This window comes from Dendrobates tinctorius, unplaced genomic scaffold, assembly GCF_039654945.1.
Source record: "Dendrobates tinctorius isolate UK_male_01 unplaced genomic scaffold, ASM3965494v1 ptg000016l, whole genome shotgun sequence".
Taxonomy (NCBI): Eukaryota; Metazoa; Chordata; class Amphibia; order Anura; family Dendrobatidae; genus Dendrobates; species Dendrobates tinctorius.
Genome location: NW_027361684.1, coordinates 34,786,113 through 35,074,470, shown reverse-complemented (window position 1 = coordinate 35,074,470; position 288,358 = coordinate 34,786,113). Strand labels below are relative to the sequence as shown.

General features: G+C 44.3%; 2 protein-coding genes and 1 pseudogene across 9 annotated transcripts; 2 read left to right on the top strand and 1 right to left on the bottom strand.

The window, feature by feature from the left end:
• Window positions 1–103,743: 103,743 nt before the first annotated feature.
• Window positions 103,744–234,978, bottom strand: LOC141080444 (apoptosis-inducing factor 3-like). 8 transcript variants are annotated; one of them, XM_073565665.1, is made up of 21 exons: window positions 234,853–234,978; window positions 217,019–217,100; window positions 215,480–215,572; window positions 164,188–164,269; window positions 162,272–162,381; window positions 160,236–160,345; window positions 159,399–159,443; window positions 159,222–159,303; window positions 157,417–157,529; window positions 156,687–156,773; window positions 150,742–150,833; window positions 149,876–150,006; window positions 147,523–147,638; window positions 134,899–134,970; window positions 132,460–132,523; window positions 130,346–130,422; window positions 120,753–120,870; window positions 107,628–107,726; window positions 106,050–106,125; window positions 105,862–105,966; window positions 103,744–105,219 (listed from the first exon to the last, which is right to left on the bottom strand). In XM_073565665.1, the coding sequence occupies exons 3-21, from the start codon at window positions 215,532–215,534 to the stop codon at window positions 105,183–105,185; spliced, it is 1,671 nt and encodes a 556-aa protein (XP_073421766.1). In that variant the 5' UTR covers window positions 215,535–215,572; window positions 217,019–217,100; window positions 234,853–234,978; the 3' UTR covers window positions 103,744–105,182. The 8 variants fall into 8 exon arrangements, with proteins under 8 accessions (XP_073421766.1, XP_073421767.1, XP_073421768.1 ...); XM_073565666.1 differs by lacking the exon at window positions 217,019–217,100 and having other exon boundaries at window positions 234,853–234,955; XM_073565667.1 differs by lacking the exon at window positions 217,019–217,100 and having other exon boundaries at window positions 234,786–234,895.
• Window positions 234,948–268,276, top strand: TLCD2 (TLC domain containing 2). Its single transcript, XM_073565673.1, has 4 exons — window positions 234,948–235,386; window positions 238,988–239,070; window positions 241,625–241,707; window positions 266,082–268,276. The coding sequence occupies exons 1-4, from the start codon at window positions 235,202–235,204 to the stop codon at window positions 266,457–266,459; spliced, it is 729 nt and encodes a 242-aa protein (XP_073421774.1). The 5' UTR covers window positions 234,948–235,201; the 3' UTR covers window positions 266,460–268,276.
• LOC141080446 (ran-specific GTPase-activating protein pseudogene) lies at window positions 239,714–240,270 on the top strand (annotated as a pseudogene).
• Window positions 268,277–288,358: the final 20,082 nt, after the last annotated feature.

The window sequence follows — 288,358 nt, the reverse complement described above, 5'->3', positions numbered from 1 at the left end:
GTTTGCCACCTATTCCATTGTCCAGGTGGCAAACCGCAGAGCAAACTCGCAGGTAAAACCGCAGGTCATTTTACCTGCGGTTTTACCTGCGGTTCCGCAGATAAGAATCCGCAGACCAATCCGCAGTGTGTGCACATAGGGCTTTGTTCACACATTCAGAATTTGCTGTGGATTCAGTAAGGCAAATCTCTAGTAATTTACAGTACAATAAAAGTGAATGGGGGGTTTCCAAATACGGGAAAATCAGAACATGTTCTGGATTTTCAAACAGAAATAGAAGTAATATTGATGGTAGTACGCTGGACTTTACGGGTATTGGTTATTCTTTCACCATCTATAGTACCTAGAACAGAACTGTGTACAGAAGCAACATAATGAACGAATTCTCTGAGGTAAATCGCTGCTCTCTTGACACATATCCTATAGAGCAGTCTCTTTCACTAATCTCCGGCTCTGTGTCTGTCATATGAAGCAGACCCTTCCCTCCCTGCTACTTCTAGAGCACTTGGAAGTGGGTGGAATTCCTTCTTGCTGACAGCAGGAAGAGGAAATGTTTCTCATTCCACCATTATGCAATCATCCCTCTAGCAGACAGCTACAGTGTGGGGGAATGCTTGCCCAAGGTAAGCAGGGCTGCAGGAATGTCCCTGTATGAAGGCCTCCCTCACACAGTGTCAGCTAATGTCTCCATGGAAACAAGGGCATGTCAGAGCTTCTTACATAGGGCTGAATCACATCATGAAGTCAACACCGCATGAAGTCCGAGATCCCCACCAGACAGATCCAAAATATTTTCCTTGCACTGTTAACTTTTCCTTTGTACAGGAGATAAACATTACGTCAAAGGAAAAACTCATTTTTGCTATTATTATACATTCACATCTAACTTTTTCTCTTTCACTTAATTCATTCCACTTTTGTTAATTTGGTCATTATTTTACTCAGCTGTTTTTTGTTTTTCTTTTTTTTTTTGTAGTTTTAAACCACATTTATAAAAATGTAGGTGACCACTCCTGAATGGCTGATTTGTCATTGAATTAATGCAATGTGGAAGGAAAATAGAACATTTTACTTTTTTTCACAAAAAAATTACTTTACCCCCAAATTTTTTATTTCCACAAGGGTAACAGGAAAAAATGGACCCCAAAACTTGTTGTGCAGTTTCTCTTGAGTACGCCGATACCCCATACGTGGGGAAAACTACTGTTTGGGCAAATGGCAGGGCTCAGAAGAGAAGCAGCACTGTTTGGCTATGTGCACACGCTGCAGATTCACCTGCGGGTAAAGCGACCTGCGGTTTTGCTGCAGTTTGGCCTGCAGTTTGGCCTGTGGTTTCAAACCTCTACTATGTTAAAGGTGTGAAACCGCAGCGGAATCCGCAGAAACAATTGACATGCTGCGGAAAAAAACCGCAGCAAAACCGCGCGGAAAAAAACGCAACGTGAGCACAGCGGTTTTGAAAACCCATAGGGTTACATGGTACTGTACCATGTCTGTGGAACTGCTGCGGTTCCGCAGGGCCAAAACCGCAGCGGAACCGCAGCAAAAAACCGCAGCGTGTGCACATAGCCTTTGACTTTTTGAATGCAAAAATTGCTGGAATGGAAAACTGACACCATGACCCTTTTGGAGAACCCCCATGTGTGACCCCATTTTGAAAACTAGAATCTGCAAAGAATTTATATAGATGTGTTGTGAGCACTGTGAACCCCCATTTGCTTCACAGACGTTGATAACGTAGAGCCGTGAAAATTTAAAAAAATCTAATTTTTCCCACAAAAATGGTCTTTTAGCCCCATTTTTTTATTTTCACAAGGGAAACAGTAGAAAGTGTTGTGCAATTTCTCCTGAGTACGAGGGTACCCCATGTGTGGGGGAAAACTACTGTTTTTGGCGCACAGCAGGGCTCAGAAATGAAGGAGTGACGGTTTGGAATGCACACTTTGAATGATTGGTCTGTGGGTGTCATGTTGAAGAGCCCCTGATGTGCCTAAACAAAACGGCCCTTAAGTGACCCCATTTTGGAAACTAGACCCCCCAAAGAATTTATCTAGAAGTGTGATGAGCACCTTGAACTCACAGGTGCGTCACAAAATTTTACAACGATGATCTGTGGAAATGAAAAAAGAAATGTTTTTCCCACAAAAATGTTGTTTTAGCCCCAATTTAACAAGGGTAGCAGGAGAAAATGGATCCCAAAATTTGTTGTGTAGTTTCGTATGAGTACACTGATACCCCATATGTGGTCGAAAACTACTTTTTAGGCACAATGAAAAGCTCAGAAGATAAGAAGCGCCATATTGGAGTTCAGATTTTGATGGAATAATTTGAGGGTGCCGTGTCACATTGCAAAGCCCCCTCTGCCTCTCTGCCTTCTAAATGCTGCATTCGATATCAACATTTAGGGGGTTAAACTGCCGGGAGCGGTATATGGCAGTGAGAGTCGGGTGTCAGCTGTGATGTATGCTGAACACCACAGTGGGACTATGCGCAGGCGATCGCCATTACATATATATACTGCATTGGTTGGGAAGTCCTTCCTTTCTTATATATACTTCAAATGTGAGGAAGGGGTAAAATAACATGGACATATTTGGTATCACTGTAATTGAAACCCGTACAATAGAATCAGCAATTTATGGTAATCGGTCAATGGAGTAAAATACTTTTTGGGATTGTTTTTTATCCCCATTAAACCCATAATAAAAGTTAATACAAATGTAACACAGACGTGGACAAAATTGTTGGTGCCTTTCTGTTAGGCCACATTCACACGTTCAGCATTCAGTTAGTATATTACATCAGTATTTGTAAGCCAAAATTAGGAGTGGAACAATCAGAAGAAAAGTATAATAAAAAACACAAGCACCACTTCAGCATTTTTCACCCGCTCAGGGTCTGGCTTACAAATACTGATGTAAAATACTGACCAAATACTGAACAAAGAAGGCGGTGAGCAGTCTAAACGCGTTGTGTGTATAGGTTATTATTGTTTTATACTAGTGCAAAAATATTTCTTATTCAAGCAACTTGGATAAAAAATGTTTTCACCTTGACCTAACTTGGTGGCAAAGACAGCGCTATACCTTGGTTTTAGTAGAATATATAATCACTGCACTCATACAACTTGAGAAGATTTGCTTCAAGTGGATAATTTATTACAGGTGACAGGTGTCGCTTCACCTGTCACCTTTAATAAATTATCCACTTGAAGCAAATCTTCTCAAATTGTACGAGTGCAGTGATGATATACTCTACTGTTTATGGGACCATTGGCTCCGTTCACTAGCACCGTAACATTCACGAGAGTCGAGTGCTAGCCTTCTGCGTCTCCACAGTATACCTTGGTTTTATACCTTGGCAAATACTGAACATGTGAACATGGCTTTGAAGTCAGAAAAACCCACAATGCTCACTGAAATACCTTAACACTGAAAAGTAATTTTCAGTTTAAATTTATTGAAGATCAACTAATGACAATCAGACATTACTTCTGAATTGTGGTTCAAATGAAAAAAAAAATAAAGCAGCAAACTAACGAGAATGGTTTGGACAAAAATGATGGTACCCCTAGAAATTATTGAAAATAATTTGAACATAGGGCCATTTTGGATAAATCAATTCTATTGAAGAAATAATACAGAAATACATTCTTAAAAGTAAACAAAAATATTACTTAGTCGCAAACATCTAATTATTGATAACATGACCTTTTAGCTCCTCTCCTGTGAGACCGAACACCCGATGACCTAAATGTAAATAGAAGTATCTTTGACCTTGCCTCAGGTGATAGAGGTTTCCCCAAGTCAGTCTCCCACTTTGAGAAAAATACTGGAAAAACGTGTTGGGGACTTTGTCCCTCTTGATAAAGCTTATACAAAAAAAGAGACTGTGTGGTCTGGAGGGCCATCTGATACGCAGAGCGCCTCAAAGGGAGTTAGTGGTCTACTAATGTTAGTTTGTTTAGCTACTGTAATGATAAAGCTTTTCAATTGTTCTTAGAAGAACCAGGTACTTGTGAGTGGCTCCTCGCCTAAAAATATTTCACGAAGAGATTTTATTCCGTTTTGATTTACATAGTCATGTATTATAGGTCGCGAGACTCTGTGTTTGTTCAAAAAGTTCATCCTATCCATCCCTGCAGGGAATGCTGGATTATCATAAACTGGCATTAATGGACCAGGAGACGTTGAGATTTGAAGACCCTTATTACCTCGTTTGATAAAAAGTATGATGTTCCTAGTAAGAAAAGGTAAAGAGGTCCTCTTCCCTCATCTCCCTTTGTGATCCTAAGAACCACATTAGAATCACGACCGTTAAGGTAATCTTCTAAATTGACCCATTTCTTATTATTTTTACTATGGAATACCATATATACTCGAGTATAAGCCGACCCAAGTATAAGCCGACCCTAATTTTACCACAAAAAACTTGGAAAACTTATTGACGCGTATAAGCCGAGGGTGGAAAATGCAGCAGCTACTGGTAAATGTCAAAAATAAAAACAGATACCAATAAAAGTAAAATTAATTGAGACATCAGTAGGTTAAATGTTTTTGAATATCCTTATTGAATCAGGAGCCCCATATAATGCTCCATACAGTTTACCATGGTCCCATAAAATGCTCCACACAAAATACACCCCATGTAATGCTACATAAATGTTAATAGGGCCCCATAAGATGCTCCAAAGAATAATATGCCCCATATGCTGCTCCATAAAGGTTATGGCCCTATAAGATGCTCCATACAATAATATGCCCCATATGCTTCTCCATAAAGGTTATGGGCCCATAAGATGCTCCATAGAATAAGCTGCCCCGTAAGATGCTCCATAGAATACCCCCATAAGATGCTCCATACATTATGCCCTCATAAGATGCTCCATAGAATATGCCTCCATAATATGCTCCATAGAATAGGCCCCCATAAGATGCCCCATAAGATGCTCCATAGAATATGCCCCCATAAGGCTCCATAAAATATGCCTCCATAAGATGCTCCATAGAATAGGCCCTTATAAGATGTTCCATAGAATACCCCCATAAGATGCTCCATAGAATACCCCCATACGATGCTCCATACATTATGCCCCCATAAGATGCTCCATAGAATAGGCCCCCATAAGATGCCCCATAGAATATGCCCCCATAAGATGCCCCATAAGATGCTCCATAGAATATTCCCCCATAAGATGCCCCATAAGATGTTCCATAGAATAGGCCCTCATAAGATGCCCCATAGAATAGGCCCCATAAGATGCCCCATAGCATAATCCCCATATGCTGTTGCCACAAATAAAAAAAAAAGACATACTTTCCATGTTGTGGGCCAGGTGGCGATGTTGCTGCTGGCTCAGGACCCGGCACCTGAGATATTCACCTGTCCCCGTTCCCTCGCTGCTCGCCGCTGTCTGCCACATCGTCTGTCAATGACGATCAGGCAGCAGAGGGCCTGATCAACAACATCACCGCACCCTCTGACCTGAACATCACTGACAGAGGATGCAGCAGAGAGCAGCGAGCAGCGTGGGAACAGGGACAGGTGAATATCGCATATACTCACCCCCCGGCGCGTCTCTGCAGCCCCGTTCTCCCACGGTCTCTGGCACCTGCCTTCAGTGGTCATGTGATACCGCTCATTAAAGACATGAATATGCACATATTCATGTCTTTAATGAGCGGTACCACGTAACCGCTGAAGGCAGGCCCCTGAGACCATGGGACAAGCAGAGGGGCTGCAGAGACGCGCTGGGGGGGTCAGTATGATCTGACACCCCGGCTTCCCCTCCCCTGCTGACCCCCTGATGTATAAGACTCGCGTATAAGCCGAGAGGGGGGACTTTCAGCACAAAAAAATGGGATGAAAATCTCGGCTTATACGCGAGTATATACGGTAAATCTAATATGCATGTTCCCAGTGAGGCATGATTATAAGCTGTGAAATCTGGAAGGCCAATTCTACCCACTTGCTTGGATCTGCTTAATGAAAAGTATGAAATATGTGCTCGATTATGTGACCAGACAAATCGAGTGATCGCTTTTTGAGGCAGGAGAACAAGAAGGCAGGCAAATGTAGAGGAATTGTTTGGAAGTAATATAGGAGACGTGGTAGTAAGTCCATTTTAATTGCATTCACCCTGACAAACCACGATAGCTGTAGTCTGTGCCAGTTGTCTAGGTCCCATTCTGCTTTGTGTAGAGCTACCTTAAAGTTTGCTTCCTATAACTGGGAAACTTTAGCTGTTATTTTGACCCCGAGATAGGTGATAGACTCAAAACGCGATTTGAATGTGAAAGAGACACCCAGACAATCTGCCACTGTTGGCTGCAGTGATGTTTAATATCTCAGATATATGGGAATTCATTTTGAAATTACTTATAAGGCTAAATTTATACAATTCCGAGATAATATTTGGTAAGCTTGTGGAAGGGGATGTGATGTAAAGGAGGATGTCATCTGCAAATAGTGCCAATTTGTGTTCTTCCGATTGGAGTTGTATACCTTTGACTGAGGAATTGTTCTGTATTGCGATTGCAAATTGCTCCATCGTTAGAATATATCTCCATCGCTAGAATATATAAGAGGGGTGAAAGCGGACAGCTCTGTCTTGTACCATTCCGGATTGGGAATGAATTAGATAAAGAGCCATTGACTTTTACTTGCGCGCTAGGAGAAGTGTATTAGGCTGAAATCCTGTGAAGCATCTTTTCTTTTAGCCCAATTCCATCCAACGTCTGAAATATAAATTCCCAATGCACACTGTCGAAAGCCTTTTTGGTGTCGATCGACATGATACACATGGGGCTCTCCTCCCTGCCTGTCCTATCTATTAAACATAGGGATATTTTAAACTAAGGTGTAACCTGTAATTTGTATCACAGGTGTATACAAACATGTAATCAGCCAGTCTGCCTATTTTAAGAGTGAAAAGTATTTTTCACTCTTGTAAGTTGTACCCTATCATTTACCCTTGTACCCTTGCATTTCTGCAAGTTGTACCCTATCATTGTGGTTTGTCCTGATGAAGAGGTATGATCACCTCAAAATGCATTGACAAATAAAACCACATCCATACCGCATCTTGTCTCCTATAGTATATTGAATTCTCAGCAGCACAGTTTTGCATCCATATTCATCTCCAAGTTTGCTGACTATCTGTTTGGTGGATCTGCAGCAGCTGTCTTTACTTAAGGCCCCATCACACACAGCGATGTCGCCAGCAAGATCGCTGTGTGTGATGGGGAGCAGCGACCGCCCCCCCCGCCGGGTATCGCTGATCGTGCGCTATCGTCCTTGGCCGTTTTTTGATCGCTGATCTCCCGCTGGCCAGCGCACATCGCTGCATGTGGCAGCGAGAGACCAGCGATCAGTGACGCTGGACGCTGGTTTCCAATGTAAACATCGGGTTTCTAAGAGCCGCGCGGCTCTTAGAAACCCGATGTTTACATTGGAAACCAGCTTGCTCGGTGGTCCTGATCGCTGGAGGGGGTGTCTATGTGACAGCTCACCAGCGATCAGCCTAACGATGTCCCAGCGATCCCATCCATGTCGAAACGTTGGCGGGATCGCTGGGACATCGTTATGTGTAACGGGGCTTTTACAAGCTAACAAACGAGTTGTGACCTTCACAACACCCCCAGGTGAGCAAATCCCATTTCACTCTTTTTCTTGCAATCTGAATAAGTCCCTATTGCACCTATTGTAATTCCAGTTTTTATCTACACACAAGAGTGAAAAATAGTCACTGTGCAGTTTGGTATCATGGTGTGTACCACATGAATATGAGAGTGGTCTCAAGAGATTAGAAAGAAAATAATATATAAACATGTTAAAGGAAAAGGAAATAAGACCATGTACAAACAGTTTGATGTTCCTCTTACTACAGTTGCACAAATTATTCAGAAATTTAAGGTCTATGGGATTGTAGACAATCTCCCTGGACATGGCTGCAAGAGGAAAATTGATAGCAAACAAATTGAATAGACCGCAAATAAGAATGGTAACCAATGAGCCCAAACAATTTCCAAAGAGATTAGAGGTGAACTCCAAGGTCAAGGTACATCAGTGTCAGATTGTATATTTGTCACGGTCTTGGCCAAACTGGACGTCATGGAATATGACTGATGAGGAGACGACTGTTAAAAGCAAATAATAAAAAGCAAAAATGGAATTTGTCAAAATGACTATTTTACACGTCACAAAGCTTCAGGGTAAATGTCAGTTGGACAAAGCTAACTTTTTGGCAAGTCACACAACAGCTTTATATTCACAGATGCAAAAATTAAGCATACAAAGGAAAGAGCATTGTACCTACTGTGAAACATTTAGGAGGCTTAGTTGAGTTTTGGGGCTGCTTTGCTCCATCTGACATTTTCTTGTTCAGAATGTGATAAATGTTTTCCAAAGAAATCACATCTTGTTATATATCTTGAATCTGTGCAGGTTACAATAAAATCTCAATACTTTCAAGGCATTGTGGATCTAAGTGTACTACCGAGTGTCAGAAAGCTTGGTCTGCGCTACAGGTCATGAGTCCTCCAATAGGATAATCAACACAGCTACAATCATTAAAATCATCCAAAAATGGCTAAGAGCAAAGCATTGGACTATTCTGCAGTGGCTTCCTATGAGTTCTGATCTACATTTTATTAAACGACTGAGGAAAGAACTGAACCATGCACTCTGGAGAAAGCACATTCACACTTGAGACAGCTGGAGCTGTTTACTCACAAGGAGTGGGCCAAAATACCTGTGGACAGGTGCAGAAATCTCAATGAGAGTTAAATAAATTGTTTGTTTGCAGTTATTGCTTCAAAAGGTTGTGCAACAAAATATTAAGAGAACCGTCATTTTCGCCCAGACCAGTTTCATTAGTTTTTTTTTTTTTTTACATTTTTCTATTGAACCACAATTTAAAAGCAATATCTGATTTCCATTAGTTGATATTCAGTAAATGTAAATTGAAAATTACTTTTCCCAGCTCCAAGTTATTTCAATAAGAATTGTGGGTTTTTCTTACTGTAACAGAAGGGTGCAACCAATTTTGTCCATATCTGTACAAACATGATTGGTTAAATGTTAATTATTAGGCGATTGAGCATTTTGACCATTTCATAGTTTTTCTGAAAATTCTCCACCTCCAAGCTGTATAAACTTGAATGCTTATTGGATGAAGCAGATCAGGAGATGTGTTTTGGTGTAATGATGGAAGATGAGGCCTAATGATACAACATCCGTAATAAAAGTATGCAGAATTATTAGGCAGCTTGTATTCCTCAGGCAAAATGGGACAAAAAAAGATATAACTGACTTTGTATAGTCAAAAATTGTTAATTCTTACAGAGGGATGCAGCATGCTTGAAATTGCTAAAATATGGGGGCGTGGTCTGGATCGCTTGTGGGGAGGACGTGCTTTGCTGTAGCTCCCGCTGCCAGCCACAAAGTGAGCCCTCTTCGGACCCCAACGAGGGTGTCTGTGTGCCCCCCAGAGAGAGTTGGGCTTGGAGAAGGTGGTGGAGGACGGCGAGGAGGGAACCGCGGCTCTCTGTGAAGAGAGCGGTCGCGGGGAACGGGCCTTGGCGCCAGAGGCGGTCAGGCGCCATCTTTGCTGCTTCTTCCTGAGGTGGGCAGGTCAGCAGTCTGCGGAGAGCCGTTGGAGGTGGTGGAGGGCCGTGGCCTATGCTGGAGGAGAGATCGCTGACTAACAAGGAAAGGAAGGAGATTAGCTTACCGGAGGAGAGGGAGGTGAGCTGGTCGCAAGTGCGTGGCTGGTGAACAGAGGGTGGCCGCAGTGCTGGGTGCTCCTGGTGCATTGCCTAGGGAATCTGAGACGGTCGCGCCTGCTGCATACAGCGACTGGGGGTTTGGGGGTACCGCTCCCCCCTTTCAGAGACGCTAAGACCGGCCTAATTTTATACCACAGCAGTGTGAGACTTTATATATAGTGCACCACATCAGGGCACGGATACCGCCTTATTCACTCATGCCAGTGCTCCACCTTTCAAGACGCATGGGGTTATCTTCATGTATGAACATGCATTAGGAGGCTTTCCCTGAATGCACGAGGAGTGATTCAAATGCACGCTTTAATTCAGCATTATGGTTAAATCTAATAAAGAGCGTGCAAAACCGCTGGCTACTAGTGTACATCAGGGCAGGCAAAGCGAAATGGAGAAATTTCTGAAAAATAAACCTGGGTCGGCTAGGCCCACACCAAAAAAGCTGCATGCAAATGCTGAGGTGGAGGAACAGGTCGAGGACTCGGACTCAAGTGATGATGTCTCAGGCAGCGATATTACCCATTCAGACTCTGGGAAGTTCTCTAGATCAGTATTCAAAAAACTTCTGGCCCAAGCATTAAAGCCTTTGGTTACGGAGATATCTGGTATGAGAGCAGATTTGTCACACATTGGTAATAGAGTGGAGTCCCTTGAATCATCCCAGTCCTCTCTCATTAGCCACTCCAATGCCATGAGAGATCATTTGGACTACCACAGAACACAGCTTAATAACTCTCTTCTGGCCTTAGAAGATCAAGAGAATAGGAGTCGCAGAAAAAATATAAGGATCAAAGGCCTGCCTGAAAGTGTCTCTGCAGAAATACTAGAAAAATCCACGAAAGAAATCTTTGCCCTCCTAATTCCGCAAGAAAAATGCGACCAAATTGTAATAGAGAGGGTCCATAGATCGCTCAGACCCAAGCCTAAGCCTTCTGAACCCCCGAGGGATGTGATCTGTGGTTTGTTGAGCTATGTGGACACCAATATTATTTTGTCTGCCTCAAGGGACGTCAAAAATCTCACCTATGAAGGATCTGCTATCCAACTTTACCAGGACATTGCGCCGTCGACTCTTGCAAAGAGAAGAATTCTAAGACCCTTATTGGAAATACTACGCTCGCATAAAATTCTCTATAAATGGCTATTTCCGTTTGGAATATCGGTAAATGGGGATGGCAAACAAATAACAGTGAGGAGTCCCGAAGATTTAAACAAAATATGGGACACTTTTGACATTGCTCCTATTGATATTCCTTCATGGTTACCTTTAGATATGGATCTTCGCACGCCTCCTCCTATCAATGCTTATACAGGAGGTCAGGGGGATTGGGCCTCAGTGAAGAGACGCATGCCCCCTAAACGAGGGAAATCTGGGGCGAGGAAAGAGATGCCCCCCTGAATTCTGTTGTACTCGGTCTAGCCGTATTTTCTTGCATATGGAACCGGAAATTTCTGTATAACCCTGCAATGTTTTAGATCACTTTAATTTGTCTTGATTGGCATCTACTAATGTGTTGCTGTTTTCATTTAACTGCCTTATAAGCTAACATATATCACTCGTGTGTTGGGGATGTAATTCCCTGCTCTGTCATGGGGGGTATGTTTGACCCCCTACTCCTGCCGCAGGCAGGTAGTTGGTTATTGTTATCTATCTGTTACTGTTACTTTACCTTGTATTTTGTATTTTTTGTAGCCCGTCGGCATAGGTCACTTTATCATTTATTTTTTCTTTTGCTCCATCTATTTTACTATGGGTGATAAGGAAAATTTTGCCACTATAGTAGTGGCTTCATACAATGTAAAAGGCTTACGCTCCCCGTGTAAGAGAAGTCAGGTATTGAACCTTCTACATACAAAAAAGGCCAGTGTGGTCTTCCTACAGGAGACACATTTTAAAGTGGGGAGAGTACCGAATATGTCTAGATCCCGTTACCCGACCTGGTATCATAGTACGGGTGGGTCGGCGTCTAGAGGAGTGAGTATTGCTTTTAAAAAGAATGTTCCTTTTGTCTTGCATGATTGCCTCTCAGATTCCGAAGGAAGGTATATTATACTAAAGGGTCTTATTGCCAATACTAAAGTTACTCTATGTAACCTATACGCCCCAAACAGGAATCAGATTGGATGGCTGTGCAAAACAATGAATACCTTAAAACTATTTACTGAGGGTTTGTTGCTGATGGGGGGAGATTTTAACATATCACTCAATCCATCCCTGGATACTTCCACGGGCAAGTCGACCCTTTCTCAAAGGGCACTGAGAAAATTACACCTTTCTTTCCAAGAATTACACTTGATAGACCCCTGGAGGACACTCTTTCCTTCGGGTAGAGACTACACTTTTTATTCCCATCCGTGTGGTAGCTATCATAGAATTGAATATCTATTGACACAAACAACTAATCTCTCATTAGTTAAAAATGCGACTATAGACACTATCTCTCTATCGGACCATGCTCCTATTTTCCTTGACATAGGTATAGTAACCCTTCCGCGGCCAGCCAAGTCATGGTCACTTAATGAGACATTATTAGATTCAGATTCCCACATTACGAAACTGACTGACACTCTCGAATTCTTTTTTCAGACAAATTTACACTCTGGCCCGCCCATACCTGTGGTGTGGGAATCACATAAAGCGGTAATGAGGGGAGAATTTATAGCTTTGAGTTCCCATCTCAAAAAAGAAAGAACAAAACAGGTTGTGTCTATTTTGCACCAAATTAATTCCTTGGAAAGATTGCACAAGAGATCTCAAGTAAATAAGATACAAACTGAACTGACGGACCTAAGGAATTCGCTAAAAAATCTTTTAAATATCCAATCGGCCAAAACCTATATGAGATGCAAACAGAGGTTCTATCTCCACGGCAATAAAAGTAGTAAGCTTATGTCTTCACTGCTTAAAAAGCAGCAGGACAAGACGTTTATTAGGCAACTCAAAGCTCTGGATGGCTCTTCAATTTTCGAGACCGCTGACATTGCCGAGGAGTTTAGATCCTTTTATGACAGTTTATACAATTTAAGCATACCAGATAGCATGCAAGACCCAATAACAGCTATAGAAAAAAATCAAAGAGTTCCTGATTCCACTAAATCTACCTAAAATAACCCCGGAAGGCCAAACTTTATTAACTGCTCCGGTTACCCCTAAAGAAATTTTGGACACCCTCTCCACCATTCCAAATGGAAAGGCCCCAGGCCCGGATGGTCTCCCCATTATATACTATAAAAAGTTCATAAAATCATTCTTACCCCATTTGGTGACCTTGTTTAATTCCTATTTGAAGGGCCAGCTTCCCCCTAAGCAATCCCTGGAGGCATATATTACGGTTCTCCCGAAGGAGGGTAAGGATCCCAATTTGTGCACCAGCTACAGACCAATATCATTGCTTAATGCTGACATAAAACTGTGGGCTAAAATACTAGCGGGCAGAATAAGCAACTTTTTACCCAAATTAATTCATGAGGATCAAGCGGGCTTTGTGAGGGGTAGGGAAGGGAAAGATAACTCCACTAGGGCCATACAGTCTATAATGTTTGCCAAGTCCCGGCGGGTCCCCTTGGTACTCTTGTCAACGGATGCCGAGAAGGCTTTTGACAGAGTGTGCTGGAGATTTATGGAACAGGTATTGATTAAATTTGGCTTCCCTCCTCAATATATAACAGCAGTTCTCTCTCTCTACTCTCAACCGACGGCCAGGGTCAGGATAAATGGCACCCTATCAAACAGTTTTGAGATTCACAACAGGACTAGGCAGGGATGCCCTCTGTCCCCATCCTTGCTCATTTTAGTCATAGAAACTTTGATACAAAGCATCAGACAAGAACAACGCATAGAGGGGCTGTCGGTGGGTCCGGGGACACTTAAAACGCTAGCTTTCGCAGACGATCTGCTTTTCGTCATATCCAACCCGTCTCAGGCATTCCCGATCATCCTCCAAATTTTTCAACAGTTTGGCTCCCTTTCCAATTTTAAAATTAATCTAACCAAATCTGAAGCGTTAAATATTACTCTCCCTCATTCTCAACTTTCCACTATTCGTACACAGACTCCCTTCTCTTGGGCTAATAGCTCTATTAAATATTTAGGAATATTCATAACTAGGGACCCCACTAACCTATTTCAAAGTAATTTCATCCCCTTAATGAAAAAAGTTACCAACCTGATGCATAAATATAACCTACCCACTTTATCCTGGATGGTTCGCATCAATGTGTTTAAGGCATATATCATGCCTATCATTTTGTATGCCATGAATATGGTACTGATTCAGATACCCCTGACCTTTTTCGGGTCATTAAAGTCACTAATAGGAAAATTTATCTGGAAATCTAAACCGGCTAGGTTGCCTTATAGGCTTCTTACTTATCCAGTCTCCTCTGGTGGATTGGGAGTCCCAGCCCCCCTTTTATATTATAAAGCAATCCACCTTAGCAGATGGTTAAAGGTGGTGTCTTGCGCTGAAGGTGGGGAGGGAACTTGTGTCGACCTGGCTTTACTGGGCCCGAGGGGTTTGCCTTATCTCTGGACTAGGGCTAAACCACCGGTCGATCTTAGACTAGACGAGATAACTTCTACTACATTACGTATCAAAAGATTGATGTTGGGGGAACTACCGGAGGACACTTTTCCCTCGACGTTAACGCCGATTGGCTCAATACCTTATCTAATAGATTTTGATTTTCAAGATCCTTATAATCTATGGTCTACCCTCCCTAGAGATACACTGAATAGCTTTTATGGTAATAAAATATTGCAGGGAGGAGTTTGGCCACCAAGTGCAATGATTCAACCAACTAATTTTCTTCAGAGCCAACACATTCGACGTACGCTTCTGCAGTTTAGGAAGAAATTCCCGACCAAATCCAATTGGTCCTGGCTAGATATTATGGTCAAACTTCCGCTTCCACGGCTAAAAATCTTATCTCGTATTTACTCACACCTGATCTCTCCGGGAGTACATTTTAAGCCCTCATTTATTTACTCCTGGGAAATGGAACTTAACACTACGTTCACAGAGAAACAAGTATCTAGAATGCTGTCTAGTGCACGGGGATTCTCTAGGTGTGTACTTTTGCAGGAAAATTCTTATAAAATATTGACCAGGTGGCATTGGACTCCAGCGAAGCTCTTTCAGATGGGTCTTGCTGATAATGATGCTTGTTGGAGATGCCTCAACTCTGGAGGACATCACACACACATATTCTGGGATTGTCCCAAACTGAGACATTTTTTGGACGGTGTTGAGTTAGTTCTTAAGAAATTGCAACTAATAAAGTCTAATCTCAGGGCTACGGAAGTTCTCATTTCGTGCCCGTCAAAGGATTTCTTACCAAAAAAGCATGGTCTACTCCCACTGATGCTAAGTGCTGCAAAACAGCTGATAGCTGTACACTGGAAAGATGTTGCCCCCCCCCACATTGGAGGAGTGGCATGTTAAGATAAATCAGATTTCTCGCCTGGAGGAGCTGTCTAGCTGGGAGATCTTTAACCATAAATCTTATGTGTCGACCTAGGCCCCATGGACTGGATATCTGGGGGATGATCCTCTGGGTGAGAAATCTAATACCACATGAAGTCTTATTTGGACCTGATGGCCTTTATACTAGGGTAGCTGGTCCCACGGTTGCTTACAGGACAGCCCATCTACTCTATTTTCATAAATACACCCATCAACTGCTAGTGTTCATGCCGACGACTACTTTTTGTTGATGTTTTTGTTATTGTTCAATATTATGTATCCCTCTTTACTCTTCCCTTCTTTCTTTTTCCTTTTCCCCACCCACTTTTCCCTCCCCCCTTTCCCTCCCTTTCACCTTGGACCGACTCCTAAGCAATACTTCGCCAATTGTACTTGTAAAATGGTGTTGTGTCTTTTGGTGTGGTTTAAATTTGAAAATAAAGAACTTAAAAAAAAAAAAAAGAAATTGCTAAAATATTGGGGCATGATCATAGAACCACAAAAGTTTTGTTGCGACTAGTCAAACGCACATGAACTGCCAAATATTTGAGAATAATTAATCGTGAAGCAACCAGGAACCCATTATCCAGTGCTCCCTGCCGGTCAGCTGTTCCCGGTGTTGGTGGCGACCAGAACTGCTCAGTTACAGAGCTGCACAGCTCCATTTACAGAATAGTGGGCTTGGCCAGATACTACACATTCGACCCCTATAGATTTGAATAGGAGGTGGATGTGCAGTACCTGACCGCAGACACTATAGAGATGACGAAGCTGTGCTGTGCAGGAGGTTCCTGATGATGAATGGGTGAAACGCACGTTGTGGCAGCGGGGAAGTAATTTAAACCAGCAGCATTACATGTAATGCCTTATCCATTATAATCTTATGGGTACCATATACTATTCTAATACTGTTTTTTTGTGCCTTAATTTGGTTACTATTACTAACTATACTGCTAGATGTTATGTGGACCTAGTTTGTATAAATGTATAATTATCTATCAAGTGAACAATGTTGCAAATAGTCACTTTATAGTCTTACTAGATGCTAACTGAATTTCTATGTTATGCTCTCCTGGCTTGTATAAATGTATGTTGTATGTCTCCACATTTAAATAGCAGCACTTAGTTGTAATTACTTTACTATGCTTTAATTAATTGAACTAATAAAGATTTATTGTGGCTTAATATATTCTTCGGTGTTTGGGTTTTCCTTTATGCCCGCAGTTATACATCAATGTTGAATATTGAGTTATGACCTCGGAATAAGCTTATGGCTCCATATGATATTTTTTTCTAATGTCAAAAAATCATATGTACCATAAAATGGTACAGCTTACCCTGCAAAAAAATAAAAAACCCTGATACAATTCTATTGACCCACAGAACATACTTAACGGGAGAATTATCAGCAAAAAATGAATGTCCAAACTGAGTACAGAACCTTACATGGAATACAGTTGTAATAAAAATTGTTTACCAAAATATATGTTATGTATGTTCAACTCACCACGTTCCAGTTCCAGAGCGGACTGATAGATCCACAAGAGGTGCATGGATGACAGAATCTGTATTGGAATCAGATAATCTCAAAGTTTGTCCCTAAGAAACAACGGGTGGATAGTCCGGCACTTAAACTTCAGAAGGGGTATGGAAAAAACAATAACACTTTGTTCAATCCATATAAAGCTAAAAAGATCCAAATAATTAAAAAAAAAATAACACTGGACTATATGTTTAGAACCAATGCGTTTAAAAGCAATGGATGTGTCTGAATGCTTCTTAGTTATAGCCATGTCTTGGTAATTAAAATCATACCTGCAGTTTTTTAATCCCTTGTTTTGTTTACCTCAAATCCTTTTTTATTCAAATATGTTAATGAGGTAGTGTCACGAGTGTGTCACATCCTCCTGGGAGATTTGGGGATAGGCAATCTATATGTATTATGAATCGCTGGTCTTCCATTTAGCCTGTGTGTTTTGTTCCTCATATTAAATGGACTTTGTTTCCTTTGGCGCTGAAGAAGTTAACGACTCTTTGTATGCTGGTTGGAGACAAGCAGTTCCATCTCACAGCTGCTCCTGACCTGCTCATTTTCTCCTTCTATAAAACCTGGCCAGACCTTCTCATCCCCTCCTGTGAAAGTTTACTTCCTGGCTTGCTGGAGTTGGTGTGCTGACGCTGGAGTTTGTAGTTGCTCCTGGAGTTTGTTATATGCTGTTTTTGGGTGTACACTCTTTCCATTATCTTATTCCCATTTAGTGTGTATATACCTATCCTTCCCTATATTCCTCTCTACCTTTGGTGAGTGTTTTTGAATGTAAGTTGATTTTTGTTATCCTGTGTTTATACACTAACATATCTGTCCCAGACATCCTGGGAAGGGGGAGAGGATAGCTTAGGGCATATCAGGAGCATAGTAAGGTCGAAGACTCAGGTTGCTCTACCATCAAGAGTACCCTCTGGACAGGTATAGTGAGGATCCCAGTTCCAGAGACAGTTTGAGGCCCCCTTCCTTATCAAAGTCCGTCATAGCGTGACAGGTAGTCTGTGCACCATGGGTGTAGCTCAGTGGTTTAGTGCACTTTTTCACCTACTGTATTTGTCATATTTGTATCCCTACCCCCATTTTCCTTGATTGACAGGGCATAAATAGGCTTCCTTTAAAATGTTGTTTACACAGTGAATCTTGTGAAAGAAAAACAAAAAATATAACCCAAATGACTTTTTCTTTATGCATTTCACCCCAGATTTTTTTTTACCATTTTGTGATTCGTATATGTCATATACTACAGAAAATAAACTCTCTTATATCTGAGTCAACAAATAAAAAGGCTATGGCTCTTGATGGCTGCATCCTCAAGGGGTTAAAGCCTCATACCTGTACCATTCATAGATTACACACTCATTCTTTATTTACGGGAAATCTTTGCTGTTGGTTTCCATGAGGCCTTTAGAAAATTCTAAATGAATGAATCACACAACTTTTTTTTTTACTGAACCAAGAAAAAAAAGCCTTGATCATCTTCTGTGATTAAAATGTACACAAACAGTGATTCATTTCCAGTGTTTAATTCCTGGGTCTGTGTGTCACAAGTAATTCATGAGTACTGAGAATAGATGAGGAAATGTCTGAGACCATTCTAGAGAGCTGAGCACAGCAGACACTTTGGTCTATCTGGCATGAAACGGTACACATTTATTTCTGTAGTACCTTTTTTATTCTCAGTATGGTACATTACACATTTATTTCTGACGGATCCTTTTTTACCCTTGGTATGCTGCATACTAGTCTTTGGAACCCATTAACAAGATGGAAATAGACTGTGAGCATTAAAGATATGAAAGGATCAAGGCGTCCATGTGTGGACATAAAATTGTGAATTAAAGACTATTTAATAAAATTACATTTCCAACTGTGGTTCAATCATTCCCAATTCAGAGAGAAGGCATTCTTTACCTTTAATGATGCCTTAAAAATCTAGCCTACTTCCTACAGTGGTGCCATATGATCATTTACAAGTTACAGTCCCAAAGACTTTAAAAAAAAAATGGTATCACTGAAAACATCTTCTCGACCTGCAAAGAATGTGGCACATGGTGTTTAATCATAAACCATGCCGCAACTCAATATGCCAGGCTCAATTTCCATTGAAGGGGATGTCCACTTTTAGTAAACTGTCCCCAATGTGTGTAAAGTTTATTAGATATAATCATGAGGTGCTCACCTTCCCTGGGTCTAAGGGTACCGTTATACTTAGCGATGCACCAGCGATCCCGACAACGATATGGATAGCTGGTGCATCGCTAAGTGGTCGCTAGTGAGCTGCCACACAGGCAGATCTCACCAGCGACATAGCAGGGGTCGGGGGTCGCTACTTACCTGTCAGACGCGGCGATCCTGATGTCCTCCCGCCCGCATCCACGCGTCGCTCGTCGGCACCACAGGAAGCCCAGCAGGAAGCGCCCGACGAGAAACGGTCCAGGACCTTCTCGTGCGATCAGCGATAACCAGCGGGGGAGCGGTCGGAGATAAGTATCAGACACAGCGATATCGCTAGCAATATCGCTATAACGTCACAAAAACCAGTGACGTTACAGCGATATTGCTAGTGATATCGCTATGTGTAACAGGGGCTTTAGACCAGCATCCACTTTAGTCAACACTCTAGTCAGCCAGTCACTGAGCATTGCTCTAGTCATAAAGTAGGACTGGTAGGAAACCCGGTGTTGGACCTAGAGAGGGTGGTGAGTGGCTCAAGAACTGAAAAGCCATCCAACCATGACATGGTGTACTTGAATTTTGGATTGTCCCTAAGTCTAATGAGTCACCTCTCAATGTGTCCAAACAGACCTCATGTGAACTGGAGAAGAAATGTGATGCAGGCTAAGCTCTTAATTAGCATGCTGAGCCCGGGTGGGGCCTTTCTTCCACCTCACCTCCAAAAAGCATCCTACATAAAAACAAAAATAGGAACCAAACACCTTTAGCATAATATAAATGTTCAAGTGAACAATAGGCTGGGGCTAATATACTAACATACAAGTATACAGGTGCATCTCACAAAATTAGAATATCATCAAAAAGTTAATTTATTTCAGTTCTTCAATACAAAAAGTGAAACTCATATTATATAGAGTCATTACAGAGTGATCTATTTCAAGTGTTTATTTCTGTAACTGTTGATGATTATGGCTTACAGCTAATGAAAACCCAAAAGTCATTATCTTAGTAAATTAGAATACTTTATAACACCAGCTTGAAAAATTATTTTAAAATCCAAAATGTTGGCCTACTGAAATGTATGTTCAGTAAATGCACTCAGTACTTGGTCGGGGCTCATTTTGCATCAATTACTGCATCAGTGCGGTGTGGCATGGAGGCGATCAGTCTGTGGCACTGCTGAGGAGTTATGGAAGCCCAGGTTGCTTTGATAGCAGCCTGTAGCTCGTATGCATTGTTGGGTCTGGTGTCTCTCATCTTCCTCTTGACAATACCCCATAGATTCTCTATGGGGTTAAGGTCAGGCGAGTTTGCTGGCCAATCAAGCACAGTGATACTCTTGTTTTTAAACCAGGTATTGGTACTTTTGGCAGTGTAGACAGTTGCCAAGTCCGGCTGGAGAATGAAATTTCCATCTCCAAAAAGCTTGTCGGCAGAGGGAAGCATGAAGTGCTCTAAAATTTCCTGGTAGACGGCTGCACTGACTTTGGTCTTGATAAAACACAATGAACCTACACCAGCAGATGACCTGGCTTCCAAACCATCACTGATTGGGGAAACTTCACAGTAGCCCTTGGAAATCAAGGTCCCAGAGTCTGGAGGAAGAGTGGAGAGGCACACAACCAGGTCAGTACGAGTACTCAGATACCAAACACGCTTAGTTGTTGTTGTTTTTTTACATAAGTGGTGAAAAAATATCGGAAATTTGAAGCAAAAAAAGAATATTTAGTTTATGTTGCCATTTTCTGAGATGTTTTGATCACCTTTTATTGCATTTAATTGCAATTTTGCAGAAGCCAAAAAAAGGTACGATAATTCTGGTGTTTTGATTGTTTTTCTCATTATGCTGTTTACTGATTGGATTCATTTATTTTATATTTTGTTAGATTTTACATTTCTGAGCACAACAATACCAAATATGTGCATTTTTTTAAATTGCTTTATTTTTAATGGGGCAACAAGGGAGTGATTTTAACTTTTGAGCTATTTTTATTTTTTAAAAAACTTTTTTTCTCACTTTTTACTCACTTTAATTGTCCCCTCAGGAGACTTGAAGCTACGATCCAATCATCTGTGCTATACACAGCAGTGTTTCAGCACTGCTATTCAGGGCCCAACTGGCCATCTGGCAATTCTGGCAATTCTGGCAAATTCCAGAAGGCCCTGTCTGGTTGTGGGTTGTGTTATATGCTACGTTGTTAAAAGAATTGGTGTTCTAAAGACACCCATACTGTTAATAGTTGTGACCGGGCACAAAGTCGCTGACTCCGTTACCTACCCTAGCAGGCCACGGGTATAATTAAAAATATTGGTCGTGTAGTAAATCTTCCTTTCTTCCATCCAGGTTAATATTAGTACTATATCCCCATCTGGTGCTTAGGGGCAAGGACAACATGGACCTGTGTGATTTCAAATGCCAGGGCTGAGTTTTAGTCCTAGTCCGTACCTGCTGCTATGTATAGCAGAAATTACGATCTCCTATGAATGCCAGCCACAGGCCGATGTTCACAGCAGGATCACAATGACAGGCAGGGGGGTCATCAGTAGACTCCTGGCTGTCATGACAACCCACTGGTGCACCGTGATCACGTTGCAGGGGTGCTGATGGACAGGATAAATGACATGGTTCCTGCCGGTGGCTGTTAAATCCCACTGTCAGTGATCATGTGCGGGGGAGATGGGGCTCGGAGTCTGAGACCACATCAAAGGCAAGGACAAGACCTTTGAGATAAATGTACTTCAAAGGTTGTGATGGCGTTAAAAGCCTTTGTAATTGTTTAGTCATTTTAAAAATAGCAAGCCTATAGCAAATCCCCCCAAAATTTAGATTTTTTTTCATTCCTAGTTGAGAAGTCTTTGCTTTTCTGAATTTCAAAACATATCTGTTTTTTCTCCCAAAATAAAGGGATTATTTTTGGACAACTTGTGAAAAGTCTAATGTTTCTTCATTTAGCAAAGATCAAAGCTCTTGACAATCCCAAAAGGATAATTTTTCATTTCGTTTTGTGTGAAAAAGTCACTGCTTCTTATGTTTGCACTGCCTGTATGTACATATCAGCAAGGCAAGTGCAGCGCCCCCTAGGACCGGGGGTTACTCGGTCTGGGCCGGTCAGTTCTTAAAGGGGATGTCACGGCAGCAGTGACCTGGTCCGTGGCCCTGGGTGTGCAATAAAATGACGAAGATATTGATTTTAGGGAATAAAGATGGGAATAATTCGTGACGTTACCGTGGTGTTTGGCAAGGAAGGTGATAGCTGACACTGCAAAAGAGACCGCTGGGGCTGTTGGTGATACAGCAGAGTTGTTACAGCTCTCCACGGGTAGAGCTAAGCCCCAGGGCAGTTATAGGTGTTAGAGATGATGATGGTGGTTGTAGTCGTGGTGCAAGGCAGGTGATGCTGTAAATAAGTCAGAGGACACAGTGGAGTGCAATCTTCACACTTTTACTCACAGTTCTTCCAGTTACATTCCCCAGCCGGGATGCTGTGTCCTCTGGGTCGGTGGTCCAGCCATCTCTCAGGTAATTTAGGGTACACCGTGTCAGAACCCCCTTCAGATGTTCCTTCCCTGGCCATCTCAGTGTGCTGGCTCCCTCCTCTCCTGCCCTACACCTTCACACACAGTGTCCTGAGCCAGCAGCCCTGAATCCTGTCAGGCGGTGTACTCTAGGTCCCCTTGATCCTATACGGCTGCCTTTTCAGTGAATGTGTATGAAGTTGGCTGTAGCACATGTAGATACTTCAACCTCCGGTTTCAAGCTGAGTCCTTAATTTCTCCACTATTCTGGGGCCGGTCCCCTTCTGCAACCTGGTCCCTCCATCTGACTAAAGTCAGCGTGGATTCGGGCACCATGGGTAGGTTCCTCACTTCCCGTGCCCCTAGGACCCCCTTCTGTTCACTTCTCTTTTTTCTCTAGTCCAGTCTAGGGATGAGCTCCTCACTGCTCCAGTCCCCAGCACAACCTGCCTCACTCCTCTCACTGTCACTTTCTTCAACTCTCCCCCTGCTGCTTTCTCCACCCACTCCCACTAACCAGTCCATCCTTGCGCCTGAGAGGTCTGATGTTGGATGCAAGTGTTTGGGTTCTGGGTAGTGCTCCCTCATTACCTGAGAGTGGAGTACCACACCTCTGGATGAGGTGCAGTACCTCTGTGGTGACTGAACCCTCAGGGGTGCCACATAACTCCCCCGTTAAACACAGCTTGTCCTCAGGCTGGAACAGAGCAAACAATTGCAACAACATGCAAAATTTTCCTGAAATGCATTTCAATCAGTAAAACAGTTAAACAAGTACGGTAACTCTTCTTCCCTTTATGGGAGGCATTTTTCTTTAACATTACAAATAACTACTATATATATATATATATATATAATCTTTGAAAATTCGTGGAGAACAGGAGAAGTCCCAGAAGACTGGAAAAGAGCAAATGTTGTTCCTATCTTCAAAAAGGGGAAGAAGGTGGACCCAGGCAACTATAGGCCGGTGAGTCTGACTTCTATACCAGGAAATATCTTTGAATAAATTATTAAACAACATGTATGTCAGTACCTGGATAAGAATGAAGTGATTAAACAGAGTCAGCATGGGTTTGTAACTAATAAGTCATGTCAGACTAACTTAATTTCTTTCTATGACAGAATCACTGATTGGGTGGATCAGGGAAATGCTGTAGATATAGTATATCTTGACTTCAGCAAAGCATTTGACAAAGTATCTCACACAATCCGCTGCACATCCAGTTGGAAGAATGTCTCAAGTGGGGTACCACAGGGCTATGTTCTGGGCCCTGTATTGTTCAACATCTTTATCAACGATTTAGATGAAGGAATTGAGCGTAAACTGATTAAATTTGCTGATGACACAAAGCTAGTAGGGATAGCTAATACTAGAGAAGAGAGAGATGATTCAAAAAAATATAAATAAACTGGAGCAGTGGGCAGCAACTAACAGAATGATTTTTAAACAGGGAAAAATGCAAAGTACTACATCTGGGCAACAAAAATGAGAAAAGCATATACAGAATGGGAGGAATAGGGCTAAGCAACAGCACATGTGAAAAAGACTTGGGTATACTAATATATCACAGACTGAATATGAGTCAACAGTGTGATGCAGCAGCAAAAAAGGCAAATGCAATTCTAGGATGTATTAACAGAAGCATACAGTCTAGATCACGTGAAGTCATTATTGCCCTCTACTCCTCTTTGGTCAGACCTCATCTGGAATACTGTGTCCAGTTTTGGGCACCACATTTTAAGAAAGACATCAACAAACTGGAGCAAGTTCAGAAAAGAGCGACCAGAATGGTGACCGGTCTGCAAAACATGTCTTATGAGGAAAGGTTGCAGGATTTGGGAATGTTTAGCTTGCAAAAGGGAAGACTGAGAGGAGACTTAATAACTGTCCACAAATATCTCAAGGGCTGTCACATTGCCGAAGGATCATCTTTATTCTCATTTGCACAAGGAAAGACTAGAAGCAATGGGATGAAACTGAATGGGAGGAGACAGATTAGATATTAGAAAAAAAATTTTTGACAGAGTGATCAATAGGTGGAACAGGCTGCCACGAGGGGTGGTGAGTTCTCCTTCAATAGAAGTCTTCAAACAGAGGCTGGACAGACATCTGTCTGGGATGATTTAGCGAATCCTGCTTTGAGCAGGGGGTTGGACCAGATGGCCCAGGAGGTCCCTTCCAACTCTATGATTCTATGATTCTAAGTTTAATAACATTATTTACTATCTTCAAATATAAAGAAAAACTTTATCATACTGTAGGTAGAAACTATCTGAGACATTACTTACTATCTGCAAATATGAAAAATAGCTTTATCATACTGTAGGTAGAAACTATCTGAGACATGAAATATAACCTTATTATCAATAAAACTTTTCTTATCAAGTGTAACAGAGTTCAGTGTAATCCTGAACCAGGGTAGTCTTTTTTTTTCTAAGTGCAATATGGGGGAACCAGTCTCAAACCCCCAATGTAGGCCCAGGGCGTGGCTACTGGGCATAGTTGGTCAACTCGTTGGACCTCTTTCCAGCCACGCCAAGCGGTTTTTGTTCTGTGGTCTGCTGTAAAATGTAGAGTGTCCCACTTGCACTCTACAGGTCTTCTGTAAAACCAATAAGGAGCACATTAAGTGCTAACTATGTACAAGAAAAGTTCTGGCCATTCACTGTCCATGACAACAGTGACTTTCTTTATCAACAAGACCTAATCACATTGTCTTTAACGAAACCTAACGAGGTAAATTACTATTCAAAACTTTTAACTATTTACAGTCACATGATGCCACTGCTTACTTTTGCTTTCTTTTCCTGGGTAGATCCTCAGGCTTGCATCCTCCTGGACTGGAAAGTTCTGTGTCCTGTGTTATAACTGAGAACATGAACTGTTCAGGACCTACTGAGTAGCTTGGGTGCGTACTGTCGATGTTACTGGAGTAGCAGAGACCGGTGCAGCCTCTGATGTTGAGGCCTCTGATTGTCTTTCAGAACTGGCAGCCATTGAACCAGGAGCTGCATGCCTGCATTTCCTTATATTCAGGGCATACCACCCTTTTTCACCCCAATGCCAGGTGTAAGTCACTTGATCTCCCGGGTACAGGTCACGATCCGGATGACCTTCCAGGAGATGCGACTCTACATCCCACCAGGTGACAAAGATCTCTGCAAGCATTCCAGGCTCCTTGATAAGCCCCCAGCCTTTCTTCAGCCGGAAGGCCACCACGGTGCCCTGTCTCAGCGGACACTGTTCTATATGTCTGGCCTTACGGGCCTGGGCCTTTGCCTGCTTGTTCCGGTCCTTTATGGCCCTCTGCTGGGCTTCACGCTTTCTCTCCTCCTTCTCCCCCAGCTTGCTGCAGACAATACTCGTCCCAGCTGATGGTCTGTATTTGGGCCCCCTCCTGCTGAATCTCCCCAGGGAACCCGATCAAATCAGTCCCTGGGTGCGGAACACCACCTTCTCTCCATACACCTCCTGAGGTGTTTGTTTGGGCTGTACCGGGGCCGCCAGTCGGTCCCTGAGGTCAGAGATGTGATCCCAGTCCAGGTTACTACAAACTCGGCCAGTTGGAAGTGCTGACGGGAGCTTTAATGGGCCCAGCAGGGTCCCTTCGGCCACCGGGGCAGGGTTGATGACAGTACCTGCTCCTGTTGTTTTTCCGGTGCTGGTCTTCTCCTCCTTCATCTCTGGGGTTGAGGACGCTGGTTGCGAGGCCATTCTCTGCCCAGTCACCCTTTTTAACAGGACATCCATCCATGATGACACTGTGGCAAGCTGCAACTGAAGAAGTTGGCATGTGAGCTCCTCTACTTCAACTCCGAGGTGCTCCGGGTACACCGCAGGCAGTCGGTCTGGAGTTTCATCTTGCTGGCTGGGGGAGTTCTTTGCTTTCACCCCGTGCATCCAAGGCCTCTGACCACCGCTTGCCATAGCATCCACCGGGTTCGTTGCCTTCCTCTCTGCCACACACTTTCCCGCTTGTCTCTTCTGCTTCCTCTTCCGTGGGTGGGTCCTTCTTTTTCCGCCACCCAAGGCAAGAAGGCGGGTCCCCCTCACCGACTGACATGTTCCTTCAGCTCCAGAGTCTTTCCAGTGGGCGGGCATGATTTTCGCGCCTTCCAATAACTCAGCCCATGATGGGCAGCTTGAGCACTTCCACTTGCACAAACATGGCGCGTCTTGTCACAGTCTTTAGGCACACAGGACCCGGTGTACTGAGTCGGTAGATCCTGTTCGTGACGCCAAGTTTGCAGCGCCCCCTAGGGCCAGGGTTACTCGGTCTGGGCCTGTCAGTTCTTAAAGGGGATTTCACGGCAGCACTGACCTGGTCCGTGACCTTGGGTGTGCAATAAAATGATGAAGATGATGAATTTAGGGAATAAAGATGGGGGTAATTCGTTACATCACCCGTGGTGTTCGGCAAGGAAGGTGATAGCCGACACTGCAAAAGAGACCGCTGGGGCTGTTGGTGATGCAGCAGAGTTGTTACAGCTCTCCACGGGTAGAGCTAAGCCCCAGGGCAGTTATAGGTTTTAGAGATGATGATGGTGCTTTTAGTCATGGTGCAAGGCAGGTGATGCTGTAAATAAGTCAGAGGACACAGTGGTGTGCAGTCTTCACACTTATACTCACAGTTCTTCCAGTTACAATCCCCAGCCGGAGTGCTGTGTCCTCTGGGTCGGTGGTCCAGCCAGCTCTCAGGTAATTTGGGGTACACCGTGTCAGAACCCCCTTCAGATATTCCTTCCCTGGCCAACCACTGTGCTGGCTCCCTCCTCTCCTGCCCTGCGCCTTCACACACAGTGTCCTGAGCCAGCAGCCCTGGATCCTGTCGGGCAGCGTACTCTAGGTCCCCTTGATCCTATACGGCTGCATTTTCAGTTAATGTGTTTGGAGTTGGCTGTAGCACATGTAGATACTTCAACCTCCGGTTTTCTAGCTGAGTCCTTAGTTTCTACAATATTCTGGGGCCGGTCCCCTTCTGCAAACTGGTCCCTCCATCTGACTAAAGTCAGTGTGGATTCGGGCACCATGGGTGGGTTCCTCACTTCCCGTGCCCCTAGGACCCCTTCTGTTCACTTCTCTTTCTTCTCTAGTCCAGTCTAGGGACGAGCTCCTCACAGCTCCAGTCCCCAGCACAAACTGCCTCACTCCTCTCACTGTCACTTCCTTCAGCTCTCCCCCTGCTACTTTCTCCACCCACACCCTCTACCCAGTCCCTCCCTGCGCCTGAGAGGTCTGGTGTTGGATGCAAGTGTCTGGGTTCTGGGTAGTGCTCCCACCTTACCTGAGAGCGAAGTACCACACCTTTGGATGAGGTGCAGTACCTCTGTGGCGACTGAACCCTCAGGGGCGCCACACAAGCATCTTTCCTCAAAAAGTGATGAATTTTGGACCATTTTTACAATTTACGTAGCCATAAGAATGTTAATGCAGTGTGTTGTCAAGTAGGCTGTTGGTTGCCACTGGTTACCACCTGTTTTCCCCTAGCCAGATAAAAAGAACTCAAAAATGGTTCATTATATGTCAAGGAGACCTCAGGATGTTAAACAACTCTTTTCCAGGCAATTAGAGATTTTGCACTATTTATTCACAGCCAATCAAATTTTGGGGAAAAATTAGATGGTGAATTAGAACTTCAAAATACTCACTCATCTCTAATTGTCAATATTCTTAATTATGTAAAATGGATGATGCAAACTGGTGCAAATGTTCAGTCTACCCACAGTCTTTTAAACGTTTCCTGCTCGGCATCATAAATAAAATCGTTAGGTATATAGATATATATCTGGGTAGGGCTGCCAAATATATAAAACTTCAGCCGTAAGTAACTGGTCCTAGCATTTTGGCTGGGAGAAATGCCAATGTGAATAGATCCGAACCCTCTCACCAGACTGCCCTGAAAGAATGTGTTAAGTCATCTTGCATGCTGCAGGATTTGTCAAGTCATTGGGTTCATCTGAGTTGTATTATTTTCTCCCCTCTCGCACTGTGATTGGTTTATACAACCAGACATCTGATTCCGACTGATGAGACTAACTCGCTTTCAGCTGTAACAGGAGCAGCTGGTATTTTTGCAATGTAAAGAATAAGGCTGAAAACCACAAAACATGTAGCATGAAAATAAAGTCTAATTGTCTTATTGAGGGAAATGCTGAGTAAGGACATTCATATGACGGCTATGATTTAACTGCTTGCAGAGAATACTGCATTTGCATGCTTTAAGGTGTTTTCTTAGTGAATATACTGTTTTTCAATCCCAGATTTGCAGCATTGTTTAGGAGATTTTACATAATCTCATCCACACACTGCATAAATCAGTGCAAATTCGCAGCATTTCCACAATGAAATCCGCGCATCCTATATGGATCTTCACTTCAAGTGACCAAACTTGGGACCGAAACGTTACTATACATTTGTGTAAAGTTACCAGCTATGGACTGGGGCTAAAATTCAGCACTGGTATTTGAAATTACATAGGCCCATGCTGTACCCCAGATGGGATATATTACTAATATTACCCTGGATGGAGGAAAGCAAGATTTACTACAAAACCAATATTTCTAATGATACCTTCGTCACAACTCTTAACAGTATGAGAGTCTTGAGAACACCAATTCTGTTAACAACATAGCAGACAAGGCAGCCCATGATCAGACAGGCCCTTCTGGCATTTGCCAGAATTGCCAGATGGCCAGTCCAACCCTGATAGATACTCTCCCTGGTACGCTGCGCTTGCTTCCCGCTGCCTCTGCTGCTAAAATCAGCTTTCGTTTCCTGCTTCCAAAATGGCCGGTGCAGTGACGCGGGGAGTGCAGTGAAAAATCTAAACATGCCTTTTTTTAACCCACAGCAGTAAAAGGCCTGGTTAGGTCGGGTTTAGACTTACCACTGCAAGACCATTTTGGGAGCAGGAGGAATGGATTGCCAATTTGAGCACAAGAGGCAGCAGCAAGCAAACATTGAGTAGCTAGAAAGCGATTCATGTGAAATGTATAATAATTTTTCAGTCCCAGTGCGGAGGGTCACTTTAAAGTGTTAACTTTAGGATTCCCCCTGTTCTGAAATATACAGCAAGGGTCAGTTTACATTCGTCAGTGTGCAGCATGTAATGTTTAATTCCATGTTTATACAGGCAGAACGCAGTTCCAATGTACACTGTAATACGCCGTTCAGTGCACATAGACTGCCATTGTTCTCGGCAGCATGTCTGCTTACACAGGAAAATGCGCTGCCGAGAATAGTTAAGCCGACGTAATAAATGTAATACCGTAAATATAATAAATGATACTGCAAGACTGTCAATAAAAGCGCATTCATAATAATCTTGCAGAGTAAATGCATTTTAAAACCTCTCTTAAAACCTTTTATTTAGGGGTATCAGACTACAGGGAGCTGAATACAAATGCACGTCACAATTTTCTGATTTATATTTTTAAATAATTAGAAAGCCATGCATCATTTCCTTTACACTTCACAAACACTTTGTGTTGTTAAATGGCATAAAATTCAAATAAAATACATTTAAGTTTGTGGGTGTAACATCAAAAAATTTAGAAAAGCTTACTGGGTATGAATATTTTTTCAGCTTACTGTATGTATTTCAATCTTTCATATACAGAAGCTTGCTCTTTATTTTCAGATAATCCAAGGGAAATGTTTCGTCAGGCTAGGTTTCACAGCAAAATTTGTAACGTGTGGCTTTAATATAAAAATGGTTATGCCTGATTCCTTCAAAGAAAGAAAACAATGCTATAAAATTTAAAGTGGTAGACTTATCTCAGAAAAAAAGTCTGCATTTACTCTATGTGACATACTGGTAGCATAGCTATTGGGGGCAGAGCGTGCAGTCGCCCTGGACCCCGTGTTTGGAGGTGCCCACCCAGAGTTACAATACTTTTAACCTGTTTGGGGTCCCGGTGCCAGCGTCACCACTGGGCCCCCAGGCGTCATCACTAGTTCAACTATATTTGCATCCCGGATATCAATACAGTTGAAAATAATGATGAAAGAAGGAACGTCAGCTGACTCTCCCTTTCCCATCATTCTCCCACGGTGTCTGACGTCACTGATGACGCTGGCTACAGAGATGCGCGAGCGTTTAAGAATGCTCGCTGCAGAGACCAGATGGGGTGCATTATGCTATATAGAGGACAACAGGGAGTGCATTATTCTATATGGAGGACTATGAAGACTGCATTATGTTGTATGGAAGACTATTGAAAATGCATTATATTGTATGGAGGACTATGGTGAGTGTATTATACTATATGAAGGACTATGAGGAGTGCATTATACTATATGGAGGACTATGGGGTGCAGTATACTATGTGATGGACTATAAGGAGTGCATTATACTATATGAAGGACTATGGGATGCAGCATACTATATGGAGGACTATGGGGAGTGCAGAATACTATATTGAGGACTATGGGAAGTGCATTATTCTATATGGAGGACTGTGGGGGTGCAATATACTGTATGGAGGACTATGGGGATTGCATTATACTATATGGAGGACTTTGTCGTGCATTATACAATATGTGTTATGACTGTCAAAAGCACATAACAAGCAAGGCAGACAAATATCTGAACCTGACAGATAACTGTTCAGACTAGGAAAAAACTTTCTCTGACCCTGGTCTGTCCCTGCCTGAGCACAGAGGTTGGCACCCTAAGATAACGTAATGGAACTCCCACTAGAGAGCGTCTTACTCTGAATGTCCTTAGCTGCTATTTGGATCATTAGAGTCACAGTTGCCTAAGGAGTAAATGAATCATAAACTATTGCAACCAACACAGTCTACAGCAAAGTGAATGAATCCAAGAACGTCTATCACCAGCAGGAAACACCCGTAGGGAAAGATATTAAAAGCTGCACCCAAAGAGTGATGAGACAGAAAAACAGAGTAAATGAAAAACCCAAAACCGACGGAAACAAAGATAACAGAACTAAAACACTGTAACAACCCTGCTGGCATCACTGCATGGTCTCCCATCCCCCGCACACCAACTTACTTTCTGCTTCAAGCCATGCTGTGAATTCTGTCTGTTGCCAGCTCTGTGCCTCTGCTCTCCATGTTTCCAGACTGTGTGTATAGGGGGGCGGCGCATGAACTCTCTGGTTCTTATGCAGTCTGGGTGCACCTGGGTAATCTGTCCCTGACCAATCACCTGGAGCCCTTGACTATTTAGTTTCACCACTCCCACTGAAACATTGCCTGTGCAATGTCTAATCTCAGTTAGTATCTTGCTACTGAGGAAGCCAGGCCCTGTTCTGTGTATCTCCTTCTCTGGAGGTTTACTCCTAGTCTTGCTTTGTACCTTGTCTGCCTGCCAGGAGGCTGAATATTCTGGCCCTTGAGTCTTGTTCCCAGTGCCTTTTCTGTTCTCTGTCCGCTTGCCAGGAGGCAGAATATCCTGGTCCTTGTGTCTTTGTCCTGGTGTCTCTGTCTGAACTCAGTCTTACCTCTGTCTGTCAGTCTCCTTGTCTGTGGTTCCTTCTCTGCCATGTCTTTCCTTGTGTCCTCCCTATCTGCACGGCTCCTTAGCCGCTCTGTCTGCACGGCCCCTTAGCCGCTCTGCTTTGCTCCATTCCTGCTGCCGCTGCAGAACCCCTTGCTGCAGCTTCTCTCCACAGACCTTGTGGTTCTGCTTTGCTCCAGTCCTGCTGCCGCTGCAGAACCTCTTGCTGCAGCTTCTCTCCACAGACCTTGTGGTTCTGCTTTGCTCCACTCCTGCTGCCGCTGCAGAACCTCTTGATGCAGCTTCTCTCCACAGACCTTGTGGTTCTGCTTTGCTCCACTCCTGCTGCCGCTGCAGAACCTCTTGATGCAGCTTCTCTCCACAGACCTTGTGGTTCAGCTTTGCTCCACTCCTGCTGCCGCTGCAGAACCTCTTTCTGCAGCTTCTCTCTCCACTCCTGCCTTCACCTGCACCCCCTGTGTGAACAGGTCCAAACCTGTTCCATCTTATTTCACTCCTGCCTGCATCCATACCTGCACCTCCTGTGTGAACAGGTCCAAACCTGTTCCTTCATATTCCACGCCTGCCAGCATCCATACCTGCACCTCCTGTGTGAACAGGTCCAAACCTGTTCCTTCATATTCCACGCCTGCCTGCATCCATACCTGCACCTCCTGTGTGAACAGGTCCAAACCTGTTCCTTCATATTCCACTCCTTCCTGCCTATATCCATACCTGCACCTCCTGTGTGAACAGGTCCAAACCTGTTCTCTCATATACCACTCCTGCTTGCTCTGTGTCTCAAGCCATCACCTACCTGCCCAGTGTCTCCAAGCCGTGCCCGCTTGCCCAGTGTCTCCAAGCCGTGCCCGCTTGCCCAGTGTCTCTAAGCCGTGCCCGCTTGCCCAGTGCCTACAAGCCGTGCCTGCCAGTGTACCAAGCCGTGCCTGCTTGCCCAGTGTCTCAGCCTGCCTGTTAGTCACACCTGTCCAAGTGACTTGTCCCCGAGTGGGATCAGCAGCCACAGCCAGACACCACCCTGGAGTGGCACCCGACAGCTACCTGCCGCACAAGCCTGAACTCACCATCAGAAGCTCCAGTGAAGACCGAGGTAGCTGTCGTAGTCACGCCCCTTCCAGGGTAGTCTGGTTTGTGGCACAGTGGTGCCACAAACCCCCCCGGCTCACGCCAGACAGCCAAGGGTGCCACTCCAGGGTGGTGTCTGGCTGTGGCTGCTGATCCCACTCGGGGACAAGTCACTTGGACAGGTGTGACTAACAGGCAGGCTGAGACACTGGGCAAGCAGGCACGGCTTGGTACACTGGCAGGCAGGCATGGCTTGGAGACACGGCTTGTAGGCACTGGGCAAGCGGGCACGGCTTGGAGACACTGGGCAAGCGGGCACGGCTTGGAGACACTGGGTAAGCGGGCACGGCTTGGAGACACTGGGCAAGCGGGCACGGCTTGGAGACACTGGGCAAGCGGGCACGGCTTGGAGACACTGGGCAAGCGGGCACGGCTTGGAGACACTGGGCAAGCGGGCACGGCTTGGAGACACTGGGCAGGTAGGTGATGGCTTGAGACACAGAGCAAGCAGGAGTGGTATATGAGAGAACAGGTTTGGACCTGTTCACACAGGAGGTGCAGGTATGGATATAGGCAGGAAGGAGTGGAATATGAAGGAACAGGTTTGGACCTGTTCACACAGGAGGTGCAGGTATGGATGCAGGCAGGCGTGGAATATGAAGGAACAGGTTTGGACCTGTTCACACAGGAGGTGCAGGTATGGATGCTGGCAGGCGTGGAATATGAAGGAACAGGTTTGGACCTGTTCACACAGGAGGTGCAGGTATGGATGCAGGCAGGAGTGAAATAAGAAGGAACAGGTTTGGACCTGTTCACACAGGGGGTGCAGGTGAAGGCAGGAGTGGAGAGAGAAGCTGCAGAAAGAGATTCTGCAGCGGCAGCAGGAGTGGAGCAAAGCTAAACCACAAGGTCTGTGGAGAGAAGCTGCATCAAGAGGTTCTGCAGCGGCAGCAGGAGTGGAGCAAAGCAGAACCACAAGGTCTGTGGAGAGAAGTTGCAGCAAGAGGTTCTGCAGCGGCAGCAGGACTGGAGCAAAGCAGAACCACAAGGTCTGTGGAGAGAAGCTGCAGCAAGGGGTTCTGCAGCGGCAGCAGGAATGGAGCAAAGCAGAGCGGCTAAGGGGGCGTGCAGACAGAGCGGCTAAGGAGCCGTGCAGATAGGGAGGACACAAGGAAAGACACGGCAGAGAAGGAACCACAGACAAGGAGACTGACAGACAGAGGTAAGACTGAGTTCAGACAGAGACACCGGGACAAAGACACAAGGACCAGGATATTCTGCCTCCTGGCAAGTGGACAGAGAACAGACAAGGCACTGGGAAAGAGACTCAAGGGCCAGAATATACAGCCTCCTGGCAGGCAGACAAGGTACAAAGCAAGACTAGGAGTAAACCTCCAGAGAAGGAGATACACAGAACAGGGCCTGGCTTCCTCAGTAGCAAGATACTAACTGAGATTAGACATTGCACAGGCAATGTTTCAGTGGGAGTGGCGAAACTAAATAGTCAAGGGCTCCAGGTGATTGGTCAGGGACAGATTACCCAGGTGCACCCAGACTGCATAAGAACCAGAGAGTTCATGCGCCGCCCCCCTATACACACAGTCTGGAAACATGGAGAGCAGAGGCACAGAGCTGGCAACAGACAGAATTCACAGCATGGCTTGAAGCAGAAAGTAAGTTGGTGTGCAGGGGATGGGAGACCATGCAGTGATGCCAGCAGGGTTGTTACAAACACCCATAGAAAAAGAGTATCTGTTGGGGCTCCACGGAAAGAGATGCCGACCACAGAACATAAAATCAAGGGTTCGAATCAAGAATCATGACAATATGAAGGACTGTGGGATGTGCATTATACTATACGGAGGACTGTGTGAAGTGCATTAAACTATATGGAGGACTATGGGGAGTGCATTATACTATATGGAGGACTATGGGGAGTGCATTATACTTTATGGAGGACTGTGTGAAGTGCATTATACTATATCCTGGATTATGACAAAAGCATTAGACTGTATGGAGGACTATGGGGAGTGCATTATACTATATCCTGGATTATGACGAGAGCATTAGACTGTATGGAGGACTATGGGGAGTGTGTTATGCTACATGGAGGACTATGGGGAGTGCATTATACTACAGCTCTGGCAAAAATTAAGAGACCACTGCAAAATTTTTAGTTTGTCTGATTTTTCTCTTTATAGGTATGTGGCTTGGTCCTTAAGGGGTTAATCATAGTGAGCAAGAAGCTACAATTGGCACTAGTCTGAGGCAGAAAGCTGACTAAATAGCAAGGTAATTATCTCAACACAAGACACATGGAAGAAGCTCAGACAGCACTCCACTCTGATTGAACATCTAAGCTGTCATTCAAGACACTGACAGCCCAACAGACCACAGCATTCGATTGGGCAGTTCAGCTGCCCACCAAATGCTGACCGCTCAACACACCCTGCCCTAGATTGAATGGCAGGTAGTAAATTCACTGCATTCAGACACACTAAAATTTGGACTTGTGACAGTGTGCAATATTTTGCAGTTTGTAGTCACATAGAGTTAATGCAGAATTTTCTTCTGACATTGGACAACCCCTTTAACCACACATGCAGTAAATGTTGCCAAGTCCTTGAATGTGGAAGTTCTCTTGGGAATTTCTATTGGCCTTGAATATATCTGTATAATTACATTTCATGGTGTGTTGGTCTTCGGGCTTCTCACCAAAGCAGGATCACTAAGAAATCTTTCTACAAATAATGGAAAGGGAACAATGTGTCCTATATATTGAAGTACTGTATATGAATTATGATGAACAGATTGCCCAAAGCTTTCAGTTATTCCAATAATGTGTACTTAAATGGGAACAGTACTTTCAATAGAAGAGTTGAGTATAAGAAACGTTGCACTGTTTCTTGTCAGAGAAATCTACTTAATCTTTTACCCACCTGCTTTCTGAACTTATCATTCCACTCTGAATAAACAGCTCAAATGATGACTAAAGGGCCCGTCTCACATAGCGAGATCGCTAGCGAGATCGTTGATGCGTCACCGAATTTGTGACACAACAGCGATCTCGCCTGCGATCTCGCTACATATGTCACATAGCGGCGACCGACCCCCCGTTGGATATCGCTGATCGTGCTCGAATGTCCCGGACCATTTTTTCATCGTCAGGGTCCCGCTTGCCAGCATGCATCGCTGTGTTTGACGCCGGCAAGCTACCTCGTTGGCAACACACAACTCAGGGACGCAGGCTGGAATCGTTCAGAATAACTGCTGTGTGACAGCGCAGCAGCGATCCTTACCAGGTCATATCGTTGTCGGGATCGCTGGTGCGTCGCTATGTGAAACGGGACCCTTAGATAGACTGACAGCTCCTTGTGGTGTTATGTGACACAGCTCACTCTACTCTTTGTAGGGTAGAAAGGGGGACTAAGTAGCACAGTGAGGAAACAGAGGGAGACACAGAAATATTGTGCTCAGCTTTCTAATGAGTCTTTTACCTCACTCCAGTGCTGGATTCATATCTACACTGCTCACTACTGCTATGAAATATCCTCCATGCTGCTACCACTTGACTATGTAAATTAAAAAGTAAATATAAGGAACAAGAATCCATCTGTGTACTGTGCTGTGTGTGGCGAAGAAAACAGCAGCGAGTCTCCCCCCCAACAGCTCCGAGTAGATTGAAAATTAAAGATAGAGTCTGAAGGGTGCAAAACTCCAAGTTACATGTAGCCAGAAATTGTGCTATCGTCCATATACATACATGGGCACAGGACAGTTTATTCTGAAAAGTTACTTCAAAGTACGGTTTCTCTTTAAGTCACTCTAAATCAAGTAACTTGCTATCTAATGTCTTTCTATTTATGCATTTTATTAGGTGCACACGTCTAGTAGAAAGTAAAATGATCCTTCTCACTCTGCAGAACAGTCTGATTTCTTCTTTGTTAGGTGCCGAGGATATTGAAGACTTGTAGTGGATGGCTGATATGCTGCAATTCTATATATTCATCACATTCCAAAGCAGCTTATTAGCAGTGACTGGTCAGATCACCCCAGTATGGGGTTTACAGTACTGGCCTTATATCACTTAAGCACAGTCATCCAGAAACTTTTGATTCAAGCAAGGGTGGAGAAGTATATATGCAAAATTCTGAATACATATTGGGGTTAAGAAATCCATATGTGTCAGACTAGCAATTCTTTTCTATTCTTCAGCTGTTCTGTTCTGCATTTACTTACTGAGAGACATATCCAGCGTAGTGGGCCCCAGTGTGCTCCATTGCAGATACAAAATATTTTAAGGGTAATCCTTCGGCAGGTTTTGCTATGTAATCTGAGTACAGCATGATAGAGGGACAGAGACCGTGATTCCAATGATGTGTCGCTTACTTGGCTGCTGTTTGTAGATTCAATAAAATCACTGTTTTACCAACAAGTGATTATCACTAGAGGGCTAGGTGTCTCATGCCAGCTAGTACTTCTGCTCTATGTAATCTTGTGCCCAATGTACACAGAAAAGCTGCCAATCACTGGAATGGGCAGTGTTCTATACATCTCAGCATTCTGAGCACTGCTAGATCTGCAGCAGAGAAAACTATGATTTAATCAAAATAGTAAGTGATACATTGCTGCAATCAGGGTCTCTGTCCTTAAGTCCTGCTGCTCTCATTGCAAAAACCTGATGACAGATTCCCTTTACGTCTATAGTGAGTACAGCACTGCAGGATATTGGTGCAATGTAAAGACAAGATCAAAAAAAGATATAAAGATACACTGATATGCTGGACCTTAGAAAGGTCTTAACATTAGGTAAGCACAACCTCACATAAACAATGACACATAAATTACACTGTGTCATTGTTGATTAGCAAAAACACAAGTGTCTAGAAAATTAAGTACATCCCATAAATCAATAACTTGTAGAACCACCTTTAGCAGAAATTACTTGAAGTAATCATTTTGTTTTGACTTTGTCTCTCACATTGTTCTGAATTAATTTTGTCTTAATTTTCTTTACAACGTTGCTTAAGTTCATTGAGCTTTGTTTGTCCTCATTTGTTTATGCACAGCCCACTAAGGCTAGTTTCACACTAGCATATGGAGGAGCTGCGGAGGGATGCGGACTTCCTCTGTGAAGCTCCGCCCATGGCCGCACCTCCTCCGGTCTGCTACGACTCCGTCGGCATGCGGCCTGCATACCCTATCTTTAGCATTAGGTACACAGGCCGTGCGGATGTATGCAGATGCCTCCGCATGCGTCGTTTTGACGGTGCGGCGACTGCACCAAAATGCAACTTGTTGCGTTCGGCCCAGATATCGAGTGTACTCAGCCCATGTTTCATGGACATCTAAATAAAGACTAAAATTCTCACCATAGCTTTTCAATAACTTTGACTGGACCATTGGAGCACTTTGTTTCACTTTTTTTCAACCATTATGATTTGCTGATGCACCTCCACTTTGTATGTTCAGTGGACATTGCTCCTTATAGCTTCTTCAGGTAGCACTTTGTAATTGTTATTTGTGCTGCCCTAATGGTGCTGCCCTATTCTTTTTAGAAATAAGAAGCTTTCTCCTAGCAAGTAGGTATCACGACTCTGTTGTAGGGTGACCCAGGACCAGGGGCTTCTTCCTTGTCCCTAATGCTAGGGTGCGCCCTAGCTCGCCCTCTTCCCCGAGCTACTTAGAATCATAGAATCATAGAATCGTAGAGTTGGAAGGGACCTCCTGGGCCATCAGGTCCAACCCCCTGCTCAAAGCAGGATTCGCTAAATCATCCCAGTCAGATGTCTGTCCAGCCTCTGTTTGAAGACTTCCATTGAAGGAGAACTCACCACTTCTCGTGGCAGCCTGTTCCACTCATTGATCACTCTAACTGTCAAAAAGTTTTTTCTAATATCTATAGAATCATAGATATACTTGTGAAGGTAAAGATGCCGGGGCCATGTAACTTGCCTTATTTCCTGAATCCGCCCTCGATATGTACCCTTCCCCCACTCTGGGAAGAGGGTGTGTAGCAATGCACCGGACTACACCAACCAGACGAACAAGGAAACACATACAAATAAACACATATAACAGAGGAATGCACTGGCGGAGTGAAGCATGGGGTAAAACCAAAGTAGTAGAAGAAAGGGAATTATCACACCAAATGCCTACTCTTATAACCACCAACTACTATCCTCCCAGCCATGCAGCATATGATAGCTCTAACAATGTGTGTCAGTCATGACCCAGATTATATAGGGAATAGGAGTGGCTAACCATGCTCAGCTGAGATCCTTAGCTCCTGGAGCTCTCAACATGGCAGATTAACCCCTGTACTGCCAAAAGAAATTTACACTGTTTAAAAGAAGGAGAAATGCTTCTATTAAGTGCAGGAGTAGGAGCAATCAGATGCTGCAGTCTTTTGGCTCCGCTCTGTCGTGGTAATCTTGTGACACTAGGGAACAGTGGACTTGTGGTAGTTTAGGTTCTGGTACCCAACCCGAAATTTCTTCCAAAGTTCAGTTCTGGTACCATAACTGTACCACAAACTTGAAAAAGAACCCAAACCCCACTGAAAACAATGGTTACCAGAACTTTTGGGATGGAAAATTCTCTCACTCTCTCCCTCTCCTTCCTGCTGGACTTCCCCAGGAGTCTGAACATTGCAACTGACTTTCAGGAGAAATTAGTGTTTGGGGTTTAGCAACTATTAAGTTTAAGTTCGCTCATTTCTACTTGCAGCTTTTCCAAACAAGCAACACATGTTTGGAATTTTTCTAATTGTGCTTGCATCAACTTGAACATTTAGCATGCTGAAGCCTTTAGTGTCTGAGCTGTAGCTCTTGTGTTGTTTTTTTTTTTTTTTTGTAATTTGTAAGACCATTACATGGTCTGTTCTTGGGGTGAATTTATTTTCACTCCTGGGAAGATTATCAGCTATCTTGAATGTTTTCCACTTGCTAATAATCTTTCTCACTGTAAAATGATGAACTGCAAATTGTTTCAAAATGTCCTTATAGCCCTTCACAGAGTTGTGGGCAGCAACAACTCCTTCTCTAAGATTATTGCTGCTGTCTTTCCTTCTTTGCATTCTGTTAATACACATCTGAATGCTATAGACCAGCAAACTGCCAAATCTCCTGATTTTATAGAGCTACAAGTGAACCTCTAAATTCATATGGAAACAGTAAGGGTGTACTTAATTTTTCACGTAATGTTTCTGCATTTTAACCTACAGTATTTTTTTTATTAAATAAATAATGACATGGTGTAACTTGTCATGTGTTGTTCATCTGAAAATGTAGTGATCCAAGTTTAAAACCTTATGAAGACCACAAGTTTTTCTTATTATATGTAAAAACATAGAATTCAAAAAGGGGGTACTTAGTTTATCTCATGATTTTATATGACGTTCAGAGAGTTTCTCATCAGGTGTGGAAAAAATGCTGCAAAATGATAATGCTTTTAAAAATGGAGGTGCTAGTTTGTCTTTATTAACCTAATTCAAGTGAATAGACAAAAGGGAAATCATAATCTAATCAATATATGGCGAGGAGATTGTTCCAAACATCTTGGAGAACTAACCACAGATCTTCTGTTAATGTAATTTTGTGCAAATCCTTCTGTCTATTCATGTAATTCCTTTATGGTGGAATAGCTCCAAAGGTGCCACTATTGCAAATCACAAGCAAGAAGAAGAGACTTGTTTTTTGCTAAGCAACACAGGGGCTGGATATTTGATCAGTGGAAATCTGTACTGTGGTCTAATAAGTCCTAATTTGAGATTTTTGATACGAACTGCCATTTCTTTGTGAGACGCAGAAAAGGTGAGCGGATAAAGCCAGGCATCACATGACATGATCTCCATAATCACATGACCTCAGCCCAAATGAGATGGTTTGGGATGAGTTGGATGCAGAGTAAAGGCAAAGTGGCCAACAATTTCTCAGTGTCTTTAGGAACTCATTCAATACTGTTTGAAGGCCATTTTAGTTGACTAACTAAAGGGAGCTGGTAAGAACAATGCCATGGGGTTGAAAAGCTGTCATCACAGTAAAAGGGGGGTACTTTGAGGAATATAAGGTATGACACAAATTCTGCTTTGTTTGTTTACTCCTTGTTTCCTTTCCATATGTGCGTTTGTGGATTTGATGCCTTCGATCTGAATCTACAATGTGCGCATCTCAATAAGAACAAGGAAAACCATTGCATGAACATGTGTCCAAACTTTTGACCAGTACTGTATATATAATATATGTATGTATATTATTACAGGCTGCGACTCCTTAGACACAAACCATTTTCCCTTTCCCTATGAGACCATTCACCTTCCTGTTGCATATTGCTCAATATTGCTCTCTCTGACTCATTATGAAGCCAGCTCGAAGAATCATCATCTTACTTTAAAGCATTCTCTGTTCTCATCTGTAGAGGAGTGATTCATTGGATCATGTAATTACAAATAACATTACATTATATATTGGGGTGATCTGAAAATACATTAGTGGAGGTGGCTTAACCCCTTCACCCTCGGCACATTTTCCATTTTTCGTTTTTTTTTGCTCCCCTTTTTTTCCAGTAGCCATAACCTTTTTTATTTTTCCATGAATACAAAAGTGCAATTCTGCAATTGTTTTTTATTTACCGTGTTCAGGATATTGTAAAACTGACCTGGTAATATGATTCTCCAGGTCATTACGAGATCGCAGATACCAAACATTTATAGTTTTTTTTTTTTAAAATGTTTGAAAATTTGAATGAAATTTTTTTTTTATTTCGTCACCTTTTTGCAAGACTAGTAATGTCTTCATTTTTGATGATCTGGGGCTGGGTAGGGGCTCAATTTTCGCGCCCTGAGCTGACATTTTTACTAACTACACCATTTTGGTGTAGATATTATGTTTTGATCGCATTTTCTCACATTGTTGCAGCTGCCAAAATTCTGTAATTCTGGAGTTTTGATTTATTTTGTAGTCACGCCGTTTTCCAATCGGATCAAGTTATTATATATCTTGATAGATCAGATATTTCTGAATGCATTGATACCAAATATATATTTTTTCTAAACTGTTTTATTTTCAATTCAGCAAAACGGGGGGTGATTTGAACTTTTGTGTTTTTTCTTATTTTTTTCATATTTTTAAATAGTTTCTTTTTTTTTACTTTTTACTTCATCTAATAGTCTCTTTAGGAGACTTGAAGATGTGTGTGATCTTCCGATCGCCTGTGCTGTACATAGCAGGGCTTCAGCACTGTTATGTATAGCAGAAATCACGATCTCCACCCGCGGCTGTCAAAGGCACATGATGACTGATTAAATCAGTCATCATGTGTGGGGAAAGATGTGGGCTCAGCGTTTAAGCCCGCATCAAAGTCAGGGAAACGACATAAGAGGTAAATATATGTCTTATGTCATGAAGGGGTTAATAAGACCAAAATGTGGGTCATTAGTGAAGCAAGCTGACACGTATTGTGACTGTATTTGTCAGCTGCCTCTATTTTATGAGTGAGACACATGTAAGGGCTCGCGTACCGATCACGGCTGTTTCTCTTCATATTGTACTCTCACTCGCAAAGCAATAAATGACTTCCACCATGGATGTATCCACTGAAAAAAATGGAAAAATATGTGACTTAATAATATAAATAATCAATGAAATTGTACATTTTTCTACACCAATGTAACTGTTTAATTGTGACCATTTGGAAGTCACAATTAAAGTGACTGACTGCAGCGGTCTTGTGACTCAAAGAGCACATTATTGCATGTCTCTCTCTTTTACTGTAATTATCTGCAGCAGTGCAGTGAGTTCCAAAACGGGCAGTAATTGCTTCCGAGCCCGCACAGACCTCCTGAGTGGCTATCACTGAATGCGAGGGTGGGGTTTGTATTCTCAGGCTGGTTAGGGGCCATGGATATAGCCCCACATCCTAAAAACAGCAGCCCGCAGCTGCCCAGAAAAGTTGCATCCATTAGCTCTTCTCACTTGCCCTGTAGCAGAGGCAAATGGGGTAATATTTGTGGGGTTGATGTCACCTTTGTATTGTTAGGTGACATCAAGCCCACAGCTTAGTAATGGAGAGGTGCCCATAAGACACCAATCCATTACTAATCCTATAGTTGTATTGGAAAGAAAAACACATATCATGAAAAACAGCCTCACCAAAACCTTGTCAAATGACAAATGCACTAGCAGGAAGCAGGTAGACCTCTTTATGTTGGCTTGGTTTTTCTGTTTGATGCATATATAGTGCTGGACAGCCCGCCTGCTAATACTATGGACGTCATAAATAGGCTGTTATCCAGACACTTTGCATCACACATACCTTTGTGACTTATGTTAGGTAAAAGTGGCTGGGACCCTAGGAGGTAGCGACCATGCTATTTTAGAATTTTGGATAACTAGAGGCGGAAGACCTGTGAAGACTCAGACGTCAAGGTTAGATTTCAGAAAGGCAGATTTTAAGGGATTCAGAAAGAGAATTGGAGGAATCCAATGGCTGGATATCCTTAAAGACAAAAATGTCCAGGAAGGATGGGAAATCTTGAAAAATGAAATTCTCAAAGCACAGTTGTTAACAATTCCGAAAAGAGGGAAGAATAGGAAGCAGTTAAGGAAACCAGGATGGATGAACACAGAACTTAAGCACATGCTAAAAAGGAAGAAAAAAATGTTTATAAAATGGAAAGAGGGAGGCATATCTAAAGAAGAATATAATGCTGTCTGCAGAACCTGCAGGGCACAAATCAGATTAGCTAAAGCTGAAAATGAATTGAGGCTTGCAAGAGATGTCAAAAGCAATAATAAAGGATTTTGGGGATATGTCAAAAGTAAAAGAAAAGTCAAAGATGCTATAGGATTTTTACAGGATGAAAATGATGAAATGGTAAGACAGGATGTTGAGAAGGCTGAACTTTTAAATTCCTATTTTGCATCTGTTTTCTCTCAGAAAGGAAATGTAACATCAACTGTTATTCACTGTCCTATTAAGGGAATAGAAGAATCCAGGATATCTATAAACAGAAAGATAGTGAGGAAACACTTAGCTAGCCTAAATGAATTCAAGTCTCCAGGTCCAGATGAATTACACCCCAGAGTACTGAAGGAGATAGCAGAAGAAATTTTTGAACCCCTCTCTATAATCTTTGAAAATTCTTGGAGAACAGGAGAAGTGCCAGAAGACTGGAGAAGAGCAAATGTTGTTCCTATCTTCAAAAAGGGGAAGAAGGTGGACCCAGGTAACTATAGGCCGGTGAGTCTGACTTCTATACCAGGAAAGATCTTTGAACAAATTATTAAACAACATGTATGTCAATACCTGGATAAGAATGAAGTGATTAAACAGAGTCAGCATGGGTTTGTAACTAATAAGTCATGTCAGACTAACTTAATTTCCTTCTATGACGGTATCACTGATTGGGTGGATCAAGGAAATGCTGTAGATATAGTATATCTTGACTTCAGCAAAGCATTTGACAAAGTCTCTCATACAATCCTTATTGAAAAAATGACTAAGTATGGAATGGACAAGGCAACTGTTAGGTGGATTCATAACTGGCTTAGTGATCGGACCCAAAGAGTGGTCGTAAATGGCTGCACATCCAGTTGGAAGAATGTCTCAAGTGGGGTACCACAGGGCTCTGTCCTGGGCCCTGTATTGTTCAACATCTTTATCAACGATTTAGATGAAGGAATTGAGGGTAAACTGATTAAATTTGCTGATGACACAAAGCTAGGAGGGATAGCTAATACTAGAGAAGAGAGAGAGAGGATTCAAAAAGATTTAAATAAACTGGAGAAGTGGGCAGCAACAAACAGAATGGTTTTTAACAGGGAGAAATGCAAAGTACTACATCTGGGCAATAAAAATGGAAAAAGCATATATAGAATGGGAGGAATAGGGCTAAGTGACAGCACATGTGAAAAAGACTTGGGTATACTAATAGATCACAGACTGAATATGAGTCAACAGTGTGATGCAGCAGCAAAAAAGGCAAATGCAATTCTAGGATGTATTAACAGAAGCATACAGTCTAGATCACGTGAAGTCATTATTTCCGTCTACTCCTCTTTGGTCAGACCTCATCTGGAATATTGTGTCCAGTTTTGGGCACCACATTTTAAAAAAGACATCAACAAACTGGAGCAAGTTCAGAAAAGAGCGACCAGAATGGTGACCGGTCTGCAAACCCTGTCTTATGAGGAAAGGTTGCAGGATTTGGGAATGTTTAGTTTGCAAAAGAGAAGACTGAGAGGAGACTTAATAGCTGTCTACAAATATCTAAAGGGCTGTCACATTGTAGAAGGATCAACTTTATTCTCATTTGCACAAGGAAAGACTAGAAGCAATGGGATGAAACTGAATGGGAGGAGACACAGATTAGATATTAGAAAAAACTTTTTGACAGTTAGATTGATCAATGAGTGGAACAGGCTGCCACGAGAAGTGGTGAGTTCTCCTTCAATGGAAGTCTTCAAACAGAGGCTGGACAGACATCTGACTGGGATGATTTAGCGAATCCTGCTTTGAGCAGGGGGTTGGACCAGATGGCCCAGGAGGTCCCTTCCAACTCTACGATTCTATGATTCTATGATTCTATGTTCTATGCAAGCCTTATCTGTGTGCTTTTTTTCTACTAGGCAGCCAACCCCTCCATTATCTAGGTGAGTGGGTGGTTGTTCACATCAGTGGAGTGCACCTGTGCTGCTCCAGCCTTTATCAGTGGGGGTCTGCTGCATCCTGCTAGCCATTTCTGGGGTGGCTGCGGGCTGGTGTTTGTAGCTGGGGGGGGCAATATCCATGGCCCCTTCCTAGGTTATGAATATCAGCCCGCAGCTGTCTGCATAGCCTTTACTGGCTATTAATTATAGAGGGACCCCACGTCATCTTTTTTGGAATCCCCTATTTCAATAGCCAGTAAAGGCTAAATATACAGGTGTGGGCTGATATTCATAGCATGGGAAGATCCATGGGTATTAACCCCTTCCCAGGCTATAAACATCGGCCTCCAGTTGCTGGCTTTCCCTCTCTGGCGCAGAAAATTGAGTGGGAGCCCACACCATTTTTTTTTAAATTATTAAAAAAAAAAGGAAAGGACATTGCATATTAGGCTGGGGACAGATATGAGAGAAACTTGCACGAGTCTCGCATATCAATACCCGGCACTGCCGCTGGCACTCGGACAGGAGCGTGCGGCTGCATGTATTTCTATGCAGCTGAACGCTCTGTGTTGTGAGCTCATTTTCGGGTTTGCCTCTGGCTTCTGGTGAGACCGGCCACCTAAGGAAGAGGACTGCGATTGGACATTAGGAGTTTCTGATTGGATTTAAGGCAACCGATTCCCTAGTTTCTTGCTGGTGATTTTTCCTGACTGTGGCTCCTGGTTTCCAGTTTGGTTCCTGCCTTCCTAAAGCTAAGTTTTCTCTGCTATTGTTCATATGAGTTTTTGTCTGGTTTACTTAGTTTTTACTTAGTTTTTGTGTTCAGCCAGCCCTGGCTGGGACTGGGCTGAATCCCCATTTTTGTCTCTGATCAGTTGATCTCTTTTGCTCTGTCTTCAGAATATACCTGAGTGCTGATATAGTGATTTGAAGTCTAGCGACTTCAGGGCCTTTTTCTATCAGACGTGTTGGACATTCTTTTTGGCAGGGTTTTTTGCGTGATTGCAGACAGCAGCTTTTCTTTCCTGTCCTTTCTAGTTAGCGAGGGGCCCATCGTTTGCTCAGCCTATCTTTCTACCTGTGTCTGTGTTTTCATCTTGTTTCTCCGACAATACATGTTGGGGGCTGTCTATTGCTTTGGGGTCTGCTCTGGGGCAGTTTAGATTTTCCCTTTCTTTCTTTAGGCTTATTTAGTTCTGCAGCCGTGACGAGGCATCTAGGACCACCGTAGGCACGCTCCACGGCTACTGCTAGTTGTTGTGGATAGGATCAGGGGTCTGCAATCCGCTAGTTACCAACCTCTCCGGTTTTCTGGGCTTAGCTTGCTTTTTGTTTTTTCCTCCTCGGTGACTCATTCATAACAGCTCTGGTCCTGAGTGCCGTCTATCCCATATCTATCTATAATCTGTCTATCTATCTATTATCTCTCTGTCTGTCTGTCTGTGTGTGTAAACATTCTTCAATGGAGTATGTAAAAGAAGAGGTTGGACAAGGAAATGACATCACAATTCTTTTTTTTGTTAAATAATATATCTTTACTTAGCTTGCAAAAAACGCATACAAATCCGCATAAAAAAACGCATGTAAAAACACATCAAAAACGCAGGTGACCTGCCAGTGACCTCTGATGCAGATTTCACCTGCGTCAAATCCTGAGCAAATATTGAGCCAATCCTGACTGTGGAAACATACCCTTAGATGAAATCATTGAGAGATGTAGTTTGTAAAATGGGGTCACTCATGTGGGGCTCCGCTGTTCTGGCAACTCAGGGTCTCTACTAATGTGACATGGCACCCTTAAACCATTCCAGCAAAATCTGGACTCCAACAAGGTGCTTTGCACTGTCCCTCAGAAGTAGTTTTTTGACCACATATGGGGTATTAGCATTCTCAGATTAACTTGTATGGTCCATTTTCTCCAATAATCCATTTTGAAAATTGAAAACTTGGGGCCAACACAACATTTTAGTGGAAAAATGTTAATTTTCCAATGACTCAGATGAGTGTTATTCAATTCTGTGAATCGCCTGAGGGTTAAAAATGCTCATTACACCCCTATATGAATTCCTCAACAAGTGTAGTTTCCAAAATGGGTCATGTGTGTTTTATTTTTTTTTTTGCTGTTTTAGCATGTCAGGGGCTTTTCAACTGTAACATGGTATCCTCAGTTTATTCCAGCCAAAATTATACTCTAGAATTCAATTGGCACTCCTTTCCTTCCAAGCCCTGCTGTGGGCCCAACCAGTAGTTTTCCCCCACATATGTGTTAATGGTGTACTCAACAGAAATGCCACAGATTTTGGGGTCCATTTTCTCCTGTCATCCTTGTCAAAAAGAAAAATGTGGGGCTAAAGCAACATTTTGTAGGAATAATGGATTTTTTCATTTTCATGGCTCAACGCTACAAAATTCTGTGAAGCACCTGACGGTTCAAGGTGCTCACCACAAATCTAGATAAATTCCTTTTCCTAAATGGGGTCACTTGTGAGGGGTTTCCACTGTTTAGGCACACCAGAGGCTCTGCAAATGCAACATGGTGTCAGCCATCTATTCCAGCCAATTTTGCGCTCCAAAAGTCACTTGGTGTTCATTCCCTTCCAAGCCCTGCCATGCACTCAAACAGTAGTTGTCCACCACTCTTGTGGAAATTAAATATTTGGGGCTGAAGCAACATTTTTGCAGGAAAAATTTATTTCTTAATTTTCACAGTTAAGCGATATAAAATTCTATGAAGCACCTGTTTGTTCAAGGTGCTCACCACACCTCTAGCTAAGTGCTTTGAGGGGTGTAATTTCCAAAATGGGGTCACTTGTAGGAGGTTTCCACTGCTTAGGCACATTAAGGCTCTGCAAATGTGATATGGCGTGCATAACTATCTATTCCATACAATTTTGCACTCCAAAAGTCAAATGTCGCTCCTTCCCTTTCAAGCACAGTGGTGCACCCAAACAGTAGTTTTTCACTAGATACTGGGTATCAGTGTACTCAGTAAAAAGTGTGCAACAAATTGTACAGTCCATTTTATCTTGCTACCCTTGTGGAAATGAAATATTTGGGGCTGAAACAACATTTGTGTAAGAAAATTTTATTTTTTCATTTTCACAGCTCAACGTTATAAAATTCTGTGAAGCATCTGTGGGTTCAAGGTGCTCACCAGACATCTAGATAAGTGCCTTGAGATGTGTAGATTCCAAAATATGGTCATTGTGAAGAGTTTCCACTGATTAGGCACATTAGGGACTCTGCAAAAGTAACACGGCATCTGCTATTTATTCCAGACAATTTTGCACTCCAAAAGTCAAATGACACGCTTTCCCTTCCAAGCCCTGCTGTGCACCCAAACAGTAATTTTGCACCACATGCGGGGTATCGGTATACTTAGGAGAAATTGTACAACAAATTGTATGGTCCATTTTCTCCTGTAACCATTTTGAAAATACAAAATGTGGGGCTAAAGCAATATTTTTAGTTGTAAAAAGTAAAATTTTCATTTTTTCCTTCCACATTGCTTTAATTCTGTTGAAGCCCCTAAAGGGTTAATAAACTTCTTGAATACGTTTTTGAGCACTTTGAAGGGTGTACTTTTTAAAATGTTGTCAGTTTTTGGTACTGTATTTGTCACCCCTTAACGTCACTTAAAATGGGATGTGGTCCCTAAAAATATTGGTTTTGTAAATTTTGTTGGAGAAATGAGAAATTACTGATCAACTTTAGAAAAATATTCAGGATTGAGAGTCCTCAGTAGTTGATACCTTTTAATGGCTAACTGAAAAGATGGTAACACATTGCAAGCTTTCGAGACTACTCAGGTCTCTTCATCAGGCTAGACTAATACAAAATCTGAAGTCACATATTTATGCACAATACAGCCTAGAAAAAATGCAATAGATAAGACAAGTGACGTGAAGCAGAACTATCAATATGGGAGAGGGAGAAACATAAATATAAACATTGGACCAGTTCATAGATAAGGAGTCTGGATGTTTTATGGTCCTCTGATTGGGGTCTAGTTCTGTGTTGCCCCGCAAGGTTTTAAAAGGAAATTCCTTAATTGATGTAAAAAGACATAAATCCATGCGACACATTCATTCCAGCACTGAGAGTGTCAAAGTTCGTCATAAATTTGTACTCCCAAACTCGTCTCTCTCTCTGAGATGTGAAGTTACCTTTCAATACCAGTAATTTCATATCCATGCTGCTGTGATCAGGGATACAGAAATGTTTTGCCACAGGTAGATCCATTCTTTTTTCTCTTATTGTGTGACGATGAGCATTCATCCTTGTTCTAAGCTTTTGCCCTGTCTCCCCCACATACAGACCCCCAGTTGGATCTTTCCTGATCAACTTTAAACACTTCTAACTGTGTAACAAAAATAAAATTTCAAAAATGATGCTGGTATGAAGTAGACATGTGATAAATCTTATTTATTAGCTATTTTATGTGATATAACTATCTGGTTTAAAGACGTAAAAATTTTAACATTTTCAAATTTTTTGTCAAATTTTAGATGTTTTCATATATGTAAACCTAAATCATATTGACCATAATTTACCAATAACATGAAGTGCAATGAAAAAACTAACTCAGAATTACTGGGCTATGTTGAAGCTTTCCAGAGTTATAATCTAAAATAGTGACTCTGGCCAGAATTAAAAAAACTGGCCTGGTCACGAAGGTGAAAATAGGCTTGAGGTGAAGGGGTTAAAGGGAATCTGTCACCAAGTTTTTACCACCTTATCGGAGACAAGCATAATGTAGAGACAGATATCCTTATTGCAGTGATGTGTCAATTACTGGGCTGCTTGATGTCCTTGATTCCAGCGATGTGAATCTGAGAGCAGTATAATGAAGAGGCAGATATCCGGATTCCAGTGATGTGTAACTTACTAGGCTGCTTGATGTAGTTTTGATAAAATCACTGTTCTATCAGCAGGAGATTATCACTAAAGGACTTGTAAACCTGCTATCATGTAGTCCTCCATAGTTATGAGCTCTGTTACACCCCAATCCCACCACTGAATGGCAGGTTTATGCCAATATCCAGCAGCGCAGGAGAGTTATCCATATATCCCAGATAGTAGAAATAGTGTATATTTCTACTATTGATTCCAATGACGTGACACGTATTGCTATGTGTGTTGCCGTTTCAATGAAATAAGTGTTTTATCAGCAGGAGATTTATCACTGCAGGACTAGGTGTCTCATGCCTGCCAGTCAACTGCTCTGTGTAACCCTGCGCCAACTACTAATTGGCAACTTTCTGTTAATATACAGTGTACACAGAAAGCTGCCAATCAGTGATGTGGGCAGGGTTCTACAGAGCTCAGCATTCAGAGCATTGCTAGATCTGCATCAGATAAAAAAGTCATTTTATTAAAATTACAGCAAGCAGCCCAGAAAGTGACCCATCGCTGCAATCATCCTGAACTCAGATGAAGTAAAGAGAACCTGGTGACAGATTCCCTTTAAGGGTTAATGGTCTTGTATCTTTCCTCTATAATACACTTATGTGTAGCCAGCAAATGAAAGCAAGTGGCATGAATACATGGGCCTCTAAAATAGCACGTCCATTGTCTCGTCTAATTCAGAAGCGCAGAGCGGGCCAAACCGCTGTATGATGGAAAGGAATAATAAGGCATCGAAAGGTCAGGATGAGTCACTTTCAATCTGCACGTAAGTATGCATAGATAATTACAAAATATTCCAAAGATTTAGGACGTCATGTAGGGCTGGAGACAATGATATTTAGTTGGCTTGGATTTCTGGGAGTTCCTGACATCATTGCGCTGAGGCCAAAAACTATTTTCAATGAACAAACACAATTTAGATGATAGCACAGGATGGCATTTTGTAAGTATTTTAGAACAAATCCGGGAGCTGCAGGGAGGGGTGGACTCGTGCGGCTGGAGAAGAGCAATGCCAGAGTCCTCTCTCTCCTCATATGTATATACATGTATAGGAATAAATCAACAAATGTCCAAATAAGTGCAAAGGGCACTTCACATAATATGATAACAAGGTTCCCATATACCGCGATATAGGAAAAATGAAGAGATCCCAAATATAGTAAAAACAATTTTATTTTATTTATCCAATAAAATCCATAAAATTAAAAAAGCAAAATGCTGTATAGGGGACGCTAGAGCTCACAATACAATGAAATACAAAAAATGGAAAAACCACTATGGAATGGACAATATTATCAAGCTATAGGCAGACTGAAAACTGCATTCCTCACAATGTAAACAAAAAGCATTCATATGCATATGCATTAATGCTCAAATGAGCTGATAGTATAACACCTAATGCAATCTAAAGCATATATAATAGATAAATGCCCAATATGCCCAAGTATACAATATTCAAAGCCCAGTTTATTTATCATATAAAAAGTGGGGCCACAGTGGTAAATATAACACCTGTATGGAGATAGGAGACTATGATTACAAAACTCCAGTGTATGGTAACACATAGAAATTCTAAATAGGATTACAATCCCAATATGAATGAGTTTACAAGGCCCACAATCAAACCAATAAAACAGGTAAGTAGTAAACTATATTTACCGATGATGGAAGTAAGTGCTCGTGGCGTCCCCTCACCCCGATGCGCGCTCCGCCACCAGCTTCTAACCTTGTTATGATGTATAGGAATACGAATACTAGTGATAAAAATGTAAACTTGGATCAGTGGGCAGCATTTTATGCTGATCTCTTCTATTTTCAACTACTAGGCACTATCGAATAGCAGCCGCGTGGACTCACATAGCAACCGAGCATGCTCATATAACACCTTATCACAGCATGTTCGCTCATCACTACTAGGCATCCCCACTGAGCTGAGCTGTAGTTCTCAGCATCGGCCACTACACAGTGATGGGAGCTGAGTTATACCCGCGCTGTTCACTGCTTGCATCGAGCTGCCAGCAGAATGAAAACAGCTGGTTGGTAAGGATGCCAGTTTAGGACATCCACCATTCAGCTGTTAATGACCCTATCTTATTTAATTATTGACTAAGGGACAAGGGTGGCCTTTCAGAAAGGGGTCCTTGGATAGGACGATGAGTCACAAGAAATGCTGAGCTGGCAAAACGCCAAAGATAGCAGACCTAAACAGGACTGAGTTTGGAGGACTAGTGGGGGTCCAAAGCTTTAGATCCAGGGCACCAGTAGTGGAAGAATAGGACACAGAACCGCTGAACAAGTAGAGAAGCTTGCTGATCAGGGCTGTGGCGACAAGCTAGGCTGTGACGAAGTAAGGTGAAACAGTGTGCTTCACTGGCCATGGAATAGACTACAGTGGAAGGAAATTGTGTGTATGAAAATGCCTTAGGGTATGTGCACACACTGTGGATTTGCTCTTGTAAAAATCTGCACGGATTCTTCCTCTCTTGGCAGAAAACGCAGTTGAAAATCCACGCGTTTTTGATGCGGATTTGATGCAGATTTTCGTGCAAATTTTTCATGTGGAATTGTCTGCGGTTTTCCTTGTCCATCTTCCTATTTTACATTCTCCATTGAAGACCATAATATTGTTACATACCATGTTCAAATAAAATGTTTACACACACAAAATAAACATAAGTTTTATATATATATATATATATATATATATATATACATACATATATACAGTACAGACCTAAAATTTGGACACACCTCATTCAAAGAGTTTCATTTATTTTCATGACTATGAAATTGTAGATTCACTCTGAAGGCATCAAAACTATGAATTAACACATGTGGAATTATATAATTAACAAAAAAGTGTGAAACAACTGAAAATATGTCTTATATTCTAGGTTCTTCAAAGTAACCACCTTTTGCTTTGATTACTGCTTTGCACACTCTTGGCATTCTCTTCATGAGCTTCAAGAGGCAGTCACCGGAAATGGTTTTCACTTCACAGGTGTGCCCTGTCAAGTTTAATAAGTGGGATTTCTTGCCTTATAAATGGGGTTGGGACCATCAGTTGTGTTGTGCAGAAGTCTGGTGGATACACAGCTGATAGTCCTACTGAATAGACTGTTAGAATTTGTATTATGGCAAGAAAAAAGCAGCTAAGTAAAGAAAAACGAGTGGCCGTCATTACTTTAAGAAATGAAGGTCAGTCAGTCTGAAAAATTGGGAAAACTTTGAAAGTGTCCCCAAGTGCAGTGGCAAAAGGCAAAAACCATCAAGAGCTACAAAGAAACTGGCTCACTTGAGGACCGCCCCAGGAAAGGAAAACCAAGAATCACCTCTGCTGCGGAGGATAAGTTCATCCGAGTCACCAGCCTCAGAAATCTCAGGTTAACAGCAGCTCAGATTAGAGAACAGGTCAATGCCACACAGAGTTCTAGCAGCAGACACATCTCTTCAACAAGTGTTAAGAGGAGACTTTGTGCAGCAGGCCTTCATGGTAAAATAGCTGCTAGGAAACCACTGCTAAGGACAGGCAACAAGCAGAAGAGACTTTTTTGGGCTAAACAACACAAGGAATGGACATTAGACCAGTGGAAATCTGTGCTTTGGTCTGATAAGTCCAAATTTGAGATCTTTGGTTCCAACCACGGTGTCTTTGTGCGACGCAGAAAGGTGAACGGATGGACTCTACATGCCTGGTTCCCACCGAGAAGCATGGAGGAGTAGGTGTGATGGTGTGGAGGTGCTTTGCTGGTGACCCTGTTGGGGATTTATTCAAAATTGAAGGCATACTGAACCAGCATGACTACCACAACATCTTGCAGCCGCATCCTATTCCATCCGGTTTGCGTTTAGTTGGACCATCATTTATTTTTCAACAGAACAGTGACCCCAAACACACCTCCAGGCTGTGTAAGGGATATTTGACCAAGAAGTAGAGTGTTGGGGTGCTATGCCAGATGACCTGGCCTCCACAGTCACCAGACCTGAACCCAATTGAGATGGTTTGGGGTGAGCTGGACCGCAGAGTGAAGGCAAAAGGGCCAACAAATGCTAAGCATCTCTGGGAACTCCTTCAAGACTGTTGGAAGACCATTTCTGGTGAATGCCTCTTGAAGCTCATCAAGAGAATGCCAAGAGTGTGCAAAGCAGTAATCAAAGCAAAAGGTGGCTACTTTGAAGAACCTAGAATATAAGACATACAGTTAGGTCCATATATATTTGGACAGACAACATTTTTCTAATTTTGGTTCTAGACATTACCACAATGAATTTTAAACAAAACAATTCAGATGCAGTTGAAGTTCAGACTTTCAGCTTTCATTTGAGGATATCCACATTAAAATTGGATGAAGGGTTTAGGAGTTTCAGCTCTTTAACATGTGCCACCCTGTTTTTAAAGGGGCCAAAAGTAATTGGACAATTGACTCCAAGGCTATTTCATGGACAGGTGTGGGCAATCCCTTCGTTATGTCATTCTCAATTAAGCAGATAAAAGGCCTGGAGTTGATTTGAGGTGTGGTGCTTACATTTGGAAGGTTTTGCTGTGAAGAAAACGTGCGGTCAAAGGAGCTCTCCATGCAGGTGAAACAAGCCATCCTTAAGCTGCAAAAACAGAAAAAACCCATCCAAGAAATTGCTACAACATTAGAAGTGGCAAAATCTACAGTTTGGTACATCCTGGGAAAGAAAGAAAGCACTGGTGAACTCATCAATGCAAAAAGACCTGGGCGACCACGGAAGACAACAGTGGTGGATGATCGCAGAATAATCTCCATGGTGAAGAGAAACCCCTTCACAACAGCCAACCAAGTGAACAACACTCTCCAGGAGGTAGGCGTATCAATATCCAAATCTACCATAAAGAGAAGACTGCATGTGTTAGGCTTCGGGTTCCTGCCACTGCACAGCAGGAATCCAGAGTCTTGCACCCAGCGGTCTCCCATTCTTCTTCGGCCACAGTGGAGCCTGCTTAGCAGATTCATCAGTCCCGGCGCTCTGCCCAGGCCAACTCCGTGGGTTTGCTTGCTGCTGTCACCTCTGGCACAGCTATGACAATGCATGCTGCTCAGCAGCGAGATTCTCCAGGGACTAAGTCCTCATGTCGGGCCACTGAGCATGTCCGTGGAGTGATCTCCCATTCGAGATCGAGGGTCACATGCTCAGGTCCTGCTCGTGTTCGGATTGGCCCATCCGAGAAGCCAGGAAGGTCCCGGACGCCCATGGCTATAAAAGGTTCGCATGGCCCCTCGCCTATGTGCTAGTATAGACTGAAATAGTTTGGAGTGTATGATGATTGATAAATGTATCTGGTGACTGACTCATTATGAAACCCCTTCCCTCTGATAATACGAATGTTGGTAGGATTTAGAGTCTGAGTCAGTGCCTGTCAGTGGCTAGTCTATAGGCCACAGTGCATACCAGCCATCTGCACACTAGCATCTGATGATGTCGCCCAATGCAGGGCACTATTGAACCGCGGCAAGTGACAGTCACGCCGGTGCAACGCCTTGCGCAACCTGCGCGCTTACCTGGCCCAACCCATGGCGATTAGTGGCGTCCACCTGAGTGGCACTGTGCACACTTGCACACATGATTTAACCCTTGCTGGCATCGCAGTCGCCGTGCTGAGCGCTAGCGGTCTAGAGGGACTTTAGTCCTGCGGTCTAAGGGCTGAGTTCTGTGACTATACGCTAGCGCTCACACTGCCGAGGTCTGTGAGCAATAACAGGCTACGGCATTTATTATTTGGTGGTTGTGCGGCTCTGAGAGGTAAGAGTCCGCCTGTGTACACATTGGGTGAGGTTAACCCCGTGTGTCCCTTCATTATACCGCCATATAGCGTCCGCCATTACCGAGCAGAAGGTAACACCTCTGCATGGTGGACCCCGGGCTGCGAACGCACCTAAATACCATCTTTATTATTTGGTGCGTTCCGCCAGCCCGTAACATTATGAAAGTAAATTCAGAGGGTTCACTGCACGGTGCAAGCCACTCATAAGCATCAAGAATAAAAAGGCTAGACTGGACTTTGCTAAAAAACATCTAAAAAAGCCAACACAGTTCTGGAAGAACATCCTTTGGACAGATGAAACCAAGATCAACCTCTACCAGAATGATGGAAAGAGAAAAGTATGGCGAAGGCGTGGTACAGGTCATGATCCAAAGCATACCACATTATCTGTAAAACACGGCGGAGGCAGTGTGATGGCTTGGGCATGCATGGCTGCCAGTGGCACTGGGTCATTAGTGTTTATTGATGATGTGACACAGGACAGAAGCAACCCAATGAATTCTGAGGTATTCAGAGCCATACTGTGTGCTCAGATCCAGCCAAATGCAGCCAAACTGATTGGTCGTCGTTTCAAACTACAGATGGACAATGACCCAAAACATAAAGCCAAAGCTAACCAGCAGTTTATTAAAGCAAAGAAGTGGAATATTCTTAAATGGCCGAGTCAGTCACCTGATCTCAACCCAATTGAGCATACATTTCACTTGTTAAAGACTAAACTTCAGACAGAAAGGCCCACAAACAGCAACTGAAAACCACCGCAGTGAAGGCCTGGCAGAGCATCAAAAAGGAGGAAACACAGCGTCTGGTGATGTCCATGAGTTCAAGACTTCAGGCAGTCATTGCCGACAAAGGGTTTTCAACCAAGTACTAGAAATGAACATTTTATTTACAATTATTTAATCTGTCCAATTACTTTTGGTCCCTTTAAAAACAGGGTGGCACATGTTAAGGAGCTGAAACTCCTAAACCCTTCATCCAATTTTAATGTGGATACCCACAAATGAAAGCTGAAAGTCTGAACTTCAACTGCATCTGAATTGTTTTGTTTAAAATTCATTGTGGTAATGTCTAGAACCAAAATTAGAAAAATGTTGTCTCTGTCCAAATATATATGGACCTAACTGTATTTTCAGTTGTTTCACACTTTTTTGTTAATTATATAATTCCACATTTGTTAATTCATAGTTTTGATGCCTTCATAGTGAATCTACAGTATTCATAGTCATGAAAATAAAGAAAACTCTTTGAATGAGAAGGTGTGTCCAAACTTTTGGTCTGTACTATATATATATATATACACACACAGTTGTGGCCAAAAGTATTGACACCCCTGCAATTCTGTCAGATAATACTCCGTTTCTTCCTGAAAATGATTGCAAACACAAATTCTTTGGTATTATTATCTTCATTTAATTTGTCTTAAATGAAAAAACACAAAAGAGAATGAAGCAAAAAGCAAAACATTGATCATTTTACACAAAACTCCAAAAATGGGCCAGACAAAAGTATTGACACCCTCAGCCTAATATTTGGTTGCACAACCTTTAGCCAAAATAACTGCGACCAACCGCTTCCGGTAACCATCAAAGAGTTTCTTACAATGCTCTGCTGGAATTTTAGACCATTCTTCTTTGGCAAACTGCTCCAGGTCCCTGATATTTGCAGGCTGCCTTCTCCAAACTTTAGATCTCTCCACAGGTGTTCTATGGGATTCAGGTCTGGACTCATTGCTGGCCACCTTAGAAGTCTCCAGTGCTTTCTCTCAAACCATTTTCTAGTGCTTTTTGAAGTGTGTTTTGGGTCATTGTCCTGCTGGAAGACCCATGACCTCTGAGGGAGACCCAGCTTTCTCACACTGGGCCCTACATTGTGCTGCAAAATTTGTTGGTAGTCTTCTGACTTCATAATGCCATGCACACGGTCAAGCAGTCCAGTGCCAGAGGCAGCAAAGCAACCCCAAAACATCAGGGAACCTCCGCCATGTTTGACTGTAGGGACCGTGTTCTTTTCTTTGAATGCCACTTTTTTTCTCCTGTAAACTCTATGTTGTTGCCTTTGCCCAAAAAGCTCTACTTTTGTCTCATCTGACCAGAGAACATTCTTCCAAAACATTTTAGGCTTTTTCAGGTAAGTTTTGGCAAACTTCAGCCTGGCTTTTTTATGTCTCGGGGTAAGAAGTGGGGTCTTCCTGGGTCTCCTACCATACAGTCCCTTTTCATTCAGACGCCAACGGATAGTACGGGTTGACACTGTTGTACCCTCGGACTGCAGGGCAGCTTGAACTTGTTTGGATGTTAGTCGAGGTTCTTTATCCAACATCCGCACAATCTTGCGTTGAAATCTCTTGTCAATTTTTCTTTTCCGTCCACGTCTAGGGAGGTTAGCCACAGTGCCATGGGCTTTAAACTTCTTGATGACACTGCGCACGGTAGACACAGGACCATTCAGGTCTTTGGAGATGGACTTGTAGCCTTGAGATTGCTCATGCTTCCTCACAATTTGGTTTCTCAAGTCCTCAGACAGTTCTTTGGTCTTCTTTCTTTACTCCATGCCCAATGTGGTACACACAAGGACACAGGACAGAGGTTGAGTCAACTTTAATCCATGTCAACTGGCTGCAAGTGTGATTTAGTTATTGCCAACACCTGTTAGGTGCCACAGGTAAGTTACAGGTGCTGTTAATTACACAAATTAGAGAAGCATCACATGATTTTTCGAATAGTGCCAATACTTTTGTCCACCCTCTTTTTTATGTTTGGTGTGGAATTATATCCAATTTGGCTTTAGGACAATTTTTTTTGTGGTTTTTCATTTAAGACAAATTAAATGAAGATAATAATACCAAAGAATTTGTGTTTGCAATAATTTTCAGGAAGAAACTGAGTATTATCTGACAGAATTGCAGGGGTGTCAATACTTTTGGCCACAACTATATATATATATATATATATATATATATATATATATATATATATACACTGCTCAAAAAAATAAAGGTAACGCTTAAACAACAGAATATAACTCCAAGTAAATTAAACTTCTGTGGAATCAAACTGTCCACTTAGGAAGCAACACTGATTGACAATCAATTTCACATGCTGTTGTGCAGATGGAATAGACAACAGATGGAAATTATTGGCAATTATCAAGACACACTCAATAAAGGAGTGGTTCTGCAGGTGGGGACCACAGACCACATCTCAGTACCAATGCTTTCTGGCTGATGTTTTGGTCACTTTTGAATGTTGGTCGTGCTTTCACACTCGTGGTAGCATGAGTCGGACTCTACAACCCACACAAGTGGCTCAGGTAGTGCAGCTCATCCAGGATGGCACATCAATGCGAACTGTGGCAAGAAGGTTTGCTGTGTCTGTCAGCGTAGTGTCAAGAAGCTGGAGGTGCTACCAGGAGACAGGCCAGTACTCCAGGAGACGTGGAGGGGGCTGTAGGAGGGCAACAACCCAGCAGCAAGACCGCTACTTCCGCCTTTGTGCAAGGAGGAACAGGAGAAGCACTGCCAAAACCCTGCAAAATGACCTCCAGCAGGCCACAAATGTGCATGTGTCTGCACAAACGGCTAGAAACCGACTCCATGAGGATGGTCTGAGAGCCAGAGGTCCACAGATGGGGGTTGTGCTCACAGGGAGGAACTTTGGGATGGCACATTGAGTGTAATTGAAAGGGTATTTCAGTCTGTTTCCTTCAATACTAAACCTCACTCCGTCATTTTAGTAAACACCGTGTTGTTTTTTCTGCCTCCATCTTGGTTTGTGACCCACTGGATGTTATTCGAACCTCTGGTCATTACACTAGTATGAAGATATCCAGGGCTTCAGCAAGCAGCGGTAAGAAGAGGTGCCAAAGACCGTATATGGGACAGGGAGCAGCGGTGAGGTATTAGTTGTTTTGCTTTTGTCTACATCTTACATTCATTATGCCCTGTGGTCTCTGCAGAGCATAAGGGTCATTCAGTTCGCAGAGAATTCACTTACTGACTACAGATTTTCCTGATAAAAACCGTGTGATTTGGTAAATTTGACTTTCATCAGATCATCTCTAACCCATACAGTTTGCAGACCAATGTGGGTGTCACTTCTAGGTTATTAAAGTGATTTCAAGATTTAGGCTACATTCACACATCCATTGTACCTGGTTGTGTGCTGCCCGCTTTTAAACACTGACCCTTAGCGCTTCATTGATCTATACACATCAGTATTAAAAGTGGGTCCAGATAGTGAGACTCGGGGCAGGTCCTGTTTTCATCAGTTTTGCTGATGAGAATTGGCCAATAAAGCCTTTGTACAGTAGATCTGTTAGACACGGATAAAAAAAACAGAAGACAGACTTTCTCCTTCAGTGATCCATCCGTGTTTCATCACTGATTTATTATTAATGGATAAATAAAAGTTCAGAAAGTTTTCCTCCTTCAGTTTTTAAAAATGGAGTAGACAAAAAAAGGATGCGCCATGAAAGCAAAGCGAAGGTAATATGTATGACCCCTGAAAGAAAAATAATCAGTTTACACGGATATAAAAATAGAAACAGATATGTGAGTGCAGCCTTCGAGTGGAAGTAAAGCTGGGTCCACACTACAGTTGTGATCAGTGTCGGGCACATATGTTCAGGACGATCACTTCACCCAATGAACGAGCGTTTTTCTTAGGCTGGTTTCACATTTGCGTTTTTTAGCGCTGGAAAAAAACGCTAACCTGCGCATGCGTTTTTTCCCCTATATTTAACATGGGTGCGCATACCTGCGCGCTTGTAAGCGCATGTATGCGATTTTCATGCGCTGCGTTTTTTTGGGGTGTGCGATTGGATTTTCCAGACGCATCATGTTGCATTTTTTGGCCCTGCAAAAAAGCGCATGCGCACATATGCGCACGTTTTGCGCTAAAAATGGCCATTATAGCCTATGGATGCGCATATGTGCGCACTGGCATGCTCATGTAAGCGTTTTTTTGCATATGCGTTTTTTTTTTTTAACCATGGAATTTAGGGGTTTGAGTTAGAGTTAGGGTTAGTTAAGGGGGTTTAGGGTTAGGGTTAGGGTCAGGGTCAGGGTTAGGGTTGGGTTTTGGGTCAGGGTTAGGGTTTAGTATGGTTTGGTTAAGGGTTAGGGTCAGGGTTAGGGTCAGGATTAGGGTTAAGTATGGTTTTGTTAAGGGTTAGGGTCAGGGTTAGGGTTAGGGTCAGGGTTAGGGTTAGGGTCAGGGTTAGGGTTAGGGTCAGGGTTAGGGTTAAGTATGGTTTTGTTAAGGGTTAGGGTCAGGGTTAGGGTTAGGGTCAGGGTTAGGGTTAGGGTTAGGGTTAGGGTCAGGGTTAGGGTCAGGGTTAGGGTTAGGGTCAGGGTTAGGGTTAGTTAGGGTTTAGGGTTTGGGTTAGGGTTAAGTATGATTTGGTTAAGGGTTAGGGTCAGGGTTAGGGTCAGGGTTAGGGTTAGGGTCAGGGTTAGGGTTAGTAAAGTCATGGTTTGGGTAGTGTGAGGGGCCACCTAAAAATGTTGGAAAAAAACGCAAACGCGGTAAAAACGCGCTAAAAACGCATACAAACGCATAAAAACGCTGCGTTTTTTTCATGCATGCTCATAAAAATGCTTGAAAAAAACGCAGCAGTTGTATGCTTATGTATGCGTTTTTTCAATGCGTTTTTTTGCGGGAAAAACGCGCTGCAAAAAAAAGCAAGTGTGAAACTAGCCTTAGTGTCTAAATATACTGTCATCTATCTGTCCAACCTGACTGTATGCTGAAGATTCATAACAGATAGAAGACATTTTCAGATTTCATACATAATATCATGTTAGACTCATTGGTCCCAGATCATCAATGCAAAGCCAAAACCAGGCGTGGGTGATAAATACAGAAGTGGTGACGTGTTTCTATTATACTTTTCCTCCTTACGGATACTCATATAAAATACTGACCAAATGCTGACCATGTGAAGGTGGCCTTAAAGGGACATTTATGTTTTTCATTTTAATTATACTTAAAAGTCATTTAAATGCCCTTAATACTCTTGTTTTTTGCTACAGATTGCTGGTGCACCAACATACACATAAATGAATTTCTTCAAGGGAACATTTCTGGCAATGGATTCAAGAATACAAGGAAAGCACTTTAAGCAGTCACCAGCATGATTCATAGTTAGGAAAAGTCCATTCAGATTTTGTTGAATATCAAGTCTGGATCGTCTGAATGAGACACAGTCTCACAACACTTGTAGGTCTGTGTCAGTCCGTTGCGCTGGAACGCACAGTGCTCCATTACACTGAGTATCCTGAGCCACCTACCAGCTCTATACATACGATTAATGACATATGACATGCATTCTTGATATTACCTCTCTGTATAAGGCCGCTTTCACATATTATTTTTTTCTTCTATTCCTCAGTGTGTTGGATCCATTTTTAGTTTGTGCATTGGTTTTTACTATTCTTGTATCCATTTTTCTACTATGAAAAAAATATCTTAGCTTCTCCTACATACTATACATTAAAATGCGGACAGCACATGATCACATCTGGGTGCTGTCAATTTTTTTCCCTAGGACCATTGACTTGGATTGGAAAGTTTGATCTGCAAAACAGATTAAAATAGGAACGTCTCCGTTTTTTGGGGGGAGTTTTTTTTGCTTGTTTGTTTCATGTGGACAATTGGTTTACATAAAAAAAATTGAAAGGGCACAATGATTGTAAAGGGGCCAAGATCTTCACCTAAACACGAATTATAGGTATCGCAAAATGTGAGAATTTGAAACATAGCTTTTAATTAGATCAATTAAAAATACCACTAAATAAATATAAAACCATGATGCACACAAACATATAAATACACCTGAGTTAGAAAACAGGTAAGTAGATATGAGCGTTACTCTGCACTGAGATGCTATAAAAATGTAAGCATATTTAAGGGAATTCCTCAAAGCATCAAAAGTGAGTGAGATACATCAGTTCAGTTTAAAGGGGTATTCCCATCTCCAAGATCCTATCCCAATATGTAATAGGTATAATAATATTAGTAAATACCTCCAATTAGAAATGTAGTATAGTTCTTCTGATTCACTAGGTCTATTTCCCCATGTGCAGATATTCCAGGACCTTAGGTATCCAGGGTATATAGGGACAATCAGTTAGTTAGTTGCTAGTGGTCATAACCATTGATACCTAAGGTCCTGCAATGCCTGCACATGGGAAAAGAGACATAGCGAATCAGAAAAACTATACTACATTTCTAATTGGAGGGATTTGATAATATTATTATTATATCTACTACACATTGGGATAGAATTTTGAAGATGGGAATACCCCTTTAACACATCAACACAAACCAACAAAAATGATAGCCAGCTTTACCAAATGTCAGAGGGTAATATAAAATGAAACAATCTCACCCAAAGCTAACGGTTTAACAGGTATCAGGTACCAAACCTTCCCAGGTCCATCAGGATGGAGGCCAATCAATGAGCACATTCATCATCCTCTTTATGGCACCATGTAAGGGGTCCTACTTTTTAATTCCGACTACCTCCCGACACGTTTTTTCCATGCTCAGGATTCATCAGGGGATAAAGTAGTCTCATTAGGGAAGCCTTCACATTCACCTCCTGTATCATTAAATACAAGTTCCAAAAAACTGATGTGTAGAAAAGCCCTACCAGTAAAGCCCTAAAAGTGAAGCCCTACCAGTAAAGCCCTACCAGTGAAGCCCTACCAGTGAAGCCCTACCAGTGAAGCCCTACCAGTGAAGCTCTACCAGTAAAGCCCTACCAGTAAAGCCCTACCAGTAGAGCCCTACCAGTGAAGCCCTACCAGTAAAGCCCTACAAGTAAAGCCCTACAAGTAAAGCCCTACCAGTGAATCCCTACCAGTAAAGTGGGTCGCCCTCCCAGGGCAGTGGGGTACTCAGTACCGGGCCAGTATCTCAGAGGGAAGTGTCACAGTAGCGGTGACCTGGTCCGTGGCCCTGGGCGCCCATGTAAAAGGGGTTAGGAGTGGCTGGTTAAAGTTTATAAGTAGATGATTCGTGACGCCACCTGTGGTGTTCGGCAAGGAAGGTGTTAAGCCGACGCTGCGGACAGATCCTCTGGGACAGATGGTGTGGTGCAGCAATGATGGTGTAGCCCTCCACAGGCAGGGCTGTAGTCCCAGGGCAGAAAAGATGAAGAGGATAGGTGTTGAGGAAGAGGTGTAGTGTTTGGTACAGAGATGTAGCAGTGCTGGAGAGTTTGCAGGAAAAAGGCAAGGACACAATAGGGTGCAGTTTCTTTTACCTTTACTTTGCTTGGTAAATGCAGTCCAGAATTCCAGATTACAGATGGAACAGAGGCTGGCCGGCCTGGAAACAAGTTAGGAATCTCTCTATCAGATGGGTTGTGTAGTCTCCTTTCTAGCGCTTATCTTAGCTACTTGCAGTACTGTGTTACACTGAAGTTCCACTTGCTTATTTTCATTTAGAACTCCCTCGTATGGCAGACAGCTGTAGTCTTCTTCTTCTTCTGGCTCACCCGTTGATGTTGTGCCTCCGAGTCTTATATGGGAACAGAGCATTTACAGCTTCCTATTCCTCCAGTTTCTATTGCAGGAACATCAGTATCCGTACAACCTTGGAGACCGGGCTCCAGATCATGCGCTATAGCCAGAAGTGAGCTCTGAACTCTGCTCAATCTTCCAGCTCCTCTCCTCACGTCCACACACATTGCCCTTCTAACACGAACTCACCAATTTCCCCTTCCTGGTTCCCAGAGAGCAGCTCTTCCCCCAGTTTTGGTTCAGAACCCCCTCTGCTCGCCTGGAGTGGGAACTGTGCTGTATGTTGTAACTGATAGAGACCCTTTATTGCTTCCAAGCATGACATCACACTTCCTAGGAGGAAGGTAATGCCACTGTGGCGACCATACTCCTGGGGGCGCCACAAAAGCCCTACAAGTAAAGCACTACCAATGAATCCCTACCAGTAAAGCCCTACCAGTGAATCCCAACCAGTAAAGCCCTACCAGGGAAGCCCTACCAGTGAAGCCCTACCAGTGAAGCCCAATTGTCGACCTTGATTGTGCTGCCACAGAAGAAAGTAAAGTTGCAGATGATGATCAGGCCTGAGCACCTCTCCATTTTCTCCTCTGTTATGGAGACACTGTGGTATCTTACCTTTTTCTATAAGTTGTAATATATGTATGGTATATTATCTGGTTGTGGAGAGTTTTTTTTCAATTTCCCAAGTCCAAACCTTCTCTCTAGTGATCATCTGATTGCTACAGCAACTGTACTGTCTAGGGCACAGCAGCGTCTATCCATAGCAATGTCAGATCGTGGGATATAAGTTATTGTAGATGAAAGACTATTCCTAATTGATTACTGTGGGTAATAACGCGCTTCGCTCCAGTGCGGATGATTTTTGCCACTAGACTGTAATATTCAGGAAACAATGGTGAGTGCAGCAAAGAAAGCGGTGTGTTTCCTACATTTTTATTTTAAAACCCAGAATGGAATCTGAAAGTTGGACACAGTGTATGTCATGGGCTGTTTAATGAAATTGTACCTGCCTATACACACAAAATCTATAGAAAAGAAAAGCTTGCTCTTGATGATCCTTTCCCCTATGTTATGTTAAAACTGTTTTTGATACTAGTACCAATCTGTTATGTCCCGTAACTGTCTTCTTCCGTATGCTCTGTAACATGATATCTACTCTTTTTGAGTAGGCAGTTTTTCTCATTCAGCATTCTACCAGCACTATAGGAGCTGGAATATCCTGTCACTTCCCAGCTTGCATTTCTTCTGCGGCTCTGCCATTATTCATTGCTCTTGCCAATTGTCTGCTCAGGACTGAAAGCCCACCTCTCTGTTATGCTGCTTGCATGCAGTTGAATAAACAGAAAAGTAGTGCGGGGAGACAAATATCCACTTGTTTGATGCTTGAGATGACTTACGCATAGGCAATAAATAGCAAGTTAGACAGAAGGGAGACACCTACACTGTGTGCAGAATTATTAGGCAAGTTGTATTTGAGAGGATTCTTTTGACTATTGAACAACTATGTTCTCAATCAACCCAAAAGACTCAAATATCAAAGCTTAACACTTTTGTACGTTGGAGTGGGGTTTTTTTTAGATTTGGCTATCTTAGGAGGATATCTGTTGGTGCAGGTAACTATTACTGTGCAGATTTATTAGGCAACTTAATAAAAACCAAATATATACCCATCTCACTTGTTTATTTTCACCAGGTAAGCACAAAATTTAGAAATAGACATTTCTGACATTCAAAAAAAAAAAAAAAATCAGTGACCAATACAGCCACCTTTCTTTACCATGGCAGTCAAAAGCCTTCCATCCATAGATTCTGTCAGTTGCTTGATCTATTTACCATCAACAATGCATGCAGCAGCCACCACAGCCTACCAGACACTGTTCTGAGAGGTGTACTGTTTTCCCTCCCTGTAGATCTCACATTTTAGGAGGGACCATATGTTTTCTATGGGGTTCAGATCAGGTGAACAAGGGGGCCATGTCATTATATTTTCTTCTTTTAGACCTTTACTGGCCAGCCACGCTGTGGACTATTTGGAAGCATGTTATGGAGCATTGTCCTGCATGAAAATCATGTTTTTCTTGAACAATACCGACTTCTTCCTGTACCACTGCTTGAAGAAGGTGTCTTCCAGAAACTGCCAGTAGGTCTGGGAGTTGAGCTTCACTCCATCCTCAACCCGTAAAGGTCCCACAAGTTCATCTTTGATGATACCAGCCCATACCAGTACCCCACCTCCACCTTGCTGGTGTCTGAGTCGGAGTGGAGCGCTCTGCCCTTTACTGTTCCAGCCTCGGGCCCATCCATCTGGCCCATAAAGAGTCGCTCTCATTTCATCAGTCCATAAAACCTTACAAATATCAGTCTTAAGATATTTCTTGGCCCAGTCTTGACGTTTTATCTTATGTTTCTTGTTGAAAGGTGGTCGTTTTTCAGCCTTCCTTACCTTGGCCATGTCCCTGAGTATGGCACACCTTGTGCTTTTTGATACTCCAGTAACGTTGCAGCTCTGAAATATGGCAAAACTGGTGGCAAATGGCATTTTGGCAGCTTCATGCTTGATTTTCCTCAATTCATGGGCAGCTATTTTGTGCCTTTTATTATCAACACGCTTCTTGTGACCCTGTTAGATATTTACCATGAAACGCTTGATTGTTCGGTGATCACGCTTCAAAAGTTTGGCAATTTCAAGACTGCTGCATCCCTCTGCAAGACATCTCACAATTTTTGACTCTTCAGATCCATTTTGCCAAAGGAAAGGAAGTTCTTAATAATTAAGCACACCTTATATAGGGTGTTAATGCCATTAGACCACACCCCTCCTCATTACAGAGATGCAAATCACCTGATTTACATAATTGGCAGTTGGCTTTCAAGCCTATACAGCTTGGAGTAGGACAACATGTATAAAAAGGATGATGTGATCAAAATACTCATTTGCCATTAATTCTGCACGCAGTGTAGTGGCCGATACTATGGAGTGATTTTTGGAGTTAAGGAAACATAATTTTTAAAGTAATAGGTTTACTATTTGTCTATTTACCACATTGTTTATCAAGCAGGAATAAAAGGATTCTTTGGTGAAAACAAGGTATTCCCTACCTACAAGATAGATGACAACTTAAAGATCTGTGGTGGTCTCAGAATAGGGCACTTTAATTCCTGTTAGAGTAGAGTGTCAGTGTGCATGGATGAATGGCGCCCCAATAAGTTTCAATGGGGCAACAGGCCACGTGCAGCACTAAACAGCACCATAAGGAATAAATGGATGGGAGGACGAGCATATGCATTGCCGCAATTCTAACAGGTGTACAAGTTCTATGGTCCGCCAATCGGTGCGAGACACCCACCAATCAAAAAGTTAGCACTTATCCTGAGCAGCGCAGAGCAGAAGAGAAGCCGCTACTCCATCCATGTGATGTCAGCGGAAGAAGCAGACTTACCTGCAGGAACACTCAGTAACTGCTCTGTGCCCAGATCGGCGCCGGGCACAACAACCAAGAAGTTAGCAACTACCAGCCTGTTAGCTCTTAGGGCCTCAGTAAAAAAAAATAAAACAGTCCCACACACCGCTTTAAAGCGAATCTGTCACCTCATTTTTCGCCTATGAGATGCAGCCACCGCCATCAGGGACTTATCTACAGCATTCTGTAATGCTGTAGATAAGCCCCCTATGTAACCTGAAAGATAAGAAAAACGAGTTAGATTATACTCACCGGGGGGCGTGGCCCGGTGCGGTGGGTGTCGCGGTCCGGTCCGGCATCTCCCATCTTCTAACGATGACGTCCTCCTTCTTACTTCTGCCGCGGCTCCTGTGCAGGCGTACCTTATCTGCCCTAATGAGGGCAGAGTAAAGTACTGCAGTGCGCAGGAGCTCTCTGACCTTTCCCGGCGCCTGTGCACTGCAGTCAGGGCCGTCATCAGGGCATGACAGGCATTACAGCTGTATGGGGCCCCATGAATCAGGGGCGCCAGCCCGGGCCCGGCAGCGCCCGAGCACGCTGTCCGCACTCGCCGCTCGGGTCTCGGCCGGGCCCCCCCCTACAATTTGTTTAGCATCCCGGGTCCACCCGGCCCCCCTTCAGCCTGCCCTGGTTTCTTCTCCCTCTATGTGTTTCACTGTCAGCCAGGAGGGAAGGATATCGGCGCAGCGCCTGGCTCCTCCTCTCTCTCTCCCCCCCCAGTGCACCATGGTCCGACTCCAGCACCGCTCCCGGCTCAGGTGACGTCAAACACTGCTCTTCACTTCCTCATTCCTGAGCAGGAAGAAGAGCGGTGTGCACCGGGTAGCAGAGCAGAAGAAGACGTCGGTCTCCGGTGCGGTGGATGGCGAGGCGGCACCCGGCGAGCGAGCTGCGAGCAGGTAAGGTGAGTATTGTATTCTTTTTATGTCTCTGTCTGTCGGGGCCCGGCGGCTGATCATGGGGAGTCTGGGGACCCGGTTGTCGTCCGTCTGGTCTGATCATGGGGGTCGGGGGAGCCAGGGTCCTGGCTGTGGAAGTCCTGTGGGGAGCCAGGGGCCCGGCGGCTGAACATGGGGGAGCCAGGGGCCCGGCGGCTGATCATGGGGGAGCCAGGGGCCCGGCTTTTGTTCATGGGGGAGCCAGGGGCCCGGCGGCTGATCATGGGGAGCCAGGGGCCCGGCGGCTGATCATGGGGGAGCCAGGGGCCCGACGGCTGATCATGTGGGAGCCAGGGGCCCGGTGGCTGATCATGGGGGAGCCAGGGGCCTGGCTTTTGTTCATGGGGGAGCCAGGGGCCTGGCTTTTGTTCATGGGGGAGCCAGGAGCCTGGCTTTTGTTCATGGGGGAGCCAGGGGCCCGGCAGCTGATCATGGGGGAGTCAGGGGCCCGGCGGCTGATCATGGGGGAGCCAGGGGCCCGGCGGCTGATCATGGGGGAGCTAGGGGCCCGACTTTTGTTCATGGGGGAGCTGGGGGCCCGGCTTTTGTACATGGGGGAGCCGGGGGCCCGGCTTTTGTACATGGGGGAGCCGGGGGCCCGACTTTTGTTCATGGGGAGTCGGGGGCCCGGCTTTTGTACATGGGGGAGCCGGGGGCCTGGCTTTTGTTCATGGGGGAGCCGGGGGCCCGGTGGCTGATCATGGGGGGAGCTGGGGGCCCGGCAGCTTTTCATGGGGGAGCCGGGGGCCCGGCTAATGATGGGGGGGAGCCAGGGAGCACGGCTGATGATGGAGTGAGCCAGGGGGCTGATGGGGTTAGCCAGGGCCCAGGGGGACAAATCTCCAGCATCCATGATTAGAAGGCACATTGTTGACTGTCTCCACCTGCAGCTCAGCCCATAGTCCTATCCTTTTAGTCAGCACAGACTGTGCTGACCAGTACCAGCATGTTGACTGTCTCCACCTGTAGCTCAGCCCGTAGTTCTATCCTTTTAGTCAGCACAGACTGTGATGTCCAGTACCAGTGTGGCGCCCCTGAGGCTCAGCCGCTACAGAGGTACTGCACCTCCTCCTGAGGTGTGGTGCCCCACCATCCAGGTAAGTTGGAGGCTCCTGACCATGCTCCAATACTCGCACCCCACACAACACAGTAGTTCAGCAAAGCCACATTGCGGCTCCCTGCTTGGAGTGTAGCAGAGCACCTTTGGTGGCTCCCTGCTTGGAACACGAAACGTGCTGGGAGGTCAGTCTAGGAGAGGAAGCCACTCAGAGAGGAGTGAGGAAAGAAGATCCCTGAGAGAGGGAAGGAGGAAGGAGGTGCTGCAGCAGACCTGAGTGACCTGGGTCTGCTGGCACGGGAAAGGAAAGAAGGAGAAAGACATTGAACTGAAACCTGATCTTCCATAAGAGAGAGAGATTAGAACAGAACGAAGGAGTAAAATGGAACAGAGAGGACGTGGGTTAGAGGAAGAACCCTGCATAGATATTCTGAGCGCAAGGCCGGGGCCTGGTCCCCGAGGTTGTAAGGACACTAATGGTTCTACAGCAGACACCGGTGGAGTAGTGGGCTGTAAATGCACTACTCCCATCTAAGACTTGGGGGCACAACAGCAACTTGGATAGTGAGCCGGGACTCCGGAGTAGGGAGTCCCCGAAGCAAGCTACAGCTGTCTGCCGTACAAGTAGAGTTCTTGGGAACATCTGTCAGGAGGCACTCCAGTATATCTCAGTACTGGGAGTACTTCACACTTAAAGGCGCTATAGAGGAGACGTTCAGAAAGGCACATGTTGGCGGAGCGTTGGAAAGGAGCATTCCATCTTGCCTGGAGGTTGACTGAGTCCCTGACCCGGAGGACACGGCACGGAGGCAGTCACCTGTGTGTACTACAGACTGTGAGTAAAGCTTTGGAACTGCAAGCCCTGGTGTCCTCCATTCATTCTTGCGCCAACGCATCCAGCCCCGCTACATCTGGGTACCAGCTTCTACACCGCTTGTGTCTCTCCGCTCCACCCACATCTACACTGCCCTGGGGCTACAGCTCCACCTGTGGGGAGCTTCACCATCTTGGCTGCAACACAACACCAGTCCCAGAGGAACTGCATGCAGCGTCGGCTCAACATCTCACTTGCCGAACACCACAGGTGGCGTCACGAACTATTCACATCCCACCATTCAATCTCCCCTATTAATTGGGCGCCCAGGGCCACGGACCGGGTCACCGCTGCTGTGACAATTCCCTCTGAGAGACAGGCCCGGTACCGAGTACCCCACGGCCCTGGGAGGGCAACCCAACTGCATGTTGACTGTCTCCACTTGTAGCTCAGCCCGTAGTCCTATCCTTTTAGTCAGCACAGACTGTGATGACCATGTTGACTGTCTCCACCAGTAGCTCAGCCCGTAGTTCTATCCTTTTAGTCAGCATAGACTGTGCTGACCAGTACCAGCATGTTGACTGTCTCCACCTGTAGCTCAGCCCGTAGTTCTATCCTTTCAGTCAGCACAGACTGTGATGACCAGTACCAGCATGTTGACTGTCTCCACCTGTAGCTCAGCCCATAGTCCTATATGGGGTATCAGCCTACTTAGGACAAATTGCAGAACAACTGTTAGGGTCCAAATTCTCATGTTACACTTGGGAAAATAAAACATTGGGGGGGGGGAATTAGATTTTTTATTTTTATGGCTCTACATTATAAACTGTCAAGCACTTGGGGGTTCAAAGTGCTCACCAGACATCTAGATAAGTTCCTTAAGGGGTCTACTTTAGCGTAACGCTTACTGACCGTGGGAACATACCCTAAAGAGTTTTTGAATTCTGACTGTATAAAAGTTAGTAAACTAAATGAGGTGATCAGCCCTTTACTCTTGACTCCTATTTTATTTATTTTTGTTTTTTTACATAATCACTTACAGTTATGTTTTGAGGTGTATTTACGTTCTATAATTTATCGATTTTTAATAATTTTTTAATTTTTAATAAAGATTTTTTGTAGTGTATAATCAGTGATTATACAGTATATGCAATAATATACACTTTCCATTTATTTGGTGGGCAGGATGAGGCGGCAGCGGTGGGCAGGCTTAGACGACCATTAGATTCTTCTTGACTGGGTGGTGGGCGCGGCGGCAACACCGGCTGTGTGAGTAACAAGTCCTTGTATTTGTTTGCCCACCATTTCAGTATGTGATTGTACTTACCGTATATATACATCGCTATTAGGGAGTCGAACGGGGAGGGGGGAGGGATGATTGTATAATGATTGTATAATGACTCCTTCCCCCTCCCCTTTCGACTCCCCAATAGCAATGTATATATAAGCTACTGGATGATCCTGACCTGCTGGAAAACCAAATGGCCAATGATAACATAAGGCAGCAGTGCTCAGGATAATCCAGTAGCTTAGAAGTGAAAGGGCGGAGGGATTTTGGAAGGTTCGCGTGGTGGAGGAGCTAGGGTGGAGGCGGAACTGGGAGTGGAGCCTGGGCGGAGTCTCAAGGGGGCCCCATAAATTTTGCCAGTATGGGGCCCCGAAATTCCTAGTGGCAGCCCTGACTGCAGTACTCTGCACCGAAGCATGCGTTGGGGTGGGTCGCTGGACTGCTGGAACTTGTGCCCTCCACCTATTAGGTAAATACACATGCTCCGTATTTGTTATCCGTCCTTAGGTGTCTTTTATGCATTCAAGCCATGGTGACGTGTATACCTATTACATGGTAAAGATTAACTTATTCAGCCGGCCATTTAGGATGGTGGAGTTATAATTTCTCTGGTGGTGCACCTTTATTTGATCATACATATGTATGTACCATATGCACTATGTAATATTTTATGCACTTTATATGTATGATGTATTGGGTCTAACTGTCCAGTAACCCCTTGTATACCCATGCGGTTTGCAGATACCCGCACTTCATGGTCCACTGCCCTTTTTGTATCTGGATTTGTCCTAATAAGTGTAATAAAAATCATCTTGGATTTTTTGGTCGCTTCCTTTGGAGCAATAGCTCAGGTTTCCTCTTTAATTGCGATTGTCCATATTGGTCTCCTATTGTGTCTGCTAACAATTTGATATGTTGATACTGGAATATTTAACCCCTTAGTGACAGAGCCAGTTTGCAGCTTAATGACCAGGCCAATTTTTACAATTTTGACCACTGTCACTTTATGAGGTTATAACTCTGGAACGCTTTAATGGATCCCGCTGATTCTGAGACTGTTTTTTCGTGACATATTGTACTTCATGTTAGTGGTAAAATTTATTCGATAACTCTTGTGTTTATTTATGAAAAAAGCGGAAATATAGCAAAAATTTTGCAATTTTAAAACTTTAAATTTTTATGCCCTTAAATCAGAGAGATGTGTCACACAAATTTCTTAATAAATAACATTTACCACATGTCTACTTTACATCAACACAATTTTGGAAGCTAAATTTTTTTTTGTTAGGAAGTTATAAGGGTTAAAAGTTGACCAGCGATTTCTCATTTTTACAATAAAATTTACAAAACCATTTTTTTTGGGACCACATCATATTTAAAGTCATTTTGAGGGGTGTACATGACAGAAAATACCCAAAAGTGACACCGTTCTAAAAACTAGACCCCTCAAGGTGCTCAAAACCACATTCAAGAAGTTTATTAACCCTTTACGTGCTTCAGAGAAACTAAAGCAATGTGGAAGGAAAAAATTAACATTTAACTTTTTTTTTGCAAAAAAATTTACTTCAGAACCAATTTTTTTTTATTTTCACAAGTGTCAAAAGAGAAAATGAACCACAAAATTTGTTGAGCAATTTCTCCTGAATACGCCGATACCCCATATGTGGGGGTAAACCACTTTTTCAGCGCACGGCAGAGCTCGCAAGGGAAGGAGCACCATTTGACTTTTTCATCACAGAATTGGCTGGAATTGAGATCGGATGCCATGTTGCGTTTGGAGAGCCCCTGATGTTCCTAAACAGTGGAAACCCCCCACAAATGACACCATTTTGGAAACTAGACCCCTTAAGGAACTTATCTAGATGTGTGGTGAGCACTTTGAACCTTCAAGTGCTTCACAGAAGTTTATAACGTAGAGCCGTGAAAATAAAAAATCATTTTTTTTTCCTCAAAAATGATTTTTTTAGCCCGGTATTTTTTATTTTCCTAAGGGTAACAGGAGAAAATGGACCACAAAAGTTTTTGTGCAATTTGTCCTGAGTACGCTGATACCCCATATGTGGGGGGGAACCACTGTTTGGGTGTATGGGAGAGCGCGGAAGGGAAGGAGCGCCATCTTGGAATGAAGACTTTGACGGAATGGTCTGCGGGCCTCATGTTGCGTTTGCAGAGCCCCTGATGCACCTAAACAGTGGAAACCCCCCACAAGTGACCCCATTTTGGAAACTAGACCCCCCAAGGAGCTTATCTAGATGTGTTGTGAGCAATTTGAAGCCGTGAAAAGAAAAAATATTTTTTATTTCCACAAAACTGATTTTTTTAGCCCCCAATTTTTAGACCCCCAAAGTTGGTAAATAGTGGAAACCCCTCAATTCTTGCTCCAACCCTAACCCCAACACACCCCTAACCCTAATCCCAACCCTAATCTCTAATCTTATGTCACCCTAACCCTAATTCTAACCCTAGCCCTAACCCTATGTTAGGAACAGCGGAACGCACTAAATAAAAATAATAATAAAGTGCGCTCGCCGCTTGGGGTCCACCGTGCAGTACGTGTTACAACCGCTGCTGAGTAATCGCAGACAAGCAATATGGCAATATAATGCGCACGGGTTCAACTTCACCCGTAGTGCGCAGAGCGGGCTCTGTTCACACACAGAGGCGCCGCAACAAAAACATACAAAAGGCTGAGCCTGTTAGAGTCACAGGCCTCAGGTAAATGCACACATGGTATAAGGTCACAGGAGCAGGAACTAAAGACAGAGGGGCTGCGTCCGTCTAGACCTACCGTGTGTGCGGCGTCGCTATTGTGAACGCCAAGAAGGGCTGCAACTGCAGCGCGGCGCAGGACACTGCCGCTGGACAACACAGCTACAAAGCAGGTGCTATGTTGGACGCTAGCGCAGAGGTGCAGTGTGCACAGTGGCCTAAGGCTTGCCACTGACTGGCGCAGACTACTGAACTAATTCCCTAACCACAAGCGTAATATCAGAGGGAAGGGGTTTCATAATAAGTCAGTCACCAGAATCATACATCCGTCACCATTCACACATAGCAGTTGTCACGGTCTCGTGTGTCTGGACGCAGCGAGTACCGCAAGGCGTACCCATAAGACACCCGTGACCCTGGATACAGCGCCTCCAGTGGGGCAAATTTAAATAATAAAACGTGCAGCTGGATATGCCGCCTCCAACTGGCGAATTTAGGTATTACACGTTATACATACAGTAGTCTGGAAACCCCACCTCCAGTAAGGCGAATTTAAATAATAAAGGAGGAACCTGGGTAACATTAACAATGGTGGGCCCTGCAATAGGGAATAGGGCAGTGGAGACCTCCTGAACTCCCCTGAGCCAGTGTCCCTGCACTCCTAACGTTCCCTATGCCGGTTCCGCACCGGGCGACGCACAGGAACCTATAAACCCTAGCTCGCCCTGAAACTAAACCCTCACTAGGGAATTGGTCGATGTGGAAACTAATCCCACCACTGCACTAAACACACAAGAGAGAATGACAATACAGGGGAAACACCACTTAGCTTTGCTCTGTTGCGTACGCTCCTAGCAACAGAGCCCACCACCTGTGTGCATCTTTTCCTCCACCCGGATCCATCACCATAATTGGATCCTTCACCATAGTGCAGCCTTGGAGCAGAGTCCACCACCAATTGCAGAAGACCAGTAACAGAGTCCCAAAGATGAGTTCAGCTCCTGCCCAAAAAGTCAAGCATGCTTGAGTCCAGCTCTCAGCAACCAAGTCCCGCATGCTGAGTGCAACTCTCTCCATAGTCGTCACTCCACCAAGCCATGCAAGCACTTCCTGCCGACACCATAAACTGTGACTCCACCACGCCATGCCAGCCCTTCTTGCAGACCACATAGCTGCCACTCGTCCCCTCTGGCTGAGCTGCGCAGGACTCATGTTCAGCTCCTTCCTCACCCAGGCTTGCTTCCCAAATCATGAACACAATACACCTGAACTCTTTTATAGAGCCTCACACCTGATTTATAATTACGTGCACTAAACCAAAGAAACTAAAGTGCACTACCGCTCACCACCACCGGGGCAACTTAGAATGAACGACACCACGTGTAATAATTCTAATGGCCATCGGGGGCAAACATCACTTTGGAACCTAGCCAAAGGAAAAAAAGTTCACTTATCCATTTAATCTGTCAGATCCACGCTGGATCATGACAGCAGTATAGTCTATACTAGCGCATGGCGGAACGGCCATGCGCGCTTTTTATAGCAGCCAGGACCTTCCGGAAGCTTCCAGATCTCCGAGATGGACCAATGAGATCTGGAGCAGGACCTGAGCACATGACTCCCGATCTTCAATGGGAAACCGTCTCATGAGCATGCTCAGTAGGAGGACAGAGGGACTTAGCCCCTGGAGAGATTTGCTGCAAGGCAATCTCCTCTGCGGTAGATAAAGAGCAAAAGACCGCAGAATGTAAGGGTCTAGATTCCTGCAGAGCAGACGCAGGAACCTGACTCCTAACATTACCCCCCCTCCTCTCTGAGCCTTCCAATCCACCACCCTGTGCCCATCAGAGGCATAGGCCTCAGACTCATCCGAAGGCAAGTGTGATGTCCCGGTAGGTGACACAGAAAACTGGGACACGTGGAAAGTATCAGAGGCGGCAAGATCGCCAGGTTTAAGAAGGGACACGTAGGAGACAATGGGAGCGGCAAAACCGCCTGGAGCATAAGTTGAAGTGGGACGCCGCGGTGTGTCGGCAAACGTCTCCACTCTCTATTTAAGGAAGCTTACCCGAGCACACGAGGCGCATGCCTGAATATATTTCTTAATGTCCCGAGCCCTGTGCGGCCACCAATACGACCCTGCCAGGAGTTTTGTGGTCTGCATGTAGTCACTGTGACCACACGCCCTGGACCCGTGTGCCCACGCGAGGAGCTTCGGCCGAAGGCGAGGGGAGACAAAGGTCTTGCCCGGCGGCACAGGGTTTGGCCATTGCGGGGACCCTTTATCCTTGTGAACAGAGTGCTGACAGTGGCAACCGCAAGTGGAACTTAGTGTCGGATGCGCCTCGAGACTGGCGCGAGACACCTCCATGGGCTCTAGGAGTGAACACTATGGCTCGGGTGATTCCAGAGGTTCAAAGAGGCTGGGAGCCATAGTAACCTTCCATCTGGATTGAGCACGCTCCAGCCCACGCTCCGAAAAACGGAGATCAATACGGGTGGCAATGGCAATCAGCTCCTCCAGACTTGTAGGAACCTCTCTGGCAGAAAGAGCATCCTTAACATGCTCAGCTAAACCTCTCCAAAACACAGGGATGAGGGCTTTGTCACACCACTCCAGCTCGGAAGCCAGTGTCCGAAAACGAACGGCATACTGACTAACCGAGAGGTATCCCTGAGTCAAAGCCAGTAGCTGTAGAGAGGTGTCGTGCGTGACCCATGGTCCCAGAAAGACCTGATTAATAGCTGTTAAAAACTGAGCAGCGGTCCGAACCTCTGGGTCACCACGCTCCCATAGTGGCGTAGCCCACTCCAACGCCCTGCCCGACTGAAGGGAAATAATAAACCCCACCTTGGCCCGCTCTGTAGGGAATCGCACAGCCAGTAACTCCAGCTGGATAGAGCACTGGCTGACAAAACCAATACAGGAGGCGCCATCGCCAGAAAATTTATCGGGCAACGGGAGGCGGGTAACTGTCGGCGCGTGGGAGGACGTGGACATACGAGAAACCGCCTCTGCGATCGCCTGTACAGCAGCCTTCGAAGACTTCGCCGCTGCGATAACACTCTCAAGAGTAGCCAACCGGCCCTCTAGCTGGCGAATGCACTGAAGGAGTTGCTGCTGATCTGCCATCACTAGCCAGACCCTGGCGCTAGTATAATGTTAGGAACGGCGGAACGCACTAAATAAAAATAATAATAATGTGCGTTCGCCGCTCAGGGTCCACTGTGCAGTAGGTGTTACAACCGCTGCTGAGTAATGGCAGACGAGCAATATGGCGATATAAAGCGCACGGGTTCAACTTCACCCGAAGTGCGCAGAGCGGGCTCTGTTCACACACAGAGGCGCCGCAACAAAAACATACAAAAGGCTGAGCCTGTTTGAGTCACAGGCCTCAGGTAAATGCACACACGGTATAAGGTCACAGGAGCAGGAACTAAAGACAGAGGGGCTGCGTCCGTCTAGACCTACCGTGTGTGCAGCGTCGCTACTGCGAACGCCAAGGACTGCAACTGCAGCGCGGCGCAGGACACTGCCGCTGGACGACACAGCTACAAAGCAGGCGCTATGTCGGACGCTAGCGCAGAGGTGCGGTGTGCACAGTGGCCTAAGGCTTGCCATAGACTGGCTCAGACTACTAAACTAATTCCCTAACCACATGCGTAGTATCAGAGGGAAGGGGTTTCATAATAAGTCAGTCACCAGAATCATACATCCGTCACCATTCACACATAGCAGTATAGTCTATACTAGTGCCTGGCGGAACGGCCATGCGCGCTTTTTACAGCAGCCGGGACCTTCCGGAAGCTTCCAGATCTCCGAGATGGACCAATGAGATCTGGAGCAGGACCTGAGCACATGACTCAAGATCTCCAATGGGAAACCGTCTCATGAGCATGCTCAGTAGGAGGACAGAGGGACTTCGCCCCTGGAGTGATTTGCTGCAAGGCAATCTCCTCTGCGGTAAAGAGCAAAAGACCGCAGAATGTAAGGGTCTAGATTCCTGCAGAGCTGACGCAGGAACCTGACTCCTAACACCCTAGCCCTAACCCTAATGGAAAAATGAAAAAAAAATATTTTCTTTATTTCATTATGTTTGCCTAACTAAGGGGATGATAAACGGGGGGGGTTATTTACTATTTTTTTTATTTTGATCACTATGATAATTTATCATAGTGATCAAAATGAATGAATGGAATCTGCCAGCCGTAGCCTACAGATTCCCGGTAGGCGCACTGCGCTTGCGCCCGCCATTTTCTTCCGGATCCAAAAAGGCGGCGCCCACCGGAGGACGCCGGCGGGACGCAGGACCACAGGGAGGGGACCCTGGACCACGGAGAGGTAATCGCGGCTTCTTTTTTTTGCAGTCGTCGTTATAGGGTTAATAACGGCGATCGCAAAAGCGGGGTTGGTAAAAACCGACCCGATTCATGTTCTCTGGGGTCTCGGCTACCCCCTGCAGCCAAGTCCCTGGAGAAAATCCGACAACTCACGGCGCTGTGGTTTAAGCACCCTTAATTACTGCCATTAAAAGGCGTATTGGCGGTTGGTAAGGGGTTAAAATGCAGACACTGGTCATTGGCACTCTAACATAATGTAATATATATGTATCCAGAACGACTAACTTATCATTGTAAAGATCCTCATAAGACAATTTGAGAGGTGCACAAGGAGGGAATCCAGCCCATACATAATGTCATCAAATAAACTTGGCACTCAAGTGGAATAGTGTTGAAAATTAAAGTTCCTTTTATTTTTCATACAATATTTCTTTTTTTTTTTAATGTTTTTGGTCTGAACTGAGACCTTCAGTTCTGATGAAGCTCTGCGTTCAGACCGAAAGCGTTCAAAAAAAGAAATATTGTATGAAAAATAAAAGGAACTTTAATTTTCAACACTATTCCACTTGAGTGCCAAGTTTATTTGATGACATTATCATCGTAAAGAGTCGCCTGTGCCCCAGACTGCAGTAAACCTGGAAAATCAGTTACAAGTAGCAACATAATTATTACTATCACAGCCGCAGCAAAGGACAGCAGCTCCAGCCATTACATTAGGGGTGAATTCATTGTTTGACCAAATATTGCAGGATAAATTTTAAGTTGGTAATTCTGCACAGTCGAGAAGGCGAGTATAAATATCCAAATGGCCCCTGGGAGAAAAAAAGATTCCCCACCCCTGGTCTAGGGGATCAGAGCGGAGTGAAGCGCCCGGGCACCGGCCTCCGGGACTAGCCATACAAGGCCGCACAGTCCATAGACGGGTCATACATAAGAGGATTTTTTGTCTTGAAACATTGCAGCATTTCATAGTAGGACGTATCAGACAGCAATAACAAGGACGGGCCCAGTCTCTGGTCACCTGTCAGGATCCCTAAGGCCACATTCACACAGTCAGCATTTTACCTCAGTATTTGTAAGCCAAAACCAGGAATGGGGAAAAATACAGAAGTGGTGACGGGTTTCTATTATATTTTCCTCTGATTGTTCCTCTCCTAGTTTTGGCTGACAAATACTGATGTAAAATACTGACCTAATACTGAACGTGTGAATGTGGCCTAAGGCTGTGTGCGCATGTTACGGATTTATTGCAGATCTGCAACGGATTTTCCGCTGCGGATTCGCTATAAATCCGCAAGTGTGTATCAAAACAATGTTAACCAATGGAAAAAAAATTTGCTGTGCACATGCTGCGGAAAAAAACGTGCAGATTCACAGCGCTTTATTTTCCGCAGCATGTCAATTGTTTGTGCGGATCTACAGCGTTTCTGCACCCATTGACTTGCGTTGCGTCGGGCACCTCCGCAGCAAAACCGCAGGTCTAAAAAAGATCTGTCGATTTTGCTGCGGATGAAGCGCTGCGGACCAGGAGGAGGGAAATGTGTGGGTGGTGACTGTGTGCGCGTATAGTGTGTGGGTGGTGACTGTGTGCGCGTATAGTGTGTGGGTGGTGACTGTGTGCGCGTATAGTGTGTGGGTGGTGACTGTGTGCGCGTATAGTGTGTGGGTGGTGACTGTGTGCGCGTTTAGTGTGTGGGTGGTGACTGTGTGCGCATATAGTGTGTGGGTGGTGACTGTGTGCGCGTATAGTGTGTGGGTGGTGACTGTGTGCGCATATAGTGTGTGGGTGGTGACTGTGTGCGTGTATAGTGTGTGGGTGGTGACTGTGTGCGTGTATGGTGTGTGGGTGGTGACTGTGTGCGTGTATGGTGTGTGGGTGGTGACTGTGTGCGTGTATGGTGTGTGGGTGGTGACTGTGTGCGTCTATGGTGTGTGTGGGGCACTGCTTGTATGTGTGTGTGTTTGTCCCTGTGTGCGGGTCTTTGTAGGCATCCATTTTCTGATGGGACTACTGCTCCCATCCGGCAATGAATGCTCACAATGACAGCATTGCCGCTGATGGGAAAGTAGTCCCATCAGACAATGGCTGTGATCAGTAGTAAAAAAAAAAACATACAGAACATACAACATATAACATACAGCACATACACATAGCATACAACACATAACAAAGAGTACATACTCACTATATACACCTCGTCTCCTTTAATAAAAATAAAATAATAAACCAACCTATACTTACCTTTCCGCCATAGTAGTTATTAACGAGGGCCCCCACGACGATCTCCGGTGTAGAACACTGACATCGGGTGATGTCACTGCTCTACACGGCCACTGCAACGCACTGACAGCGCAGGTAATCCTCCGCAGTGTATATCCCTCCGCCGCTGCCGGGAGAGAGAGGTCATTCAAGTTCATTCTCTCACCGGCAATGCTGTGTGAGAAATTTCCCACGCAGCATTGCTGTAAAGTGAGAGAACGAACTCAGGTAACCTCAGTGATGCACTGCAGGATTATCTCCTGTCAGTTCATCACTGGGAGGCCCCATAGAGCAGTGACATCACCTGATGTCACTGTTCTATAGGGGAGATCGTCGCGGGACCCTCGTTATTAATTGGACTGGGTCGGACAGGGAGTATACGGTTGGTCTATTATTTTACTTTTTATTATAGGAGAACAAGGGCTTTGCTTGGATTTGGGCGTGCAATAAAAATATGAAAAACTGTGTCATGTTTTATTTTATTAAAATACTTTATTCTTATGTGTGTGGTTTTTTTTTTAACCCTTTCAAACTATACGATTAAAAATGAATAGGTGTCTTACTGACAATAGCAAGGTGACATTAACCATATGCCACCGCTACAAGGCTAAGTGCCGGAATTGGCACATCATACAGATGTGCCAATTCTGAGGTGGGTGCGGGCTAGTATTTTTAGCCGGGGGGGGGCGTCAATATCCATGGCCCCTTCCTAGGCTATGAATATCAGCCGGCAGCTGTCTGCGTAGCCTTTCAGGCTACAAATCATAGGGGGACCCCACGTCATTTTTTTTGGGGGGGTCCCCCTATTTTAATAGCCAGCAAAGGCTAGCTGCGGGCTGATAGTCATAGCATGGGAAGCTCCATGGGTATTAACCCCTTCCCAGGCTAGAAATATTGGCCCGGCTGTCAGCTTGCCCCCTCTGGCGCAGAAAATTCCGCAGGCAAATCTGCAATGTGTGCACATACCCTAAGTGACTGCATAAACAGGTCACAGCTGCTGTACTTGTCGGCCGCTGTGTGTGAACGCAGCCATACACAGCCCATGGAGTCGGCTGACGCTGGGTTGGAAACGCTCTCACATACTTCATGGAGGAATAACAGCACAACAAATAGAAAGATGCTCCAGAATTGTGTTCTCTGAGTGTGGGGTCACAGTCACTACCAGGCAGAGGGGCTGGGGGGCGCTGTTCACATAACCATCCAGCTGCAGCTCAGTGACAGGTCCAGCCCGATAATCCGGCCCTGTTCCAGCTGCCATCATTGCTGCTGACAGCTCACGGATGTCAGTAACGTCCACTGATTCGCTCAGTGCATGGGTGTTCCTGCAGCCTAAGGGCCACTTAGGTGACGTCACGTGCTGCCGGGGGCCACTTACGTGACGTCACACGCCCCTGCCCCATAGCTCACACTACCACAGCCGTACCGGCAGTCTGCCTCCGCGCCCCGCCCTGTGTGACGACTGCAGGGTGCGCTGCCCCTGTCACAGCCCGAGCTAAAACTGCCAACTCACGGGAGCGCAGGGCGAACTGGGACACGTCCTAAACTACATTTCCCGTCGGGCAATGCTGCCTTTTTTTTCCCTTTCGTCATCCATAGGCTGACGAGTAGGTTCTTATACTGGCGCTGAGGGGGCGGGCACTTCTCCGAAGCTGACACGTCACTGTACAAAATGCAACGTCAATCACCGGCAAAAGAGGGCGTTATCGACAAGGGGCGGAGCAAAGAAGCTGCTTTATGCAGTGGGCGTGGTTAATGAAGTTCTAGTCCTAATTGATTATTCAGAAGGGCGTAGTACCTGCCTGCTGATTGGCTGCGGCTTGCAGGAGTCCGTTTGCGTCATCACGTTGCCAGCTGATCGGAGTTTGGAGCCGGCTTGCTGGGAGTTGCGGGGAGACAGGACGGGTCAGCGGGAGGGAGCGGTCCCTGGGCGCAGGCTGGAGGTCTGTGCTACGGGAGCAGAGCTGGAGCTGGTGAATGCTGCACTGCCCGCAGACAGAGAGGACCGGGCTGAGGGGGGTGCGGGCTCCGTAGGCTGGGGTGCGGGCTGTGCCGCTCAGCTGCTGGGCACATTGCGGGGATCCCGGCTGCACTGAGTGCTGTGGGGGCACGGAGCGCGGGGTGCAGGGATGGCTGATTAGGGTGTGGTGGGCGCAGACTTCCCTGTAATCTGGGACTGATGAGGTGAGTGAGAGCAGCGCTCGGGGATGAGTGTGAGTGGAGGTGCCGCAGTGTCAGGGTGGGGTGCAGGCAGGAAGGACTTGTCGGGGGTGGGGCACACACAGGATCGGAGGAGCGTGCAGGGTGGCTACCCCACTGTGCGGCAGGAGGGGGCGTCCTTGTACACGGTGTGCAGGGTGGGACGGTCAGTGACAGGTTAACAATGGGGTACTTAAAGGTTTTATGATCGAATGTAGATGGCGATGGGTGGAGGACGAGCGGGAGGTCCTGAAGGGCAAGGGAGTGATGGGTGCAGCGGTGCCAGACTGAAGCGGGAGATGACATCTGAGGTATGGGGTACAGCCATGGAGGGGAGGATGGGGCACAGCCCTATGTTTGAAGGGGTGGGGGGTGAAAGGATGGGGGGTACAGCCCTATGTGTGAGGGGGTGGGGGAGTACAGCCGTATGTGGGGGGGTACAGCTCCGTGTCTGGGGTACAGCCTTGTGTGAGGGGGGAATGGGGTACTGCCTTGGGTGGGGGGGAACAACCTTGGGTGTGGTGGAGGGGAGGATGGGGTACAGCCCACTATATTTGATGGGGGATGGGGTACAGCCCTGTGTGTGGGGTAAAGGGGGTGGGGGGTACAGCTCTGGGGGATGGGGTACAGCCCTGTGTGTGGGGTAAAGGGGGTGGGGGGTACAGCTCTGGGGGATGGGGTACAGCCCTGTGTGTGGGGTAAAGGGGGTGGGGGGTACAGCTCTGGGGGATGGGGTACAGCCCTGTGTGTGGGGTAAAGGGGGTGGGGGGTACAGCTCTGGGGGATGGGGTACAGCCCTGTGTGTGGGGTAAAGGGGGTGGGGGGTACAGCTCTGGGGGATGGGGTACAGCCCTGTGTGTGGGGTAAAGGGGGTGGGGGGTACAGCTCTGGGGGATGGGGTACAGCCCTGTGTGTGGGGTAAAGGGGGTGGGGGGTACAGCTCTGGGGGATGGGGTACAGCCCTGTGTGGGGGGTAAAGGGGGTGGGGGGTACAGCTCTGGGGGATGGGGTACAGCCCTGTGTGGGGGGTAAAGGGGGTGGGGGGTACAGCTCTGGGGGATGGGGTACAGCCCTGTGTGGGGGGTAAAGGGGGTGGGGGGTACAGCTCTGGGGGATGGGGTACAGCCCTGTGTGGGGGGTAAAGGGGGTGGGGGGTACAGCTCTGGGGGATGGGGTACAGCCCTGTGTGTGGGGTAAAGGGGGTGGGGGGTACAGCTCTGGGGGATGGGGCACAGCCCTGTGTGTGGGGTAAAGGGGGTGGGGGGTACAGCTCTGGGGGATGGGGCACAGCCCTGTGTGTGGGGTAAAGGGGGTGGGGGGTACAGCCCTGTGTGTGGGGTAAAGGGGGTGGGGGGTACAGCTCTGGGGGATGGGGTACAGCCCTGTGTGTGGGGTAAAGGGGGTGGGGGGTACAGCTCTGGGGGATGGGGTACAGCCCTGTGTGTGGGGTAAAGGGGGTGGGGGGTACAGCCCTGTGTGAGGGGGGATGGGGTACTGCCTTGGGTGGGGGGGAACAACCTTGGGTGTGGTGGAGGGGAGGATGGGGTACAGCCCACTATATTTGATGGGGGATGGGGTACAGCCCTGTGTGTGGGGTAAAGGGGGTGGGGGATGGGGTACAGCCCTGTGTGTGGGGTAAAGGGGGTGGGGGGTACAGCTCTGGGGGATGGGGTACAGCCCTGTGTGTGGGGTAAAGGGGGTGGGGGGTACAGCTCTGGGGGATGGGGTACAGCCCTGTGTGTGGGGTAAAGGGGGTGGGGGGTACAGCTCTGGGGGATGGGGTACAGCCCTGTGTGTGGGGTAAAGGGGGTGGGGGGTACAGCCCTGTGTGAGGGGGGATGGGGTACAGCCTTGGGGGTGTGTGTGAAGGGGTGGGGGGGGTGCAGCCTTGGGTGGGGGGTACAGCCTTGGGTGTGGTGGAGGGGAGGATGGGGTACAGCTGTGTGAGGAGGGAGGGATGGAGTACAGCTCTGGATGTTTGGGGTACAGCCCTGTGGGGGGGGGAGTGTGGTGGAGGGGAGGATGGGGGTACAGCCCTATGTGTGGTGGAGGGGAGGATGGGGGTACAGCCCTATGTGTGGTGGAGGGGAGGATGGGGGTACAGCCCTATGTGTGGTGGAGGGGAGGATGGGGGTACAGCCCTATGTGTGGTGGAGGGGAGGATGGGGGTACAGCCCTATGTGTGGTGGAGGGGAGGATGGGGGTACAGCCCTATGTGTGGTGGAGGGGAGGATGGGGGTACAGCCGTGGAGGGGAGGGTACAGCCCTGTGTGTGTCGGGGTGGGGGGTGACATACAACCCTGTGTGGGGGGGTGTCGGGGTAGGGGGGTACAGCCCTATGTGTGTGTCGGGGTAGGGGGATACAGCCCTGTGTGGGGTGGGGGGGTAACATACAGCCCTTGGTGGGGGATACAGCCCTGTGTGGGGTGGGGGGTAACATACAGCCCTTGGTGGGGGATACAGCCCTGTGTGGGGGGGGTAACATACAGCCCTGTGTGTGGGGGGTAACATACAGCCCTTGGTGGGGGGTACAGCCCTGTGTGGGGGGGGTAACATACAGCCCTTGGTGGGGGGTACAGCCCTGTGTGGGGGGGGTAACATACAGCCCTGGGTGGGGGGGGTACAGCCCTGTGTGTCGGGGTGGGGGGTGACATACAACCCTGTGTGGGGGGGGTGTCGGGGTGACATACAACCCTGTGTGGGGGGGTGTCGGGGTGGGGGGTGACATACAACCCTGTGTGGGGGGGTGTCGGGGTGGGGGGGGTACAGCCCTGTGTGTGTGTCGGGGTAGGGGGGTACAGCCCTGTGTGTGTGTCGGGGTAGGGGGGTACAGCCCTATGTGTGGGGTGGGGGGATAACATACAGCCCTGGGTGGGGGGGGTACAGCCCTGGGTGGGGTGGGGGGGGTAACATACAGCCCTAGGGGATGGGGCTGACTGCTCAGGCTCTTTGGGTGGGTACCAGGCAGTGTCTCCAGGCCTTGGCCCCTGAGGATGGTGGGTGTGACGGTCGCTGTGGCTGCTGAGATCCTGCAGGTGGATGTAGTGATCCGGGGAGGCTGGTGGTGACCACACCCCAAGAAGGAGAGCTCAGCTGAGGAAGGATGACATCTGCTCCCGGTAAGGGCTGCCGGCTCTGCTGTCTTATGCCTCCTGTGATCTCTGGGTGGGCTTTCCCTTTTCTTTCCTACGCCGTCTGCTCTCTTCTTGACCTGCAGATCTCGCCCCTTTTTCCTCACTTTCCAGCCCGCTTCTCATTACTTCCCTCCATACTTCTCCCATATGCTGTCTCCCTCCACATAGATCGGATCCTGTTTGCTTCCCCTGCGTTCAGAAGCTCTGATTCACGCTTATGCAACCTGCTGTTACACATGTCACCACTGGGGGCGGTAGGATGTCAGTCACTCCTCTGCAGGTCATACCCTGGAGAGGGAAGGGGAGCACTAACTTTTTGCTTTCCCATCCCATGTTCTTAAAGGATCAGCAGAGTCCTAATGGCTAAGACCAGTGATCAGGCTGAACACGACTGATTCTCTTTCGAACTCCTACTTGATCTGGTTTTCTGACTCCAGTCCTTGATTTATTGCTCTGGTGTTTATCACAGCCCTGTATTTAGCCCTCCGCTCCTGGATTGGGTCATTTGATGTGCATGTTTCGGCTGTTTTTTGTTTTTTTTTTTCTGTAGTTATTTTCCTTAGTCATATCGCCTAGATGACGCCAGTATGGCCCCCATTACAGCTTATGAGGGGGGCTGGGATCTTATCTCTTTGTGCAGCAAGTTTTAAAGACTAACGACCGTTTAGGGTTAACGTACGTCTGGGCAACTTTTATCTCTAAATGTCACTTTCTGCCCTGTGTTTGCCAGGCCTGCCACGTTTGGGTGGAGCTTAGCAGAAGGGTTGGGGGTCACCACAGTTGTTCTCCTATGACAGACTGTCCTTGAATAATTTTCTAAATCCCTGTTATTGAAATGTCAGCATTTGTCACTAAAATACAAGACTACTTGCTTTTGGGAAACTGTGCCCCTCTGGTACACAGGTTGTGTCTGGTATTACCACTGCTCCTCAGTCACTTGAATGAAGCTGAAAAGCAAAACCAAAACACAACATTTGGAAACCAATTGGATGTTGGTGTGGGTGAAAAAGCCGCCATTTTTTTCCCCAACATCATACAACCACTAACTAGCAGTGTAAACGCATGACTGTAAATTATATCTGGAAATGTTTAGTCAAACATAAAGTTGCAGCTTTCAACAAAACTATATACTGTATTTTTCGGATTATAAGACGCGCTTTATTTCCCCATAATTTTGGGGGGAAATGTGGGTGCGTCTTATAATGCGGATATACCCTACTGGCCGCAGTGGAGCAGGGTCCTGGGGTCGCTGCTGAAGGAGGCAGGAGTGGTGGGTTGCTGCAGGCCGCAGGCTGGGATCAGGGGGTGTTCCGATGTGTGTCGTTGCGGGTGAAAATGGCTGCAGGGCTCGGGGGGGCTCTGCTGGCATCTTTTGAAAGCCCGGAGCCCCTCACTTATCCATTACTGCAATGCGGTGGCTTCCAGGTAAAAGGCCGTTGGGGGCAGCGCGTGCTCAGACTGAGATCTCGTTACCTCAACCTGAGCATGCGCTGCCCCCGGTGGCCTTTTTCCCAGAGGCCACCGCATCGCAGTAATGGATGTGTGTGTGGGGGGGGGGGCTCAGGGCTTTCACAAAATGCCATTTCCACCTGCAGCAGCACACATTGGAGAACACCCCTTCATCCCAGCCTGCAGCAACATGCCACTCCTGCCTCCTCCAGCAGCGACCCTGGGACCCCGCTTCACGCAGCCACCACCCCCGGTAATCGATAAGACGCATGGATTTATAAGAGGCACCACCATTTTATTGAGAAAAAAATTGATTTTTCTCCTCAAAATTTGGGGTGTGTCTTATAATCCGCAAAATACAGTATGTATGTAATATATGACTGCAGGGGTATCCAGACAGTGCGCACATTGCACACTGTCACGATTCAACAATCTGCAGTCAGCGTGACTTAAGGAGATTTGATTCCCCTCAGGGTCAGAAATGCCATGAAAGCCTCGGTCACATGTCCAACTGTTCACAGACCTGTTCTAGTTTATGGGTCTATTCTTATGTCTGTGGTATCTGGGTTTGGTCCAGTCTGTGAGCCAAAACGTAACCCATTCCCTGACTAGGTCTGCAAAAAAAAAACACCCTCAGCACACAAATGCCGTCCATGTTGCACCTGAGCACTGTCTGTTTTTCACCAACTAAGGCCGCTTTCACATTTGCACTTCAGGGCGCAGCGACGGCCTGCGCACGGCCGCCGCTAAGCCGTGCCCCCTGTCACGCCTCTGCCGGTAGCTCCGCCTCCGGGCGCATGACGCTGCATGCGTCCCCTATCTTTATCACTGAGGACGCAGGCCGTGCGCAGTATGCGTTTGGAGGCGCCTGCGTCCTTTTGACGGTGCGCCGAGCGCAACCAAATTGCAACAGGTTGTGTTTGGTGCTGGTCGGCGCACCGTCAAAAGGACGCAGGCGCCGCCAAATGCATACTGCGCACGGCCTGCGTCCTCAGTGATAGATAGGGGACGCATGCAGCGTCATGCGCCCGGAGGCACGGCAGGGGGCGTGGCTTAGCGGCGGCCACGCGCAGGCCGTCGCTGCGCCCTTTAGCGCAAATGTGAAACCGGCCTCATACTAGAAAAAGCTGGGGACCTCCCACAGTTTTTTTTTTTTTTTTTCTTTCTTAAAGCCCATATGAGAACTTGACACACAGATGGTAAAAACAGACACACGGACCAAAGATGGAAACTGGTGCATAAAAGAAAAAAACCTGTGTGAATACGGTGCAGGCCGGGGTCAGTGTGGTGAGAGAAACTTGTGCGAGTCCCTCGCGTCAATACCTGGCAGAAGAAATACATGCAGCCGCACACTCCGCTCTGAGTACCGGCTATTGATGCCAGGGACTCGCGTGAGTTTCTCGCATCACACTCACAAGTGTGACTCCCGGCCTTAAGAGGGAATCTGAAATGTACCTGTTGCTTACAGTGCAGGAGGCCATTTTGTGGATCTGCCTGTTAGTTTCTAGTGTATAAACCAGACCCTGGCTCGAACACACAGTAGCTTCACTTTAGAATTACCATTGGCTATATGATCGAAAAAATGTAAAACAATCTTGTATTTTTATTTTTGCAAATTTACAGGAAAACAAATTTCTATCTTCAGGCTGGCTTCTTGTTGCTGGATTCTACTCTAAGCTAACCACTAGGGGCAGCCCAGCTCGATATGATGGAAAAAAATGTTGTGTTCATACTCCAGTCTGTATATATTTGCCCCCTGAAGGGTAAAATATAGTTGTGTGAAAGTGTTTGCCCACTTCCCGATTTCCTATTCTTTTGCATGTTTGTCACGTTTAAATGTTCCTGATCACCAAACAAATTTAAATATTAGACAAAGATAACACAAGTAATCACAAAATGTAGTTTTTAAATGAAGGTCTTTATTAAGGGAAAATGATATACAAACCTACAGGGCGCTGTGTGAAAAAGAGGTTGCCCCCTAAACTTAATAACTGGTTGGACCACGATCAGCAGCAACAACTGCAATCAAGCATTTGCAATAACTGGCAATGAGTCTTTTACAACGCTCTGGAGAAATTTTGACTCCTCTTTTCAGAATTGTTGCAATTTATCTACATTGGAGGGTTTCCGAGCATGAACAGCCTTTTAAATCAGGCCACCACATCTCAATCAGATTAAGGTCAGGTCTTTGACTTGGCTAAGCCACTCCAAAGTCTTAATTTTGGTTTTCTTAAGCCATTCAGAGGTGGATGTGCTTGTTTGTTTTGGATCCTTGTCCTGCTGCATAACCCAAGTGTGCTTCAGCTTGAGGACACGAACAGATGGTCGGACATTCTCCTTCAGGATTTTTTGGTAGATGGCAGAATCCATGGCTTAATTTACCACAGCAAGGCTTCCAGGTCCTGAAGCAGCAAAACAGCCCTAGACTATCACCACCATATTTTACTGTAGGTATGATGTTCCTTTTCTGAAATGCTCTTACTTCTACACCAGATGTAATGGGAGATACACCTTCCAAAAAGTTCAAATTTTGTCTCATTAGTCCGCAGAGTATTCTCCCAAAAGTCTTGGGGATCATCAAGATGTTTTCTAGCAAAACTGAGAGGAGCCTTTATGTTCTCATTGTTCAGCAATAAATATATGTATTGGAGCTCTGCCATGTAGGCCATTTTGCCCAGTCTCTTTGTTATGGTGGAGTCACGAACACTGACTTTAACTGAGGCAAGTGAGGCCTGCAGTTCTTTGGAAGTTCTTTTGTGACCTCTTGGATGGTTCGTTGCAGTGCTCTTGGGGTAATTTTAGTCGGATGGCCACTCATGGGAATGTTCACCACTGTTTTATGTTTTTGCTATTTGTGGATAATGGCTCTCACTGTGGTTCGCAGGAGTCCAAAAGCTTGAGAAATGGCTTTCTAACCTTTTCCAGACTGATAATCTCAATTGCTGTACTCCACTGCCCATATATACCTCACTGTAAGGACAAGTTCAGTATTTTGGTGAGTTTTTTTTTACCTCAGTATTTGTAAGCCAAAACCAGGAGTGGGTAATACAGAAGTAGTGACGTGTTTCTATTATACTTTTCCTCTGATTGTCCCACTCCTGATTTTGGCTTATAGATTTTTAGGTAAAATACTGAACATGTGCACGTGGCCTAATGCTGAGGTATAAAACTAACCAAATACTGAACGTGGGCACGTGGCCTAATGCTGAGGTATAAAACTAACCAAATACTGAACGTGGGCACGTGGCCTAATGCTGAGGTATAAAACTAACCAAATACTGAACGTGGGCACGTGGCCTAATGCTGAGGTATAAAACTAACCAAATACTGAACGTGTGCACGTGGCCTAATGCTGAGGTATAAAACTAACCAAATACTGAACGTGGGCACGTGGCCTAATGCTGAGGTATAAAACTAACCAAATACTGGACGTGTGGACGTGGCCTAATGCTGAGGTATAAAACTAACCAAATACTGGACGTGTGGACGTGGCCTAATGCTGAGGTATAAAACTAACCAAATACTGAACGTGTGGACGTGGCCTAATGCTGAGGTATAAAACTAACCAAATACTGAACGTGGGCACGTGGCCTAATGCTGAGGTATAAAACTAACCAAATACTGGACGTGTGGACGTGGCCTAATGCTGAGGTATAAAACTAACCAAATACTGGATGTGTGGACGTGGCCTAATGCTGAGGTATAAAACTAACCAAATACTGAACGTGTGGACGTGGCCTAATGCTGAGGTATAAAACTAACCAAATACTGAATGTGGGCACGTGGCCTAATGCTGAGGTATAAAACTAACCAAATACTGAATGTGGGCACGTGGCCTAATGCTGAGGTATAAAACTAACCAAATACTGAATGTGGGCACGTGGCCTAATGCTGAGGTATAAAACTAACCAAATACTGAATGTGTGCACGTGGCCTAATGCTGAGGTATAAAACTAACCAAATACTGAATGTGGGCACGTGGCCTAATGCTGAGGTATAAAACTAACCAAATACTGAACGTGTGGACGTGGCCTAATGCTGAGGTATAAAACTAACCAAATACTGAACGTGGCCTAATGCTGAGGTATAAAACTAACCAAATACTGGACGTGGCCTAATGCTAAGGTATAAAACTAACCAAATACTGGACGTGGCCTAATGCTAAGGTATAAAACTAACCAAATACTGAACGTGTGGACGTGGCCTAATGCTGAGGTATAAAACTAACCAAATACTGGACGTGGCCTAATGCTGAGGTATAAAACTAACCAAATACTGAACGTGGGCACGTGGCCTAATGCTGAGGTATAAAACTAACCAAATACTGGACGTGGCCTAATGCTGAGGTATAAAACTAACCAAATACTGAACGTGGGCACGTGGCCTAATGCTGAGGTATAAAACTAACCAAATACTGAACGTGGGCACGTGGCCTAATGCTGAGGTATAAAACTAACCAAATACTGAACGTGTGCACGTGGCCTAATGCTGAGGTATAAAACTAACCAAATACTGAACGTGGGCACGTGGCCTAATGCTGAGGTATAAAACTAACCAAATACTGGACGTGTGGACGTGGCCTAATGCTGAGGTATAAAACTAACCAAATACTGGACGTGTGGACGTGGCCTAATGCTGAGGTATAAAACTAACCAAATACTGAACGTGTGGACGTGGCCTAATGCTGAGGTATAAAACTAACCAAATACTGAACGTGGGCACGTGGCCTAATGCTGAGGTATAAAACTAACCAAATACTGGACGTGTGGACGTGGCCTAATGCTGAGGTATAAAACTAACCAAATACTGGATGTGTGGACGTGGCCTAATGCTGAGGTATAAAACTAACCAAATACTGAACGTGTGGACGTGGCCTAATGCTGAGGTATAAAACTAACCAAATACTGAATGTGGGCACGTGGCCTAATGCTGAGGTATAAAACTAACCAAATACTGAATGTGGGCACGTGGCCTAATGCTGAGGTATAAAACTAACCAAATACTGAATGTGGGCACGTGGCCTAATGCTGAGGTATAAAACTAACCAAATACTGAATGTGTGCACGTGGCCTAATGCTGAGGTATAAAACTAACCAAATACTGAATGTGGGCACGTGGCCTAATGCTGAGGTATAAAACTAACCAAATACTGAACGTGTGGACGTGGCCTAATGCTGAGGTATAAAACTAACCAAATACTGAACGTGGCCTAATGCTGAGGTATAAAACTAACCAAATACTGGACGTGGCCTAATGCTAAGGTATAAAACTAACCAAATACTGGACGTGGCCTAATGCTAAGGTATAAAACTAACCAAATACTGAACGTGTGGACGTGGCCTAATGCTGAGGTATAAAACTAACCAAATACTGGACGTGGCCTAATGCTGAGGTATAAAACTAACCAAATACTGGACGTGTGGACGTGGCCTAAGATTTTTCTTGACTGGAACAGACCTTGTGTACGGAGCATTTTATGTGACGGGTAGTGGCTGTACAAGTCCATATGAAAAACGCAATGTATACATATGTATATATGACACCCACATTACACACAAAATGTATACACGCAAGAAAAATACTGTGGAAATTAGTAGTAAAACATCAAAACCCCATTTCTATATGAAACATTAAATTGAAGCCCCTGCTATAGTAACTTTCACTAGATCATGTTACTAATCCACACACTGTGAATATACAATCCAGTGTGTGTATTATTTTTGCCAGTTACATTTATTAAGTTACATTTTTCAGAACAGAACGTCCTGTCTCACAAAATACATCAACAAGCTGCTGTTGGTGGATCTGCAAGTCTGTGTATTTGGTGTACTGCTGTGACCTGGCTCTTTATTATCGATCTTCCTACTCCTGTTATATGGCAATATATACACATTAGTATTTTTCTTACAATGTAAATGTATTTTATTATATAACTGATGAGTAAAGATTCTCAATACTCTGGTCCCATTGTCCATTTTGCTACTCTGTGGCAGCCAGACTAGGGCCGTGCAAACTGGCACTTGAATGCTGGTGGCATACTGTGTGCGTTTTGCAAGGCCCCCATGACATTGCCAGACTTGGGATGGTTTCACACTAGCGTTTGGCAGGGCTTTGTACTTCCTCCTTTCTTCTGCCCACTGCCGCACTTCTACCATTCTGCTCCACCTATGATGGCATGCGTCCTGCGTACCTATCTTCAACATTGGGCACGCAGGCCATGCAAATGTATGCAGATGCCTGCGCCGAAAGCAACATGTTACATTTTGTTGAGGTTTTAACGGAGGAAGTACGCAGCCCTGACGAACTCGTGTGAAACTAGCCTTAGTCATAACATGCGTCAATCTGTGATATCATGGGGGCCTGCTAATGGGGAACAGCTCTCAGGATGTTGGCATCCAGGTGTCAGCTGAGGAGACTCGCACTGCCCTGGATTGGCTGTCTGGGGTGCCTAAATGGACAACTGGCCAGTCTCGTGCAAGTTTTTTTTTTTTGCGCTCACCTGTTACATGACAAAGTTTAAGTTTATCTGAATTTTTTTTCCTTGGGATAACCCATCACTTCAAAAATTTATTACCATGCAAAAATCCGAGTTGCCCTGATTGTGCCTCTCTTCCATTTTACGTTGCAGAGGTAATTACATTTATTTCCAAAGCGCACTATGTGAAATCTCTGCTTGCAGTCTAACTGACTGTTTCTTCAGTGTCTTCTGGAGGTCTGTCACTTCTCCTCCCTCCCAGATTCTGCCAATCACAGCTCAGCAGCCTCAGAAACTGATAGATCAGCTGCTGATATGTGATTGGCAGGGTCTTGAAGGGGAGGAGGGAAAGTGCACACCGCCAGAGAAGACACCGAAGAAATGTCTAGTTGGTCTGCAAGCAGAGATTTCACATGGTGTGCTCCAGTATCAATAAATGTGGATATAGGTTTCTGCAATGGAGTGACGTACTGCAAAGTGCGAGAATCGGGGGAGCTCTGGGTTTTTGTACAAGGTATTTCTTTTTGCTTAAGCAAATGACAGGTCCTCTTTACATTAGCATTAACGTAAAATCTGAATATCATAATGTGGAGTTTATGCTACCATGATTCAGTAATACTTGAGAAAAGGTGACGATCTATGAGAGGACTGTGCAAAAGGGACTATTTTCAACCTGTTTATGACCATAGCAAAGATACGCAATTGGGTCCTCAAGTTTGGTCTGTCCCAAATAAGTTGCTAGTTTGCTTGTCCAGGGATACTTTCCCAACTGGTCTTCCATCAGCCACAAAGAGACGCTAGCCCACACGGGGTGGTACAGGTGCCAAGGCAACTATCTGATGCCCTCCTAACTTAAATGGGTTTTGGTCTAACTAAAGGGAACCTGTCAGCAGGATTGTGCACAGTAACCTACAGGCAGTGTCAGGTTGGCGCCGTTATACTGAATAGTGATACCTGGTGATGAAATCTGTCTAGTGGTTGTTGTTTAATCTTTATTTTCAGTTTTGAGTTAATGATCTGCTTGTACTCCAGGGTGGCCTGTGGGGGGGTCTTCATGTGGTGCTCTGATTAGATATTCATAATGCAGACTGCTGACAGTCACTGATCCCTCACTGACCTGCCCCCTAGTTTATATGAATATTATATATACACATACTGAAATAAAAAAAACACCTTCTATAGGCACCTGCTTTGCAGCATAATCGCATATGTACTGTGTATATAATTATTATAGTTAAGGTTATCTTGATATTTAAAAAAAAAAAAAAAAAAATCCGTTTGATTAGAGGTGATCTGATAGCTGCTAATGTGCAGCGCCGGTGACGCCATCTTGGAGGTTTTTTAATTCTCTAGCAAGATAGCGCCGCCGGCGCATGTGCATTAGCAGCTATTGTATCACCTCTATGTACACCGATGGATGCTTATACGCGGGTGCCATTTTCAAATGGATTTTTAAAAAAAATCTAAGCATAACCTCAACCGTGATAATAATTTGCACATTACACATGCGATTATAGCGCTGCCAGACTGGGCCAGTATTTATTATTGTTCATTTTTATAGCGCCATTTATTCCATGGCGCTTTACATGTGAAAAAGGGGTATACATAGACAAGCACAATAAACATGAGCAATGCAAGGCACACGCAAGTACAGAAGGAGAGAGGACCCTGCCCGCGAGGGCTCAGTGCACAGGGGATGGGTGAGGGTACACTAGGAGAGGGTAGAGCTGGTTGTGCCGCGGTTCAGTAGACTGAGGGTCACTGCAGGTTGTAGGTTTGTTGGAATAGGTGGTACCTTGTCACTCCTCGTTTTAGAGAATATTTAGGTAACGGAGCAATTAGCAGTTCTTCAAGGTTTATTGGACTTCCCTGATTTATATGTCGCAGTAGACTTATTACATAACCGCATTTAGACCGGTTTCCATTTAAGTCTAGGCGATGCCTTTCTAGGGGCTATGACCTATTTATATCGTGCGTAAACACTCAATGGCAGGATCAGTCATTAACAATGTGATGTTACAGCTCACCTCCTCCCCTTTCCTGCACAGTGACCTCTGCACAGATCATAGAGCATCTCTAGAACTCTGCTGCAAAGGCCAATGAATCAGATTATCAATTGCTGGCTCTGCTGCAAAGCTCATTTCCAAATGTTAACAATAGTGCAAGACAGATCGCTGCTGTGGTAACTGTAATAAAAATTATTAAAGAAAAGAAAATGTAATCTGATTTTTAAAGAGGACCTGTCACTAGGTCAGAAGTGGCCAGTTTTTGCTCATATTTTACTCCTGCTGCTCCCATGAGTATTGTAATTTATTTTGGCCTTTACAAGGTGGGCGGCTATGGGGGTCTCATGCTGGACATGGGAGGGCCTCGTGCTGGACATGGGGGTTGCTTGAACAGTAAAAAAGGAAGTCTGCATACTTAATTCTGCTCAAGATTAAGTGATACAGTTAATATAAAATATAATGAAAGTGAATATTTACTACTAAGCATAATACATTAAGCATAAATATTTCACAAATCCGTTCATTCCTCACCCAAGAATCTGCAAAAACCCTAGTCCATGCCCTCATCATCTCTCGCCTTGACTACTGCAACCTCCTGCTCTGTGGCCTCCCCTCAAACACTCTCGCACCCCTCCAATCTATTCTAAACTGCTGCCCGACTAATCCACCTGTCCCCCCGCTATTCCCCAGCTTCTCCCCTCTGTCAATCCCTTCACTGGCTCCCAATTGCCCAGAGACTCCATTACAAAACCCTAACCATGACATACAAAGCCATCCACAACCTGTCTCCTCCATACATCTGTGACCTCGTCTCCCGGTACTTTCCCGCACACAACCTCCGATCCTCACAAGATCTCCTTCTCTACTCCCCTCTTATCTCCTCTTCCCACAATCACATACAAGATTTCTCTCGCGCATCACCCCTACTCTGGAACTCTCTACCACAACATATCAGACTCTCACCTACCATTGAAAACTTCAAAAAGAGCCTGAAGACCCACCTCTTCCGACAAGCCTACAACCTGCAGTAACCACCGATCGACCAAACCGCTGCACGACCAGCTCTACCCTCCCCTACTGTATTCTCACCCATCCCTTGTAGATTGTGAGCCCTCGCGGGCAGGGTCCTCTCTCCTCCTGTACCAGTCGTGACTTGTATTGTTTAAGATTATTGTACTTGTTTTTATGTATACCCCTCCTTACATGTAAAGCGCCATGGAATAAATAATAATGTATTTCAGCCTATTGGTTCAGCCCTCCACAACAGTCTCTCGTGGCCCCTGAGGACAAGTAATTGCCCATCCCCCGTGTTAGAATATCAGTGCTAGTGATCAGGACCGGACTTTCAATCTGGCAATTCTGGCAAATGCCAGAAGGGCCTGGCTGGTCGTGGGCCACCTTGTCTGCTACGTTGTTAACAGAATCAGTGTTCTCAAGACTCTCATACTGTTAACAGTTGTGACTGAGTACAAAGGCGCTGACTCCGTCACTTACCCCAGCAGGCCACGGGTATCATTAGCAATATTGGTCTTGTAGTAAAGCTTGCTTTCCTCCATCCAGGGTAATATTAGTAATAAATCCCATCTGGTTCATGAGGGTGGGGACACCATGGGCCTGTGTGTCTTCAAATTCCAGGACTGAATTTCAGCCCCAGTCCGTACCTGCTAGTGACCTCCACATCCCTCCTCTTGGGGCTCCTTCTCCTTTAGTCCTCTCACTGTAATTTAGACATCTCCATGCACTGACATTCAGGTGAGCCTGTCATAGACTTGTGTTTAAAGACAGTAGCCAATCAGAGGAGGCAGAGCTGCAGGGGGAGGGATAGAGCAGCTGTCTGGACCAATAGTGAGATTGGAGGCGTGTCTGACTTACCTCGGCCACTGTAGATAAATGTAGTCACCGATCACGGCTGTGCCTTAATAAACAGGAGCTAAAATTAACCGAGGAGCCTTGCTACTGACTTGCATCTAATTTTTGAAGTTATAGCTACTGACTTGCATCTAATTTTTGAAGTTATAGCTAGACAGTCACTTTAGAATCTTCAAGAACTTTTAAAAAGGTCACCTTGTTCACTGACAGCCTAATTCTTCTCATTAAAATTAGAAAAATGGGGATCTGGCTACAGGGTAACAGCTGATCAAAAGTGAATTTAAATTGGATCCAGCACAATGATGGACGATGGGTTTTCCTGCATGCAAAAAAAGCAACGTCTGAATGACGCCTAAGTGAAATACAAGAAAAATCCCATGCCTCGCCCTCCACACTCCCTCAGCGCTCTGCCATGCTGTTGTACTTTCTCCTTACACCTTGAACTTCTATTTATTCTCCCCTTGCTCCTCTATTATCCCTTTTTGTTTAGAACATATTATCCCACCTGGTGTGGGGACACTTTTTTTTTCCCCTCATTTTATCGTGTAAGAAATTTTTTTTTTATTTTCTACAAAAGTCCATGAAACTAAAATCCAAGAGTAACTTATTCCCAAGACCACCAAACACGTCTGTTGGAGGGGAATCTGATGTTTGGTTCAGCTTAGAAGAAAAAGACCTCTCAGAGGAGATCTTATTCATATGTATAAATGTGTGGTCAGTACAAAGGACGGTACATGACTTATTCCACCCAAAGACCATACTAAGGAGCACTCAATACGGATGGAAGAAAGGTGATTCTGGCAGCTAAATAGGAAAGGATTCTTTACAGTTAGAGCAGTCAGACTGTGGAATGCCGACCACAAGAGCTAGTAATGGCAGACACTGTAACAGCTTTTATGAACTTGATGCACCTAGATTTTTTTTTTTTTCCAACCTATGCAACTGATTTCTTTTCCGACTTCTGTAGAATTCCAATTCTATGAATGTAAATGAAGGAATTTTTTTCCTAATTTTCGTGACCGGATTAGATCAAACTTTCAAATTCAGGCCATTTCAGACAATCTGAAGAAAAGGACAAATGTACAGCTTGCACCAGACTCGTGTACACGTCAGACTTCCTCTCTGTGGTCACTGCATGGACCAGACCTATGGCTTTATCTAGAATGGATATTTACCATGTATGGAAGAATAAATAATTGGGCTTTGTGATTTCATTAGTGATGTAACAGGCGAGCGGCTGATCAGTCTAATCCTGTGACTGTGACTCACACTATGACGTTCACATAGCTAAGCTTTCCGAGTGACAAATTGGGTCAGGGGTGAAAGTAGCTCTTGAAATTCCTCAGCGTGATATTTCAGGCAGATCATTCTCTATCCTGCCTCTGTGGTTGGGGGAAAGCATTCGGTTCATTGTATTCTGACTTCACGTCACGTTCAGTAAGCAAAAAAAACGTTTTCAGCTTTGTGATAAATATTACCATGCAATGACGTCTACTTTCCAATTCTCAGAATAGGATTTAGGAAGCTAAACCCTAAAGGAGGCAAACAAAATTCCTCCGATTACAACGGAAGCTGGCCATACATATAAGATAGCTGTCGGCCAAACATTTGTTCACCAGACCGCTATTAATTCCATGGTCACTCAACTTGGCAGAGTTTCCATGTGTTTTCAATGGGGTTTGGAGAGCGAAAGCCGCTGCAGGGCACTTCTGGCAGTGGCTCATCTCTTCTGAAAATAAGGATCTGGAGCTTAAATTCCAGAAGGCCAATGGTTTTCTCACCCAACAGATAAAGGTATTAGAAAAGTCGGAAGATCTCCCCCCCCATACCCATCATCTCAGTAGTCTGTCCTTCCGGTATGTTGAATTTTACCCAATATGTTGGGAAACCAATGCAAAAGATATGTAAAGCTTCTGAATGAAGGATGAAAAATAATAAACCTGCACATGTGACACCAGCTAGAAAACTTACTTGTGGCAGACAGACAGAAGAAGGCCTACGTGTAAGAACAATATATGGGTCCTTTGTAGTCCAATATCTCACCATAATGCACAATTCCACTGCTTTGGAGGTAGATAGGGGGCCCCCTAACCTCTTGGGTCCTGTGCAGCTGCACAGTTCTGCGCCTGGCTGAATCTACTTTTGTCCATTGATATCTGAAACAAAGTATACTTTTTTATAATGGTATCTCACTGTATAGCATCAATCAGAGGCCTCTGTCTCACGTGTATGTCATAGGGTATGTATTAAACAGAAGGCATCTGATAAGTCTTGTAACTGGGAGGAAGAGGACCATTGACTGAGACAAAGTCTGCCTTCCATGATCATTACTCTCAATTCCCTCCCTCCAGACAGTCTTTTCAGTTCTATAAACATTTAGTGCTCCTTTAAGTCTTTGGGTGGGAGACTGTGTCCCTGGAAAAGATTATGGAGAGGTGGAGCTGCTGGCGCAGAACAAAGTGTATACGACACTGAGGGGCCGACAGCCGGGTTGGAATTTTGGATCATATGTACCAGGCATTTGTGGAATGTTTGGTATCCCAGCCCCTGTCCCGGCAGCGCACGTAGCTGGGAATCTGCTTTGCCGTTTTGATCAGCACTTTAACAGATGTGTCTGGGTAAGAAGTGTCAGGAGAAACATTAGCAAGTGTTTTGGTGCGATCTTGCCACAGTAAGCATATTAACTGCTTCATTTGCTTGTAACCTTAAGACTAAAGCGATCGGGTGGCATTACCCGCCCTGTCCAGGGAGATGGAGGAAAGCGTATTCCTAAATGTATGGTAATCCCACAATACTTTAATTTCTCATTTCTTTTTTTTGGTGTAAAATTGATTGTCACATTCTTACTTTTTTTTTGTTTGTTTGTGTAGATTGGTGTTTTCAGAGTTTATTATCCCACTAAATTTATCTTAAATGTTAGAAGATTGTTTGCATCTCTGTGGCTTATAGACTAGGATCAGCCATCAGTGTTTAATCGTGGAGGGTCCAGACTGTAGTTTTTGCCTCTTCTGCAAACACCTGTCTGTCTTGTACTGAGCAGCCAGAGGCGGCATCCCTGGGTTAATATGAAGTTGTCTGGCTCAGACACATTCACGTAAAGGGGTCGTCTTCTCTTGTCTTCAGGAGCTCACCACTCACAAGCCTACCAGGCTTTTTTGCTTGCCATTGGCTCTGTGTACTCCTCCTGATGGATTATTTGGACCAGAGGCTTATGGTTGCACTGCTGGCCTCAACTGTCCAATTTCCAATACTGCACCCAGAAGCATCTTAGACTATAGCATCAGCCTGAAGCTGTCCAGATCTAGTTTGCTTCACAGCAGTGCTTACAAGCTCTATAATAAAGTTTATAAGCCTTGCGCTCTTTGCCTAGGACAGCGGTTGCAAACCTGGGGCACGCACCGCGCTCCCTGTGGGCACATGCCATCAGTGCTCCGCTGCGTCAGTGAATTATGGCAGACGGGTGAGGAGCCCAGAGATGCTGGCCCCTACTTCAGCTGGATCTGTCACCTGACACACAATAGAAGTGTATTGCAGCAGACTTCCTGGGTTCTTGCGCCGCCATACACACCGCTGGCCGATCCGAGGACAGCAGCTGTCATCGGCATTCACGCGACTGGGCTCATGGCAGTGAGAGAGACCATTATTGAGACTACAGAGCTAGGTGTCAACATAGGCAATAAGCAGTAACTGATTAAAATTAAAAATCCCACTGATCTCGAGAACAGAGGATTTTTAATAACTGAAATATTGCAAAGCTTCTACAAACATATTTTTTTTCAATTTCCCTGTTTTTAGTTAACTGTAGGAAGTTGCATTCACAAATTTTATAGGTCGTTGCTGTGAATTGTCAGCAAGATTAACAGTTGAGCTTCTATGATATAGGGGTCTGTGCCATAAAGATGATCCCACTGTGCAAATAACCAAAGAAGGCTTAGTGCTTTGATTGTGGTGGTGGCTCCCTTTGGCATCCATCACCCCCATGCAGCTGGCTTACAAGTAACCTTTTAATAACCATTATAGTCCATTGGAAGAAAATGTCTTCGATCTACCGTGGGTGAACATTTCGACATTTAGGGACAGGGGGATCTGAGTATTAAATGGCCGCTTATGCCATTTGTAATGTTGCAGCACTTATTGGTCACTGGTGATGCCCATTAAATAATTATGCCTTTGAGCGCGGATTTGTTATGTTCTCCTATATTCTATTTTTAAGTGACAGATGTGTTAAATATTCTTGTATAAATGTTATATTTCAGTGATTGTTTCCCAGGGATGAGGACTCTGGTGCACTCAAGTATTGTCCTATGGCAGATTTTTTTTTTTTTTTTTTTTACCTAGAAAATTTTAGTTTATGTATAATTTTGTCATGCATGATCAATCGCTGAATGTGAATGAAATTATTATTTTTTTTTTTTTTTACCCAGGACATGGAGTGATCTACATTTTGGCTTACAGCAACAGTTCTTCAGTGGCAAGCTTTATGTTCATGCTCAATGCTAAAGCTGCCAGTTGAAGAACTGTTGAAGTTGGCTATTATTCCACAGAGGTCCTCCTGACGATTTAGGAAGAAGTGGAATTGGGGGAAGTCACGTGCCGGTGTTGGGACACTAAATACTATATTCCTGTAGCGTCTGAAAAACCTTTCCATAAAAAGTCTTTGAATGATCCGACTCAACTGTTAGGAGGTCATGGTGCATAACGAAGAGATGCCAAGTGTCAAAGCATGTCATGACTTCAGGACCAGTTGCAAGAATTATTTTTTTTTTTTTTTTTACAGTGACTAGATCTAGTCTTTGCTGTTAGTGTATTTGCAGGTAAAATGATGACGGTACATTTTCTATCCTTAACTACTTGTTTTAATAAAGTTATTGGAATAATTAGGATGGATAATTGACAATTTTACCTGCAACTATACAAAAGTCCTTACTTATTTCTCACTAATCCCATCTAGGTGGGCATATCCTTTAGCACAGCAATATGAAAAGTTGTCCATTTTTCATCTATATGCAAAACATCCCTGTAACATGTATTTTTTACATAAAATCTAAAAAAAAAAAAAAAAATGGCCAAAATAAGTTTTCTATGTTAGAGGACATGCCCCCAGGGTAATGTGGTCAGTCTGGTTATTCCTTTAGACCTGTTTCACACTTCTGTTTTTGACCATCAGTCAAAATCCGCCGTTTTTTTCCCCATTGATTTGCATTACCGGTGGATCTTGACGGATGGCCACCCGTTGGATCTGGTTTTTTTTGCGGATCCGTCAATTTTTTTGCGTCCGCCGAGATGCCTGGACGGACTATGTAACGTTTTTTGTGCTGAAGGATCCGCATTTTTATAGTGCGCATGCCCGGAGGAATGAAGTCAGGAGGAAATTTAACCCTGAAATCATTTCTGGCGGACAGAAAAAATTCTCTCTCTCCTTCCCGGGCAGCGGTTCCTTTAAAATTTTTCATTCAGCGCGTCCGTCAAAAACAAACGGTCTGGTGGCATCCGTTCACATCAGTGAACGGATCCGCTTTCCGCCATTTTGGCGGATTTTGACTGACACAAAAAAACTGATGTCTGAAACAGGCCAGAACTGTTAAATTTTGTGGTTTCTGTGGCTCATAGTGTAGAGCCAGTTAAAGCCAACTAAATAAAAAGGAACTATATAGTGAATTTAAAAAAAAATGCAAACTAGTACAGACCATTTCTGATCTTATCACATGTCCTCTTTAATAATGGTAATTGGCCATTACAAAAAATTAAAAAAAAAATGGATGAGGGTAGGTATAGCATCAGTTTTTTGCTTTAAGGCAGCCACTGTCTATAATTCAGTTTGTGCAATAAAAACAAATTGAGTCGTGCATGCTGTAAATCTTTCCTTTCTATTTAAGTATGTGTGGACATCCCTGTAGTTCGGTGTGCTGTTTTGCAGGGGGCCTGCACATGAGTGTTTAGGCTTTATACACTGTCTTTTTTCAGGCAGGTCCATGTCAACTTTTTTGCGTTTCAGGTTTCTAATGATGTGAAGTGTTTAAAAAGTGAATGACCCATTCTGCCTCTGATTGGAAGCTGCTCACTAGTTTTTACATACAATTAAAAAAAAAAAAACTACAAAATTGTCGTAAAAATAAATGGGGAAAAAAAGGGGTAAAAACCTGGTCAATGGTGCACATAGTATGCCCTCTGACAAAGCGCTGTAGTGTTGTGGTTGCACAATGAATTAGCCTGAAGAATGATGTTGCATCTTTCTGGTCTTCAGAAACTTTCAGGAAGAATCCGAGCGCTGGTCATAATTTTGCAATGATGTCAATAAAATCTTCAGCCCTGCACAAAAAATGCCACATAAACCACTTGAATTTCTATGAATTGACAAACTCACACCTATTCCCCAGGCTACTCGTGTAACTGGATCAATGAAACGATTTATATCCTGTCCCCTATTGTCAGCTGTGAGCAGAATAAATCAGAACCGCTACGGTCGATAACTGGCACATTGGGGGATCACATCTCCCCTAAAGTTGCTGAAAGATCAGTATATAAATGTTTTACATAATGGTGGAGCTTGTGCTTAAATAAAGGTTTGGTCTTTGTATTTCTTCTGTATTTGGGGGATGCCATCTTGAATATAAACCATACAGTTTTAATACGGTCTACTTCTAAAGAGGTTTTGGCTAGTAACAGGGCTATGTGATACTGGCCCATGGTTGGGGTACAGAATTTGTAGATGTACTATAAGCATTATGTGCCATATACTGTACATAGAGCTATTGCTTCTAGAGAATCCAACTACTTGGAGGTATACAAAGGTAAAATGGAAGCTCTTTTATTGCTCTAATTCAGCCCAGTGCTTGAGGCCTAATGGCCAAGGGAAGTTTGTAACGGATATATTTGCATAGTGCAGACCTTTTTAAGAAAGCTGTAGGTATGTTTCCCTAGTCTATATCATTTTGGGGGAAAGTTACTTACAGGACCTCCTTTTTGGTGATTTGTTTTCCAGAGAAAATGACTTCTGCTACCTGGGACACAATGGGGTCATAGTTCATGCTTGATACCGCTACCACAATGTCATCCCTGCGTAAGGAGCCAAAATAAATTGCATGGATTAAAATTGTCCACACCTGTACAAAGAAAAAAAAAAAATGCAGTCTACCTACTTCAAGTAAAAAGCCAAAAACTTCAGCTCGTCAAGTGTTCCTTTCATCACGATCTCTGTGTATCCTTCCCCAAATCCTGCACAACGAAACATACAACATTAATGGAGGAGAGCAAATCGGGATACAAATTTCTTTAATATATAGATTTGGCAGAATTGTTAAAGACATATTGTCATTCAATGTTGGCATAGGCCGGAGTGCCGTGTATCACCCAATAATAAGCTAATAACTGGTGCACCTAATAATGTGAAAGAGGAATTTCATTTATTTTGCAATCTAAATATTTTGAAGCTTCGGTCAACACGGGACCTTCATTGCATTTGTGAATGCAGTGTATATGGACCTTAGTGAGGGTATCCGGTTCTTACTCCCAAATTTGCAGTACGGTGGGGCCAACATTAACATTGCCGTTATGTACAGTATGTGTGGAGTGCGTCTTACATATGGAAGGGACAGATATCTAGACGTGAAGTCATGTCACCAACCCTGCTGCTCACCTGGATTTGGTGAGCCATAACACCCCTTTTAGAGGTTGCAGGTCACAGATCATTTAGGGTTTTGTTTTATTTGTTTGTTTTTTTATAAACACTTTCCCTGCTGAAGTATGAACAACAATTACAAATAACACTACAATTAGAACATATGCTGTATTTGGGGAAAAAATACCAAGAACTATAAAGCTATCCAGAAATGTATGCACGTTGACAGGAAATGCGCAACGACAAAAACACTTTTACAGCCATGAATGCTATAGCGATAGATAATAGAGATAGGCAGACATGCTATATAAGCAAAGCATAATAACAATGAAATCAAGACTGGGCCAAGAAATATGTGAAGACAGATTTTTTTTTTAAAGGTCTTCTGGACTGATGAAATGAGTGACTTGATATACCAGATGGACAGAGACCGCCATTGCAACTCTTGCCACCAACAAGTGGAGGTGGGGTACTGGTGTGGGCTGGTGTTATTAAAGATGAGCTAGTTGGACCTTTTCAGGTTGAAGATGGACTCAAAATCAACTCCCACACTTACTGCCTGTTTTAGAAGACACTTTCTGCAAGCAAAAATCTGCATCTTTCCAGAAAATCATGATTTTTATGCAGGACAATGTTCCATCGCAGCATTGAAGTCTCCACTGCTTGACTGCCAGTAAAGTTCTTAAAAATGAAAGAATAATGATGTAGCCACTTCCTCACCTGACCTGAACCCTGTGAGGTCCTTCTTAAATGGGAGATTTATGTAAAGGAAAACGGTCACCACTCTGAGCAGAGTCTCAGAGGCTGTGGTTGGTGTTGCTCGAAAAGTTGATTATCAACAAATTAAAAACCTGACAGGCTGCATGGATGGACGGTTCATGACGGTTATTGAAATGAAGGAAACTTTTATTGGTCACCGAAATGTATTTTTTGTACATTTTGAGCTGTTTATTTTAAACATTCCTCTGGCACTGCAAGGAAATGTGAACACTAGCTGCCCACATACCCCTTAAAATAATAAAGTTCACCCGAAGGGGCAGCAGCAACTCAAGATCGAGTTAAAATAATTTAATCCCAAGACTTTGATTATCATACACACCTGCATAACGAATACTCTTTCCTAACAAAGATGTCCAAAAGAATGGCACGGAGTTCACCGGTTCTTGCTTGTTCAGCATGTTGAGAGCAGCGATGCGACCTGTAAATGAAAGCAGACACTTCTTATAAAATTCCATCTCAGACTCCATCTAGAAATAGTGAGCGATTTTATGAAACTCCTCCTAATATATTTATTCATGTAGAAAGATTTTAGAACAGACACCTATACCTGCATTTAAGATGGAATACAGCTGTAAAGTCCTAAAATACACAGAAATAAGTAACAAATTACATTTCTGTTCCACTATGCAAACACACACTACCGGACACAGATGGAAGAAGGCCCTGGGCAAGAACAATATATGGTAACTTTGCAGTCCAATAGCTCATCATAATGCATCATTTCACCTACTTTGGAGGGAGAAATGGGCCCCTTTACCTTTTGGTCCGCTGTGCGGCTGTACAGATTGCACCAATGAGATGTCCGCCCCAGACCGTCACTGTAGTGCAGTAATGTAGTTGTTATATAATGTTCTAAATGTACAATTCCAGATTAGGAGTACATAAAATAAATCAAGGTTTATAGGAAATCTGACATCTGTTTAATGCTGCCCAAACCATGGGCAGCATGAATCAGAGCCTGGCTGCACAATTGCACCCAGGAATATATTTTTCCCTGAAATGCTCAAATTGCTGAGCTTTGGAGAAGGGCAAGTATGGCAGTGATGGAGGGTCTTCAGCAGACCCATACCAGACATAGTAACCCATCAGTGTTCCACAATCAGGGCTGTGGAGTCGGTAAGCCAAATCTCCCACTCCGACTCCTCAAATTCCCTGACTCAAACTCCCGACTCCCTCATACATGGCTCATATTCATTTACTGTAGTAAAATGGTAACATCAGGCTTTTAATCATTATGATACAATATTCAAGTTCTTTAGATAGAAGCTAAATATGTTTATTGGAATACAACTTTAGAACACAAAAAAGCTTAAATAAAATTGTAAATATGCAATATACAATGTTTTTGTTGAAAATGTTTTTTTCCCCACTTACTACATACTGAATAACATTTGTGCAGTCTATGAATTTGTTCTGAGAAATAGTATTGCCTCCATCAGATCCTCCTTCATAGATTACCTGAAATCTGACCTAATTATTATAAGGCTAGAAAACAACCTCTCTGTCCTCTTAGGTTGGTGGAAAAGCAGTAACCAGATGGGCAACATCTCTTAATTTCAGGGTGTAAAGGAATTGCCTCATGCACAGTCAGATTTGATGAACGGTTGAACTCTTCTACTTCTTTGAGAGCAAGTGAAAAATGTTGCTGATATATGGTCACTCTGTTTTCTATTGGAGTGGAATCTTTTTCCGTGAGGTAACGCTTTGCCGGCTCAATGTCATCCAAATACTTTTCACAATTAAACTCCTCATCTGATGAGGCTGAAGATATGGTGGCAGCAGCACTGGCAGGACCTGAGTCCTCTTGCTCTTGGTTGTCCTGTAGTCCTCTCATCCAACTACTACTTTAGTCAGATCTTATTTTCCTGTAGTAAGCTGTTGATCATCCTGCAATATACGATGACTTGGGTCCACAAACAGCTGCCAGAAGAGTGTTAGTTTCTAATAGCAGTGTCTTTCTCCATTTCATTGAAGCAGCAATGCCATCTGTGATTAAACCTCCTCTTGGGACAAGCAAAACAACAAGCTGTTGTGAAAGATTAACTGCAGCATCTATATGGTTAACAGCTGCGACCGGAGCTCAGCTTTGGCTGCGGCTATTAGAGTTACTACATTTTGCAGTTACCACAGTGCAAAACGAAAGAGGTTTAAAAGCTTCCGAAGACCAAGCTGCATGGGAGACTAGTCAGACAGGCGGTTCCCTGGTGGCTTCTCCCTGCCTGCTGCAAGTGACTGTCAATTTCTTCCTGAGTGTACTTGTAGGGAGAGATGTGACACTCCAGGGCAGCAGGCAGGGAGACGACACCGGGCACCCACCTGTCTGACTTCTCTCCCGTGCAGCCGAATCCCTGAGCCTTTTAAACTATGTTTTTCTCTGCAAGACTGCAGCATTTCAGAGTCAAGCAAACCTGACCGATATCATACAGCCAGTGTGTGACATGCTACTAGTCGATAGGAGAATCTATCAACTGCCAGGTTCCCTTTAAAAGTTCTACACAGTCATATTGATAGATGGTGGTAAGAGTTCCTGACAGGTTCCCTTTAATAATGTATGCAGTTTGTATTGGGAAATCTGATGACAGTCACTTTAAAGGGCATGTCACACTAAGAGATATCGCTAGCAATATCGCTATAACTAGTGACGTTATAGCGATATTGCTAGCGATATCGCTGTGTCTGATACTTACCTGCGACCGCTCCCCCGCTGGTTATCGCTGATCGCGCGAGATCAGGCTGGACTGTTTCTCGTCGTTAGCTTCCTGCGGCGCTTCCTGCTGTGACGACGAGCGACGCGTGGAGCCGGGCGGGAGGACGCAGGATCGCCTGGTCTGACAGGTAAGTAGCGACCCCCGTCCCCAGCGATGTCGCTGGTGAGATCTGCTTGTGGGGCAGCTCACTAGTGACCACTTAGCGATGTACCAGCGATCCTGACCGCGTCATATCGCTGGTACATCGCTAAGTGTGACAGTACCCTAAGGCCACTTTTACACCACGGATTTTTGATCAGCATTTTGCAAAATGAGAGGATCACCTACTAGGGAACGGTTCAAAACTTTCCAATATCCCCCATGTTTGTTACACTGCACACTTTGGTTAGGGCTAGGTTCACACCTGCATTTTGACATTCCATTTCGCTGTTCCATTATTAGGAACAGACAGGCAGAACACACAGTTATGATAAGATTATATACACTAATATATAGTGTATATAATGTAATCATGACTCCTGACATGTTTTTGTGACAGTTCAAAAGTGGAGGAAAATAACAGAGCAACTCTTCGTTAATTATGTTTGAGCAGAATATCTTGAAAAAGTTGCTAAAGATTAGAAACGGCATGGCTGTTTTCTTCCAAAAACAGTGCCACACTTGTCAACTGGTTGTGTCAGGTATTACAGCTCTGCTTCAATGAGCTGCAATATTCCACAATCCTGTGAACAGATGTAATGCCGTTTCTGAAAGAAACAACTACTTTAACTCCCATGTACTCCAGGCAGTTATCGTGATGATTTGCTTGTTTCAAAGCAAATTTTGCTCAGTGTGAGAGTAGGAGAGAATCGCCTATAAAAAAAAACAAAACACAAATGAAGAAAAAAATCTGTTCTCTTTTACATGTCATCTAATCACGAACCACAATTTTTACAGCCACAGATTGTCTGATGTGTAAGCTTTCACCTCTGCATATTTTGGCCAAATATGGAAAGACAGACTGTAGGTAAGTGCAATAGTCACAATATAAAAACTGATTTAGTGTGGACGCATGTGAAGAGACCAGAAAAGGATTCTGCATCGAAGATCTGCTCAGTGGAACGTGACGTCAGCAAACTGGCTACAATTCAGATTATTCAGAGGTCACAGAAACAAATCATGTAATCTACAAGTGTCATAACTTACAGTTTGTCAACAAAAAATGCTCCACTAAACCTCTCTATAACTGTGTGATATACTGGATACTAGTGACACATTTAGCACTCGGTTTTAGAGTATGATCACAAAGGGCGGATACTCTGCTGATTTTCCATCTAGATTTGCGGATGGAAATTCCTGAGAGTTTATTACTATAATAGCAAAGTAAAGAAAACTTAAAACAAATCTCATTCAAAAGAAAAAAATTAAGAACAAATGGCCATGTGTCAGTAAAATTTGCAGCAAATCTAGGGCACATTCTGCCCCTGTAGGCATAAACATACAGATGCATCTCACAAAATTAGAATATCATCAAAAAATTAATTTATTTCAGTTCTTCAATACAAAAAGTGAAACTAATATATTACATAGAGTCATCACAAACAGAGTGATCTATTTCAAGTGTTTATTTCTGTAAGGCTGGTGTCACACTGCCATATTTCTCATGCGATAATCGCATCGCACTGCACGGACTGGCCGGCACCTCTCCTGACCTGAGCATGACAGCATAATGGATTACTATGCAGTTGTCAAGCTCAGGTCAGGAGAGGTGCCGGCCAGGGCAAGTTTTACGATGAGATTCTCGCACGAGAATTATGGCAGTGTGACTCCAGCCTTAGGGTATGTTCTCATGGTCAGTAAACGCTGCGGGTTGGACGCTGCGTACTTCTGCAGCGTCAAACCCGCAGCGTCCAGATGTTACAGCATAGTGGATAGGCTTTCAAAAACTCCTATGCCCACTACGCGTGCTGAGACGCACATGTGGAGCATCTTTCCAGACCGCAGCATGTCAATCTATGTAGCGGACACGCTCAGTCTTCGCTGCGTAAATTAATCATACACTTTCATTAAATGCGGTAAAACTGCATTATCTTCTTAGTTACATGCGTATTAAGTACGGGAACTGAGCTGGTCGTGAGAACTGCAGCACACGTGACCGCCGGGGACAGGGTTATCTCCAGTCACTAGCCAAGTTCTCACGTTCAGCTGCTCACGAGAACTGCAGCGCACGTGACCACGGGGGACCGAGCTATCGCCGATGATCATTTTCAAGCTCCGCTGTGTCTGGATTTCAGGCTGAATGCTGGCATAATGCCACCGTTCAACAAAAGGCATTCAGATGTAGCAGAGCTGGACTCGTCGTGGGACAGTATGTATATCTTCTTGGCAGACATATAAGGATATTGTTGCTTTTTATTTTAATTCTCTTACAGGAGAACGAGGGTGTTGGTGGAATAGGCGATGCAGCAAGTATAGTTCAATTAAGATCTATTAAAGGAGTCTGTGTCATTATTTCAATTAAAGGACTTTATTCTGGCTGTGTATTTACCATATAACTATAGGATTAGTAATGGATAGGTGTCTTATAGATGCTTCTCCATTACGAAGCCGTGGGCTTGATGTCACCTGACAATACAAAGGTGACATCAACCCCACAAATATTACCCCACTTGCCACGACTACAGGGCAAGTGGGAAGAGCAGGGTAAACTGACACACTTAGCCCATCTTTAGGCTATGTGCCCATGGTGCGTGTTAAAACGCACACTGAAAACCGGACTCCTTCCCAGAAATTGCGCGTTTTTTTCAGCGCGATTTTACCGCGATTCTGTTCGCGATTTTCTCAAGCACTTTCCAAGCGATTTGAAGCATCGCTTGGAAAGTGATTGACAGGTTGGTCACACTCGTCAAACATAGTGTTTGACAAGTGTGAGCAGCTTTTTACTTTTGAGGCCGCTTATGCAGCATCAATATTAAAAGATAAAATGTTAAAAATGATAAAAAAATCGGGGTATATTTACCTTCCGACGTCCCGCGCTGCCATCCCGGGCCTCAGCGTTCCCAGCGATGCCTTGCGAGACCTGTGATGACGTTGGTCTCGCGTTACTATAGCGATCTCACGAGACCGCTAGCCAAGCGAGACTACGTCATCACAGGACCTTGCCGCAAGGCATTACTGGGAACGCTTAGGCCGGGAATGCAGCGCAGGACGTCGGTAGGTAAATATACCCCGATTTTTTATTCTTTTTTTTACAGGGGTATGGTACCCAGGGCCTGGAGGACAGTCTCCTCTCCTCCACACCGTGGGTACCAACCGCACATGAGACGCTTAACTTCCCGCATGGTGGGCATAGTCACAAGCGGGAAGTAAGCGGTTCTCATGCATTCCTATGGGTGCAGAATCGCGGCAATTCTTTGCGATTCCGCACAAAAGAATGACCATGCTGCGATTTTTTCCGCGATGCGATTCCGCCACGGAAAAAAGCGCAGCATTAGCACAGCATGTGTGGAATGCCATAGGAATGCATGGGGGGCGTTCTGTACACGATTTTTAAACGTTTTTGCGCTGAAAATCGCGGCAAAAACGCTTAAAAATCGCTACGTGGGCACACAGCCTTAAATGTGCCAGTTGTGGGGCAGCTGCGGGCTGCTATTTTTAGGCTGGTGAGGATCAAATTCCATGGGCCTCGCCAGCCTGAGAATACCAGTCCGCAGCTGTCTTTTTCCTTGGCTGGTTAACAAAAATAGGGGGACATTTTTGTTTTTTGGAGGGGATCCTACAATTTTTGCTAACCATCCAAGGTAAGCAAACTGCTGTGGCCTGGTATTATCAGGTTGGTAAGGTTCATGGATATTGGATCCTTACCAGCCTGAAATACCAGTCCCAGTAGTCTGCTTTACTGTAGTTTGCTTTTTTTAAATTTTTATTATTCATTAAAAAAAAAAAAAGGAGGGGACCTCTCTCTGTGCTTTCCTCCACTTCCTGTGTCATGTATTTCTGTCTGTGTCACAAGATTCATCATTATGTAAATTAGTACACATGCGTAGTAAGCTGCATTCCCACTCTTAATATGCATGTGACTAGGAAGATAATGCGGTTTTACCGCATCTAATGAAAGTCTATGGGTAATTTATGCAGTGGAGACTGAGCGTCTCCACTACGTAAATTGACATGCTGCAGTCTGGAAAGACGCGCCGCATGTCCGTCTCTGCGGGTTAGCAGCGGGCATCGGTGCACGAATAGTTGTTGTAACAGCTGGACACTGCAGATTTACGCAGCGTCCAACCCACAGCGTTTACTGAACCCAATATATCTGCAAACAGGAAATCACTTTTTTTTTCCTTCCCAGAAGTCAACTTTCAACTAGCTTTATTTCTAGTGGCAAAAAAAAACGCATGCAACAAAAAAACGCATCAAAAACGAATGCAGAAAAAAATGCATAAAAAAAAAATCAAAAACGCAGGTCTCCTGCCAGTGACCTCAGATGCAGATTTGGTGCAGATTTCACCTGCGTCAAATCCTGAGCCATTCTTGATCGTGTGCACATACCCTTAATGTTGATGATTACGGGTTACCGCCAATTAAAACTCAAAATTCATCTCAGTAAATTAGAATACTTTATAACACCAGCTTGAAAAAATGATTTTAAAATCCGAAATGTTGGCCTACTGAAATGTATGTTTAGTAAATGCACTCAATACTTGGTCGGGGCTCCTTTTGCATCAATTACGGCATCAATGCGGCGTGGCATGGAGGCGATCAGCTTGTGGCACTGCTGAGGTGCTATGGAAGCCCACGTTGCTTTGATAGCAGCCTTCAGCTCATCTGCAATGTTGGGTCTGGTGTCTCATCTTTTTCTTGACAATACCCTATAGATGCTCTATGGGGTTAAGGTCAGACAAGTTTGCTCGCCAATCAAGCACAGTGATACTGTTGTTTTTAAACCAGCTATTGGTACTTTTGGCAGTGTGGACAGGTGCCAATTCATGCTGGAGAATGAAATTTCCATCTCCAAAAAGCTTGTTGGAAGAGGAAAGCATGAGGTGCTCTAAAATTTCCTGGTAGATGGCCCCAGAGTCTTGAGGAAGAGTGGAGAGGCACCCAGTCCAAGTTGCTTGAGGCTCAGCTTCCAGACAATCCCTCCTAGAAGGCAGCAACCAGAGCCTTGTCATTCCAGTAAAGTTTGGAAAACAGGATGCGAAACCGGTCAGCATACCGACCTATAGTCATATCTTTCTGACGCAGTCTGAGAGCGGAAGATGCAGCAGAAGACACACGATCTGGCTCATTGAAGACCTTAAGGAATGCCCCCAGGAAGGCCTGCAAATCAGAGGACACAGGATCCTCTGTCCCACAAGGGGTTGAGCCACGCTAGTGCCTCTCCTGCTAGATGGGACATCAGGAATCACACTTTAGCCCAACCAGAGGGAAACTATCTGGCCAACATTTCATAGTGCAGAGTGCACTGGTTAAGAAATGAATAGCTCTGCCTGGGCTCCCTGTTGTAATGTGGCGGAGCAGAAAGACAAGGACCAGCTCCATTTAGGCTGAGTAGTCATGGCCACATTTGATGCGACTTAGACTGGAGCGGACGAAGCCGCAGTTGTCAGGGTTTCCAAACAGGTATTTACTGTCCGCATATAGGACAGAATCTTTTCCTCCTGATCTCGTTGGTGAGACATCTCTTGGTACAACTCAGAGAGCAAAAGGGTATTGGGATCAGCAGGGTCCATGGCCTGAGCAAACTGTCATGCATGCAGATCGTGGACCCACTGCAACATGGGCCGGTCTTATCCTTGAGTGCAATGGCTAAGTGGCTACCTGGTTTCCTGGTTCTCGCTAGAGCTCCTAATGGTGGAGTTAGTCTTGACATGCATTTAGACACCAGGCACCAGTCCAAGGGCAGTCCCCAGTGATGTGGCAGCTGACTCCAAGGGCCAGGATCACAGACATGGCCTCAGAGTCCTAGACATGACAGACACTGGTACTGGTTCAGACATTGCGGATTCAGAAACACTAGACAGGACGGACACTGGTGCTGGTTCAACCACCAAAGCAGTTACAGGTTCAGGTACCGCTGGAGTGGTTTCAGGTTGTTGTGCCAGAGTGGTTTCAGGTTCAAGTACCGCAAGAGAGGTTTCAGGTTCAGACAACATGGGTAACAGTAACAAGTTCTGGTTTAGACAACACAGTTAACTAAAACAGGGATAGGGATCTGGCAACAGACTAGACTTAGTTGCACCAACACTAACTAACCAAAGGGGGAGTGATACTCAGGCACCTCCCTACAGGGTTGTGTCTAAAATACCTGATGCCTCACAGGTATTGGCTGGGGCATTTCCAGAGTGTGCGTGCTGCCCCTTTAAAAAAGTGGGGAGCATGTTAACTAAGTTTGTAGCTGGGGAGCTTTCGCACGTCCAGGGGAGCAGGAAGCCACGGCAGAGGAAGAACACACTGCAGAGTGGCCGGGGCGGTGAGTATGTTGGCGTCCCTGCACCCTGAATGGCCCCTTGTCCTTCTCCTGGCAGGGATGTCGGCATTGGCGATACAGCAGGAGATTGAATTTGGCTAGGTAAGAGACCTCTGACAGGCGGTCTAAACAGGAATGTTAATTTGTGGAGAGTGCTACAAATGAGATTAAGGAGAGTTATATGCCATGGAAATCTTCTCTGGGAATTGAAATATGCAAAGTAGCCACTTTAGAGAGGAGAACATGAACTCTAGCACCACTTATTGGGTGTTGCAATCTTAAAAGTCAATTTCAGCTGTTTAAAAAGCTTTGTCAAATGACCTAAGATAAGAAGTTATACATGTGCAAATGGAGTTTCCGATTTAGCAGTTTATCCTAAGCCATGTTGTAAGGCTCAGTAAAGGGTCGATATTGACTTTTTAGGATGGCTACATAATATAGGTGACGCTAGAGGTCTTGACCTATTCTTTGATGAAAAGTCCATTTGCATATTTAAATTCCCAGAGGAGCATTGCATGGCCTTTAAGTCTCCTTACACCAGCTTCTCTCTACAAGAAGAAAAGTTCCTGATTACACTCCTTTGGCTGAATAATGCAACTTTGAATGTCCCTCCTCCTCCGATGTGTAAGTACACAGCCTTGAAAATACATGGTAAGTCTTGGAGCAACAATGTAATATGGTGTGTAATGTTGCAGATTATTTCACTGAGGCTTGAAAAAAGGTTAGCAAAAATCTTCAGCTGAAAGGCTTTTCTAATGCCCATATCATAAAAGGTACTGTGTGCTCTGGATAACATCCAATATTAAATTGGTTTATGAAACGATGGGAAGAATTTGTTGTCATTGACTGGGGTGGAAGATATGTTCATAAATAAGGTTTTGTGATTGTAAAATGCCAGCAGACTCTGCAGGTCGCATACCGATTAACTCGTACAATACCTCTGCATGAGCAACTGTGTATAGGCTCATGAAAAAAAAAAAAACAGAAATTCAAATATCCGTGTGAAAGGTCCCATGCCAGCATTTTAAAGCAAACAATAAATACTTATTGAGTGAAAATTATTTGCCACAGACTTGCAGTGATCACAAAGATGTCTGGCAACACATGCATAGTGAATCAATCCGCTCAGGAAACTTGCCACGAGGCGCTTCTGGTCAATTTGTGTGCCTTACTGATTGACCAATCAGGAAAGCTCATCAGCTGACTTATTGCAGGTTGGGTTTCACTCCCCATCTCACCCACTTGACTGCAATATCAGTTGCCGGTTCTTGTATATTCGTGTCTTACCCGGTGCAAACACATGAAATATTTAGTGTTCTAGCTTGGCTGTTCCTGACCATTCCTCGGTACTATCCTCTGGAAACCCATTACGGTAGGAAATTGGACTTTTCATCTATTCTCGGCCTGTGAAGTCAGCCTGACTCTGGATACTGACTATGCTAACCCAGACAACTTTTGGTTCTGATTCAGTTTGTGTTTCTCTGCTTGGGATCCCAGTCAACTTAGTCTTCTTCATCTCCGAGGGCAAGTATCAGGGTGCTCCTTGATTTCTGCTAAACAGAATGGCCAATGTATAGCCTGACTGTAAAAGATAATTAATAGTGCTAGTCGGTCTGTTACAACCAGCAGTTGTTTGAACTTTTAATTTTGCCTATTCGGTGTCTGTCATCCAAAACTTTTTTTTTTATTTATAAACTTTTTTGATTATTTCTAAGTGTATCTGATTGCATGTTTTATTTTTTTATCCAAATAAGTGCAATAATTTTAGGACAGCCATTTCAGGGTAAAAAAATATTGACTGGCCAATCACAGAAGCTGGGTAGTAGACCAATTGCAGTGCAGGTTTGGCTCTCTAACTTCCTTGATTGCATTTCAGGTACAAATATATCGTAACGTATAAAGAGACGCTTTTGTTTCAACAAACTTTACATAAAATCAATAGTACATGGTAATAGAAGGAACTTTTTAATACCAAATATACCAATATCAAATAAATATACTTCTTTTTCTACTTATGAGCCACTGCTTCTCCTCCACTTGTCTCATAAACTCACCATCCACTTTGGAAAAACCCACACAGTTCAAATCCATCCTGTTCAAATTAAGACAGACTGCCAGCATAGTGAGGCATCAGAATATGCTTCCTAAACTCCATGGAGAAGGGAGTGTGGTGGAGTAAAGAGAATTAAGCACACAGTGAGACAGGCAGATTGTGCTGCAGCTTCAAGTAACTTTTTTAGTTCTGAGCTGGATTCACAACCACACAGCTCAGTACTGTTGCATACTGTCCTCTGTGTAACTGCTGTTTCTGTCTATATGCTACAGAGAAAGGACAGCAGAAATCCATCTCTCTGCATGCACTCTGAATAGAATATATGTAAACAGTTAATTTCCACTGATGATCTCACAGAACTAAAAATTAGAGATAAATCCTATTCTGAAAAGTTACTTGAAGTGACAGGTACACATATACATATAATATATTTAGTTGGATTTTATGTGATATACCAACACAAAGTCACAAGTATTTATGAGGTGTAAGGGAAATGATACATGGTTTTCTAATTATTTTAAAAATAGAAGTCTGAAAATTGACGTGCATTTGTATACAGACCCCAAGAGTCAATACCTTATAGCACCATCTTTCGCTGCAATTACTGCTGGAAGTCTTTTGAGGTGTGTCTCTACCAGCTTTGCACATTTAGAATAGAACTAAAATTTTTGACCATTCTTCTATTGAAAACTAATTCTAGCTTAGTAAGATTGCATGGAGAGTTTTGATGTAGATTTAAGTCTGGACTTTAATTGGGCCATTGAAACACATGAATATTCTTTGATCTAAATGATTCAATGTAGCTATAGCAGTATTTTTAGGGTCGTTGTCCCACAGGAAGGTAAACATATGCACCAGTTTCAAGTCTTTTATAGCCTCACAGGTTTTCCCTGTATTTAGCTTTATCCATCTTCCCATAAATTTTGAGTGGTCCCTGCTGACGAAAAGGATCCTCACAGCATGATGCTGTCACCACCATGTTTGACAGTGGGGATGGTGTTTTCAGGATAATGTACAGTGGTAGTTTTCTGCCTCACATAGCGTTTTGCATTTAGCCCAAAAAGTTCTACTTTGGTTTAATCTGACCAGAGCATCTTATTCCACATGCTAGGTGTGTCTCCTTCATGATTTTTTTGCAAACTGCAAACAGGACTTCTTATGGCTTGCTTTCAAAAGTGGCTTTCTTCCCACTGTTTCATAAAAGACAGATTTGTGGATTATACAACTTATAGATGTCCTGTGGACAGATTCTCCCACCTGTGCTGTGGAACTTTACAGGTCCCACAGAGTGACCATGGGTTCCTTGGCCTCTTCTCCAATTAGTGATATCCTTGCTTGGAATGTCGTTATAGGTGGATGGCCATGTCTTGGTAGGTTTGCAGTTTTGCTATACACCTTAAATTTTTGGATCATGGATTGAACAGTGCTCCGTTAGATGTTCAGGGCTTAGGCTATTTTTCATAACCTAACCCTGCTTTACTATTCACAACTTTATCCCTGTCCTGTCTGTTGTGTTCTTTGGCTTTCATGATGCTGTTTGATCCCTAATGTTCTGACAAACCTCTGAGGCCTACACAGAACAGCTGTAGTTATACCGAGAATAAATTGCACACAGGTGGACTCAATTTACTAATTATGTGACTTATGGAGGCAATTGGTCACTCAGGATTTTATTTCGGGGTATCAGACTAAAGGAGGCTGAATATAAATTTACGTCTCAATTTTCAGATTTATATTTTTAATACTATTAGAAAATCATATATTATTTCCCTTACACTTCACAAATACTTGCTACTTTATTACATAAAAGCCCAATAAAAATACATTTTTGTTTGTGGGTATAAATGGGGAAAAGTTCACGGGGTATGAATACTTTTTCAAGGCGCTGTATAGTTTCTTATAATGAAACCTGAAAACCTACCTTTTGTGGATGGGTTTTAGTATCAGCATAACGAACGCTGTCAACAGCTTTTCAAGGACTTGCATAATTCAGCCATATCCTTATACAACAGGTCATTATATCCATCCATGCGCTATATAATATACTAGTAGATCGCAATAATAGGGTGATTAAGCCGTCAAGAAATGTATAACAACAAATGTATGCAAGGCAAACCTTTTTGCTGGGAGTGTCACAAATGGAGAGTTACTGTGCAAACAAAGCTGAAAGTGTGAAATGAACCTTTTTGTGATAAATGGCAAACATTTCAGAACAATTTATAAAAAACAACATACCATGAGCGTGAGCCATCTGCCAGTGTCCGATATTGGCCCTATGTCCATCCATCATGGCAAGCGGAAACGATACAACGTCCCCAGCAGCATAGACGTCAGGAACACTGGTACGCATGAACTAGAGAAAAACAATACAGAGCAGAGGTACAGCAATCATCCCTTACTATAAATATCTGTCGGAGAATTGTTTGTCACAGTGGAGTTCCTATCATTCTCATCCTGCACAGTAATTTTGCGACTGCACATTTTCTTCTTACGGAAATATGATTCTTTTACAACAGCATTAAACCATCGCTATCATCAGGTTCTCTGGTGTAGTGAAACTGGACGGTCAGAGAACAGCAAACATCCCTCAACGTAAATGTCTGTTTAAACACTGAAAAGAATGGGGCTACACATGAAAATCTGAGTCATCTATCAGGAATCTGGGCCACAAGCTCTGCAGGTATATTTGGGGCTAGGCTGCTGAATCTGTAATGTATGACAGCAAAGTGGATATTTTTCTATTTTCCTGATATTGCCCCAGTTGTGCTCTGATCTTTAGAAACCAAGGCCAAAAGGTGCAGTGAAATTGCCCAAAAGTAATATGTATTGTCATAGACACAAAGCCCTTTCCACATCGGCTCTCCGGCATTTCTCTCCTGTTCCGGAGAAGGATCAGACTTTAGGTACTGTTACACTTAGCGATGTACCAGCGATCCCGACCAGCGATATGACGCGGTCAGGATCGCTGGTACATCGCTAAGTGGTCGCTAGTGAGCTGCCACATAGGCAGATCTCACCAGCGACATCGCTGGGGATGGGGGTCGCTACTTACCTGTCACACCAGGCGATCCTGCGTCCTCCCGCCCGGCTCCACGCGTCGCTCGTCCTCACAGCAGGAAGCGCCACAGGAAGCTGACGACGAGAAACAGTCCTGAACGTTCTCGCGCGATCAGCGATAACCAGCGGGGGAGCGGTCGGAGGTAAGTATCAGACACAGAGATATCGCTAGCAATATCGCTATAACGTCACTAGTTATAGCGATATTGCTAGCGATATCTCTTAGAGTGATATGCCCTTTAGGCACAAGAGAATTAATCTCTCAAACGTGAAAGGAGTCCAAGAGTGTGTGCACAAGACGTCTTCTTCAGGTGGATTCTGCCTGTTACCCCCACTGAAAAAGCCCTATAAGAAACGTTAGATATGGATCATGGATGTAAAATGAATTGGGAGTTGGAGAAGCTTGCCAAGTCCCTGAAAGTGTCATAATAAATTGTGGGATGGGGAGGACACCATCAGGGATGTAAAATGTATTGGAGAGTAAAGGTACTGTCACACTAAGCGATATCACTAGCAATATCGCTATAACTTGTGACGTAGCAGCAATATTGCTAGCGATATCGCTGTGTGTGATACTTACCTACGACCCGCTCCCCCGCGGGTTATCGCTGATCGCGCGAGAACGTCCTGGACCGTTTCTCGTCGTCAGCTTCCTGCTGGGCTTCCTGTGGAGAGACGAGTGACGAGCCGGGCGGGAGGACGCAGGATCGCCTAGTGTGACAGGTAAGTAGCGACCCCCGTCCCCTGCGATGTCGCTGGTGAGATCTGCCTGTGTGGCAGCTCACTAGTGACCACTTAGCGATGTACCAGCGATCCTGACCACGTCACTCACTCGCTCACTAAGAGAGGAGGAGGTAAGGTGCACAGGGCACTTTGTAATGAGTTGAAAAGTTGGAGAAGACTCTGTCAGGGACTTCTGATGAATTTGGAGGTGGTGGAGGAAGATAAGTAACTGATAATGTTTTTTACTACCCCCAAATTCATTGTGATGCCATCAGGTATTTATAATGAATGGGGGGGGGCACTGAACAGGGACTAAGGCTACGTGCACACGTTCAGGATTTGCAGCAGAAAATTCTGAATAATTGATATTTATTGGGGGATGAAGATAATCGTTAATGGGGGGCACAGTGCTGCTTATCACTTTATATTTTGATTGGTGCATGGCTAATAGCATGTTAATGATGGGGTACATATCTGTATTTAGGGGCGCAGTGCGGGTGAGACACATGCAAGTATACAATATATGTGACCTTGTTATTTTCAGAGCTCCGGTGATCATCGTGACAAGACGAGAGTCATGGCTGGGAGATGTCGACATGATGGTCTGACCAGATGGAGAAGAAACAGGAGAAAGCGGCTCTAATCAGATGAGATATCAGCGGTCACAGGATGCAAGTATTTATTCTGTGTCTGTACTGTATGGAGTGATAATGTCATTTGTAAAAATCCCTAAAGCCCCCGTCACACATAGCGATCTCGCTAGCAAGATCGCTGCCGAGTCACAAGTTTTGTGACGCAACAGCGATCTCACCAGCGAGATCGCTATGTGTGACAGCTATCAGCGACCGGCCCCCCTGCCGGGTATCGCTGATCGTTCAGGAAAGGTCAGGACATTTTTTGGGGTCGTTGGTCTCCCATTGGCCAGCATGCATCGCGTGTGGCAGGCGGGAGAGCAACGACCAGCGATCAGCGTACTGGTAACCAAGGTAAACGTCGGGTTTCTAAGCAGAGCGCGGTGCTTAGAAACCCGATGTGTACCTTAGTTACCAGCGCGCTGATGCAGGGAGCTGGTAACTAAGGTACACATCAGGTTTCTAAGTGACGCGCGCCGCTTAGGCTGGTTTCACATTTGCGCTTTTGTGCGCAGCGCATCGTGCGCACCCGTGCGCATGCGCACTGCGCACCTATGTTTAACATGACGTGCGCATGTTTTTGCGCACACTTGCGTTTTCGTGCGCATGCGTTTTTTTGTCTTTTGCGCCAGGTGCGCCAGACGCAACATGTTGGATTTTTTGGTGCGCCCTGTCTCGGCAAAAAAACGCATGCGCACGCTTGCGCACGGAATGCGCAAAAACAACACATTGAAGTCTATGGTAACGCATGCGTGCGCATGGTCTTGCGCACGGTTGCGTTTTTTTACGCATGCGTTTTTGAGTGAAACAAGTCTAGAATGTTCTCTAGACAATGGAAAAAACGTCACACTTAAAAACGCATGCGCATAAAAAACGCCAACGCATGCAAAAAACGCATGTAAAACGCAAACAACGCTGCTTTTTTTTACACATCAGCGTGCGCATGACGTTAAAAAAACGCGCGTTTGTTTTGCGTTTTTCTTTGCGTTTTTTATGCGCCCGATGCGCTGCGCAAAAAAACGCTAATGTGAAACTAGCCTAAGAAACCCGATGTGTACCTTAGTTACCAGCTCCCTGCATCGGCGCGTTGGTAACTAACGTACACAGCGACGCCGCGCGCTCGGCGTCGCTGGTGCTGATCACTGGTGAAGGTGCCTGTGTGACAGCTCACCAGCGATCATGTAGCGACGCACACCAGCGATCCTGACAAGTTGATATCGTTGTCGGGATCGATGGTGAGTCGTTATGTGTGACGGGGCCCTTAGGCTGCATTCTCACATTCTTGTGAAAAGTCCGTGTGCTAACAGATTTTTTTTTAATCAGACGGCACACAGACTCCTAGGGCTTTATAGTTTTATTCACACATCCGTGAAAATCACGGATCTAAGAATAAGGTCCGTGAGGGTCAGAGAATGCCGTCCTGACCCGATTTTGAGGATCAGAATAGGACATGCTCAATACGTCTATAAAAGCGGGCAGCACACCGACACTGCATACGGATACAGGAATGTAATCTTATTACGTATAGCACAGTCCCTTAGTATATAGTGTACTCTCTTATGTTGTATAGCAAAGTTCCTTAGTATATAATGTACTCACTTATTATGTATAGCACAGTCCCTTAGTATATAGTGCCATCCTTACTTAGTTTCCTCTTTTATTATGTATAACACTGTCCTTTATTACGTACAATCCTCTCCAGTTATATATGGTGCCATCCCTTATTATATAGCTTTCTCTGCTGTTATGTACAATGTTGTCCCTTACACAACGTATTCTTGTTTTTTTGTTAATCACAGTGCCCTCTTTTATTACATAATCCTCTCTTGTTAGAAATAAAATGACTGCTTATGGAGCAATCGGTGACCAGAAGCCCAGTCCATCAGCTCGTCTATTAGAAAAGAAGGTTTCCTATGCTCCAAGACCTTCGTTTATAAACTGCATTTTGCGTTTACTTGTGTTATCTTGGTCTAATATTTAAACTTGTATGGTGATCTGAACATTTAAGTGTGACAAGCCTGCAAAAAAATAGGAAATTAGGAAGGGGGCAAACATTTTTTTTCCACACAACTGTATGTGTGTGTGGAGATTACACATATATATATATATATATATATATATATATATATATATATATATATATATATATATATATATATATATATATATACATACACACACATATATATACACATATATATACACACACACACACACACACACACATATATATATAATCACATTTCTTACACAGGTGTGGCCGTTAACAAAGAGATAGGACTATCCTGATCAGGTACCTTTGTCGTGGTGGGATGGCTTTTATGCTTTTTCGATGAAAATGGTGTGTCAACTAAGCACCCTATGTTATTTACATGCAATATTACTATTTACTTATATACTTACGGCAGAGTATTTTCTCATTTTGTTTCTATCCTAGGTTATGTTTGTTCATGGCCAGAGTGTGAATGTGCACCTACATATTGCACTTACAACATGTGTTCTGGTTCATTTCTTTGGTCTTGCTTCAGTTTTTTGTATTTTGTACATACAGTGGCGTGGCTCCCCCTATTTGGTCTGTGAATTTAGGCTGTATAGCTTTCCACACATAGGTGTTTAAGCAGCCGGGCCTGAGTCCTGCTCTGATGGTGTCAATTGAGGTTTAACACTAGAGATAGGACCTTCCTGATTGTGCACTCCTTGTCACGGTGGGATGGCTTTTATGCTCTTTTGATCAAATTAGTGTCAACTAAATACCCTTATGTTATTTACATATACTATTTACTTACTGCAGGGTATTTGCTGATTTTGTTTTTAACCTAGGTTATACTTCTATATACTATAAAAAAGGAGAACTAGATTTCCACCTAATCAGACAACCCTTTCTGAATTCCTAGGTTAGCCCCCAGTAAAATAATAACTAGGGCTTGCTCACAAGAGTGTATAGCATGGTCGAGTACTATGTAATAAAACATCGCGTAGCACTCGGACCACTGTTTTTCTGTGGGTTAGCTCTCATCTGCAATTATTTTGTCATGCCGATTCAAGCAACCTGCAATTGCATCCGAGAATCGGATCGCACTCACCTAAACAAGCCTATGGGTGCGTGAGAAACATTGGACTGCACTTGGATGTTATCTGAGTGCAGTCTTATTACTGCGGATGCTGGCAATGAAGGAGATGGAGAAATTACTTTCTCCGCTCCTCCGTACCTGTGCTGCGATTCTCTTATGCGAGCACAGACACACAGCTCTCGCATGCAGCAGACCTGGCGTTGAGTGTCATCAGCATATCACTTCTGATGCTCCCGCATTGGATGCTGTACGCCAACGTGACCCCAGCCTTATTCTGACCTCTACTGCTGGTGCTGTCTCAGTAAAGCCAGTGCGGATTGGCCTCAGGAATGGCTCTGGCATCGGAAGTGAGTATAGGTGTTATTAGTTTACTGGGGGAAACATAGGGATTCAGAAGGGGTTATCCAAGTAGTGGACATGCCCTGTAAATTCCATAAACAGTGTACATCTCTGTTAGTGTCATACAGGAAAGATATACAGTGCCTTGCGAAAGTATTCGGCCCCCTGGAACGTTTCAACCTTTTCCCACATATCATGGTTCAAGCATAAAGATACCAAATGTAATTTTTTGGTGAAGAATCAACAACAAGTGGAACACAATTGTGAAGTTGAACGAAATGTATTGGTTACTAGCTGAAGAACCCGGCGTTGTCTGGGCATAGTAACCAACTGTGGTTAGTTATAACAAATTATAATGATTATATTGCACATAAAAACATGTCACATCATATATTCAACACTACAGATTTGCAACACAAACTAACTAAACAATTACCCAAGTAATGATAGTATTTTATTTTCAACTCATCCAAGAGACTTTTGATAAACAACATGTTTGGTTTTTCCTTTCGGTGCAAAGATGAACAGATTTTTGGCAGTTCCAACTCTTGAACAGATCACGTAAAGTTGACCATGAGAAAAGCATGGAGATTGCAAATCGATCCCTACTACTTTCAAGGACTGTCCCTGAGCATTGTTAATGGACATTGCAAATAGCAGATGAACTGGAAACTGGAGGCGTTTAAAATCAAATAACAAATCAGAAGGAATGAGTGGAATTCTTGGAATGAAAATGTCCTCTCCTTTGACACATCCTGTTTCTGAGCTGTGTATCTAACTCTATCCTGTGTGATAATGTCTGCTGAGCTGTGTACCTAATCCTCTCCTGTGTGATACTTTCTGCTGAGCTGTGTATCTAATCCTATCGTGTGTTACTGACTGCTCAGCCGTGTATCTAATCCTATCCTGTGTGATACTGACTGCTGAGCAATGTATCTAATCCTATCCTGTGTGATACCGACTGCTGAGCCGTGTACCTAATCCTATCCTGTGTGATAGTGACTGCTGAGCTGTGTATCTAATCCTGTGTGATACTGACTGCTGAGCTGTGTATCTAATCCTATCCTGTGTGATACTGACTGCTGAGCTGTGTATCTAATCCTATTCTGTGTGATACTGACTGCTGAGCTGTGTATCTAATCCTATTCTGTGTGATACTGACTGCTGAGCTGTGTATCTAATCCTATCCTGTGTGATACTGACTGCTGAGCTGTGTATCTAATCCTATTCTGTGTGATACTGACTGCTGAGCTGTGTATCTAATCCTATCCTGTGTGATACTGACTGCTGAGCCGTGTATCTAATCCTATCCTGTGTGACACTGGGCTCCCCCTGCAGTCTGTGTCAGAGGGTGGTCTATGTTGGCATGGTAATAAATTGTGTTATTTCCAGCTTTACAGAAGGACGATAACATCATAGAAATGATAATAATAGGCCTCAGTTACCACAACTGTCTACAAAGAAAACTGCTGCTGATAGCAACCAATCACAGCTCATTTTTCATCTTTTAAACAGCTCTGGGACAGCGTGGTGAGTTTTGAGTGGCGACTTTTGTGTTTCGACTTTTATGTGGCGATGTTGGTGTATGTGTGGTGAAATGTGTGCTGAGGGTGGTATATGTGTTGAAGCACGTGGTAGTGTGTGGCGCATTTTGTGTGTGTGTTCATATCCCCGTGTGTGGTGAGTAACCCATGTCAGGGCCCCACCTTAGCAACTGTACGGTATATACTCTTTGGCGCCATCGCTCTCATTCTTTAAGTCCCCCTTGTTCACATCTGGCAGCTGTCAATTTGCCTCCAAAACTTTTCCCCCATTATGTAGATAGGGGCAAAATTGTTTGGTGAATTGGAATGCGCGGGGTTAAAATTTCGCCTCACAACATAGCCTATGACGCTCTCGGGGTCCAGACGTGTGACTGTGCAAAATTTTGCGGCTGTAGCTGCGACGGTGAAGATGCCAATCCCGGACATACACACATACATTGAGATTTATATATTAATTTTAAATTTTTGTGGAAATTCAGAAACTGAGAAGTGGGGCGTGCAATATTATTTGGCCCCTTTAACTTAATACTTTGTTGCGCCACCTTTTGCTGCGATTACAGCTGCAAGTCGCTTGGGGTATGTCTCTATCAGTTTTGTACATCGAGAGACTGAAATTCTTGCCCATTCTTCCTTGGCGAACAGCTCGAGCTCAGTGAGGTTTGATGGAGATCGTTTGTGAACAGCAGTTTTCAGCTTTTTCCACAGATTCTCGATTAGTTCAGGTCTGGACTTTGACTTGGCCATTCTAACACCTGGATACGTTTATTTGTGAACCATTCCACTGTAGATTTTGCTTTATGTTTGGGATCATTGTCTTGCTGGAAGACAAATCTCCGTCCCAGTCGCAGGTCTTTTGCAGACTCCAACAAGTTTTCTTCAAGAAGGGTCCTGTATTTGGCTCCATCCATCTTCCCATCAATTTTAACCATCTTCCCTGGCCCTGCTGATGAAAAGCAGGCCCAAACCATGATGCTGCCACCACCATGTTTGACAGTGGGGATGGTGTGTTCAGGGTGATGAGCTGTGTTGCCTTTACGCCAAACATATCGTTTGGCATTGTTGGCAAAAAGTTTGATTTTGGTTTCATCTGACCAGAGCACCTTCTTCCACATGTTTGGTGTGTCTCCCAGGTGGCTTGTTGCAAACTTTAAACAACACTTTTTATGGATATCTTTGAGAAAAGGCTTTCTTCTTGCCACTCTTCCATAAAGGCCAGATTTGTGCAGTGTATGACTGATTGTTGTCCTATGGACAGATTGTCCCACCTCAGCTGTAGATCTCTGCAGTTCATCCAGAGTGATCATGGGCCTATTGGCTGCATCTCTGATCAGTCTTCTCCTTGTTTGAGATGAAAGTTTAGAGGGACGGCCGGGTCTTGATAGATTTGCAGTGGTATGATACTCCTTCCATTTCAATATGATCACTTGCACAGTGCTCCTTGGGATGTTTAAAGTTTTGGAGATCATTTTGTATCCAAATCCGGCTTTAAACTTCTCCACAACAGTATCACGGACCTGCCTGTTGTGTTCCTTGGTCTTCATGATGCTCTCTGTGCTGCAAACAGAACCCTGAGACTATCACAGAGCAGGTGCATTTATACGGAGACTTGATTACACACAGGTGGATTATATTTATCATCATTAGTCATTTAGGACAACATTGGATCATTCAGAGATCCACAATGAACGTCTGGAGTGAGTTTGCTGCACTGAAAGTAAAGGGGCCGAATAATATTGCACGCCCCACTTTTCAGTTTTTGCATTTCCACAAAAATTTAAAATAACCAATAAATTTCATTCAACTTCACAATTGTGTTTCACTTGTTGTTGATTCTTCACCAAAAATTTACATTTGTATCATTATGTTTGAAGCATGATATGTGGGAAAAGGTTGAAAAGTTCCAGGGGGCCGAATACTTTCGCAAGGCACTGTATATCTTTGTACTGTGTTGGCCAGTAGATAGAAAATTATTCAGATTTGAGAGTCCTCAGTGGTTGATACCTTTTAATGGCTAACTGAAAAGATGGTAACACATTGCAAGCTTTCGAGACTACTCAGGTCTCTTCATCAGGAATTGACATGATCAACCACTGAGGACTCTCAATTCTGAATATTTTGTTAGTGTCATAAACATTCATTCATTCGTGAAATCTCTCCTTATTTTTCCCATACTTATCAACATCTACAAAGCAAAATTTGAGACATTTAAACCCCACAAACCATGAGATTGTAAACACCCCAACCTCTCCCCCAAAACGCCGACTTCTGGGTAAGGCTTTATTCGGCTCTGATGTTTACAGCCCAGTTCACAGCACTGTTCCAGCTGGATCACTCATTAGAAGACAAAAAGAGAAGTGATTGTGAAAACGAAATAAAATGTGAACTATCGCCTCAAATAAAATAAAAGGCAAATCATACCGCTCAATAATGGTATTTGGCAGAGCTTGGCATATAAAACACACCTGGTCGGCATAGATGGCTCCCTTTGTATCCATCGCAATTCTGCTGCCTTTCAAGAAGTTGGACACAGGAGTTACACCTGGGAGGAAGACAAAAAAGCCATGTTTTTATTAAAGCGTATGAATCAGCAATACCCCCAAACATCCATACGTATGTCTTCTAAAATGTATACATTTGTGAAAACAAGGAGTTTTGCAATTTACTTACTATAAAAATTTTGCCCCATTACCTAGAAGTCTTTAATTTTTAATTGTAATTTTTGCAGCTCCTCGCCAATGGAATTGGACAGTGGACCCAACACATTTATAGTATATAGTGTTAGCTAATGTTTAAGAAATATACGACCAGTACATAAAGAGAAAAAGACATATACACACAAAAAAACTACAGAAAGGAAAAATGAAAAACATTTAAAAACAAGTACTTTGTATCTCAAACCCAAAATAAAGTTCCAGGGAAAATGTCCACAGCACCCATAGATGGGTAAATGTAGGTCATAATACTATAAGAAATACAAAAGATAACAAACGTGCAATCACTACTACAATCAGTGATCCATAAAACTAACACACGTGACAGGGCACATCAATGATAGACATCAGATAAGTACAAAACAGCAGGAACAATAGATAAGTAGCAGACAGTGATGAGCGCTGACAAAAGCTCCCGAAATCATCATGTGTACATGAGAATAATCTACATACGTCACAAATGGTGACTTCCTCTGGGTACTTTTCCTAAATTGGGTTAATGTCTTATATATCTTACATCTGTATACAAATCAATTACCTGCACTCATAGGTCAGATGGCATCTGGAAGTTTTCAGACCGAGACTAGAATGGCGCACGATGATGACAAAGTTCATAAAACAATCTAGTATGGATCACCCTATACAAATATGGCCAGAGGTATTGTATGGGATTAAAAAGTGCAATGATATCTAAGGACTAGTGATGAGCAAACATGATCAGATTAGGTGCTATCTGAGCATGCGCTAACCCAGTTCGCTCGCCTGCATGTCTTACGGTTGTTCGACAGCCGCAACACATGTAGGGGTTGCCTAACAGGGAATCCCTACATGTTACAGCTGTTGAATAACCACGAGACATGCAGCCTTGGGCCTCAAACATGGTATTGGAGCACGCCAAAGATGATTTATTAGTACTCGAGCATGGTATGATGACACCTTATCTGCACACTTTCTCATCACTACTAAGGACATCACAAAGAAAAGAGATCAAATCTGCCCTCGCCTAAACTGAGGGCTGCATTACTTAGTTATCACATGATTTAGTGAGCTTCCAGTATCATGATTATAATATATCATAAATATCTTGCATGCGTTACACATGTTCGTCCACTGCTTGGAAACAGCCATGGTGACTGTACATGTGATGCGCTTACAAGCTCTTTCATAGTTAGTCTACAAGCTCTGCACTGAAGCTGGCCGGGATCACTGGAGCGAACGGCTAGCCCCAGTCCTCCCAAACTTCTGGTGCATCTGAGGAAAGGAGGCCGAATATATCAGCATTGGGAGTGTAAAGTTTGGACCAACAATGTGATGTTGCTGTTGGCCTGAACTGTCAGTCAATCTGGTAAGCCCACAACACACACAGCAATCAAAAAGGTTGTGGAACGGTGCGCTCCTGAAGATGAGGACAAACTGGAATACGGAAGATTACAAGGGCATTTCCCTTTAAACAGGCAGGAAGCTGAATTAACAATCAATAAATCACGGGCACAACAGACTGTACAGCAGCCTTACTAAGGCGTTGTGAGCACGCAATCAGCGGTTGTATGGCGCCATCATATGGCACTGTAGTACTGAGGCACTTTACCCAGAAAGCAGAACTCCAATTGGTGATATATTATGTCCCCCTACCCAGAGTTGCACTGGGCCCGTGTACACACTATATCAGTACTTTACCTGCACATTGGTTATAGTGAACTCCGTGATATTTGGATGGTTTTATCACTTTTCATCTTTAGAACACATTTCTCTGTAATGTAATAGTATTCAACCTGTGGCTCCATAACATTTATGGAACCAAACAAGCGAGCACACCCCATGGAAACAGGATGAGAGGCGTAGCAGGTCTACTTGGATGTACAAACCTATTCCGGCAACCACCACATCAGCAGGAAGTTGGATTCCATTTCTCAATATGACCTCTTTTACCTGTTAACGATAAATGAGCTGGTTTCAGGTGCAGTGACCCGGCGCAGTAAATACTAATACTGTAACACGAGATTACTCATGCCTAGTACATACTGTATGCTTAGCACACAGCCAACAGCGGTAGGCACAGTCGCTTCACTGAGGGATTTCCTGAATTTAATACTTGTCAGTCCTATGTGAATCAACCTTTCTTCAATGCCATTCCGCTCTCTGTGATCCATTATATTTAGGGTTGAACTGATGACAGCACTGTCCATTCTATATTTGCTCTGGTTGGAACTGAACCCCAAATCATTGCCCTACACTAAACCACCATAGGGATCTTTTAACGACAGTATGGTTTCCTAAAAGGGATATTTTAACTTATATCTATGATTTACTTATTGGATGGGTGCTAAATGTTACATTAGTGGGGTACGACTTGGAGGAACACAGTTTAACCAATTGCTAGAATGGGGAATCCCATGAATGGAGTTGCATTTGAGCATACCCCAGCCCCCATTACCCCATTTATTTAATGATCTGGCAATGACAACTACATTGAAGTCAATAAATAGTCCAAAATGCTTGTACCCAACTATCTGAACCCCAGCAATGCTATCTTCTGACATGTGTCAAATACTTTAAAGGGGTTTTCCACAACACTGCGTTCGATGACTTATCTATAGAATAGTGCATCAATATCAGATTGGTGGGGGACCGACTGTCACGACTCATTTTTGGAGTCATGACAGCTCTGGTTCTGCTTTAATTTAAACGTGGTTTTTGCTTTTGGCCAGCAAAGGTTAATATCAGTTTCATTGCTGGCAGCTGCTGGGTTGTTAGTCAGCTGATGCATCAGCTGACTGTTGGCGATAGTTTTTCCTCTGGAGACCAGCCGAGGAGTTGAGAGCTCTCCGGTGCTGTCTTCTGCTGTGAGGAGCTTGCAGGAGTATCTTGAAAGCTAACCTTTATTGTTCCCTGTCTTTGTCTGTCTCTTGCTTGTCACTATTCCCTGTGTTTACACCATCTGCAGTGGCGATTCTAGCGCGTCCTTGCCGGCCAGTGCACTAGTCAGGGTATACTGAGGTTACAGCTAGGGATTAGGCATGTGACGGCGGCGGGGGGGAGGACTCACATAGGGCATTACTGGAGCTTAGGGATAGGCACAGGCTGTGTTAGGAGGTGCCCCATCCCTCGTTCCCCATTGTTAAGGCCTTCCTCTCCCTTTTTCCATACCTGTTGTTGGTGTTTGTTGTGGGTCGTGACACCGACAACCAGCACCCCCACTGATTATCTGTTAGCAGCACATGAATTTAGTCAGTAAGACAGCAAGGAATACCACCTCTCCGTCACGTGGTTTAGTGACTGCTTTCAGTTACGTGGGGCGCCTGAAAACTTCGAGGCCCACCCATGAAATCTTTTTTGCATGGTCTTGTTTTGCAATGCAATATGTTATTTAGCTAGTTGAATGGTCTCATGAGCAATCTGGATTTATTTTGATTTTTTTTGTTTCCGTTACAGCATTTTAAAGTTGGGTCAATATGGAAATGGAGAAGTTGGCAAAGTTCACACATCGGCTGCTGCAATTCACTCCTGTGGTTTCCAACTGCTTCAGCACCCACCCTATTCCCTTGATTTGGCTCACTCGGACTATCACCTATTCCCACAAATGAAAAAGCACCTTGGTGGAAGGTGGAATTGCAGCCATTGCAACTGCCGATGTGTGAACTTTGCCAACTTCTCCATTTTCATATTTCAGCTTTGCGACCCAACTTTAAAATGCTGTAACGGAAACAAAAAAAAATCAAAATAAATCCAGATTGCTCATGAGACCATTCAACGAACTAAATAACATATTGAATTGCAAAACAAGACCATGCATAAAATATTTCATGGATGGGCCTCGAAGTTTTCAGGCGCCCCTCGTATTGCAGGACATCTCTATTAATTTGAAGCTATCTGCAGTTCCCAAGAGTGGACACAAATCACTGTGGCAGAGCTGAGCAGCACCGCAGCTGCCAGAGCTGCAAGCAGCTAATCAGGGGGGAGGCGCCAGTTGTCGGCTCTCCACATACGTGATATTGACTTATGCTGTGGATAGGCCACCAATATTATTGCAGTGGAAATCTCATTAAACAATATAACGTTGCAGTCTTTATGGACATTGGATGATCCTCAATAAAATTTAGACTGAACTACCTCACGTGCGTGAACATGTAGGAAACGTAAACTACATGTATTATTTCTGTGCATTTGAAGTCAAACATTTTTTTTTCAAAAGCTTGTAAGTGGCAAAATGTCAAAAACACCTCCTATATACAACAAAGCTTTCAATAAAACCAAAATACTAGCATGCAGCTTGGAAGGGAGGAAGATATATCTAGTAATCCTACCTGTCCGTCACTTCCCCGGATCTCTCTGGCCTCTGTCCTCATGTAAAAATTTACCCCACGCTCCTTCAGCAGCTGTAATAGGAAAAACTAACATGTTAAGTCAAGTTAGTATCACATTTTACTGGACAGTGAGGGGCGAAAAAGTGTTGCCTTGAAATGTATAAGCACCTTCAAAGACAATGAAGGGAGATTTGTAGGTGTCTGTTACTTAATCTCTCATTTTGAATGAGCCACTGTAGTGCATGTTCCTCCAGCTTAGGCCTGGGTCACACGGCTGTTGATTCTCTCATTCGAGAGAATTGGAGCACAGGTGCAGAGGAGACAGAGAAAGTAATTTTGGCAGACTGGCCAGATGTTCCTTTTATAGGAATAGATTTTAACAATATATGAAATCCAAATTTCCTGCAGGAGAGAACTCTGTCCCCCTTTGGCTGACTTATTAAGGAGGTGGGCCTGGTTGATATCTGGAGAGAGGTTTCCTAACTCAAAAGGTCTACTCTTGTGCCTCATTGACACATCAATCCCTTTCAAGAATTGATTTGGTACTATGTAATCCTTCTAGGATTCGGGGCTCGTAAAAAAAGAATATTCTCCTAGGTCGTTATCAGATCCCTCTCAGCTACAAGTGGATCCGATGAGGTCTAGGTTCCCTCAGGGACGGAGGCTTAATCCATTTTGGTTTAAAATTAGTGACTGTAACAATGTCAGGTGGCAACTATCGGTTTTTATTTTTTTTATTTTTCACTAATCTGGGCTCGGCACACATAAGCGGTGGTATGGGATGCAATGAAGGCCTTTGTCAGAGGCGTGAAACAAGAGAAATAAAGTCTGTTAAGGATAACTCACAAAAGCGTGGGGGTATACCTGAAAAACAGAAATCGGGATACTGACTTGCGGATCTACTATATAACTGTCTAATTCTGTCTGTGAAAGGCCGGAGCTGACATCACACTCGCGAGAGCGCGACGTCATCAGCGGTGTTTCGCGCTAAGCATTACTGGGACCGGAAGATGCCGGGAGCATGGTGAGAGGAGAGAACGAGTCCGGGGGTCGTAGGAAGGTGAGTATATCACTATTTTTTATTTTAACAGAGACTCTAGAATACCCGATGCGATAGAATCGGACCACCATCTAGTTCAAAATAATTGTCCTGAAAATCTATCACAGTGGAAGGAATCGCAGAAACAGCTTCAGGCTGATAATAAAATATATGTCTTTAAAACAGCAAATCTACGAGGAGTGAGAGACCACGGGTCGGTTACTTGCAAAAATGGCCCAAGCCCAAAAAGAAAATGCCTTTATATATCAATTGAGGGATGTAGAGGGCAATATAGTCATCAGGACCCCAGATATACTAAAGGTCTTGCGTAGCTTCTATTCTAATCCATACTTGTCTAAGGTCAATTATTCACAAGACGATTTGTCGGATTACCTCTTGGTGATTATCCTCCAGACAAAGGAGAATTAAGATAGATTTTTTTTTCTCAATTTCCTTGGAAGAAGTTAGCCAGGCTGTTGGGAAAATAGCTAATGATAAGACCCCTGATTCTGAAGGCCTTCCGATAGAAATCTATAAACATTTTGAGGAAGAAATATTACCAAGCTACCTGTAAACGAGTATCAGCGGTGATACCAAAGTCGTTATATGAGGCGGTAATAGTTGTAATGCCCAAGGATGAAAAAGATATCTTACAGGCCTATCTCATTGCTGATGACAGATTTTAAGATATTGGCTAAAATTCTTGCTTCCCGACTGAATACGGTTATTGAATCAGTAATTTATCCAGACCAGGCTGGCTTTATGATCTCTAAGTCAACTGCCATAAACCTACATAGGCTTTTTTTTTGAAAATTTACAAGCGGCACAGGTGGATCCTAGTCAAAAGGGCATCTTATCGTTGGACGCCACCAAAAAATTTGATAGTGGTGAATTGCGTTACCTATATTTGAGCTGTATTAAAGAAAATGGGGTTTGGCCCTAACTTTATGAAATGGGTTATGCTGATGTAAAAACCACCATCCGCTCAAATAAGAGCAAATGGAGATGTTTCTGGAAACCTTGAGCTTCACAGAGGAAAAAGACAGGGCTGCACACGGTCGCCTTTACTTTTTGCTATAGCAATTGAGCTGTTAGATTGTATTATTAGACAACATAAAGGGATAGTGGGTTTTAAAGATGGGAATCAGGAAGAAAAGATTGCTCAATATGCAGATGATCTCTTATTATTTGTCAATAACAAATATTTTGCTTTTAATTATGATGGAGTCTATAGAGATTTGGGGCCTTCTCGATATTGACCATAAATTGTTCAAAGTCTGCACTGCTTGTCTTGGATGATAAAGACATCTCAGGACTAAGTAGTTCTTTCATGATCCCAGTAGTGTCAAAATGTAAATATCTCGGCATATACATTACATGACAGACAAAAGATTACATCCCTCAAAACCTGAATCCATTGGCAATTGGGTCCAGAAATGAAGTTGAAGCATGAAAATGCCGTTCTCAGCCTTGGGAAGTGTGTATGTTAGGGCTATGTGGGAGACATTGGAAATTCATCCCCAATATAACTGGCTATAACTAAAATACTGTATTTAACCAGAAAGTCTATAGCTAAATACTGGTTAGCAAGAACTGCTCCGTCAATGGAGGAATTCGTGAGATTTTTAAATACCACCATACTGATGTAAAATAGATATACATTAAAAGGAGGGCCAATGCGAAATTTGGTTAACAGTGGGGGGACTGGATGAAATGCCAAGTGGTGGTGTCAGAGGTACTGGCAAGAGATGTCATGTTTAGCTGACTTCTCCCTTAAAATAGATGGAATATTTCAGATATGAAACGCTTTACTGTATGGTTCTCATGTATAAATTGTTTAGCTAAGAGGGAAGGTTGGGAGGAAGGGGAGATGGGGGGGGAAGACTGGGTTTTGTATCAGGGCTGTGGAGTCGGAGTCGTGGAGTCGGAGCTCATTTTGGTGGAGTCGGAGGCGGTATAAAATGGACCTACTCCAAAAATATATAATAAATTGGGTACAATAGTTCAATGCAGAATGTGCTGAATATTTTTTCATAGGAATTTGGGAAAGTTATGAAATGTCCTATAAATGGCTGTTCTATTCCTGATCTAAGGCTAAATTCACACACAGCGTTTTTCCTGCGTTTTTTGAGGATACGTTTTTCAGCTGCAAAAGCAGATCAGCTTTTTAAAAACCGCATCACCTGAAAGGTTTTTGAGCTCATAGATAATGTTTTCAATAGGAAAAGCAGATTAGAAAAACGCCACACAAACTGACATGCTCATTCAGCCCAAAAACGGATCCTCACAAAACAATGTGTCTGAATGTCATATCTTGAAACCTATTGACTTTGCTGGGATGCCCAGAGTCACTGCATTTTACTGCAAAAAACGGATCCGCAAAAACGCTGTGTGTGAATCATGGCCGTAGCCAGCGAGGGGCAGGGGGGGCAGCTATCAAAACTTACTTGTATGCTGCAGTGCTCCCGTCCTGCACCGGCTCCAGACTGCAGGGGGCAATCTCCCCTCCTCTGTCCTGTCTTCTGCCGTCTTCACCAGAGAGAGGAGGGGGAGGGGTGCCTGCCCTGCACAGGATCCGATTCCTGGGCCCCGAGCTGGAGAAAGTGAGAAAGTTGTGCACACGCTGCAGCTGGCAATAAGAGATAGTCTGCAAGAGGGACATGCTGGAATTCTGATTGGAAAAGTGAGGAAATTGGTTATTGCCGCCAGAACCCCTAAAATTGATTCCATCTTGAAGAGACGTGCTGGGAAAGGGGCAATTGTCGATCAAGCCACTCGGTGGGGCAGCACTTATTTAATGATTGAGCGATTGCTTGAACTAAAACCGTTTCTTATAGATATGGCGACCCCTCAGGTAACCCTAAATGAAGGTCAATGAACATAGGTGGCTGAGTTGATGGAATTGCTTAATCACCCATTTACCGTGACTAAAAAATTACAAGCTGTCAATTTAACTCCTGGCATTTTCATAAGGGAGTGGAAGAACTTGCTATTTTGCCTGTCCCAAAGAGGAGGTTTAATCGCAGATGGCATTTCTGCTTCAATGAAACTGAGAGAGACACAGCTATTGGAAAATAAAATTTTTCTGGCAGCTGTTTATGTGGACCCAAGTCATCGTATACTGCTTGATGATCAACAGCTTACTAAAGGAAAAGAAGCTCTGACTGAGGTAGCAGTTAGGATGAGTGGCCTACAGGAGGACTGCCAGGCGCAAGAGGACTTGGGTCCTGACAGTGCTACTGCTGCCATATCTTCATCCTCATCAGATGAGGAGTTTGACTTTGACAAGTATTTGGATGACATGGAGCAGGCAAAGCGTTGCCGCAAGGAAAAAGATTTCACTCCGTCTCCTATAGCAAGCAGATTGACCATATTTCAGCAAAATGTTTCACTTGCTCTCAAAGAAATAGAAAAATTCAACCGTTCATCAAAACTGACTGTGCATGAGTCAATTCCTTTATACCCGGAAATTGTTAGAGATGTTGCCCATGTGGTTACGGCTTTGCCTTCAACCCAAGTTAGTGCAGAGAGGTTGTTGTCTAGCCTTAAAATTAGTAGGTCAGATTTGAGGTCATCTATGAAGGAGGATCTGATGGAGGCGATACTATTTCCTAGAACAAATCCATAGACTGCACAAATGCTATTTAGTATGTTTTTGTTGAAAACTGTTTTTGCCACTTACATAGTGCATACATATATATATATATATATATATATATATATATACACACATACACACACACACACACACACATATACATACACTAAATATATATATGTAATCGATACATAGTGTATTACATATTTACAATTTATTACAGTTTTTTGTGCTCTAAAGTTGTATTCCAATAAATATATATTATGTTCTATCTAAATATCTTGATTATTGTATCATAAAAATTATTAAATGTCTGATGTTCACATTGTACTAGAATACATTTTTCACTTAAATATAAGCAATATATGTTGGAGTCGGAGTCGTGGAGTCGGTGTAAGGGAAATTGAGGAGTTGGGAGTCGCAGGTTTGGCTTTGTATACTTGTCATAAACCAATATTGATACAAAATTGTACTCCATTTCCTGGGATTGTATAATATGATTATTTTTAATCAACCGTTTTCTAAGATGTTAAAGTTTGCTCAATAGAAAAGTTTTTGAGTAAAAAAAGAACTCATCCTCTCCCAATCAAGTGAGTGGGTCCATGAAAAAAACAAACAGATGACACTTGGATGGCATCCGAAGTACTGAGTGCTGTTTTTGCTATAGAATGATAAAATGGTCAGTTTTTTTTTCCTTGTTTTTTTTTAGTTGACCATCACTGCACATAGAGGTACACCAGGATAGGATGCAGGATACCCGTTTTGGGGATTCAGAGGCCAGTTTGTAAAGTAAGAATACCGCAGGACCTTCTTAAAAACACCACTGTAGCTTTCTGAAAAAAAATGTTTTATGGAGTTCAATGTACCGGTAAATAGTATAAATATACACTCAATCCTGCTGCTGGTAGTCAGAATATCATCATTTATCTCCATGACTGTTTAAGATAAAGTAAAGGATTTGTAGTTGTGTAACAGAAAAAACGTCAACGCTTTAGGACCTTTTCAGACGCGCGTATTACATGGACGGGTACTGTGAGTCGAAATCTGACATCTCAAGGACCAATATTATACAGTAGGGCTGTCTAGACGGCCTTTTTTCCCCCCAGAGTCCAAGTCTCCATTGGAAAAAAAAAAAAAAAATTGCAGCATGCACTATTCTGTTCCATAATTCGGACGAGTCTACAGATGTGCAAAAAAATCACTTTCGTATAGTTTACGATTCCTATTGATACATTGCTGTTATTAACATAGGAAGCTCTATGCGATTACGTACATTTTAAACTGTTGATGTATAAATACAGATCCCATACGAATATCACACGGATGTAAACAAAAGGACACCAATAAAAGCGTCCAATTTTTCTGGATGACAATCCAATTACTCACCTGAACCCGGCCTTAGCAATATGAAATTAAATTAGCATACTTGTAATAACTCTCCACCAGTTTAGATGAATAAAACAAACAGTTTTCTCTTTTTTAGGCACATACGGGATTATTTCAAGTGCAAGAAGTGCTCACTACTAGAGATGAGCGAATTTGTTCGGATTTTGGCCCCGAATCTGATTTTGACATATTCGGGCTATATTTGAACACTGTTCATGGCTGTTCCGAACATATTCGGTAATTTCTACACCTGTTGACTCTAATGACGTTCGGTTGTGTTCAACAAATATTGCAAAAACAATATTCGAATCTGATCGTAATCGGAACCGAATCCGAACAAATTCGCTCATCTCTACTCGCTACTTCGGATCTTTCCCTTATAACGGTCCGTTTTTAGTAGCATGGAAACTGCAAAATATTATCAAGTCACCAGCAATGTCCTATTGAAGAGAATAGGAGCTGAGCTGCAGCTCTTGGCCGTGGCCACCACACAGTGAACGGAGCCATGCTGTGTAGTTCGCAGCTGATTAGTGGGGGGTACCAGGTGTAAGACCCCCCATATTCTAAGGATAGGTGATCATAGGTCAGCAATATTTTACGTCCTGAAAACCATATTAATAGAATATTTTTCTGCTTTGTTATACATTGCTTTTCCTTAGATATCCATTTTCAGAGACACTGGCCCTTTAATGTACTCAAGGAAAAAGATCATGTCAAATGCTGATTTAATTAGAAGCAGAATTCTCATGCATGTCAACTATGAGGGAGACTCCCTGGATTTCCTGCTATTCGCCAAGTTCTCTTTTTTTTTTTTGAGTTCAGAAATGTTAGAGATCGGTTCTCGTCCCCTGTTTATTACAGAACATATGTGCACAGATGAGCACGGCTCGCAACACTGGGTGACGAGGACTGAGCGAACAGCTCAGAATAAAGGAGGAACACCGCAGAGTGACCTGATTCTTACACCATGTCATGTTACAGATAATATACAAACTCACTCATCACGGTGGAAAATGACAGAAACAAACGAGTATTGCTTCCAGGAATAACTGAGAATCATCCATTGTCACATTTCAGATGACTTCATTGTTACCATAGAAGACTTGTGTAGTGGAAGTTCTATTGTATCAACTTAAATGACTGGTCGCGGAATTGGATCTGCTTTTTTCCAGAAACAGCGCCACATCTGATAATGTCTGGTATTGCAGTTCACACTCTTTCATTAGAATTCTGATCAGCGGCAATACCAAATGCAGACCATGGACAGATGTGGTGCAGTTTCTTGGGAAAAAAAATACAGATCCTTTTGGTTACTGTGCACAACTCTTTAGGGCAGAAACATATATGCATTTATTGATGCAGTCTATTGAGCCAAAAGGGGATGTCCATGCTTGTGAGTCCGCACAGTGAGCGCTGTCAGGATTCTCTGATGCCGATGCCAGAAGCAGCCGGGCTTGTGAGTGAAAGTATACGATGAGTATACCTGCGGCCGGTCACATGCCGACTAGTCGTGAGAGGCCTTGCTCAATATAAGTGAATTGAGCAAGGCTGGAAACGTCGGCATGTGACTGGAAGTCTAAGGTAACGGTCACAAGCTCTCAATGTGAGTCTATGAAATCCTTGTTCTGGCTCTCATAGACTTACATTGAGTTGTGACTTCTGGCTCACCCAGCAAACACTGGAGCAATCTAGTAGGTCACAACTTGCAGAAGACTTACAATAGTGGCACTGGTAACAGATGAAGACATCGGCAGATAAGTATTAACTTAGTAACTTAGATTAGATGCACCACTCCAGCAGTAACATAAAAACAACAACAACAACACTGGAGTGGTGCTTTAATAAAGCTTTCCTCGTAACTTTCCTTTCCTGTAAGTCTGTGTATACGAGTATGTAGGGTAGTGTTAGTGTTTTTATATACTCACCTACTGCCATCTTCTCCGGTATCCTGCGTCTTTTTCGTCCTCTTCGAAGCGACGTCTATGCACTTCAGACTCTCCAGATGACACTATGCTCAGTGTGAAACAGAAGTGGCTTTTACAGTGTAAATCTAAGGAGCGTCAGGACCAGGCTCCACAGACTTACACTGTAAAAGAGACTTCCGGCTCAGACATAGTGATCTGGAGAGTCTGAAGAGCGGCGACACTAAGAAGAGGACCGTAGAAGTACTGGATACTGTAAAAGACAGAAGGAGGCGAATATATTACCATACTGACCCTACACTATATATGCACAAATGTAGGGTGCAGTCAGACAGCCGCAAAACATGGCCAAGTGCTATCCGATGTTTTCTCAGTCCTTTTAATGATGCTGGATTTACTGTAAAAATCCATTCCAGAACGGCTGTGTAATCCTTCATGAAAGTTTAACTGACTTTACTCCACCTACCAGGATTGACATCTCCTCAGAGTCCCTTCAGATGTTGTACAAGCAGAGACTACACTTACTTCGACTCATGAGCTCACTCTATACCTGGAATGTTCATCTTACCATCAGGATTATATAGCTATTTTGAAACAGATTTTCAAAGTAAATACATCAGCCTCATTGGGTGAGCGTTATTTAACAATATATACAGTTTGGATTGTAAAATCTGGTGACACATTAATTTCTATTAGTCCAGTGGAGGCGTAAGCATTGGTCCAAACAAGGGACAGTAGTGGCTGAGACAGCTGGTGTCAAGACCAGAAACTTTGGAAACCTAATTTTTTGGAAGTCATAGGGTCCTAGTGATTGTATCCCCACTGATCACACTGTCATGGCATGCTGCTAACTACTGTAATATAAAAGTTAGTATTATCATTATAACATAGTTTGGTTGAACATAGTTGTTCAACCACTTGTATAACATTTTCTGCCAAAATAAGTCTCTTATGAAAAATTCTATTCCGTTCTCGTAGAGGTGGTCATTCGGCTTCCCTGATCATTATACACTGGTATATCTGTAGCCTGCATCACTTGCCATTTAGGATCACAGAGCTGGGAGATGATCACAGTGCAGGCACTGCTGGCGTTCATATTGGCTGTCACTCGGTTCTCACAGAAAGTTATTACTGAGAAACAGCAGATTAGATTCCTCCACTTAAAGCTGCACTCACACATAGCAGTCGTCATACACCCCCCAAAAGCGCTGAGGTCTTTCCATTGCTTTCCTGCACAATCACTCATTTTCACAGGGAAGCAGCGGTTTCACATTCAAAACTGCGCTGCCATTACGATCAGTGTGAACACAGAGTAAGGCTGGAGACACATTAGCAATTTTAGGGGCCATTGTCCCCTGCAAGAGAACTAAAATAATAAACAACCATATTCCTCACCTGTGCGCTGAGAAGATAATAATCCATTTGTCTTGCAACGTGTCTAGCTCTGCTACATCTAGATGGCAAGCTGTATTGTTGCATGATGTGACTATGCAGCCTGCCATCCAGTAGAGACACTGAGCAGCGTATGCTACCGCAGCTCAGTGCCTCACAGTTAACTCCTAGATGTAGAAGAGTAAACCGAAAACAACGTCCAATATTCAATTAAATTAAATGTTTATTACGAAAGATTCAAAACAATAGATGCAGGGGTAGGAATAAATTACCAAAAGAAGGGGTAATTTATTCCCACCCCTGCATCTATTGTTTTGAATCTTTCTTAATAAACATTTAATTTAATTGAATATTGGACGTTGTTTTCGGGGGGGGGGTTTTCGATGTCATATGATTTGATTTCCGATTTGTCCTTATTTGTCTTATACTGTCCATTTGTGCTTTGGTAAGGCTTATTATTTAATAATTTTTAACATCATTCATAATTTTCCTTAAACATGCACTTTTGACCTTGGTATTTTGTTGAATCTTAGATGTAGAAAAGCTAGACCTGTTGCAGGACAAAAGGATTAATATCTTCTCAGCGGACAGGTGAGGAATATGGTTGTTTATTACTTTAATTCAATTACAGGGGACAATGGCTTCACTGGAATGGGCGATGACCTGAGTATAGTTTAATTAAGGTTGATTAAAGGAGTCTGTGCATTATTTCAATTAAAGGACTTTATGCTGGGTGTGTGTTTTTTATACATTATGACTATGGGTTTAGTAATGGAGGTGTCTTATTGACACCTTTCCATTACTAACCTCTGGGCTTAATGTCACCTGACAATACAAAGGTAACATCAACCACCCAACTATCACCCCACTTGCCAGCACACCAGGGCAAGGGGGAAGAGCGAGGTTAAGTGCCAGGTTTGGTGCATCTTATGAATGCTCCGTTTCTGTTGGTTGCTTAGAGCTGACGTTTTTAGACTTGGAGGGGGCCAGTATCCACAGCCCCTTCACAGACTATTAATATCAGCCCGCAGCTTTCTGCCTAGCCTTTGCTGGTTATTAATTATAGGGGGACCCTACGACATTTTTTTTTGGGGGGGTCCCCATTTTAATAACCAGTAAAGGCCAAGTATACAGCTGTGAGCTGATATTAATAGCCTGGGAAACTCCATGGGTATAACACCTTTCCCAGGCTATAAACATCTGCCCCCTGCAGTCCGCTTTCCCTCTGCTGGTTCTAAAAATTATGCAGGAGCCCACACCATTTTTTTCAGAAAATGATTTAGTAATAAAATACCTGTACAGCAAGCTGCACACGCACTGTACTAAATTGTATATGTGACTGACATCTTTATTCTATTCTGTCGGGTCTTGCTGTGATTTTACTGTACACGGCAGATAAATTGCCGGCTTTTCAAAATACATCAGTGTGTAAAAATCGGACGGCACTCACATGGTCCAAGAGCCGTGCGATTTGTTTCTCGCACCCATTGAATTCTATTCCCGAATGCGATCTGATTTCCGGTTACAGTCGCAGCATGCTGGAATTTTTTTTTCCAGTCCGATCGTGATCCGATCCGAGCTGGAAGAAAAATCGCAGATGAACACACAATGATAGAATAACATTGGTCTGAATGCAATCCAATTTTTAACTGGATTGCATTCGTCCGATTTCATCGCAAGTGGGAATGAGACCTACCAGACAAGGAAAGTTCTGCTTTACAGGTGAGTTTATTTTTAAAGGGAAAATGCTATTAAAGCTGTAAACTTTGTCACGATTCTACAATTGTTAAATCTTCTTAGCTCTACTCAGAATTGTGATTCATGCCGCCACATTCTCCAGTGACTGGAATACTGACTAATCTCGAGGTGGAGTCTGATCTTTCCGGGTGAGATTAGCAGTTGCACAGTGGAGGAATGAGGAAAAAAAAAAAAATCAGAGGAACTAGCCAAATCTCCATGTATAACAAAGACTGTGACAGGTATGCATGACGTACAAATGGAGAGGAGGACAGGGAGGAGTGTGAAGACCATTACTTAGAGTTTGAAACTTTAGGATAAGAATAGACTAAATTTTATTATTCCTGGAATAACAGTCCGACCCGGGCACTGCAACAGCATAAAGGAAATCTGTCACCAAGTTTTTAATACCTCATCTGACAGCAGCATAATACAGAGAAACAGACCCCAATTCCAGTGATGTATCACTTAGTATCACAACTGCTGCACTCCGTAACCTATCAGAGTTTTTATATGCAGCAGAGCTCAGAAGGCCAACCTCACCCACACCACAGCTTTCTGTGTACATTATCTATTGACAGTAAGCTGTTAGTCAGTGGTGGGGGCGGAGTTGGATCAGGATTTACGGGTGGCACCAGTCCTGGCATCGATCTCTTGCTGATAAAACAATCACTGTATTGAAACAACAGAACACAGTCTAATAAGTGATACATCCCTGAAATCAGTGTCACAGCTCCTACCTCATGCTGCCCTCAGATTAAATAACAAATCTGCTGACAGATTCCCTTTAAACTAAGATCTCCGCTGCCTTTGTAGTATTTTTAATGCTTCATGCAAAATCTCTCATCACCTGTAGTGATGTAAGTGCTACATTGCGACCTAGTGGCTACCTAAGTGTCCGTTTCCTTAGATGTGTCTTATGTAATCCCAATTACACTAAAGATGTAACGACATGTTTTCTTTTTATTTTCCTTGTCGTCACACAGCAACAGCACCAATGGGGATCCTTCTGTTCTACCGCTGTGGACTAAGGCCTCGTTCAGACATCAGCATTTCTCAAAAGAGTTCTATCTGTGATTTTACGGATAGAAGTCATAGCTCTTATAGTCTATGAGGCTGTCCACATGTTCGTGTATATTTTTGTAGACCGAGTTGTTAGCATAAAATCACGAAGACATTTCTAATTTTAATCCGATCTGATGAAACTCACTAATGCAAATGTGTCGTCCATGAAAAAGAAAATCGGACGTCACTCGGATGCCATTCATCTGCTGTCCATTTTTCACAGACTGAAATGAAGCTTGAGAACACATCATTTTTTTTTCTTTGTCCACGAAAAATTGATGAGAGGTTTTTACTAATACAGCCATGGCAGGAGAGCCGAGTGATCCTCTTTAGCAAGTGAGTGAGTGTAACATTACCATGGATAAGACACTGGACCGTGATGGCGTCATGTATGTAATATACGGTATGATGGCTGTACTTTCCATAATTTCTGAAAATGTATTCCTAAAATATTTGTGAAAACACACTGTATAAGTTATATTTACCTTCATTGCAACTTCTCCAATCTGTGTTCCCAATACAGGCCAAAATGGGACATCAGATTTTCCTATTACAGACACAGAACTTGCTTTATCTGCCAAGAAGGCTGCCACCTCCATACCTAGATAGATAGGCAAGAGATGGTTAAAGGGAATCGGTCAGCAGGATTTGTCATGTAATCTGAGAGCAGCATTATGTAGGGGCTGAGACCCTGATTCTAGTGATGTCACTTACTACTGGGTTGTGTTGCTGTTTCAATGAAACCAGTGTTTTATCAGTAGGATATTATCACTACAGGGCTAGGCGTCCCGTGCCTCCTACTCTGTGCAATCCTGCCTCCACCAATGATTGTAAATACAAATTTGTAAATCAGTGATTGGGCGGTGTTATTGAGGCTCAGCATTCTGAGCACTGCTACATCTGCGGCAGAGAAAATATTGATTGTATCAAAACGACAGCATGCAGACCAGCAAGTGAGACATCGCTGGAATCAGGGTCTCAGCCCCTAACATTATGCTGCCCTCAGATTACATAGCAAAAACCTATTGACAGATTTCCTTTAATGGTTAATGTTTTGTTGTTTTCTTGTCTGTATTGTCACATATATAACAGGCTGAGCTATTCAATGGCATAAAAAAACAGACATAAACCTCTTCAACATTTGTCATAAAGACGTTCTTCGATTACTACAGAAAAAACAAAAAGATGTTACAGTATACACAGGGTGTATATATCGCATATATCAGATTTGTAACCCACATGTCAGCAGTACCTAGTCGTACGTCTGTGCCAAGTAGCCGCTATAACTGTTTTTTATTAGTAAATTTACACATTTTGAATCATTAAACACATTTCTAATTTTTCTTTTTGTGGTTTTGTTTTTCTCCCTCCCCTTTTACCAGCAGTCATAGCTTTTATATGTTTTCCTTCCACAAACCTATATGAGAGCTATGCTTTTTTGTGTGACGAAGTGTAATTTTGAATGCCACCATTTACTTTACCACATAAGGTTCTATGGTGAAATGGTGGAAAAGAAATATAATTCTGCCATTGTTAATTAGTAGTAACAAATTTAATGTCATTAAAATGGTAACATCAGGCTTTTACTCACCATCATGTAAAATATGAGGCTAAATTACTATGAGAATAAGTTACTACAATATTAAAGGTGTGGTCCGATACTAAAAGTTTATTTTAATCCTAAATGTCTGTCTATTTAGTTTCAGAATCAAATCTTTTTTTTTTAATAAACTTTAATTAAAAAGTGCTTATCGTTCCATCACTATTCTATCTAACTGTTTTATTTTTTTTACGTCTTCCTCTTTGATGAAGCTTCGTTTGAGAATCTCGGTGCATGTCGGGATACTTAAATGAGTTGTCATCTGGGGGCAGAGGCTGGGGTCAGTGCCGCAGTCTTTGCCTTCACCATAGAACAAAGCGTCAACAGTGACGTCCATTCCAGGGTTTGCGCTAGTCTCTGCTCTACAGAGCATGCATCAGTTGTCTATTCCAATGTTTGTTCAGTAGGATCTTGTCACTGTGCATATTGCAAAGTGACAGTGCGCTCTCTCATCGGCTCTGATTAGAAGTGATGGGCCAGTGATAGAGTGCACTGTCAGTGCATATTGTAAAAAGAGTACCTGATGTGTAGGAAAAACAGAGACCAGTCACATCACTTGCGGTGGCAGGACTGGTCTCTGCTCGCTCGTTCTCCTCTTACAATGCGCAAGAGCACTAACAGTGCGCTCTCTTGCCGGCTCGTCACTTCTAAAATCAGAGCCAGCAAGGGAGCGCATTGTTACTGTGTATAGTGCACAGTGACTAGATCCTACTGAGCATATGTTGGAATTGTCAACCGATGTATGCTCAGTACAGCAGGGACTTGCACATGTACCTACAGTGGGTGCAGCCTCTGCCCTCTCATGACAACTAGTTTGAGTATCCCAGCAAGCACTGGGATTCTCAATCAAAGCATCGTCAAACAGAAAAAAAAGTTAGAGTGGTGAGGGAATAACAGGGACTTTTTAATTAACTGAAGTACGTCCATTTAGGATTAAAATAAATGTTAGCTTCGGACCACCCCTAATAGATATATATTTTTTTTTTTTTTTTTAAACCTGGAGGTGGTACATTTATATTGGCTCCACCCAAAACTTACTCCGACTAGAACTATTGCTCCACAGCCCTAATGCAAAAGATCCATAAAAAACAAAAACTGTATGCACACTAAAATTATAATTCTACCATTATTATGTAAAAGAAATCTACCATAGTATTTGTATAATGATTTCCTTTGTCTTTGAAATCCAAAAGTCTTGCATTGCAAAAGGCCCGTTTGTGTTGTGTAGCTGCACCTACCTATGAATGAACTGCCCATGATCACCACATTCTTGCCGGCAGCCGCCTCAGATATTGCATTGGCATCCTCTGGAGAGCGCAAATAAAAAACGTTCTGCAATGTGGCGCCCGAACAGGTAAGCTCCCTAGGTCTAAGAAATACACATATAAAGTATATTAGGATCTCACTTATCCCAATAGTCAGGGCCTTGTGTTCAGTCAAGAACAACCTAATAATTGAATAAAGCCCCAATCAGAAATATGTCCTAGGGTCCCCAACCGAACACGTCCTGCCTATGATACTGGAGACTTACGTGGCTTTTGGGCGTGCGACCTCTGCTCCCATCAGACTTCACAATACATTATTACATAGATCTTTTAGACAATGGCGTTACTTAGAGCTTGAGGGGCTCCACTGCAAAATCTCCAGCAGGGTCCCCAGCTACCTTGGGTCTTTAATAAGAACAGATGGATCTTTTGGGCCCCTCAAACGCCAGGGACTTTGTACGACTGCAAACCCTGCACCCACTATACATTTACACCCCTGCCTGTAGACCTGATGAGGCTGATGTACTTACATGATGTGGTTTTCTTGCTTGATAATAAAATGTTATTAAAATGAACATTCAGAAAATTCTAATTTCAATATCGAGAGTGAAAACCATCATACTATAACCCAAGATCAGTACATGATATGTAACGCCATTGTGCTTACAGTATGTATCTTGGTATGGCCTCCAAATATAAAGAGTTCTCCGTGCATTAGCACAAACAGTGGACGACTAAATTTATCATTTGGTGGTCGTTACCCTAATCCCCTATAGTCAGCGGAACCTGACAATCTACCTTACATATGTGGCATCTTGAGGGGGGCGTCACATAGTTACCTGCTGCCAGTTGCGATTAGAAGTTGGCTGTAATGAAGAAATGATCCATCCTGAAATTTGACCTTGGCTTCATCTGTGTTAATAGAAACGGCCTACGACATATAGCATGACATGTATGAACCGAAGAACAGTGTGGGGAGCAGATGTCATATCGTACTGGCAAATATCCTGTCAGGCCTAGTACATTTAATAGAAGCCACCTGCCTGACAGTGCAGTGATCCTTTATAGCAGGGCCTGATTATTATGAATACATTGCTGATATTGGGAAGATCTGGAGACAACATGTATTCCTCCCAATCACAGCATCTGTCATAACATTCAGCGCTATAGCGTCTAGGCTTTATCTTGGAAAGATTCATTTATGGCATCAGTGCAATCATTTTTTCCCTTTGCATGTCTACATAGTGTATCTCAGCCAGTTGTGTGGGCTGGCTTCGTGGCAAAAATGTACTTTTAAAAGAGCACTGCAATATTGGACTTTCCAGTGAATATAATAATCATGTCCAGTAGGTGGCAGTAAAGTTACATCCATTATAAATGTGATCCGTGAACTAACATAATGACTGCATACAATATGTGGCAGTGATAGGGTGGAGGACATTTTGAACACATTGCTAAATACTGATTGTTAGATATATATATTATATATGTGTATATATATACAAAATGCATCAGCGAGTAATGAATACAGGGACCCCAATATTGCTGTAAATGTTAAAAGTCATAAGGAACTTTGTTTTAATTTTTTTTATCAAACTGCACAAAAGCCATCCAACCATGTCAAGGTGACCTATAATATGGATGGTCCCTATCACTAATGTCCTACCTCTCTATGTGTCAAACCATATTCATCCACATGGGGAAGTGAAGGAAAATAACTCACAATTAAAACCTTGCCTGGGAAGGATGAGTAGATAGAGCTTTTACATCAGATGTCTCTGTTCTCAAAAAAGTACGACAGTGATCATGGGAGATTTTACCTACCCAGATAATTGTTGGGAATCTCTCTTGGGCAGTGGCGGATTATAATGAGGTCAATCTAGGCGGTTGCCCAGGGCCCAGTGGTGTGGGGGGCCCACCAGCCCAAGATCAATTGCCCAATTATAATCCACCACTCTTGGGCAAAAGTAATGGGTCCAGAAAATTCTTATCTTCTCTTGCTGACAACTTTATCTTTCAAAAGGTAGAAGAGATAACAAGAGGAACTACAATGTTGGAGCTAATTCTTACCAACAGGGAGGAAATGGTTGAGGAAGTAAAAGTATCTGGGAATTTCAGAGACAGCGCTCATGCTATCCTCAAATTCTGGATTATAAGAGGAGGAAGACCAGCGAGGACTCTAAGGTTGGACTTCAGAAAGGCAGATTTTAATGGACTCAGAAAGAGGGTAGGAAAGGTCCAATGGCGGGATGTTCTAAAGGACAGAAATGTCCAAGAAGGATGGGAGATTTTGCTAAATGAAATTCTTACCGCACAAATGGTAACAATTCTGAAAAGAAGGTGGAATTAGAAGCATTTAACGAGACCAGGATGGATAAACACAGAACTTAATCACCTGCTAAAAAGAAAAAAAAGAAATGTATATCAAATGGAAAGAGGAGGGCATATCTAAAGAAGAATATAATGCTGTTTGCAGGGAATGCATGGCAAGAGTTAAAAAAGCTGAAGTTAATAATGAAGTGGAGCTTGCAATGGAAACCAAAAGCAGTAAAAAAGAATTTGGGGGTATGTCAAAAGCAAAAGAACAAAAGAAAAAAGTCAAAGATGCTGTAGGATTTTTACTGGATGGAAATGGGGGAGGGAGTGGTAAAAAATGATGTGGAGAAGGCCGGAAACGCTTAAAAAACGCTAACAAAACGCATCCCCATGCAATCCTATGGGATTCCGCAGTTGCTGTGTCAATGCTGCGGATTTTACTGCTGCGGAATCGCATAGTGGTAAAATCCACAGCATGTCCATTATTTCTGCGGAATCGCAGCGATTCCGCCGCCATAGGATTGCATTGAAAGTTCCATATCCCTGTAAAAAATAGAATTAAAATAAATATAGTGATATACTTACCCTCTGTCGGCCCCCGGAGCACTCCCGCCTCTCAGCCACGCTGCTAGCATCTTCCTTTCCCAGGGATGCATTGCGCAAATGACTTCTGATGACGTAGCGGTCTCGTGTGATGCTACGTCATCAGAGGTCATTGTCGCATGGCATCCCTGGGAACGGAAGATGCTGGCAGAGTGGCTGAGAGGCGGGAGTGCTCCGGGGGCCGACAGAGGGTGAGTATATCATTTTTTTTTTTTACTATTTTTAACATTCTATCTTTTACTATTGATGCTGCATAGGAAGCATCAATAGTAGAAAAAAGTTGGTCACACTTGTCAAGCACTATGCTTGACAAGTGTGACCAACCTGTCAATCACTTTTCCAAGTGATGCTTGGAAAAGCACAAGTAATCCGCAAGCTAAAAATGCTTGCAAAATGCTTGTGTTTTGCGGGAAAACGCATGCGAATTCCGCATGCGTTTTACCCGCGGCGGGAAGTTGCTGGAATGCTGCGGACATTTTGAAAAATCTTTGAAAAATCTTGCAAAACAGGGCAACAGGGCAAATGTTGTCCCTATCTTCAAAAAAGGCTACAGTTATGTGGATTCATAACTGGCTCAGTGATTGTACTCAAAGAGTCGTAATAAATGGTTGCACATCCAATTGTGGGAAGGCTTTGTCCTAGCCCCAGTGCTGTTCAACACGTTTATAAATAATCTAGATAAGGGAACTGAAGGTAAACTAATCAAATTTTCAGACAATGCAAAGCAAGGAGGGATAGCCAACACTAGAGAAGACAGAGAAAGGATTCAGAAGGATATAGATAAGCTTGAACCATGGGCAGCGACTAATAGAATGGTACAAGTATTTAAGAGGGAGAAATGCAAGATTCTACATCCGGGCAAGAAAAACAAAAATTATATCTAGAGAATGAGAGGAATAGAACTAAGCAAGAGCATGTGTGAAAAAGACTTGGGTATACAAATAGATCACAGACTTTACATGAGTCAATAGAGTAATGCAGCAGCAAAAAAAGGCAAATACAGTTTTAGGATGTATTAAGAGAAGAATAGAATCTAGATCACGTGAAGTAATTATCCCCCTCTACTTCTCTTTGGTCAGACCTTATCTGGAATACTGTGTCCAGTTCTGGGCACCACATTTTAAAAAAGACATTGAAAAGCTGGAGCAAGTACAGAGAAGAGTGACCAGAATGGTGAGCAGACTGCAAAGTATGTCCTATGAGGAATGGGGTTAAAGAATCTGGACATGTTTCGCTTGCAAAAAAGAAGGCAAAGAGAAGATCTGTCTACAAATATCTGAAGGAATGTCATGGTGTAGAGGGATCATCCTTATTCATATTTGCACATGGAAACACGAGAAGCAATGGAATGAAACTGAATGGGAGAAGATACAGATTAGATATTAGAAAAAGCTTTTTGACAGTGAGGGTGATCAATGAGTGGAACAGGCTGCCACGAGAGATGGCGAGTTCTCCATCAATGAAAGTCTTTAAACAGAGGCTGGTCAGACATCTGCCGAGATGGTTTAGTGCAGGGTTCCCCAACTCCAGTCCTCAAGTCCCACCAACAGGTCATGTTTTCAGGATTTCCTTAGTATTGCCCAGGTGATAATTGCATCACCTGTACAATACAAGGGAAATCCTGAAAACATGACCTATTGGTGGGCCTTGAGGACTGGAGTTGGGGAACCCTGGTTTAGTGAATCCTGCTTTGAGCAGAGGGATGAACACGATGACCCTGGAGGTCCCTTCCAACTCTACCATTCTATGATTCTATGAGAAGGGTGCTGAACCCTGGAGGGGGCCACATCTCCCAAAGTATAAAAAAAAACAAAAAAACAACAAAATAATAGGACCCACACACCTTAGCATTAAATTAATGCACAAGTACAGAAATACATAATGTGGCTAATATACAAACACATACATACACGATGCTGCAGCACATTGCAATTAATTAATTAAGGTTTTAATTGGGAGCGGTTCTTGGTTTTCTTTCACTTGGAGAGGTAGGACATTAGCGGTAAGGACCATCCATAATTAGGTACACCTTGACATGGTTGGATGGCTTTTGTGCTCTTTGATCAAAAAATGACAAACGTACCTTTACATTTTTAAAGTTTGCAGCAATAGTGGAGTTCATGTATTGAATGATCGCAGTGTGCTGGCTCATCGTGTATGTATATGTTTAATCATAGCATAAGAATTACAGGCCTGAAACTGAAAGTTTTGTCAAAATTCAGAAATCTGGAATAAGAACACTTCCTTTCCCACAGCTATAAAATGACATTTGTTGTATGTTATCTCTTAGAAGTCCTCTGTGTGCCCCTGTGAGTGTTAGAATTCCCCTTTTAATTCACCGATTGCCACCTTGCAAAGAAATAATGACCTGAGTGCCCTCTTATAAAGTATTACTGCCACAAGTGCCCCTTTATAAAGTAATAATCCGTTACGGCCCCCTTATAAATAATGCCCCCTATGGATGTCAATCCAGTTGAGAATCATAGAATCGTAGAGTTCGAAGGGACCTCCTGGGCCATCTGGTCCAACCCCCTGCTCAAAGCAGGATTCGCTAAATCATTCCAGTCAGATGTCTGTCCAGCCTCTGTTTGAAGACTTCCATTGAAGGAGAACTCACCACTTCTCGTGGCAGCTTGTTCCACTCATTGATCACTCTGTCAAAAAGTTTTTTCTAATATCTAATCTGTGTCTCCTCCCATTCAGTTTCATCCCATTGCTTCTAGTCTTTCCTTGTGCAAATGAGAATAAAGTTGATCCTTCTACAATGTGACAGCCCTTTAGATATTTGTAGACAGCTATTAAGTCTCCTCTCAGTCTTCTCTTTTGCAAACTAAACAATCCCAAATCCTGCAACCTTTCCTCATAAGACAGGGTTTGCAGACCGGTCACCATTCTGGTTGCTCTTTTCTGAACTTGCTCCAGTTTGTTGATGTCTTTTTTAAAATGTGGTGCCCAAAACTGGACACAATATTCCAGATGAGGTCTGACCAAAGAGGAGTAGATGGAAATAATGACTTCACGTGATCTAGACTGTATGCTTCTGTTAATACATCCTAGAATTGCATTTGCCTTTTTTGCTGCTGCATCACACTGTTGACTTATATTCAGTCTGTGATCTATTAGTATACCCAAGTCTTTTTCACATGAGCTGTTGCTTAGGCCTATTCCTCCCATTCTGTATATGCTTTTTTCATTTTTATTGCCCAGATGTAGTACTTTGCATTTTTCCCTGTTAAAAACCATTCTGTTAGTTGCTGCCCACTTCTCCAGTTTATTTATATCTTTTTGAATCCTCTCTCTCTCTTCTCTAGTATTGGCCCAGGACAGAGCCCTGTGGTACCCCACTTGAGACATTCTTCCAACTGGATGAGCAGCCATTTACGACCACTCTTTGGGTCCGATCACTAAGCCAGTTATGAATCCACCTAACAGTTGCCTTGTCCATTCCATACTTAGTCATTTTTTCAATAAGGATTGTATGAGATACTTTGTCAAATGCTTTGCTGAAGTCAAGATATACTATATCTACAGCATTTCCTTGATCCACCCAATCAGTGATTCCGTCATAGAAGGAAATTAAGTTAGTCTGACATGACTTATTAGTTACAAACCCATGCTGACTCTGTTTAATCACTTCATTCTTATCCAGGTACTGACATACATGTTGTTTAATAATTTGTTCAAAGATCTTTCCTGGTATAGAAGTCAGACTCACCGGCCTATAGCAGTCTCCTGAGCAGACCCTAGCATCCCGCACATCAGGGGCCCGCGAGCCATTGACAGCAGCTATAAACAATGCCAGCTAGGGGTCCCCTATACACTATACTATAAGCAAAGTGTTGTGGTGTTATGCAAAAACAATTACCTGTTTTTCTGTCCAGACTTCAAGATCATGCTCTTTGTAAAATTCTATAGGACGCAGATATATCTCGACAGCCTTTGTATTCATTGCCTGTAGAAACAAAGGACATTTTAACAAAAAGCAGATATTCAAGTGCATATGGATAAGTGTGTAGGAAGGCATAAGGGGTCATCTGATCCTGTAACGCAGGGGCGGACAAAGCATTGGTGCAATCTGTGCAGCTGCACGGGGGCCCGAGCGTGAGGGGGCCACGTCTACCTCCAAAGCAGGTGAAATTGGGCATTATTATGATCTATTTGACTGGAAAGGGCCCATATATAGTTCTTGAACAGGGGCCCTCTTTTGTGTGTGTCTGCTCCTGCTGTGAAGTGATAGCATATTGCTGAGATATGCCATCCCTTCACCATTGGCGAGCGTCCGACCAATCCTAAAATGTGAGGGACCGCAACACAGCTTTAGAAATGAATTCCCTTCTATGTTCTCCCTGCAGATGTGCAGGGAACTACTTCCATTCAAGTCAATTAAAGGGGTCTGCGCTGTAGTTCCCAGTGCAGCAAATGCCCCTTGCAGGAGAAAATAGTGAATGGACTGCACTACTAATTCAGTGCTGCCGCCGCTTCGTTCTCAGGATTCATGGGGGTCTGACCTCGGAGATCATAATGTAATGGCGTATGTTAAGGGGGAAAGTGCCCACTATTCACAGAACATTGCAGGGTAATCTCATACTACAGACCTTGCTGAGTTTGGTCCGGTCATACGGGATGTGCTTTTCTCGTGTCACCAGGACAATCCTTCCCGTGTAACCTTCCTGGCGAAGAGTCTCGGCACACACCAAGGCAGCAGGGCCTACGGAAAAGTGAATGGCGGAAAATCAGAAAATACTTTATACACTATTTGTATGGAAGGAACACCCGATGAGGTCATTGGCATAAAATACAGGACATTTGTTAAATGAAAAATGATCCCGACATCAGCACTCTACTGCGAGGACAGACTAGTATTATTCATCTGTAAAGTGATGAAGATCATGGAGATTTTCAGGAAGCAGAAAATTAACAATAATACTAACATTATTAGGCATGAGTGGTATTTAGTACTCGTCTACTCTCCACATTGTCGAGAAGTCTCCAAAAAATAAGTTCTATCTTCTAGATTAACAGTAGAGAGAGCAAGAATGTCTCCCACAAAAAATTATAGCAGTCACCACTAGGGGGAGCTTGGAGCATATACATTAATAATGCACTCATTCACTTTAACCCCTTCTAGAGTCACTTTGTTGATATTTCGTTTTTGCTCTTTTTTCCTCCTCTTCTGTCAAGAGTTATAACTTTTTATGAGGGTTTGTTTTTTGGAGAAACCAGTTGTAGTTTTGAGCAAAAAAAAAATCAATTTAAAACATACTGTAATTTTCTGAAAAATAGGAAAAAAAGAGTTTTAGTAGAGAAATGGTGAAAAAAAGAAAAAAATATCACGTTTCATTTTTACAGCAATAGAAAGTGACCGGACAACAAGATCATTCAGGTCAGTATCAGAGTTGGTGAGAATCGGCCAGGTCAGTAAACTATGACCCTAGGATTGCAGCCCTGAGCACCGCCTCCTACCTAACGGGATCCCCAGGTCTTATTTGGATTAGACTGACTGATGTGACGCCGTCTTTGCGATATGACTTACAGATGACATCGCACCAGGTCGGCTAAACAAATGAAAGGGAGGTAGGAGCTGACTCTCCCATCTGATGGCCACAGATTACTGACTTGACCACTGGACCAGGTACTGCGAAACGATTTGCACCAACTCTAGTCAGTATGATTTGGGATCCAAGCTTGTATAGTTTATTTTTGTGTATTTTACTGCTTAAACACAATTCAGAACGTCGTACAAAAAAAATAAAATTTGGTTTGGTAGTGCCTCCAGGAGGTCGTGGAGGACGAGGCCCACATCCTGCTGAGGTGCCCCAAATATTTGGTTTGGAAGTGCCTCCAGGATGTCGTGGAGGACAAGGTCCACTTCCCGCTGAGGTGCCCCAAATACTCTGCAGTGAGGGACACTCACTTTAAGAGACTGTCTGATCTCCTCCCAGACTTCACCTCCATGGAGGAGGAAGAGAAGCTGCCGATAATACTGGGGGGGGGGGGGGGGGAGAGGAAAGTGCAGCGGCCATGGCAGCGGCCATAGCAGCGGAATATGTCAGTGCCTGCCACAGCCTAAGAGGAGACGGATATGTCATGGACTTCCATACCCCACCCTGGACATGTCCCTATACCCCGACTAAAGAGCCTGATATGTCGTGGACTTCTATACCAAACCCTGGACATGTCCCCCCCTCCCCTATTATTTTACCATTTGCTTTGGCAATGCCAAAATGTACTTACTCCTGCCAATAAAGCTCATTTGAATTGAAAGCGAGAAATAGAAGGAAAGAGAGAGAAATAAAGAGAGAGAAATAGAGAAAGTGAGAGAGAGAAGTTTAATGGAGACTTTGTCATAAAAGTATTAAACCAATACCGCTCCCCCAACATTGGCGCACATTGCATTTACCTGCTCCAATCATCACAACAGTGCTTCTGTCACCTGCAGAGCGGCTGCTCATGGATTTTACTCGTTTAGCACTCTCTAATTCCTAAAATTAAAGACGTTATAATTGGCCTAATTCACATATGAATGGTGAATGCAGACAACCGAATATAGGAAAGTACTTGTGTTTTTTTTTTTTACCATTTTACTGGTGACAATACACACGCTGCCATTCTCCACTTTGACCTTTGGATAAGAGAATAAAAAAAAATATAGATATAAAACTATGAATGAAATACTCCCACTATATACTGTGCACATTTTGCCCTAATCAGCTGCATCTAGTGGGACACAAAATGGAACCAACATGCAGTTCGGGTTCCATTGCGCCCACCATAAGAGACCTGAATGTGAGCGGTTTTATTAAAGGGGCTGTACGCCCATCTTGTGCACTGGCACTGTTCCAGCGATGTTGGTGCCGGGGCTCGGTTGACATTAGCTGCTCCTGGGCTCACGTGGCATTACAATGTCCCTTAATGTCTCATTCAGATGTCTGTTTTTTACATACACAGAAAAATGGTACCAGTACCATCAGTGCTTGGTCTGTGTGTCATCAGTGTTTTTCACGTATGAATAAATCAATAAACGAATTACAAAGTTTCTTCTATACTTGCATTGTTAATCATAGACGGCACAGAGCTGCCATCATTGTGCTGTACGTGTTTTCACAGACCCATAGACTTGTATTGGCCCTTTCCATCCATGATGAAACACGGACATGTGAATAGCGCCATAGACTATAATGAAACGCAAACATCGGAATGAGGCCTAAAATAAAGTTCAATTTAATAAGAAAATATATTGGCAGTAAGTGCAGGTATTGCAGCAGTGGATATAGGATTTAAGATCACAGCATATTACAATTGATCCGTTGTACATGTTATTATTAGTTTAGTACTGCAACCAAATCAGTCAGTGTCTGCAGAGCTAATTCCATTGTCCGTCTATGTAAAATACAAATTATTTTAGAATAATTACCTTAAAGCAGGGTAGGCTGTCCAGCCCAGGAAACTCTTCTATATCACCGTTCTTTACATTAAAACAGGCACCGTGCCAGGGACAACGGACTCTATCCCCTACCAGAACCCCTGAAATTCAACACACCATTTACATATCAATATTACTACAATCTCATGTTTTTATCTCATGTTCATCATATGGCACCATCATATTCCATAGAGCGGTACAGTAACTGTGTACTCTATTAGGGACTGATGCGACTGTAATATCGGTCTCCTTCCCTACTGAAAATATTAGAGGATTAACCTAGAATTATATTTTTGGAGGCTGGGAGACCACTAAAATGCTTGAAGGAAACCAAGCAAACACATTCAATACAGATTGGTCAGATACAAACCCAGGACCCCAAGGTTGGACGCAGAGGTTGACGTCTTATCTATCAGACATTAATAGCATATCGTGTGGATGGAAATATGTCTTTAAAAAGGAACTTGTTACCCGATTATGCTTCCCAAACCACGGGCAGCCTGAATCAGCCTGGCTACATGCTTGCACTTGGGTATATTTTTCTCTGAAGTGCTACAGTATTTAAAGATCTGGTTAGGGACCAAAGCCAGAGATAAGATTAGTCCAGCACCAGGCCGGCTGACTTCTCAGCGCCGTTGACAAGTCCCTCACTCTGGGAGTAGCCGGCCAACCATCACCTCTAGCAGTATTGGGAAGAGCTGTCCAGGGTGGCACCGGCCAGTCTTTTTTAATCTCTTGCTATGGTTCCATGTCGGATCTTTAAAGTAGATACTCTCTGAAATGCTGTAGCACTTCAGAGAAAAATATACCCAGCTGCAAGCATGTAGCCAGGCTCTGACTCAGGCTGCCATTGGTTTGGGCAGCATAAATCAGATGACAGGTTCCCTTTAAGCTCCTCTGGTGGCAGTATAAGGATGGTGGACTGTGCTGCAGTGTTCCTACTCCTGAAGATGCCAATCCGCATTGTGTGTGAATAGTTTCCTGCGTCTTTGTATATGTTACCTCATGTGAATTTAATGTAAGAAAAGTAATGTTAGTAATGTACAGTATAGGGTGTACAGTGTAGTACATAGTGTATAAATAGTAAAGGGATAGTTGATGGTAGTTTAAGTAATGACATTAGGGTAAGATATAGTTAATGTTTGGGATTAGCTCATAGTGAAAGGGGCTTAGTGTTAGGGCAAGTAACTGCTTCATAGAGTTAGTGAGTTTTGAGTTTCGAGTGTCAATTGATCAGTGCTGCCAAATATGGATGATCCATAGAAAAGGAGACTTAAGGCCAGGGATAGCAAGATCCTAAAGAACAAGTGACTGGCTAGTCATAGTGGCCTTCTGGAGAAGGGACTGTGGGTAGGCCGCCAAGTCACGAACTCCCGAGCTCACAACACCAAAGGTAACTGGCCTAAACAGGACTGCATCCTTGGGACGAGTGGGGGTCCCGAGCAGTAGATCCATGGTGCGAGTAGTAGAAGAAATAGGACAAAGAACCGCTGAGCGAATAGAGAGACTTGCTGATCAGAACTGTGATGTTCAAGCTGGGTTGTGGCGACGTAGGAAGAAATCATGTCTGCAAAGCCCTGGAGTAGAACTACAGAGGAAGGATACAGTGTGAGGGGAAACGCTTTATGCTGTAGAGGAAACGTCCATAAGACTTTGTACCCATTATCCCTTGTGTATAACCTTTGCCAAGTTATCGTTCAGTAAAGACTGTTAAAATGACGGCCTCCTTTGTTGAACTGTGGAATCTATGGTCCTGGCCAGCCCACACCACCAGCTAAGTGCAGCCTGCAGGGGCGTGATGCCCTCACAGCACAAGTCCACACATCCAGCCAGGATCCACACTTTCATGTAGAGCGCCACAGACCAAAAGGAGATGAGTGCCTCGCACGCAGCTACCGCCCCGAGCCGCGCTACAGCAGAAGCTGCGGTGGTGGATACATTTTGTGTAAAATGCTGCTAAATACGTGGGTGTTATGAAAAACTAATACAAATAATACATAATACAGAATGTAGCACATATTTCTTACCTTTACTTAGAGGTGCACCATAGTGGGAGCACTTGTTTCCCACAGCACTGAATACGCCATTATTCCTCACTAAGAGAATTGATTGCCCTTGAACTTGAAACTCTCGCATTCTGGAAAAAGACATAAAATGGTGACATATCGATCTCAAGGGAAACAGAACGTGAATTGCAATGTCAAAATTTTCGGCACTAACAATTACAAATGTCCGGGAGAAACCGCAAAGCATTCAATGTTGGATGACCGACTGATGGCAATTCTTTATGATATTAAAGGAAGCCGGCCACGTGAAGAAACACTATTAGCCTGCAGATATGGGGTTAATCTGCAGGTTAATAGTGTTTTCAACCTTCCCGAGGTCCGCATTTAGACCCCTGCTGCCAAGAGGAAATTAACTTTTTTCCCTTCCGGCAGAGTTCTGGTTTCAGTCACAGGGGCAGCTCCGGAGCCGGTACAGTCACTGCTCTGCTGTACCTGTTCCCCCCGCACTGACTGACAGCTCACTCAGCATTAGAGCTGTCAGTCGGTGTCGGACACAAAGCGTTGACTGAACCAGCGCTGGAGCTGCCCCCATGAATAAAACCTGAACTCTATCGAGAGAAATTATGTTCATTTCCTCCCGGCAGCGGGGGGTCTAAGTGCGGGTGCCGGCCAGGTTCAAAATGCTATTAAGCTGCAGATTAACCACATATCTGCAGGTTAATAGCATTTTTTCACACAACAGGTTCCCTTTAAACTTTTCAACCGCTTTTTATTTTTCCATGTTACTATGGATAGGTCAGTAGTCAGTATCCAAAGTAGTGGACACTCCCTTTTATTTTCTGTTGCGTAGAACTGATATTTTGGTGACACATATAACAGTCATTAAAAAGGATATTTTCTAGTGATATTGCATGTTTCGAATAGTTAACAATATGTGGACCAGGAGAATTCTTCTGTTTGTAGAGAAGCAAGAGAAAGGAGCAGAGAGAACAGTGGCAGCTGGATGGAGTAACAGGTGAATACACAGAAAAATATAGTCAGGAGAAAAACTAAGTTCACCTTTTTGCATTCTATGATTTTACATATCAGCACGTAATAAAATAAAACATCCTGTCCTTGGAAGGGCACATGGTGCCAATGGGTTGCTATGATAGCCGGGGGTCTGTTGAAGACCTTTGTGCTGGTCATCATGGCTGGGCTTCAAATGAAACTGAGTTCAAATCACCCCCTTTTCCCCCCATAAAAATCAAGATGATAAAAAAAAAAATACACGAGGCATCTCCACAGCCATAAAAGTCTGATCTATGAAAATATAAAAACAATTAACCTGATCAGTAAACACCATAGAACAGAACTAAAATTAAAAAATGGCAAAATTGAAATTATTTTTTTTTGGGGGGGGAGGGGGGGGTCACTGCAACACTGCAAAAAAAATTCTGTAAGAATCGATCAATTTGTTATATCTAGCCCATAATGGTGCCAATAAAAACGTCGTCTCCACCAACCAAAAAAATAAGTCCTATTGACCAATAAAATTATAATGTTTTGGGTCTCGAATAATGGTGACACAATCAAAACATTTTTTTTTTTATCAGATTTAATTTCTTTTTCCACCGCAAAGGTAATTAAAAAAACTGTACAAGTTAGGCATGAACGTAATCGCAGTGATGAAAAAAAATCATATTGTGAGGTCATTTGTCATTTCTGTTTGTACCCTGTAAAAAAAATTCCCAAAAAACAACGTCAGAATTGTGGGGGTTTTCCTAAATTGACCGCACTTGGAATTTCATAGAATTTTCTTTGGACTTTTTAACGGTGAGGTATTTTAATTATTTAGGTTTTAGATGTGCTTGATCTATAAGGATGGTAGCAAATATGTAACGTAGCCTCTAACTTAATAATTCAATTACAGCAGTAACTTTTATTTTTCTGCTTACTCTCCATCTTTCATATCCAAATCCTTGCACAGTTCTTGAGTAATCATCTCGTTTCCATTCATAGCGATGTTATTTCCAGTTCCTGCAATAAAATACAGCATTACACATTTTTCAGCTGTAAATAAACCTAAACATTGCTATTGGGAATGTTCTCACACATTAATCACAACAAATCCATTCCGAATGACTGAACGGCTCCATATAGACATTTCTACAGCAGAAAAATGATATGAGAAGCGATTATATACGTATTTATGGTAGCAGGAAACACAACACTTCCAATTATTCTTTCAAGATTCCTTGCAAACCAGTGACACAGGATACACCATTATAATGCTATATTTTCTATTTAAAACTTGCCTATCTTACCATCATATCTATTAAGGCAGAGACACACTGGCAAATTTTTCGTCCGAGAATCAGATCGTAAAACTTTCCCTGGCCGGCACCTCTCCTGACCTGAACTTGACAGCTGCATAGTAAGCCATCACGCTGTCAAGCTCAGGTCAGGAGAGGTGCTGGCCAGGGCAAGTTTTACGATCCGATTCTCGGACGAAATTTTTCCCCAGTGTGTCTCTGCCCTTACAGTTTGTCACTTGACCCCCTTCCGGGGGGGACCCACATAAACATCTTGGGCAGGCTCCACAAGTGTTCAGGGGGCTCAGGAGTCTAGCCCACGAGGAAAAGCAGCTCTGATATTGCTGGGAGAATAATCCTACTTTTTATTTCCATGGGGCCCGGAAATGATTAAGCAGGGATTATCCAGTAGCGGTCAAGCCCCTTACCGCTTTGTAGGCCGATTTCACACTTTGCGGATGTATGAATTGCAACGCACACAAAAAAGATCGGAGCATTCACCTGCATAGAAATGCATGCAGCTGCTGAACGCTCTGATCCGAGTGCCGGCGGCACTGCCGGGTATTGACGTGTGAGACTCGTCCGAGTTTCTTGCAAGTCTGACCCCGGCCTAAGTCTCTCCTTTCTCACCCAGGATATCTCTGTGCCATTGTATTATTAATATGCTTTTTCTCTTTTTCCCTCTCCTCGCTCTTTCCTATCCAAACAATTTCCAAGTCAATTTCTTATCGCAGTTTTTTTCCTCTTCTGAAACGAACTTAGACTATTTCTATATTTTAGTCCAACCAGTTACTGATTCTTCATGTCACTGCCGCCCTGTGTATTGCTACTTTTATCCTAAAAAAAAAAAAAGAACACTAACATAGAATTGAAAATCGCTGACTTGCCCCAAAACCTTTCTGGTCCCCCTGATCTCTTATTTCGGCTCCTGCTTGTAATGTGAAGAGACAGGGTATTAATTACATGTCAGAGAATTGCTGGTGATGACACCAGTGAGTGACAGGTTTCCAATGCTGACGCTCCGGTCTTTCCCGCATTGTCTGACGCCAGTGACACAGTAGAGAGCGGCTGCCCACATAGGCCCCACCTAAATGGCCGAACAGAGTCAGGGTGCAGCTGCTGCGATATCTGCGCTGCTGATACAGTAGAAGGGCATAGAAACACTTAGTAATTATAAAGGAGTTCACAGGCACAGATGTTTAATGGTACGGTCACACTTAGCGATGCACCAGCGATATGACGCGGTCAGGACCGCTGGTACATCGCTAAGTGGTCGCTAGTGAGCTGCCACACAGGCAGATCTCACTAGCGACATCGCTGGGGTCGGGGTCGCTACTTACCTGTCAGACGAGGCGATCCTAATGTCCTCCCGCCCACGTCCACGCGTCGCTCGCCTCCACAGCAGGAAGCTGACGACGAGAAACGACCCAGGACGTTCCCGCGCGATCAGCGATAATCAGCGGGGGGCAGTCGGAGGCAAGTATCAGACAGCGATATCGCTAGCAATATCGCTGCTACGTCGCAAAAATCAGTGACGTTATAGTGATATTGCTAGCGATATCTCTTAGTGTGACAGGCCCTTTATACCTTGACTGCCAAGATTTAGAACGTTAGCAGGATTCAATTTTGCCGGCTTTTTTTTTTCTGACAGTTATAAAAATCAAAACAAAATCACGAGACACGACTGCATCTTGTGAACCCTGAGGCCACGCTCCCACGCTGAGAATTTGGTGCGTTTGTGATGCTGTGTATTTTCGCTGTTCAAAAAGAAAAACACAGCGCATTACAGATCCAGCAATGTGAATGGGATTTCTCTACATTTTTTCTTTTTTTTCACGCTGCAGACACGGACCTGCGGTGCCATTTGGAAATCTGCAACATTCCCATTTCTCTTCCATTAAATATGCATTTTATTTGGAGATTATACCCTTTAACTTCAATTAGATAAGGAAAATCCACAGATAAAAAGTTCATATATGATTTTACAGCGGTTCCACAATGGCACTTGAATTTGTAAGTAAATTAACCCCTTCACTACCTTGGGTTTTTCCGTTTTCACTGTTTGCTCTCCTTCTTTCCATAGCCATAGTTTTTTTCCCACGTCAATATGTGTCCATGTGAGGGCTTGGTTTTTATGAGACAAGTTGTACTTTAGAAAGACATCATTGGTTTTACCATACATTGTTTAAATTGTTTTTTTGTTTTTTTTTTTGGGGGGGGGTGAGTTTTACCATGATCACTAAATGCTAGAACTGACCATTATGATTCTCCAGGTCATTATGAGTTTGTAGATATTAAAAATGTATAGGTTCTTTTTTATTTAAGTGCTGAAAAAAATTCAAAGCTTCTGAAAAAAAAAAAAAAGCCATTTGCCGAGACCTGTACAGTTTCCATTTTTCAGGACCTGAGGCTGGGTGAGGGCTTATTTTTTGCGCGCCGAGCTGACGTTTCTACTGATATCATTTTGATGTGGATATGATCTTTTGATCGTCCGTCTATTAGATTTTAAGGCAATGTTGCGGCGACCAAATAACATACCGTAATTCTGGATTTTGGATTCTTTTTTCTCACTACGCCGTTTACCAATTGGATCAATTAGTTTTATATATTGATAGATCGTCCGATACTAAATGCGGCGATACCAAATATGTGTTTTTTCTTTTAAATTGTTTTATTTTCAATGGGGCAAAGGGGGTGATTTAAATGTTTATTTTTTTTACATATTTCTGGGAGACTAGAAAAAGCTGCGATCATCCGATCGCCTGCTATGGGTAGCTGAAATGCTCATCTTCTATGAGTGCCGGCCACAGGGCAGCGCTCATAGTAGTTCAGCAACAACAACCACAGGGGTCTCTTGCAGACTCCAGGTTGTCATGCCAACCCATCGGCGACCCGCGGTCATGTGACAAGGGCGCCCATGGGCGGGGTCGTCACACGTTTCTCATATGATCATGTTAAATGCCACTGTCCAAGATTTACAACAACATTTAACATGTTAACAGCCACGGGTGGACACATGTCAGCTGATGAAATCAGCTGACATGTGCAGGAAAAGTTGCAGACTCATCGCCGGAGCCCGCATCAAACAGGAGGGGGAGGCGACCTTAGACATACTTATACATCCAAGATTGTAAAGGGGTTAAAAGAGTTGTCTGAAGGCAAAGCTATTTTCATTCTACATCCCCATCCATTTAATGCTCTAATGTAAACTATTTTCTAATATACTTGCTTTAAAAATTCCCTATCCTTCCCTAACTACACTATCTTACACTAGTGTCAACGAGAGGAAGGATCGAGACATCGCGAGATCGCACACGAAGCCGACGAGGCTTGGCCACGTCATCAGCACACAATTCCCAGAATGCCCGGCAGGCGATTATCCTGGAAGTCGCCGCCGGGTATGCCGCAGCAGCTGCTGTGGCCAGGCACAGCGCAAACGCGGCACCGCTCACGGGCCTGCACGCGCCGTCAGCCCCATTGCAAAAGAGCTCTGCTGGGGTTTTGGCGGCGGCGACACAGGTATGGAACACATCGGAGGAGTTGGAAGAGGACATCGAGGCAAGTGGCGGTCGGCACCCCCTGCACGATGCGATGGATGGATCCAGGAACGAAGGACATGGTGAGAGCCCCCTTGCTGGAGCACTTAATGTGGGTAGTGATTGTGTTAAGGACATTGTCTTTAGGACTTTGTCTGAGCTGCTTGGGGGACAGGTCGTACCCCAGGCACCTGCTGCCCAAGTGTCTATTCAGGACAGGTTCCCTGGGGTGGCTGAGCCCCATTTAAAAGAAGCACTGACATGTGATGTTTCCCCTTTGGGCTTTCATCTCAGTGCTTCCATTAAAGAGAAGATATGGAAACAAGAGTATGTGGATATTTTTTCTTTGTAACCGGTTGCTAGGGAACGGCATCATAAAATGGAGAGGCCTGAGGGAAAGCAGGAGGAGTCAGATAGAAAGAAAAATTTTAAATCATTTTATTCATGGTTGCAGGCCTTCTCCATTTATGCGGCAGTTTTAGGGGAAAAGTTTCCAAAATTGTGTTCAGGTTTGTTTCAACACCAAGACTGTATTCTGGAGGCTTATCGTAATTTCGGCGGTTTAGCCTGGCTGAATTATGACGAATCCTTCAGACAAAAATTGGCTGTTCACCCTGCAGTCAGGTGAGGTGGGAAAGATGTCGGGTTGTGGCTGAATTTAATGCTACCGCAGCGACAGAACCCCCATAGGCCGCAAGTGAATGTCATTGCGAAGAAGGGGGTGTGCTTTGCATTTAATGAGTCCTCGTGCAAGTGGCAGAATAACTGTCGCTTTCGCCACGAGTGCTAGTTTTGTGGTGGGGCCCATCCCTTGTTTAAATGTTTTAAAAAACATGGTCAGTCCACAGTACAGCCATCTGGTTTTAGGGAGCAGTTTTTCAAAGGCTCAGACTCCAGTGAGCCTGGAAAGAATGCTCCCCTGGCTAGGCCGTTTTCCAGACAGGCTGAAAGCGGCGCTGGTACATGAAGGTTTTCAGTTGGGTTTTCCTGTGCCTTCTTTTGAAGGCATAGGTTGTACTGTAACAAAGAACTTAAAATCAGTAGATTGTCACAGGGAGGTAGTCAGGGCACATATTGGAACTGTTGCTAGGCAGAGTGTCTGGTCCTTTTGAATTTCCTCCATTTGCTAATTTTAGGATATCACCTTTGGGAGTTGTACCCAAGAAAGAGATTAATTCTTTTAGGATCATACATCACTTGTCGTATCCAACAGGTAGCTCACTGAATGATGCTATTGATCCTAATGCTTCTTCGGTGAATTACACGTCATTTGATCAGGCGGTGGATTTGTTGCAGAAGTTTGGCCGTGACTGTTTCATGGCCAAATCAGACATCAAGTCTGCTTTTCGGCTTTTGCCAATTAACCCTTTGGGTTTTAATTCGTTGGGTTTCTGTTTTGAAGGTTCGTTCTATTTTGATAGGTGTCTCCCTATGGGATTTTCGTTGTCATGTTTTTATTTTGAGTCATTTTCCACGTTTTTGCATTGGGCGGTTCAGGATGGGTTTTTAGAAGGGGGTGTGTTACATTATCTGGATGATTTTTTGTTTGTGGGTGGGCCGGGTCATTGTTTGAGGTTATTGAATAAATTTTTGAGTTTGATGGAATTGTTTGGGGTCCCGTTAGCCCATGACAAAACAGTCGCCCCTTGTAAAGAGCTTGAGTTTTTAGGGATTGTGTTAGACTCAGAGAAAATGGAATTGAGACTCCCTTGCTAAAAGATTGTGAAGTTGAGGTATTGTATTTCGGGCTTTTTAGTGAGAAATAAATGTACCCTTCGAGAGCTTCAATCTCTGTTGGGTTGTTTGAACTTTGCACTAAGAATTTTACCAATGGGGAGGGTCTTTTCTAGGCGTTTGTATGATGCAACTAGAGGTGTTAGGTGCTCTGGGTCATATATCAGAATTTCGTGGGAGATGAAAATGGATTTAAGAATTTGGGATGAGTTTTTAGGAAGTTTTAATGGCATTAGTCGCATTCAACAAGATTTTGTATCGTCTCAGGATTTATTGTGGTTTACTGGGATAACTAGTGAGGTTGGTTTTGGTACAAATCTTCAAACGCATTGGTGTTTTTCTTCATGGCCCTCATCTTGGTCTGTTCAAGGTTTGTTGGACAAACAGGTTTTCTTGGAGCTCTTTACAGTTTTTGTTTCACTGCATATTTGGGGGGAGGAGTTAGCGAATAGGAAGGTTATGTTCGTATCTCGCTGCCAAGGTCTGGTTTTTGCTTTAAACACATTGGCGGTGAAGTGCAGGTTCTTAGGTGGCGTTTTACGGAAATTAGTCCTTTTGTGTTTGAAGTGGAACATTTGGTTGAAAGCTCGTTTTTCCCCGGAGTACAGTAATGCTTTTGTTTTTCATCTCTCTTCTCAGCGGTTAGAGGATTTCAAGAAAAGTACAAAAGAAATGGATCCCCTACCGACTGTCTGCCCGTCCCAATTATGGGAGGCAGTTTTGAATTAGTGTTCGAATCTATTAGAAATTCCCTTTCACCAGGGACATGGAGAGCATACTCGGCTGCTTGGCTTACATGGAATCAATTTTGTGTTGCCAGGAATCTGCTTCCTAATAAGTGTGATGTTACTACAGCACTTGGTTTTTTGAATTTTTACATAGGTTTAGGTTATCGTTACACTTTTTTGTATAAATCGTTGTGTGGGGTCTCTTTTTTCTTAAATTTGTATGGCGAAGAGTCTTTATTAAGCCTTTTTCCGGTTCGACAAGCTTTAAAGGGTTGTAAAAAAGGTTGGTCTGTGCCTGATAGCCGCAGGCCTATATATGTAAATCTATTAGAGAGGTTATGGTCTGTGTTATACGAAGTTTGTTTTAATAATTTTGAGTTGTGTTTATTTCGGCCAGCTTTTGTTATTTGTTTCTTTGCAGCTCTTAGGATTAGCGAATTGCTGTCTCATAGTCGGTCCAACACCTCCGGTTTGTGTAGAAATAATGTTAGTTTATCCGATGCTCGGGCTATACTGTTTATCAATAGGTCTAAAATGGATCAGCTGGGTAAGGGGTGTGTTTTGAAGCTGCGATCTCTACAAGGTTCGTCTGTATGCCCTGTCACTAATTTGTATAACTGGCTTTCTTTACGGGGGGATACTCCCGGTTTGTTATTTTTACATGAAGATGGTTCTCCTGCCACTAAGTTTCAGTTTAATGCCATATTAAAAAAATGTATAGTTAAACTACAGTTGGATAGCTCTAATTTTTCATCACATTCCTTTCGTATCGGGGCCGCAACCGAGGCAATGGTCATTTGGCTGGTAGGTCACTCATTTATACATTGGGCGCAGAGGAGAGCAGCTTGCAGAAGCTACACAGAGAACCTATCTTTTAAGTATGACATGGTTAACGTTTTTTGGTATGGTGTAAGAGGTCTGAAATTTTCAAATTTAGTGGCCAGCTTAAAAAGCATGCTGTTGACTCACCCATATCCTGATCTCATAATTTTTCATATTGGAGGTAATGATTTAGGAAGGATTAAAACATTGGAGTTATTAGCTAATTTCCACAGGGATTTTGCCTTAATAAAGAACATTTTTCCTGATTCATCACTGATTTTCTCCGAAATTGTTCCGAGATTGGCCTGGAATGGTACCCAGTTTGCCTTTTTGGAAAAAATAAGGAAACGAGTAAATCAGGAAATGGCAAAATTTTTTATTAATTTGGGTGATTTTTCATATCGCCATATTGACTTGGAAGGTTTCACAGCTGGCCTTTACAGATCGGATGGTGTGCATCTTTCTGATGTGGGTCTAGACATTTTTAATGTGGGTATTCAGAATATGATCGAGAAATGGCTGTGGTGTCTGGGGGGGGGCCTCGTATGTTTAATACTCGGCCGTTTGGGGTAAAATCGCCCAACTATGTTGGGTGGATTGTGGTTTGTATATGTGTTTTGGTATTTATGAATTTTTATGGTTATTTATGATTTTAATAATATGGTGATTTATTCTAAATTATAAAGTTACCAATAATAAAGCACCACGGCCATTTTTTATTCCAAAAGTAACGTGTCTGAGTATTTATTTATTTAGTGACAGTAATTTAAAGGGTTATGGTGGGCTTTATGCTACCATGTATAATCACCAGCAGCTGATAGCATGGTGATTACATGGTGGCATGGGCCCCTCAATGTTTAATTTTATGTGGTTTGATTAATAGCTTGTGCTATTCGGCAGTGCTGAAGTCATTGTGGGCATTTAAGGGTTAATGCCCTTCATGTGGTAACACGAGCAGGCTGCTGTGATTGGTCAGCCTGCTGCGTTGTGTTTAATGGTGTAGCTATGGAAGATTAATTTTGGGGTTAATCTGCCCTCAGTGAGTAACGCGAGCAGGCTGTGTGATTGGACAGCCTGTTGCGCGCCTATTTTGATTTATGCTATTGGTGGAGAAAGAAAAAGCGCGGAAGCCTTACCTTTATAAGGAGCCAGCTGTGAGCCAACTGTGTCAGTGACAGTTGTGAAGCAAGAAGAATCCCCCGCCCACCCTCCCATTGTTAAGATTATGTTTTTTAACGTTTCTTATTTTTGTCGTGTTGTTTTATTAGTTGGGGTAAAATCGCCCAACTATGTTGGGTGGATTGTGGTTTGTATATGTGTTTTGGTATTTATGAATTTTGATGGTTATTTATGATTTTAATAATATGGTGATTTATTCTAAATTATAAAGTTACCAATAATAAAACACCACGGCCATTTTTATTCCAAAAGTAACGTGTCTGAGTATTTATTTATTTAGTGACAGTAATTTAAAGGGTTATGGTGGGCTTTATGATACCATGCCCCCTCCCTGAAACAATTCAGCTTTCAGTGATGCTCATTTCAGGGGCTGGGCACTGTGCACAAGGACAGCCTGCGCTTTGTTGTCGGCTCAGATTAACAGTAACAAGCCGGCAACAGAGCGGTGTGAGAATATCCAGAGTGCAGAGACCAGCGGCGCCCCCTGTGTTTGGGTTTCAAAGAAGCCCATGAGTTTTGCTACATTCAGCAACACTGTGGTATTTTTGTAAATAGCACAAGCGATCAGACAATCGTAGATTCATTTATCCTAAGGTGACTAACAAATGCAGTAAACAGTTATATGTAAAAAAAAAAAAGTTTAGAATATGAAAAAATAAAAAGAAACAAAAGTTTAAATCAGCCCCCTTTTCCCCATTAAAAAGATATAAAAAAAAGTTCTTGGTCGCCGCAAACCCACAAAAAAAACCGCTGAAAAGAGCAATCAAAATGTCACACTGAGCTGCTCACGTTGCAGATTCTGCTGCGGATCCACAGCGGATTTGGCCCTGCGGATCCGCAGCAGTTTTTGCTGCGTTGTACAGTACCATTGTTTTCAGTGGAAAACAGAAACCGCAGTGCACATGCTGCAGATTTTTCCGCGCGGATTTGCTGCGGTTTCAAATCCGCAGCATGTCACTTCTTTGAGCAGAATCCGCAGCGGTTTCACACCTTCTCCATTGTACAGGTGTCAAACTGCAGGGGAAAACCGCAGGCTAATCTGCAGGTCTTTTGACCTGCGGATTTCTTATTATTTATTTATATAGCGCCATTGATTCCATGGTGCTGTACATGAGAGGATTTACCTGCGGTTTTTGCAAAATCTGCGCGGAAAATTCCGCAGCAGAACCCGCAACGTGTGCACATACCCTAAATGGTGTCAATAAAAGCAGGGTCTCGGTTTCACAAAAAATAAGCCATTACAAAAAGTTTTCAGGAAATGGTGATATAATCAAAATTTTACAAACTTCCAATTTTTTCCACCACTAAAATAAAAAAAAAAAATTTCAGTACAATATGTGATAAAATGAATGGCGTCATTCAAAAGTACAACTCGTCCCGCAAAAAACAAGCCCTCAAAAGTCTGTGGACAAAAACGTAAAGTTATGGCTCCTGGAAGGAGGGGTAAAAAAAAACGAAACTGCAAAAGCAGAAATACTGATAAGGGGTTAAAGGCTCATTTACAAAGACAAATACAAGTGAATGCAATAGTTCAGCTAATTGACGTGTAAAAAAAAAAAAAAAAAAAAAATGCACTCTGATCCATTTTTTTGGCTCATGCTCGCCTATTAAATTCAACTAAAAAAAAAAATGGATGCCAAACCGACACTATCAGTTTGGCTTCTGTTTTTAACAGATCAATTATGATTATTAACATGGGAAACTGTATTTGGCCTTAGACTTTTTTTAATTGCTAATGTATTAAAATAGATGTCATACAGGTGTGAAAAAAATATATAAAGTGCTCTCAGTGAGAGAAACAAAATAGGAATCTTGTGGGTATGATACCTTTTAATGGCTAACAAATAATAGTGAATGTTGTTACAAAGCAAGCTTTCGGCACTGCTTACGTCCCTTCATCAGGCTGATATAGGTACTGTCACACTAAGCGATATCGCTAGCAATATCGCTATAACTTGTGACGTTATAGCGATATTGCTAGCGATATCGCTATGTGTGATACTTACCTACAACCCGCTCCCCCGCTGCTTATCGCTGATCGCGCGAGAACCTTCAGGACCGCGTAGAGCCGGACGGGAGGACGCAGGATCGCCTGGTGTGACAGGTAAGTAGCGACCCCCGACCCCAGCGATGTCGCTGGTGAGATCTGCCTGTGTGGCAGCTCACTAGCGACCACTTAGCGATGTACCAGAGATCCTGACCGCGTCATATCGCTGGTCGGGATCGCTGGTACATCGCTAAGTGTGACAGTACCTTATGACAAAATATTTGAAGAAACCTTATTTATATACAGTTTAAGGCTGTGTGCACACGTAGCGATTTTTAAGCGTTTTTGCCGCGATTTTCGGCGCGAAAACGCTTAAAAATCGTGTACAGAACGCCCCCCATGCATTCCTATGGCATTCCGCACATGCTGTGCTAATGCTGTGCTTTTTTTTGCGCGGCGGAATCGCATCGCGGAAAAAAATCGCAGCATGCTCATTCTTTGTGCGGAATCTCAAAGAATTGCTGCGATTCCGCACCCATAGGAATGCATGAGAATCGCTTACTTCCCGCATGTGGCTATGCCCACCATGCGGGAAGTTAAGCGTCTCATGTGCGGTTGGTACCCACGGTGTGGAGGAGAGGAGACTGTCCTCCAGGCCCTGGGTATCATACCCCTGTAAAAAAAGAATAAAAAATTGGGGTATATTTACCTTCCGGCGTCCCGCGATGCATTCCCGGCCTAAGCGTTCCCAGTAATGCCTTGCGGCAAGGCCCTGTAATGACGTAGTCTCGCGAGATCGCTATAGCAACGCAAGACTACGTCATCACAGGTCTCGCAAGGCATTACTGGGAACGCTGTGGCCCGGGAATGCATCGCGGGACGCCGGAAGGTAAATATACCCCGATTTTTTATTTTTTTTTAGCATTTTAACATTTTATCTTTTACTATTGATGCTGCATAGGCGGCCTCAATAGTAAAAACCTGGTCACACTTGTCAAACACTATGTTTGACGAGTGTGACCAACCTGTCAATCACTTTCCAAGTGATGCTTCAAATCGCTAGGAAAGTGCTTGAATATCGCATGCGAAAATCGCGGCAAAATCGCGATCATAATCGCGGTGAAATCGCGCGGAAAAAAACGCGCGATTTCTGGGAAGGAGTCCGGTTTTTAGTAAGCGTTTTAAAACGCTACGTGTGCACATAGCCTAAAGTACAACATTTCAATAAACAAACAATGAGCTTGGAGAGAGAATCCTTAATTAGGTAAAATTAGGTAAAATTAGGTAAAATTAGATAGGTAGTGTGAAAAGTTCTGTGAGATCAAAGGGCTACTTGGAGGATATGGTAATGGGTCATAAAACCTTCTGACAAATTGAGTCCTGTGGGAATAGAATCAAAGATTGTAATGAATTTATGCTCCCACACTCTCCGATGTGTCTGTGATTTAAAACTGCCTTTTGAAAGTTGTCATTTTTATATTGCCTATGTTGTGTCCTGGATGACAGAAAGGTTTAGCCACAGGTCAATGGGTTTTTCACACTACCTATCTAATCTTACCTGATTAAGGATTCTCTCTCCAAGCTCATTGTTTGTTTATTGAAATGTTGTGCTTTAAACTGTATATAAATAAGGTTTCTTCAAATATTTTGTCATATCAGCCTGATGAAGGGACGTAAGCAGTCCCGAAAGCTTGCTTTGTAACAACATTCATTATTATTTGTTAGCCATTAAAAGGTATCATACCTACAAGATTCCTATTTTGTTTCTCTCACTGAGAGCACTTTATATATTTTTTTCTACTGGCTAACACGGTACCAAACCACTTTTTTCGTTATACAGGTGTGAAAAATGGGCAAAATGAAAAATCATAATTTTTTTTCTGGATTCGAATTCATACGATTTTTACGTTTTCATTCACAGACCCATGTGTCACAATCTGAGTATGGACCGGACTTGATAACCCCATATATGCCTATGAGGCTGTTGGGTTCGGGTCAGGAGACTCGCGGCTGATCCATGAGCTGTGGCCCACATACGTGGGAACGCAGCGTTAGGCCGGGGTCACACTTGTGAGTGTGATGCGCGAGTCTCTGGCCTCAATACCTGGCACTGCCGCCAACGGTTCAGACCGAAGTGTTCAGCTGCATAGAAATACATGCAGCCGCACACTCCGGTCCCGAGTGCCGAGTGTTTAGGGGAGAGACTCACATGAGTTTCTCGCATTGCACTCGCAAGTGTGACCCCGGCCTTACTGACTGCTTCCCTCTGTAATACTAAGCAGCCGCTACACTGATAAATAATTGACACGGCTGCTATTCATTGGCACTTTGCACCTGTTTGATCTCTCTCATAGGCTAAGTTTACCCGAGCATAGAAAGAAATCGTCCGAAAAACAGACTGACTTCATCTCGATTGTCACATCCAGTTTATACATCAGCAGTTGTTCAACTTTACAAGACAAAAGTACAATTCCCTATGGTAAGGAACAGCTATGTATCCATAAACATGGATGCTGTACAGCGGATCCTTTTTCTTGTGCCCCCATAGAGGATATGTGGGACTAGAGCATGCTATGATTTTTTTATTTCATGTATAGATTCGGTCCGTGTGAAATAAAAAAACAAAAAACAGAAAACACAGTCATCTGAATGGCCCCATTGAATATCAGTGTGAGTGATGATAGTTTTTTTCACAGACAGCACTCAGACCGAACATACAGCAGTGTGAACTAAGCCGTACAGCGTTGAGGATTTTTTTTTTGCATCTTGTCAGGAATTTATTATTTAACCTGCACGTGTGTCAGTAACTTTGGCTGCTTTCCTAATTTTAGTCAAATCTGATCCTACTTTCTGACTGAGAAAAGATGAAAAAAAGTTAAGTTTTAAAATTCTGAAAATGAAATCTGTGTTCATAGCAATTCTCCAAAAAAAATGTTCTTCTCTGAATCATTCAGTGAAGGGCCAGGAGTGAGCGGAGAATCCCCTACAGCCCCTGTGCTCGGCAGGGGGCTGTGAAATACTGAGCGGGGTCAGCCTGGGAATATTTAGGGACTAGATGAGGAAAGTGACTGAATAGCAATGTAGCCATAAACAAGGTGTGTAGAGCAGATAGAGCAATTACAGCCTTACCTGTGCGTCCTGGTGATGGATACTACCTGGCTACAAGGTGGAGCACTGGGAGGGCGTCCTCGCCAGGTAATACTACACCGGCAGGAAGCCTGCTGTTACCTGGGGAAGGTGCGCCCTCTCCAGCGGACACAATAGGTGCACCAGCCACTCACCGGCTGTCACTGAATAGCAAAGCCTCCTGTTCTGGCAGAACCTGCCCATGACACAAAGCTGATGTGCACATTCACCATGAGCAGGCTGTCAGCCAGTGGCCAATCACCAGCCTGCAGTCACGTTACCTGGCAACCACCCCTCCCAGGCAGCCACAGAGGAGGCTGGGGAGCCAGGCAGTCAGTAGTACTAATTAGCACTGAGTAATAATATACTACTCACCAACCCAGCACAGATCACATATTGTGGTAGTGATGGGTTACAGGGAGGGCACACGCCTGGTAAATTGGCTTCTCCTGATCTGGGTACATCCCTAGCACACACCACTGACGCTGGTTGTTTATAGTTGCCAACATTTGTAAACTTTTTCTAGTGATGGGTCGTTTGTGACCGATCCGGTACAGAGCTGGCTCTTTTCTGTGAACAGTAGGGAGCCCATTGGTTGCCTGGCAGGGCTAAAATGACAGTGTTTGCCTTCCGATGCAATTGGAAGCTCACCCACCTTTAAAATGCTGATTGATGAGTGTAGCCAAATAATCCAGCCCACCATGAAGACCCAGACTGCCAAGGTCACGCTCAGATGCCACCTTATCCGAGCGCGCTCGCTCATCACTGCTCAGTCTTTTAAAGGGCCCTGAGTACTATGTCCCAGTGGTGCCATCCTTTTAAAGGCAGTCACTCACCCCCAAAATGCATTTTAGAAGGGCTATACAGTATTGCAGGGGACATAGCCCCTATAACAATCATACTACTTAATTCATATGTAAGGAAGCTTTGGTGCACCCATGGCTTGGCCAAAAGTTTGGTGCCCCATTTTCTTCTTCATTTGCATACTAGGGTACATCCCTGGCTGCTCAGCAAGCACTGTCAGAGTGCACGCTCTCCTCCCGGTGGCATTTTTTCAGACGCTTCTTGCTCCACGAATATACATGGGTAGTGTAGCAAGCGGCATCAGAAAAAAGGAGATCGGGAAAAATACCCACGGCCGCTGCACGTGGACACACTGTCAATCAGAAGGTGGGGAAGGGCCCCAATATAGAAACGAGGAGGTGCACCGTTCTCTTGGCCACAGCAAGGGTCAGCAAAGCCTCCTTATGTGCACGTGAATTAAATGTTATTTTCTCAGGCACTGTAAGAGTACTAGGTAACAGGTTTGTTATAGGAGCCAAGTTCCCTAGAACACGCTTTAACCCATTTAAGATGCATTTTGGGGGTGACGTACTCCCTTCTTCAACTCCCTTGATGACCAAGACATTTTAGGCTTCAGTAGCACAAAAAGATTTTAAATTTTCCCCACTACTGTGATCTCAACCATAAATGATGTTACCAATTAACCCCAACCATTTCCCTGCACAGTAACCTTCACATAAGGGAACAACGGACTGCGATACTTTAAAGTTGCTTAAAGTAACACTTTGGACTACATGGTATCATAAATCATTATTGGATATCAGTATTAAGGCTTGTGCACCTGACTGTATTTTTGACAATACATCAGCTCACACTCCAACCCATGTTATTCTAAGAGGCCATGCACATGTGTGATATTTTTCTCGGACTGAGCTGGTTGGATCTGATATACAGATTGTACTCGGCCATGCAAGTCAACAAGTGCGCTGAAAACATTGGACTGCACTCGGATGACATCTGAATGCAGTCCGATTTTCACGGCATTGGTCACTGCAGTCAAATCACAGGTGTAGATGAGGTCCCTTTCGTTTGCCAAACTCCCTAAATCCCACGGTCCTAGTTACAATTGCATCTAATAACTTAACCAAACCAATTAAGACCATCCACACTCAGTGAGCAGGGTGAGAGTTGAAGAGCCCCAAAATCATGACCCACGATTCTGTGAGGAAGCTGCAGACAACGTTTCATCATTTAAGAGAGAGCAGATCATTCCATAAGGATGTGAAAAGGCATCAAAGTGGCAACAGACATGATACATATGAAACAACGACTTTAGGAAGGAATGAAGTGCATGGGTAAATATCAAGCCCTGTACCACTTTTTTGTGTGCAACTGTTCATTTCTGCCCTTTTTGGAAGATTGTAACCACCTTGTTGAGTTGCCTCAAATTGAGGAAAAACTGTGGAAGATATAACCAGCCGAATCCATGTGTTCACTGCTTCAAGTCAAGCGCTGTGGCTATGATCAAACTCAATTAATCAACAACTGTCCCTGACAATTATATTGGAAAACTAGCTGAAGAGCTCAGCGTTGCCCGGGCATAGTAACTAACTGTGAGTCCCACTCTCTCTTAACAGCCCCGCTCTCCACCCGCCATCACGCTCTCTCCCTCCACAGCCCCGCTCTCCACCCGCCATCACGCTCTCTCCCTCCACAGCCCCGCTCTCCACCCGCCATCACCCTCTCTCCCTCCACAGCCCCGCTCTTCACCCGCCATCACGCTCTCTCCCTCCACAGCCCCGCTCTCCACCCGCCATCACGCTCTCTCCCTCCACAGCCCCGCTCTCCACCCGCCATCACACTCTCTCCATCCACAGCCCCGCTCTTCACCCGCCATCACGCTCTCTCCCTCCACAGCCCCGCTCTCCACCCGCATCCTGCACTTTCCCTCTGCAACCTCGCTCTCCAGCCGCCAGTGGGCGGGGCTATGTGGAGTGGGCGTGGTTTGATACACACACACTCAGCTTTATACATTTAGATTGAACAGCTTTTCATTATACAAAGAACAACCTTTATTTGGGGAAACTATACTATGCGTTTAAAGGGGTTTTCCCACAAACAAAGTACGTATTAATCAATAGATCTGGGAATAAAAATAAATTCCACAATGCACTGGAAAGATATATATCATTGTACAATGCACTTGGACATTCAAAAGAAGCAACATCAAAGAGGAAGTAATAAACAAAATAAATCCAATAGATGGTGTAGTACGGGAAGGATGTGGATTTTTTAATTAAAGTGTATTAAAAACAACAATTAGATTATGACATTAAATAGATAAGACATTCAGGATTAATATTAATATTCTTCGACCACTCTTTAAAAAGCATGCAATTGTGGGACTTATTTTTATTTCAAGATCTATTGATTAAAATATATTTGGTTTGTGAGACAACCCCTTTAAGGCTTCCGCTTTGGTGCTGGAATATATTTATTGCCAATTCAGCTCCCGTTGAGCACTTCTGTTGCTTCAAATAAGGCTGTGTGCACACGCTGCAGATTCTGCTGCGGATCCGCAGCGGATTTAGCCCTGCGGATCCGCAGCAGTTTTTGCTGCGGTGTACAGTACCTTTATATTCTATGGAAAACAAAAAACGCAGTGCGGACTTGCTGCGGTTTCAAAACTGCAGCATGTCGCTTCTTTTTGAAGAATCCGCAGCGGTTTTACACCTGCTCCATTGTAGAGGTGTCAAACTGCAGGCTAATCCGCAGATAAACTGCAGGTCTTTTGACCCGCGGATTTACCTGCGGATTTTGCTAAATTCGCGTGGAAAAATCCGCAGCAGAATCCGCAGCGTGTGCACGCAGCCTAAGGCTATGTGCACACGCTGCGGATTGGTCTGCGGATTTGTATCTGCGGAACCGCAGGTAAAATGACCTGCGGTTTATCACCTCTACAATGGAGGAGATGGTAAACCGCTGCAGAATCCGCAGAAAAGTAGTGATATGTCATTTCTTTCTGCGGATTCAAAACCGCAGCTTTTACGCAGTTAAAAATCCGCAGCATGTGCACAGCAGATTGTAAATCACATAGACTTACATGCTACTGTACACTGTCTGCAGAACTCTCCGACACTAGAAGGTTTCAGAATTTTATGAGAAAATGGTTTAACATAATCACAATGGGACTGGTTCAATATGTTTTTGTCAGCTTTTTACTGTTTTGCGCCTTTTTTATTGCACCAAATTCATCTGTCCAGTTGTGCATTTTTTTAAGTCTATTTTTTTCTTTTAGTTTCCACAAAATTTGATGTAAAATGTACCTCAATTCCCTGCTGGAGTGATTTTTTGTTTTTTTGCACACCAGTAATTATAGCAACAATTTGGAAAACGTGCAACTTTTTGCACTTAAAAAAGTTTTCAAAATTGATAAATACAGAAAAACAGACCTATTTCGACTTTTTGAAAAATTAATGACCAAAACTGTACCACTCTGATGAATTTGATGCAAAAGAAACAGGGAATACCACAGGGCAAAAAAAAAAGAAAAAGGACTTAGAAAACGCAAATGATGAAATGGGCTTGTATTGATTTTTCATTGATGTTCTTTGAAACCAAAATTGCCCCAGACTGATCAAGTTAAAGGGGTTATCCAGGATTCTCTCAATTTTTGCACATAGGATCTAACAGGCATGTAGTTGCTAATTACCTGCTTGTTCTGCCTGATTGCTTCTGCCAGCAATTCTGCACTTTCCGCTGATGCCATATCAACAGTACAGCCCTTCTTGTTCTGCGCTCCTCTGCTGTCAGAGAATCACTGCCGATGTCAAGCTGATTGACAACTTGCTCCCAGGCTACCTAACTGCCCTCATGGTTCTGATGTTGATGACCTATCCTAAAGATAAGCTTGTTGTCATTAGTCTACACAACTTTATAATTAGTTAATTTTAGGAGAAAAAATTATATTCACATTTTTTTTTTTAAATTTCTGGCTAATGTATATATGAGTCTTACTTGTTTGTTGCATAGGATTTCCATACAATGTACATTTTTAACCCCTCCACCCCCAAGCGTGGTTTGCACGTTCATGACCGAGCCAATTTTTACAATTCTGACCACTGTCCCTTTATGAGGTTATAACTCTGGAACGCTTCAACGGATCTAGGCGATTCTGAGATTGTTTTCTCGTGACATATTGTACTTCACTTTAGTGGTAAAAATTTTTCGCTATAACTTGCGTTTATTTATGAAAAAAACAGAAATATGGCGAAAATTTTGAAAATTTTGCAATTTTCAAACTTTGAATTTGTATGCCCTTAAAACAGAGAAATATGTGACACAAAATAGTTACTAAATAACATTTCCCACATGTCTACTTTACATCAGCACAATTTGGGAAACAACATTTTTTTTGATAGGAAGTTATAAGGGTTAAAATTTGACCAGCGATTTCTAATTTTTACAACAAAACCATTTTTTTTTTTAGGGACCACCTCACATTTGAAGTCACTTTGAGGGGTCTATATGGCAGAAAATACCCAAAAGTGACACCATTCTAAAAACTGCACCCCTGAAGCTACTCAAAACTACATTCAAGAAGATTATTAACCCTTCAGGTGCTTCACAGGAGCAGAAGCAACGTGGAAGGAAAAAATGAACATTTAACTTTTTAGTCACAAAAATAATATTTTAGCAACAATTTTTTTTATTTTCCCAAGGGTAACAGGAGAAATTGGACCCCAAAAGTTGTTGTCAAATTTGTCCTGAGTACGCCGATACCCAATATGTGGGGGGGAACCACTGTTTGGGCACATGGCAGGGCTCAGAAGGGAAGGAGCCCCGTTTGACTTTTTCAACCTAAAATTGGCTGGAATTGAGATTGGACGCCATGTCGCGTTTGACGAGCGTCTGATGTGCCTAAACAGTGGAAATCCCCCACAAGTGACCCCATTTTGGAAACTAGACCCCCTAAGGAACTTATCTAGATGTGTGGTGACCACTTTGAACCCCCAAGGGCTTCACAGAAGTTTATAACACCCGGGCGTGAAAATAAAAAATCATATTTTTCCACAAACATGATCATTTAGTCCCCAATATTTTGTTTTCCCAAGGGTAACAGGAGAAATTGGACCCCAAAGGTTGTTGTCAAATTTGTCCTGAGTACGCTGATACCCAATATGTGGGGGGGAACCACTGTTTGGGCACATGGCAGGGCTTCACAGAAGTTTATAACGCCTGGGCGTGAAAATAAAAAATCATATTTTTGGTACAATTTGAAGCAATCCTTCATGCACAGGCCAGGTTTTTCGGGGCAGGTGTCGCATTGATAAGTGGTGTCCCTGCGTATTCTTATTTTGTAACACACTCGACACCTTTTTTGCGGCTTACCTTTTCTTGGGGTTGGCGGGACCACCCCCGGAAAATGCTGACCTGGGACAATACGAGCACCTTCAGTTCCTGAAGTACTGGGGCCCGCTCCTTCCTGAGCGCCAAACATCAGGGCCTTAACCACTACCTCCTGGAACTGAAGGTATGTCGTATCGCTGGGGCATGCACATTGTGACAGCAGGAATGCGTTGAGCATTGCCATTTGGACGATGTGCACGGCCAGCTTTTTGTACCACGCCTTGGCCTTCCTCAATGCATTGTACAGTTGGAGGAGTTGATCGGAGAGAACAACTCCCCCCATGTTTTTGTTGTACCCCACTACACATGTCGGTTTGCGGACCTGTGTAGAGGTACCCCGTACAGTGCAGAGGGTACTGCCATCACCGTGTATGGTGGTCAAGAGATGGACATCTCTCTTGTCCTTGTACTTGACCACCAGCAGGTGGTCGCTACATTGGGCTCTGCTCTCACCTTTTCGGAGCATCTGCCCAAGTAGCGTCTTCAGGAGGCCTCTCTGATTTTTGCGGACAGTACCGCAGGCTGCGGTACGTCGCTCAGAGAGGGATTTGTAGAGTGGGATGCTGGTATAAAAGTTATCAGTGTAGAGGTGATAACCTTTATCCAGCAGTGGGTGCACCAAATCCCACACAATTTTCCCACTCACTCCCAGGAAAGGAGGACACTCAGGGGTTCAATCCGGGTGTCCTTCCCTTCGTAAAGTCTAAACTTGTGGGTGTACCCTGAGGTACTCTCACACAACTTATAGAGTTTGATTCCGTACCTGGCCCTCTTACTGGGCAGGTATTGACGGAATCGCAGCCTTCCCTTGAAGTGAACCAAGGACTCATCCACGCAGATGTCCCTTTGGGGCACGTACACTTCGAACACTTCAACAAAAAGTTTGCTGAAGTGTTCGATGACCGGCCGAACCTTGAACAGACGGTCAAAGTTGGGGTCATCTCGTGCGGGACACTCTGCATTATCAGTATAATGCAGAAACTTGTGGATGGCCTCAAAACACGTCCGGGCCATGACCATTCGGAACACTGGAGTGTTGTATAAAATATTAACACTCCAATATTGCCGAATTTCCGGCTTCTTCAGTATCCCCATATGGAGGACCAGGCCCAAAACTGCATCATTTCAACTGTGTCTACAGGAGACCAGTTTGAAAATGTTGATCGCGGGTTTTGCTCCAAAAATTGACGAGCGTACAAATTAGTTTGCTCCACCATGAGGTTAACAAAATCCTCAGAGAAAAAGACTTTGAAAAAGTCAATTTCTGTGAGGCCGGTGGTGTCAAACTTGATTCCTGATTCTGCCACAAAATCAGGAATCAGTGGCTTGTAATTTTCGGGGGGCGAGGTCCATACGGGGAGCACTGGGTCAGCTGCGGGCATGGTGGGCGCTGCCTCATCTTCTGTCCTGGAGCATCTGCGTGGCGGTTCCGCAGGACCCGAGGAGGAAGAGGAAGAAGAAGAGGATGAAGAATCCGAAAAATAAAGAAAAGTCGGATCGTCATCCAAATCGCTATCAGTGTCGGAGGCAAGTATAGCATATGCCTCCTCCATTGAATAGCGCAGGCACCGGCTCTAGGATCGAGTACATCAGTACTCGATCCCAGCCTAGGACATCATTGTTTCAGCCAAGCTGATTGGCTGAAACAATGAGAAACGCTGCGATTGGCTGTTCAGAATTGAACAGCCAATCACAGCGCTCTGGATGCTGGGGGGCGGGATCGCAGCCCGGGATGCCGACGCCATCTTTTGTAAGGTGAGATGGCGTCGGAATTTTAATGCGATCACCGCGACTTTAGTCGCGGTATCGCATTAAAGGGCCCGACGTACTATCCCGTCCACGGTCATACGGGCCCGGGTACCGTGGACGGGATAGTACGTCGGATGTCAGGAAGGGGTTAATAGTACATACAGTGGGTACGGAAAGTATTCGGACCCATTTATATTTTTCACTCATTGTTTCATTGCAGCCATTTGCTAATTTCTTAAAAGTTCATTTTTTTCTCATTAATGTACACTCTGCACCCCATCTTGATGGCAATAAACAGAAATGTAGAAATGTTTGCAAATTTATTAAAAAAGAAAAACTGAAATATCACATGGTCTTAAGTATTCAGACCCTTTGCTCAGACACTCATATTTAAGTCACATGCTGTCCATTTTCTTGTGATCCTCCTTGAGATGGTTCTACTCCGTCATTGGACTCCAGCTGTGTTTAATTAAACTGATAGGACTTGATTTGTAAATTCACACACCTGTCTATATAAGACCTCACAGCTCACAGTGCATGTCAGACCAAATGAGAATCATGAGGTCAAAGGAACTGACCAAGGAGCTCAGAGACAGAATTGTGGCAAGGCACTGTTAGACGTCGGATTTCTGCGTTTACTCCGCAGGGATCCAGACCCTCACATTCTGCAGTCTCCTGCTGTTTATCTACTGCAGAGGAGATTGCAGAGGAGATTACCTTGCAGCAAATCTCTCCTGAGGCTAAGTCCTTCTATCCTCCTACTGAGCATGCTCATGGGACGATCCCCCATTGGAGATCAGGAGTCATGTGCTCAGGTCCCGCTCCAGATCTCATTGGTCCATCTCAGAGATCTGGAAGCTTGCGGAAGGTCCCGGCTGCTATAAAAGGTGTGCATGGCTGTTCCGCCATGCGGTAGTATATACTTACTTGCTGCTGTGTGTATGAGGACGGATGTATGATTCTGGTGAATGACTCATTATAAAATTCCTTCCCTCTGATATTACGTATGTGGTTAGGGACTGAGTTAGAATCAGCGCCAGCACTCCTCTGCTGCAACATCCACAGCTGCTAGCGTCTGACATTGCGCTTGCGTCTTAGCCTTGTCGTTTAGCCGCAGTGTCCACGCTGCGCTGCAGTAGCAGTCCCTTTGCGTCCGCAGTTGCGACGCTCCGCACACGGTAGGTCTTGACGGACGTAGTGCCGCCGTCTTGGGCTACTCCTGTGACCTGATACCGTGTGTGCGTTTTTACTGAGTACTGTGACCACAACAGGCTCAGTCTTTTGTGTTTGTACTTATTTGGCATCTCTGTGAATTAACTGAGATTGCTCTGCGCAACTGGGTGAAGTTTAACCCTGTGCGCATTTCTGCCATATTGCTCCTGCCACCACTTAGCAGCGGTTATATCACCTACTGCACGGTGGACCCCGAGCGGCGAACGCACTTTATTATTATTTTTATTTAGTGCATTCCACCGTTCCTAACAGGCACAGATCTGGCCAAGGTTACAAAAGAATTTCTGCAGTACTCATGGTTCTTAAGAGCACAGTGGCCTCCATAATCCTTAAATGGAAGAAGTTTGGGACCACCAGAAGTCTTACTAGACCTGGCCATCCAGCCAAACTGAGCAATAGTGGGAGAAGAGCCTTGGTGAGAAAGGTAGAGAAGAAACCCAAGATCACTGTGGCTGAGCTCCACAGATGCAGTACTGAGATGGGAGAAAGATGCACAAAGTCAGCTATCACTGGTGATAATTCTAAGTGGTATGTGTAGAGAAACCCAGGCACTGCTCATCACCTGTCCAATATAATCCCAACAGTGAAACAGGGTGGTGGCAGCATCATTCTATGGGGGTGTTTTTCAACTTCAGGGACAGGATGACTGGTTGCCATTGAAGGAAACATGAATGCGGCCAAGTACAGAGATATCCTGGATGAAAACCTCTTCCAGAGTGCTCTAGACCTCAGACTTGGCCGAAGGTTCACCTTCCAACAAGACAATGACCCTAAGCACACAGCTAAAATAACAAAGGAGTGGGTTCAGAACAACTCTGTGACCATTCTTGACTGGCCCAGTCAGAGCCCGGACCTAAAGCCAATTGAGTATTTCTGGAGAGACCTGTAAATGGATGTCTACCAACGTTTACCATCCAACCTGACGGAACTGGAGAGGATCTGCATGGAAGAATGGCAAAGGATCACCAAATCCAGGTGTGAAAAACTTGTTGCATCATTCCCAAGAAGACTCATGGCTGTACTAGCTCAAAAGGGTGCTCCTACTCAATACTGAGCAAAGGGTCTGAATACTTATGACCATGTGATATTTCAGTTTTTCTTTTTTTTATTACATTTGCAAAAATTTCTACATTTCTGCCTTTTTCAGTCAAGATGGGGTGCAGAGTATACTTCAATGAGAAAAAAATGAACTTCTTTGAATTTACCAAATGGCTGCAATGAAACAAAGTGAAAAATTTAAAGGGGTCTGAATACTTTCCATACCCACTGTATGCGTTCTAACTATAACCTCTTAAAATAACCATTTTTCCTGAGGAGCTGGGAGCTAGCAAACCTGTCTTTATAGGAAAATGGCAGTGAATCAGCTACAGTGGTGGAAATAAGTATTTGAACCTTTGCTGATTTTGTAAGTTTGCCCACTGACAAAGACATGAACAGTCTATAGTTTTAAGGGTATATTAATTTTAACATTTAGAGATAGAATATCAAAAATAAAATCCAGAAAATCACATTATATAAACTATATAAATTTATTTGCATTTTGCAGTAAGAAATAAGTATTTGATCCCCTACCAACCATTAAAAGTTCTGGCTCCTACAGACCAGTTAGACGCTCCTAATCAACTCATTACCTGCATTAAAGACAGCTGTCTTACATAGTCATCTTTATAAAAGACTCCTGTCCACAGACTCAATTAATCAGACAGACTCTAACCTGTTGTGAGTTCATTTTCCCCTTCGTCACTGAGGTCTGGTGAGCTCCCTATTCTGGTGAATGAAGGTAATGAGCCTGATTATCAGGCACCTGAGCCTAATGAGGATGACTGGCTGAGTGGAGTCACGGACTGGATATAAGGCTGCCGACGCCCTTCTGCCCTGCGGGTGATTTCTCTGTGGACTTCTAGGACACCAGTCTGATTCCTGCTCCTCTAAAGCTAAGTTTTCTGTTTTGCCTGTTAGCATTTTTGTTTTGTTTTTTGTTTTTCCTTGCTTTTCTGTATTCTGCCATTCCCTGCTGGGGTGAGCTGAATCTCCTTTTGCCTGTAGCTCTGTCTTCAGAATATTCCTGAGTACTGACATAGCTTTTTTGAAGCCTAGCGTCTTAAGGGCCTTTTTCACTGTCAGTCTGTTGGCTCTTATTTTCATAGGGTTTTTCACAGATTGCAGACAGCAGCCTTCCTGTCCTTTTCTATCTAGTTAGCTTGGGCCCCATCTTTGCTCAGTCTTTCTTTCTGTCTGTGTTAGTATTTTCATCTTGCTTCACCGTCATTATATGTTGGGGGCTGCCTATTGCTTTGGGGTCTGCTCTGGGGCAGTTTAGATTTCCCCTTTCTTTCTTTAGGCCTATTTAATTCTCCGGCTGTGATCGAGGGGTCTAGGGCATCGTAGGATCCCCCCACGGCTACTGCTAGTTGTGTTGATAGGTTCAGGGGTCTGCAATCCGATAGCTGCCAACTTCTCTGGTTTTCTGGACTTACCTAGCATTTCTGTTTTTGCCTCCTACGGTGACTCAGTCATAACAGAATCACCCGCCATACCGCAGATCCTAGGGTACTCAATAGCAGGAAAGAATTGTGTTTAAAAAAAAAAAGAAAAAGGTGTGTGTATATTCTTTCCTCTATATCTCTGAGGCCGTAGGGGGAATTTTTTTTTCTCTCTCAATGGAGATAAAGCAATTGTCTGATCGTGTGGAGCAGCTCGCTGCGGAAGTGCAGGGAATTTCCGCCTACCTGATGTATTTTTTGGGGATCGATCTAAATTTTTGAGTTTCAAAAATAATTGTAAATTATTTTTTGCCTTGAAGCCTAACTCGTCAGGGAGCTCCGCGCAGCAGGTTAAAATTGTCATCTCTTTGCTGCGTGGCGATCCCCAGGATTGGGCATTTTCTTTGAAACCAGATGATCCTATTCTGACTAATGTGAACACATTCTTTCAAGCTTTGGGGTTGTTGTATGACGAACCTAATGCTATTGATCAGGCTGAAAAGACCCTGTTGGCATTGAACCAGGGTCGAGATTCTGCAGAGTTGTACTGTCAAAAGTTCCGAAAGTGGGAGGTCCTTACTACCTGGAATGATAATGCCTTGGCTGCTCTCTTTCGGAAGGGTTTGTCAGAAGCCGTAAAAGATACTATGGTAGGATTTCCTGTTCCCTCTGGTTTGGACGATTCTATGTCATTAGCCATTCAGGTTGATCGGCGTTTACGTGAACGCAGGATTGCACGAGAGGTGTTGCCACCGGTTGAACAGACGTCTGAACCTATGCAATGTGATAGAGTTTTGTCTAAGGCGCAACGTCAGGAGTTCAGAAGGCGTAATAAGCTGTGTTTTTTCTGTGGAGATGCCTCACATATTATTTCTGTTTGTCCTAAACGAGAGAAACGCTTTGCACACACGTTTTCTGTTGGTGGTGTTCAACCTAAGTGTCTTCTGGCAATTACTCTGATCTGCTCCCTGTCCACATTTTCCACCAAGGCTTTTGTGGATTCGGGAGCAGCGCTAAACCTAATGGACTTGGATTTTGCTAAACGTTGTGGATTTCCGATGACACCTCTGCAGACGCCTATCCCTTTGAGGGGGATTGATGCTACTCCTTTGGCTAAAAATAAACCTCAGTTTTGGACCCAGGTGGTCATGCGGGTCGCCCCAGACCATCAAGAAAATTGCAGATTTTTGGTGTTGCATGGTCTGCATGATGCCGTTGTTCTGGGGTTTCCCTGGTTGCAAATTCATAATCCAGTTTTGGATTGGAAATCTGTGTCTGTGGTGAGTTGGGGTTGTCGGTGTGCCTTTAGTGAAGCTCCGGTTTTTTCCACCTCTCCTCAGTCGCATGATGTTCCTGACTATTTGGCGGACTTTTATGATGTATTTAGTGAGAATGAGTCTGCGTCCTTGCCTCCTCATAGGAGTTATGACTGTGCAATTGAACTGAGCCCGGGGTGTAAATTTCCCAAGGGTCGGCTCTTCAATTTATCTGTACCCGAGCACGAGGCTATGCGGTCCTATATTAAGGAGGCGTTGGAGAAGGGTCATATTAGACCATCCTCTTCACCCTTCGGTGCCGGTTTTTTTTTTGTGGCCAAAAAAGATGGTTCTTTAAGGCCTTGTATTGATTATCGTGCCCTCAATAAAATTACTATTAAATATCAGTATCCGTTACCCCTGATTTCGGATCTATTCTCTAGAGTTAGAGGTGCTTGCTGGTTTACCAAGATTGACCTCAGGGGGGCGTATAATCTTATCCGCATTAAGCAGGGGGATGAATGGAAGACGGCGTTTAATACTCCGGAGGGACATTTTGAGTACCTGGTGATGCCTTTTGGGCTCACTAATGCCCCTTCTGTCTTCAAATGCTTCATGAACGATATTTTCCGAGACTTTGTCGATAAATTTTTGATTATCTATCTGGATGATATTTTGATTTTCTCCAAGGATTGGGATTCTCATGTGGAACATATTCGGACTGTGTTCCGGATCTTGAGGGAGAATTCCCTGTATGTCAAAGGATCGAAATGCCTTTTTTGAGTACAGAGGATTTCATTTTTGGGATTTATTTTGTCTCCGTCAACTATTGAAATGGACCCGGCCAAGGTACAGGCCATTTATGATTGGGTTCAGCCCACTTCTTTGAAGGCCCTCCAGAAGTTTTTGGGTTTTGCTAATTTTTATCGGAAATTTATAGCAAAATTTTCTAGTATTGCCAAGCCATTGACTGATCTGACTAAGAAGGGTGCTGATGTGTTGAATTGGTCTCCTGAGGCTGTTGCTTCCTTTCAGGAGCTGAAGCGAAGATTTACCTCCGCCCCGGTTTTGCGGCAACCTGATGTCTCACTCCCGTTCCAGGTAGAGGTGGATGCTTCTGAGATTGGTGCAGGAGCTGTTTTGTCCCAAAAGGATCCTGTAACATCTAAAATGAATCCCTGTGCTTTCTTTTCCCGAAAGTTCTCTCCATCTGAACGTAACTATGATGTGGGGAATCGGGAACTGTTGGCCATGAAATGGGCATTTGAGGAGTGGAGACATTGGTTGGAGGGAGCTAAACATCAAGTTGTGGTCCTCACTGACCACAAGAATTTGATTTACCTAGAGTCGGCTAAACGCTTGAACCCTAGACAGGCTAGGTGGGCCTTGTTTTTTACACGTTTTGATTTTGTGGTCTCTTTTCTTCCTGGAACTAAGAATGTCAAGGCAGACGCCCTCTCTAGGAGTTTCTTTGCCGATTCTCCTGTGGTGACCAAGCCTGCTACCATCTTAGGCGAAGGGGTAGTTCTTTCTGCCATCTCGCCCGATTTGAGACTTGCTCTGCAAGAGTTCCAGGAGGACAAACCTGAGCGTTGTCCCAGTGGAAAGTTGTATGTTCCTGACCAGTGGAAGAAGAGAGTGATGTCTGAAGTTCATTGCTCTGCATTGGCTGGTCATCCAGGTATTTTTGGTACTAGAGATCTGGTGAGTCGCTCTTTTTGGTGGCCCACCTTGTCTCATGATGTCAGGAATTTTGTGCAGTCCTGTGGGATGTGCTCCCGGTCTAAATCTTGTTCTCGCTCTAGTGGGTTGTTGATGCCTTTGCCGGTCCCCAGGAGGCCATGGACCCATATTTCAATGGATTTCATCTCTGATATGCCGGTCTCTCAATGAATGACTGTTATTTGGGTGATTTGTGATAGGTTCTCTAAAATGGTTAATCTTGTACCACTCCCTAAGTTGCCATCTTCCTCTGAGTTGGTGCCCCTGTTTTTGCAACAGGTGGTTCGCTTGCACGGGATTCCTGAGAACATTGTATCTGACAGAGGAGTTCAGTTTGTGTCTAGATTTTGGAGGACTTTCTGTTCCAAGCTGGGAATTCAGTTGTCCTTCTCCTCTGCTTTTCACCCTCAGACCAATGGGCAGACAGAGAGAACAAACCAGACCTTGGAGTCGTATTTGAGATGTTTTATTTCCGCTGATCAGGATGATTGGGTTTCATTTTTGCCCTTGGCCGAATTTGCTTTAAATAATAGAGCTAGTTCTGCCACTTTGATGTCACCTTTTTTTTGTAACTTTGGGTTTCATCCTCGATTTTCTTCAGGGCAGGTGGAGCCTTCTGCCTGCCCAGGTGTTGACACTGTGGTGGAGAGAATGCACCAGATCTGGGACCAAGTGGTGGATAAGTTATCTCTCTCCCAGGAAAAGGCCCAGCGGTTTTCCAATCGACATAGGACCATTGGTCCCCAGTTTAAGATTGGTGATATGGTGTGGTTATCATCAAAAAATATTGCTATGAAGGTGGCTTCTCCTAAGTTTAAGTCTAGATTTATTGGACCTTACAAGATTTTGGAGATTATTAATCCGGTCTCTTTTCGTTTGGCTCTTCCTGTCACATTTAAAATCCATAATGTGTTCCATAAGTCCTTGTTGAAGAGGTTTGTTGAACCAGTTGTTCCTGGGGTGGCACCTCCAGACCCTGTATTGGTTGAAGGTAACATGGAATATGAGGTAGAGAAAATACTGGATTCATAGAATCATAGAATCGTAGAGTTGGAAGGGACCTCCTGGGCCATCTGGTCCAACCCCCTGCTCAAAGCAGGATTCGCTAAATCATCCCGGTCAGATGTCTGTCCAGCCTCTGTTTGAAGACTTCCATTGAAGGAGAACTCACCACTTCTCGTGGCAGCCTGTTCCACTCATTGATCACTCTGTCAAAAAGTTTTTTCTAATATCTAATCTGTGTCTCCTCCCATTCAGTTTCATCCCATTGCTTCTAGTCTTTCCTTGTGCAAATGAGAATAAAGTTGATCCTTCTACAATGTGACAGCCCTTTAGATATTTGTAGACAGCTATTAAGTCTCCTCTCAGTCTTCTCTTTTGCAAACTAAACATTCCCAAATCCTGCAACCTTTCCTCATAAGACAGGGTTTGCAGACCGGTCACCATTCTGGTCACTCTTTTCTGAACTTGCTCCAGTTTGTTGATGTCTGGCTAGACGGAGACTCCAGTATTTGGTTAAGTGGAAGGGTTATGGTCAGGAGGATAATTCCTGGGTCTCTGCCTCTGATATTCATGCCAAAAGATTGGTGCGTGCATTTCATCGGGCTCACCCTGATCGCCCTGGTGGCGTGGTTGAGGGTTCGGTGACCCCTCCTCAAGGGGGAGGTACTGTTGTGAGTTCATTTTCCCCTTCGTCACTGAGGTCTGGTGAGCTCCCTATTCTGGTGAAGGAAGGTAATGAGCCTGATTATCAGGCACTTGAGCCTAATGAGGATGACTGGCTGAGTGGAGTCACGGACTGGATATAAGGCTGCCGACGCCCTTCTGCCCTGCGGGTGATTTCTCTGTGGACTTCTAGGACACCAGTCTGATTCCTGCTCCTCTAAAGCTAAGTTTTCTGTTTTGCCTGTTAGCATTTTTGTTTTGTTTTTTGTTTTTCCTTGCTTTTCTGTATTCTGCCATTCCCTGCTGGGGTGAGCTGAATCTCCTTTTGCCTGTAGCTCTGTCTTCAGAATATTCCTGAGTACTGACATAGCTTTTTTGAAGCCTAGCGTCTTCAGGGCCTTTTTCACTGTCAGTCTGTTGGCTCTTATTTTCATAGGGTTTTTCACGGATTGCAGACAGCAGCCTTCCTGTCCTTTTCTATCTAGTTAGCTTGGGCCCCGTCTTTGCTCAGTCTTTCTTTCTGTCTGTGTTAGTATTTTCATCTTGCTTCACCGTCATTATATGTTGGGGGCTGCCTATTGCTTTGGGGTCTGCTCTGGGGCAGTTTAGATTTCCCCTTTCTTTCTTTAGGCCTATTTAATTCTCCGGCTGTGATCGAGGGGTCTAGGGCATCGTAGGATCCCCCCACGGCTACTGCTAGTTGTGTTGATAGGTTCAGGGGTCTGCAATCCGATAGCTGCCAACTTCTCTGGTTTTCTGGACTTAGCTAGCATTTCTGTTTTTGCCTCCTATGGTGACTCAATCATAACACTAACCTCTACAACACGGGCAAGACCAAAGAGCTTAATACGGATGTCAGGGACAAGATCATAGACCTGCACAAAGCTGTAATGGGCTACAAAACCACAAGTTAGGCGCAGGGTGAGAAAGAGACAACTGTTGGTGCAATAGTAACAAAATGGAAGAAATACAAAATGACTGTCAATAGACATCGATCTGGAGCACCATGCAAAATCTCACCTTGTGGGGTATCCTGGATCATGAGGAAGGCGAGAGATCAGCCTAAAACTACATGGGAGGAACTTGTTAATGATGTCAGGGCAGCTGGGATCACAGTCACCATGAAAACCATTGGTAACACATTACACCGTAAAAATTTAAAATCCTGCAGCGCCCGCAAGGTCCCCTGCTCAAGAAGACACATGTGCAGGCCCGTCTGAAGTTTGCTCATGAACACCTGGATCACTCTGAGTGATTAGGAGAAGGTGCTGTGGTCAGATGAGACAAAAATTGAAGTCTTTGGCATTAACTCAACTCGCCTTGTTTGGTGGAAGAGAATTGCTGTCTATAACCCAAAGAACACCGTACCCACTGTCAAGCATGGAGGTAGAAACATTATGCTTTGGGGGTGTCTCTCTGCTAAGGACACAGGACTACTTCACCGCATCAGCAGGAGAATGGATTGAGCCATGTACCGTAAAATCCTGAGTGACAACCTCCTTCCCTCCGCCAGGACATTAAAAACGGGATGTGGCTGGGTATTCCAGCAAGACAATGACCCAAAACATACAGCCAAGGCAACAAAGGAGTGGCTCAAAAAGAAACACATTATGGTCATGGAGTGGCCAGGCCAGTCTCCAGACCTTAATCCCATAGAAAACTTATGGAGGGAGTTGAAGCTCCCAGTTGCCAAGCGGCAGCCTCAAAATCTTAAAGCCGTAGAGATGATCTGCAAGGAGGAGTGGACCAAAATATCTTGTGACATGTGCGCAAACCTCATCATCAACTACAAAAACCGTCTGACTGCTGTGCTTGCCAACAAGTATTAAGTCTTGTTTGTCAGAGGCATCAAATACTTATTTCTCAGTGCAAAATGCAAATTTATATAATTTATACAATGTGATTTTCTGGATTTTATTTTTGATATTCTAACTCTCAATGTTAAAATTAACCTACCCTTAAAATTATAGACTGTTCAGGTCTTTGTCAATAGTCAAATTTACAAAATCAGCAAGGGATCAAATACTTATTTCCCCCACTGTAAGTGCATTTATTTTTGTGATTTTTCCCAAGTCTAAACCATCATGTCAGTTTCCTCAGTGGACCATGGTTGTTAGTATTATTTCAATTTAATTAACCCCTTTCTGATATCGGGCGTAATAGTATTACGATGTATGACACCCACCCTTTGATGTGGGCTCTGGTGCTGAGCCCACATCTTTTCCAGCACATGTCAGCTGTTTTTAAGGTGCTGTACAATCACTTTGTGTTTATGTCTGCTGCAACCTATACTAGCATGTATGCTCTGTTTATCATTATTTCAATAAATTATATTTGAGCTTGGAAAAACTCTATTTTGATCTCCTGTTGTGCTTAATAGCTCTTGCATGAGATTCTATTTATTTTGTATTGTTCAGTGAGTTGAGCCCTTTATTATATTTCCTAGTGTTTGGGGTATTTGTATTTAATTAAAAAAATGAGCATACACAAATTTGGTATTGCCGCGTTCAGAATTGCCCGATCAACGTAAAAAAAGAATTAACCCAAATGCTAAAAGACGTAACGAGAAAAAAGTCAAAATGACAGAATTTTTTTGGGTCGCCACAACATTGTATTGAAATGCAATAACAGGCAATCAAAAGATCGTATCTGCACCAAAATGGTATCAATAAAAACTTCAGCTGGGCGCGCAAAAAATAAGCCCAACTCAAGATCACGAGAAATAGAGACACTACAGTTATCGGTAAATGGGGCAACCGTTTTTTGTTTTGTTTAACAAATTTTGGAATTTTTTTTCATCACTTAGATGAAAAAGAACCTAGACATGTTTGGTATCTATGAACTCGTACTCACCTGGAGAATCATAATGGCAGGTCAGTTTTAGCATTTAGTGAACATAGTAAAAAAGCAAAACAAAAAACAACTGTGGAATTGCACTTTTTTTTGCAATTTCACCGCACTTGGATTTTTTTTCCCGTTTTCCAGTGCATGATATGTTAAAACCAATGGTGTCGTTCAAAAGTAAAACTTGTACCATAAGAAACCAGCCCTCACATGGCCATAATGACCAAAAAATAAAAGTTATGGCTCTGGGAAGGAGAGCAAAAAAAGGAAAACACAAAGATGAAAATACCTCCGGTGTTAAGGATATGTGGGAATGCAACCAATGCCAACCATTTCAATGCCCTATCAATAACATGTTAAAGTGAATTATGCCCTACCAACTCAATGCCCTACCAGTGTGTGAAAGTGAATAATGCCCTACCAACTCAGTGCCCCACCGCGTGTGACACTAGCAAATGGGTGTTGCTATTTCGACCTTCGTCCTTGCAAATCCTCCTTCCTTTTTTCCATAAAAGAATAAAAAAATGTCTATATATGTCGGTTGAAGCTACAGTTGTAAAGTCTGCCTGAAGCCATAAGCTCAAGGTACTCAGATCCCAGAGGAACCCTGGTCTTCACCCTTTACAGGAAATTGGATTTACAATGGGACCTCCTTGGTAGGGTTGAGCTAATATGTTCGGAAACCGTCGCCAAATTTGAATTTGTCATATTCGTGTCATATTGGTACCCTATTCGTGCCAAATTTATGTTTGACAATCGATTCCGAACATATTCAGTCATCTCTACTCCCATTGACTCCAATGACGTTCGGCGAATACTGCAAATACAATATTCACTGTCAATCGTAATCGGAACCGAATTATGAAAAATTTGCTCAACTCTACTCCTGGGTTGCATACACAGATCAGCTGCTGCCCAGAGGAGCGAGGAGGAGGCAAATCTAGACTAATTTGCCAGTTCAGAAACTGTAAAGACAAAACCAAGGTGTAAGGAGATGGACATATTACCCATGTTCCCCCTTGAAGAACACATGTATTGCATAATGTAAATTGTGATATGCACTAATAATGTTGATATCGTGTTCTGTCTGACAGTAGATAGAGTTAGAGTTAATATTTGGGACTATCCCAGAGTGGGAAGGGCTAAGATGAAGGGACAGAAACAGTTTGTCTGTACGTCAGATAGGGCCCAGTGTGTGTCAGAAGCAGACGAAAGGTGTGGACAGTAAGCAGCACCACATCAAGTGGGTGTACTGAAGTGAGAGTAGACCAAAACTGTGGTTAGCGTGAACCAGTGTAAAGATGAATGAAAACTGACAAAAGAACAGAATGGACAACCGGAGACAATGCCTAGCAGCAGTACGGCCGGCCCTGAGTTCATAATTCAGAAATGTAACAGTCCAGAGAACGAGATGAAGAGAGCGCCCCGAGTAGACATTCCATGGAATCAGAAGCAGAGAAGCTAACTGCCGGCTACATTGGCAAACTAGTTCCCTTGAAAGCAAAGATGACGCAGAACCGAGGGTTGTGAATAGGACTCTCACTAACTGGACTGTAGTACTGAGACGAGTTGTGGTGAAGGAAGGTGAAACAGTGAAAGCAGAGAACAAGTGTGTTAGGAGAAAGGAACTGTCACAGGAATACCGCAATAGAGAAGGACCAGAATATTGCGTTGTCTGGTTACATGGACTCCTGCACTTATTAGAACTGCTTCACCATGCTATTAAGCAGTGCAGGTTTTTCCTCGTACTGTCATTGCAAGGGTTAATTAGTTCAGTAGATCTCCTGCAGCTCTCCATCCTGAATGGCCTCAGCTGTTCTGTGTTGGAGACTATCCTCTGGTATATATGCTCACCATTGGCATTTGGGAATTGCAAGTGATAGTTCACACTTCCTGGTTTGGTGTTGAAAGAGATGTTCAGTGTTTTGGAGTAGGCAATTGGAGAGTTATTCAGGAGAGTTCTGTGATGTAGGTTTGCAAGTTTATCCTTGTACTCTCCCATTTGGGTTCTCATTCCTACTACTACTCTTTTTCCCCACACTGTTGTTCTGTGAGTGTATTTGTATGTTTGTAGTTTTCTGTTATCCCTGTCTGTCTACCCCTTTCAGTCTGGTTAGCGTAATTCTATACACTTGAGCCTCACATCTCCCTGGGTGAGGGAGGGAACAAATAAGGGTTAAGATAGGGGCATAGCAAGGTACGTGACCCCGGCATCGCCACACCTTTTGGGGTAATCTGGGGGACAGGGATACACTAGGGCGTCCACTAGTTTGAGGGATTGATTAGGTGCCCACAGTCCCTAGTCACTACATGACAGGAACTGTTACTGTGTGTAAAAATGCTACGTATTGTGAAGGAAACATTTATCAAGCTGTGTACCCATTACCTGTTGTACATAGTCCCCACTAAGGTGTCATTCAGTAAAACGTTTATTTTTGACAGATGGTCTCCCTCGTTAAACTGTTCCAACATCTGGTCCTGGCCAACCCAAGTAATTAGCCTGCAAGGGTGTAGTGCCCGCATGCACAACTCTACACACCCAGCAAAGACCACCACCTTGTTGTAACGTGTCGGGGCGTAAGAAGTGCGTTCTTTGCTCATGGCTACTGCCCCGCTCCACATTACAAGGGGTACAGCCGGGGGTCAGATACAAGGTGGTCAAGAGAAGTCAGGCTAGCAGTGGCCAGAGACAGAAGGGATAGGAGAACACACGTAGTCAGGGTCACAAGTCAGGTCAGTGTAAGAGCATCAGGAGTGTCCTGATCAGAGAATCAAGAAAATACAAGCAATGACTGGCAACTTCCAGCAGTATGCAGTTTAGGGTCCCGTTACATTTAGCGATGCACCAGCGATCCCGATAACGATGCGACCCGGTCAGGATCGTTGGTGCATCGCTAAATGGTCACTAGTGAGCTGCCAAACAGGCAGATCTCACCAGCGATGCAGCGACGCAGCAGCGGTCGTTACTTACCTGTCACACACAGCGATGATGACGTGCTCCGCCTGCGTCCACGCGTCGCTCATCGGCGCCAGCAAGAAGCCCAGCAGGAAGCCGCCGCCGAGAAACGGCCCAGGATGTTCTCGCGCGATCAGCGACAGCCAGCAGGGGAGCCAGTCGGAGGTAAGTATCAGACATAGCGATATCGCTAGCAATATCGCTGCTGCGTCACAAAATCGGTGACGCTTTAGCGATATTGCTATGTGTGATGACCCCTTTACGTAGGGTGTGGAACTGATCCCCCCATTAGCCACAGCAAGGAGCTGATTACCCCTACTGAGCTGCTGGACAGCACACACAAAAGTCATCTGACTGGGTGGCACCACAGGTCTCAGCAACACCAGTGTCCCTGTCAGGACAGTCCCAGCGCCACACCACCCACAACTTGAATACCGCAGGGCCCGGTAACAAAGACATTACTGGAGCAGGTCTGGACCTACAATCCCAACATAGTTTTTTACAAGAGCACACTTACACCTCCATCTCTTATGTACTAGACTGGATAGTATACACTTCACTCTTCTGGGCTCTCTGCTTCTTTTATATGGTATTTTAATGTGATTAATAAAAATTGATTTTATATTTCTCCTTCTGGTTCTCGTCGGCTACTGTTATGCAAGTCTGAATTTGCATGTGTATTAGGGGAGGAATTGCATGAAATCGCTTATGTTCATGAGGTCTCTTGGAGCCATGATTTTTGGACAAAATCCAGTGTTGTTTTCTCCTTCATTACCACTTTGCTAAAATTATATCAGCATAATCCATTTTATTCAAAGCTAAAGATGTACCAGGAAACTAAGATGTGAGCATAAAATCAACATTCATGGAGAGTAATCATCCGTCATTACCCAGGTGTGCATTTGGTATAGTATGAGTTTGAACATGTCTGATTTGTCTTTTTTATGCTTATTATGCAACTATCTATTTCCAATTTATGTAATTCTTCAAATTATATATCATTAGTAAACTCTGAATTAGTTTCTATTAATTGCACATATGGCATTATATACCAGAAACAAAAGCATCCAGACGTGCTGAACAGACAGTGTAAGCCTTAGGGGTACATGACCTGTGTGGCTACCTGGGGTGCAGGACTTGTCCCTGGTGGAGTGGGTGATGTAAAAAGCACAGTATGGTGCTCCAGCATCCGGGCCCATAGATGATGTATGTATAGATGATGTATAGATGATGTATAAATAAAGATTATTATTATTATATAGATGACCTTGGCTAAGCATGTGTCAAATCATATCTCTCGTCATGCAATTAAAGTGGAAGAAACAAAATAAAAAGCATTAAAATATTGCAAATTGACTTCACTTTTCCTAGGATGAATACAACAATGCCACTCATTTTTGCCAAAAAACATGATCTGCACCATTCACTACAGAGCATACAGAGGTATCACATTCGCGGTCATGCATGCAGGGACCAAGCCTGTGACCTCTTGGCACAAATGGAACAATTTTACATTTACCTGGTATGGCGGTATGTCTGTTTTTCTTTTAAAAAATGGGAGGTGCAAAGACATGTACAGTTGTGGCCAAAAGTATTGACACCCCTGCAATTCTGTCAGATAATACTCAGTTTCTTCCTGAAAATGTTTGCAAACACAAATTCTTTGGTATTATAATCTTCATTTAATTTGTCTTAAATGAAAAAACACAAAAAGAATCGTCCTAAAGCCAAATTGGATATAATTCCACACCAAACATAAAGAGGGTGGACAAAAGTATTGGCACTGTTCGAAAAATCATGTGATGCTTCTCTAATTTGTGTAATTAACAGCACCTGTAACTTACCTGTGGCACCTAACAGGTGTTGGCAATAACTAAATCACACTTGCAGCCAGTTGACATGGATTAAAGTTGACTCAACCTCTGTCCTGTGTCCTTGTGTGTACCACATTGAGCATGGAGAAAAGAAAGAAGACCAAAGAACTGTCTGAGGACTTGAGAAACCAAATTGTGAGGAAGCATGAGCAATCTCAAGGCTACAAGTCCATCTCCAAAGACCTGAATGTTCCTGTGTCTACCGTGCGCAGTGTCATCAAGAAGTTTAAAGCCCATGGCACTGTGGCTAACCTCCCTAGATGTGGACAGAAAAGAAAAATTGACAAGAGATTTCAACGCAAGATTGTGCGGATGTTGGATAAAGAACCTCGACTAACATGCAAACAAGTTCAAGCTGCCCTGCAGTCCGAGCGTACAACAGTGTCAACCCGTACTATCCGTCGGCGTCTGAATGAAAAGGGACTGTATGGTAGGAGACCCAGGAAGACCCCACTTCTTACCCCGAGACATAAAAAAGCCAGGCTGGATTTTGCCAAAACTTACTTGAAAAAGCCTAAAACGTTTTGGAAGAATGTTCTCTGGTCAGATGAGATAAAAGTAGAGCTTTTTGGGCAAAGGCATCAACATAGAGTTTACAGGAGAAAAAAAAGAGGCATTCAAAGAAAAGAACACGGTCCCTACAGTCAAACATGGCGGAGGTTCCCTGATGTTTTGGGGTTGCTTTGCTGCCTCTGGCACTGGACTGCTTGACAGTGTGCATGGCATTATGAAGTCTGAAGACTACCAACAAATTTTGCAGCATAATGTAGGGCCCAGTGTGAGAAAGCTGGGTCTCCCTCAGAGGTCATGGGTCTTCCAGCAGGACAATGACCCAAAACACACTTCAAAAAGCACTAGAAAATGGTTTGAAAGAAAGCACTGGAGACTTCTAAGGTGGCCAGCAATGTGTGGAGAGATCTAAAAATGGCAGTTTGGAGAAGGCACCCTTCAAATATCAGGGACCTGGAGCAGTTTGCCAAAGAAGAATGGTCTAAAATTCCAGCAGAGCATTGTAAGAAACTCATTGATGGTTACCGGAAGCGGTTGGTCGCAGTTATTTTGGCTAAAGATTGTGCAACCAAGTATTAGGCTGAGGGTGCCAATACTTTTGTCTGGCCTATTTTTTGAGTTTTGTGTGAAATGATCAATGTTTTGCTTTTTGCTTCATTCTCTTTTGTGTTTTTTTCATTTAAGACAAATTAAATGAAGATAATACCAAAGAATTTGTGTTTGCAATCATTTTCAGGAAGAAACTGAGTATTATCTGACAGAATTGCAGGGGTGTCAATACTTTTGGCCACAACTGTATGTACAGTCATGGCCAAAAGTTTTGAGAATGACACAAATATATTTTCACATGATCTGCTGCCCTCTAGTTTTTATGTGTGTTTGTCAGATGTTTTTATCACATACAGAAATATAATTGCAATCATATTATGAGTAGCAAAAGGTTATATTGACAGTTAGAATGAGTTAATGCAGCAAGTCAATATTTGCAGTGTTGACCCTTCTTCTTCAGGACCTCAGCAATTCTCCCTGGCATGCTCTCAATCAACTTCTGGATCAAATCCTGACTGATAGCAGTCCATTCTTGCAAAATCAATGCTTTTATTTTGTCTGAATTTGAAGGTTTTTGTTTGTCCACCCGTCTCTTGATGATTGACCACAAGTTCTCAATGGGATTAAGATCTGGGAAGTTTCCAGGCCATGGTCCCAAAATCTCTATGTTTTGTTCCCTGAGCCATTTAGTTATCACCTTTGCTTTATGGCAAGGTACTCCATCATGTTGAAAAAGGCATTGTTGATCGCCAAACTGCTCTTGGACGGTTGGGAGAAGTTGCTCTTGGAGGACATTCTGGTACCATTCTTTATTCATGGCTGTGTTTTTAGGCAAGACAGAGAGAGCCCATTCCCTTGGCTGAGAAGCAACCCCACACATGAATGGGTTCAGGATGCTTGACAGTTGGCATGAGACAAGACTGGTGGTAGCGCTCACCTGGTCTTCTCTGAATAAGCCGTTTTCCAGATGTCCCAAACAATCGAAAAGGGGATTTATCAGAGAAAATGACTTTACCCCAGTCCTCAGCAGTCCACTCCCTGTACCTCTTGCAGAATATCAGTCTGTCCATGATGTTTTTCCTGGAGAGAAGTGGCTTCTTTGCTGCCCTCCTTGAGACCAGGCCTTGCTCCAAGAGTCTCCGCCTCACAGCGCGTGCAGATGCACTCATACCTGCCTGCTGCCATTCCTGAGCAAGCTCTGCACTGCTGGTAGCCCGATCCCGCAGCTGAAACACTTTTAAGAGATGGCCCTGGTGCTTGCTGGTCTTTCTTGGGCGCCCTGGAGCCTTTTTGGCAACAAGGGAACCTCTCTCCTTGAAGTTCTTGATGATGCGATAGATTGTTGACTGAGGTGCAATCTTTCTAGCTGCGATACTCTTCCCTGTTAGGCCATTTTTGTGCAGTGCAATGATGACTGCACGTGTTTCTTTAGAGATAACCATGGTTAACAGAAGAGAAACAATGATGCCAAGCAGCAACCTCCTTTTAAAGTGTCCAGTGGTGTCATTCTTACTTAATCATGACAGATTGATCTCCAGCCCTGTCCTCATCAACACCCACACCTGTGTTAATGGAGCAATCACTGAAACGATGTTAGCTGGTCCTTTTAAGGCAGGGCTGCAATGATGTTGAAATGTGTTTTAGGGGATAAAGTTCATTTTCTAGGCAAATATTGACTTTGCAAGTAATTGCTGTTAAGCTGGTCACTCTTTATAACATTCTGGAGTATATGCAAATTGCCATTAGAAAAAATGAAGAAGTAGACTTTGTAAAAATTAATATTTGTGTCATTCTCAAAACTTTTGGCCATGACTGTATACTATGAAGCTCTTTTATATTATTGTAGAGAGCTCATCTGCTATATCATTTATATAAGTATGTTTTGTAAGTTTATTGTCTGTTATTTACATATCAAAATTTTCAATAAAAATTACAGCTTAAAAAAAAGGCAACAAAAATAAGTCCCCACCCTGCCAGCAAAGCTCACCTTGGTAATATCATTACTGTATCAGTGATAATTAACTTGATTGGTAAGGGATTTTATGCAAGAGAAATTTAGCCATATTCCGCATACATTTTTTTTTTCTCAAAAAGGAAGAAATACATGGCAAAAGGAAAAAATCATCCTCTCAACCCACTGTACACCTGACAGATATACAAACTGATGTTGTCAGATAAAAGACAAAATGACCAAAAGTGAAAATGTGATACCTTCCCAGAAGCCAAGATGTCAGGTTCTCAATAATGGGATATTAATATATAGTATAATCCTGTATTCTAAACATTTCTACTAGAACACAAGTGAAAGGCCAATTACATCAGCACCAGTGTACGCTAGCATTTTAATCTTGCTAATCCTCCTTGATGAAAACACATTGAGCAAGTCCTTAAGGTTTAGGAATATCTACTTATAGAACTTGCACTTTGTGTCACCCATGGTCCTGGAAAGGCAAATCAAGGCACTGTCCCATATATTATGCAGTAAGCCTTTAGAGAACAACTAGCGTTCCATAGCTACATACAGTCCTACCTATCCATCTTACTATTATACCATGAAATCTCCAGCAGGACTGCCTCTACCAAGGCTGATGACATTTTACTCAATCAAGATCACTTAGACAAGTGTAAATTATATAAAATACAGTTTAAACAATCACTAAGCCAGTTATGAATCCACCTAACAGTTGCTTTGTCCATTCCATACCTAGTCATTTTTTTCAATAAGGATTGTGTGAGATACTTTGTCAAATGCTTTGCTGAAGTCAAAATATACTATATCTACAGCATTTCCCTGATCCACCTAATCAGCGATTCTGTCATAGAAGGAAATTAAGTTAGTCTGACATGACTTATTAGTTACAAACCCATGCTGACTCTGTTTAATCACTTCATTCTTATCCAGGTACTGACATACATGTTGTTTAATAATTTGTTCAAAGATCTTTCCTGGTATAGAAGTCAGACTCACCGGCCTATAGTTGCCTGGGTCCACCTTCTTCCCCTTTTTGAAGATAGGAACAACATTTGCTCTTCTCCAGTCTTCTGGGACTTCTCCTGTTCTCCAAGAATTTTCAAAGATTATGGAGAGGGGTTCAAAAATGTCTTCTGCTATCTCCTTCAGTACTCTGGGGTGTAATTCATCTGGACCTGGAGACTTGAATTCATTTAGGTTAGCTTAGTGTTTCCTCACTATCTTTCTGTTTATAGATATCCTGGATTCTTCTATTTCCTTAATAGGACAGTGAAGAACAGTTGATGTTACATTTCCTTTCTGAGAGAAAACAGATGCAAAATAGGAATTTAAAAGTTCGGCCTTCTCAAAATCCTGTCTTACCATTTCATCATTTTCATCCTGTAAAAATACTATAGCATCTTTGACTTTTCTTTTACTTTTGACATATCCCCAAAATCCTTTATTATTGCTTTTGACGTCTCTTGCAAGCCTCAATTCATTGTCAGCTTCAGTTAATCTGATTTGTGCCCTGCAGGTTCTGCAGACAGCATCATAGTCTTCTTTAGATATGCCTCCCTCTTTCCATTTTATAAACATTTCTTTCTTCCTTTTTAGCATGTGCTTAAGTTCTGTGTTCATCCATCCTGGTTTCCTTAACTGCTTCCTATTCTTCCCTCTTTTCAGAATTGTTAACAATTGTGCTTTGAGAATTTCATTTTTCAAGATTTCCCATCCTTCCTGGACATTTTTGTCTGTAAGGATATCCAGCCATTGGATCCCTCCAATTCTCTTTCTGAATCCCTTAAAATCTGCCTTTCTGAAATCTAACCTTGACGTCTGAGTCTTCACAGGTCTTCCTCCTCTAGTTATAAAAAATTCTAAAATAGCATGGTCACTACCTCCTAGGGTCCCAGCCACTTTTACCTCCTTAACCATTTCCTCCCTGTTTATAAGGATTAGATCCAAGGTAGCAGATCCGCTTGTTTTCTCCCCTACCTTTTGGAAGATAAAGTTGTCAGCAAGAGAGGATAAGAATTTTGTTGATCTGCTAGTTTTGCCTGAGAGAGATTCCCAACAAATGTTTGGATAGTTGAAATCTCCCATGACAACTATGTCATATTTTTTGGAGAACTTGGCCATTTGATGCATAAAGAGTTCATCCATATCTTCAGCTTGCACAGGCGGCCTGTAGTAAATGCCTACAATGGTGTCCTTTCCGTTGTTCTGTCCTTGTATTCTTACCCAAACAGTTTCCACAGAACTCCCAGTCTCTGAAGCTTCAATCTCTGTGCAGATATACGCGTTTCTAACATACAATGCGACACCCCCTTCTCGTTTACCAAGTTTCTTGCAAATAAGTTGTATTCTTCTAGTCTTGTATTCCAATCATGTGTATTGTCCCACCAAGTTTCAGTGATTCCAATGACATCATATTTCTTTTCCTGTTTTAGTAGTTCCAATTCTCCTTGTTTGTTGCCCATGCTTTGTGCATTAGTATAGAAACATTTTAGTTTGTGATTGGTTTCTCTTTCTCCAATATTTTTATTATTTAGATTCTTATGTCTTTGTTCTTCCTTTCCACTTCTAATAGCAGAGTTCTCAATCGCATTTGTCAGGTGTATGGCTTTTTCTGGTCTTTTGCTTCCCTTCCCACATTGTTCTAGTTTAAAGCTCTCCTGATGAGTGTAGCAAGGCGACTTCCAAATACATCTTTTCCAGTCTTCGTAAGGTGCACCCCATCTCTAGCAAGTAGTCCATCGTATAGGTAATTCACTCCGTGATCCAGAAATCCAAATCCTTGCTGACGGCACCATCGACGTAGCTAGTTGTTCACCTGCAGAATCTTATTCCACCTCCTTGTTCCAAGGCCATCCTCTGGGAGGATGGAAGAGAAGACCACCTGCGCTCCCAGTTCTTTCACTTTCTTACCTAAGTTTTCAAAGTCTCTGCAGATGGTTTCCAGGTCGTTTCTTGCGGTGTCATTTGTCCCCACATGTATTAGCAGGAATGGGTAGTCATCTGTAGGTCTGAAGAGTCCTGATATCCTGTCAGACACATCTTTAATTCTTGCACCTGGAAGACAGCACATTTCTCTTGGTTATATCCGGTCTGCAGATAGCGGCCTCTGTTCCTCTCAACAGGGAATCCCCCATGACCACCACTCTCCGTTTCTTCTTCACAACATTTTTCTTTCTCCATCCAGGAGGATTCTGAGGGTGTACAAGGTTGCTGTTTGTGGGCAAAGTCTTATCCTGATGTATTTCTTCATCGTTCTCCTGCGTGAGAGCCTGGTACTGGTTCCTTAGCAGTATGGGCGCTGACTGCTTCCCGATCCTCCTGCTTCTCTGGGTCACATGTTTCCACTCCTCTGTTTCTTCAGGTGCACTTCGAATTTCTTCTCTTTCTGTAACATGAAGAGATAATTCTGCTCTAAGAACTCTTCACCTTCCTTAATGATCTTCAATGTAGCTAACCTCTCTTCGAGATTTTGCAACTTTTCCTCCAACAGGGACACAAGCTTGCATTTGTGGCATGTGAAGTTTGGCTTTTCCACTGGTAAGTCTGTGAACATGTAGCAAGAAATGCAGCTCACCAAATGGCTCCTGGCCTCTTCTATATTGTTATAGTTATAGAGATTTCAAAATGATGAAAAATGAGCCAAAATTCAGCGCACGGTTTACCGATTTCCTCTTTTCAACTGCAACGGCCAAAATCCAGTGATCGTTGAGCTCGTGGAGACTCTTCACTTATCCCAGAAGGCACTGGGAATATGCAAATGATCTCCACAGGACTGTTCCCCTGGTTTTACACATACTAGGATGAGGGCATATACATGGATTGGGGGAGCATATACAAGGATGAGGGAGCATGTACCAGGATGGTGAGCATATATAGTGGGAAAAATAAGTATTTGATCCCTTGCTGATGGGGGCATGTATACCAAGAAAAAGGGCATATACCAAGGTGTGGGTGCATATACCAGGATAGGAAGCATATTCCTTTATATCTGCAGTCTGGTACCCCTGCTCCTGTCTGCGCCTGCTCTCTGCATGAAATCCAAACCACTGCTAGCCTGGATTTATGGCACTTCTATTAATGCATATGATCCTACAAACACAGGGAAGGTCTAGGCCAAGTATTTAAAGACAAGTGTTAAAATTTAGAGGAAATACAGATGCAAAATACACCACATGCAAAGAGTGTACTAATCCTATTACAATGAAAGAAAGTTCATACATAGATTATTCATGCCCATATAAGGTGAGATCCCATAGGCTTTCAAACTTCTGAATACCTGTGTAGGTTTAGCCGTGGGAGGTATCTAATACAGGGGTTGGTCTCATGTACTTAAAGGGAACCTGTCAGCAGGATTATGCATAGTAATCTACAGACAGTGTCAGGTCAGTGCTGTTACACTGAATAAAATGATACCTTGGTTGATGAAATCCGTGTTGTTTCTTAATCGTTATTTTCAGTTTTGTGTTAATGAGATTCTCATGTCCTAAGGCAGGGCTGGGTTATCTGGTGCTCTCATTATTCATAATGCAGACTGCTGACAGGTCACTGATCCCTCAAGGACCTGCCCCCTAGTTTGCATAATGAATATATGTACATAGTAGAGGAAAAAAAAAGTGCCGTGGCACCTGTGCTGCAGCATAATTGCATGTGTACTTTGCACTTAATCCCTTTTGCTGATTTAATTGAGCGAGGACAAAAAAAAGGCAATTTGAAAATGGCGCCTACACAGTAGCAGCTATCAGTATGTACAGATTTGATAGCTGCTATTGGTACAGAGATCTCCATCTGCGTGTGCCCCGGCAGTCATTTTCCCCAGAGTCCACCACATAGTAAACCATGTAAGGCCGGTTTCACATTTGCGCTTTTACAGCGCACGCACGGCCGGGGGTAGCTCCGCCCCCGAGCCGACTCTCTGCCCGGCGTGCCCGCCCCTTGCTTGTAGCGCCGCCTCCTAGCGGACAGCGGCGCCTGCGATCGGCGCACCCCATCTTTAGCATAGGGTGCGCAGATCGTGCGCAGGCCGTGCGCTAGTTGCGCTTTGACCTGCGCTGCGCACTTTTGACGGTGCGCCGTGCGCGCCAAAATCCGAAAAGTTGGATTTTGGCGCGCACGGCGCACCGTCAAAAGTGCGCAGCGCAGGTCAAAGCGCAACTAGCGCACGGCCTGCGCACGATCTGCGCACCCTATGCTAAAGATAGGGTGCGCCGATCGCAGGCGCCGCTGTCCGCTAGTAGGCGGCGCTACAAGCAAGGGGCGGGCACGCTGGGCAGAGCTACCCCCGGCCGTGCGCGCGCTGAAAAAGCGCTAATGTGAAACCGGCCTAAGGCCGGTTTCACATTTGCGCTTTTGTGCGCAGCGCATCGTGCGCACCCGTGCGCATGCGCACTGCGCACCTATGTTTAACATGACGTGCGCATGTTTTTGCGCACACTTGCGTTTTCGTGCGCATGCGTTTTTTTGTCTTTTGCGCCAGGTGCACCAGACGCAACATGTTGGATTTTTTGGTGCGCCCTTTCTCTGCAAAAAAACGCATGCGCACGCTTGCGCACGGAATGCGCAAAAACAACACATTGAAGTCTATGGTAACGCATGCGTGCGCATGGTCTTGCGCACGGTTGCATTTTTTTACGCATTCGTTTTTGAGTGAAACAAGTCTAGAATGTTCTCTAGACAATGGAAAAAATGTCACACCTAAAAACGCATGTGCATAAAAAAACGCAGACGCATGCAAAAACGCATGCAAAACGCAAGCAACGCTGCGTTTTTTTGACGCATCAGCATGCGCATGACGCTAAAAAAACGCGCGTTTGTTTTGCGTTTTTCTTTGCGTTTTTTATGCGCACGATGCGCTGCGCAAAAAAACGCTAATGTGAAACTAGCCTAAGTGCGGGGGCGCTTGGCTTTCACAAAATGTCAGGAGAGCCCCCGCACCACCGAACACCTGCAGCGGCACACATCGGAACACCGCCTCATCCCAGCCTGCGGCCTGCAGCAACGCTCCACTCCTGCCTCCTCAAGCAGCGACCCTAGGACCCTGCTCCACCGTGGCCGGTAAGGTATAAGTGCATTATAAGACGCACCCCCATTTTCCCCCAAATTTGGAGGGAAAAAAAGTGCGTCTTAAAATCCGAAAAATAAGGTATATTTTTCCCACAAAAATGTTGTAATGTAATGTAATTTTGTTCCTTTTTTCATAAGGATAGCAGGAGAATATGGAACCCAAAATGTGTTGTGCAATTTCTCCTGAGTACACCAATACCCCATAAGTGCTGGAATGGTTTGGGGGTGCCATGTCACATTGGCAGAGCCTCTGAGGTGCCAGTACAACAGAAACCCCCTAAATGTGAACTAATTCTATCTAGTGGTGCTGTGATTATATTGACACATGTGCCTCACAGAATTTTATAGCGGTTAAGAAAGAATAAATTACATTTTTACCACTAAAATGTTGTTTTATCACCAAGTTTTAATTTTTCTAAGGGCTAATAGGAACATTTTTTTTTTTACAACAAACTGAAGTCCATTATTTTCCTGAGTGCGCCAATACCCTACATGTAAATCGGGAAATATTTTTCAGGCACAGTGCAAAGCTCATAAGGCAATGGGCGCCAGATTTTACTGTTATGGTGTGCAGGGGCCATGATCCACTGGGAGAGACCATGAGGTGCCAGAACAGCAGAATCCCCCATAAGTGATCCCATTTTACAAACTACACCTATCAATTAATTAATCTAGGGATGCAGTGATCATATTAACACCATGTGTGTCGCAGAATTGTATACCATTGGGCAGTAAAGAAATAAATAATTAAATTTTTAACAACAAAATTTTGTTTTAGCGACAGATTTTACATTTTCACATAAGTGGGTAAAAATGGCACCATAATTTGTCACAGAATTTCTACTGAATGTGGCAATACCCCATATGTGGCTGTACAGTACTACTTAGCCATCCGGAGAAACTCGGAAGGAACGGAGTGCTATTTGCCTCCTGGAGCGTAGATTTTCCTAGAACAGTTTGCGGAATCCATTTACAGAGCCAATAATTGCTAGAAAAGCAGAATCCCCCCTCAAGTGAACCCATTTTAGAAATTATACCCCCTTTGGGAATTTATCTACAGGTGTAATGGAGATTTTGAATCCATGGGTAATTTCCAGAAACAAGCAGCAATGAATGCTGCCGAGTTAAAATTGCAAACTGCCATTGTAGTGACCAGCACGCTGTAGTGATCAATACGTTGCAGTCACCAGTACCAGCTCATGCTTCTGGAGACATGCACCCGTAAGTTAGATGAGCTCTCATCGCTTCAGAAATGCCAAACATGTAGACGCTATATGTGGTTTAGGTACACTGTGGGGAATATGGATTTGGGAGCAGAGAATTTGCTGAATTTCTTTTGGAGGGCAAGGAGTCATTTCGCTTTTCCAGAGCCTTTGTGCTACCAGTAACGTGGATGCCCCTATATTTCTGTTAACAGATGACAAAATCTATTTGGGACTTGTTTTTTTTGGTGGATTGAAGTTTTTATGGGGAACATTTTCCATGTTTGGAATCACATTTATCCTGAGCTCTACACTGAGCACTTTTTTGGGTGTTTCCATCTAAATATCAGAGTGACGTGATTCAGATGAAACCTCGAAGGGATCCATTAACTATAATGAGGCAGCAAAGTTACTCTGGACTCCGTCTGGCTTCTGTTCAGTGGTGTCCTTTTCAGAAGTACACAAAACTGTGGCTAACTGCACTTTTATGCAATCCTAAAAAGACAGAAACTGCGGGATCACAAGTCAGACGGGGTCCACAGTGCCTACATCTGCCTCATTTTAGGAAATCTTCCGTTGAGGGGTCCGTCTGAATCACGTATTTCGTAGATTTACACGGAAACCCCGATGGAAGCGCTCAACGCAGCGCGCAGGATAAATGTGCACCGAGCCTTACTGCGATCTTTGGGAGGCGGAATGAACAAATCAAAAGCAGGTGAAGAATTGGTTTTATTTAATTTTTACGCCATTTCTCATGCGGTATAAGTTATTACGCAACTTTATTCTTTGGGTCGGTGCAATTACAGCGATACCATATTTATAGCGGGTGTTTATGTTTGGCTGCTGTCACACACTAAAAGACGTTTTTTATTGCAAAAAATAGTTTTAGGATTACCATATTTTGAGAGTAATAATTTTTCCATATTTTGGCCCAGAGAGTCATGTTATGGCTTGCTTTTTGTGGGATAAGTTGATGTTTTTATGGGTACCATTTTCAGACACATGACATTCTTTAAACACAAATAAATTCCCAATCGTAGGAAGAAAAAGTATAGCACAACTCAAATTACAACTAATACACCCAAATCCCTTTGTCAAGACAAATAAGCAAGAAATAGGGATAAAAAGAGTTTTTGCAAATCAAATAAATTTTATTACATTAAAATTAATTAACAGAGCATTAGCAGGCAAAAAAAAGGGCATAAATAACAACAATTACACCTTACATATGAGATAATCCATATTAAATCTGTGCACTAGTGCTGTATTGCATAAGGGATTAACCTATTAGCAAAAGTATGAAGTGCACACACGAGCAGGGATTAGCCTATTGTCATAGGCACAAAGTGCACACAATGGTTAAACAATATAAGGTGCTATAATTACAAAACTTACATGGAATAAGAAGGAGTGCTGCCCAAGCCTGCCGACCCTACACGCGTTACGCTGCAGCTTCCTCAGGAGGCGTGAGGAAGCTGCGGTGTAACGCGTGTTACTTCATACTTATGCTAATAGGTTAATCCCTTATGCAATACAGCACTAATTTAATATGGATTATCTCATATGTAAGGTGTAATTGTTGCTATTTATGCCCTTTTACTGCCTGCATTAGCTGTAATGCTCTGTTAAATAATTTTAATGTAATAAAATTTATTTGGTTTGCAAAAACTCTTTATCTCTACTTCTTGCTTAATTGTCTTGACAGAGGGATTTGGGTGTATTACATGACATTCTTTGATCACTTTTTTTCCAATTTTTAGGAGGCAGAATGAACAAAAAACAGCAATTCAGGATTTTTTTTTTCTGGGGGGGGTAAAATTGATAAGGCAGTTTTATTCTTTGGGTCAGTACTATTACAGCGATACCTTCTTAATATAGTCTTTTATGTTGTGGTGCTTTTACACAGTAAAAACTTTATTTAAAAAATAATTATTTTTGCATCACTTTATTCTGATAGCTATAACTTTTTTACTTTTCTGCAGATGGAGCTGTATGATGGCTTGTTCTTGGTGGGACAAGAAGACTTTTTCAGCGGTACCATGTTTATTTACATCCTTTTTAATTGTGTTTTATTACACTTTTTGCTCAGCGGTATGATAATGCATTGTTTTTTACCTTTTTTTTATTTTTATTTTTTCACTAAAGGCGTTAACTAGTGGGACAGTTTTATAGATCAGGTCGTTATTTTTTTCATATAAATATTTATTTATGGGTACAATATCTTGATTTTTTATCATCTTTTTTATTTTTTATATTTCTACAATCATTTTTAATTTTTTTTTTTTTTAATTAGTCACTATGAGACTATCATTTTTTGCAGGCTGATCGCTTGTATAGCATGGGGATGCAGCAGCAACCCCATGCTTTAGAAACTGTCAGCTGACAGAGAAAGTTGCTGATCATGCACTGCGCATAATCAAGCAACTATCCTAGCTCTGGAAACCCGAATGTCGTCATCACATCATGTCACCAAGGTAACAATCCGAACCAAGGGAGGAGGGACTGTCATCCCTTTGCCGTCTCCCTGAATGCTGTGATTGAGCTCAATCACAGCATTTAGCAGGTTAAAGTGCCGGGAGCGGTGTGGGACTGCTCCTAGCACTTAGTGCCAGGTGTCAGCTGTCAGAATCTGCTGACACCAGGTGGAGATCGCGCGCAGACTATGTGCATGCACGATCACGATGTAGTAATAATACTTTCCGAGTCAATAGGCCCAGGGCACAGGGATGTATTATTACTGCAAATGTCAGAAAGGGGTTAAAGAGGTTGTCCAGTCCAAAATGATAAGTCAGCTCTCTGTGACTGCAGACTTTTGAAGTCCGCCAGCACACACAATGTGCACTGTGAGGATTCGCCGGTTTCTGAGCCTGGAATGGCGGCGATGTATGCGATATGCACTCTCCCAGGCAGAACCCGTCTAGTGGACATGGCCTTGCTCCATAGAGCGATGGCGCCGCTGTCCAGTGATCATGGCCTTGCTCAATACACTTGTATGGAGGGAGACCGAGCCCACTAGATGCCTTCTCTCTGGGAGTATGCATACATCGCTGCCATTCCAGACTCAGAAACCGGCAAATCCTCGCAGTGCATATTGCGTGCACTGGGGAGGTTCAAGAGTCTGCAGTCACATCATTTTTGACAGGACAACCCCTTTAATATTTCTGGCCATGTTGCAAGGATCAGTCACTTCTCCTAACATGTCTGTTTCTTTAAATAGTTGCATTCCCCATGAAATACCAAATCTTTAAAATGTTATTTTGTTCCTCTGTTATTCCTCTTAGACATTTACAAAGAAACTGACAACTGTGTGTTACTAGAAGATGTGTTCCTAAAAAGTTTTCATACGGTTCATTATTTTTTTTCACAATATGTCGATATATATAAATATATATATATACATATATTCATAAATGTCTATGTGGATGAGCCACACAGGCTTTACTTCACTCCATGGCCATGTTGTACAGCGGTCATTAGATTCTCTTGGGGAAATGTTGTGTTGATTCTTTTTTAATGGTAAATTCATGCACTTTGGCTCCACCAGAGGGAGATGTACCTGTAGATACTATGAGAAAGTCAATTGATCTTCCAGACTTCTGACAGCATTTCATGTTCTTTTCTCAAGCGGAACTTGCTGGGACTCCCTGGCCTAGGCAAGAAGGTAAAAAACAGGATCAAAAGCAGAAAAAAATTCTGTTTGGTAGGAGTGATAGTATGTAGTCAGGCTTGGACTGGCCCACAGGGTCATAGGTGAATCCCCCCTGATGTGCCACTATGCAGGATCAGGCCCCCACCCCTCTATGAGCAGTCGTTGGCACAAGACACTTGATTCGTCAGGTACAGACAACTCATCATTCACTTAACAAACAAGTCAGTTTATTACATAGAATACGTAAATGTGTGGAGGTGGGTAATGTAATATTTTCATGTAGATGAACAGTGGTCCCTCAGAGTCAATGGTGGGTCCTTGGTTATTTTCAGAAAATTCAGGTCCCCGAGGGCAGTTTGTTATAAATCAAACAGACTGCGCTTTCATCACTGTCCCCTGGTCCAGCACTGAGTCTCTGCTGCTACTCCAGGCGTCAGTTATCGACTGCTGAGCTGATGTCACAGACAGTGCGGCTCCGATCAGTGGGTTCGGTGGCTCTCAATGGTCCAAAAAGGGATGTTCTCAGCATAAAAGGAAAGTAGTTATAGCCTTTAATCATATAAAATAAAAAAAATTGGCAGAATGTGCACATATTTAAAAAAACTCTAATGCTTAGGTGTTTTGGGTAGGAGAACTCTAAGTCATAGCTATGATTAAAGCGAACCTGTCATCAGGATATTACCAAGTAAACTACAGGCGCCAGTGTCATATATTTTTTTCTTTTTTTTAAAGACCACAATATTAACTGAGCAAGAGCAATATTTAAAATAGGAGGCAAGTCACTGAAGGATAAGTGACCTGTCATATAAGCCCAGAAGGATGACGATGAGGCCAGAGCACGAAAAAAAGCCCCCCCACAGACCGCCCCGAAGCACAAGCATATCATTAACTCAAAACTGCAAACAAAGATTAAACAACAACCACAAGATGGATTTCATCACCCAGGTATCATTTTAATCAGTATAACGGCTCCAACCTGACACTGTCTGTAGTTTACTGAGAACAATACGGATGAAAGGTTCCCTTCAGAGGCGTAGCTAGGGGTTCAACTCAGGGGGAGGCGAAACATCTGAACGGGCCCCTAACAGGAGGACATATCATTGATGCAACCGCACATGGGCGCAAGACGTAAGGGGGCCCATATCTACCTCCAAAGAAGGTGCAATTTTGCATTTTTAGGGTTCTCTTGGGCTGCAAAGGGCCCATATATTGTTCTTGCACAGGAGCCCTTTCTGTCTGTGTCTCCTTGTGGCCCCTAACTAGTTAATCATGATTATAACTATGGTGGTATAGGGGAACCTCAGGAGATGACCAGACTGTTATTGAAAATAAATCTCTACACAAAGACCAGCACTGATATTACCGCCATATGGTGACACACACTGGTAGATACCAGTCCTGCAGAACATATAAGAGATTTCAGTACAGTTACAGATAATGACTTACAGCTGATGTCCTTTCAGGTGGAGTCATTCACTTTTCCCATCTGGCCCAGACAGACATGTCTACTTCTCCAGCCAGGACTCATCTGCAGAGATTACAACAAAGACACATCTGACTTCTCACATTTCCAGCACCGTTCACATGTAGAATCATAATCCTCGTGTCCAACCCCCTGCTCACTGCTGGATTCACTAAACCATCTCAGACAGATGTCTGGCCAGCCTCTGTTTGAAGACCTCCATTGAAGAAGAACTCACCACCTATTGTGGCAGCCTCCTCCACTCATTGATCACCCTCACTGTTAAACAGTTTTTTCTAATATCTAATCTGTATCTTCTCACTTTCATCCTATTGCTTGTGTTTCCACAATGTATTCCCAACCTACACAAACTCCTCATCCTGCTGATACCCCAATACTGAGCCGCTGTTGCCGTATGTGTCCCTATTACTGCACGTGCTGTGTGGTACAAAAACAGAGCTTCTCCTACTGCCCCACATCGTAATACCACCACTGCCCCTTACATCGTAATAATGCCTCCTTTGTGATCTCTAGATGGTAAAATTGTCTCCAAGAAAATATTAATTTCCTGTGCATGTGCCCTCCACATTTTGTCCCTAGAAAGTAATAATACTCCATGTGCAACTTTGATGATTACAATACTGAGTGCCCCTATAACAATAATGTTTAAGTGCAAACTTAGTATTTAATTATGTCCCCTAAGTTCTCCATGTACAACTCCCCTATATACAGTATGCTGGGCCCACAACTCCACTATACATAGTATGATGGGCCCATAGCTTCCTTATATACAGTATGATGGCCCACAGCTCCCCTATACACCATATGATGATCCCCACAGCTCCCCTATACACAGTATGATGATCCCAGAGCTCCCCTATACACAGTATGATGATCCCACAGCTCCCCTATACACAGTATGATGATCCCACAGCTCCCCTATACACAGTATGAGAGGCCCATAGCTCCCTTATATACAGTATGATGGGCCCACAGCTCCCCTATACACCATATGATGATCCCACAGCTCCCCTATACACAGTATGATGATCCCACAGCTCCCCTATACACAGTATGATGATCCCACAGCTCCCCTATACACAGTATGATGATCCCACAGCTCCCCTATACACAGTATGATGATCCCACAGCTCCCCTATACACAGTATGAGAGGCCCATAGCTCCCTTATATAAAGTATGATGGGCCCGAAACTCCCGTACATACAGTATGATGTCCCCCAGTGATCCCCTATATATAGAATTATGTCCCCACTGCTCCTCCAATACAGAGTATAATAATTTTTTTTTTAATCAGACAAATTTTTATTAAATGATAACAATTATATCATATGACATCAAGCAGTTGTTCACATATAATCAAATTTTTATGAACAAAACTCTCCCCCCTTCCCCCCCCCCCTCCGAGACCCCTTCAGTGTCTTCCTCATTTCTATTCCAATACCCTTTCCCACCTCCATATATAATTGTTTATTATGAACATCATCTATATCATAATACATCCTCCCCACAAATCTAACTCCATTCTACCCATGGCTGCCATATCTTATGAAATACATTGAGTTTATTTCTTTTAGTATAAATACTTTTTTCCAATGAAATTATATGCTCCACCTGCGTAAGAAAGTCTCGTCTATTCGGAGGCTCTTCTCTGATCCAGAACCGAGCGATCAACTTCCTTGCTATGAACAACAGTCTGGCAATCGCCAGTTTGACCATGGATACTGCTACTAATTCCTCTACATACCCTAGTATACAGACCAAAGGGTCTCTGGGGATTGCACACCTATATATCAATTCAATCCGACTCAATACGACTGTCCAGTACGTAGACAATCTAGGGCAATGCCACAGCATGTGCAGAATGTCTGCCCGTTCCTGCGAACATCGTGGACACTCGGAATCGGACCTCAAACCCATCTTGAACAGTCTATCGGGAGTTCTGTAAGCTCTATGAATTACGTATAGCTGAGACATCCTCCCAGGTTCGTTCATAGAGATCTTAGGCACATATTCTAAAATAGATTCCCATCTATCGTCATTTATCTCTCCCAATTCAGCTTCCCATTTTACTCTAGACTTGATGGGATGTTTGACTAGAAAAGTGAATAATAAATCTCTATACACTTCTGAGATTGCCCCCCTTGTCCCGCTGTTCTCCAAAATGGAGGCCAGCGTGATATCAAACTGGATCTCAATAAGTTTTCTCCGACATTGCGACCGATACGCATGCTGAATTCTTTTATAATGAAACAAATTTGAATGCGGTAACTGGAATTCTGTCTGCAGCTCCATAAATGACTTAAGTCTTCCCTAACCCATTAGCTGACCCATCCTTCTGATTCCTGCCTCTCTCCAGGGCCAAATCCTTCCATTTGCCCGAATTCTTGCAAATTTATATTATCCCATACAGGAGAGTATTTGGTAAGGCCTGTGACACCCCTTATCTGTTTAACTTTTTCCCATACCTTATGAATTAGGAGAACAGTAGGAAACCGAGAGCCTAATTTTAAAAACTGCCCCCCTTCTAAACTCTCTCCCAGAGGCCATTTTCCAAACAAATATCTCAAACTACTGGGCGATTGTCCCTGTCCCATCTCCACCCCCCATCCTCCGATATGCTGTCATTGTGCTGATAAAAAATATATCCAGGGGTTGGGAAGCGCCAAACCTCCTTCCTCCTTCGGCCTCTGCAAAGTTTCTTGTTTAAACCGTGGGCTTTCCCCCCCATATTAGTTCACCAAACAGCGATTTAATTTTGTGGAACCTACTCTGCGAGATCCAAATTGGAGAATTATGCAGTACATATAACAGCTGTGGCATCACAATCATTTTTAGAAGGTTCACCCTTCCAATTACCGAAAGATGTAATTTATTCCATGCTGATATTTTGGAACAAATTTTTTGTAGCAAAGGGCTTAGATTAAGTTCTTCAAACCTAGTCAAAGGAAGGGCGATTTGTATCCCCAAATATTTAAATTTCGAAACTACCTTCAATTTTGCTGACCTTTCCACCTCCCCCCTATCCCCATCTACCTCATCAATGGGCATTATGCACGATTTGTCCCAATTGATTTTGAGTCCGGAAAATTCCCCGAATTCCTCAATTAATGCCACCGCGTTATCCAAATTCTCCCGAGTCCTCCAAAAATAACAAAATATCGTCGGCATACAAAGACACCCTCTCCTCCTTCACTCCATAGACAAATCCTTTTATCTCTTATGCATCCCTTATTTTAGTGGCCAGAGGTTCCACGGCGAGGGCAAACAGCAACGGAGACAACGGGCATCCCTGCCTCGTACCCCTATGTAATGAGAAACTATCAGATAATTCATTATTCACTCTAATTTTTGCCGTTGGAGAGGAGTATACCAACCCCACCCACGATATAAACTTGGGCCCAAACCCAAGGCCCATCAAAACCGACCATAAATACTTCCATTCTACACAATCAAAGGCCTTATGGGCATCCAAAGACACTACTACTCTCTTTCCAGCATTTTCGGCTGGAATTTGCATATTTAAATATAGCCTCCTTAAATTGATTGCTGTAGATTTATTGGGCATAAATCCCGATTGATCTGGGTGGATTACTTTATCAATCACGTGGGTCAGTCTGTTGGCCAATGCCTTCGCCAGAATCTTTACATCTGCCGTAAGGAGTGAAATTGGTCTGTAGGACTCTGGATTCAATGGGTCCTTATCAGCTTTAGGAATGACCACCACAATGGCCTCTCTCATAGATGTAGGTAACATTCCCCTCTCCAACGACTCATTAAATACCTTCTCCAATTTGGTTATTATTTCTTCATTAAAAATTTTATACACCTCTGCCGGAATGCCATCCGCCCTCGGGGCCCTATTTCCCGCCATGTCCGCCAGTGCCACCCTCAACTCCTCCACTGCAAGCGGCCTATCCATCCATTCTCTGTCTTCATCCCCTAGTCTAGGAAGCTTAATCGCCCTCAGATACCTGTCCATCTCACAGAGTATAATTATTAATAGCGTTCTGACACCGTGCGGCGCCTGCACTGAGAGCCCCTCTGCCGGGAGGAAATTAACTTTATTCCTCCCAGCAGCCTCGCTCTTCCAGTCATAGGGGTTGCGCTGGCACGGTTTCAGTCGCCGCGGCACTGACTGACAGCCACCTCAGTACCGTCTGCCACCCAGTAACTACCCTACTGGTGCCCCTATAAATAATAATGCTTCTTAAGTGCAGAGTCGGTCTGGCCTGGCGGGGTACTGGTGAATCCCCCGGTGGGCCCTTGCTGAGAGAGAGAGACATCTTCATCATTCCCTGACAGCTCCAGCATTCAGCACAGCGTCCTTCTCCGGCACCAGGACGCCCTGTGAGGGCGGAGCTATGGCTACTTCACTCTCCAGCTCCTCTTCTCATGCTGTGTGCAGCCTGATCAATATGGGAGGCTCTGCAGACTGCTCTGTGTATGTGAGCAGTGCGAAGTCTCCAGGCGCAGAGCAGCTGCACAGAGACCACATGTGGCATAACGTGTAAGAAGCAGTGTTATAAGTATTGACCTGGGGGCAGAGCTTAGCGGCGTTGGGGGCGGAGCTTACCACTTAGGGCCCACTACTCTAGTGCAGGATGCATCTTGGTGGAATGGAGACAGGATCCATGAGGTAAGTAATAATGTGGCTTTACTGTCATGTTTAGAATGTGTTTGCGCTGTGTATATTCTGTACTGTATATTTGTGTACACTGCACTTGTTTCATGTGAGCTGCTGAAAGTGCGTGCCTGGTGCTTGTGTGATGAGCGTGCATGGTGCTTGTGTGACCAGGATCATTCTGGCATGGCGGGGTACCGGGGATTCCCCCATAGGCCCTGGGCTGTTGGAAGGAGAGGAGGAGAAGGAAGAAAAAAAAAAGTCTGCGGGTTCAGGGGCACGGGCCTTTTAAAAGCGCAGGCCGCATACGTGCAGGGGCGCGCGCATGCAGCGTTCATCCCGAATGCTACTGGCAAGAGTGCGCCTGTCGTCACCGGCGTATGACGTCAGTGTCATGTGCCGCATGCGACGGGTGCACATATTCACCGGCCTCTGCTATGTCGGCAGCCATTTTAGTATGAGCGCGCTGACCTGCAGAGGAGGGAGGAAGCTGCCGGGAGCCAGGCACGAAAGAACAATTTTTTTTTTTCTTCTCTCTCTCATACGGGGGAAGGGGCTCAGGATGGCTACACATACCGGGGGGAAGGGGCCCAGGATGGCTACACATACGGGGTGAAGGGGCCCAGGATGGCTACACATAAGGGGGGGGGGGAAGGGGCCCAGGATGGCTACACATACGGGGGGGCCCAGGATGGCTACAAATAAGGGGGGAAGGGGACCAGGATTTCTACAAATAAGGGGGGAGGGGCCCAGGATGGCTACACATAAGGGGGGGGGGGGAAGGGGCACAGGATGGCTACACATACGGGGGGAAGGGGCCCAGGATGGATACACGTACGGGGGGGAAGGGGGCCAGGATGGATACACGTACGGGGGGGAAGGGGGCCAGGATGGATACACGTACGGGGGGGAAGGGGGCCAGGATGGATACACATACGGGGGGAAGGGGGCCAGGATGGATACATATACTGGGGGAAGGGGGCCAGGATGCATATATATGGTACAGCCAGGATGCATATATATGGGGGCCAAGATGGATTTATGGGAGAGAGGGGCAGGACCAGGACCAGGATGCATATATATGGGGAGCAGGATGGATATATGGGGGGGTGGATTGCATAGATGTGGGGCCAGGATGGATATATGGGGGGCAGTACAAGAGACCAGGAAGCATATATATGGGGAGGGAAGGATGCATATATATGGGGAGCCAGGACAAGGGACCAGGAAGGATATATGGGGGTCCAGGAGAGATATGGTGAGGTAGGACAAGGGACATATGAGGGCCAGTATGTATAGCTGGGAAAGCAGGATGGATATCTGGGGGCCATGCTGGACAAGAGACATAGGGGGCCAGGCTGGGGCATATTATAAAATAAAGGGGGCCAGGCTGGGGCATATTACAAAATATAGGGGGCCAGGCTGGGTGAGATTAATAAATAAAGGGGGCCAGGATGAGGGACTTAATTACTGTTCGAGGGCCAGAATGAGGAACATACTATATTAGTTTCTGGTGACAAGTGGGGAACATAATTTCTTTAGGGTCCAATTAGGGACATTATTACTACTGTAATATAATTTACTTTTTAGGAAATGGTTTTCCATGGAGGGAACAAAAGGGAGGTCCTGATACTGTGCAGGGCGGTACTATGTCGCTTTTTTCTTCAACTGACGTAGTGTAAAAGTCAGGGAAAAAGTGGGGAATGCGCTCTGGAAGTGATCAGCTATTGATGACTGTGTTATTTTTTGCAGAGACGAGTCCTGGCTGGAAGAAGTGACAGCGTTCTGTTCTGGTTGAAGACGAAAAGCTAAGACGAAGGGCTTCAACTAGACATCACTGGTGAGTCAGTGTATTACATGTACACGCACAATATATACTGTGTACAGAGATCCTGTATATAATGTCACTGATGATCACTATATTACCTGTACACTGATACTATATACAGAGCTCTTTTGTATAATGTTACCTATGATCACTGTATTACATGTACACTGACACTATATACAGAGCTCCTGTGTATAATGTCACTGTTGATCACTGTATAACCTGTACACTGACACTATATACAGAGCTCCTGTGTATGTCACTGATGACCACTATTATCTGTACACTGACACTATATACAGAGCTCTTTTGTATGTTACCTATGATCACTGTATTACCTGTACACTGACACTATATACAGAGCTCCTGTGTATAATGTCACTGGTGATCACTGTATTACCTGTACACTCACACTATATATATATAGAGGTACTGTATATAATGTCACTGGTGGTAATAATAGTGTTTTTAGTATTGTGGTTTGTATTGATAATCAGTATTGTAATATTCGGTCACTATGTGATGGTAATTTGTGGTCTGGTTACGGTGTGGCAGTATTTCTCCTTGTATGTGGTATTATTTGGTCCCTATATGCTGGTAAGGCCTCTTTCACACATCAGGTTTTCTGCTTCAGGCGCGATCCGGCGCTTTTGACTAAAACCGGATCCGTCGAAATGCAATGCCGGATCCGGTTTCCCCCCCATTGACTTGCATTAGAGCCGGATCGAGCCGGATGGCCATGCGTTTCATCCGATTTTCGCCGGATCCGGCAATGAGACGCGATCCGGCGTCTGGAAAAAACGGTGACTGTAACGTTTTTTGTATCCGTCGAAAAAGCCGGACACGCCGGATCCGGCGTGTCCGGCTTTTTCATACAATGAAAGCCTATGAGCGCCGCAATGCGCCGGATCCGGCGACAGCCGGATCCGGTTTTTTTGGTCTGAGCATGCTCAGTAGCTCTGCCCACAGGACATATATAAAAGCAAGACAATGGGACCCTCAGCCACACCCAACATGCCACCCAAGCCAAGAACCAGGAGAAGGCAGCAGACATCTGCAGCAGCACCATCAGCACCACCCCAAATGGAGCAGCATGCTGAACAACGGGAGGGGAGTCCAGCAGCAGATGAGAGACGGTAATTATCAAATCCCCCATTCCTCCAAACTAGGGCTATGGAATATCAAGATATTCATTGGCCCTTTGTTTCTCTTTATTCAACAGCCGCCCAATAGATGCAGCAGCAGCAGCAGCAATGGCAGCAGCAGAAACACCACCCACAGCCATGGAGTCTGGCCATGAGGAAGACAGCACATCTTCTGGGAGCCCTCCCTCGCATCGTCAGCGTTTGACGGTAAGTTTTTATTTCCAAAATCCATCATCTCTGTAATATACAGTGGGGAAAAAAAGTATTTAGTCAGTCAGCAATAGTGCAAGTTCCACCACTTAAAAAGATGAGAGGCGTCTGTAATTTACATCATAGGTAGACCTCAACTATGGGAGACAAACTGAGAAAAAAAAAAATCCAGAAAAATCACATTGTCTGTTTTTTTTTCATTTTATTTGCATATTATGGTGGAAAATAAGTATTTGGTCAGAAACAAAATTTCATCTCAATACTTTGTGATATATCCTTTGTTGGCAATGACAGAGGTCAAACGTTTTCTGTAAGTCTTCACAAGGTTGCCACACACTGTTGTTGGTATGTTGGCCCATTCCTCCATGCAGATCTCCTCTAGAGCAGTGATGTTTTTGGCTTTTCGCTTGGCAACACGGACTTTCAACTCCCTCCAAAGGTTTTCTATAGGGTTGAGATCTGGAGACTGGCTAGGCCACTCCAGGACCTTGAAATGCTTCTTACAAAGCCACTCCTTCGTTGCCCTGGCGGTGTGCTTTGAATCATTGTCATGTTGAAAGACCCAGCCACGTTTCATCTTCAATGCCCTTGCTGATGGAAGGAGGTTTGCACTCAAAATCTCACGATACATGGCCCCATTCATTCTTTCATGTACCCAGATCAGTCGTCCTGGCCCCTTTGCAGAGAAACAGCCCCAAAGCATGATGTTTCCACCACCATGCTTTACAGTAGGTATGGTGCTTGATGGATGCAACTCAGTATTCTTTTTCCTCCAAACACGACAAGTTGTGTTTCTACCAAACAGTTCCAGTTTGGTTTCATCAGACCATAGGACATTCTCCCAAAACTCCTCTGGATCATCCAAATGCTCTCTAGCAAACTTTAGACGGGCCCAGACATGTACAGGCTTAAGCAGTGGGACACGTCTGGCACTGCAGGATCTGAGTCCATGGTGGCGTAGTGTGTTACTTATGGTAGGCCTTGTTACATTGGTCCCAGCTCTCTGCAGTTCATTCACTAGGTCCCCCCGTGTGGTTCTGGGATTTTTGCTCACCGTTCTTGTGATCATTCTGACCCCACGGGGTGGGATTTTGCGTGGAGCACCAGATCGAGGGAGATTATCAGTGGTCTTGTATGTCTTCCATTTTCTAATTATTGCTCCCACAGTTGATTTCTTCACTCCAAGCTGGTTGGCTATTGCAGATTCAGTCTTCCCAGCCTGGTGCAGGGCTACAATTTTGTTTCTGGTGTCCTTTGACAGCTCTTTGGTCTTCACCATAGTGGAGTTTGGAGTCAGACTGTTTGAGGGTGTGCACAGGTGTCTTTTTATACTGATAACAAGTTTAAACAGGTGCAATTACTACAGGTAATGAGTGGAGGAAAGAGGAGACTCTTAAAGAAGAAGTTACAGGTCTGTGAGAGCCAGAAATCTTGATTGCTTGTTTCTGACCAAATACTTATTTTCCACCATAATATGCAAATAAAATGAAAAAAAAACAGACAATGTGATTTTCTGGATTTTTTTTTCTCAGTTTGTCTCCCATAGTTGAGGTCTACCTATGATGTAAATTACAGACGCCTCTCATCTTTTTAAGTGGTGGAACTTGCACTATTGCTGACTGACTAAATACTTTTTTTCCCCACTGTATGTGTATTCATTGCCTTTTATTTCAAAACAGGAATCACAAGATGAAGAGGAGCTCCCAGAAGAAGAAGGAAGGGGTGGACAGACACTTGGAGTGGGCTCACAATTGGTAAGTTTTTTGCATCAAACGCAGAAACACAACATCACACTACACACAACACATAGAAAACAATGTTCTGCAGACCACACACAGCAAACAAATGCCTACATCCAAAGACATAACATTTTTTGTTTTCTTCTCTAGTCTTCCCAATCTGGTGCTCGGCCAAGAGGTCCTCGCAGTGCCTCCCAGGGTCGTCGGCGACAGCAACGCGGCGGTCACCAGCGTGTAAGTATAAATATTTTTGCTTTGGTTTTTTTGCACTTTTTATTTCATTTCTTTTGTGGAGGCTAATTATGTTATTTTTGTCTTTTTCTTTAACAGCCTTCACAGCGTGCTCCCGACTCTGACGGTGAGGATGGAGGGATTGATGTCGACCGCCTCATCGATCTCGTCAGAGAAAGGGAGCCGCTCTGGAATATGGCTGACCGACGCCACGCTGACCTGATCGTTACCCGACGACTCTGGGAGGAAATCTGTTCGCTCCTTGTGGACCGCTGGGAGGACCTCGAAGCTCGGGCCCAGATTAAAGAGCGTAAGTATATACAGTACCGGTTGCTTGATTTAAACCTGTGTTTCCCGAACTCCAGTCCTCGTGGTCCCCACGGATCATGTGTTCAGGATTTCTATTTACTTTGGAAATCCTGAAAACATGACCCCTGGGGACCATGAGGACTGGAGTTTGGGAAACACTGATGTTGTATACTAACCACTTTGTCCTTTCTCGTTTCAGGGGAGAGAATTGTGAAGCGGTGGCGGTCTGTGAGGGATCGTTTCAAGAAGGAGTTCAATAAAGAGATGCGGGCCCCGAGTGGATCTGGAGGACGCAGGAGCAAGTACAAGTACGCACGAGCCCTGTCGTTCCTCCGGGAGACAATGCTCACCAGAAGGTAAATATTACACACCACATGTGACAAAAAAATGTTTAGATGTAACTTTTTTTTTTCAGCCAGGGCCATACCATGTCAGTATTTTAATTGTTTTTTTTTCTCTTTATTCCACAGCACGGTGAGCAGCACTCGGGAGCCTGCACGATTGGACCCTTCTGAGGCGATCCCTGAGGAGACCGGCACCGAGGGAGACTTCGACCGCCCCGGTACATCTGCACCTTCCCAGCCTTCCCACACATTCGACCCATCAGTCCCATCCACCAGCACAGGAGCATCGTGGCCGCCTACATTACATGAAGCTGCTGGTGAGGAGATCGCTTTCCCTTTACCCCACCCTTCTGCCCCTGCCACCTCTAGTACACCTGCGGGTACTGGGCGGCAGCGGCAGAGGGGTCAGGAAAAGACTTATGCGCCAGAGTTCTTGCATCTGAATGCATCTTTCCAGAACTGTCTAAAAGTCTTGTCAGAGCAAATCTCCGCAGGCTATCAGCAGATCAACTCCAGCATTCTGGAGGTGAAGACACTTCTGCAAACCATGCATTCAGAAGCAAGATCTTCGCCAAACCACACCTTTTCCAGGTCTGTTGTGGAGCGCATGGAAACGCTCTCTCCTGCCCAGCAGATGCATGTAATGCATTCATGCCACGCTGCTCTCCAGCAAGTTACCTCCCAACCTCCTCCTCCCACCACAGTAGTTCCTCCACCTGCACCCCCTCCAGCCACTTTCCATCCTCCCCCTCCTATTACATCTACACCCCCTCCAGCCACTTTCCATCCTCCCCCTCCTATTACATCTACACCCCCTCCAGCCACTTTCCATCCTCCCCCTCCTATTACATACCATCCACCTCCCCAGCACCATCCACCTCCCCAGCACCATCCACCTCCCCAGCACCATCCACCTCCCCAGCACCATCCACCTCCCCAGCACGTGCAAACTCCCCAGTACCTGCAAACTCCCCACTTCCAGCAACCTGCCCCGTACCAGACATCTCCCCACTTCCAGCAACCTGCCCCGTACCAGACATCTCCCCACTTCCAGCAACCTGCCCCGTACCAGACATCTCCCCACTTCCAGCAACCTGCCCCGTACCAAACTCCTTCCCCATACAACTTGCCATCAACATCATCTGCTCCTACAGTCCCTGCCCAACCCTCCACTCCACCACCCACCACCTCTTCTGCTTCCCACATGTCCACCCATTCTGTAGTTATTTCCACACCTTCACCTCTAACTGTTCCTTCCCCACCACGATCCCAGTCCTCTCTCCACACTCCCAGTGTCGAAGTGTCCCGCAGCCCCTACAGCAGTATTTCCACCACACACTACAGATTTATAATGTGTGTATTTAAATAAAAATGACCAGTTTTATGGTTTCAGTTTTATAGTTTCAAAGCTTTATTAAACAAGTTTATTAAAATTTTAAAAAAGTTTACTAAAAAAAACATTTTTCAATAAAAGTTAAATTATTTTACACTGGTTGTCTGTCATTTCTTTCTGCGGCGAAAAAGGTTAAATACAGGGTATTTAAAAGGTGAAATGGTATTCAAAACTAGGTATATAACTGTGGGTAAATTTTAGCTTTTTGCCACAGTTGTGTTCCTGGTTGTGTTTGAAGCAAAGTATTTCACCTAAAAAGTTGTGTTTATTGTTGGTGATTTCCTAACAATGTACACAACTTTTGTTAAAAGGTGAAATACTTTGCATAAAACACAACCAGGTACACACCTGTGGCCTAAAGCTAAAAATAGAGACCATGACAAGATAGCCAACTTTGGTTGGCAAAGGTATATACTGTTGGTACAGAAGGTACACAAGTTTGGTTGGGCACAAATCTTTCACACTCTGTCATCCTGCCAGTGTACTCTGCCTTGAGGTGACAAAGTATAGTGCAAAATTGTCCCTCATTACTGAAACCGTCACAGAACTTCTAGTGGTAATGTCATGGTAATCTTGCAAGGTGGTTTCTTCAGAGGTGTCCTCAATGGAAATGGGTTCCTTGCAGATAACAAAATTGTGGAGTACCACGCACGCTTTGATCACCTCGTCCACAGTTTCTGTCTTGAGGTTGATCGCAGTCAATAGGACCCGCCATTTGGCTGTCAGAATACCAAAGGTACATTCAACCATTCTTCTTGCTCTTGTGAGGCGGTAATTAAAAATGCGTTTTGGTCTTGTCAATCCTCTGCTAGAGTATGGAAGGTGTTTCCATACAGTTTACGCCCCATGGCAGACAGTTTGAAAACTTGAGAGTCATTGGAGCGGCCATAGGCCCCAATATCAACCGCAATAAATTTGTATTCCGCGTCAGCGATGGCCATGAGGACAATTGAAAAATATTTCTTGTAATTGAAATATTCCGATCCCGATCCAGCTGGCTTTACAATGCGGATATGTTTCCCGTCCACAGCGCCCAAGCAGTTGGGAAACTGACATATCTGTTGAAACTTGTCAGCAATTTCAATCCACGTCTCTGTTGTGGGCTCTGGTAAAAACTCTTCAGCTAAGGAGTCCCACAGTGCACGGCATGTGTACTTCACTATTCCAGATATGGTGGAAATCCCGAGTCTGTACTGGAAATGCAGTGACGGAAGGGATTCTCCAGTTGCAAGAAATCTGTGGGGAATTAAAAAACAATAAATTAGTTTTAAATCACAGCATTACATACCAAAACTGACCTATAACACTTGGAGATACAAACTACCACCAACAAGATTGCAGTGAAAGTGTGCTCTGATGCGATCACATCCAATAAATGTGGCTTACCTTAAAGTCACCATCAGACGCTCTGTGGGTGAAACAGAGAAGCGGCAATAGGTGTCCGCTTTTCTTATGAGGTGTGCAATGCGCTCCACCAAGTAATCAAAATTCTCCATTTTCATCCTAACATATCCAAAAAATTTATCCGGGTTTCGTCGAAGGTCCATGCAGAGTGTAGAATAGACCCCACGCGTCATTCTCTTGGCTGTGATGGGGTGGATCCACAAACGTCGGCTACGATGCCTGATGCGCTGCTGTCTCGCTCTCTCCATCTCCAGAACAATCACCCTCAAACGATTCGCCTCCGCTATAAAATCCGCCAAATTCTTCAAAATATTTCCAATGACAACATCCATCTTCGCCAATAACTTGTTCTTCTCTCCAACCTGCACTTTCTCCTCTACAACCTGTCAAAGAAGGGCTGTAGGAACACTCTATATATAGTTTTCCAGTAGCCAATCCCGTTCGGAAGGCCACAAGGGTCAATTTTAAAAACCGGATCCGGCGTAATCCGTCGAAAAACGGATAGAAAAACGGATGAACCGGATGAGACGGATCCGGTTTTGTCTGTCAAGAACAAGACGGATCCGGCAGAAAACCGGATCCGTCACATCCGGTTTTACTAAACATTTGCCGGATCCAGCGTTCCGGCACGACGCCGGATCGTGCCTGACGCCGAAAACCTGAAGTGTGAAAGTAGCCTAATATGTCATATTACTCGGTCACTATGTGGTGGTAATATGTGGTCTGGTGATGGTGTGGCGGTATTTGTCCCTTTTAAGTAGATTTATTCGGTCACTATGTGGTCTGGTCATAGTATTTTGGTACTTCTTCCTATATGTGTTATTATTGGTCTTGGTATAGGGGATTGTGTTGTGTATGGCAGTCATTTGTTCTCTCTGATATTAATTAGAAGATTCTTTATTTCCATTAGTGATTAAATACTTTGTACACAACGGCAGAGATGCACGTACAGGGGGTTTCCTGTGGAAAAAAGTAATCACAGGATAAGTGATAACGTATAGATTGGTGGGAGTGACTACTTGGACGCATTCAGCAAAATGTAGAACCTTTTATCCCCATTAGACTGGAGTGGCATATCCGACTTGACCACTGATCTATTCTTTCCCTCAGTGGCTGCACTTGTTTTTCCTCTAGAAGCCCCAAAGAGAACAAATGGAGCTGCAGTCAGATATCTAACCTGCGGCTCCATTTTAAAATTGGGATAAGTGTCCTATCAACAATAAAACTTTCTCATTATTCCGATCGGTGCAGTTTCTAATGATCAAACCTAAGCGATCATCTATCCTATGGAGCCCATGGATAGGTGATAACTTGTTTTAACCAAAGAAGCCCATTAATATAAATTACCATAATTATACATCCCAGTTATGGGGGCGCACAGTAGATGTGCAGGAGCCGCCTGTATTTTACAGACGATGCTCCACCATAATGGGGATAACGACTGACAGATATTTGCATATAGCTGTAGGGTGGGCCCCTAGTGTCCATTCCCCTGGTGGGCCCCAGACCCTCCAGTCCAACCCTGGGTGTGACCAGTGTAGTCAGTGTACTCAGCGCCGACAGTGTGATCAGTGCAGTCAGTGTATCCAGCACAGGTGGTGTGACCAGTGCAGTCAGTGTACCCAGGGCCGGCACTGTGACCAGTATAGTCAGTGTATCCAGGGCCGGCGGTGTGACCAGTGCAGTCAGTGTATTCATAGCCGTCGGTGTGACCAGTGCAGTCAGTGTACCTAGAGCAGGCGGTGTGACCAGTGCAGTCATTGTACCCAGGGTCGGCAGTGTGACCAGTGCAGTCAGTGTACCCAGAGCCGGCAGTATGACTAGTGCAGTCAGTGTACCCAGAGCCGGCAGTGTGACCAGTATAGTCAGTGTACCCAGAGCCGGCGGTGTGACAAGTGCAGTCAGTGTACCCAGGGTCGGCAGTGTGACCAGTGCAGTCAGTGTACCTAGAGCCGGCAGTGTGACTAGTGCAGTCAGTGTATCCAGGGCCGGCAGTGTGACCAGTATAGTCAGTGTACCCAGAGCCGGCGGTGTGACCAGTGCAGACAGTGTACCCAGAGCCGGCGGTGTGACCAGTGCAGTCAGTGTACCTAGAGCCAGCGGTGTGACCAGTACAGTCAGTGTACCTACAGCCAGCGGTGTGACCAGTACAGTCAGTGTACTCGGGGCCGGCAGTGTGACCAGTGCAGTCAGTGTACCCAGAGCTGGCGGTGTGACCAGTGCAGTCAGTGTACCTAGAGCCGGCGGTGTGACCAGTGCAGTCAGTGTACTCAGAGCTGGCGGTGTGACCAGTGCAGTGTACCTAGAGCCGGCGGTGTGACCAGTGCAGTCAGTGTACCCAGAGCTGGTGGTGTGACCAGTGCAGTCAGTGTACCCAGAGCTGGCGGTGTGACCAGTGCAGTCAGTGTACCCAGAGCTGGCGGTGTGACCAGTGTACCCAGAGCTGGCGGTGTGACCATTGCAGTCAGTGTACCCAGAGCTGGCGGTGTGACCATTGCAGTCAGTGTACCCAGAGCTGGCGGTGTGACCAGTGCAGTCAGTGTACCCAGAGCTGGCGGTGTGACCAGTGCAGTCAGTGTACCCAGAGCTGGCGGTGTGACCAGTGCAGTCAGTGTACCCAGAGCTGGCGGTGTGACCTGTGCAGTCAGTGTACCCAGAGCCGGTGGTGTGACCAGTGCAGTCAGTGTACCTAGAGCCGGCGGTGTGACCAGTGCAGTCAGTGTACCTAGAGCCGGTGGTGTGACGAGTGCAGTCAGTGTACCTAGAGCCGGCGGTGTGACCAGTACAGTCAGTGTACCCAGCGCCGGCGGTGTGACCAGTGCAGTGTACCTAGAGCCGGCGGTGTGACCAGTGCAGTCAGTGTACCTAGAGCCGGTGGTGTGACCAGTGCAGTCAGTGTACCTAGAGCCGGGGGTGTGACCAGTGCAGTCAGTGTACCTAGAGCCGGCGGTGTGACCAGTGCAGTCAGTGTACCCAGCGCCGGCGGTGTGACCAGTGCAGTGTACCTAGAGCCGGCGGTGTGACCAGTGCAGTCAGTGTACCTAGAGCCGGCGGTGTGACCAGTGCAGTCAGTGTACCCATAGCTGGCGGTGTGACCAGTGCAGTCAGTGTACCCAGAGCCGGCGGTGTGACCAGTGCAGTCAGCCTCTAGGTACACTGACTGCACTGGTCACACCGCCCTAGAGCCGGTGGTGTGACAAGTGCAGTCAGTGTACCCGGGGCCGGCGGTGTGACCAGTGCAGTCAGTGTACCCAGAGCCAATGGTGTGACCAGTGCAGTCAGTGTACCCAGAGCCAGTGGTGTGACCAGTGCAGTCAGTGTACCCAGAGCCAGTGGTGTGACCAGTGCAGTCAGTGTACCCAGAGCTGGCAGTGTGACCAGTGCAGTCAGTGTACCCGGGGGCGGCGGTGTGACCAGTGCAGTCAGTGTACCCAGAGCCGGCGGTGTGACCAGTGCAGTCAGTGTACCTAGATCCGGCGGTGGGACCAGTGCAGTCACTGTACCCAGAGCTGGCGGTGGGACCAGTGCATTCAGTGTACCCAGAGCTGGCGGTGTGACCAGTGCATTCAGTGTACCCAGAGCTGGCGGTGTGACCAGTGCAGTCAGTGTACCTAGAGCCAGTGGTGTGACCAGGGCAGTCAGTGTACCCAGAGCTGGCAGTGTGACCAGTGCAGTCAGTGTACCCGGGGGCGGCGGTGTGACCAGTGCAGTCAGTGTACCCAGAGCCGGCGGTGTGACCAGTGCAGTCAGTGTACCTAGATCCGGCGGTGTGACCAGTGCAGTCAGTGTACCTAGAGCTGGCGGTGTGACCAGTGCAGTCAGTGTACCTAGAGCTGGCGGTGTGACCAGTGCAGTCAGTGTACCCAGAGCTGGCGGTGTGACCAGTGCATTCAGTGTACCCAGAGCTGGCGGTGTGACCAGTGCAGTCAGTGTACCCAGAGCTGGCGGTGTGACCAGTGCAGTCAGTGTACCTAGATCCGGCGGTGTGACCAGTGCAGTCAGTGTACCTAGATCCGGCGGTGTGACCAGTGCAGTCAGTGTACCTAGAGGTGTGACCAGTGCAGTCAGTGTACCCAGAGCTGGTGGTGTGACCAGTGCAGTCAGTGTACCTAGAGCCAGCGGTGTGACCAGTGCAGTCAGTGTACCTAGAGCCAGCGGTGTGACCAGTGCAGTCAGTGTACCCAGAGCTGGCAGTGTGACCAGTGCAGTCAGTGTACCCGGGGGCGGCGGTGTGACCAGTGCAGTCAGTGTACCTAGATCCGGCGGTGTGACCAGTGCAGTCAGTGTACTCAGAGCTGGCGGTGTGACCAGTGCAGTCAGTGTACCTAGAGCTGGCGGTGTGACCAGTGCAGTCAGTGTACCTAGATCCGGCGGTGTGACCAGTGCAGTCAGTGTACCCAGAGCTGGCGGTGTGACCAGTGCAGTCAGTGTACCCAGAGCTGGCGGTGTGACCAGTGCAGTCAGTGTACCCAGAGCTGGCGGTGTGACCAGTGCAGTCAGTGTACCCAGAGCCGGCACTGCGCCTTGTGTAACGTTCCCGGCATCTCCGTCCCGCTGCTACCACCTGGTTACCTCACTCGCGGCGGAGTTGGCGCAGGCGCATCACATGTCTCGCTTGTATAACTGGTACTTGTGGTTACACAAGCTGCCGCTGCTCCTTTTCTTTCTCCCTGTCCCCCGCCCCTCCCCTAGGACCGGATAACAAGTGTACGGGGATGCAGGGCGCTCCCAGAGGGGGACGTCACCATGGGGATGAGCTGGGCGCGGACCGGGGGTGACGGCCAATCCCGGAGCGCGGACCGCGGGGTTTGTTGTCTGTTACAAGAAGAAAGTTACACAAGGATCGAAAAAGAGACCGCGGAGCCCGGAGGGAGCGGACCCGCCATCCCCAGCGAGCGCCGCCCGGACTGAGCCCCGCTCCATGGCGGTGTCAGACCCCGGAGTTCTCGTCACCGGAGCCTCCATCCTCGGGTTCCGCTTGTTGAACGGGAGGCTGCAGACACTGATTCCAGCACCGAGCTCTGCGCTCAGGAACCCCTGGAAATGGAGGAACATCTGGACATCACTGGTGCACAGTCTGCTGACGGGGAGCTGGGCACTGCTGGGGTACGGGGCACTGCCGGGGTACGGGGCACTGCCGGGGTACGGGGCACTGCTGGGGTAAGGGGCACTGCCGGGGTACGGGGCACTGCTGGGGTACGGGGCACTGCTGGGGTACGGGGCACTGCTGGGGTACGGGGCACTGCCGGGGTACGGGGTACTGCCGGGGCACTGATGGGATACAGGCCACTGCCGGGGTACAAGGCACTGCCAGGGTACGGGGCACTGCTGGGGTAAGGGGCACTGCCGGGGTACGGGGAACTGCCGGGGCACGGGGCACTGCCGGGGTACGGGGCACTGATGGGATACAGGCCACTGCCGGGGTACAAGGCACTGCCAGGGTGTGGGGTACGGGGCACTGCCGGGGTACGGGGCACTGCTGGGGTACGGGGCACTGCTGGGGTACAGGGCACTGCTGGAGTAAGGGGCACTGCCTGGGTACGGGGCACTGCCGGGGTACAGGGCACTGCTGGAGTAAGGGGCACTGCCGGGGTACGGGCACTGCCGGGGTACGGGGCACTGATGGGATACAGGCCACTGCCGGGGTACGGGGCACTGCCGGGGTACGGGGCACTGCCGGGGTACGGGGTACTGATGGGATACGGGCCACTGCCGGGGTACGGAGCACTACTGGAGTACAGAGCACTGCCGGGGTACGGGCCACTGCCTGGGTACAAGGCACTGCCGGGGCACGGGCCACTGCCGGGGTACGGGGCACTGCCAGGGTACAAGGCACTGCCGGGGCACGGGCCACTGCCTGGGTACAAGGCACTGCCGGGGCACGGGCTACTGCCGGGGTACGGGGCACTGCCAGGGTACAAGGCACTGCCGGGGCACGGGCCACTGCCTGGGTACAAGGCACTGCCGGGGCACGGGCTACTGCCGGGGTACGGGGCACTGCCAGGGTACAAGGCACTACTGGGGTAAGGGGCACTGCCAGGGTATGGACACTGCCAAGGTATGGGACACTAATGGGGTAAGGGGAACTGCAATTATATGGGACACTGCTGGAGTAAGGAGAACCACTGGGCTCTGGGGTAAGGGATGCTGCCAGGTGCTGGGCTAAGCGGATCCACTTGGTAAGAGCACTTCTACCATGAGGGGTCCTGATAATCGGCGCTCACATAGAGCACATGTGGTGCCACTGCTGCCTATTCCATACAGATCCCTATAGGACCACAAACTGCTTTTCTTATTAGCCTCAGCTAATAAAGGGGATGTTTAACCTTTTATACCTTTTATTTTACTTGCATGGATGAATTTGGTGTTAAAAATGTTTCTGAAATTGCACCATTTGCCTCCTATAGCCTTTGGGTTGCATTGTCTATTACTGGCTGCAGAAAGAGTTAACGGAGAATCTGTCAGTGAGATCATTTTGATGTTCTCACTCAAGTTTGTGACTTTTCGGGGGGGGGTTTCTGAGCTCCCTTTATGATCACATCAGGGTTGAATGAGCAACAAAGAACCAAATGGTGCAATGCTCAGTAGCATAAATTGTTTTTAGCCCCTAATACATTTAAGTAAACAAAATAGTCCTCAATGGTGGACAGCGCATAGTGGAGAGCAGTGGGCGATGTTTCCATAGGGATCTTTGTATGTAATGCGTTACCAGCGATGGGCACCAGACATTGCAGGGAGGCGGCACAGAGAACTCTCTCGGTAGATGAGTTGGCATAAAGGTTATTATTGTTCTCTGGAACAAGACATTTAGAGCTGGGTCACCTTGCCCTCATGGGTAATGAAATAATTGCGTGAGTGCCCGTGGCGTCCTATAGGATCCCAGGCCGCAGTGCCCGGGAGCTGTGTGGCCTTCACCTTGAGTCTGGGGAGCTGTGGGCACACTGATGGCTGGCATTGTGTGTATGTGGAAACCTGCCAGAAATATTCTTCTCATCAATATCAAACGATTAAAGATCCAGAACAGCTGCATCCCTGCATAGATTCTACGGAACAGACCACAAAGAAAGCACCAAAAAGTGTAAAGAGAGTGCATTATACCCACAATAGACTGTAGACCATCCTACGACTAGATGATATCCTCCCTAATATTTGCTCTACCAGTGAAGGTAGTCCATGTATACAGGGGTCCTGGACCGATGATTGTTGGGAGAGATTAGGATCTGGTGTGTGTTATTTAACACTTGCGATTATTTTGTTCTCCAGAGATAAGCTGCTGCCACAGATGAGATGACCGGCAGCGGCTCTCTGATAGAGAACACAGGGGCGCTTGGCCAAGTGAGCGCTTCTGTGTATGGGAGAGATGCCCGAGAGAGCTTCTGGACACACCATCATGGTTGCAATCTGCCATCTGAAGTGTATGGGTGTCTTAAAAAAAACTACTCTAAGACTATGTGCACACGCTGCAGATTCACCTGCGGGTTTTTTCCCATGGAACCGCAGGTAAAACCGCAGGTAAAGTGACCTGCGGTTTAGCACCTCTACTATGTTAAAGGTGTGAAACCGCAGCGGAATCCGCAGAAACAATTGACATGCTGTGGAAAAAAACCACAGCAAAACCGCGCGGAAAAAAATGCAGCGTGAGCACTGCGGTTTTGAAAACCCATAGGGTTACATGGTACTGTACCATGTCTGCGGAACTGCTGCGGTTCCGCAGGGCCGGAACCGCAGCGTGTGCACATAGCCTAAGGCTGTGTGCACACGCTGCGGATTGATCCGCGCGGATTTTCTAAATCCGCAGGTCAAAAGACCTGCGGTTTATCTGCAGATTATCCTGCGGTTTTGCCATCTCCACAATGGAGGAGATGGTAAACCGCAGCGGAATCCGCAGAAAGAATTGACATGTCAATTCTTTCTGCGGTTTAGAAACCGCAGAAAATCCGCGTGGAAAATTCCGCAGCATCTGCACTGCGGTTTCCATTTCTCATAGGGAATAATGGTACTGTACACAGCAGCAGAAACTGCTGCGGATCCGCAGGGCCAAATCCGCAGCAGAATCCGCAGCGTGTGCACACAGCCTTAGTTACCTCAAAGAAGAACCATCATTTTTATTTCATAAGTCAATAGGACACATGAAAATAAACAACTTTGATATATGTCTTATTGGAGAAATCTGCGTCTTTCTCCTGGATTGATCTTTCGCTCTCAGTTCAGGGGTAAATCTGTTTTTAAGTGAAGACAGACATTCACATTACTGAAACAGGAGATGACAGTTGGCACTTGTGAGATTCTATGGAAAGGCAGACACAGACATCCTGCTAAGTTCTCCTGGAACAACAGTTATATTTTAACCTTTCTTTTTTTCACCATAGATATAGTGTAACTGATTTTAGGCCACGTGCACACATTCAGTATTTGGTGAGTTTTTTACCCCAGTATTTGTAAGCCAAAACCAGGAGTGGAACGGTCAGAGGAAAAGTATAATAGAAACATTGGCACCACTCCTGCATTTTTCACCCACCCACTCCTATTTTGGGTAAAAAACTCACCAAATACTGAATGTGTGAACGTGGCTTTAGGAACATTTTCAGTAGAATGTCTGTGTGCATCCAGCTGCTCTCTCCTCCTCACACATATAGACCCCTGATGGTAAAAGACTTTTCTTTTTCGATTTCTGCATATCTTACAATCTCCTTTCCTTTTTGTTTAGGTTTTACCTGCATCCTGAGATGGCAGAAGACCTGATCGCCACACATTCCCGCTTCTCGCATTGTCTCGTTGCTGTCTCAGTCGGTTAGTGGCTTGTTGATTTTTTTTTATTTGTTATTTTTTGTTCGGCATCATACATTAAGGCCACACTCTGACATCTATAAAATCTCCATTATTATTTTTTATTTGATAAAAAGAACTGTTGTTCATCGATGTTTGGGATCTTATTTTCATCAGTGTTTGGTCAGTTTTTACTGGCAGTGTTTCATCTGTGATTTTTCTATTCCAAATTGTTAAAAAAAAAAAAAAAAAAAAAAAACTTCTAATCTTCTCCAACCCCATTACATTATTAAAAACGTACGGCACACGGATCGCACAAGGGTCATATCTGGGTGATGTCTGTGATTGTCATGGACCCATAGACTTGTATGGTTGATTTTGATCTTAATTCAATATCGGTAATATTTATTTATTTTATTTTTTTTGGAGACAAGGTCCGAATGTGAGTATGTATTATATCTGTGAAGAGAAACACATGGATAGAACATGTACGTGAAACACTGATGTCTCATTGAGGCTTAAATGTCGCACAAGATGCAAAAGGACAAAACCTCCTTATATTGTTCCTACTTACACACTATATCTACATCATGTGTATGTGTCTATATATATATATATATATATATATATATATATATATATACCTGTGTGTGTCTATATAGATATCTCACAAGACTAGAAATGCCGCTCATTACCACATTCTTCTATCATCCGCCCTTGTACTTTCTCGTGATGTCGACATCCTGCTGCCGAGACCCGTGCCGCCTAATCCGCCTGCATCCTCCCTCTGATGGCCGACACAAGGACCCCAAAGAAGAGCATGAAACTCCTGTTGACAACACAGAAGAAGTCAATCACGATCCTCACTTCGAACCAATTGTCTCATTGCCAGAGCAAAAGATTAAGACACTTGAAGAAGATGAAGAAGAGCTATTTAAAATGAGAGCAAAGTTGTTCAGATTTGCTTCTGAAAATGACCCCCCTGAGTGGAAAGAACGAGGCACTGGTGATGTTAAACTACTTAAACACAAGGAGAAGGGAACAATCCGCCTTTTGATGAGGAGAGATAAGACGCTGAAAATCTGTGCTAATCATTATGTGACGCCATCAATGGAACTGAAACCCAACGCTGGTAGTGGCAGAGCCTGGGTCTGGAAGACATATGCAGATTACGCCAATGAAGCACCAATTTCTCGTCATGTCTCCTGACCATTAACATGGAATAGAATCTTCAAAACAAAGGAGATTTTGTTAATTTAAAAAAAACTTCTTTTTTTTCAAATTAGTAAATTAACTGTTCTACATGAACTTCAGTTTCCATCTTATCGATCTTAAAAGTAGGGTAATGGTGCCAGTGTAGAGTTGGTCACAAATAAGAAAAAAAAAATCAAAATATATTAAGGACTCCGGTCAAAATAGATCCAAGGATAACGGAGGCTAAAAGGATTCTCTCTCCAGTTCTTCTATGAAGCAAGTTGTCTGTTATTACTGATTGTACTCCGCTGTGTTTGGGCTCCGTTTTGTACACAAACGTAAGGCTGTGTGCACACGTTGCGGATTCTGCTGCATTTCCGCAGCGGTTTTGGCCCTGCGGAAACGCAGCAGTTCCGCAGACATGGTACAGTACCATGTTATCCTATGGGGTTTCAAAACCGCTGTGCTCACGCTGCGTTTTTTTACGCGCGGTTTTGCTGCGGTTTACAAACCGCAGCATGTCAATAGTTTGGGCGGATTCCGCTGCTGTTTCACACCTTTAACATAGTAGAGGTGTGAAACCGCAGGGCAAAACCGGAGGTCACTTTACCTGCGGTTTTACCTGCGGATCCACGCAGAAAAACCCGCAGGTGAATCCGCAGCGTGTGCACATAGCCTAATAGAGCTGCAAAAAAAAAAAGAGCTGCATTATTCCTTCTGTAGCCCGGACAGTCCTTCAGTCATCCAAAGTCCCACTGAGCCGGTATGGCAGGGCTTTGCGGCTGTAAAGAGGACTTGTCACAAGGTCAAAAGTGGCCAGATTTTGCTCCTAATATATTAGTGGTGCTCCCCTAATTTTTTTTTTTTTTTTTTTTTTAGAAATTACCATAGGGTTACAGAGACATTGGTCATTTTTTATTTATCCACCTGCGGATTTTGCTTTGAATGAGTAACTTCCAATTTTCTTCAGAATTCACAAAGATGAAACTCTGAATCCACAACAGAAATTGCCATTCTCTGCAGGTCAGTGTGTGCACACATAGTTTTCACAGCATGTGGATGAAATGTATTCAGATCGCACCAACTTTGCTGCCCCGCTACTGGATAGATGACAAATCTGCAGTAAGTCCAACCTGTGAGGATGTGTCCTATAGGGTATGCGTGTCACAAGGATGACTTGGAAGCCCATGTTCAAAAATACAAACTCAGTCTTTAAAAAGTCTATGGGTAACTGTATGCAAAAGTTTTTTTTTTCTATCCAGTTCCAGAAAACGCCTTTCATTTTATGACCCAATAAAATATGTTGAAAAGCAAAAGAAATGACTTTAAAGCACGTGCTGATCCTGTAAATAGATGAAACGTTTGACCATTGTTTTTATTTTAGGTTATTTCATTCATGATTTTGTGGATATGCTGCAGAACCAGAAACTTCATCAGTCCTGGGAACTGCTTTTCCATCACACTGTGGTATGTAACTCTGCAGTTTTCATTACACGCGTCTTCTGCTTTATAATTCACTGGAAGAAATGCACCTTATATTCCAACTTTCAAAGGGTTAGTCCAAAAATATCAAGTTACTCACTATCCTTGAGATGAGGGATAACTTTCTCAACTCTGGGACCCCGAGCAAGTTAGAGATTAAGGCTTTGGAACCCAAAGAATGTGGCTCTGCAGCTCTGTCCTGAATGAAGTGACGATGCGCTTCCTCAACCTCCTCTTCATTCGTTGTCAATGAAACCATTGAAGAAAGCAGAGTACTGTCCCATAGACAGTGAATGGAGCCAAGGTCAAGCAAACGCACCACCACTCCATTCAAGACAGAGTTATAGAGCCCTTATATCGGTTCACTGAGGGTCCCAGCGTTCGGATACCAGCAAGTTATGCCTAGTCCCGTGGATTCGAGATCATTTTTTTAATAACCCTTTAAAGATAAAACTGTAGGGTTAAAAAGTTGATATGGCAAAATAGTACCTTGCCTGATAATTCTGTACATAGTGTAAACATGGATCTATCATATCTTTTTTTTTTTTTTTTTTTTTTTTGAAAAGTACAAATAATCAGTTTTCTAGATATTTCTATGAACAAAATGTCATTAATACATTGTTCTCCAATACTTTGTCTTATGTTACTTTGGTGAATGGCCAGAGTTTTGTGAGCTATGATCCTTTACACTATATAGTAGCTTTGGGTGTAGTCTCTTAGCAAAGAATGTGTGTGAACTCATTTGGGAGGGTATTATCGTCACCAGATACATTCAAAAGGTTCAAGGTGCCTGAAAGCCGGCAGAGCTATAGCAGATGCACCTGCGGGGAACCTAAAGCACTTAGAGGGGTTTGGAAGAATCAGTCCACGTGCACTGACACGCCCACAGTGCACTACCAGCCTAATTTACATATGGCTTCTACACCGGGTGTCTTAACTGACACATCAGATCTCTCCAAAAAAAGGAATCATTTTTGAGGGACTAGCACCTGTACAGCCACACCACTATTTCCATATGGAGAAACGTGTTCACAAGCTCCCCTCAAAGGGTTTACCAAGATTTGTGACAGATGTGTGCCTCAAATACACCTGCACCTTATTTCTTTTTTTCTCTCTTTACATAACTGCTTTTATAGCACTTTCCTAGAAAGTTTGTTTCTGCTACTATAATGAGCTGTCCGAGTGCTCCACCTGGCAAATGACCAGGGATTGGTGTCATGATTAAGGGTCTGTTCCTAGAAGCCGTCACATATCATACTCCATTAGTGAGAATCCTGGAATGTATTCTGACAGCCAAGTCTTTTTTATTGTACTTTGGCATCATGACAATAACTTGCAGAACGTGAACATGCCATGGCAAGGCGAGCAAAGCCGTTATTGTGCTATCTACAAATTATATCCTAACATTGCCTGTTTAACGCTTTTTTTTTTCTCCAAAAAAATGTCCAGAAGTTTGTAAACTAATAAATTAAATTATTCTCCACCGATCCTCTTCCATTACTGCCCAGGTCCCGTGTTGTAGTAGAAAGGGATATACGGATAAATCGGCTGCGCTGCTGATCAAGAAGAAATCCAGTGGAGAGATCATGGTGGTTGAGCACAGAGCAATTTTATTAATCTACGCGTTTCAGAGATGAGCAAACTGCTTCATCAGGTTTTTTCTTGATTGAAGGAGTTTGTTCAACTCTGAAACGCTTTTTCACACTTTTTAGCAAAATTACAGGACCCTTGTTTAGTCTCCGCTATTTATGTTAAGTCCAGACAGGCATGTGACTCTTTTAGGATTGGACAACCTTTGAAAGGATCGCATGCCTGATGGCAATCCTAATCTTGTGTTAATGTGTCTGGCCAGCCTAAGATAGGTTAGTGTTGCATTGGCTACATTTATTAAAGCGCACGTCGTTTGTTTGTGTACAAATTAAAAATATTACAATTTATAGCCTTTATATGATGTATATTCTGTAATTATATTTTTTTTTATCAGTTTTCTCATTCTATATATCCTATCTCTAATTTTCAGTTATATCTGAGCTAGAAGGAGAGGAAATATGCATGGCCCACATACACATCAAGCAAACATGAGGGATTCCTGCTCCTCTGACCTTTGTAGCATGTGCTCAGAAATAGCAGCACGGATGATATTATACCGTGGTACTAAGCAGTGTAACTCTGATTCCAGCATAAGTCTGATATAAAACAATTTTAAGAATGCTGTAGCCCCATCTCTGTCCATTTTTCCCTCACTCTGTTCCTCTCTCTATTCCTTTACCCGCACTCTGTTTCTCTCCCCTTTCTACTGACTTCAAAAGGCAAGTGTAATATTATCCCGCATTGCGGTGGCAGTCCATCTTGTTTTTTTGCAAGCTGAAGTGGAGAAAGAATCATATTTCTCTGATATTACAAAGTTTCTTATAATTTTCATGTACAATTGAGTCATGCAAAGTTTGTTGAAATTAGTGACCATTCAAAAACCTAATAAGAAAATTGCTTGTTGAATAACTGGTTGGCCAACAACTGTCACAGACACAAGATTGTTGATGACTCCAGTAAACCGAATAGGATCTGACAACCTAAAGCTCATGATGAAGAGAATGACTTTGTTCTGTCTTCTTAGTCTTCTAAGGAATGTATAACCAGGGTGGATCTTCCTTCCATAAGTGTAACCTGCACGGCCTACACACCCTGTCTCTATAGGACGCTGCTTCTATACAATATTTTCAGCACTTTGTTTGGGGAACTCTCCAGCACAACCAGATTTGTGTATTTTTCATTTGCAGTCCGTTGAGATTCTTGTTGAAAATGAAACAGAAAGACATTTCTAACTTCTATTCTACTCTGGGGATTTTCCAAGTATGGAAATGTCAGAACTTCTAGGCGGTTTTGGGGACAATCTTCAAAAAGGACTTGGCATCATATGAAAAGTTGCCAAACGAAACTTTATCAATGACTAGTTGAGGAGCCCAGCGCTGCCCGGGCATAGTAACTAACTATGGTTAGTTATAACAAATTGTAATGATTATATATATATATATATATATATATATATATATATATATATATATATATATATATACAGATGCATAAATCTTACAAACCAAAAAGTTATGTTGCTCAGTTAAATTTTAATAAATTTTAAACATAAAAGTGTGGGTCAATTATTATTCAACCCCTAGGTTTAATATTTTGTGGAATAACCCTTGTTTGCAATTACAGCTAATAATCGTCTTTTATAAGACCTGATCAGGCCGGCACAGGTCTCTGGAGTTATCTTGGCCCACTCCTCCATGCAGATCTTCTCCAAGTTATCTAGGTTCTTTGGGTGTCTCATGTGGACTTTAATCTTGAGCTCCTTCCACAAGTTTTCAATTGGGTTAAGGTCAGGATACTGACTAGGCCACTCCAACACCTTGATTTTTTTCCCTCTTGAACCAGGCCTTGGTTTTCTTGGCTGTGTGCTTTGGGCCGTTGTCTTGTTGGAAGATGAAATGACGACCCATCTTAAGATCCTTGATGGAGGAGCGGAGGTTCTTGGCCAAAATCTCCAGGTAGGCCGTGCTATCCATCTTCCCATGGATGCGGACCAGATGGCCAGGCCCCTTGGCTGAGAAACAGCCCCACAGCATGATGCTGCCACCACCATGCTTGACTGTAGGGATGGTATTCTTGGGGTCGTATGCAGTGCCATCCAGTCTCCAAACGTCACGTGTGTGGTTGGCACCAAAGATCTCGATCTTGGTCTCATCAGACCAGAGAACCTTGAACCAGTCTGTCTCAGAGTCCTCCAAGTGATCATGAGCAAACTGTAGACGAGCCTTGACATGATGCTTTGAAAGTAAAGGTACCTTACGGGCTCGTCTGGAACGGAGACCATTGCGGTGGAGTACGTTACTTATGGTATTGACTGAAACCAATGTCCCCACTGCCATGAGATCTTCCCGGAGCTCCTTCCTTGTTGTCCTTGGGTTAGCCTTGACTCTTCGGACAAGCCTGGCCTCGGCACGGGAAGAAACTTTCAAAGGCTGTCCAGGCCGTGGAAGGCTAACAGTAGTTCCATAAGCCTTCCACTTCCGGATGATGCTCCCAACAGTGGAGACAGGTAGGCCCAACTCCTTGGAAAGGGTTTTGTACCCCTTGCCAGCCTTGTGACCCTCCACGATCTTGTCTCTGATGGCCTTGGAATGCTCCTTTGTCTTTCCCATGTTGACCATGTATGAGTGCTGTTCACAAGTTTGGGGAGGGTCTTAAATAGTCAGAAAAGGCTGGAAAAATAGATAATTAATCCAAACATGTGAAGCTCATTGTTCTTTGTGCCTGAAATACTTCTTAATACTTTAGGGGAACCAAACAGAATTCTGGTGGTTTGAGGGGTTGAATAAATGACCCTCTGAATAAACTTTTCACAATTTAAAAAAAAATTAAACAAAGAAATAACATTCTTTTTTGCTGCAGTGCATTTCACACTTCCAGGCTGATCTACAGTCCAAATGTCACAATGCCAAGTCAATTCCGAATGTGTAAACCTGCTAAATCTGCAGGGGGTTGAATACTACTTGTAGGCACTGTGTATATATATATATATATATATATATATATATATATATATATATATATATATATATATATATATACCGTTTAAAAGTTCAGGGTCACTTAGAAATTTCCTTATTTTTGAAAGAAAAGCAGTTTTTTTCCAATGAAGCTAACAATAAATGATTCAGAAATACACTTTATACATTGTTAATGTGGTAAATGACTATTCTAGCTGCAAACGTCTGGTTTGTAATGCAATATCTTCATAGGTGTATAGAGGCCCATTTCCAACAACCATCACTCCAGTGTTCTTATGGTACTTTGTATTTGCTAACTGTGAAGAAGGCTAATGGATGGTTAGAATACCATTGAAAACCATTGTGCAAGTATGTTAGCACAGCTGAAAACAGTTTGGCTGATTAGAGAAACTATAAACCTGACCTTTCTTTGAGCTAGTTGGAGCATTACATTTGTTGGTTCGATTAAACTCTCAAAATGGCCAGAAAAAAAAGAACTTTCGTGTAAAACTCGACAGTCTATTTTTGTTCTTAGAAATGAAGGCTATTCCATGTGAGAAATTGCCAAGAAACTGAAGATTTCCTGCAATGTTGTGTACTACTCCCTTCAGAGGAGAGCACAAACAGGCTCTAACCAGAGTAGAAAGAGAAGTGGGAGGCTCCGCTGCACAACTGAGCAACAAGACAAGTAAATTAGAGTCTGTAGTTTGAGAAATCGACGCCTCACAGGTAAACTGGCAGCTTCATTGTCAAACACAATGTTTGACAAGTGTGTCCAACCTGTCAATCAGTTTTCCAAGCGATGCTAATTACGCTTGCAAAACGCTAGTGTTTAGCGGGAATATGCATGCCAATTCCGCATGCTTATTTCGCACAGCAGGGAGTTGCGGAATTGCCACGGAAATTTCCACGGCAATTTCGAACGTGTGCACATAGCCTAAATAAAAGCCTGGGGTCAGAATCAGAGCACTGAGGGATTTGCCCTAACTTCCATACCGAGATCCCTTTAAGAGGGAAGATGTGCCTATGGGATGGAGGATGTGTGATGGGTAAATGGGTATGGGAAGAGGGATTCATTTCTGTCATGTGCGCTCTGCTCCTTTCTGGGGGGGGCAAACAATGGCTGGGAGCTTATGTTCCCGGGGATGCTAGATTTCTGCTGAGCTGTTGTCGTGGGGTGGGAAAACTGTTGCTCATAGAAACCAATCACAGCTCAGCTTCTTTTAAAACAGCTCTGGTGAAATGAAAGATGTTTCGTGATTGGTTGATGATACACACATACATTTAATTTTATATATATAGATTTATTTTAGTTTTTATGCTAATCCTATTTTTGAAAAATGCTGACATATTGCAGTTTTCACACTGGATACTAAACGCTCGCAATAGTCTATAGAGATATGTTTAGCTCTCCAAAGTCCAGAATATTTCTAGCCCATTCTAATGCAAAACCATGAAACTCTTTAGGCTATGTTCTCACGATGAGCATTTGGTGAGTTGTTGATCTTGCAGATTTTCTGCAGCATTTCTGAACCTATTAGTTAAGTTATGTTACTTGCATTTTTTTTTTCATTGTGTTTTTAGTGTGCTTTTGATACTGCGGCTTTTGTCTTTTTGGTTTGTCAAGTTTTACATAAAGCTGTTTTGTTTTTGATGCTTCTTGGTATTTGGCTTTAACAAAACTTTATTCATACAATCGTGTGCAGATTATGGACCTGTCACAAGGTCAACGATGGGCAGATAATCTATTTTTTTACTTGTTTGTTTTTTTTTCTTTTAAGGCTGAGTGCAGACGTACTTTTTGGCCCTGCGGATTTTTCCGCGCAGAATGGAAGAAATCCGCAGGTCAAATGACCTGCATTTTTCCTGCGGATTTCTTCCATTTTTCATGCGGTTTTTGATCGCGGTTTTCCCCCTGCGGATTTGGTGACAGAGGAGATGGAAAACCGCACAAAAGAAGTAACATGCTGCGGATTTTGTACCGCAGGAAAACCGCGCGGAAAAATCCGCAGCGTCTGCGCAGCGTTTTTTTTTTTTACATTGATTTTAAGGCTACTGTACATCACAATGCAGAAATGCAACGTTTCTGCGTGGTAAAATCCGCTGCGGAAACGCTGCAAATCTGCATCGTGTGCACACAGCCTTAATCCACCTTAAAAATTTGCACTAAATAAAAAGGTCCGTATCTTTGGGACTATATGAGGGATTTTTAATGTAGCATAAAAACTGAATACTGGGGAACAGCAGGAATAATGACATAACTTATTATTTATTATTATAGCGCCATTTCTTCCATGGCGATTTACATGTTAGGAGGGGTATACATAATTAAAAACAAGTACAGTAATCTTGAACAAAACGAGTCACCAACTGGTACAGGAGGAGAGAGGACCCTGCCCGCGAGGGCTCACAGGCTACAAGGGATGGGTGAGGGTACAGTAGGTGAGGGTAGAGCTGGTCGTGCAGCGGTATGGTGGAGCGAGAGTTAATGCAGGTTGTAGGCTTGTCGGAAGTGGTAGGTTTTAACCTTCAAAAAGAACTTTTTCCATGGTAGGTGAGAGTCTGATATGTTGGTGTAGACATAAGACACAAACATATGAACAAAAACTGGTCATAATAAACCAGATACCTGAAAGTGTCAGCCGAGCGTTCATTCAACAGATGGCTATGTCTCTCGATTCTCCCATACACTTATCCCCTGAAACCAAAAAGGATCAGCTGATAAAATCCAAAGGGAGAGAGACAGGAGGCCAGCTTACACATTTTTTGGGGCTAGTCCTGTTGAAATCAGTGGGTTTAGATAACTTTCGTTTAACCCCTTAACGACAGCCAATGCGCATTAAAACAGCGGTCGTTAAAGGGCCTAATTCACTCATTGGCGTTTTAAAATGCCGATCGGGAATAAGATTATAGCGCTGCAACCCCCAACCCAATGAATAATGGCGATCACGTGAAAAAAAAAAGTGTGCCCACTATGAAAAAACCTTTCTATCTCTTCCGACATCATATACATGTCAGAGGAGAGAGAAAAGAGGTCCCCAAGCCACCCCCAGTCCTTCCGCCTCCTCTTCCTGAAAAAAAAATGGCAAGCACGGTGCGCTCACCGAGATCGGCCGGCCGGCAACAGTAGGGATTTTTCTATTGGATCATTTTGATCACTGTTATAGACCCTATCTCATTGATCAAAGCTAATAACTAGTATGTCCCCTTATAAAATGATGAACTTGGCACTCTAATATGTGAAAACAATTTTTCTTTTTTATTGGCATCCAGATCACATGTATTCTGAACGTTTTCGGTCCAGGGTAGGACCTTCATCTGAGAATTTTATGATTCACTGGATGCTGCCATAGAGGTGAGTATTTTTTTAATGAAGCGCTATTTTTATGCGACTACTGTCGCTTAGGGATGGCGCTGTGTGGATGGCCCCTCGTGGCTTTGCGGTTTGCGGTATATGCCGCTGGGTGCAGTATGTCCCCTTTGTCAGTGTGATGAACCCGCACCTCGCCACCCCACCTGATGTCACTATTATGCCAGAAGGATCACATAATGCGGTCTCCTCACTTGCACCAACGTGACGTTCCAGACCCCCTCGGGACACATAAGGTTAGCTTGGCACAGTTTTACACAGACACCCCCTGTCCACATGGACTTAGGGAGGCACGGGGAGTGAGAGGATGTGGCCCACGTAGTCACTGACATGACACCACACTCACCCACAATCCTGACATGCTGAGAGGTCCCTTACACTAGCACCAGTGAAACAGAGCAATGGATGTGTGGACTGAGATAAAAGAGCAGCCCAAGGTTAAATTATGTATTTAATCGTCTTAAGGGCACACTAGACAATACACTACATACACAATTGTCATACATATACAATATGATATGCAAATTCAATAGTGGTGGGACAAAAGCTATAAGCAGATGGATTGTGTCAATTACCGGGTTGATGTTCGACCCAGTGTGCGCTGGGCTACAGGGGGCTTGGGCTGTCAGCTGACTCCTAGGTAACTCACAGCATGTTACTCATCGTGGTCGTGACCCCCCCCTTTCATAGTGGGCTGCATGCATGACCGAGAGAGGGACTACATGGCCTTAAATTAGCCTTTATTCCCTTTGGATCACTCCCCTCTGGGCTGAACTCAAATCCCCGCTCCTGCCTCTAGCAACTAAAAACTCCAAAACCTAAGATCAGTCTTAACTCTTTAATGGACAGTCCTAGGGAGGCGGTTTTGGCTCCATTGGATCCAGCCAGGCCCTTGCTACGCATTAAGACCAAATGCAGCTTTGCCACCTGGCTCCTAATAGCAATTCTACATATCTCCCCTCCCTTGGGTTTTAAAACGGATCGAGACCCTGGAAGGCATACAGTCCATTCCAGAGATCTCAAAAATGATGGCTAGGGCGTATGGTATCTCCATAACTCCTTATGGAATTATGTTTCTAAAATGTTCTTTGGCAGCTTCAGCATTACAGTATATTGCAAAGCAAGCCTTTGTCCTACTCTGACTTGGCTGGCTTGAGGTGTGAGATCTGTCACTCTCAGCCTTTTGAGGTTTAACAATGAAGTTATATCTCCCATAGTCTTCAGTCAGATTACATTTTTTTTATTTTATAATTTATTTTTTTTTTTCATTCGTTAGGGTTGGGACTTGGGGTTAGCGTTTTTTCAAAAGTTGAAAAAAAAAATGATGACATTATGACGACTAGTGTTGAGCGCAAACCTCGGGGTTGCTCGAGCACCTGCTATACTTGGTATATACTAGAGCACCTCAATGCAAACTCATGTAGCCCTTGCACTCAATCATAATGACAACATATTCAATGTGATGGCTTAATGTTATCAAATTCTGATTAGTACCTTTGTGTTAAAAATCCTCACTATACCCCTGTATAAAATCCTTGAGGGATGTATTTTCCAAAATGGGGCCACTTGTGGGGGGGGTTCCACTGTTTCGGCCCATCAGAGGCTCTCCAAATACGACATGGCAGACATTTTTGCATTCAAAAAGTCAAACGATGCTCCCTCCTATCTGAGCCCTGACCTGTGCCGAAACAGTAGTTTCCCACACCTATCGGGTATCTGTGTTCTCTGGAGAAATTGCACAACAAATTTTGGGTTCCTTTTTTTTTTGTTATCCTTGTGAAAGTTAAAAATTTGGGGCTAAAGCAACATTTTTGTGGAAAAAAAGTAAAATGTTAATTTTTTTCCTTCCACATTCCATTAATTCCTATAAAGCACCTGCAGGGTTAATAAACTTCTTTTGGTTTTGAGGGGTGCAGTTTTTAGAATGGTGATACTTTTGGATATTTTCTGTCATATAGCTCCTAAGTCAATTCAAATGTGATACAGTCCCTAAAAAAAAAATTAAAATAAATGGTTTTGTACATTCTGCTGAGAAATTACTGATCCACTTTAAACCCTTATAACTTCCTAACAAAAAAAGTTTAAAAAATTGTGTTGATGTAAGGCTACTTTCACACTTGCGTTCCTTGGAGCTGCGCACAGCCACCGCTAAGCTCCGCCCACGGCTGTGCCTCCTCCGGTCAGCTCTGCCTATGGGTGCATGACGCTGCATGTGGCCTGCGTACCCTATCTTTAGCATTGGGCACGCAGGCCATGCGCAGGTATGCGTTTGCCGGCCCATGAGTCCTTTTGACGCTGGGCCAAATGCACCGTGTTGCATTTTGGTACGCTCGACCCAGCGTCAAAAGGACGCATGCGCCAGCAAACGCATACCTGCGCATGGCCTGCGTGCCCAATAATAAACATAGGGTACGCAGGCCGCATGCAGCGTCATGTGTCCATAGGCGGAGCTGACCGGAGGAGGGCGTGGGCGGAGCTTAGCGGCTGCCGTGCGCAGCCCGACGCAGCTCCAAGGAACGTAAGTGTGAAAGTTAGCCTAAAGTAGACATGTGGGAAATGCTACTTATGCCAGGGCATAAAAATGTAAAGTTTTGAAAACTGCAAAATTTTACAAAATTTTTAAAATTTTCATAACTATACGCATGTCACGAAAAAAAAATAATCAAAGAATCAGTTGAAGTGTTCCAGGTATTACCACATAAAGGGACACTTGTCAGATTTCAAAAAATTGGCCTGTTCCTTTAGGTCAAAATTAGCTTTGTCACTAAAGGGTTAATACGTGTGGAGGCCTTGTATATCTTGGTTAGCAAAGCAGAGCAGCCTGGGATTTGACAGATGAGTACAGTATGTTATTTTTTGTATTTCCTGCTCACTACCTACTTTCTTAAAATCCCTAGAATACAGACCTCTGTGCCATTCCCCTGCCATTCCCATTATACCTAGACAACACACTAATAAAATAAGTGATAAGATAATATCTCTGTCCATTTGCTTACACTGGATTTTCAGTACTTTCTAACAGATAACATAATGGCTTCTATATGCTGTTAGGAATATCTTTATGATCTGTATCGGCAATTTTATATGGTCTTTTTTTGTTAAAATGTAACTTTCCCGATCTTTCTCTCGATCCTTCTCTAAATCGTTACCTTACAATGTGCTTACATTTGAAATGCATGTTACAAAATGTTACAAAAAACTTTTTGGCAAGTATTTCCTAACTGGTTAGATCCTCCGCGATCAGCTGTAACTTGTGGAAGGCTAGATTCACACAACCACTTAGTGGGTATGTTTTACAGTCCATGTTACGACTGCAATTTTTCAGCCCATCTGCAGGTCCCCTGTCCTGCAGGAACAATGTCATATATGCCTTTATGGCTGTTGGTTCAGATCGGGAGATCCGCTTTTGAGCTGGAAATTATGGCTGCATCACAACAGACCATAAAATGCGACAACGGTCATGTGAATTTAGGCTGACCTGGTGGCAATTGTTTTCTGTCCCTACAGTTCTGATGAAGCTGTTAACCTGTGAACAACTGTTTTATCAGACTCGGAAAACCTGTTGAAAGAACTTGCCTGTGTGGTTGATCCCTTGATGAGTCTATAAATTTCAGCGATTATGTTCATGTGACTGAACTACCAGCATGTCTCATGTAGGTTGTTAAAGCTGCTGGATATGTAACTGTGAGATATTCAGCCACAAATATCTGACTCTTGTTCAGGGCCCCTAAATCGGGTTTATTTTATCTTTTGCTTTTCATGGACAAATTCGCCTGGCACCTTGAACATAGGATACCCAAAAATGGGTCAGACATGTGTAATGTGACGGTGTGCACATTAAAAAATGTAAATTGTGAAATCGTAACATTGTTCCCTCATTAACCTCTGACAGCTCCTTCTCAAATACAATTTACCTCTCCCCATGTAAAATAAAAACAGCCTGTACTCCGCTCTAGTAGCCAAAATTTGAGAAATTCGGCACATCCAAATGGAAAGAGATAAAAGTAAAAGTTCTTTATTGAAAATCCATAAAACCTCAAACTAGTTCGGGTAATACATTAAAATCTTCTGACATGTTTTTACAACTAAGTGCGGTTGCCAGAAATGCGTCAGAATATTTTAATGTACTACCTTAACTAGTTTGTGGTTTTATGGATTTTCAATAAAGAACTTTAAATTGTATCTACTCTCATTTAGATGTGCCAAATTTCTCAAATTTTGTCTACTACTGCTGAGCACACCAGCAAAATTCCTGGCACCCATGGCAGTTCATTCATCTATCCCACATTCAGCTAATAGAAAACAGCAGGAGGGCTCACCACCTTCTTTGTATATCTATATGTACTTAGCTCTGTTGCTGGCTTAGTTTAAGCTGGGTCTCTCAGGGCTCTCCTGACATTATGTCAAGTAATACCAGCAGTCAATCAGCGGCAGATAACAGGTTGCTTTACTTGTACTTCCTTTACACAAAACTGACATCCAGAGGAAGAGAGAACTGCTACTGCTTGCTGGAAGGAGATGCAAGTCATCGGCACATTAGTAGCCACTGATTGGCTGTAGGGCTTATGTGAAATAAGAATATAATGTGAGACCCAGCACCACCTGGCTGGAATCGGACAGGTTTTTTTTGTTACATGGGGGTAATATAGTAATTGAGAAGTGGTTGTCTGGATAGTGGACAACATTTGTTAAAGTACATAAAGAGAGTACTTGATCCTAAGTACTCAATTTAAGTAGTTACAAAAATTCTTAAATAAGTTGAGTATGGATTGCATTACTGACAATCCTTCTTATCTGAGGGGTTATCCCACAAACAGTATTCATCACCTATTCATAGTAATGGTGACTAAATATGACTGATGGGGGTCCTACATCTGGGATCTGCTGATCACAAGATTGTAGGTCCCATGTTTTGTGTGATGGGGCAGTAGTTGGCATTTGACACACATTCTCATTTACTGCTCCTATAGAGTTGAATTAATCGGTTGTCGCGCGTGTACATTACTGCAACTCTCATGTGTTCACAAAAAAGACCACGTCCTCCTGATCTTTTCCCGATTATCCTTACAGTGTAAACAGGCTGCAAAAAAGCTTGTTCGTCGGGTGACGGGATTTTTAAGCAACCGTGTAGCCGATCACTGCTCATTTAAAGGCTGCTGTAGTGTAAAGTCGGTATAAAGAGTTATTCTGTTCATAAACTGCATGGCATTATTATATCATTGTCACCTCAGGGAACTGGTTGCAAAAGTATTCCCCGGATACAACTGTCGCTGTAAGGGAGGCCATGAACCGCATTAGACTAGCCTTCGTTTCTGAATGAATTGCTATATATTTAGCTTCGCTTTCTCAGGTTTACATCACCTGCGTCCCATCTCGTTCTTCGGGCAGATTTCCTGCACGTCTTCTTTTCCTGTACTTTAATGAAGATACAGATTTTCCATACAGGAAAGAGATGTGCTATACTTGGCATTAAAACCCATGTGAGATGTATAGCCATGGATTAAGTAGACGTGGCAATAATCCTTTAAACAGAAAGATTGCTGTCAGGACGTATTATCAAACAACCCAGCCTTGTTGTGTAAATCTTTTAGCTGAATTCCAGGAGTTGTGACCTTCGAGAGCCTGCTCCACCCTCCCTGTTATCTCTAAAGTAAGGTTATGAAAGATGAAGATTATGGCTTCATTTAGGGTTTCATAATGCACCAATCTATCCTAAGGTCCCTGTACACAATAATCAGACAGACAATCATTTACAATCTCTCCCGAGTCCCCCATACACAGGAATGTTCATAGCAGTCCTGTGTTCATCATGGAAGAGCTGCTGCAGGACTCTTCTGGCTGCAGCTTTTTTCCCAGAGAACGAAAGGATTGGTGTGCCGGATCCTTCTCCCTCCCTATATCATCTGTTGGGGGAGAGTCTAGAGGTCCCCCCACACATAAGGCTGTCAGCCAATCCCACCGATATCAGTGGATTTGGACGACTTCATTCTAATGTGTAGGGGGGACATTTATATTTAAACTAGATGGAGGCTATCGCATCGGGAGGGCGGTAATGTCACGATGGGGGCAGGCTTTGCAGCGTTGAGAATCTCTCCCCCCATGTGCTCACCCACCTATCCACTCTCTCTTTCCCCATGTGCTGACTTCTCCCGTCTGTGCTCTCTTCTTTGACCTGTCTACCCTATGTGCTATCCCCCTTGTCAGCTGTCTCTCTCCTTCTTGTGCTGTGTTCTCCCCTCATGTGCTGTCCCGTTTGAGCTGTCTACCTCTGTGCTCTGTCTCTCACCCCTGTGTCTGACCGTGTACAGAACATACCACAGCAGGGGAGGAAGCAAAAGACAATACTGACATTACAGCAGGAGATCGAAGAGGATACATTTTGTGAGGTAAAATATTGTTTAAAAACAGTCAGTGAAATATTTTACCTCCTCTGTGATCCCTTGCTGTATTGTCAGTATTATCTTTTGCTTCCTCCCCTGCCCAGGAGATGTGGTATGCTCCGTACACGGTCAGACACAGACAATTTTTAAAATGAACTTTCGTTCGTGGGAAAACTCATTTAATGTGACCGACTTCCTCTGCCTGTAGACACGTTGCACATCTGCCTCCGGGATCCGCCGAATGATTCACTGCGCCTGCGTGGAATTCGCGCAAGCGCAGTGCGACGGTGTTCCACTGGTGGTACTGGGCAAGAGGCTGCGTGAGAGTGTGAGTGTGTGTGGTGCGACGGTGTTCCGCTGGTGGTACCGCACAATAGGTTGGTACCAGCAGCAGTTTCCATATTGGGACACCCATCACTTGGGTGAACCAATATGGCGGATGGTGAACTTCCTCCGCTTGGAATTCTGGGATACTGTGACATCTGGACAGAACAAGAAATGAAAACATTACAAGCAATTATATAAATAGATCAGTGACAGATGATGACTAGGTTACCTTTTCAGAGTATATAAAAAAAGACACGTCTGGTAGGGTGTTTCTGTTAAAAGAAGGACAACCAGTAAGCCAGCTACAAACGAACCTTAGGAACTCATGAGTCTATCTGGTCCTATGCCACAGAAGAGCTGCTGTAGCACAAGTTATTAAAGGAAAAGTTAATGTTGGCTTTGATAGAAAGGTCTGTGAACACACAATCAAAAGTGAAAGTTTTTTTCAGTTCACCCTTACTTGATTTTAATGGATTTTGTGGGATGAAGCACAGCATCACGTCTCTGCCAGATGTAGCGGCAAGATGCATGTATGTAGAACACACAATGCATTGTCAGACCAGTCATGTACTCTGCCCATGCTGGTGTGCACTGGGGCATGGGTTATCAGGTCAGAGTGCTGTCTCTTGCAAAAACAGACCAAAAATAATGGAAAGTATGAGCATCTGAACGTAACCTTAAAGAGGTTGTCCACCACGTTTACAATGATGACCTATCCTTATTATTAGGTCAGTGTGGTGTCTGTTGAGCACCCAGACAACACATTAACTTAAAAATACGTCCGTCTGAACCTCGCCATAATTTGTAAAGCGTCGGCCCTTCTACATTCTATTGCAAACACTTCACTGCTCTCCTCTTCTAATTATGTTCATCAGTGGCCACTATTAAAAATACTGAGAACTGTTTTGAAGTAGAGGCCGATAACTGATGTCTCGGATATCATGCCTCTCTATCCAAGGCCATGGTGTGGACTGGATGACCTTGCAGTCTGCGGAGAAAACAGTAATAAACAAGTGGAGAGTGCTCTACAAATCAAAACAGCAAAGGACCTTGGCTATGTTCACAGAGCAACTTTAGTTTGAGGTTAGTAGCTCTGTGGGGGCTTATATCTGAATCCCTAGAAAATGGGATTTGGACATTTGTGCTGACTGGGACCTTGACTATAATGATACAGACTGAATCACTGTTCTCCATCAAATGTCCTTTTTGGATAGGTACGCATATTTGAGGTATGCACCAAATTGAAGTCAACCATGTCCATGTTGTTTTCGGTGCTGCACTGTGCGAGCAGAAGAGTCCCCATCAAAAGGAGGACGACTGGCCAAGTTGCGGTTCATCACCTGACTTGCATAGTCGGGACACGCCCGGTAGATTGGTGTATGCCAATAAGTGTATAAGGCATGGAAACAATTAAAAGCTTTTTACACTGATATACCGGGCTGCGGAGCACTAATAGATAAAGGTTTGAAATTGAATTTTCAAGGTATATTGTGTGATGGGAACAATTTCCTTTTGGAAAGTTTTTCAATATGCAAAAAAGTGATGGCACACTATTCTGTGTATAAAATCTGCCTGGGCACTTGCTGTTAAACTTTATTTTAGTGTTGTGATGGTAACATCTCTGTTCAGTTCCCAAAATACATGGCTGCCCCACATGCATACACACAATTGGCATTATTTAAGCAATATGCGCTGCAGACATTGTTAAACAGGATGGTGAATCCGAGGTTCACACAAGGGAAAACTCATCAACACTGAAAGTTACAGGATTCGGAGCAGGATGTTTTATCTTCAGAATCTTTTTGAGATATCTCGGCATAGTCAGAATATAATTATGAGGACTATGTTTGTACTATGCAAGAGCCATTTTACAGAATGAGGTAAACATACACTCCTTGACATTGAAATTGCAAGACCAAGAAGGAAAAGTTGTGGAGTTTTGAAAGTCACAGGATTGATATACATATCAATGATGTGACCGCAGTGGGTGTTGACCGACTGTCACTAGCCGGGCTTACCCTGGAGGGGGCGTAAGTAAGTGACTACCTTGTCTTCAGTAGAGTCACTGGTGGTGGGGATAGGCTTGGGCCATTGGGGTAGTCACCAGATACCACTTCAGAGCAGTCTCCTGGCCTGCAGCAGCTGGCCTGTGGGTCAAAATCAGAAATAGGAAGCACAGAAGGTGAACACAGAGACAAGGTCAGACATTCTGAGGTCGGGGCAGGCAGCACAGATTCAAAATACGAAGCTGGGGTCAGGAGCAAAGAAGTCAGACTAACCGAGAAGACAAGGCGGGTCAGTAACAGGAGAGTCAATACAATAATGCACCTTAAGGCCTCTTTCACACGTCCCGATATTTTTGGTACTGGAAAAAACAGTTTCTGAGCGATCAGTGTCCACGCTTTACATATGTGTGGCAACCATGTGCCACATCAGTGTGACACATACTGACTCCTGGGAAAAGTGGTTTGCTTTGTTCCCAGGCACCTAAGACCGGTCGGATCATGTCGCCTTGTCTCCCTGAGCTCAGCGCCACCAGGTGACAATGATGGCAATTGTATTCGGCACCCACTGTGTACATAGTGTGTAAAATAAATAATTGAAAAAAAAAAAATGGAGTGGGCTCCCACATAATTTTCATAACCAACAGAGGGAAAGGCTGGTTGGGGTATGATAATCTGGGAAAAGGGACAAAATCCCAAAAGGTCCCCAGGCTGTTAAAAAGATGAGACACCATACCCAACAATGCAGATGAGCTGAAGGCTGCTATCTAAGCAACCTGGGCTTCCATAACACCTCAGCAGTGCCACAGGCTGATCGCCTCCATGCCACGCCGCATTTATGCAGTAATTGAGCAAAAGGAGCCCCGACCAAGTATTGAGTGCAGTTACTGAACATACATTTCAGAAGGCCAACATTTCGGATTTTAAAATAATTTTTTCAAGCTGATGTTATAAAGTATTCTAATTTACTGAGGTAATGACTTTTGGGTTTTCATTGGCTGTAACCCATAATCATCAACATTCACAGAAATAAACACTCGAAATAGATCACTCTGTGTGTAATGACTCTATATACTTACGAGTTTCACTTTTTGTATTGAAGAACCGAAATAAATTCACATTTTGATGATATTCTAATTTTGTGAGATGCACCTGTATGTTAGTGTATATAGACGTAAGACAAACGGGGATAATAAAAAGCAACTTGTATAGAAAAACACCTACCAATGGTTGAGAGTAGGGACGATCGAATAGGTTTCGATAAGAGCTTATCCAAAGCACTTACAGAATAGCTGCATCTGTAACCTGGAGCGCTCTCGATCAGTGGCGTAGCTACTGTTTGTGGCGCCCGGGGCGGTCGAAAAATTTGCCGCCCCTTTGGTCGCTGATAATCCAGAAGAATCCGAAGAGCCCACACTACACTCAAAGATCTAATTTTTAGTCTACTACTAACTCTGCTGTTATTATTTCTAAATTTCTAGACTTTCATCTTCTTGCAGTTCTCTCTCTCTCTCTATATATATGTGTATGTATTAGCGTGATGACCCTACTGAACCTCCACCACTGCCCTGCCGAGAGCTGCACCATAAAACAGTGTAAGGAGACCCACGTGTCTTCCCCCTGCACAGACCCACAGTACACCCCCTACAGAGCCCTCATGTTCTCCCCTTGCACTTCCCCCCTCCCCCGTGTACCCCCCTGCACAGCCCCTCCATGTCCTCCCCTACATAGCCTCCCCATGTACCCCCCAGCACAGCCCATGTCCTCCCCTGCACAGCCCCCCATGTCCTCCCCTACACAGCTTCCCCATGTACCCCCCTGCACAGTCCCCCATGTCCCTCCTACAGAGCCCCCCCATGTCCTCCCCTGCACAGCCCCCTCATGTCCTCCCCCTACAGAGCCCCCTCATGTCCTCTCCCTACAGAGCCCCCCCATGTCCTCCTCTGCACAGCCCCCCCATGTCCTCTCCCTACAGAGCCCCCCCATGTCCTCCTCTGCACAGCCCCCCATGTCCTCTCCCTACAGAGCCCCCCCATGTCCTCCTCTGCACAGCCCCCCATGTCCTCTCCCTACAGAGCCCCCCCATGTCCTCCTCTGCACAGCCCCCCATGTCCTCTCCCTACAGAGCCCCCCCATGTCCTCCTCTGCACAGCCCCCCATGTCCTCTCCCTACAGAGCCCCCCCATGTCCTCCTCTGCACAGCCCCCCATGTCATCTCCCTACAGAGCCCCCCCATGTCCTCCTCTGCACAGCCCCCCATGTCATCTCCCTACAGAGCCCCCCCATGTCCTCCTCTGCACAGCCCCCCATGTCCTCTCCCTACAGAGCCCCCCCATGTCCTCCTCTGCACAGCCCCCCATGTCCTCTCCCTACAGAGCCCCCCCATGTCCTCCTCTGCACAGCCCCCCATGTCCTCTCCCTACAGAGCCCCCCCATGTCCTCCCCCCTACAGAGCCCCCTCATGTCCTCTCCCTATAGAGCCCCCCCATGTCCTCCTCTGCACAGCCCCCCATGTCCTCTCCCTACAGAGCCCCCCCATGTCCTCCTCTGCACAGCCCCCATGTCCTCTCCCTACAGAGCCCCCCCATGTCCTCCTCTGCACAGCCCCCATGTCCTCTCCCTACAGAGCCCCCCCATGTCCTCCTCTGCACAGCCCCCCATGTCCTCTCCCTACAGAGCCCCCCCATGTCCTCCTCTGCACAGCCCCCCATGTCCTCTCCCTACAGAGCCCCCCCATGTCCTCCTCTGCACAGCCCCCCATGTCCTCTCCCTACAGAGCCCCCCCATGTCCTCCTCTGCACAGCCCCCCATGTCCTCTCCCTACAGAGCCCAACTCTTTTGCATAATATCAGCTATATGAAGATGTAGTCAATCCAACTCCAAGGATTAGGGAGCCTCAACTTTAGAATTAGTAAATGGGGGAGAGGGAGTAATTACCTAGATGCCGCCCCCTGTAGCATAACATTACATGATGGAATGAAATTCAAGGGGCAATCACATACCGCGGTGTCTCCCTCCCCTCACAGACATCACGGGCAGGCTGGGCAGCGCTTCCCGCCGTCCCCCTCACTCACCGGCTCCTGTGTCCCGGGATCATCCGCTCCTCCTGCGTCACCTCAGCCACACGCCACGTGTTCTTCTGGCAGCTCCGACCGAACAACCAGCCCCGAGCGGCCAACACCTTCGCCCAGCACCGGCTCAGGAGCGGAAAGCAGCCGGGGCTCCGAGTCCGAGTCCAGCAAGGCAGTGGCGTAGAAGGTAGAAAGCGCCTGCACTGTGCCTCCACGGAGTCCGCGCTGTTCTCCCAGTCAGGAGAGGAATTGAATTGCTGCTGCCGCGCCGCCCCCACACACGTGCCGCCTGGGGCGGACCGCCCCCCCCCCCCGCCCCCCCACGCTACGCCACTGCTCTCGATGATCAGCTGTTCGGCGCTGCAGCTGTATGTGTCGCGGCTGTGTGACAGTCACAACACATGCATAAAGTGCCTGTTGGGCTCTCTATGCATGTGTTGTGACTGTCACACAGCTGCGTCACATGCAGCTACGGCACCGAACAGCTGATTATCGGGAGCGCTCAAGGTTACCGATGCTGCTATTCGGTAAGAGCTATAGCTATTCGGATAAGCACTTATCCGAAACTGTTTGATCATCCTTAGCAGAGAGGAATAAAGGGAAGGTTAGAAATGTACAAAATAAATGGCAAATAATCTCCAGCAGCAACTACGAATTCCAACTTCAGCACACCAATTCCAGCAAGCCAAGAAGAGAAAACAAGGGCGGGGGCGCAGACATAGGGCTTCACCTGGTACAAAATCAATTAAAATATAAAAGTACTCTGGAGTACTCACCCTTTATGGGTTGTGTTCAGACACAACCACGCTCAACGTTTGTTGCAGTCGTATAGCTGCTGCAGAGCTCGTGCAGGTGGACAGCGTCCACTAGGTATCATAAGTTGAGGATCCAAGAAAAGCACTTCTGAGCATCCGCGCTGCTTTAGTGATAAGCATTCTTCAGAAATCCATATAAATCTTTCAAGTTCTTTATTATATGTACTACAGAAACTACGCGTTTCGAGGTGACAAACTGCACCTCTTCTTCAGGTTACTCTGTACAACTCTGTACTGTAACCTGAAGAAGAGGTGCGGTTTGTCACCTCGAAACGCGTAGTTTCTGTAGTGCATATAATAAAGAACTTGAAAGATTTATATGGATTTCTGAAGAATGCTTATCACTAAAGCAGCGCAGATGCTCAGAAGTGCTTTTCTTGGATCCTCAACTTATGATAGCAAGCCAAGAAGTAAACTTTCACAGGCAGGGATGGGAAAGTCTGCCAGATTTTATAGAGGGAGAAAAGGAGCAGGTCTGTAGCTGCAGGTCTCTAACCAGCATATAAAGAGTTGTTAACCTCTTCAGCGCCAAAAGAAACGAAGTCCATTTAATATGAGGAACAAAATGCACAGGCCAAATGGAAGATCTACGATTCACAGTACATAATGATTGCCTAACCACCAGATCTACCAGAACGTGACATACTCATGGCAATTATTCTGCTAAAAGGGGTCACTGACATTAGTGAATAGAGTTGTAATGAAGAGGTATTCTAAATCTTCAACAATGTTTAGGTTGATTGTGCGAGTCAAAATAACATCTACATGAATATTGGGTTTCCAAGCAGAATATTGTCCAGAGTATCGCAGTGCCTCCACCATCTTGTCCTTCAATAGTTCAATGTGTCACTTACTGGGCTGCTTGCTGTAGCCTTGCAAAATGTACTGTTTTATGACCAGGAGATTAACACTAAAGGACTAGTAAACCTGTTGCCATATAGTCCTTCATATTCATGAGCTCTTGGCCCCCTGAGGAAGCCAACACGAAACGCGTGTAGGGGCACGTGTTACACTCGCGTCCATGAATATCGGTAAGAACTGATAATGACATGATTTGCTCCACCACTGTTAGGACTAAAAAAAACTTAGACGGTCACTGACCTCATAGAACGACTGATACTGTATATTACCCCTTATGTGGCGAATCTGTCATTATCTAATGACTTCATGTATAACTGCTAGCACTGTCACTATTTTATTATATATATATATATATATATATATATATATATATATATATATATATATATATATACAGTGGGGAAAAAAAGTATTTAGTCAGTCAGCAATAGTGCAAGTTCCACCACTTAAAAAGATGAGAGGCGTCTGTAATTTACATCATAGGTAGACCTCAACTATGGGAGACAAACTGAGAAAAAAAAATCCAGAAAATCACATTGTCTGTTTTTTTTTCATTTTATTTGCATATTATGGTGGAAAATAAGTATTTGGCCAGAAACAAAATTTCATCTCAATACTTTGTGATATATCCTTTGTTGGCAATGACAGAGGTCAAACGTTTTCTGTAAGTCTTCACAAGGTTGCCACACACTGTTGTTGGTATGTTGGCCCATTCCTCCATGCAGATCTCCTCTAGAGCAGTGATGTTTTTGGCTTTTCGCTTGGCAACACGGACTTTCAACTCCCTCCAAAGGTTTTCTATAGTGTTGAGATCTGGAGACTGGCTAGGCCACTCCAGGACCTTGAAATGCTTCTTACGAAGCCACTCCTTCGTTGCCCTGGCGGTGTGCTTTGGATCATTGTCATGTTGAAAGACCCAGCCACGTTTCATCTTCAATGCCCTTGCTGATGGAAGGAGGTTTGCACTCAAAATCTCACGATACATGGCCCCATTCATTCTTTCATGTACCCGGATCAGTCGTCCTGGCCCCTTTGCAGAGAAACAGCCCCAAAGCATGATGTTTCCACCACCATGCTTTACAGTAGGTATGGTGTTTGATGGATGCAACTCAGTATTCTTTTTCCTCCAAACACGACAAGTTGTGTTTCTACCAAACAGTTCCAGTTTGGTTTCATCAGACCATAGGACATTCTCCCAAAACTCCTCTGGATCATCCAAATGCTCTCTAGCAAACTTCAGACGGGCCCGGACATGTACAGGCTTAAGCAGTGGGACACGTCTGGCACTGCAGGATCTGAGTCCATGGTGGCGTAGTGTGTTACTTATGGTAGGCCTTGTTACATTGGTCCCAGCTCTCTGCAGTTCATTCACTAGGTCCCCCCCGCTTGGTTCTGGGATTTTTGCTCACCGTTCTTGTGATCATTCTGACCCCACGGGGTGGGATTTTGCGTGGAGCACCAGATTGAGGGAGATTATCAGTGGTCTTGTATGTCTTCCATTTTCTAATTATTGCTCCCACAGTTGATTTCTTCACTCCAAGCTGGTTGGCTATTGCAGATTCAGTCTTCCCAGCCTGGTGCAGGGCTACAATTTTGTTTCTGGTGTCCTTTGACAGCTCTTTGGTCTTCACCATAGTGGAGTTTGGAGTCAGACTGTTTGAGAGTGTGCACAGGTGTCTTTTTATACTGATAACAAGTTTAAACAGGTGCCATTACTACAGGTAATGAGTGGAGGAAAGAGGAGACTCTTAAAGAAGAAGTTACAGGTCTGTGAGAGCCAGAAATCTTGATTGCTTGTTTCTGACCAAATACTTATTTTCCACCATAATATGCAAATAAAATGAAAAAAAAACAGACAATGTGATTTTCTAGATTTTTTTTTCTCAGTTTGTCTCCCATAGTTGAGGTCTACCTATGATGTAAATTACAGACGCCTCTCATCTTTTTAAGTGGTGGAACTTGCACTATTGCTGACTGACTAAATACTTTTTTTCCCCACTGTATATATATATATACTTTTTTGAAGATTATGGTTCCATGTTTTTCTTCCCTGTATTCGTGCATGTGGGGTGACGCCATCTTTTTGGTGCACCTTTTTGACCAGATTTGAACAGCTCTGTTATTGATAAAACTACTTTGAGATACGTTTTCTATTTTCTTTTATGAACTGATTTGTCATTAAAAATATATATATCTTTAATTATTACTTATTTTTTTGTGGTTCATCTGCTCCATGTTTCTATGTTCTAATATTCATGAGCTCGGTATAACCCTATCCCCACCTGTGATTGGCAGCTTTCTGACTATGCGCAGTGTACACAGAGTTGTCATTAGTGTGAGCGGGCTTCTACAGCGCTCAACATTCAGAGAACTGGTGGATATTCAGCAGATAAAACATTTCTATCACAACAGAAGCCCAGTAAGTGACACATCACTCTAATCAAGGTATCTGCCCCTACATCATGCTGCTCTCAGATGGCAATCTGCTGACAGATTCCTTTTAAAGTTGAGAAATTTATAAAGGGTTTTGCTCTGTTTTTCAGTTGATCAGCTGTGTTTTTTACTAGTCCTTTAGTGATAAACTCCTGCTGATAAAACTGTGATTTAATAAAAGCTACAGCAAGCAGTCCAGTAAGTGACACATCATTGGAGTCAGTGTACCTGCCTCAGATTAGGTGTCAAAAACCTGTTGACAAATTACCTTTAAAAAGATTAAACCAGACCTTTTCTCTAGATCCCACTAACTTTCAGCCAATCAACGATGGAAACAGATCAGCAAGAGTTTAACCTCAGTGTTCTCTGCACGAGTTCTACAAGGATGACCGATAGAAGTATTTTCTGCATGATATTCCTTGATTACATGTATCATTTCTAGGTTTGGGATTCCTTTCAAATGAATGGAGCACTTTTTCTTTGACTAAATAAGTGATTAAATAATTTGTGATATTTAACCCTCTCTTACCAGTGTTTCCCCTTCTCCTGCAGGTTATCACTTGCTTCGGTATATCTATGTTTCTCCATCGGTACGTGGGATTTGCAGTGGTGGCCCTGCTGGTGGAAATTAACTCCATCTTCCTGCATCTGAGGCAAGTTCTGCTCATGGCCAACCTAGTAAAAACCACAGTCTACCGGCTGAACAGCCTACTGAACTTGGGGACATATGTCATCTTCCGGATCAGCACATTGGCTTGGATGACTCGGTGGTTGGTGTCAAACCGAGAGAACATTCCTCTGCTCATTTATACCATCGGCAGTGTTGGGATGGCTATTATGACTCTGATGAATATAGTCCTTTTTTACCGTCTCTTGAGAAGCGATTTCCTTAAGTCAGCGCGTGACACCCCAAGTGAGAAGGATAAATAACAGAAGAGATCGTTCTGGGGACTCGGGAAGAGCTTTGGGTGACCATACTGCACACATTATATAGACTTCAGTAAGATCTTAGCTGCTCGTGACCTCCACAAAAATCCACACGGGAGAATTTATTTGTTTTTCTGAATTTTTTAGGTAACATCATTGCACTACTGCTCCACCGAGGAGACTAAAAGATTGTCCAGTGCTTTGTACAGTTACTGACATCCTGGTCTAACGTGAAGTCACTTTTTGATCTAGGTGTTCATCAACCCTCTTGTTCCATGCCTCCAAACGCACGTGCAATTAGGTATCCACTATAGCTACAATTACCAGACTTTTTCATTTTTGCAAGACGCTCATAAAAAATTTACGCAATGGATGGGAAACATGACTTGTCAGAACCCATTCGGTATACATTATAAAGTAGAAGGGGATTTAGATTTCAGCCGATTGTATTTCTTCTGTAACGGAAGCATGAAATGTACCACAATCGGACGTATATGCTGAGGACAACAGCAGCACTGGTAAATACATTCCTAAAAATCCCACATTAAAGCCTCATTCACACATCAGTATTTTGTATCAGTGGAAATTACAGAGGAAAAAAACTTAAATTGAAAGACTGACTCCTGATCTGTGTTTTGAAGACACTACTGATTTTGGCATACAAATACTGATATGTGAATAACTCCTGTCTGTAAGTGGCTGCTATTCAGCGGAAACCAGAACTGATCGTGATAATTACCACCGATGTCTGACTATAGTATATAGGTTAGAGACCCAAATGTCTCAGTATTGTAGCTAGTATACATATTAAGGGGTTGCCTTAGGTACATTTAAGATTTGTAGAAAGTCTTGTTCACGGTTTTATTTCAGTGCTGCAATACCAGACACTGTCCATGTAGAAAGTGGCGCTGCTTCTGGAAATCTAAAATAGACCTATTATTCTAATCACGTACATCTAGTTTTAAAGGGACATTTCCATCTCAATAAGTGATGGCATGTCACTAAGATATGCCATTGACTAATTGTTTACTGGGGGGTCAGACAGATTCTTAGAATGAAGGAGCCAACTTCAGCCGGACCCATTGATCTGATAGTAATTGTAGCAAGTGTTGAGGAACATTGGCTCTATTTGCAGCTTTTCTATCATTCTAGGTCTTCTGCACCTCGGCCATATACAGATGGCTGCATCTTATAGAATCTACCTCTTAGTGGTGCTATGGATTTCAGTTTCGACCAGAAAGAAGAATCCACGTCTTACATACTGTAGGTTGTAGAATTGCAAGAGAACAGTATTTGGGAGTGTATGTGCCATAGGTTCTTCCCTTTCACACAGCTACCTCACCAGTTTTTCCTTGGCGTCTGTTCTGCTTTTAGCTTCCTTGATAATGAAAAGTAAGATGAGGCAGCCAAGGCCTGTTGGCTTCATTAGGTACATGCTTTCCTTCTGTCAAGTGGGTGCTGTGGCAGGGCTAAGGGTCGTGTAATCGATGGGAGATATGTGCCTCATAAATGGCTTGTCTCTATAATGTAAAGCCTACCAGATATGGTTATTGTTGTTGTTTGAAGGACCTGTGGTGAGGTCACAGTCAGGTGACCAGTCAGCTGCTTGGATCGTGGGTGTGGCTACAGCCTTATAATGTGGCCTGCTCCTGAACCAGGGAGCTGTATGTGGGGAGGACTAAGCCTCCCATGTGTGGTGAGACTCCTGCTCTGAGTCTACAACCACGGACATTTTGTGTTATTTTGCCTGAGCTAAAGGCTACTTTTTGGTGTTACGCTGCCTTGTGCGTTTATGACGTGAATAAACCGCAAGCACTGTTGAAGAACCTGTCTCATATTTGTCTCCCGCTGCACCTAAGCGAGTCACATCCCCACAATTGGTGGTAGACGTGCGGGCAGCGGTCCCAGCAGAGACTTGAGACAGTTGCTGCATGTCCTGGGTGAAGTTTGCAGCGGGGCAACAAGCATTGCCTGGAATCATGGAGGACCTCATGAAACACCTGGTCCAGTCCCAGGCACTGCAGCAGGAAACCAACAAGCTGTTACAGCAGATCCAGCAAAGCCAGCAGGAGCAGCGGCAGCAGAGCCAGCAGGAACAACGGCAGCAGATGCAGCTTCTGGCAACCGCCATCCAGGAGGGCAGGACGAGCGTCCCAACCCCAGGTCGGGCTGATGCCACCGACGTCGAGAAGGCGGTAAGACGCGCATTACAAAAAATGACCCCTGAGGATGATGTGGAGGCCTTCCTGACGGTGGCTGAGAGGGAAAAACTTCAGCCAGAGCGGTGGGCGGAGGTACTGGCCCCATACCTAACGGGGGAGCCCCAGAAGGCGTACTTTGACCTGACGGTACAAGATGCCAGAGAGTATCCCAAATTAAAAGCGGAAATTCTCGCACGCTTGGGGGTAACAATGACTACCAGGGCACAGCGAGTTCATCGGTGGGCCTATCACCGGGACAAACCCCCGCGCTCCCAAATGTTTGACCTGTTGCACCTGGTCCAGAAATGGCTGCAGCCAGAGTCGGCTTCCCTTGCACAGATGGTAGAGCGAGTTGTGATGGATCGGTTTGTGCATTCTCTGCCGAGACCTCTACAGACTTGGGTTGCCCAGGGTGATCCCCAAAATGCTGATGAACTGGTTGGGCTGGTTGAGAGATACCAGGGGATGGAAGGTTCCTTGGGGAAGCAGCCCATTCCATATTGGGGGTCCCAGCAGGGGGCGGAGTCCCAAAAAGGGGAGGTGCGTCCAAGGTCAAAAGGGGCGGGGGAGGCGGTGCCCAAGGTCCCCTCGGTGATATTATTTGCTGGAAGTGTCACAGGCCAGGACATATAGCGGCCCGTTGTCCCCAGACCACCGAGCCGATGGACTGCAGCATGGGACGCCGTAGTTCATACTACGCATATCCAGCTTGCAGTGTGAACTCGCTACCTAACAAGGGGCCACAAGCGTGTCCCGTGAAGGTGAACGGTCGAGCAGTAATGGCACTTCTGGACTCCGGGAGCTTGGTGACCCTTGTGAGGGCCAGTTTTCCTCTCAACATACTCCGGGGTAAAAAGATTGGTGTTCGGTGCATACATGGCGATGCAAAGGACTACCCTATGGCTAGGGTGAATATTGAAACGGCGCATGGCACCGAGTCGCATGAAGTTGGCGTTGTTCGAGACTTGTTGCATCCTATAATTATTGGCCGGGATTTCTGTCTGTTTTGGGATCTGTGGGGGATTGGTTCTGAGGGTGCTAGCAAGAGCAGGGAACCAATCCACTCCACTGAGGTATCGCCACCACCTGAGGCAGACGGGTTTCCTTTATGTGTCCTTGTTGGGGATGAAGAGGAAGGGTCCCCTGTACCTGACATCCCGGAGTTAGGGGTGGCCGGGGAGAATTTTGGGACTGCCCAACATAGGTACCCCACTCTAAGGGAAGCCTTTAACAATGTCACCGTCATTAATGGGGTTGCACAAGAGCCGGGAGCAGACACAAGGTTTCCCTATTTTATGTTGAGTGGGGAATTGTTGTACCGGGTCACGAAAATAAGGGAGGAAGGGGTGGAGCAGTTAATAGTACCAGGCCCCTATAGACGGAAAGTGTTGGACATGGCCCATTCACACATCTTGGGGGGATACCTGGGGGTGGAAAAAACGCAGGAACGGATTGTACAGAGGTTCTATTGGCCTGGGTGTCCCTGGGAAATAGCAAACTATTGCAGATCCTGCCCGACATGTCAGTTAACTGCCCCCACATCTCATTTTCGGAACCCTCTTGTGCCACTGCCCATTATTGAGGTGCCATTTGAGAGAATTGCCATGGACTTGGTCGGTCCCTTAGTTAAATCAGCTTGGGGCCATCACTATATATTAGTCATCCTGGACTATGCCACACGCTATCCTGAGGCCATTCCCCTGAGAAACTCCTCCGCGAAGAGTATAGCCCGCGAACTGGTCCATGTGTTTTCCCGGACAGGTTTGCCGAAGGAAATCCTGACCGACCAGGGGACACCTTTTATGAGCAAGGTGATGAGAGAATTGTGCAGAGTCTTGCAAATTTCCCAGTTAAGGACTTCAGTGTACCATCCGCAGTCAGATGGCCTTGTTGAGAGGTTTAACAAGACACTGAAGAGCATGCTGAGAAAAGTCATAGAGGAAGATGGTAGAGACTGGGATTGTCTCTTACCGTATTTACTGTTTTCTATCCGTGAAGTTCCCCAGGCCTCCACGGGGTTCTCGCCCTTCGAGCTTCTGTACGGCCGGCATCCGCGAGGTCTCCTAGATATAGCCAAGGAAACCTGGGAAGCCGAAGTCACGCCCCACAGAAGCGTCATTGAGCATGTGGCACTGATGCAGCAGAGGGTTGCGAAGGTGATGCCCATTGTTAAAGAACATCTCCGCCAGGCACAAGAGGCTCAGGCCAGGGTCTACAACAGGTCAGCCAGAGTGAGGCAGTTCAATCCGGGAGACCGCGTTCTCGTGCTAATCCCGACGGTGGAGAGTAAGTTCTTGGCCAAGTGGCAAAGGCTATATGAGGTGGTGGAGAAGCTGGGAGACGTAAACTACAAGATCCACCAACCCGGAAGACGGAAGCCATACCAGGTTTACCATGTCAACCTCATCAAGCCGTGGCAAGATAGAGAGCCAGCGGTAACTCCGTGCTTGCTGGGCAACCTAGAAGGGGAGGTTGGAGCGGTTACCATAGCAGAGACGCTATCGAAGGCCCAGAAACAGCAGTGCCGGGAGTTACTCCAGAAAAACAGGGACCTGTTCTCAGAGGTGCCGGGATGCACGAAGGTAGTGGAGCACGAAGTTCTGACCGAGCCACATGTGCGGGTGAACATGAAACCGTATCGTATTCCTGAGGCCCGGCGAGAGGTAATCTCCAAAGAGGTGCAGCTCGGGGTCATTGAGGAATCCAAGAGCGGCTGGTCGAGCCCGATTGTCCTGGTCCCAAAGCCTGATGGTGAATGGAGGTTCTGCAACGATTACCGGAAGCTGAATGAGGTCTCCAAGTTCGACGCTTATCCTATGCCACGCGTTGATGAGCTCATCGAGAGACTTGGACCGGCCAGGTACATAACCACTTTGGATCTGACAAAGGGATATTGGCAGATTCCCATGGCACAGGAAGCCAAGGAGAAGACGGCATTCTCCACACCAGACGGGTGCTTCCAGTATGTCCGGATGCCGTTTGGCCTACAGGGAGCTCCGGCAACCTTCCAGAGGGCGATGGATAGAATCCTTGCGCCTCATAAGCTACAGGTATATGCTGCCGCATATCTGGATGATATCGTCATCTTTACCCCGGACTGGGAGACTCACCTGGAAAAGGTCCAAGCAGTGTTTGATGCACTAAGAGAGGCGGGGTTTACAATAAACCCGAAGAAGTGTGCCTTGGGGAGAGAAGAAGCCAAGTACCTCGGATATGTAGTGGGGCGTGGCGAGATCAAACCCCAAATCAATAAAGTGGAGGCAATTCAAACATGGCCGAGACCTCTGTCAAAGAAGCAAGTTAAAGCCTTCCTGGGGATTGTGGGATATTACAGGAGGTTCATCCCAAACTTCGCCACAATGGCTGCACCTCTAACTGATCTGCTAAAGGGGACAAAGTCAGTGATGGTCAGCTGGTCCGAAGAAGCAGAGTCAGCCTTCCAGGAAATGAAGGGAGCTCTTTGTAAGCAACCCGTTTTAGTGGCCCCAGACTTTAAGCGTGAATTTGTCCTCCAGACAGATGCCTCAGATGTCAGGGTAGGAGCAGTCCTCTCCCAAGAGATACGTGGGGAGGAGCATCCTGTTCTCTACTTGAGTAGGAAGTTGACTTCTTGTGAGAGAAATTACTCAGTTGTAGAGAAGGAGTGTTTGGCCATAAAATGGGCAGTGGACACATTACGGTACTACCTGGTGGGACGGAAGTTTAGGTTAATATCCGACCATGCCCCACTCAGGTGGATGAGGGAAACAAAGGGCAAGAATGCTAGGGTCACCCGCTGGTTCTTAGCCCTACAAGACTTCAGCTTCCATGTAGAGCATAGGGCCGGGAAGCTACATGGGAATGCCGATGCCCTCTCCAGAATCCCTTGCCTGGTAGGTGAAAGTGCCAAGCCCTACGGCTTTAGGCAGAGGGGGGAGGTATGTGGCAGGGCTAAGGGTCGTGTAATTGATGGGAGATATGTGCCTCATAAATGGCTTGTCTCTATAATGTAAGGCATAAGTAAAGCATACCAGATATAGTTATTGTTGCTGTTTGAAATACCTGTGGTGAGGTCACAGTCAGGTGACCAGTCAGCTGCTGGGATCGTGGGTGTGGCTACAGCCTTATAATATGGCCTACTCCTGAACCAGGGAGCTGTATGTGGGGAGGACTAAGCCTCCCATGTGTGGTGAGACTCCTGCTCTGAGTCTACAACCACGGACATTTTGTGTTATTTTGCCTGAGCTAAAGGCTACTTTTTGGTGTTACGCTGCCTTGTGCGTTTATGACGTGAATAAACCGCAAGCACTGTTGAAGAACCTGTCTCATATTTGTCTCCCGCTGCACCTAAGCGAGTCACATCCCCACAGTATATTCCTGGAATAGAAGAAGCTGAAGTTCTAACTTTAGAATATCCTATATGGACATGCAATCACCGGAATAGGTAACATTTGCTTGCGCCGCTCACTGAATGGCTAGATCCATGTTAGTGGGGTAGACGATGGCATCGGTAAATCCCCCTGAGCTATAACATCGCTAGTAGCAGCTCTCCAGTTTAGCTAATGTGTCCATATTCCCTAATTAGACATATGGACTGGGGGGAGGTGGCATTGGGTGGTCTTTGTTAGATGACCCCTTGAAAGCAAAAATAATTACCGTATATACTCATGTATAAGCCGAGATTTTCAGCCCATTTTTTGGGCTGAAAGTCCCCCTCTCGGCTTATACACGGGTCATATACCTGGGGGTCGGCGGGGGTGTCAGAGATCATACTTACCTGTCCTGCCGTGGTCTCTGCAGCCTCGCTTCTCCACTGTCTCCCTTCCTGTCTTCAGCGGTCACGTGGTACCGCTCATTACACTCATGAATATGCGCATATTCATGAGTGTAATGAGCGGTACCACGTGACCACTGAAGACAGGAAGGGAGACAGTGGAGAAGCGAGGCTGCAGAGACCGCGGCAGGATGGGTGAGTATAACGATATTCACCTGTCCCCCGGTCCATCGCTGCTCACCGCTGTCTCTGCTGCATCCTGTGTCAGTGATGTTTAGGCAGCAGGGGGCGTGGAGACGTGGTTAGTGCCCGCCGCCCCTCTGCTGGCTGAACAGTCACTGACACAAGAAGCGGCAGACAGCGGCGATGGACCCATGAGAGGTGAGTATGGCATTTTTTTGCAGCATATGGGGGCATATTCTATGGAGCAGCATATGGGGGCATAGTTTATGGGGCAGCATATGGGGGCATAATCTATGGAGCAGCATATGGGGGCATAATCTATGGAGCAGCATATGGGGGCATAAACTATGGAGAAGCATATGGGGGCATATTCTATGGAGCAGCATATGGGGGCATAAACTATGGAGAAACATATGGGGGCATATTCTATGGAGCAGCATATGGGGGCATAAACTATGGAGAAGCATATGGGGGCATATTCTATGGGGCATAAACTATGGAGAAGCATATGGGGGCATAAACTATGGAGAAGCATATGGGGGCATAAACTATGGAGCAGCATATGGGGGCTTAGTCTATGGATTCCACCTTCGGCTTATACACGAGTCAATAGGTTTTCCCAGTTTTTTGTGGGAAAATTAGGGGGTCGGATTATACACGGGTCGGCTTATACATGAGTATATACAGTAAACATTTTAAGGGTTAAAAAAACCCCGAAGTAACAATTTACTCCCACTAGATGTAACAAGGCTTCTGCATTAACATAATCCTGGTTTAAAACGCTTTGAAAATCAGAAAAATATGAATATTTTATGATGGGACTATTAAAGGGGTTGTCCACTTCTCAATCGCCATAGTTTTCCCATGTAAAATAACAGTAACTATACTCCCCTTCGGTGCGGGCACTATTCCACCGATTGTTGGCACCTGCTTTTTCCGGGCACACGTGATAATTGGTGACCTCTTCACTCTCACTTCCTTCGGAGGAAATTGTCGCCCGGAAGAAAGGACTGTGGTGCTGTTCGCTAGTTACGGGGTCAGGATTATACAATGGAAGTGAGAGGGAGCGGACGCTGATGTCGTTGGAATGGCGCCCGCATCGGAGGCATGTGTGAATGCTATTATTTTACATGATGGAACTATTGTGATTGAGAAGGGAGTGTCTGAGTAGTGGACATCCCCTTTTAATTGTTGTAATTGTGAGTTTGAGCACCATGTTTTTATGTAGGGTATGTAGATATGTTTTTTGTAAATTAATTATATACCTATCATATAGATCTATATCGCTTGTGGTAGTAGACCTGAGGTACAGTCTGTATGCTAGCTCAGAACTATATTCACAGTTTTACTCACTCTTAGGCCTCTTTCACACATCCGGTGTCAGGGGTCCTGCGGCGTGCGGCGAAAAGCCGGGCCACCGGATCCGGCCTGCAGCGGTGACACCGGATGTACATGCGGCGCCTGATGCGGCTTGGAGGACATTTAAAGGAGCCGCAGCACCGGGGGTCGAGAGAGCCAGCCGGAGAGAGATCGGGAGGCGAGAGAGCAGCCAGAGAGACAGCGGGGGACGAGAAAGCAGCCAAAGAGAGAGCGGGGGACGAGAGGGCAGCCAAAGAGAGAGCAGGGGATGGGAGAGCAGCCAGAGAGACAGCGGGGGACGAGAGAGCAGCCAGAGAGACAGCGGGGGACGAGAGAGCCAGCCAAAGAAAGGTATGGAGAGAGAGAAAGGGAGGGGGAGAGAGAGAGATGCGCGCCGGGCACTTGTGGGGTTAAAACTCACAGTGCCCTGGCATGCGCTGTTGAAAAAGCCGGTCCGGCGCTGCAAAAAAACGTTGCAGCCAACGTTTTTTGCAGACGCCGGACGGCGCATGTTTGCCGTATCCGGCAAAACCCGGAGGCGCCGCATGTCCATCCAGCACGATGCGGCGATCATTACATTATATGTGAAAAAACCGGATCCAATTCCGGATCCGGTTTTCACAATTTTCGCCGCATTGTGCCGGATTTAAAAAACTGGATGTGTGAAAGTAGCCTTAGGAGGATCATTACACACTTTGGGTTTGCAGTGACTTCTGTGGTTTCAGCTTAGATCCGAAATCGGCTGTGAAGTTCCAAGTCTCGATCAGTGGAATCAAAATAGGGCCTCGTGCACACAGCTGCCTTATTATTATGTCATTTCATATTATGAGCAGTTATAGGGCTGTGGAAAGTCAAACCTTTGACTATGGCTCCTGTTAGATGATAGGGTGGCAGCCCATTCAGAAGTCAGGCGCAAGACAAGTTTTCCCAAAATTTTAAGAGAAGCCACAGATCTCTGATCCTTTTGGAGCATTCTGACTGAGATTGTTGGGGAAAGGATTGATGACGCCATTCTCATGTCCCAGAGGGATTGCAATGGACCACATTCTTATGCACAAAATGTGCAGCACATTTAATTGTTTTTCTCTTTTTGTTTTTTTTCTTCCCTTAGAATAATTCCTCCTTCCGGAGATATTTCTGTAAGCATGGCATTTGTCAGAATTCTTTATGGCTCCATACTGAGGAGGTACTGCAAATGAGCCCATAAAGGGGATCCCTCTCTATTAAGTTTCTACTCCAGCTGCAGTTTATTGTAAACAACAAAACTGTAGTCACCTTCCCCGGGTACACCAGAAGGGTTATTCCGCTGATCCTGGCGCCTGGCATTTGCTGCATTGCTGACATGTTGAGCATGTGGCAGCCAATCAGTGAGCTCAGCTGCTCTGAAGAGGGCGTTCTGTTTACGCTGGCAGAGCCGCTGCCCTCACTAATTGGTTGTGGGGCGGAACTCACCTTGACAGCCAATGTCAAGGCACCAGTGGAAACTCAGCGGTGGACCGGGGGAAGGTGAGTATATCGTGGGTTTTTTTTTGTTTTTTTTTTTATAAGCAACTGCAGCCATGGTAGATTAAAGAGGTTGTTTTCTTTCAATTAAGTTTCTAAGTACTTAACTTTTTCTGTAAAACATAGCCATGTAGTATATTCTTAATATATTCCACTGTAAATCCACATACTGCTTAACGCACATTCATAATTCTGCAGATTGTGGGTGAAATGATCAGAATGTTTATTTTGTTTTGTTTTTTTTCTTTACAATTCGAGCCTCTATATCAGTCCAGGATAAGTAATGTGTTTAGCTGTTGAGCATTTTTGTGCATCCTATGAATTGTGGTGGACTTACTTTCAAGTGTTTTTGAAATTTTAAATATATAAAACTTGCAAATAAACTTTCATTTTCAAGGCTCCACCGATGTTCTCCGTCACTAAGGTCTGCAGCTCCAATTTTGCTTTAGGTTTGACACAGGAGAACGCTTTGTCAGCACATGGTTGATGATGTGTATAAAGGGAACTGGCGTCTCGTTTTAATAACTACATCAGCCACATTTTCTGTCCTGGCTTATTCTTCCACAGAAGAGACTGTGGTTAGCTATTGAAATGATCTAGTCAACCAGACTCTTTTATGCACATCACTGGTCACGTGCCAAAAAAAAGGAAGCTAGCTAGTTTGCCAAACCCAGAGTAGATGTGGATGCTGCTGTGACATCGATGAAGCATTAAAAATGCTGATACAGTTGCATCTGTAATTTTAGTCCCTACAATATTACTTTGCAATTGCCAAAATAAAAGTCTAGACTTTCACTTCTTGGAAACTGTAGTTGACTCTGAAAATTAAAATCCCAACAGAGACTTCTTTTGAAAATTAATATCTTAATTCTTCTTTTTTTTTTTTTTTTTTTTTTTTATATCTTAGTTAATTGAAAATTAAGTAACATAAAAAATATAGAAACAAACTAAAGCAGTCAAATCAAAATCTAGTAACAAGTAACTATTAATTGTAGAGGCAACACTGAGATCACCTGAGATCTTGGTGCCGATATATCCATCTGTGTATGCGCCGCCCCCGGCAGCCATTTTCCCGGGGTTCTGGCCTTTCACAAAATCTCAGCAGAGCCCCCCGCAGCACCGCCACCGGACACCCGCAGCGGCGCGCCGGTAAAGTATATCCGCATTATAAGACGCACACCCGTTTTCTCCCCCAAATTTTGGGGAAAAAAGGTGCGTCTTATAATCCAAAAAATATGGTACATCCAGCACAAAGTGATATAACATATATCTCCCCCGGGTTTCCATGCTTCATACTGCCATTCTCCACACAATGGTATCTCCAAGCTTAGAAGCAGGAAGTCTCACCCAGCTGTCAAAATAATTAGACAGAATAGAGCACCAGTCTCCCTCTCTTATAATATAGGGCCAGAGTTATTATAAAAAAAAAAAAAAATGACTGGAAAACAAAAAACATCTTAATTTCATAAACCCATTGAGGGAGATTTTATATTTTTGTCTCCTTTTTGAAGTTTTCCGGGAGGTAATAGGTTCTCTTTTAAAATTATGCTTTGTCAACTTTTGATTATTTTTTTTAATTACCGTATATTATTATTTGCTTTGCTGATTGCAGTATAGATTTGAACACATTTTTTTGGCCTTGTCACGTTGTGAAGGAGACTTGCATTTTTCATTTACTGATTTAGGCCTCCCTGTGACTCCCACAGTTTGTAGCAATACATGCTCTGTTTGCCTGTCTATATAGTATTGCAGATTTTCCTGTAGAAAACGTGCTAGTGTACATGAGCCCTAAGGTTTGTATTGGATCCAATTTTTTTTTTTGTTACTGCTGAGACTGACTACCAGTTGTGGTTATGAATGTAACTCACTCTGTACGGCAACTTTCTTTGCAGGCAGCTAACATTTGTTTCCTAAATGTAAATGATGAGCAGTGTTCTGTATGTGGATGAAGAAAATATTAATTGTGCTGTAATTATTTTTAAATGTTGCTAATTTTATTTTCTTAAATAAATGGCTTGGGTTTTATTTTTGCATTGTAATATCTTAAACATTTAACTGAGGTGCCTTTAAAAAAGTGTGTGTTTTTTATCTTCTATGTACAATGCAGGAATGTAAACTAAATACAGGAAATTAATTCAAAATATTTCTATCATTTATTATCTGTGGTCAGAACTGATGTTCATTTATTTATTTTTAAAGAAGAAGAAAAAAGTTTTCTGGAGTAAAACCGCTTGAAATATTGGAAAATGTTTGCGCAACTTGCACTTTCACTCCAGCTCTGCCAACATTTATAAAAAAATGTGTGTAGCATAGTAAAATGGGGCATTGCCGAGTGCGGTCCATCAGAAGGTATGCAACAAAAGTGACGGACATTTCTTATGCGGGCGCTCACTTCTTATTTTGGTGCATCTCATTCCAGTGCACCCTCTGTCAAGAGTGGCATACAGAAAATCAGTCTTTATGAATCTGTATGTTATGATTAGGTAACCGAGGAGGAAAACAGGGGACTAGGCGAGGCAACCAGATAACCAGAGAGGTTGGTAACTTAGCGGATTGCAGACCCCTAAACTGACAACACAACTAGAATTAGTCGTGGGACGTACCTACGATGCCCTAGACGCCTCGGCACAGCCAAAGAATTAACTAAGCCTAAAGAGAGAAAGGGGAAAGCTAAACTGCCCCGGAGTAGAACCCCAAAGGAATAGATAGCCCCCGAACATATATTGCCGGTGAGACAAGATGAGGCACAAACACAGGCAGAAAATAGAGTAAGCAAATGATGGGGCCCAAACTGTATAGATAGAATAGTACAGGAAAGGATACTGTCTGCAATCATGCAAAAACCCTAAGAAAAACTCCAACACGTCTGATATGCAAAAATACTGAGGCCACACGACCTCTCCCCCACTAAATCAGAACTCTGGTGTAACTGGACGCAAACAAAAGATACTGATATAACAGTGGATTAGAAATACTGCAAAGACTGACATAAGCTGTGGCAAATGAAACAGTGTCCAGCACAGGTCCCAGCAGGGAACCAGGCTGGACTCACACCAGCAAGGCAGAAATCAGAGAAAAGGAAAAATGGATGAAATGCAAAAAGATTCACGCAGACAAATAACTTATCTGAAAGAAGCAGGAGGCAAGCAGACTTCCAAAAAGCTCAGGAAGAAAACCGAATCACTGGCAAGAGCAGAGGGAAGGTTGCTCACTTAAATCACTCCAGTCTGTAACACCTGACCTCCAATCATCCTGCTCAGGTGATTGACTTCTGTCAACCAGACCAGCTCTATTTCCAGAAGCAACCACCAGAGGGAGCCCAAACTCAGAAGCCAGGTCATAAGTGTTCACAACACTGTACATCTGTCTATTATACAGCTCTGAGTAGCGGTAAGGGAAGAGCTGGATGATGACATAAGGTGTGATGTAATTTTTGTCTGCAAAAAACATAAATCTTGGCTCACACCTCTTAAACAATTTGGCACATCTCTGGGCTGTTCCTTCTCCATAATCAGAAATCTGTCCATTATGGGCTGCAGTAAATGTCTTCTATAATTTATGCCACTTTCTGGCATAAAATATAGTGAATCAGGTGGGTGGCACTTGGCCACACTCTTAGGCCCCGGTTCATCCAAAATAGGGATTTTTGTGTACTCACCATAAAATCCTTTTCTCCAAGCCAATCATTGGGGGACACAAACGGTGTTATGCTGCTTGCCACTAGGAGGACACTAAGTAAACACAGAAAAAAGTTAACTCCTCTCCTGCAGTATATACCCTCACTAGGGTGACCGGATCTCATATGGGGGGGAAAAAATGTCAGAATCTTGTTCGTCTGGACCCCACAAAACGATTCCCCTTTCCAGATATTGAGATAGCCAAAATTTGAGCTCGATCAAACGACGCTAACCCGTGCCGCTCGTCGCTCAAAGTTTAAAAAAATCCAAATTGAGGTATTTTAAGATTTAGGTATTTTGCATAGTCTGTTAGACTATAAAGAATGTGACAACAACATTGCAGAAATAGCCCTGACCAAATTTTCGAACCATTTGTGGTATTTGAATGCAGAGTTGGTGGGATTATCGTTTTTTGATCCCACCATTACAGACAATGAAAAGTTGTTAATGGCTAATAAATTGCTCAGTAGCACAGATGAACCATCAGAGCACGCTAGCCTACATGAGTTGATAATTTTACATAGTTATCTAATCTATTCTAGAGCTTTTGTTAAAGTAGTTTTTGAAACGTCAGAATATAATGCTCGGCATTTGCTTACAACTTAGAGGACATATTGCTTTTGTTCTTCATCTTTTGTCAGAAGGTCGTTAAAGTCGGTTACTTCCTACCTCTTTTAATTTTTCTTTCCTAACTTTTGGATTTACAACCCTAGCGTGCTCTGATGGTTCATCTGTGCTACTGAGCAATTTATTAGCCATTAACAACTTTTCATTGTCTGTAATGGTGGGATCAAAAAACGATAATCCCACCAACTCTGCATTCAAATACCACAAATGGTTCCAAAATTTGGTCAGGGCTATTTCTGCAATGTTGTTGTCACATTCTTTATAGTCTAACAGACTATGCAAAATACCTAAATCTTAAAATACCTCAATTTGGATTTTTTCAAACTTTGAGCGACGAGCGGCACGGGTTAACGTCGTTTGATCGAGCTCAAATTTTGGCTATCTCAATATCTGGAAAGGGGAATCGTTTTGTGGGGTTCAGACGGACAAAATTCCGACATCGATTTTTTGCGGTCACCCTAACCCTCACGCTGGCTGGGAATTCCCCAGTTCGGTGAAAAAAGCAGTAGGAGCATTAAACGAATGACAATAATCATAACTCTGTCAAAACCTAAAAATGCTACAGTGAGCCAATAGGCCAAACAGGGTGGGTGCTGTGTCCCCCAATGATTGGCTCGGAGAAAAGAATTTTACGGTGAGTACACAAAAATCCCTATTTCTCCTACGCCTCATTGAGGGACACAGACAGTGGGATGTCCTAAAGCAGTCCCTGGGTGGGGAGCATACAACTGCTAATACCCCATGTATCACTGGCTTAACACTGTGGTACTTCCGATTGCAGGATGCGTCTGCCAAGAGCTGCATCCGCAGAGGCCTGAGCATGAATTTGGTAATGTTTTGTAAAGGTATGCAGGCTGGACCAAGTCGCAGCCTTGCAGACAGGCCTGAGAATGAATTTGGTGATGTTTTGTAAAGGTATGCAGGCTGGACTAAGTCGCAGCGTTGAAGACCTGTTCTGCTGACGCCTGGTGCCGAATGGCCCAAGAGGCGCCCACTGAGCGGATAGAATGCGCCTGAATCCCTGCTGGGACAGGTGTGTCCCGGACACGGTAGGATTCCTGAATAGCCAAGCACATCCACCTGGCTAGCGTGGTTTTTGAAGCGGCTAGACCCTTCCTATGCCCCTGTGGAAGTACGAACAGGGCATCTGACTTGTGGAAGGGAGCCGTCCGCGAGATGTACCATCTCAGAGCACTGATCACATTGAGGGTGTGGAAGACCCTCTCAATGCAATGGACTGTAGCCGGAAAGAAGGAAGGCCAAACAATTTCTTCATTGAGATGAAAAGAAGACCCGACTTTGGGCAGGAAAGACGGGGACGTCCTGAGAGCTGCCTCGTCCTGATGACAATTCAGGAACGGAGGACGGCAGGACAGGGTTGCCAATTCAGAATCTTGTGTAATTGACGTAATTGCTGCTAGAAAGACCACCTTCCAAGAGAGAATAGCTAGTGGTACATCCTGCAGTGGTTCGAAAAGAGCCTCCTGTAAGGCTCCGAGAGCCAAGTTAAAGTCCCATGATTCCAATGGCACTTAAAATATAGAGGCGCCACCTGGGAGACTCTTTGAATGAATGTCTTCATCTGAAGTCCGGTGGCAATTTTGCATTGGAATAGCACTGACAAGGCTGAAATCTGGCCCTTGAGTGAGCTAAGCGCGAGACCTGACGTTAATCCAGATAGTAGGAATTCCAATATGGAAAGAATAGAAAACACCAGTGGGGATCGACCATGGTCCTTGCACCACGAGAAGAAGGTTCTCCAGGTGCGGTGAAAAGTGCGCATGGACACGGGCTTCCTAACATTAATCATGGTGGAGATCACATCGGGAGAAAAAACAGCCTGTGCCAAAAAACAGGATTCAACGGCCACGCCGTCAAAGACAGGGCCCCGGAGTTCTGGTGGTAACTCGGGCCCTGTGAGAGTAGATCCATGCGATCTGGAAGTTGCCAGGGAACGCCGGCGACTAGTTGTACTAGTTCTGCATACCATGGCCGGCACAACCAATCTGGCGCGACTAGGATCACAGGTATTACCTCTGCTCTAATTTTCTAGATGACCCTCGGGAGCAAGGGAAGAATGCACGGGAACCGGTGCCACGGCAGAACTAGGGTGTCCGCTCGGATGGCGCGATCGGGTAATGAATCGAGGAACCCTGTTGTTTAGTCTTTAGGCCATATGATCCACATCTGGAGTCCCCCAGCGATGGCAGATCTGCTGAAAAAAACTTCTGGATGAAGAAACCACTCTCCTGAGGCAAGGCCTTGGCAACTGAGAGAAAAACCACCGCCCAATTGTCCACACCCAGGGTGTGGATTGCTGAGATGGGTGAATGGTTGGTCTCGGCCCAATGGAGGATGTGACTCACTTCGTGCATGTCCATTCTGCAACGAGTACCCCCCTGACGGTTGATATATGCCACAGCTGTGGCATTGGCGGATTGGATCCTGATGAGGTGACCTGTGAGGAGATGGTGGAAACTCAGTAGAGCTAATTTGATCGCATGAATGTCCAAGATGTTGATGGGGAGACGTGACTCTCGAATTAACCAACGACCCTGTGCCGTGTGGTAACGAATAAAAAAACGCACACCAGCCTAGGAGACTGGCGTCGATGGTCACCACCGACCATCGTACTGGGAGAAAGAACTTCCCTTAACTCAGGGAGGATTTCAGTGTCCCCCGCTAGGGGGCTTGTCTGACCTGCAGGGACAGAAGGAACCGGCGGTCCAGGGAGAATGGGTTCTTGTCCCAAGTTAACAGCAACGCATGTTGTAAAGGGGCGGAAATGGAACTGTGCGAATTGGACCGCTCCCATCGCTGCCACCATGTTTCCGAGAACTATCATGCTGAAAACGTATGGAGTGAGAAACCGGTCGGGAAAGAGTCCGCGCTGCCTGTTGTAAGGCTCGGGCCTTTTCTGGAGTGAGAATGACCAACCAAGATCAATTCCAAAAAGGAAATCTGCTGGACCGGTGTTGGGGAAGACTTCGAAGTTTATCTTCCGACCCAGGTGAGAAAGTCTATTTACTGTGATATCCATGGATTTCTCGCAGGCTGGAAGGGATGGACCCTTGATCAGCAGGTCGTCCAGATAAGGCAGTACCACTTGTTATGAATGGGTCACCGAGGAGGAAAAAACAACAAGCTAAGTCTCAGAAAACCAGAAAGGTTGGCAACCACGCAGACTGCAGATCCCCGATACCAACCACACAACTAGTGGCAGTCGTGGAGCGCTCCTACGGTGGTCCTAGATGCCTCGTCACAACCGGAGAGCTACATAAGCCTAAAGCAGGAAGAGAGGAAAACTAACTGCCCCAGAGCAGACCTCAAAGAAAAGGCAGCACCCCACATGTATTGACGGTGAAGCAAGATGAAAACACAAACAAAGGCAGGAAAATAGGCTGAGCAAACGATGGGGCCCGACTAACTAGAAAGGAAAGGAAAGACACTATCTGCAATCTGCCAAAAAACCCTACCAAAAATAATGTCCAACACTTCTGACAGCAAAATTAACCCTGAAGTCACTAGACTTCTCCCACTATATTAGCACTCTGAAATATTCTGAAACAGAGCAAAAAGAGGCCAATCTAATAAGGGACAAAAAAAAGGCAAATTGGCAAAAACATAAATAGGAGTGGAAATTCAGCACAGTCCCAGCAGGGGCTGGCTGACACACAAAAAACTGAATTGACCAACAAGACCAAATGTGAACATTAGCAAAAACAAACTTAACTTGAGAAGACTGGAACAGAGCTGAAGTCCAAGACCTGAGAACAGACTGAATCACCAGCACCAGGATAGGGCGTCGGCTGTCTTATATCCAGTCTGATACTCCAGAGATCCAATCGTTATCCTCCTCCTCAGGTGGCAGATCACTACCAATTAAACCAACCTCACTACCTCCTGTTACCCCCAGAGGAAGAACGGAAGGAGAACTCTCAACTGGTGGAGCAGAAAATGAGTTCATAACAACCACCACTCCCCGAGTGTCGAGAATGGCCATGGCCTTGTTATAGACCCTGGGGGCAGTGGCGAAACCGAAGGGCAAGACAACGAATTAGAAGTATTCTTCTTGAATTGCAAAACGCAGGAACTGCTGGAAGATAGGGACTCTCCCTTTTGCATGGAGACTGCCGGATACACAACAAGTCATTGAGTAGAGGATCTGTGGGATCTGCTTCCTTAGATCCAGATGCTGTCGGCCTGGGTTTCCAAAAGCGGTTAGGTCTGTGAGAGATCTGGGAACCTCTGTCTCCACATGGGGACTGACCTGATCCAGAAGAGAAGGTTGTGGAGGACCAGCTGGAGCTGTTGCGAAAAAGGTCGAAAAACGAGTCGGCTGTTGATTCCGAAGACAGCCGGGCAGCCCCTTGTTGGGGAAGAAACCTACTCTTCCCCCCGGAAGTGTCAGAAATGAGCTGGTCTAGTTTCTTGTCCAAACAGGCGACCAGTTTGATACGGCAGAGAAGTCTCTGGAGATGGAATCTGCCCGCCAGTCGCGTAGCCATAGGGCTCTTCTGATGGAGATTGCATTAGCGGTTGCCTTAGCAGCGCTATTAGTCTACTGCAAAATCCCCTGCGTGAATTATCTGCTTGGCGACACTGGTTGTCTCTGGAGGAGGATTGCTACCTTGGAAGGCAGTAATTAAGACTTCTGCCCAAATGGCCATTGCCTTAGCCACTCAAGTCGCAGCGAAAGATGGGAAAAAAGCCGGTCTGAAGCTCCAAAAACTGAACTGGCGAGGTAGCCAATTTGACAATCGGAGGGGTTTCTGACAGAAGAACCCTCAGAAACGGATCAAAGCGTTTTAGGAGCAAGGCACAATACAGGAGGATCCATCGAGGGGGACTGTAACCAATCCTTCATTAGATCTGGAGTAAAGGGGTATTTAGCCTCGACAGGCTTTGCCCTGTGAACCGCTTATGTGATTGGTTCCTACGTTTCCAGACAATGTCCTTCAACGCCGGATGGCTGGCAAATACCCTGCGTACACCTTTAGTCTTCTTAAATGAGATAACGTGTTCTGGAGAGGGAACATTCTCCTCATCCAACTTGTTGATTAACTCTGTCAGAGAATCAAGCGATTCATGGACATTTGTGGAATTCTGAGAGACTGACATTTCAGACTCGAATTCAGAGACATGTTCTCTGCGAACATTAGGAGAGGGAGAGCGCGACACAGAATTAGCCGATGCTGAATCGCGAGCATGACTAGGGGACACGTCATGGGTCCGCTTTCTAGAGACCTGAGGATCCCTTGAACGAGCACAGCCCCTGTTGGCGGACGGTTCCCGGCCATCGCCAAAGCCCTCCTCGGGCGGTAAAGACGCATTCTGACTTAGAGTATTTCTGGAGGCGTCTATAGCCTTGGTCAGTGACTCCACAGACCATGACAAGGACGCAGCCCACTCAGGGGGACTAAACGCAGGGAGCACCTTGCAGCGGCGGCGTATGGCGTTTTAGCACAAGCCGGGTCGGAATCCGTGCATAGCGGATTAGTCTGGGTACTGGGCAAGGCAGTCTTGCAATAGGTACCAGCGGTAAAGAACGCAGTGCGCTTCTTATTGGCCCCCTTTATTTGCTTCCTTAGACTGAGACATAGTGCCCGTGAAAGGGTTACAAGCAGAGCCTGGGCTGCAGCTGCAGGGAATGTGCAGTGAAGGGGTTAAGCTTTTCTCTGAGAGCAGATGCAGCTTACCAGCGGTCCTGACGCTGTGTCCCTGGGTGGAATAGCGGTGGCCTTGTAGCGTCACCAGGTGTTGTCCATCCGTGTGCACACCCCCGCAGCCATCACAGAGCTCGAGGAGCAGAGAAGGGGTTAAGAACATGGCCCCCTCTGTACGAGAGGCGCCAAAGACATGGGCGGCGGCGCTAACAGTGGGCGGCGCTAACAGTGGGCGGCGCTATGTAAATTGCGGCCTAGTAGGCCGAAAAGCCGGGGGCTAAATTTTTGGGCCTACCCGCGGCGAGCTCCGGGTGCAGGGGGGGAGCGGGGGCCGCGACGAGGCGCTGGTATGCCGCCGCTGAGACTCGGTCAGCGCTGCTCCCAGGGACCAGGACCCCGACCCCATACCTCCAATCCGGTGCTCGCTCTGTCTACGCTGTCTAGGAGCCTGCAGGTTTCATCCCATCTCAGATCCTGAGGTAAAAAATCTCCCGGGCGATGTAGCAGAGCCGGAGAGGTTGTTACAGGGGTATTGCTCAATCGATCCACCCTATGGGCAGGGGGGACGGAGAGCTATGGGGCTGATTCAGGGCATCCGAAAGCGCTGGTCAAATCTCTGTGCGTTCCGTGCGCTCGCCCTCGTCTCCGTGAGGGGTACCGGGACCGTAAAGGAACCATCGCCAGAAGAATCAGCCCCAGTCGTCGCAGGAAAGTGTATGGGGAGGTATACTCCGCGTGCTTGCCTGTTGTTCGTTCAGGGGAGAGCGGACCGTAGAAGGGAACCATCGCCCCCTTCACTCCGTTAATTAAAAAGTAAAAATTTACAGAAAATTCAAAAATAAAATAAAAACGGTGAGGTCTGAAGCCAGACCCAAGTGTGTTATGAATGGGTCACCGTAGAGAAAAAGCAAACAAGCTAAGCCACAGAAAACAGAGTGGTTGGTAACTATGCAGATTGCAGATCCCTGATCTTGCCACACAACTAGCAGTAGCCGTGAAGCGTTCCTACGATGAACCTAGACGCCTCGTCACGGCCAGAGGACTACATAAGCCTAAAGCAAGAAAAGGGAAAACTAACTGCCCCAGAGCAGACCCCAAAGGAATAGATAGCCCCCACACATGTATTGACGGTGAAACAAGATGAAGGCACAAACACAGGCAGGAAAATAGGTTGAGCAAACGATGGGGCCCAAACTAACTAGACAGGAAAGGAAAGACACTATCTGCAACCTGCAAAAAACCCTACAAAATAATGTCCAACACTTCTGATAACAAAATTAACCCTGAAGTCACTAGACTTCTCCCACTATATCAGCACTCTGAAATATTCTGAGACAGAGCAAAAAGAGACCGAACTAGTAAGGGACAAAAAGCCAATTGGCAAAATACTGATAAATAAGAGTGGAAATTCAGCTCAGCCCCCAGCCGGGGCTGGCAGACCACACAAAAAACTGAATAGACCAACCAAATCAAGTGTGAACATTAGCAGAAAAACTTAGATTTTGATGACTGGAACAGAGCTGAAAACCAAGAGCTGACAAGCCAGCAGGAATCACCAGCAACTGAATAGGGCGTCGGCTGTCTTAAATCCAATCTGAGAATCCTGAGATCCAATCTTCATCTTCATTCTCAGGTGGCAGATCTCCACCGATCAAACCAGCCGCACCACCTCCCGTCACCACCAGAGGGAGTCCAGAAGGGGAACTCACAACTGGTGAGAATGAACTCACAACACAAGTGCCATCTACAGACACTAAGCAAGAACTGGGGAATTCCCAGCCAGCGTGAGGGTGTATACTGCAGGGGAGGAGTTAACTTTTTTCTGTGTTTACTTAGTGTCCTCCTAGTGACAAGCAGCATAACACCCACTGTCTGTGTCCCCCAATGAGGCATAGGAGAAATGACGATTTTTCCCTCCATTTTTGATGAGGGA

Coding starts and splice junctions, on each gene's coding strand:
- TLCD2 (XM_073565673.1), top strand. CDS start 235,202: ATGGCGGTGTCAGACCCCGGAGTTCTCGTCACCGGAGCCTCCATCCTC. Junction 235,387..238,987: donor GGGAGCTGGGCACTGCTGGG/GTACGGGGCACT, acceptor CTTTTTGTTTAG/GTTTTACCTGCATCCTGAGA. Junction 239,071..241,624: donor TCTCGTTGCTGTCTCAGTCG/GTTAGTGGCTTG, acceptor TTTTTATTTTAG/GTTATTTCATTCATGATTTT.
- LOC141080444 (XM_073565665.1), bottom strand. CDS start 215,534: ATGAAATGCTGTCAGAAGTCTGGAAGATCAATTGACTTTCTCATAGTA. Junction 130,423..132,459: donor TGTGGTGGTTGCCGGAATAG/GTTTGTACATCC, acceptor TCTTCCTCCCAG/GTGTAACTCCTGTGTCCAAC. Junction 106,126..107,627: donor AAAGAGTATTCGTTATGCAG/GTGTGTATGATA, acceptor TTCGTTGTGCAG/GATTTGGGGAAGGATACACA.